The 288358-nt window shown below is 36.8% G+C and overlaps 5 protein-coding genes across 10 annotated transcripts; 4 read left to right on the top strand and 1 right to left on the bottom strand.

Annotated features, from left to right (window-relative positions):
* Positions 1–4065: 4065 nt before the first annotated feature.
* LOC131150969 (probable leucine-rich repeat receptor-like serine/threonine-protein kinase At3g14840) lies at positions 4066–58993 on the top strand. The gene is made up of 22 exons (XM_058102097.1): positions 4066–4154; positions 4276–4347; positions 4601–4672; positions 4771–4842; positions 4951–5022; positions 5116–5187; positions 5281–5352; positions 5438–5509; positions 17399–17470; positions 17912–17977; positions 25235–25300; positions 25403–25438; positions 25549–25589; positions 26135–26517; positions 26697–26892; positions 45120–45257; positions 45706–45824; positions 45936–46146; positions 46257–46503; positions 56095–56245; positions 58335–58644; positions 58752–58993. Exons 2-22 carry the CDS (start codon positions 4298–4300, stop codon positions 58763–58765), a joined length of 2532 nt encoding a protein of 843 aa, XP_057958080.1. The 5' UTR covers positions 4066–4154; positions 4276–4297; the 3' UTR covers positions 58766–58993.
* On the bottom strand, positions 12241–14570 carry LOC131150977 (uncharacterized). The gene is made up of 2 exons (XM_058102110.1): positions 12918–14570; positions 12241–12800 (listed from the first exon to the last, which is right to left on the bottom strand). The coding sequence occupies exons 1-2, from the start codon at positions 14068–14070 to the stop codon at positions 12532–12534; spliced, it is 1422 nt and encodes a 473-aa protein (XP_057958093.1). The 5' UTR covers positions 14071–14570; the 3' UTR covers positions 12241–12531.
* Positions 58994–106163: 47170 nt separating the features above from the next.
* On the top strand, positions 106164–216334 carry LOC131150949 (probable leucine-rich repeat receptor-like serine/threonine-protein kinase At3g14840). 6 transcript variants are annotated; one of them, XM_058102059.1, is made up of 25 exons: positions 106164–106305; positions 106594–106765; positions 117000–117071; positions 118626–118694; positions 118803–118874; positions 119128–119199; positions 119298–119369; positions 119468–119539; positions 119633–119704; positions 119801–119872; positions 119958–120029; positions 122316–122387; positions 122856–122921; positions 144160–144225; positions 144300–144335; positions 144445–144485; positions 149272–149412; positions 149563–149648; positions 153656–153851; positions 167888–168028; positions 168431–168549; positions 168645–168855; positions 168959–169196; positions 214016–214166; positions 215705–216334. In XM_058102059.1, exons 1-25 carry the CDS (start codon positions 106182–106184, stop codon positions 216089–216091), a joined length of 2892 nt encoding a protein of 963 aa, XP_057958042.1. In that variant the 5' UTR covers positions 106164–106181; the 3' UTR covers positions 216092–216334. The 6 variants fall into 6 exon arrangements, with proteins under 6 accessions (XP_057958042.1, XP_057958034.1, XP_057958050.1 ...); XM_058102051.1 differs by having other exon boundaries at positions 144315–144335; positions 149272–149648; XM_058102067.1 differs by having other exon boundaries at positions 149272–149648; positions 215766–216334.
* Positions 216335–229178: 12844 nt separating this feature from the next.
* LOC131148891 (uncharacterized) lies at positions 229179–229559 on the top strand. The gene has a single exon (XM_058098851.1). It carries the CDS (start codon positions 229179–229181, stop codon positions 229557–229559), a length of 381 nt encoding a protein of 126 aa, XP_057954834.1.
* Positions 229560–279188: 49629 nt separating this feature from the next.
* LOC131168672 (protein trichome birefringence-like 41) lies at positions 279189–287725 on the top strand. Its single transcript, XM_058128295.1, has 5 exons — positions 279189–279595; positions 283753–283924; positions 285587–285762; positions 285949–286107; positions 286904–287725. The coding sequence occupies exons 1-5, from the start codon at positions 279345–279347 to the stop codon at positions 287208–287210; spliced, it is 1065 nt and encodes a 354-aa protein (XP_057984278.1). The 5' UTR covers positions 279189–279344; the 3' UTR covers positions 287211–287725.
* Positions 287726–288358: the final 633 nt, after the last annotated feature.

Below are 288358 nucleotides of genomic sequence, written 5' to 3'. Positions count from 1 at the left end.
TCACTCGTCAACAAAAGACATGCTCTTCAATGAGGGCCTGCTGCACAACACACCCATATGCTTTTATTCTTTTATTTATGAACCCCACCAAGTATAAGAGCCCCACAAACACAACAATCTTCACCTTGGCGATTATACGTCTCTTAGGAGAACCTGAAAAACATATATGATTTCTCCACCTTGAACTTAGAACGTTCGCTTGGGACAGTCTCCCTTCTACCAATTGGAGACAAACACCAAGTCCAAGCAACGTTGCTTGAACTTACCAATGATAGTTTTAGCTTCTACCATCAACCCCAATATAATTGTAGATGCAACACCCGAAAACTTCACTTTAGGCTTCCAATAAGACCATCCCACAACAGTAAACATAAAAATTGGTACAAGTCTTATATCACCAAAGCCCCTGCATAGTCTTCAACAAAACTAACAACTGACAGTTCATTCTATTGCCTACTAAAACACCCCATTGCACAATGATGGAGGATCTTTGACATATCTCGGACATCACAGCCTCTCCTTAGGTACCGAGCGGTAGACATTCTATATTGATTCTCCAAAGAACCCCTTTGAGATAGCAAATGAAGTCTCCCTGCGGTTCTATCCATAAAGCCACCTTGAGATAACACCAATCTCCCTGTAGCTCTGTCCACAAAGCCACCCTAAGATAACACCAATCTCCTTGCAGCCCTGTCCATTCTAATCAGCAAACCAAGACTCATCTTGGTCGTAGCCAACACATTCATGTCAAAACCTTTCAACAGAGTTCCCAACTGATTAGCCTCAATTAAAGCTTTACCAGCCAATAAAATATCATTCACACACAACAGATATATCACTCCATTGCATCCTATCACTCTTTTCCACACTGGAAGCCTCACCAACTCACACACTTGGTACATATGCAATACCTCCATTTTCTCCACCATAGCACTCATCCACCTATTTTTCCCTTTGGCATGCATTGCAAACTGAAAAATAAAAACCTTGCTACTGGTAGTAATGAATACACAAAACATCAGAATGTCAAATTTATTCTTGAGTGGTGGTCTAATAGTGTACATTGGCTTACCGTGACTTTACTAGTCTCCCAAACTGAAACTCCATGCAATATGACCAATGCCATCTTTGCCATGAGTATGTAGCTCTACTTGCATCACACGCCCATTCATACCCTGATACTGTTGACCCGAGATAGAACTCCCCGTATATCTGCCCTGAGTCCCTAACTCCACCTGAATAACATGATTGCTGCTACCACAATTTTCTAGCATTTGTTTCTCTTCCTTTACCTAAGTACGCTGACCCATGACTTTATTACCCAAATTCATGTCCTTGATCACCCCTTTGTTTGTCACATGATCACCCAACTTGCACCCACCTTTCTTATAACTCAGAAAGATGTGTTGTCTAGACATAACACCAAGCCTAGATCCTCCATTACTAGAATAGTGCACCAGTTGACATACACTCACAACCGAGTAGTCTACCGCAAAACTTACCCACAATACCTGCAACTTTCTCATATAGCGATACCTTTGGCAATCGGTCACATGAGAAACGCGCCATACTCACTAACTTCACCAAGAAGTACCCTGCAAGCCCTGCATAGTCTTCTACAATGCTCACAATACTCCTTGAACAAAACTAGCATACTTAACCCCAATGTCTGGCTTGAGAATCTCTCTCACTGTTTGGTTCTCCACCTCGGCCACTGCATGAAGTACACCAAGACCCTTTGTGATAAACCTATGAAATATATATATGTTTTATCCCCTGATGCTATCATCATCGGTTCCCAAACATTTGAATACATGTAGTCACCCATATGCTTTAACCATATATGCCACAAGATACTTGACTCAGATTCAACAGTTGTAGATCCACCTACAACCGTAACATGCTGCAGTGCATAGATATTTCCTGCTACTTTTTCTTCTTTCGAGTCGCCTTCACACACTTTCATTTCTCCACTTTTAGACTTATAACAATATCCATTATAGTCTAAAGTATCCAATGAAATAACATTCTTCCTTAAACCCTATTCATGCTCTACATCACATATGGTTCTTACAACACCATCATACATTCTGATTTTGACATTTCCAATAACAAATATTTTGCATGAAATATCATTTTCCATCAAAATACAACCAGCATAAACTGACATGTAGGTGTCAAACCATTTTCTAGGATAAAAGCATCCGATGTCTAAGATCCAAGAATCACCCGTGAGGCACTCCGAACCCAATGAAACACATAGTATATCTTTATCACTACATTCTAAATCTTTTTTCACTACACTTGCAGATTTTGATGAACCATTAGACATATATCGGGATTCTAGTTTTCGCCAAACTAATGCCAGAGAATTCTCATTCATGACGTGATACAACACGTCACTAGCTAAACCAAGTCGAATGATTGCTTCCAATTCATTCTAAGTTGTTGCATCCATGCTATCCAGTTGAATTATGTATAAACTTTTCACCATACCTTGTTGTACCAAGAGATCCTTCCCCCTTCTCTGCCACAAGCCAAAATTTTTGGTTTCAACGAACTTGACAACGTCAAATTTCCTAGATGAAGTCGTAGAGGCCATAACAACAACTCTCTGATACCACTTGTTGTGAAATAACCTTCAAACAATGCACAATGGAATATGTAATATTGTTTAAGGATCAAACATACACTTACAACAATCTAAATGGTGAATACAAAATATTTCGACAACCATAACAATATAAAGAAAACAAAATAAGAGCAATGACACCAGGAATTAAGTGGTTTGGCAAAGCCTACATCCACGAGAACAATAGAGAAAAATTTCACTATGAAGATCAAAGATTACACAATACAATGGTATACAATGATCTTCTCTCCATCTCTCACTCACAATATGCCCAAAATGACATATATAATAACCCTATGGAAGTTTCCCTCCAAAGACCCAACCGTCCTTACCTTCCAATTCAAAATTTGAAAATTTTCTCACAGCCGTCAACCTGGTTGAGCTCCTGGTCAAGATTCTCTGGAATTCATGTTTGAGATTTTAGGGGACGAGTTGACCTAGTTGATCCTGGTCGAGACTCTTAGGAATTCATGTCTGAGATTTTTATCTGCTTTCACTCGTCGACGAGTGCCTACTGCACAATACATCCATATGTTTTTCTTCTTTTGTTTATGAACCCCACCAAGTATAAGAGCCACACAAACACAACATGACCAGAGTGGAATCTAAGTTAGAACTTTGAAAAACCACATTAAAGTTGAAAAGTTTTACGATAAGTAGGAATAAGACATAATATATGAAATGTAATTTTAGTAATGTAAGAAGTATAAGTAGTGAGAAGATTAAACTAGATAATTAAGAAATTAATAATGCTAATTAATTTTGATATCTTGGACATATTGTGCAAACGGAAAGGAAAATTGAAAAAGATATAATACATAGAAATAAAATGAGTTGGGTAAAATAGAAGAGTGTGTTAGGCGTGTTATGTGATGATAAAATACACTTAAAATTAAAAGATAAAATAAGAAATGAATATATACGCAATAATTTAGGCATTATATCGGTTAAAGATAAGTTCTAAGCGCAACTTAAATGGTTTGGATATTTGAAATGTAAGCTTAATAAAGCACACGTGATGAAATAGTGAGTTAGTTATTGTTTCTTATATGAAATGAAGAAACGAGAAATGATTTATTTACTTTTAATCTAACATAGCAAAACACACAATAAACACCTAATTATGGGATGACCGGACAAATCTATTAAATATATTCGTCAATAATTTCATAAAATAGAGGATGTCAGTAATTAGAATTCAAGGAGAAAAAAAATCTCAAAAATAGATAGAAATAAAAATTAATAAAATTAACAATTTTATTTTCATATTTTATTCACTTAATTTTCTATTTTATTTAACTTTAAATTCATCCTATTTCAAAATACCAAATGCCAAGTAACACAAATTCTTCTCCCTGTGAATTCCATTTTTCTCCATACTTATATCGAATTTATTTAAATAAAAGTTCATATTCTGTCTGGTTCTCCATTAACTAACTTCACTGTGACACAGCGACCTCTCACGCAACTACCTTCACGGCACTATCCCTCCAGAATGGGGTTCATTGCCCCTGGTGAACATGTATGAGCTCTCTCTCTCTCTCTCTCTAACGATCATCATCATCATCATCATCATCATCATCATCATCTTCAATTCTTCTACTTTTTTGCAAGACTAATAAATTAAAATGTCATTGATGCAGCACCCTCGGGGTAAACCGATTGATGGGCTCGATCCCCAAAGAGATTGGAAACATCAGCACTCTTGCAAGCCTGTAACTTCTAAATTCCCGTTCATTTCCTCTTTCCATTTCATCTTGCTGAAAATTTTCTTTTACCCTTTGTTTAGAAGCATGGATTTCAAAGTTTAGATTTGGATTTGTGCGAATTTAGACAAAATATAGTACAGAATTATATTTAGTTTCCTCCAAAATTACACAAATTTAAATCTATGCCTCAAAACCCATGCTCCCAAACACTACCTTACTGAAGTTTCGTTATTGAATAATTCCGGTTCCAAATGTTCAGAACGTTGACGTCCAATCAGCTTTCGGGAGTTCTACCGCCAGAGCTCGGGAATCTTTGCCGCCTACGATACTTGTGAAACCCTTCTTCGACTCTTCAACTCTGCGTGTGTTGTGTGTTTGTGTTTTTCTTTTTTGGAACTTCTTGTGATCAAATGGGCTTTTTGGTTGAAGGTACTTGAGCTCAAACTATTTTACTGGGGAGCTGCCTGGAACATTTGCAAAGTTGACCGCATTGAAAGACGTGTAAGTCACTGAAGTTGTTTTCACATACACGCATCAAGTACCAATTTAGCATTACTAAATTGATTATTGTTTTTTTTTTTCTCTCTCTGTTTTTTCTCTATAATGCAGTCGGATATCAGATAACAACTTCACCGGAAGCATACCCAATTTTATTCAGAACTGGAAAAACATTAGAAGATTGTAAAATTTTTCCCCTGCATGATATTAATTGCTTTTAGTTTTATAAATTCATTCTTCAAACAATTAATCGAAATTAATATTTTCTAATGACAGAGTGATTCTAGGAACTGGTCTAAAAGGGCCAATTCCATCTGGCGTTTCTCTTCTAGAAAACATAAGTGACTTGTTAGTGAGACCTCATCTCAAACACTAATTTTTGGTCCATTTTTATGGATCTGTATTTTAATTATGTTTTTTGTTGGTTGAAATTTTATGCAGGAGGATCAGTGACCTAAATGGAAAAGAAGAATATTTTCCTCCATTGAGTAATGCCAAATCTTTGAGAGTCTTGTAAGTTCAATACATTTATGGTATGCAATTTATGGAATGTATTTTTGGAAATTTGCCTGAAAAAACACATTTTATTTTGTCACAGAGTACTGAGAAGTTGCAATATCGTTGGACCATTACCTGATTATATTGGTGATTTTGGAGAACTGAGTACCCTGTAAGTTGATTTTTGTTCCCCAACTCTATGTTGCACATATATGGTATGTTTTATTTATCTATTTATTTTTCAGACTAATCCAGGATCATGTACATTCCCATATAGCTCAGAAGTTCCTTGTGTTGATGGCATATTTTCAGCTTCTGATTTTTGACTCTAGAGGCCTTGCTACTTGGCAATAGGATGAACACTACCACATGCAGATGGCACTAAATGAAGTTGTTTGAAGAAAATTGTCCATAAAGTGTATAACAAAAAAACTAAAGAACTTTGTGCAATATGCTTTTAGAACAATGAATCCTTATCTTTCTTTTTAATGGAAGCTTTTAATCTCTAAGGAAAAATAAAAAAATTAATGGTACTTCAAGGAAATTTTAAGAAATTAAAGGAGAATCGATTCAAGATCTGGTTTCAAATGGCCATCCTTGAAATTCCAACATTCATTTATTGTTTTACAATTGCCTACTCAGAAGTCAGAGCTCAAATATTTGGCTTGACTATGATGTAGGACAAGAAGCAAGATGATGGTAGACCCTTGTTGGAAACTAATTTGGAAGGCTTGATCAATAGTTTAGTTGATAGCTTCTTGTGTGTTTAGTTTAATTAGTATAGGATTATGTGAATTGGGGGATTTATTTATAATGTTTGTTCAGGGGTTTGTTTGCAATTTCCTGTATTTTTAGGGGTATATGTGTAAATTTTGGTATTGTAGCTTTCTTATAAATAGTGTGTGAAAGGGATGTAGGAGGGGGTCATTGTTGAAACTGAATTGGGAATTAATGTGTCTTTTCTTCCTAAAGTGTATCTCCTTCCTTCTTCTTCCCTCTCCCTTCCCTCCTCAACTTCTTCTAATTTCTCCCTTGGCAGCAAATCCATGATGCTGTCCAGCATCATTTGGTATCAGAGCCCAAACTTGATCTTCATTTTTCCATTTCAGTTTTCCATTTTTTCCCTCTCATTCATTTTTATTCTTCCTTTTTTTTCTGTTCACTTCCAGCCCCTTATTCTCCATCTGCAGTATTCAAATTTCTACACTTTCTTCCTTTCTCCTTCCCCTTTCTTCTTTCTATTTCTCTCCCAATTTTCCCCGTGGGCAGTAGCGCAGTACCTATAGTGCTGTTCTGTTGTGTTATGTTATGTTCTCCCATATTATTTCATTACATCAATAATCTTCTCCATCATTGATCCTACTTCGTTTCTCCATTCATCACTCTTTCTTTGTCCCCACACAATCCACAAATATTCAGTTTCCTGTCCTAGACTCCGGGGGAAAGAAATTTACAACTGCTGTCTCTCAATTTCAAACACCACTGTCCAAGAACCATTTTGCAACACCTCCACCATCACCAAGGACAGTGACCCTTGAAAGTCTCTTCCCTGAAATTTTGTCATCATTCAATGACCAGAGAATCCCCAAGCACCGCCTGAAACTCCACCAATTGCTGCTCATCTTGCTTGCTCCTTCTGCCAGAATTTTCAGGGCACATAACCAGCACAGTTGAGTTCCCAATACTCCAATCTGCCATCTTGGGTCTTTTCTGGAATATCCTCATGCATCTCACAAGTCACATGCCAACTGCAGCAAATGATGTAGGTTCAACTCTCCAACTGCCCCTGATTTCTCTCTTTCAAAAGCAACCTGGTCCATTTGTACAAAGCCCAAACATTTCAGCTAGGCCAATTTTGTTCTTGTTCAAGCTTGACATGCATTGTTGCCCCACGAGCTAATGGCTTAAGCTTTTTGGTATAGAGGTAATCTAACATGGTATCAAAGTTGGTTACTAGGAGGGAGGTCCTAGGTTCTAGTCTTGTTGCATGCATTAATTGTGTAAAAAATCTTTCTACAATTCTTCTTTTGCTATTAAAAAAAGAAAATTATTATATTCCCTGTAAAATAATGGGTGCCACCTATCATGTATTTATCACTCCATGTGCTATCATACTACATGCGTGGGGAAGTACTAAAGCTTGATATACATTGTTCAACCACAATCTAACAGCTTAAGCTTTTAGGTAAACCCAGCTAGAAAAAAGGCCAGCCCATCTTACAACAGAACTAGGCCTTTATAGATGTCTTTTAACTATACACAGAGGTCCCATACGAAAATTATTGAACCCAAGTTACCCAACCCCACTAGCACTTCTTTAAGCCACATCAGCAGTCCTGCCACATCATCCTACCTCTTCTATGTCAGCATATTGTTCATGAAGGAAAGAACTCCTGAACTGACTTGCTTGAGTGAGAGCAGCTGCAACTTCATTCTGAACTCTGCCCAAAGCCTTACGACATATCTTTGATTGGTAACATTGCTTAACATGTTTGTGAAATACGTTTGGTTCCTTGGTTCTCCTTGAATGATTTGGGTGTGACTAAGGACATGAGCACACAAGTTTTTTACTATAATGATAAAAAGATTATTTTGAAGCCCACTCAACCAATCACCCAAGACAAAGAATCTGACATTATTGATCATGTCAAAGTTTTATTTATTTTTTTTAATAGAAAAAGAAGTGATTTCATTAATAAGAGATTTTACAAAGAGGAGAATAAGACATCTTCCATCAAAATTCTGGAAAAAAAGCTACAAAAACAAATAAATACTACAAAATATCAAAGCAAAAGATTCCTCCAGTTTTGTTGAATTTCCAAAAAGCTAACTCCCTTAAAGTATCCAAAGCCCACGTGCCATAAAGAGGCCAAGTATTGAATCTTCTCCCAAACCAGCTGCTAATTCAATTTTTTTCCTTGGAAAAATCCATGCATTACGCTCCAACCATAATCCCACAACACTGCAAATATACTGCATTGCCGAAGAGCAGCCCTATCCTTCCTTATTCCAAAACCTAGCCAACATTCCTTCCACCAACATGGGAGATGGTTTGGGTATTGGAAACTTGGTGTCTAAAAACACAGCTCTTGTAGCTAAATGGCTTAGGCAGTTTCAGCTAGAGAATTCTTCCTTGTGGCATATAGTTGTTAAAAGTATGGATTAGACAAGAATGGGTGGGATACTAATTTGAGATTTATATGTTCTTCAGAGAGTCCATGGCAAGCTATCTTTTAGAGTTATCTCCTCTTCATACCCCATATTAAGTTCATGGTGGGAATGGGTAGTAGTTTTTGGAAGGATCCTTGGTTGGGGAATGTAGATTTGTCCACCTCTTTTCCATGCCTCTTTTACTTGAGCTCAGGGCAGGATGGTTCTGTTTCTTCTTTTGTTGTTGATCCAAGTGGTCCTTTGCCTTCTTGGAATTTCCATTTTTGTAGGTCATGGAATGCTAGGGAGATTGATGAGCTATCTTGTTTGCTAGTCTTGTTGAACGTCATTTTTAGGATAGTCACTTTTGGTCTTTGGATCCTTCAGGGGTTATTCTTGCAAATCTTTTTGTGATTTTCTAACTAGATCTAATTCATCTTTTCCCCTCTATAGATCCATTTGGAAGGCCATTTGCTTGATAGAGTTAATACCAATAACTTGCTGCGAGTCAGGAGATCTTTGAAGGTTCTATCTCCAAACGTCTGTGTTCTTTCGTTTAACTGTTCAGAATCTGCATTGCATTGGTTAATACATTGTGATTATGATTGGAGGGTATGGAAGAAGCTATTTGGTATTTTAGGTGAAATGTTGAGTGCGTTCTGAGGCAGTGGAGGACTTTCTGGCAGTTTCTTTTGTGGTTTTGGCAGGAAAAAGGAAAAGGCAGCGCTTTGGAAGTGTTCTTTCTTTGCAATATTTTGGGGGTTGTGGATGGAGCAAATGTGTGTTTCTTTCTAGGGCATAAATCTTGCATTTTCTGGCTTGGAAAAAGATACAGTATTTGGTTTCTCTTCAGTGTGTGGGGGCAAGGGAATTTTATAGGAGTGAGCTTTTTTGATACTTAGCGTGGTTGGCATTATGTGTTGTATTTGTTTGTTTTTTTTTTTTTTTCCTCGGTTTATTTCTTTGTCTGTTTTATCTGGATTTTTCCAGACTCTGTTAAGGAGATCTCTCTGGCTGTATATTCTTAATCTATTAATAAAAAATTTCTTTTACTATAAAAAAATGGTTTCTCCCAACATGCCAAGTAATTTATTCTATATGCTCCAAGAAAAATCACATCATAAGAACAACTATGATGCCATTTCAGAATTCAAATGACAAAGCACACAAACATTTGGAGATAATGCCTTCAAAAGTCTCCTGATTTGCAATAGATTATTAGTATTGATTCTATTAAGCAGAGTCAGCCAAATGAAAGCCTTAATCTTTGGGGGAGTGTTGGCCTTCGAAATAGATGAATATAGAGGAAATCAAGAGTTGGAATGGATAAAAAGCTCAAATAAATTTTTACAAGAATACACCCCCAAATGATCCAAAGCCTAAGATCGAGTATCCTTAGCTGAAGAAAGATGACAATTGTTCAATAACGGCAACAAGGAGGAAAGTTCAATCAAATCTCTATCATTTAGAGACTTCTGAAATGTTTTCAACAAACCAAACACTAGCCAAACCAACCACAAAGAAAGAAATCATACTATCCTATTCTGGGCTCAATTGGAAGAGAAGAGATGTGGATAGAGCATCATATCCAACCATGGATATTTCCAAAAATGAATTTGAGAACCCCTCCCCACCACAAAATTAATGTGAGGATTGAATAAGGGATAAATCTGAGTTATAGATTTCCATGGACTCTTTGATGAACATCGTGAATTAACATTGGTATCCCGTCCATTCTCACCCAACCCATGCTTGCTTAATCACTTTATGCCAAAGGGAATGATCTTCTAGGGGAAAATGTCATAACCTTTTAGCTACGAGAGTGATGTCTTTTAGACACCAAATTTCCAAGACCCATCCCTCCCTCCATTTTAGACTTGCAAACCTCTTCCTACCTTACTTATAAGTGAATGATCTTCTAGGGGAAAATGTCATAACCTTTTAGCTACGAGAGCGATGTCTTTTAGACACCAAATTTCCAAGACCCATCCCTCCCTCCATTTTAGACTTGCAAACCTCTTCCTACCTTACTTATAAGTGATCCTGGAAACCCCAAGTCTAGCCTATAAGAAATCTCTCATTGTTTTCTCAATCTTATTTGCAGTCCCCATTGGAATCTTAAAAATAGACTAATAATATAATGAGAGGCTAGATAAACAGGCCTGAGTAACAGTAATTCTACTCCCATGGGAAAAAATGAACCCCATTTCAATTGTCAATCCTTTTGGCCTCTTTTTCCACTATCAGGTTCCAAAACTCCATGGATCTAGGATTGCCTCCTAAAGGGATCCCTGAATAAGTCAAAGGCCAGCCTAAAGTACCAAATGCCCTTTTAGAGGGCCGCTCCCCAACTCGCTTAATTCAAACACATTAATATTTTCTAATCCACTTTTGCCCAAATTTATTTTCAGCCTTGACACCCTCTCAAAGACATGGAGGATACCCAAAATACATTTGAAAGAAGGGTTATGATCATCTAGAAAGAAAATAGTATCATCCACAAATTGGAGATAAGAAACCACCCCTCCTTCTGTCCCCACTTCCAAACCTTTCGCCAACTCCCAGTCCACAGCCCTATCCACCATTCTACTCAACACATAAGCTACTAGGACAAGTAGAAAGGGGAAAGTGGATCCCCTTGTTTAATCCCTCCTGAAGCCCTAAACCAGGATTTACTTTCCCCATTCGCAACAACCAAGAATTGAACATTAGATAAGCACCCCCCACTTCTAGATTATGTAAACAACTCTCAAAAGATTTTTCAAAAACAGAGAAATCATCCATGAATATTTCACAAATATCCTCAATCATATTTTAGAAAAAATACTCATCATGCATCTCTGAAAAGTAGCTGGAGCATTACACAAACCAAAAGGTATTCTGGTGAAAGAAAAAGTGCCAAAAGGACAGGTGAAGGTGGTCTTCTCCTGGTCCTCAGGTGCTACAACATTTTGGTAATAACCATAAAATCCATCCAAGAAATAGTAAAATGTATTATCAGCCACACGTTTTAAAATTTGGTCCAAAAATGGTAAAGGAAAATCATCTTTCCTACTGGCTGAATTAAGTTTTTTTATAATCAATACACATCCTCCAGCCAGTGACCATCCTAGTTGGAATTAATTCATTTTTCTCATTTTTGACAACCGTCAAACCATATTTTTTTGGTACCACTTGAGTTGGACTTACCCATTTATTGTCTGAGATGGGGTATATGCATGGTCTTTAATTTCCACGAAACTATCGAAATTTTCGTCGAAATTTTCGATTTCTGTCACCTTCAAAATCAAAATGGCAGTCGATTTCCGTCTTGCATAATTTCTGTCGAAATCTCAACGAATCATCTGAAATTTATCAAAACCTCAAAATTTTAGTGAACTTTGTTGAAATTTATCAAAACCTCGAGAGTGAAGTGAAATTTCTCTTTTAATTTATTTTATAAAAACAAAAGGTTATCACAAGTGCTTTTGAAATTATATGAAAAAATAAACTTATAGTAATATTTTATTTAACCATTTATGTCTAAATTATCAATATTTGTATAATAAATAATATTTAAATAATTTATGAATTTCTTTTGCATTAACTGAATATGTTTAATGTACATTATCTTACAAACATGTTTGATACACATACTATTTTACAATTTTTCCACCTCATACAAAACATAGATGTATTTAATTTGTAATATATTAGTCTTAAAACTTATATTTTTATGTTTGTTAACCATTTCTAAAGTTTCACAAAGAATTCCATGCTTTACTACTAGTTTCCGTTATTTTTTCAAATCAAAATCGAAATCGACATCAAAATCGAAATTCCCGTCGAAATTTCCGTACTTTTGGAGTTTCAAAATTTGAGTCGAAATCGAAATTTAAGACCTTGGGTATATGATACCCATTGTGAGCAGCTAGAGCACTTCTTTTTTTACAACCTCCTTCATAGTAGGGTTGAGCCTACGTTGAGCATCTCGAACTGGTCTAGCATCGTCCTCAAGATGGATTTTTTGGGTACAAACAGCAACATCAATACCCATGATGTCGGCTAGTGTCCACCCATTACGCCTCGATGCTTTCTTAAGACTTCTAGCAACTGGGCTTTATCTTTGTGATTTAACTTCGAAGAAATTACCACAGGGAAAGTGCCTTCTTTAGGATCAAGAAAGACATATTTTAAATCTCTAGGGAGTGATTTCAGTTCCAGCTGGCGAACTTCTTCCTCCGAAGATTTAAGTATGTCCGGTGGTGGTGGAGTCTCAAACTGGGGCAGCCATTTAGCGCCTACAACTTGTGCCTCAAGTGGTGTAGAAAAATCTGCAAAATAGTCCAAAGCTTCAGCGAAATTTTCATCAGCATGGTCAGTTTTCTCATTAAGTACAAATTCAGATGTCTGAAAAATAAACTCATCATCGGAGAAAGGAAGAGTTGTACAATTAATTTCTGCTGGTGTCAAGACTTCTACAGAATTCAGATCACTTGTGTCATCAAAGTGACTCGGCATTTTGCAAGCATTGAAAACGTTTAACTCAAGTCCCATGTTCCCAAAAGTAAGCTTCAGAACACCACTTCTACAGTCGATCAAAGTATTTGACGTAGCTAAAAATGGTCTTCCAAGGATGACAGGAGCTTGAGAATTGTTGCCATTTGACTGCTGCATATCTAGAATTACAAAGCCAACTTGATAGTAAAATCTGTCAACTTTCACAAGCACATCTTCCATAACTCCCCTCGGTCTCTTGATTGACCTATTGGCTAACTGCAGCATAAGTGTAGTTGCCTTTAACTCTCCCAGTCCAAGTTGCTCATAAAGCGAGTATGACAACAAATTCACACTGTTGCCCAAGTCCAGCAAGGCTCTTGCAATTCGGGATTCACCAATCATGATGGAAATTGTAGGAGAACCTGAATCTCTATACTTTGGAGGAGTCTCACGCTGAATGATTGCACTAACTTGTTCCACTAAAAAGGCTTTCTTCTTCACATTCAATTGTCTCTTCACTGTACATAGTTCTTTTAGAAACTTGGCATAGGAAGGAAAATGTTGAATGACCTCCAGCACCGTAATATTAATTTTCACTTTTTTGAACGCCTCCAAAATCTCTTTTTGCTGCTTACTCTTGGTAGCCAACAATAACCTCTGAGGGTATAGTGCTGCAGGAACATACTCCTTTCTCAATTCCTCAATTTCCTGACCCAAAGGCTCAATCTCTTTTTGCTGATCCCCACCCTGGTCAACATGTGCTTTAGGTGACTCAAATACATCTTCCAAGACTTCCAAAAATTGATCAAGCTTAGAATCATTTTCAGCTAATGGCCTCGGTACAACGTGCTCAGTTTGCTTTCCACTCCTAAGTGTGATAACAACTTTCACTGGTTTAACATCTTCATTCTCAACCGAATGCACTTGTGACTTCTTGTACACTTGCGGGTTGGGTTGAGTTTGAGCTGGAAATTTACCCTTCTCTAAAGTGTTTAGAGTGGTCATCATTTTGCGGAGTGTGCCTCTGATTTCACTAATGGCCTGAGAATTATGAGTTTTGGTTGCATTTTGGCTTGCCATAAATTGCTGAAAAGTGGCGGCCATCTGAGCAATTGTATCATCCAGTGATCTTAGGAGGTTGAAAAGGCTGCTGGCATTGACTCAATGGGAACTGCTGAAAATTACTCTTGAGGAGGTGCAGCTGGCTGACTTGATTTTCCTTGATAATTTCTCCATGAAAAATTAGCGTGATTCCGCCATGCTGGAGTATCAACTGTTTGACATTGGTGGATTCTGAGGTCGACCCACCCAACTTACATTCTGAGGTTGCTCTATACCATTCTCCTGATACATTGACAAAGCGGGACATTCCAAAGTTTTATGACTTGTATCAACACATAAAGCGCACACTTCTTGAGCTTTATTTACTGCCTTCTCTTTTTCCAACTCCATAACATCCAATATTCTAGTGATTGCAGCCAGACGTGCTTGAACATCAATGTCATCTTTCAGTTCATATCACCGTCCACCAGTTATTGCTCTCAATGGTTGAGCTGCAATTTGTTTCCAGTCAATCCTTGTAGTCCACTGCTGAGCATTTTCAGCTAAATAATTAAGAAAACCGAGTGCTTAATCAGGCTCCTTATTGAAGAAATTCCCAATACACATTGTATGAACAAATTGTTTCGATTCAGGGGTCAAAGCAGTGTAGAAATAATTCACCAATCACCATGACTCAAACCCATGATGAGGATACATACTGACCAGCTCTTTAAATCTTTCCAGCTTGCTTGAAAGATCTCATCAGCTCTCTGTATGAATTGACTGATTTGTTCCTGTAAAGATTGAGTTCTTTGTAAGGGAAAAAAATTGTGCAAAAACTCCTTTTGCATTTCAAACCAGCTAGTAATAGAATTTAGCCTAAGAGAATTAAACCACGCCTTAGCTTTGTCTTTCAACGAAAAAAGAAAAAGACGCAATCTAATCATCTCATTAGTGACAGCCCTATTCATGAATGTAGTGCAAGCAAGTTCAAAATCAATTAAGTGTTGACATGGATTTTCAGATTCCATTCCATGAAACTGAGGTATCACTGACATCATACCATGCTTGATATTAAAAATCCGTGCATTCTCAGGCAATATGATGCAAGATGGTTGCATGGTTCGTGTAGGTTGTAAGTAGTCCTTAAGTATCCTAGGAACTTGTTCGGCCATGACGTCAACAAAAAAAGGATTTTCTAAATCAGTCTCAAAACCAAAATTAAGGCTATAATCCAATTCAATACTTGACACACTACTACTTGGACTATGATTCACGCGATACAACCTATTTGTGTCATCCCTAGCCCATGACATCAAACATAAGTGCCAAAAATATAAAATGATTTAAAAAAACTAAGGCAGAATAAATTGAAATAACAGAAAAAATAAAATAATAATAATAATAATAATGAAAACAAGCAGGCGAACAACACAAAGAAGAGTCACAAGGCAAGAATATCATACCCACAATGAGTGCAACACGAAATTAAACACGGAAAACTAAAGAAAGGAACCAAAAGAAAAATGATAGAAAGATTTGAATTAAGCTAATTGTTTCCCGGCAACGGCGCCAAAAACTTGATTCAATCTTTAAATGTTTAGAGAATGACTCCCATGTATAAGAGTTTCACCAAGTAATATTAGGGGAGCCCCTAAGTCATTTCTTCAAGGAACGGTTTGCTTCAATCCCAAATTTAACTGCTATAAAAAATAAAGGAGAGTTATATCCAATTACTATTTACAATGCTATTCACAATGAAAATTTGTTCTTGGGCATATCCGAAATTGGGTTTATATGATATGTTAAAATGAATACTAAGTAAGCTAAAGAAAATTTAAATGAAGCAATTTATTGAACTTAATTTAGAAGTGGAAACAGCTATGTAACAAAACCGAATTTATGCTCCAATGCACCTTCGCACTAACATCACTCTTTTCCATAAATTGAAGGAGTTGTGGACGTGCATTGAATGAATTATGGTTATCTTCGCTCAAGGAGCTAAACCACAATCATCAACATCAGCTAATCCAACTATTCTCAACAATAAATAAAAAATTATAATGATTATGCTCTAAAGGACATTTTTTCAAACACCTTGTGCATAACTTGAAACCAAGCTAATTTCCATTCTCTTGAGATTCAAAACAGCCCAGCACATTACTCAAATCAGAAATTGAAACAAAGAACAAGTGCAGGAAGAATGAAACAATGGTTCTTGAAACAATTTTCAGCAGAATCCTCAATCATAAACCTAAAGATAACACTAAGGACTGCAGAAATCCAAGCTATCAAATTAGGAACTGTAAATCAAACAGAACACAAGGGTGGGTTCGGATTCAGCCAGTAGCTCTTTGATTCCGAACCCAAAATAAAACCAGAAATGGAGATGCAAGAAGAGCTTCGGGCGCTGCTGTTTGGCTGGGAGCAGTCTGTGAACAAGAGAAGCTTTGGGCGCTGCTGTTCTGCTGGGAGCAATCTGCGAGCAAGGAAGCTTCAGGCGCTGCTGTCCTTTGAATCCAAACCCAAATTAAAATAAAAAAAAATGGAAGATTGGAGGTGCTGTAAGAAATTGGGCGCTGCTGTTCTTTGAATCCAAACCCAAATTAAAATAAAAAATGGATGACTGGAGGTGCTGTAAGAAATTGGGTGCTGCTGTTCAGCTGGGAGCAGTCTGTGAACAAGCAAAAGTCACCAATTCTGCTTGTCCCATTTTCTTCTACCCCCCCCAGCCGAGATTCCCTCCAACTGCCTGGGCACATGGCTTCTCCAGTTCCATTTTCTCCCCCTAGCCAAGATTCCCTCCAACCGCTTGGAGCACATGGCTTCTCCAATTTCTTTGCTGCCCGGTATGGAATGCCGACTTCTTCTCGCTTGAGCTTGGGCTGGAGCTGCTACTATTGGACTTGGACAGCTGCTTTTGGGGCTTGAAATAAATTTTCTGCGACTTTAATGTGAAGAGAAAAATGCAATGGTAAAACTGTATTTGTGGAAAATAAAATAAAATGATATTGGCAATTTAAGCATTAAACTGTGTTTCAAAATCACAAAAGTTCCAAGCATTTTACAACCAGTGCAAGCTCCAAGAAAATAGACAATAAAGGGAAAACACAGTTGTTTCTTAAGACCCAAATTTAAACATGTTTTTTTTGTTTACAACCTAATTTCATCAATTACTAGTGAGCAAAACTGTGATTGATGTGAATTAACGTGCAAAACAATTGCAATATTATGGCTCAATCACTATGTCTTTTTATTTTTTATGAATTATGTTATGATGATATTGTGTTGTATTGGATTTGCTAAAATTTATGAAATGAATTTTTTTACTGAATAATATGATAGAATTTTTTTTTTTTTTTCAATTAGTTTTTTGTACTTTTTATTGCAGAGACCTTAGCTTTAACAAACTAAGTGGAGAAATCCCAGACAGCTATTTCGAGCTAATGGAATTGAATAACCTGTGAGCACTTCATTTTATCATATTTAGTCTTGGTTGTCATTTCTCTGTGGATGAGAGGCAAGGTTCAACCTAATATAATGGGTAAAATTACATCCAATTGGTTGAACAGAATTCCAATCTAGTGGTTCGAACCAATCAGGCCATTGTAGCAGGTACTGGATCAAATAGATCAATTTTCTAATTTGCACTGTTGCAGACCTTCCATTATTCTTCTTAATTGTTAGTGTTGGAGGCTAGAGGTAGGAACACACATATTATAACTTAGTGAAATCTATCAATCTCAAGTCAGTGGGCACAAGCATCATTAGTGATGCTGCATCACTACTAAATTGATCATATTCTCCCTTCACACCCCCCCCCCCTCTCTTTCTTCAATTTTTTTGGGTAGCTCTTGCAGTGTGGAAAACAGCACTATTAAGTTGATCATATTGATTGTGCCAGGTTTTTAACAGGAAACTTGATAACTGGAACAGTGCCTGATTGGATGCCACGAGAGGGATTTAACATGTAAGCCTTTCTTCCAAATAATTTATGTTGTTAATAATACTTAGCATCATGTAGGATTATCACGAGGTTTAATTTCAAACATCAATAGAACTGTGTTTACTTCAGAGTAATATGTTTATTACAGTAGAGCACTGTTTGCGTACGTAAGTGTCAAATATTTTGTGAATGGCCAAATGAATTGGCCTTGAGTTCTGTATATTATATATAGACTTTACAAGAATGCTATACATGGAAAGTAAATAAGGTCTAGCATGATTCTAGTCCTATACAAGTAAACTATAATCTGTCAAGCCCTATACATGTAAACTAAATATATGCTAACTATACAAAATAATGAATTGAAATATAAGGAAATAAATGTGGGCTGAAGTAAGGAAAGAAATCTTTTGTTTTGCTGTTTGCTATTCCGTTGACAGCCCCTCTCAAATTGATGCAGGTTGATCAACAAGCCTCAATTTGCTACTTAGGAAGCAATGTCAATGATGAGCGAGAGCCTTGGTGAAGATATCCCCAATTTGTAATTATGGAAATGTGTGGAAGAGTGATAATACAAGCTTCAAATGCTTCACGGATAGAGTGACAATCGACTTCAATATGCCTTGTGCGCTCATGATAGATAGGATTGGCCGTGATCTGGATAGCACTTGATTATCAACATGTAGAGGTGTAGGATCAATCTCAGAAAAATCTAGCTCAACAAGCAAGCCTCGAAGCCAAATTATTTTAGAACAAGCAAGAGGCATCGCCCGGTATTCAGATTCTGTCGATGACTTAGAAACTCTGTCATGCTTTTTACTCTTCCAAGAGATCAATGCATCACCTAAGAACATACACCAACCAGTGATGGAGCTACGTGTATCCGCACAACCAGCCCAATCAGCATCGCTATAAGCAGCAAGGCGAGTAGAATTGCCTGCAGGGAAGAATAAACCACGAGTAGAAGTGCCCTGAACATAGCGTATGATCCTACGGACAGCAGCCAAATGAAGATGACGAGGAGTCTGAAGAAATTGGCTGATTTTCTGTATAGCAAAAGAAATGTCTTGTCTAGTAATGGTGAGATAGACAAGACTACCCACCAACTTCTAGTATAAACTGAGATCAGCAAGTAAATCACCCTCCTCTTTGCGAAGCTTGACATTTAATTCCATGGGAGTATCAATGGAAGTACCTTTCTGAAGGCCAGCTGTGGCCACCAAGTCACTAGCATACTTATGTTGATTGAGTGAAATACCCGAGGGACTACGATTCACCTCAAGACCAAGAAAATATGTGAGAGACCCAAGATCTTTCATATGAAAGGACTCTTAGAGATGAGTCTTGAGCTGAGCAAGTAAAGCAGAATCGAAACCAGTAATCACAATATCATCAACATAAACCAAAAGAACAACAATACCCATGTATGATTTCCAAAGAAACAATGAAGTGTCATACTTGCTCTGCTTGAATGAAAATTGTAATAAAGTGGTGCGGAATTTATTAAACCAGACCCTCGGAGCTTGTTTGAGACCATAAAGAGAATGAAGAAGCTTACACACATGTGAAGTTAGAGAGGGAAACAAGCCTGGGGGTGGCTTCATATAAATACACTCTTTAAGATCCCCGTGAAGAAAAGCATTCTTGACATCCATCTGATGTAGTGGTCACTCATTGGAAGCAGCAATAGCCAGAATCATACGAATAGTAGTCATTTTAGCCACAGGAGCAAAGGTCTCTTCATAATTGACACTATATCCCTGATTATTCCCAAGTGCAACAAGGCAAGCTTTGTAACGATCTAGACTTCCATTAGATTGGACCTTGACTGAGTAAACCCATTTACAACCCAGAGACAAGGCTCAATGTCCCAGGTGTGATTGGCCTTTAGAGCGGCAATTTCTTCCTGCATAGCTTGTCGCCAATAATTATGCTTGGCAGCGTGTGAGTAGGAAGTGGGAATATCTAAATTGGGCAATGCAGTAGTAAGAGTTGAAACAGAGTTACCAGAACTTGAAGAGAGAAACCCATACCTGTCCGGGGGTACAGACACTTGATAAGAGCAACGTACCAAAGGCTTTGGAGGTGCTGCAATTGACTAAATCTAGAGCGTGGTAGGATCAAATATCAGATGAGCTACCGGAAGAGACTGTGGGCAGGGGGGCCGCGTATACACAATACTTGATTTAAAACGAGAACTGATTGGATGAGGATCTAAGAACTGCTCCTTAAATGAGGGGAGAATCACAGTAGGAGAGGACGGTACAGAGGACTCGGGATAGAAATGTTGATTTTCAAAGAAAATAACTTTCCTAGAAATGTGTGTACGATGTAATGTAGGATCATAGCAAACAAATCCCTTTTGACATACATTGTACAGATAATTTATGTCGCTCATAAGGAGGTAAATGAACAAAACATACACAACCAAAGGTACGGAGGTTATCATAACTAGGTTGCTTAGCAAATAAACGGAAATAGGGAGACTCCATGAGTAGGACTTGAGAAGGTAAACGATTAATAAGGTAAGTAACAGTTTTCAAAGCCTCAACCCAGAACAAGGAAGGAACAGAGGATTCCGGCAAGAGAGTACGAACCACATCTAGGAGATGACAATTTTGCTGTTCGGCTACTCCATTTTGTAGGGGAGTAGCAAGACATAAACGTTGATGAATAATGCCTTTAGTAGCCAAAATGCCTGAAACTTAGTAGACACATATTCACCACTAGAATCTGTGCATAATTTTTTAATAGAAGCAGAAAATTGACTGTCAACATGCGCTAAAAACTCAGTGAAAGTACGAAAAACTTTAGAACGAAAAACCTCAGATTTAGGATGAAGAAAGTAAACCCAAGTAAATTTGCTATGATCATCAATGAAAGTCACATAATATTTAAATTTTTCATGTGAACGAACCGGGGAAGGTCCCCAAAAATTGCTATGGATAAGCTTAAAACACTGAGAAGCTCTACTAACATGCAAAGGGAAGGGAAGTTACCAAGTTTGCAAGAGGCACACTCAAAAGATAAAGAAGAACGTTCTTTATTACCAAGTAAACTAGAGTTCAATACATGAGATAAGATCTGAGTATTGCGATGGCCTAAACGACGATGCCACACCATACTAAGATCTGAAACATTATTACAAGCAAAAGACTTAATAGAAGAAACTGGAGAATGTGCTGGAACAGGCAAAAGTAGTGGAAACAAGTGCCCCACTTTAGGTCCCTTCGCGATCGGCTCCCCCGTTACTTGGTCCTGCGCAACACAACCATTACCAGGAAAATTAGCAGCATAATTGTTATCAACTAATTGACCAACAGAAATAAGATTCGTGGAAAGCCGAGGTGCAAGAAACACATTAGTGAACTTAGAAGAGGCATCTCCAACAACAGCTATTGGCAAAGAATTGCCATTAGCAGTTTGAATAGCAGATTGACCAACGTAGGGCCGAACATGACAGGGTAGTGGGATTATTCGTCATGTGATTCAAGGCACTCAAGTCCACATACCATAGATTAGTAGAATTGTTACCTTGGAGCCCCATTGCTGATAATGCCAAAATTAGCATCTGTTGCACCATTTCGGGTGTGCAGTAATTCGCTGGAGGAGGTGCAAGAACAGAGAAGTCACCTGAAGAAAAGCCAAGAGCCGCAAACGTCACTGTGGGGGGGGGGGGGTACACTAACAGAAGTTTGGAATGCTCGGGCTTGATGATTCTGCGGGCGGATACGACATTCTTTGATAATGTGACCCTTTTTCTTGCAATAAGAGCAAAATTTCTTGGAACAATTAGTAGCGATATGTCCAAATTCTTTGCAGCAAAAAACACTGCAAAGTGCTAAAATGCGCAGGCTGTCCTCGTCATTGAGCAGCATAAGCCACAGGGATAGACCCAGAACTACCATGAGATTGTGCCAGAGTAACTTGAGTACTAAGCCGTTGTTCTTCACGAAGTAACTCAACTAAACAAACATCCAGAGAAGGAACAGGAGAGCAATTTAGCAGAGACAAGCAAACATATTCATGCTCGGGGAGGAGTTTCATAAGAAACTGATCACGACGACTAGTCTTGTGAAGACGTTGAATAATGGGAAGAGAAGGCACAAGAATATCTGTAGTAACCGGATCAGAATATTCATTCCCAAGAGTCAGAAACTTGAATAATAGTCTTGGATGGAACAATTGCCTTGTTGAAACATGGCAATTGCATGCTCTAACTGAAAACGACGGGCACCATTATCTTGATGATATACTGTTTTTGAATAAGTCCACATGGATTGAGCGGTGCAATAAGGTTGCAAGTTGGGGATAATATGTGGCTCAACCGAGCCAAGAAGCCAAGACATAATCCGAGCATCAAGCACAATCCATGAAGGACAAGCTACGGACTCCTTGGATTTATTAGGATTGGGTGCACAATCTGTGCCATCAATATGACCCCAAAGATCTTTTCCCTTCAGGAAAAGTTCAAGCTGAAAAGCCCACATAGAATAATTTTTGCCCGTAAACTTGGCACACGCAGATGTGGAGTCCACACTAAATAATGGAGAAAATCGAGAAGCCCCAAAAAAACAGACTGCCGAAAGAAACAGACCACCAGAAAAACTAGAAGCCCAAAATAAACAACGCAGGTACAAAGAAAAACCAAGAACAACCTCCCTGCACTAAAAAATTAAATTTTGAACCACAAAACTGCACTAAAAATTAAATCTTGAACCAAAACTTGCTGTGCCGAGAAGATAAGTGCCAGAAACAGCAACAGAAAGCTGTTGCCTGCTTGAAAGTAAATAAGGTCTAGCATGATTCTAGCCCTTCACAAGTAAACTATAATTTATCAAGCCCTATACATGTAAACTAAATATATGTTAACTGTACAAAATAATGAATTGAAATGTAAGGAAATAAATGTGGGCTGAAGTAAGGAAAGAAATCTTTTGGTTTGCTGTTTGCTGTTCCTTTGACAGTAAGTTGGTTGTTCATCTGACAATCAATGCCATTACTGTGAGTTATCTTGTGTTAGATCTCTTTTGCAACCCTAAACATTGTTTGTGATTGTAACCCTATTCCTCGTCTTAGGAGCATGCCTCCAGAAAGGATCAAACCAGTCCATCCATGTGCCCGCTACCTGTGCTGCATCATATTAGTGTTCCACATACCCCTAAAGATGGTGGAAGGTAGCTTATATGCGTTGATTGCTTCTTTCATTGGGTGGCTCTAGGCCCTTATTGGGGAGTTTATATATGTTAGACAATGCATCTAAAATATTTTCAATTACTGTTAGTGGGATAGAGTTTCTTCAATTTTCTGCGCAAAATTTAAATTAATAAACAGGATGGGGGAAGATTATTAGTTTTGTGCCCATTCCTCCCTGTCTAGCCCTCAAGGATAGAAGTTTTGCAGTAGCAACCAACAATGTAAGAACTGTTTGGAAGTGATAATATTGAAACAAATAAAATTACACTAATGCACCATTTAAGGCCTTCGAAGATCTAACAATAACAATCCCCTAAAGAAACCAAAAAAGCGTGCCCAAAGGGCACAAAGAAAACCACTCTACCTAAAGGAGATGAGGTCAGGTTTGCTTTGTCATTAAAAATCCTGGTATTCTGTCCTGTACAAAGAGCCCAAAAGAGGGCTAAGATAGCACATATTCATAGGGCCAGCTCAATTTCTAGGGAATTATGCAACATAGATAGTCAAAAAGGATGAGGGACTAGAGACTCCAACAAAAGCCAACCCCACCCACCCAAGTATCTTGCAATGATTTTTATTTCCATTACCAACTTAGACGCTATTGGGGGCTTGCATGTGAAGCACATCAACTTCCTCTGGTTTCCCACCCATTCTAATGCAAACTATATGTAGTTCTATAACCATTTGACAAAGGGAGTTAGCCTCCAAGGGGAACCTCCAAAGCCATTGTCCAACTAATGAGATGTTTTTTGACACCACATTCCCAAGTGCCAAACCCCCTTTAGACTTAGGTCTTCTAATCCTGTCCTAGCTAGGTCTCTCTTACCCTTGACAACCCTTGACCATAAAAAATCCATGATAATCCTCTCCTAAGTCTCCGCCACCCAAAGGGAGAGAAAATATGTGGTAATATTAAAAAGAACCACATTGATAAGAATCATAAGAGTAATGAGACCTCATAACCCAAAGACTACTACCCACTTTCTCCACCATTGGGTCCCAAAACGAAGTACAGACTGTATAGTTAGGCTTTCCTTTGAGAGGAAGAACCGAAGAAGTCAGAGGTCACTCCAAAATGGTGCAACCTACTAGATTAGCCAAGCCTTTATGTCATTCCTAAATTTACTCGCTACCCCACTTTTAGACACGTTAATCTTAAGGCCCAGAATATTCTCATTCAATAAAGTGAGAGTCTTCAGAAATTTCACAGCACTGTCCTTAAGAAAAAAGAAGGGTATCATTGGCAAGTTGGAGGTGGGACACTACTATCTCCTCCGTACCTATCTTGAGACCCCATATGAATTTAAGACCATGGGCGTGGTTGATGGTCATGGTCCTATTCATCACATCCACAGCTGAAATAAATAGAAACGTGGAGAGAGGATCCCCTTGCTTTAAACCCAGCCACTCCCTAGGTTGGCCATTCATAATTATTAACATTGTCACTATGGGAAGGAACTCTTTTATCCCCCTCATCGAAACCCTTGATAAAAAACTTATAACTCAAACTTATAAAGTTGTGCTTCGATGATTGATCATGCTACTGCTACCACAGCATAGTCCTCAACAAAATAGAGAAGATGTCGTGTCAGTTTTTCATGCATGCCTAATCCCAAAGTGGTAATTAGTCTAGTTAAGGTGCATCCTGAAATTGCAATTTTTTTGTTTGTTTGTATATCAATAATAAAGAAAGATATAGAAATGCTTCGTATTGATGTTGTATCATATTTGGGAATGCTAACTTGTATGCTAGCATTATCTGCTATTGGCTTTATTTTTTTATTTTTGGAAACTATATCTACTAAACAAACAGATTATGGATCATGTTGATATATGAGTTTTTTCGTGCATGCATAATCTCCAAGTGGTAAAAGAATCTAGCTTAGGTGTGTTTTGAGATTGCAATTTTGTGTTGTTTATGTGTATGTCAATATTAAAGAAGGCTTCGTATTGATAATGTTGTCATATTTGAGAATGCTAACTTGTGCACCTTGCATTATCTGTCATTCGCTTGCCCCATTTTTTTTTGGAAACTATATTACTAATAAAAAATTTGATGGATCATATGACAACAATGGTGTGTAGTGATCTTTCCTACAACAATTTCACATTTAACAACCTCGGGGCAGTAGGCTGTCAGCAAAATAGCCTGTAAGAATTTTCCATTTTACTTTGTCTTTATTATATTATATTTTGCTTTGTATTTTCTGTTTTATAGGCTATCTAAATTCTCACTTTGTGTTATTTCTATAGGAACTTGTTCAAAAGCTCTTTAGAGGGCAAACACTCGTAAGTTCTATTCTTGCACTGCAACTGATTTGTTTCTTTGCCATGCAACACAAATTTCAAGTATGATGTGATGATACTCACTTGCTGGCAACCTCATCATTTATTTTCAGTGGAATTGTTTCATGCTTGGGAAACTTTCATTGCCCACAAAGTAAGTGAATATAACATATAATGCCTTAATATTGTTTTTAGGTTTGTATGGTTGCTTTATTTTGTTGATATATGCATGAGCTATCTTGATTCTCAAATAAACCTATTCATTGTAGAAGGAAATATATCAAGAAAATCAAATTAGATGGATAACTAGAAAGGGATTGAATAAATAGTCCACATGTTTTCTTTGTAAATTTTATGGTGGCTTTGTAAGACATTTAAAGCTTGAAGGAATTATCTTTCTATTGACAGTTTGACCTGTGCATACCTTTAGTACTGATTTGTAACCCACTTGACGCCCTGCACAAAGTGGATGGGTGAATCTCTAAAAGGCAGTGCCCACATTGTAAATCTATGATAGATAAGGGTCCCCGTAAGGAGTTGCAGCTTGATGGACAACATGTTTCATTTGTCTTAGGTTCTAAGGGAAGGTTGTGCTAGACTAGTTCTATTATAAATTGGATCTTTTTTTCAAAAAATATTTTTTCTTGATTTTCTGTTCATTTTCCTCCTAAATTTGTACTTTTTGTTGTTTTGTCCCAGATTGGCATTATTTCCATATAAATTGTGGTGGCAAGGAGGTGACTGATGAAGATGTCAATATCACATATGAAGATGATACAGATGGAACTGGGCCTTCAAATTTCTTCATAAGTAGAACAAACTGGGCATTTAGCAGTACTGGTAACTTTATGGATGACCTGCGCAGTTCAGACTCCTATATCGCAACTAATATATCCGGACTCTCAATGAAAAATTTTAAATTGTACATGACTGCACGAGTTTCTCCTTTATCTCTGGCTTATTATGGTTTCTGTCTTCTAAACGGAAACTACACAGTTAGTCTCTACTTTGCAGAGATAATGTTTACTGATGACAGAACATATGCCAGCTTAGGAAGACGCATATTTGATGTTTACATTCAGGTAGTTAATAACACTTGAGAGTCTTATCTGTATAAGACAAGATTTTAAATTTTGCAAAATATTGTGACCTTTCAGAACTTCTTCTCTAAGTAGTGGCCATATAATATCAAAATTATTATTATTTTCTTAAAAATACCACTTTGTTTTAGTTTCGTTTATAAGTTGACTAACTATTGCAGGGAAATCTTGTGCTGAAGGATTTCAATATTGAGGATGAAGCAGGTGGCGTAGGCAAGGAAATAATCAAAAACTTCACTGCAGTTGTGACTGATAATAATTTGGAGATTCGTTTTTATTGGGCTGGGAAAGGGACAACTGCTATCCCTACCAGAGGAGTCTATGGTCCTCTAATTTCTGCTATTTCTGTGGATTCTGGTGAGTTGTACAATTTTGTTGGCTTCTTGTTCTAATGGTAATTAGGTGGTTAGAAAAATTGACCTGCACATGCCCTCTAACCTGCATTGTGTTGTTCATTTCTTGTAGAAACTAACAACAAAAATTCATTTAAAATAGTCTATCATTGAGATGGTATGATCTCATTATCCAAGCCACCATTCCTTGGGCCCTCATTTGTGGAACAAGCACTAGATTATGCGCTTGTCACTTTGTAAAATGCTTGGCATGAAGCTTTTTGTGGGCTATAGAGGTCTATTTCTTTTTATTAGTGTTGGGCTTTTTGTGGAGCCTAGTTGTGTTTTAATTTGGATGACGACCCGATCTCTATTTAATTAGAGATTTCTATCCTAAGGCTTAGTCCATGGAGCCGTACTCGGGGTTGTCCTCGGGAAAATTTTGGAGCCCATTCGGAATGGAGCCCTAGGCGCAACATATAAAAAGGATTGCTTTCGGGTGATTAGGGTTTGTGTGGTTGTACCTGCGAGAGAGCGAGAGGGAGAGCATCGTATCGCCGCACTCTCTGTGTTTTCTTCCTGATAATATTGAAATCCCTGCAACTCCGTGGACATAGGAAAAATTGCCGAACCACGTAAATATTGTCTTGTGCGTGTGATTGATTTTTCTTTGGAGTTATTTTTCTCTATTTTGTTTCTCACAGGTTTCGGGAATTTGTTCTTTATTCCCAACAGTTAGAAGAGAATATATTATTTTAGTAATTAGGTTGTGTTAATGAGGGTATATTTGTCTGCTTGACTTACTATTATTATTAACAAGGGCAGACCAGGAGCTGTTGTAGACTCCGGGAAACTTCTGCCCAGTTTTTCCTCTTTTTTCTCTTCTCCTCTTCTCTTCTATTCTTTCCTTCTTCTCTCGTTCATCTCTAACTCTACAACATGGTATCAGAACATTGATATCGTTCAAATCTGATTTATCTGAATTGATTTTGATAGTTTGTTTTTTTATTTTCCTTATCCTCATTAGTCCTTAAATCTGATTTGGTTTTTTGAGAGTCGTTTAGAAACACACCTCCTCTTTGTTAGGTTGTGCAGCATTCTTGGTAGGAAGTTACGTGTTTTCATGGTGATTTGCTGATGTAAAGTCAATTATACTCCGTTTCTAGTATGCTGCTGTTGGCTTGTTGCTGTTCCTCTGTTCGACGGGCTGCTATCAGCTGTACTCTATTTGTGGTTTGCTGATGATCCTGTTTCAATGCTATGTATTCGTGACTGATTGCTTACAATCTTGCACAGATTGCTGGTTGGTTTCGATTGGTGTTCAAATACTTATTACCTGTGCTTGCCTGCATTCATTTCCAGTTGCTGCCAGCATAATGCCTGTGGCTGCTGCCAGGTTGTTTATTAAATGCCTGCAGTACTTTTCTGTAGTCTGCCCTGTTCTTTGTGGTTAAGTTATTCCTCCTAGGATATTGTAAGCTCAGTTCTGCAATCATAGCTGCCTCTTGAAGTTTTGAATTTTGGAAGGTCTAAAGTGTTGCAAGTTCTGGATATTTGAAGTCCTGAGAGCACTGTTTTGTGCTAGTGTGTGCTGCCTGACTTCTTCTTAAGCTCCTTCCACAATAATTCAGCCATGGTTACTGCCATAGTAGGGAAATTTTGGAGGACAAGAACGTGGTTTAGATTGTATTCATGGTAACATTTGTGTGTTGGGATGAGGTGTTCATTGTGTCAATTCTCACATTTGCACACATTTGTGGTGAGTACAATCATGGTCTTAAATTTCCACCAAATTATCAAAATTTCTAGTTTCCATCACTCTCGAATTGAAATGGAAGTCGATTTCCATCTGACATAATTTCCGTTATAATTTCTACGAGTCATCCAAAATTTATTGAAATCTTGAAATATTAGCAATACTTTTTGAAATTTTAACTATAGAATGAAATTTCCTGGAATTCAATTGAGAGATTTAGGAGTGAAGTATAAATTTTTGTCTTGATATAATTTATATTTTCATGGAAACAAAAGATTATTACAAGGGCTTTTGAAAATATATGAAAAAATAAACTTACAACAATATTTTATTTGACCTTTCATGTCTAAATTATCATTATTTGTATAATAAATAATATTTAAATGATTTATGAATTTCATTGTATTAACTAAATATGTTTAATGCACATTATCTTACAAATATGTTTGATACACGTATTATATTACAACTTTTCCACCTTATACACAACATAGATGTTTTTAACTTGTAATATATTAGTCCTAAAACTTACATTATTATGTCTATTAACATTTCTAAAGATTCATAAAAGAATTCCATGCTTTACTATTGATTTCTGTTATTTTTCCAAATCAAAATCGAAATTGACATCAAAATCGAAATTTCTGTACTTTGGAGCTTTAAAATTTGAGTCAAAATCGAAATTTAAGACCTTGAGCACAATCAATATTGTTGGGATCACCTTGGGAAACCAACTTGGCGCAATGAGTCCCTTTTGAAGGGCAATTCTTCTATTTATACTCCAAATGTACTTAGCCACTCCATTGGATACTTCATCATCTACCATGTCTTGAGAGGAGTTTAACATTTCTTTTTTTTTTTCGCATGGTTCAACAAGTCCAAACTCTACCTTTTGCATCTAGTGCCTACTATGGTCCATTCAAGTACAACTAGGCTTTTTGCCTTTCATTTTCCTCACCTTGGATTTTATATTCTAGTCCCTCCACCCATATGACATGTAGTCCTAATCTGTTTAAGTCCTTCAAACCCCATTACTTTACACTCTATGGTTACTCTTGTTGATGGTTTGGTATACCAACTTCTAGTTCTAGGAATATTATTTCAATTCCTTCTATTTCATTTTTCTCTATGTTATATTTTCCTACATTTCCATTGAACCTGCTATCAATTAGTTTACTAACAAAGTATCATAACTGTTATATGGCCTTTCCCTCTCATTACATTATTCAGGATCTCAGAATTGGTGGGGGCCTTGAGAATGGCCTATACTATTTCGGTGGTGGTCATGGTGGATCCAATTCTTATTATAGGGTTCCATTAATTTATAATTATGTTGTTTCTATTGAGTGGCACACTCGTTTGTGTCATCCATCACTTCAAAACTACAAGTTTTCCCTATGTTCAAGCCACTTTCTCGTTTTGATTGTTCTTCATATTAGATGGGAAAGCATAGTAGGACATCTTAGAGTCGGCTCTTGTAATAAATCATTGTTTTGTCTTATTCATTCAAATATTTGAGGTCCATGTAGAGTCAAGAATTTGATTGTTCATTAATATTTTGGGTCTTTTTTGAATGATTTTTCGCATGACCTGCATCTATTTGTTGAAAGATATTCTTGAATTTTTTAATATTTTTGCTCATTTTTACTAGGAAATAAAGCTCAATTTGCCATTGGCATTCAAAATTTTTGATTTGATAATACACTTGAATTTGTTCAAAATGAGCTTCAATCTTTTTTCTTGGCCGAATCGATTCATCGAACATCATGTACACGTACACTCAACAAAATGGAGTAGCTGAACAAAAAATAGACATTTACTTGACATAGCACAATCCTTACTCATTTATGTGCATGTTCCTCAAACCTTTTGTATCAATGCTCTTCTTACAACCATGCTCTTCTTACAACCTGTTTTGTGCTTGGATGCTCTCAAGTGTTATAGGGGGACAAAACCTTTAAGGGACACCTTATTTCTCTAGTGTTGGTTTCTCTTTAAATGAATCTATTTTGATTTATGAATGACAAAGAGCAAGCAAAGACATCATTATCACCATGTCGGTGCCTACTCTAGCCATCACTATTTTGACTTTTAGATTTGGAGATCCATCCCTATGTGACTTGGATTTGCCCATTGCTTACCGCAAAGGCACTCAAACATTTTGTCAACAGTCCTTAGTTACTTGTCCCATTGCTCATTATGTTTTAGCTATTCACTTTCCTAGTCCTATGTGTTCTTTTTCCTTGCCAATTTCCTTGGTTTTTACCCTTCCTTGCGTGTTGAAGCACTTGCTAGTCCTAAGTGAAAGCATGCAATGGATGTAGAAATGGATGCCTTTCCACTCGAGAGACATAGGACTTGGTGGATCTTCCTCCTTATAAGGATTTGGTTAGATGCCATTAGGTCTACACCATCAAATATCTTCCTAACAACTGATTGAATGGCTTAAGGTTCGGTTGGTTGCCAAGAGGGGCACCCAAACATATGGTATTTGAGGCCTTCTCTCCTATTGCTCAACTAAAATCTATTTGTGTATTATTCTCATTGGCTCAATTGGCCCTTATACTAGTTGAATGTGAAGAATTCCCTTTTTGTGCAAAGATTTCTAGGGAGAGGTATACATGGTTCCTCCTAGCTTTGTTGCTTAGGGTAGGATAGTACAGTATCCAGATCACATCTAATCGTTTATAGTCTTAGCGTCTCCTCGAACTTGGTTTGACAAATTTTGTGTTGTATATGCATTTGGCTTTATCCCAGTGCTACTTGAATTATTCGATTTTTGTTTGTAAGGAGATAATTTTGGTACTAGTAGTTTATGTTAATGATGTCATTATCACTAACAGTTACTAGAGTGGGATTGCAGATGTTGAGTGGTGGTTTAAGAAAATTTTCAAACAAGGAATTGGGTATTCAGCACTACTTTCTTGGTATTGTGATTGTACAATGTAGGAAAGTATTGAATCTATCTCAAGGAAAATATACATTGAACCTTCCAAGTGAGACTAGTTTGTTGGGAGCTAAACTATTTTATACTCCTATGGATCCCAATGTGAAGTTGTCTAGGGATGTTGTATTGGACTTTGAAGACAATGTTGATATAGGTAGTTGGCTAGCAAGTTGATCAACTTGACTGTCACTAGACCTGATATATCTTTTGCAATAAGGGTGGTGAATTAGTTTATGGAAAATCTCAAACAACCACGTTAGGATGTTGTTTGTAGGGTTTTTATTTCAAAGGCTCTTTTGGAAGAGGTTTGATATATAAATGTAAAAGAAATTGTGAGATTGTGGGATACCCTGATGCAAATTGGGTTGGATCTATGATCAAAGGTCTACTATTGGATATTGTACATTTGTGAGAGGTAATCTTATTACTTGGCCTAGCAAGAAATAAACTACTATTGCAATATCTAGTGTTGAAGTAGAATTTCAAGCTATAACTCATACTACGAGTGAGCTTATGTGGCTAAAGTTTCATATTTCATAGATGAAATTCTTAGTAACTATTGAATAATTGGGTAAAATGAAAGACCTAACCTTAATTAGGTCTTTCTCTCTATTTATAATATATTTCAAGTACAATAACAATGGCCATAATACCCTTATTAACTCTAACTTAGTAACATAACTCTTAACACATACTAATACTGCTAAATGCCTAAATCAACACTCCCCCTCAAGCTGGAGTATGTATATCATATGCTCCGAGCTTGTTACAACTAAATTTCACACGAGCACATCCCAAGGCTTTAGTGAACAAATGTGCAAGCTGAAAATCAAACTTGACATGATTGGTTGTAATGAGTTCCTATATAAGTTTCTTCAGAACCAAGTGGCAATCAACTTCAATGTGCTTTGTCCGCTTATGGAAGAACAAGTTGGAGGCAATATGAATAGCAGCTTGATTATCACACATCAACTCCATAGGCTGAGAATGTGGAAAACCTAGTTGTTCTAATATGTTCTTCCAAACAAGTTCATATGCAATGTGAGTCATAGCCCTATACTCTGACTCGACATTTGACTTGGCCACCACAGTTTTTTTATTACTTTTCCAAGAAACCAAATTACCACCAACAAAGATACAATACTTGATTGTTGATCTTCAGTTGGAACCATTCTACATCTGTATATCCTTGAAGGGATCTCTCACTTGTTGCATTTTGAGATGAATTTTACTCAGGGAATTGAGGATCCGACACACAACACTTTTTGCAAAGGATATATCTAGTCGACTAACTAAAAGATAATTCAACTTTACAACAAGTCTCCGGTACCATCTCGGGTTAGGCAATAAATCAGCCATATCTTGCACTAACTTAGTATTGGGATCCATGGGTGTATCAACATGTTTGGATCCCAATAGCCTAGTCTTATGACTCTCATCTAAAAGATCAAGAATATACTTCCTCTATTACAAGACGATTCCCGTATGAGATCTTGATACTTTTATACCCAATAAGGGCTTTAATGGTCCCAAGTTCTTGGTCTGAAATTTATTCTTTAAGAAAAGATTTAGGTCCTAGATTCCTTGATCATTGCCACTAGTGGTCACAATGTCATCCACTTACATAATAAGCAAAATCATGCCGAATGGAGTATGACGATAAAATATAGATTCATGTACTACACAACATCATAGGCCAAACTCAAGTACTACATCACTAAATTGGCCAAGCCATGCTCTAGGAGATTGTTTTAAATCATATAATAATTTCTTAAGTCAACATACTAAGCCTAACTCCCCTTACGCAACAAACCTAGGTGGTCACTCCATATAGACCTCCTCTTGAAGATCAACACGTAGGAAAGAATTCTTCACATCTAACTAATGTAGAGGTCAATGACAAGTACTGGCTAAGGAGATGAACAAGCGTACTGAGGCAACTTTAATGATTGGATAAAATGTGTTTGAATATCAAAACCATACACTTGAGTATATCCCTTCATAATAAGGTAGGCTTTTAAATGAGCCATAGACTTGTGATTGACTTTCACATTGTACACCTAATGACAACCAACCACTAACTTATTAGGAGGAACAGGTACCAAATCCCAAGTATCATTATTATGTAGCACACACATCTCTTCAACCATTGCAATCCTCAACCCAAAATGGGATAAGTTTTCAGAAATAGATTTTGGAAGAGTAGTAGTAGATATAGTACTAACAAAACAATAATATAAGGGTAACAATAAATCATAACAAACAAAATTAGAGATTGGATTTTGGGTACAAGTGTGTTTACTTTTTCAAGCAGCTATGAGAGGATCAACTTCATGGGAAATAAGATCATCTGGCGAGGGAACTAGAGGCGCAGTAGTAGAAGCTCGAGGAGGCTCTCCTCCCTTGAGTCGTCATGTGTATATGTCATGTCCCTAGTTTTTGGCATGTGACTAGCCATGACTCTATCTAAAATCCAATGGGGTCACTTGGCCTAGGCAAGAATTTATTTTACTATTCATCATTTGGAACCAAGTTAAAGCTAATTGAGAGTGAGCATTTGTTGGGTGACAAGCTTTTTACATTGGATTATACTTTACATACAACATTTTTCGCACTCCCTAGTCTACATACATAACGACCAAAACGGAACACACGCTTAGTATCCTTATTGTCTTCTTGCCAACCTGTAATACATGTAGAATGGTAGTATCTTGGAGAACCAAACAAATGGAGCTCTCCTTCAGTTTGAACCTGAAATTATTAAGGAATAGGTGAGCAACCACAAGCTCAGTAGACATTCTTAACTCCCCCTTATTTAAATAAGGGTTTTAATACTTAACACAGGATTTCTTACATGTATGCATGATCATAATGTGCATGAACATACACTTTATTCAAAACAATATGCATGAACATGCTCTTTATTCTAGGCAATCTGTTTATCTAAAGTGACCATCACAAAACATCCATGCATTTACACAACTTTTCTTCTTAACATAGTAGCGCTATCCCACCTAAGTGCTCATTTTACCTCAAACAAGTGCCAAATTCCACCTTGGCCAACCACCACTTAACGAGGCAATACTAACACGTGCCACATTCCAGTTTGCCCAACCACTACTTAACGCAAAAATACTCTTCGGAGGTTTGAGGCCTTTCACCCAAGGGAGACACAAGCCCTACTTGCTCAAATTCCACAATATTGTTGTTGTTTCTTGTTTTTTGCTTTTATTTCTCCATAATGAAAAAGTAGATTATAAAAATGTGTTTGTTTCTATTGTCAGTTTTTTTGTTTCTATTGATGATTTTCAATTGTTTTGGAAACCTATTGCTAGAAATTTTAATATCTAGAAATAGTTTTTTTGGATTCAATTATTCATTTTATACACTTTAAAATTGAAATAAAAATTAAATGATCATATAAATTTAAATATAATTAAAAGAAAAATATACATACATTTTTAAAAATAATAATAAAAGCCAATTACAAAATATTTTTACTAAACATTTTTACTATTTCTCAATTGTCAAGTCTAATAAAATTTTTATTGTAAAGTAAATTTTGAAAGTAGAACAATTAAGTAAAATAATTATAATAAATTTTATTTTTATTATAGTAATTTTTTAATGTGTATTATTTGTAATTTTATTATTTTAATCATATTTTTATAATATTTTGAGTTAAAGATGAAAATGAAAATTATTTTAATTAAGTTTTTAATTTGTATTAGTTTTATAAATGTTAACCAAATAGGTTGTTGGTTTCCATTTTTTAGTTTCTATTTCTGGTTTTTGGTTTTCGTTTTTGGTTTTTGTTTGTCTAATTTTTGATAGTGATACCAAATGGCCTCTCAAATTCCACAATTTCACAGTCGCAACAATACGTGGTACCATGCATTTCATACAATAACAATTCAACATATGCATACACAAGCTTTGACATAGCAAGTAAAACATCATCCTTACAAGATGAATATTTATCACATGAAAATTTCCCAATTAAACAAGATATGCAATTATGATAGCCAAAGATACCATATATGCATCATGCAACGATATCAAGTAATTAGAGATTACAAGCTTAAATCTTCCGTATTAGGATTCAACTTTATGCAAGTTTCTACCCTTGTTTCCTTTAAATATTCAAAATCCCTAGGTGATGAATGAAAGTTAAGAATGCTGAACGCCTACCTTGATTTTCAGCTTCTTCAACTTAGTCTATGTTTCCCTCTGAATTTCGTGTATTTTCTCTTGATTTTCTCTGAATTTCCCTGATTTTTTGTAAAGTTATCTCTCCCTTTCTATCCCTCCATTTTTCTCTCTCTCTAGAACTAGGGTTTTCTGCTAGAGTTTATGGTATTCTTTTCTATGTTCATGCTGCTCCGCAGGGCTGGAAAAGTCAAGACAGCAGCTGGACACATGACAGGACCATCGCAGCTGGTGGCGACTGGGATCCTGCAGTGCTGACATCTGTGCATTAGATGTCTGCTGCTGGTTTTTCAAAACAACCAGGTGGCTGCTGTTGGTTTGTAGTGCCGTCAGGTGTCACACCTGGTTTCAGAATGCCCCATCTTTTCTTTAAATTCTTTCTCTGCCCCAACTCTTATGCTATTTATGTTTTAGCTTGACCCTCATAATGTGCTTTAATCCAAGCCCCTCCTGCCACTAATAAGTCAAATGGAATTTCCAATATCAGTTAACACAACTCAAATAAATGAATAACATGGCTAGTATGAACTTTTTTATTGAAAAATAAAGCAATTCATGCTAATTTATCAAAGTAGCTTAAATTTACCGTGGCCTAAGGGTATGGTTGTCACAGTATACCTACAAATTGGGATGATCCAAGTGACGAGGACTCAAAATTGGATGAAGATGTAGGGAATTGGGCATCGATAATAGGTCGGAATTTGGAAGGCAAGGGAGCGGAAGAGACTCATCAAGGTCAACAAAACTCAAGGAATTATAGTATGGTGTAGCTCAAAAATGGTGACATTAGCAGAGAAAAATAATTGATGTAAAGTAGGACTATTAACATCCATATCGCTTCTAAGTATAGAAATAGCCCCAAAAAAAATACATTTGATAGCACGAGGATCCAACTTATCCATTCTTGGAGTTAATAAATGGACAAAGGGCACATAGCTGAATGTACAAGGAGGAAAGGAGAACAAAAGAGCCTTCGGGAAGATACTTGAATATGGGATTTTATCACCAAGGGCAGAAGATGACATTTTATTGATGAGGGAGCAAGTTGTGGGCACAACATCACTTCAAAAAACTTTCAGGACATTCATTTTATACAATAGGGTAGGAATGACTTCAAGAATATGTTTGTTTTTCTGCTTTACAACTCCATTTTGTTGTGGAGTGTGGGAACAAAAGGGACTAATGGATCATAACAGAATTGGTCATATAGGTAGTGAATTGGGTACTGAAGCACTCCTTAGCATTATTACATGAAGTATCTTGACTAGCATATCAAACTGAGTCTTTATTTGAGAACAAAAGGCATAAAAAATATTAAACAACTCAGAACGATTGTTCATTAAATGCAACCAAGTCATCCTAGAGTATGTAACAAAGTACCAAAACCAAAACTTCGACGTGACATGACTAGGACCCCACATCGAATGGACTAGCATGAAAGGACTAAAACTGCCCTTTTTCAATCTGGGAAGCAAAGGGAACGCGATGATGTTTTCCCAATTGACAAGACTCACACTCAAGATTAGACATGGAACTCAAGGTAGGAACTAGCTATTTCAACTTGTTCAAGGACGGATGACCAAGGCAACAATGGATTTGAAGTGGTGTAGTGGCGAAGAGAGATGGTGGGAGTATGATTTACCATTCCTATCCCCTTAACTGCAGTAGTAGACCCATCAACAAGGGTAATTTGAGGTAGAATTTTAGGATATTGGAGGGCAGAAAAGAAGTTGGTCGCACATGGCATATGGTTAGTGGCAGTGAAAATCTATAACCCAAGGACTAGAAGGAGAGATGCCAGATGACAAACAGACTATAGGATTACTTTTCTAAGAAAAATATGCAACGTGATAAGATGCTTTTGAGACGGTTGATACTATAGAAACCTCAAATACTACTCTTCTGATATAGTCACGGTACACGGTTCACTCAAACAAGTGACTAATGAGGGAACCATATTTTTTGGAATTTGCAAACTCCATCCCAACACTCATAAACTTAGACCAATGATAACAAGATTAATTGCTGGAACAATTCGAACAATTCGAACAACCACAAACAAGGTGACCCATCATGAACGAGTTACGGATAAATCAGCACAAGGCTGCCGCAGCACCTAGAAACTTAGACACAGCCACATGAAATGAACACACAGCACCGAAACAATTGGAGCAACCACAAACAAGGTGACCCACCATGAACGAGTCACAATAAATCAGCACAAGGCTGCCACAGCATGAAGAAACTTAGACACAGCCCCAAGAAACCAATTGAAAGATTTTTAAGAAGAAGAATAACCATTCTTATTGAATTTCAAGAGACGCGATTACGAGATAAATAGTAGTGGAAGGCCACAAAATCAGCAAATCAAATCAGAAGATCTTTAGGCTAGAAAATAGAAAACTGAAACTACTAGAAATTGAAATAGTAATTTCAAATTTTAAAAAATAGAATTTCCTAATTTATTCCCTAGAAATCCGACACCGCCCCCTCAATTTTGGAACGTAGATATCTATCATGCCCAACTTGCTTACAAAGAGCTAAAAACTAGGACTAAAAAGTCCTTTGGTGAAGATATCAGCTATTTGTTGAGTAGTAGGAACAAAAGGCATGCAAACAGCTCCACTATCAATCTTCTCTTTTATGAAGTGTCTGTCAATCTCTACATGCTTCGTGTGATCATGTTGTGCTAGATTTTGAGCAATACTTATAGCAGCTTTGTTGTCACAATACAACTTCATTGGCATGTTCACTGGCATCTGCAACTCTTCAAGAATTCTCTTCAGCCATAGAATCTCACAAACTCCGTTAGCCATTGCCCTATATTCTGCCTCGGCACCGATCCTTGCAACCACATTCTGTTTCTTGCTTCGCCATGTAACCATATTTCCCCAGACATAAGTATAGTATCCTGACGTGGATCACCTGTCAATAAGTAAGTCTGCCCAATTTGCATCAATGTATGCCTTTATGTTATGCTTTGTGGTCTTTTGGAAGAGTAAACCCTTGCCTAGTGTACTTTTCAAGTATTTGGGAATCCGATAAACTACTTCAAGATGTTTCTTGTAGGGTGAGGGTGAATGCATAAACTGGCTTACCAGACTCACAACAAAAACAATATTGGGCCGTGTATTTGATAAGTAAATTAACTTTCCCACCAACTTTTGATGCCGAGTTGTATTCATCGGATCATATTCCTTCTCATCTCCAAGTTTCTGATTGGGATCTATTGGAGTGTCTGCTGGCCTACAACCGCTCATCCTAGTTTCCTTAAGGAGGTCAAGGACATACTTTTGTTAGGAGACAACAATCCCTTTCTTCAACAGAGCAACCTCCATTCCAAGGAAATACCTCAGAGATCCTAAGTCCTTGATCTCAAATGTTGATGAGAGGGAAGTCTTCAAATCGATTCATCTCAAGTACGTCATCTCTAGTGAGAATTATATCATCTACATACACAATCAGTATCGCTATCTTCCCATCCTGTGAATTTCTTATAAACATCATATGATCACCTTACCCTTGAGTATACCCTTGCCTTTTAACAAACTAAGTGAATTTCTCAAACTAGGCTCTTGGTGACTGTTTTAACTCATATAAGGACTTCTTCAGTTTACACACCTTTGTGCCAAACTTTTCACCAAATCCTAAAGGTGCATCCATGTACACTTCTTCCTCCAGGTCTCCATTAAGAAATGCATTTTTTACGTCCAACTGTTGCAGAGGCCAGTCACGATTAGCTGCAAGTGACAAAAGAACTCTTACAGAGTTTAGCTTTGCAACTGGGGCGAATGTCTCCAAGTAATCAATGCCATAGTTCTAAGTGAATCCCATGGCGACCAATTGAGTTGTATACTGTTCTAGAGAACCATCAGATTTATACTTTACTGTAAACACCCATTTGCACCCTACAATTGTCTTTCCTCTTGGTAGATCAACTAACTCCCACGTGCCATTCTTTTCAAGAGCTTTCATCTCCTCAAAGACAGCCTCCTTCCCCTCAGGAACTTTTAGGGCATCCTGCACAATATTAGGAATCTCCATACAAGACAATTGTGAGGTAAAAGCACGAAAAACAGGTGAGAGATTTTCATAGGACACATAATTGGACAATCGATGTTGGGTGCGAGGCCTCACACCCTTCTGGACAGCAATGGGAAGTTCAGAATCATCGAACTCAGGATTGGAACCAGACTCGAGTTCAGAACTAGAGGACTCAGAACTCGAAGATGAAATGGATTGAACATAAGGTAAAGGTTCGGTGAGGACATTACCTGGAGGATTTATGGATTCTGGATAGTGTAAAGGATTGGAAGACCCTTTCCTTCGAGTTGTCCCCTGTCGTGAGTAGACAATGTCAAATGGTACCAATGCTGTGGTGTTTTTTTTTTTTCAATTTCTCCTTTGTTAGTCATTATAGGATCATGAACATCATGAGATCACATTGTAGGAAGACCTGCCTTTTCAGTATCTAAAAAACTCAACTCACTTTCTCTTGGTATAATAAAGCTTGGGTTTTCAGGTTGAATAATCAAAGTTGGAGAAGGATCATTTTGTGAGTCTTTAGTTTGGAAAAAATCATGAAACACAGCCGAATCTTTGTTTTAGTTCCCCCCCCCCCTTTTTTTGGAAATGGGTTTGAAACATTTATACCCCTTTTGAGTGGGAGCAAAACCAACAAACACACATTTTGTGGCTCAGGGTTCAAGTTTTCCTCGATTATGACTATGAATATAAACAAAAGCGGTACAACCAAATATCTTTAGTGGTAAAGAAGACAGCCAATTTGTTGGATAAAACTTATGAAAAACATCAAAACGTGTTTCGAAGCTTAAAACCTGATTAGGTGTTCTATTTATGAGATATGTAGTAGTAAGAACGGATTCACCCCAAAGATATTTAGGTACCTAATTGCATGGTCTTAAATTTCAATGAAATTGTCAAAATTTCCTTTGAAATTTTCGATTTTTGTCACCCTCGAAATCCAAATGACAGTCAATTTCTGTCTTGCATAATTTCCATCAAAATCTCAATGAATCATTCAAAATTTATCGAAATCTCGAAATTTTAGCGAAACTTGTCGAAATTTTAACCATACAATGAAATTTTGTCGAATTTCAAATGAGTGATTTAGGAGTGAAGTGAAATTTCTCTTTTAATTTATTTTATTTATTTTATTGAATTAAAAGATTATTACAAGTGCTTTTGAAATTATATGAAAAAATAAACTTATAGTAACATTTTATTTAACCATAGATGTCTAAATTATTATTATTTGTATAATAAATAATATTTAAATGATTTATGAATTTCATTTGTATTAATTGAATAAGTTTAATGTACATTATCTCACAAATATGTTTGATGCACATAATATTTTATAACTTTTATACCTCATACAAAACATATATGTATTTAAATTGTCATATATTAGTCCTAAAACTTACATTATTATGTTTGTTAACCATTTCTAAAGTTTCACAAAAATTCCATGCTTTACAATTAATTTCTGTTATTTTTTCAAATCGAATTTGAAATTGACATCGAAATTAAAATTTCTGTACTTTTGGAGCTTTGAAATTTGAGTCGAAATGAAAATTTAAGACCTTGCCTGATTGGTAAAAAGCAATGCCCGAGCTACTTCCAATAAGTGTTTGTTTTTTCTTTCTGCCAAACCATTTTGTTGTGGAGTGTCAACACAAGAGCTTTGATGAACAATTCCTTTTTCAAGAAAAAATTGGCCCAAAATTTTTTTGAAATATTCTCGGCCATTATCACTCTGCAATATTTGAATATTTTTTTGAAATTGTGTTTGTACCATGGTGTAAAATTTTTTGAAAATTGTTTCCACTTCAAATTTTTCCTTAATCGAATAAACCCAACTTAATCTCGTGTGATCATCAATAAAGGTCAGAAACCATTTTTTTGCCAGAATACATAGATGTTCTACATGGGCCCTAGATATCACTATGAATCACAGTAAATAGTGTAGTTGCTTTGTAGGGTTGGGTAGAAAAGGATGCATGATGATGTTTAGCAAACTGACAAACTTCACATTGAAAGAAGATGGACTTTTATTCCGAAATAAATTGGGAAACAAGTATTTTAAATATTGAAAATTAGGATGGCCTAACCTATAATGCCATAACATGATATCATATCTTTGAAAACAGAAACAGGATTTAAGCAAGTACTTTGACATTGTCTACTCAAGTTAGGTCCATCGTCAAAGTAATAGAGTCCATCTTTTTCCTTAGCACCGCCAATCATCCTCCCCGTGGCCAATTCCTAAAACTCACAATAAGAGAAGTAGAAATTAGCTTGACATAGATGATCAGAGGTAATTTTACAAATGGACAACAAATTGCAAGAAAAATTTGGAACATGGAGCACATCATGGAGAGTTAACAACGAAGTGAGTTTGATAGTTCCTATCCCGGCAATTACCGAGAGTGAACCATCTACAATTTTGATCTTTTTATTGCCTGCACATGGACTATAGGATGAGAACAATTTGGACCAACCAGTCATATGATCAGTTGCACCTGAATCAATTATCCAGAATGAACAGAATTAGGAATAACACCTAAAAATGCAGTAGCAAGAGAGTTACCCTTCTGTACCAAAGAGCAAGACAGAGTTAAGGACAGTTTTGGAGATTGAAACAATTTGTACAAGTGCTCTAATTGCTCCTTGGTAAAAGGGACTGCATCTGATTTGGTAGAAGGCTCCTGAGTCTCTTCAGCAGTGGCTTGGTAGGCGTGACTGTCACGTTTGGATTTTGGCTTCCAATTTGCTGGTTTACCATGAACCTTCCAACACATCTCCTTCGTATGCCACGGTTTTTTGCAATGCTTGCACCATGGTTTCTTACGCCCATTGAGTTTTGTAACCGTGGGATAAAGGGCTGAATTCTGGGAATACTAATCAGCAGATACAGACTTGGGAGGAATAGTGGGATTGGGTGGAATGGTTTCGGAAGTACCGGAAGAGCCGGTAGGATTTCTTTGGGCGCTGGTCATCGCCGACATATTCAACATCAACAAAAGAAAAGAGCATGAGGCTCTTATACCGTGAAAGATTTTTTAGAAGAAGAATAACTATTCTTCTTGAATTTCAAGAGACACGATTACAAGATAAATAGTAGAGGAAGGCCACCAAATTAGGAAGGCCACAAAATCAGCAAATCAAATTAGCAGATATCTAGGCTAGAAAACAGAAAACTGAAAACTGAAACTATTAGAAATTGAAATAGTAATTTCAGATTTTAAAAAATAGAATTTCCTAATTTATTCCCTAGAAATCCGACACCAACCCACAGCACCGGCACAATTGGAGCAACCATGAACAAGGTGACCCACCACATATGAGTCACAACTCACAACTAAGCTACCCTACAACTAAGCCAGCCTAAGGCCACCACCCCCCCCCCCCCCCCCGGGCGGCGGCCCTCAAAAAAAAAAAAACAATGATACACTGAGACAACCACGAATGAGGTGAACCATTGAAACTACCACGGACAAGTCACTAACAAACTGATGTAACACTGCAACAGCATCACGAAAATAGCTTATGAACACTGCTGCTGCTCCAAGACACTCACCAATGGCCTTTACTAGAACTGAACAGCTAACGAATTAACATGAGTGCATGGTCGAAAAAGATTGGGTCTTTGACCAAAACACATGCCCAACAACTTGACATTATGGTCTATGGAAGGAATCATAGCATTCTGAAGGAAAACTTACATGCCAGCGCATGGGGGTGGGACTGCCGGTAATCATCCGGCGCATAGGGTGCATGGGGAACTTTCGAGCAATGGGGTTTTGTAGGATTATAGTTCAGAGGGTTCTGTCTTTGGCTATGTGGTTGGTTGTGAAATATTGAAGAGTCGTAGTGGTTCTGAGAAAGGCAGCAACGGGAGTGTCTTTTCCTAAAACAGCTGAGTTTGGTTTGGTGGTAGGGGTTATGGTTGGATCATGCTCTGATACTATGTTGAATAATTGGATAAAGTGGAGGACCTAATCTCAATGATATGTCTCTCCCTCCATTTTCAATGCCAATGACCATAGTAGCCTTACTAACTCACACTTACTAACATAACTCTAACAGATACTAATATGCTAATTACCAAATAACCATTATCAGTAATCAAGCTAATGATGTGTTTTCTGATGATCAATCTGTCATTTATATTACTAGCAATCCAATGTTCATGAGAGGACAAAGTACATAGAAGTTGAATGTCCTTTTGTGAGGGATGCTGTGTTGGAGTAGGTCATGAGAACTCCTTTTATGAAATCTGTAGATCAATTAATCGGTGTTTTAACGAAATCTTTATTTAAGTCCGCATTGTCTTTTGGTTGTTACAACTTACAAGCTCTTGGGTTCGGTGGTATTTATACACCTCCAGCTTAAGGGAGAATGTTAGAAGAGAATATGTCATTTTAGTAACTAGTTTGTGCTAATGAAGATACTTTTGTCCTTCAGAATTTATTATTATTAATAATGTATAAGAGGGCAGACCTGGAGCTGTATGTAGACTCCAGGAAACTGCTGCCCAGTTTTTCCTCTTTTTCTCTTCTTCTCCTCCTCTCTTCTTCTCTCCTCCATCACTAACTTTACAAAACTTTTCTTGATGCTTTTTTTTTTTTTTCTATGCAGGTTGTCAAAAAATGTCTTCACATCAAATAATTTACTATCATTTTTGTTAATCATCCCCATCTTTTGTCTTAAATTCTGCTTCTGGAAATGGATTTTTATGATTAAATTGCATGACATACAGTTAAATGTGTTGGGCTTAAACTGTTAGATTATGAGCTGACAATGTATATCAAGCCTTAGCACTCGCCTGCATGTGCGGCCTGATTGCATGTAATGATAAACAACACCCAGTACTGAAACAATAAACATAGGAAACAAGACTAGAACCCAGACCTCTTGGCAATCAAGGCTCTAATAACATGTTAGATGACCACTTTAGCTAGAAGTTTAAGTTGTTAGATTATGAGCCTACAATGTTTATCGAGCTATAACAAAATGATTCTTTTTTTCCCTTAATTTACTCTAGTCGCTATGTACAGGTGAAATTGTGGAAACTGTTCATATTTAACTCTAAATTTATTTTAAAAATACGAGGACCATAACTCACATTCATTTTCTCCTCATCCTTCTATTTTTTTTTTTCAAAAAATTTTATTTTAATGATCATATTTCCTGTTTCTCAATTCACTTACTAATTTGTTTGTCTCAACTCACTTCAGACAAGAATTCTCATCAATCACTTAAACAATGTTGTCTCATCAGCATATCCATAGCATAACTATTTAGTTTCATGCAGATTTTATGCCTCCATATGATGGAGGTGGAAATGTTGGCTTGGTGGTTGGAGTTGTTGCAGCAGGAGCATTTCTCATCTTTGTTCTGGCTGTTGTGTTGTGGAAAAGATGCCCAGGAATAAAAAATATGATGTACCGAGGTATTTGCTAGCTAATTGCAACCCCTGATAATGATAATCATACTAGCGGAAGCAGGAACCAAATGCTTATCTCTCCCTTCCCCAGAATTTTCCCACTATCCTTATGAGATATGTGTGGTCATATGCACAAACTCATGCATCCAAAACACCAACAGAGCAAATGTTGTATGTAAAACTGTTTGGGAGGTTGAAATTGTTTGACCTTTGACACTGCAATGGTGGCTCAGTTTGCAAGCATTCCTGGCTGGGTTGGTCAGTCATTGTGATTGTCTATATCAAGCAATTAGCTGATTCCTCAGGGTGTTGAGGACCTCATCACTACTTGTTGATATTATTCTCAAAGGGTGTTGAGGACATCATCACTACTTGTTGATATCATTCTCGAAGTACTAGGAATCATAAATCTTTTGTATTTTGCAGACACCATCTGACACAGCATCTTCTGCAGATTTAAAAGGTCTAGACCTACAAACCGGTTCATTTACCCTGAGGCAAATTAAAATTGCAACAAAAAACTTTGCTGATTCTAACAAAATTGGAGAAGGAGGTTTTGGTTCTGTTTACAAGGTAGCAAACACAAGAATTATTTTCTTTGATGCATTGCATTTAATTGCTGCTGCAACTCTTTCAGATAAAATTTTTGATTTGAGAACACCTAGCATCATTTCTCATATGCAGGGCCTTTTATCAGATGGCACTGTAATTGCAGTGAAGCAGCTTTCTTCCAAGTCAAAGCAAGGAATTCGTGAATTTGTGAATGAGATAGGGATGATTTCTGCGCTACAACATCCTCATCTAGTGAAGTTATATGGCTGTTGTATTGAAGAAAATCAATTGCTGCTGGTATATGAGTACATGGAAAATAATAGCCTTGCTCGTGCTTTGTTTGGTAAATTTCAGACATGTGCTTAACTGCTTTTGGAATTTGAGTATGAACACAATGACCTGCAAATGTATGTGCACATTTAATGATTACTACTAATCTTTATCTGTTTTAAGGATTTGAAGGCCCAACCAAGTGCCAGTTGAAATTGGACTGGACTACGAGGCAGAAGATCTGTGTTGGTTTAGCAAGAGGTTTGGCATACCTCCATGAAGAATCACGGCTGAAAATTGTTCACAGAGATATTAAGGCCACTAATGTGCTTCTTGATAAACATTTGAACCCCAAGATATCTGACTTTGGCTTGGCGAAGCTTGATGAAGGAGGTCATACTCACATGAGTACCCAAATTGCTGGAACTTAGTGAGTTTCCATGTCTAATACATAGTCAATGTACTTTTTCTTCTCGCTCTCTCCCTTTCTCATACGTGTGCAAGCACACATTTATATGTCAATAAGTTCTTTTTTTTTTATTAGGAGAAACATAAAAATAGAATTTGGGAAGTCAAAGGACATCGCTTGCATTTTTCAATATAGAGCTAATCCAAATCTTGATGTTTCATAAAATTTTCTTGATAATACAAATCCTTTTTCCTAGTTTTAATTACCCACTCCAAATCAATGCTCTTTCACCTGAATGCCATATGGGAGTCACCGTATAAAAGCCCACGTGTAAGGTGGGAAATTTGAGTTTCCTTATAGTGCATTTGGGTTCTTAGGACTTATAAATAGTAGTACACTTGTTGACAAATTGACATTCAAGAATTAGAATTGTTAGATTACCAATTGATTTAGCAACTTAAGTTATTAGGTGATGGGTCAACAATGTCTATCAAACTACCCAACACTTCTCTTCTTGTGTGACCCATTCTCTCACGTGACTAGGCAAATATATTAAACTCAAATCGTGCATAAACACTTATACTATTTAATGCACTATAACATATATAATGGGAAAACACAATAGTAACAACAAACTAAGACTTAAGTTCCGCTAGGTGGGTCAGTTACATGAATCTTTTTCCACTAATTTTCAAGATTACGAGCAATTTACTCCGAAAATTTCAAGGCTATTAAATCCTTTTTCACTATCTCATTTCAAGTTATTTTAGATCTAGCCCTACCCTTTCTACTACCCAGCACAGTAACTATATCGCTTTTCCTCATTGGTGCACTATTTGGCCTACGTTGTTGATGTTCAAACCATCCAAGTTGCCATTCCCTTATGTTGTCTACTACAAGAGCAACACCTAACATATCGTGAATATGTTCAATACTTAAAATTTATCTTTTAATGTTATACCACTCATCCACCTTAGCATTCTTTATGTTGGCTGCTTTTACATTTTGGATATGTTGTTTCTTAGTTGCTCAACTTTTAATCCATACAACACAGCTAGTCTCAAAGTCATCCTATAGAATTTTCCTTTTAATTTTAAGGGTATTCTATGATCACATCGCAAACCCGAAGCACTTCTACATTTTACCCAACCTACTTAACTCAATGTAATACATCTTCTTCAATTTCTCCTTTATCTTGCACAATAGACCCAAGGTATTGAAATCTACTAGTGCTATTAATTTCTTGATCATCAAGTATAATCTTTTCTCCAATATTCCTCATCTATGATTGAATTTCATTTCATAATTAAGTTTTATTTCTACTTAATTCTAAGGCTTCTCTCCATAATTCTAACTTAGATTCTACTCCACCCTTAGTTTCATCAATCACGACAATATCATTTGTAAACAACATACACCATGGAACCTCATTTTGGATACTCCTAGTAACTTCATCCATCACTAGTGCAAAAAGAAAAGGGCTCAAAGCACATCCATAATTGGCAAACACAATTAAGTAGATTTGAATTCAAAACTTTGTGAACCATATGCCATGTTAAAAGGCACTAGTACCGTGTTTACATCTTGTTTTATCTATTTTCTCATGTTATGTTCATTGTATTGTATAATGTGCATTTTTTTTTTTTCCTGTTTGTGTTTGTATCTTTTTGCACTTTTCTAAGTTCATCTATTTGCATCTTTGCAAGCAATATAGAATCGTGCATGAGGGGTAGTGTTGAATAGTTTGTGTTAAGGCTTGATATACATTGTTGGCCCACATCCTAAATAAAGTTTAATATGCATTGTTGTCTCCTATCTCGCATGTGAAGGTGCAAACAGATTAACTTAAACAAGTGCATAAATTTGATAGCGCTAGATTACCATTTTACCTAAAAGGTTAAGTTGTTAGTTTGTGGACCAAAATGTATATCAAGCTTTAATACACAGTAGATAACACTATTACAGTAAGCAATATAACTTTTTTTGGACACTTCACAATAAATATAGGCAATAAGACTAGAACCTAGGACCTTCTAGTAACCAACTCTGATACAATGTTAGATTACCATTTTACCTAAAAACTTAAGTTGTTAGGGTGTGGGCCAACAATGTATATCAAGCTTTAATAGATAGCTTAAGCTTTTAGGTAAATTGGTAATTTCACATGGTAACAAAGCTATAATTGAGTCTCCCCGGACAAGGTTAAAACTTGGGAGTTTTGTTGCAGGTCTCAGGTTCAATTCCTAGATGTAGGAAGGGCGAAGGGGTATGAGATTGCCTACCTCTTGTTTTGTAGCCCAAGCTCAATGTGAGCTAACGATAGACCAAATATAAAATAAAATAAAATAAATTGAAGCTATGGTTAAGGAAGCCATGGGTTCTATTCTTGTTGCACGTGTTTATTAGTGTTGGTTAAAAATTATCTTATTCTAGGTGTTATTTATTGTTGTTTGTCTCCATGTGCAATTGGGCTGCACATTTGGGGAGTGTTAAGGCTTGATATACGTTGTAGTCCAAAAATCTTGTTTGGGGGCTTTGATGCATATTGGATGCCAAAGATATCTCAAATAGGACCTTTTTTTGAAGGCTCATTCAACTTGCTTATTAAAGGATGCTAGAAAAGGAAAGAGGAGGGAGACAGCAAAGAGAAGATAAGGATTTGTGCACTTAGGCCTTCCCTTCGGTATGTAATATTAGTATGCAAAGCTCAACATAACAACTTAATCTTTTAGGTAAAGTAGTGATGGGGGCTTGATATGCAATGTTGGTGCAACATATCCTAATACAACCTAACAACTTAAGCTTTTAGATGGAGTGGTGACTTAATGTCATGTCCCTATTCCTAGTACATGACCAGCCATGATACAAGTAAGAAGGTAATTAAGAGTGAGTATTTTTAAAACACATGATACATACATATATTTCATAATGTAACCAAAAAGGTTTACCGTAACCAGCAAACTTGTTACATTAGGGTTTACTTTATATACATTTTTTCACACTTGTTGAACTAAATATGTTCTCAACCAAAACACATGCTTTGTTTTTTCCTGCCAACATGTAGTACATGTCATGATGTGGCAATCTCTTTGTAAAACTCAGCAAGTGGGGCTTTCATTTCTTTCAATTGAACCTAAAATTGTTATAAAAGTAAGGTAAGCAAGCTTGAGGTCAAAGGACATTCTTAATTCCCCCTTGTTCATATGAGGATTTCATTGAACCTAAAATTGTTATAAAAGTAGGGTAAGCAAGCACAAGGTCAATGGACATTCTTAATTCCCCCTTGTTCATATGAGGATTTCACCATTCTAAGATGTGAGTTCTTTATATGCAAGCACCATTATATTGTCATGAACACGCTAAGCAACCTCTTTATCTAGAGTTACCATAGTTACCTAGGTTATTCCCCCCATTTGAATCATGATCTAGATTGCACATACCAATTCATAGGTCAACAACGTCCTAGATTGATGGGTTTCTGGATCCAAATTCCCAAAATTTGAGATCTTAATTTGTTAACCATTTCAAACAAAAAATCTTACAAAATATTCACAAGTTTCAGTAATCATGCAAAAATATTCATTGTAGTTGTGAAGCCCACACTAATAAATAGTTTATTTATTAATCACAACCAATCAAGTGAAAGCCTTGATTTTTTAGGGCGAGCCTTGGCCTTCCAAATAATATGATAAAGCATTAATGAAGAGTTAGGATGGATCAAGAATTCAAAAAAAAATATACACTCCTGATTGATCCAAGGACCAAGAATGAACATCCCTCCCTGATGAAAGATTATTTCCACAAAAAAAGATAACAAAGAAGACAATTCCACCATCTTTTTATTGCTAAGAGGTTTTCTAAAATGGATATTCTGGGAAACCAAAGGACCACTCAGATCACCAACAAAGAAAGATATGTCTGTATTTTGCTTTCGGTTTTTCCACAAACAGATACAAGAACCCCTCCCCACCTCAAGTTTAGTGTCAAGGGTGAAATAAGGATAAACTTGAGAAATGGACCTCCACAAACTCCCCAAAGAACATCTTAAAGTAATATTGGTATCCCATCTATTCTCATCCAACCTGAACTTGCTTCTTATTACTCTATGCCAAAGGGAAGAATCTTCTAGAGGGACACCAACTTGCCTAGACCCATCCCTTCCTCTTTAGACCTACAAACCTCTTCCCATCTTACTAAGTGGTTCCTTCCCCTCCCCCCCCCCCCCCCCCCCAACTAGACCACAAAAAAAACTCGCATAATTCTCTCTAGCTTACTAGCAATCCCCCTGGTAACCAAAAATACAGCGGAATGCTAGAAAAGACAAGCCTAAATTAAAGTAGTTCTTCCCCCACAAAGAAAAGAAAGCCCCCCTCCACATATCTAATCTCTTCGTCACCCTTCCTATAACTGGACTCCAAAACACTTAGGGCTACCACGGTACCACCTAAAGGAACCCTCAAGTAAGTCAAATACACCCGAAATTACATATATATTCCTAAAACTACAAGAAATTACAAATGTACACCCCTAAAATACACAAATATTACAACTAAGCGCCAAATACTTATAATCTTATACCAATTAACAATAAACTATTAACTAAACATAACAATCCCTTGACCCATTTCATTTATCTCCAACAAGATTTTTCCTATGGTCCAGCTTCTTGCCCTACATCAATTCTCCTCTAGTTAGAAAGAATTCAGCCTTGAATTTTGAAATGTTGTATGATCATAAGTAAGAAGCAAACTTGGATTCTTTGAAAGCCACTGCTTGAGTGATGCAAGAAACCATGTTCCATTGGCAGCAACATGGACTTGAATTTAGAATTGGCATCAATCACATTGGGGATTGAAAGCTCAACAAGGAATGTTTAATTTGAATGTCTTCAAACACATGCATTGCCTCTCTTGTAGCATCTTTAAGTTGAGTTACTTTGGCATGATTAATAAATTCAGATTTTTTGTCTTGGTTGGTTGGTAGAGTGGCCTTCAAAATAATCTTCTTATCATTATAGTAAAAGAAACATGTTTTCATGTCCTTGAGTCACACCCAAATCATCAAACTAAGGAGAAACCAGGAGTAGATGGCCAATATTCATGGTAATGATATCACACCAAACATTTTCAAAATGGTCACCCATTTGGATAGTTACATTAGATTTTTCTCAAATATGTAAAGTAAAGTTGTCAATCCAAGATATGTTATAAGGCTTTGGGTGTGGTTCTGAATGACATTGCATACAAGTGATCCCATTTCTAGAAACCACATGCATTGGACATACTCCATCAAATGATGAATTTGTAGACATTTTCTCCGCACTTAAAGAAAAGTATTGAATGGCTTGATATTTTGCCTAGAGTAAGACAAAAGCCATTCATTTTTCTCAATGTTTTAAAAGGCTCAATTGACCTCAAGGCAAGAAATACCTAAAATGCCTTGAGGCTCACTCTAAAATACCAAATCTCAAAAAGTCTAACACATTACATGCTGAGGCTTATGCATCTGTACAAAAGGCAACTCTTTTGCACCTTTTTGGTTGAGGTTTATCCATTTTGGTTGTGTGATTCTCAAGTTAGATTTGGCTAGAAAATTTTAACTTCGTGTTTATATAAAAGGAATGTTATAATATGAGTTAATTTCTAACATTCTTCAACCTCAAAATGTCCAAAATAATTGAGAGTTGTATCCTAGATCTTGAAAACAATTTGTTCTTTGTGATGATATAGCTATCTCTTGTCATGATTTGCATAATGAAGTCAACTTAGCAATTTTTGAATGGCTCAACAAGTAGTTTGCAAATTATATTTGATTTTTCTTTACATTATATTTATGATTTTTTAAAATTTTTATTTATTTTTAAAATATATGTAATTTTTATTTACATATTTTAATCAAAAATAAAATCTTCAGAAGGATTGAGCTCCAACACCGCAAGGCTTACCCTGCAATTATGCCTTCACCTTGTAAAACATTGATTTTTCCAATAGTCTGTTACCATCTTGCTGGATTTATTTATATACACTGCAACTATATATAACTGAAAGCCCTTAACCCAATTTGCCCACAAGCCTAATTCCCAATTTCTCAAGAACCATCTTTAATTCACATGTAATCTTGAGTATATGCAGAAAATAAACAAGTTCATGTGGAAAACTCACAAATACAGCAAAGCAAACTGATTTTTATTGCTTGAAGTGACAAATCCACACTCCAGAGGGCTACTGTTACACTGATACTTCAATTTCTAGCCTTCCATATCAAAATATTGCACTTATTTGCAAAATAACAGGTCCACAATCGAAATATCTTGCTGCAAATCAAAATCTCAGGGACAAACACAAAATTCTTGTGGCTGGACCAATTTATTATAAGTCTGGCAATTGCAGGATATTCTGGCAGTTTTTCTCATGCACATCGAAGATCCATAAGGCACATGAGTCACTGGCAGTCACTTTCTGGTGATGGGATTTTTGTCGAAGGTAGATCAGCAAATGGGGATTGCAATGATGGTGGTGTTGTGATGAGAAAAACACAGGAAGTTAGGGATTTCAAGGGGCCATCAGCTGGAAAGTTTTCTGCCTGCGTGTGGCGTCCAGTGGTCAGACTATGATGAAACTGCAGGGGATGGTGTATGTGCATCAGGGTGTTTTGTCTTTGATGTTTCCGGTGTTGTTGTGAAATGTTGGCTGGAAAATAGTCTTCGAGTTTCAGGGGTATGATTGTACTTTATTTATTTATTATGTAAAGTTGCAGGATGATGGAACATACTAGATGTAGGAAAAATGTAAAAATTCAGAAATCAGAAGGAGAGAGAATCATGGAAGAGAGTTAGAAAGAGGAGGAGAAGAACAGATAAGAAGAGAAGAAGGAAGGCTGCTGGACAGCAGTGAACAGGACAGAACAGAACGGAGAGAACAGGAAGAGGAATTAAGGAGGAAGAGGAAAGGAGGCGGAAGAAGAAGAAGAGTAAAAAGGCAGCTGGACAGCAGAGACAGAACAGAACAGGAAAAGAACAGAATAAAATTGAAGAATAACAGACAGAGAGAATGGCTAGACAGTCAGAACAGAGAAGCAACGAGGAAGGGAAGGAGAAGAATGATTGTAAGGAAAATGAAAGACTGAAAATGGAAGAATGAAAAAGGAAAAAAATTTTGGTCAGGCTCTTATACCAAATGATGCACGACAGTATCATGGAACTACTACCAACACATCATTTGGGAAAGATAGAGGAGAGAAGGGAAGAAGAAGAAGGAAAAATAGAGAAGAAAGGAGATTGAAGGGGGAAAGCACACGTTGAGTTTCAATTCAAATTCAACAGCAACTAATTCCTACACACACACTATTTATAAGAAAGCCTCTAACACAGGAAATTACACATATACCCCTATGAAATCACAAACACACCCCTAAAATACACAAACATTACAAACAAGCCTCAAATACACATAATCCTATACTAATTAAGCTAAACACGAGATTGACTATTAACTAAACCCAACAATTCCTTGACTCAATTCTTCTGAATTTGTCCCCAACAAGGGGTTTCCATGTTCCAGCTTCTTGTCCTACATCCAACAGGGCTTCCTGCTCATGCAAAGCCTACTGCAGAGAGAGAGGGTTTCTATCCTTTCTACGTCAAGTACCCAAAATAACTAGATGAGTAAATAAAAAATTAAGTAAGCTACCTTGATTATCAGCATCTTCAATTTATTAGTATTCAGTTTGATGCAAGTTTCTATGTTTTTTACATCAAATGCCCAAAATCCCCTGATGAATAAATGAAAAATTAAGAACACTACCTTGATTATCAGAATCTCTTTCTGTCTGTCTCTCTCTCTCATCCTAGAGCTAGGGTTTACAGAAAAAAGATAATTGTATATTGAGTTGTTGCTGGCAACAAGGGCTCTGCAGTACTGCCAGCTGTTTCCCAGGCGTCCCCTCCTAAATTTCAGCATGCCCTTCTTCTTCTTACTTTCTTTTTTCTTTTTTCTATTTCTGCCCAAACTCTTTGTTATATATCTTGACATGGGTTGTCTTATTTTCCTTTCATCTAGCCCCTCCTACCACGAATAAATTAAATGAAATTTCCAATGTCAATTAACATAACTAAATGAATGCACAGCATGCTTAGTATCAACTCAGTCAACACAAAAGCAAAAGCAACAACCATGCAATTTATTAAGGTAATTCAAATTTACCATGGTTTATAGTCATAACACTTTACACGGTGTGAGAAAAATAGATGTAAATAGGTCCTGGGTTCCATTCTTGTTGCTTAAGTGTATCATATGATTGGTAACAATTATCTTGTCCATTGTAACCAGAATTGAAGATGATGTAATGCATAGAGTTAAAGCAAGTTGATTAAAATAGAGAAGTGCTTCAAGTGTGCTTTGTGATCGTAGAATGCCCTTAGAATTGAAAGGGAAGTTTTATAGGACGGCTATAAGGCTAGCTATGCGATATGGATCAAAATGTTGGGCGACGAAGAAGCAGAATATCCAAAAAGTAAAAGTTGTCGAGATGAGAATGCTTAGACAGTTAGATGGATGAGTGGTATAACACTAAAAGATAAATTAAGGAATGAACATATTCACGGTAAGTTAGGTGTAGCTTCTATAGAAGATAAGATAAGGGAGGGACGACTCAGATGGTTTGGACACTTGCAATGTAGGCCACGTAGTGCGCTAGTGAGGAAGGATGTGTTAGTTACTATGAGGGGTGGTATAAGGGGTAGGGGTAGACCTAAAATAACTTGAAATGAGATAGTGAGTAAGGATTTAATAGCCCTAAATTTGTCAACAGAAATAGTTCGTGATCGCATAAATTGGTGGAAAAGAATTTATATAGCCGACCCCACCTAATGGAACTTAAGGCTTGGTTTTGTTGTTGTATTGTAACCAGAATTATTTATTGTTCATTTATCTCTACACGTGCAATCTGCATACATTTATGTGGGAGTTTTAATGTTTGACATACATTGTTTGTCCACAACTTAAGAACTTAAGCTTTCATGCAATGTGGTGCTGTAACAAACAATTTCTTTTGGGATAAATGAATTGATTTAATTAAATAAAAGTGAAACAACTCATTGATCAACAAGATTGGAAAAAAAAAAAGAACTTGAAGAGTTAAAGTCTATTCTACCTAAATAGGAGCGCCATATATCAAAACAATTAACCTGTGTAAACTGCACAACTGTACTCCAATGATTAAAAAAGAAACTATTCTAATAATTATAAACAAAATTGCAGCCATTTTAAAAATGATAGTAAAACATATGGCAGCAACAATCTCTTTACAACTCTGCATTCTTTTGAAGATTCTAAAATTTCTCTCACAATATTTTATGACCTGTTGCTGTAAAAACAATTCTTTTGATAGAACGCATGCTTGCCCTTAAAATTTCCAAGCATGCAATTTGACTCTTGAGTTCACAAATTAGCCATTAGGTGCTTTAAAAGATGATGCATGTCCTTATGAAACTTAAATCTGTAGGAATTATTGCCTTCAAAGTAAGCATTTTTGAGATCTCACAAAAAATGGTGATTTTATTCATTTATCTGAAGATCTCACACAAAAGATGTTGTTATATTATTGATTTTGCAGTGGATACATGGCTCCTGAATATGCAATGCGTGGTCATTTAACTGACAAAGCAGATGTGTATAGTTTTGGAATTGTAGCCTTGGAAATTGTCAGCGGGAGAAGGAACACTAGTTACAGGGCCAATGAGAATTGCTTTCATCTACTTGACTGGGTAACTTACACATCCCTCTTTTTTTTTCTTTTTTTCTTTTTTTTGCATTTAGTGTGAATAAATTTTCTTGTTTGCTTCTAAATATGATCTATTGTGCTGTGTGGTGGAAGGGAAGAAAAAAATAGAGAAAGGAAGAGGCGAGGGGATAGGAAAGAAAAGAAAGTGCTTTCCTTTGAAGAAAAGAAAAGGATTATTACTCAAGTTAATGGGCACTTCTCTTTATACCAGTTTTCCTTCTTGTTTCCTTCCTAAAAAAATAATAGTAGTGGTTGGCCAGTAATGATCATAAAGTAATGGTCGTGGTTGTTTCAACTTTTAGGGAATACATAATAAATACTGTGTTGATGAATTCACCTATCACATTAGAAAAGTGTTCAGAAACATGCAGGTATGATGTTTTGACTCCAAAATCTTAATACTGATTCATTAAAAAAATAAAATTTGGAATCAATATACATATAGTTTGTGTTTGGGAGAATGGATTTGGACCTTGGATTTGGATTTGCATATATTTTGAAACAGCCCAACTTAATTTTGTACTGCATTTTGTCGAAACCATACAAATCCAAATCTAAGACTTGATTTCCATGGTCCGAAACACAAGGATAGTACAAATAGACCATGTTAAATGTTATGCTGCTTTTTCCTTTTTTTTTTTTTTGTTGAAGAAAAAAAAAACTTGTATTTTTTATTCACTATTTTATTGATTAAATGTGATCTAAAGTGCAAAATCATAAAAATAAGGGTAAAGACACTTGCCTCCTTGAGGTTTGGCAAAAAAATGTGGACTGATCTTTAAGTTTCAAAACGGGATCTTCCCCCCCCCCCGGGAGGTTTGGAAAAACACATGGCCCCCTAAGACTTCAAAATTTTTGCAGACCCTCCCTAAGGTTTTTCAAAAGATGCATATCTCTCCTACATATTTGACAAAAGACGAGTCCAAGGATGGGTGCAAGTGTCCTAAAAATTAAATGTTATGGGAGGTTTGTGGTATTTTTGAAACCTAAAGGGAGGTTTGCATCTTTTGTCCAAATCTCAAAAGAGGTCTACGGTATTTTTAAAACCTCTGGAGGTTTGTGTCTTTTAACCAAAGCTCAAGGGAGGTTAGTGTCTTTTACCCTAAAAATAATTGACATAAACAAAAAAACATATGCATATCTTATAATTCATAGCATAATAACATAACTGTGTAATTATTTAAGTATAGATCAAAGGCAAGAGACTACCTGCCTCCAAATATAAGTTCAAAGTCCAATTTTTCAAGCAATGGAGGGGTGTAGATATGTCAAAAATATAATTTCTAGTAGGAGAGAACTTTCTGAAATATAATTTGTAGTCTGCTGCTTAACAAATAGTTCGTTTGCGTTCAATTAATTTAATCTTAATTTGAGTTTAATTCTTGACTATTTGGTAGCAAATATGGTGGACATATTTCAGAAATTTTTTTTTCAAATTTTAAAAGGTTGATTTTTTTTTTTTTTTAAGAACACAGAAATAGTGCAGAAAATAATGTTTTAAGCAATTCACAGCTTACCTAGTGGCTAAGGGCTTTTAGTGTACCACAATGGCCATTACAATACTATAGCAGATGATGTGGATGTGCGTCCCAGCACTTTGAGATATTGTCCTGTAATGTTATTGTTAGGCACCAATACCTAATGGCTGGTATTTAAACCCATGCTTCAAACCAAATTCAGCATTAGGTAAAACTAGACTTCTCAATCAACCAAAAAAATGAAAAAGGAAGTCAATATCTGCAGAACTCATTGCTATCTTGTTTGTAGCACAAGGAATTGATGGTAGATTTATGAAAAATTTATGTTTCTTTAAAATATAAGCATTTTGGTTTAGACTGCACTAACAAGAAGCAGGCTAGCTATCCCCACTCTTTTTCTTCTTGTTAGAATATGTAATATGCTAAGATTAGCTTCATTTGAACAGGACTGCTACACTTCTTACTTCAAAATTTTCATTTTTTCTCCCAAATTTTTGAATCCATGCTTGTGATTAAAACACCAAGACATTCACATGACTGGACATTTTTGAGCTAAAATGCCTTACTGCACCTCTTTGCCTTTTCTGTTTTAAGGCACTTCTGTTAAAACAGAAGGGTGATTTAATGGAGGTGGTGGATCCAACACTCGGCTCAGATTTCAACAAAGAAGAAGTTATGACAATGATCAATGTGGCTCTCCTATGCACTAATGCGTCTGCAGCTGCTAGGCCTACCATGTCATCTGTGGTGAGCATGCTTGAAGGCAGAGCTGTTGTTCAAGTTTCGGTTTCAAAATCAGGTGTTTTAACTGATGAGATGAAGCTTCAGGCCATGAAGGACTATTATCAATTTGGTCATGAACACAAAATCAATGAAATCCAGACACAGGGTTTGTCAACTAATGGTTAGTGGACATATGTTCATCTTCTGTTGATACCTTCAGTTCGTGTTCTGATTATTTTCAAAAAATAAACTAGTGGAAATGTTGGAAATGCAATACATCCTATCCAGGCAAGTTGCAATAGTTTTTCACTGGATGTGGAATCTGCTGGATCTACAGTTTTCAGGACTCGGTGCTCTTTAAGTATACAAAAACGAAGAAAAGTATGAGATGTTAACAATTATCAATAACCATGGACAGCTATGGAAAGAGTTGATGTTTGTCAATCTGTGTAGATAAATTGTATAAATATGACTTTTTTTTAAAAGAAACTATGACAAAAACCGTCTCTTTCTTTGTATAGATATATTTTCTTTTTAATTTTTTTTTTCTGGTTTATGATTCAGCAACATAAGTGTGCATATTATTTCTTGAAATTGTACGCGCTAGGATTTGATGGTACTTGACTCGTATAATTGATTTTCAAATATCTAGAAAGGAGACTTGGGACTTTTTGTGGCATCGTATTTGGACTCTAGGAAAATTAACTTTTGATTTTTTTTAATTGAATATTGTTCCACGCAGTAGATACTTGTCTTCACCGCCCGGGTGGAGTTGCATCATCATATCCCAATGAAAGATGTGCATTGCTGTGACTAAAGCTTTGAGGCCTACCAAGTGAAGTCTGTATAAATCTTATTTTCTTGTTTGCACAATCTTCAAACTGGGCTTCTTGCCCAACTATAGCTCATAAGGAGTTCTAGGAATAGATTTGTTAGGCATTTGATTTAGAATATATACAGCAGGCTTTAATGCATCACGACCTAGAAATTCTAGTAATGTTAAGTGACTGATTATGCATTTCACCATATCTAAAAGAGTGTGATTCCATATCTCAACTATATCCATTCTATTAGGGAGTTCCAAGCATGGTACATTGAGGTTTTATACCACGTTCCTGAAGGAACCTAGCAAAAGGACTAGGATTTTGCCCTACCTTATCATATCTCCTATAATACTAACCTCCTCTGATTGACATCACAAGTAGTATCCTTTCAATGACTCAGATTTCTCATAGACGAGTTTAATAAAACCATAGCAGGAAAAGTCATTAGTAAATGTGATAAAATATTTGTAACCACCCTTGCAAAAAGAGTGAAGGAACTACAAATGTTCGTATAAATTAATATTAGAACAGTCTTAGATTGTTAGGCCCTTTAATTCTAACTCTAGATGTAAGTTTTCTTTACATATATAATCAACATAAGTCATGCAGAAAACCCTTCTTAAGTAGTCTTTCTGCTCTCTCGCTCAAAATGTGGCCCAAGTTTCTATGCTATAACGTAGAAGAATTCTCATTTGATCTACCATGCTTGAAACCAACAATTGCATCCACTGTAAATAACGAAAAAGAATTAAGAAAATTGGATCTAAATCAAGCTTATATAAAACATCGCACAAGGGATAAGAACCATCAATGGAAGAATTAAAGCTTAAAATGGATTTTCCATTATTAAAATGAAAAAAGTAACCATACTTGTCTAAAAGCAAAATAGAAATCAATTTCTTCCTTACGGAGTATACATAACAACATTCCTTAATTCTAAAACAAAACCTTAGGAGTAATTTGAACCCTAACAGTTCCCATCTGCTTTACTCTTAACTTTGACTCCATTCTAAATATTCACCTTCGACTCTCCCTCATTTGGCATTCGCTAGATTTTGAACTCCTCCACTAGGAATTTGTAACATGAATAATAGCACTAGTATCGAACCACATGAAATTCAAAGGTGCATCAACAATATTTGATTCAAAACAAACTAGGGATACCTTCTATTCGCACCAGTTTTTGAAATTCCAACAATTCACCTTCTTATGTTGTGATAGAAGTTGCATTTCCCCTTAAAATCATCTTCCTTGGATCCAACTGGTTGTTGCGATTTCCCATAATCCTTTTTGTTCTTCCTAGCCTGATGATTGCTCATATTATTTCTGTCAAATTTCTTCCCACTAGAAGAAGATGGATTATAATTTAAACCAAATTTACCTTGCCCTTCTTTCTCATCTCATCCTCTTAGATTACTGTTGCAGTAATTTCATTCAAGCTCTAGACCTCTTTCTAAGTGTTACAAGAGATTTTCAGTGCATCAAACTATGAGGGTAAGGATTCCAAAACTTGCAAGCCTAAAAATCTCTCTGCCAATGATGCCTTCATCACATTCAATTTGTTGTGATAATAGGTAAGTTTCTTAATATGCTTCTGCACTCCACTAAAATTATTGTACCTAATGGAACTCAACATTCTCATATATGTCCCTATTTCGATCTTGTCAACCTTTGTGAAATCTTCTTTAAAAAAAAAGAAAAGAAAAAAAAGAATAAGGCTTTTTGAAAAGGCCCTAGCATTCTATATCTCGAGGACACTCTATCTAATGGGATTTTCCATGAATACTTCGTAAGCATCAGATATAGATTTAATTGTTCCCATTTTTCATACTATACCATATCATTGGCAAAAACAATTTTATTTTCGTTTCACAAGTTTATCTACTCTCAACGTCAAATGCACATTCATAATAGAAAGATGAACCCTAAGCTACTCAACCTAGTCCTTAAAATTGCCCTTATCCAATGTTTTAATGACAAACAATTGCATAACCAGAGTATTTGAGAAAATAATAAATAATTGTATTAATTATACATGTAAAACAAAATCATGTCATACATAATTTCCTCACTACCTAATCAATTATGGGGTACAAACCAAATATTCACATTATTATAATTATTTCTAAGGGTCCCAAACTACAATGCCATGACAAAAAAAATAACCAAATATCATACAACCAAAAAAATCGACATTGATAGAATATTTGAATACTTTATTACATAATACCCTATCCACTTTCTTCATCTTCACTAGAAAATTTCATAACCAATGACACACTGAGAGGGCCTTTATAGGTATTCAAGTCATAGTTGACCTAAATTGCAGCATTTGGTCACAGCTTCCTCATTTACTTTTCTCCCAACAATTTTATGATTTTGGCTCCTCCTTCACCCAAATTTAGAACCCTATATTACTTTTATGAAAGAGTCTTAAAAAAATAATTTATTTATCCATTCAAACATTTAAAAACTGAACACATGATCAGTCATTTCTCCCACAGCCAAGCCATACATGGTATGCCTCATATTGTTCAAGACAAGCAAACTAATAATCATGTTTCAATAAATAAAAAATAGAAAACCTTCATTCACTCAATCAAACAAGAAAAAGATTGTGGGCAACCCCACATCAAAGATCAACCTATTATTAATTCCCTATGTCCAAAATGTCAACTTAACCATGCATTTTTCTTGGTCATGTCATGAATTACCAACACAAATACACTGGAGAATGAAGAGTCGAACCCAAGTAATAAAAAATAAAATTGAATCCTAAGTTTGGATGCATATGTTTTATATACACAACCATGAAAAGTTTGGGGTTTGGACTATAACTAATTGAAAAGTTTTTTTCAAATTATCAACAATAATTTTCCCAAATCAATCAAAGACAAACATGTTAGGACCGGAAGAGCCTATGGGTGGACTTGATACACATGGGTGAACACCAACTTGACCCAAAAGCTTAAGCCTATTGGGTCTTGGGCCCAACCATGTATATAAGCATCCATCATCCACTCATATTTTCCAATGTGGGACAAACTCACAAGTGGAATTCTCAACAATCTCCCCCTCACTTGTGAGTTCCAACCATCTCTCTCGAACGGAAACAGTTGCTTAAGTGGGCCTTACCACTGGCGCCTTACGTGCCTAGATTGCATTCCATGTGCCTCCGAACCAATCCTACCTCTCACGTCTTGACCCTATTCGAATCCATCCCAGGCCTAGATGATCCTTATTGGCCTCAGTCACACACTTGGTCCTCCAACTGTTAGCACGTTAGGAGAATTAGTTTCACGTCTCGACTTTTTATGATATCGCTCACCAAGAGTTACGAATCGTCGGCTCTGATACCACTTGTTAGGATCGGAGGAGCCTATGGGTGGGCTTGATACACATGGGTGAACACCAATTTGACCCAAAAGCTTAAACGTATTAGGTCTTGGGCCCAACCATGTATATAATCACCTATCATCCACTCTAATTTTTCAATGTGGGACAAACTCACAAGTGAGATCTCAACAAAACAAACATGAAACAATTGATTAGATCGTAAAAGATGCATAACTTACACCATGGATTGAATTGCTCAAGTCCAAACCATTCTTGAGTGTGTTCATAGAGAGTTCACTAACATCGTCCCTTTGCACTATGTGTGGCTTGAGGGTGAAGGCAAAAACTCTCCTTATTGTTTAATAATGGTATAAGAAAACCTTAATTATCATGGGCTCACTGTACAAACAAGATCCACACTTCCTAAATTCTCATAATGTGGTGCATTATGTCTGATACCAAATTTGTTGATTGCTTACCATAATACATGTAACGCCCCGACCCTCTAAGTGGGCCTGGAGTGCTACTAATCCATTCATTTACCTGATAATCCACATTATAATACCATTTATGCAGCGGAAAACAACTATAATCTTCCAAAAAATATAATACCAGAGTTCTACATCCATCTATATTCTAGCATAAATCATACATCCACCTGTATTCACATATATACATGTCTCCAAAACATAACCTACACTTCCAGTATTCACAAACACCAGTATGTTTCACAATCATCCATTTCTCAGAAGACATAAAACATAAAATATAAAATATCTACATTCCAAAATATTATCAAAATTATACCCTTTTCCTAAAAAGTGCTATAACAGCTTGAGCTCTCTAAACTCGATCTTGTGAAGGTCTTGAAAAAGATTAGTTCATATTCAGGTGAGACACATCTCAGTAAGAGAAGAAACAATATATTAAAACAGTGTGTGGCCAACATGAGGTTTGTATATAACATATTATTCATCATTTGCAAATCATTAAGATAATTTCTGAAATCATTTTCTAATCCTATTCAAACACATGTAAGGTATTTTACCCACAAGATTACCTAAGGATAGGGATGATTACTCGTCCATACAAGTAGCACCCCTCTACTCTGATACATTAGGCAACCCAAAGATCACAGTTAAAGCATACCAGGGCACTCACTTTACTCAGTAAGCCCTTAAGTGATAAATTAATCTCGTACTCACACAATTCAAACCAAAAGTTTACCGCAAAGGCTCCCAAAAATAGGGAAATCTACTCGCCCATACAAGTAGTTTCCCTCTGCCCTAGCACGTTATGCAGCCGACTGCTATACCTGATACAACTAGGGCATTAACCTTTCCCAACAAGCCCTCAGGCGAAGAGTACGCCCCGCCCAAACGTAATATGTTCTACTGGTATAAATACTAATTGTAGTAACCAGGAAAAATAAAATTTAAAAAATAATAATAATAATAATAATGAAATAATAAAATAAAATTAATTAATTAAATTAACAAGTAAAATGAGTAGTATGATAAGGACAAAATATATATATATATATATAAGTAATTATGATATTATATATATATATAAAAGTAATTATGATATTATATATATATATATATATAATAATACAAGCTTCTTAAAAAAAAAAAAAAGAAGCTTTGAAAAGTCAAATAAATTCAAACCACAAGCTTAAGCTTTGAAAAGTCAAAAAAAGAAAAAATCCAATTTGAATTGGTTTCATTTGGTGTGCGTGAGTGCTCTTTCTCTCTCTCTCTCTCTCCTACGACTCTCTCTCTTCGATTTCGAGCTAGTTTTACGCCGGATCGACAAACCGAAACCACCACGACGCTCCTGGCGAAGTTCTCTACAAGTCTACCGGAACGGATCGTCAGGGAAACGAAGTTGGATTTCATCCCAAATCTAAGGTAAGACTTTATATTCAATATTTGGATTTTTGATAGTTGAAGAAAGTAATATACGCGTAAAAATATTGAACTTTAATACTGGAAATTTTCAATTCTAGGGTATTAATTGGGAACGTTGAGAATCATCCCTAAGTTGAGGTAAGACTTTTTAAGTCGAATTTGACTTAGTGGTAGTTATAGAAAATGTTGTACGTACGAAAATACTAAACTTTAATTCTGTGAGTTTTCATTTTCAGGGTATTGAGTTGGAAACCTTGTGGGTACAGGGAAGATTTTCTTAGGGGCTTTTCAGGAATCAGGTAAGGGGATAAACTAAGCTAGTTTTGTTTTGAGAAAATGTATGTATATATATATATAGCATCTGGTTTCAGGAAAAATAAATATATTTATGTATATGATTTATATTTGGAAAATACTGTTTAAATGATGATATGTTGAATACGTAAAAAATTTGTTTAGTGTGGCATGAGTATAAAAATGTTGTGAAATACTGTTTTTTTTTGGAATGGAGACGATATAGATTTCTATGATGGAAAACCGGCGTACGGGCCGAGATATTTTTATATGTATATGTGATTTTCCGGCGTACGGGCCGTGCTATGTGATTTGCTAGCGTACGGGCTGTGCTATGTGGTTTGCCAGCGTACAGGCTGTGCTATGTGATTTGCCGGCGTACGGGCCCTGCTATGTTAAAATGTGTAATACCGGCGTACGGGCCGATGATTTTCATGATACACGTATATATGTGAAATGATATGATTGATGTGAAAATAAATGATATGAGATACTTATATATCACGGTTTTAGCATATGTATATGATATCAGAACCTGGTTGGCTTGGTCTAGGCTAACACTTGCACGGTACGGTTGCTATGTGTCCATGGTCCTCGTGATCATGATATCTGTGTTAACGCCGCTGTATGGAGTGGTGTGAGATTGGATGGTCGATGTGGTTATTTTCAAGAAGTGTGCTGTTATCGCCCCTGGTGTACGGACCAATCTGGGTAGACCCATCGGACCTACAGACTACTGTTTGACTTGGCAGTGGTCGGCCAACTATTGTCAGGTCCCGCCTTCGGGCCACACAACCCAGTCATGTGGGGGTAATACATGACAACAGCCAGCAAACCTACCAGGATTGTTTTATGTTATTATTAGTGTATAAGATGAGATATGTTTATGAAAATGCAGTATATTCTGCTATGTGTTGATATGCATATGTTTTCCCATATTTGATAAAGAGTATTGAATATGTTATGTATGGTATATGTAGAACACAGAATACTCATGTTGCCACACACTGGTATTAGTTTATTTCCCTTACTGAGAGGTGTCTCACCCCTAAATCTTATATATTTTTCAGGAGCCCCTGATAGGAGAGCGGGAAAAGCCCCGCTGATCTAGATCAGTTGTTTGCCCTCTTTGGAAGGGTAAGTTTTTGGTAGGGACAGTTAAGTTTTGTGAGGATTGTCCCTAGATTTCATTTTTGAGATGTATATACTGTGAGATAGTAATTGTAGTGACTCTGGTATGTGTTATGCACATTATGATGAGATGTATATGATTTTATACTTTCTGCTGCGTAGGCTTCTGCTGTATGTTTTGTTATATCCCTGGTGCCCACGGGCCCAGGTGGATTGTGACCTGCTGAGTTGGAATGTATGATGTGATGATAATTTATTTGTATAAAAAAAAATATGTGAAAAAGGAGCAGGTCGTTACACTAATAATACTATAATACATTATTTTGTCTGTCATTATTCTGTAATTCACATATGTTCATGTTCTCAGCTTTTACATTTCATAGCATTTCACTTTATATGACATTTTCCCATTTTGCATTGTTCACATATTACATTTCATTTCCATTTCGTTCTTTCCCATTTCATTTCATAACATTCTCGACATCTTTTCAGTCGTAGTTGTTCAGCATCTTTTCAGCCGTAGTTGTTCAACATCTTTTCAATCGTGGTTGTTCGGCATCTTTTCAGCCGTAGTTGTTCGGCATCTTTTCAGCCGTGGTTGTTGCCATGATTGCATTAACACTTACATGCAACATATTTCATATATCATTTCTATACTCAGTTCATTTTCTGTATATCTTGCATCTCATATATATAACATAATTCCACACAAAATTCTATTTTACTCATGCCACACAATTTAGTAGTAAAATTCATACATATATTTCATGTAAAATAAGTCAACCCACATTTAACATTAATATGCTGAAAATATACCTTTCATTTCTAACATAATTATCCTGAAAATATCTTTCACTTTCATCAGTTTATTTTCGCATATACGTATCTAATAAACTGCCTTAACCTCAGAAAACATAATTTAAATGGTTGGCGTTTTTAAACTCATACCGAAACATATACATGTATATATAACACGATTTATTTTTTCATTAAATTCATAAAAATTTTAGTTTAATATATATTTTTTTCCTTACCTGATTTCTTGAACTAAGCCAACAAGGACCCCGAAAAATACCTGCGGCCCTCACCTAAACCCTGAAATTCAAATTTCACTACATTACTCATCACAATCCCTAGAGTAATTTTCCCTAAAATTTCCCTAGACTCTGAATACCCTAAATAGTCTAATAAAGCCTAAATTTTTAAACTTACCCTTGATTTAGGATTGGTACCCTGGAGCTCCAATTCGAAAACCCACTCCGATTAGATTGTAGAGAATCTCCCCACAAATCTCCTGGTAATTTCCGTTTGTAAATTGGGCTTATGGTTTAAGAGAAATTGAGGTAAGTTTGAGATTTGGCCTTACCTTAGGAGATATGTCTACACCGCTCCTACGACAGATCTGCTCCAGTAGAAATGTCAGTGGGGACAACCAGAATCCAACGGTATTTTCGGATTTTCGATCGACCGATTATCAAAGACGAGATGGAGGAGAGTGGGAGAGATGGGACGAGGAGACAAAGGGGCGCAGATGCTGTCTCTCTGTTAAAAAAAACAAACTTTTCCATCTTCCTGAAGCTATCATTATAACATATATATATATATACATATATCTTATTTCAATTAATTTTTTTATTCTTTCCATACTATTTCTTTTTATTTATTTATTTAATACATCAATTTAATATTGTTTAACTAATTAACTAATTAATAATTTTAATTAATTAATTAATTTTATTTATTATTATTTTTAAATTATTTTAATTTTTCAGGTCTCTACAATACCCATTAATTTAATGGTCTCAAAATGCCCAACATTCATTTAATTAGGTTTTTAAAAATTGGTAATATAGGTTCATAATATTCTTATGTCACAAGTAACAAAATAGTATTATCACACACACATGTTACATGCATGTAAAAATTAAGGAACAAACCTTTTAAATCTCCAAAAATAATTAAATTATGTGAATTAATCAAATGTCGAACTTTGTATTCTGATAATTTTTGTTTTATTATAAGAGGTACATATATTCCTGACCATCATAGTTAGTTACCTCATTTATTTATTTTTTTCAGAATTTTTGAAAGCAATTAACATTATGTATAACCTATATTTAGGTGCACTATATTGCGAAATGTATTAAGAATTTTTTTTATTCATTTTCTCTTTTTATGTGTTTACATTGTTTTTTTTTGGATTCACTATCAAAGGAAATTATTTTCCACTAAAATCTTATTCTTTTTCCATGTATGGTAAAATTGGTCTAGAATCAAATAGTTAATGAGTGAATGTTAAGTGGATTCGAATATAAGTTAACTCATTTATAAATAGACGAGTGAAACAAAATCGCATGCCCATCTAATGAATTAAAAGATTATAAGTGAGCATCCACTAATAGAATATAAAAAGTGAATTCAAGTGTACTCTGTTGGGGTCTTAGAGTTTTGAATCTGACTTGGAAGGAGGGGAGGTTAACTTGGATTCGAATATACGGATGTCATGGCAAGGGTTTCGATATGTCACAATGACGACATTATGGTTGGTCCATGTAGTACTTGGTGGGTGTTCTTGAACCTAATATGATCATTAGATCTCTTATGGTTACTTATATGTGTAGACACCCCAATTTTAACCAGGCCTGTAGTGACCCATAAAATTCGTAAAATTTTGTTTAAAATTTCTCTGATACCACTTGTAATATTCGAAAAATTCAATTTATAAAAATCATTGACACAGATAGCGGAAGATCTCCATAATAATTACCAGAGTACTAATCTACCTCATCTTGACAACAATATTTTCCAGTAGCACAATTAATATCCCTCAACTTCGGGACTCATCAAAACATAATTTATTTAATATCTATTCTAAATAGAACCTTCTATCCCACCCACGCTTCCCCTACGCTACTCTGACTTCTGCTAATCTTTTCATGGCATTTGAAAAATGTTATATAATCATGGGGTGAGACATTTCTCAGTAAGACGAAATAAATTATTATCAATATGTGGCAACATGAGTTTTTATGCCAATTATTTATATACATTTCTTATATTATTCTTAACTAAATATGAAATTTATATAAATAAATCACATTTATAGAATTGCTAACACATATATCATTGTAGTTTACTATAACCCTACTAATGCATGTTTTATGACATTTTACAGATAATATAACGCAGTTCATAATTTCACAGTAATGTAACAACCCCAAAAATAATATGTGAGTAAGTGTGATTCTAAGAAATTTCAAGGACGAAATTTCTATAAGGGGGGAGATTGTAAGGACTCAAACCCAAAAAATAAAAGAAAAATAAATAAAGGAAAGGAAGAAAAATTTGAAGGAGCAACACAGCAGGGACTCGTCGACAAGTACCCTATGCTCGTCAACAAGGAGATCCCGAGAGCCAAAAAAAATTTCAGATTTAAAAGGTTCTTCAACGAACCCATTGTTCTCATCGACGAGTGTTCTTCTTTGATTCGTCGACGAATCCTATGTTCTCGTTGACTAGTACACGTGGACCAGCAGCCTATAAATAGGTTTTGAGTCATTTTTTCGCGAAAATCTCTCCTCTTCTCTCTCTCTCTCTCTCTAGGGTTTCAGATCCTCCTCCTTCTCTCTTCGATTTCTCCTCGGTTTCAACCCAATTCGATGATTCGACATCACCATGAGGTACTAGGGATGATTCTCTGTAAGTTAATCAGAGCGAAATTGTGATTCAGGTTCCTAGGCACCACTCCAAAACCAGGGTAAAGGAGTTGTTTTAAGATTAATTAGTTATTTGATTTGTGTGGATTTGGAAATGTTAGAATGTAGTCATTCTGGGGTTGAATTGATTAAGTTAAGATTTGTGGAATACAAGGCTTCGTACGACCATTGCAGGTGCTGATTTAGGATCCTTGCGAGCATTCCCTTAGGAAATCAAGTAAAAGGAATAAATTATGTTAGAAATTTTTAAAAATTAACCGATTAATTGAAATACATGAGTATATGAATATTATAATGGTTTTTAATCTGAGTATATTATGAGATATATGACTATATGAATGTTTATCAAAGTATGGTTTAATATTAAAATTTGTGGCATGAGATTATTTTAGTTATTGTATAAATTAAACCTGTTGAGAACACGTGGATGATTGAAAGTAATGTAAAAAGAGTGTTATGAATATGGTACCGATGTATTGTGCAACTACATATCTAAGGGATATGTTTGGTGATATTAAGGTAGAGGGGGACGCGATCTTGATTATGGAACCTTGATCCTCGGGACTTAGCCCGGGGGCTTGCTGGTGGGGGACAGCGAGACGTAATGCCTCACAGTGAGTGCCTGGATATGTACTAGATGTTGTCTCCGAAGGATAGATAGATTGCTTAATACGTGAACATGATTCAGGGAGTGAGAAGATAGATATATTGATTTATGTGATTGTTTTATGGTTTATTATACAGTATAGAATGTTATTTATATGAAGCACGTATTTTATGTTATTGATATATATATGATACACTAAAACTCATTGGCCACACACTAATAATAATAATTTATTCCATCCTTACAGAGAGATGTTTCACCCTATCCATATCTAACATTTTTCAGATACCATGTGGAGTATGATAGTAATCAGAGTGCGCAGTGGAAGCGTGGGAGGGATAGAAGGTTCTTGGTTAGAATTGTTAGTATTTTATTTATGTTTTTGATAACCTCATAACCTTATTGTTGTATTGGGATTTTTATTGTAATAAAGGTTAATTTTTAGTGCTCTGGTAATTGTTATGGAGATCTTCCATTGTTTTGTTATATGGTTTCAGAGATTTATTTTAAATAACACTCCGGACCTCAGTTTCGGGTTCGGGACGTTACAATCCCGATATATACATATATCCATAAATCAGCCGAGCAACACATGGTCGCAGTATCATACCATAATAGTTCAACTAATCCATTTAAAACCTATTATTAATTAATCTCATGCCACATGATTTTATATTAAATCATAATTAAATAATTTTCCTGGAAAAAGCATGTATTTCGAAAAAAATTCAATTTGATCGTCTCCGAAATTTTATTTAATTTAAAACATTCAATTTTCGAAAAGTGGAGCCGCCCAACCTACTCGCCTGGTTATTCCCAAATACGTTTAACATTCAAAAACTACCATTTAATATGCCCAAATCATTCAGAAAATCATATACAACATATATGTATCATATATTCAAATTTAATCAGTTCAAAATCTAGAAAAAGGCTTACATAATGTATTCCCCTTACCTATTCCTGAAGATATTTCCAATAAGTTTAATTTATTTCACAAGTTGCTTGCAGAATTTTCAAAATATATATATTCGATAAATTTAATTAAAACGCGGGTATGATTAACTTCCCATTTTTAAATTTAATCTCCAATATATTTAAAACCCAAATATGATAAAATCCCCGCTGTACAATTTAACTCAGGTATAAAGATATAATTAAATTAACATAATCAATTTAAACACTGTGTATTTCACAATTTCTACTTTATTCTCAGTATTCCACAATTTCAATACAAATTCACAACTCAGTATGGAACCACAACGCAGTATAAATTCACAACTCAATATAAATTCACCTCTCAACATAAAATCATAATTTCACTGTGTATTCATAACTCATTATAAAATCCATACTCCAGTATAAAATCATATTCCTATATAAAATCACAATTTCACTGTTGAATATCAAAAAAGGATTCCAACCGATTTAATTCTGCACTTATAACAAATTATTCTCATGCCACACAATTTAAATGTTTATACCATAATATAATAAACTGCTCAGGGAAAATATATTTTGCAGAAAACAACAGTTTGATCATCTCCAAAATTTTTATTTAATTCACAATATACATTTTTCAAAAAATGGGAGATGATTACCCTACTCACTTGGTTTTCCCCAAATACATATATGATAACCAAAAATCATCGTTTCCATATGCCTAAATAATTCAGAAAAATCATATAGAGTATTTTGCTATCCAAATTCTCAATTTAATTGGTTCAATTTTGAAAATAACTAACATAATCTATTCCCCTTACCTAAGCCCTGGAGTAGTGCCTACAACATCCAAACCATGAAATCTCCCCAGTTAAAACGTTGTTAGCCGAAATTGGAATACAGGAATATTTTCCGTTCTTTAATTGGCGCAGGTTTTGTCGAGGAAATTGAGGAGAGAGAGAGAGAGAGTTTTCGTGAGGGGGGGCTCTCATATATATATATATATATTATTATATTATATTATATTATATTAATATATTATTAAATTATATTATATTATTTAAGTAATAATAAAAATTATTTACTTAATTAATTATTTTTTTTTATTTTTTTTGCATTTCTATGCATATTATTTTTGGGGTTGTTACATTCTCCCCTTCTTATAAAATTTTCATCCTCGAAATTTGTTAAGCATCACTACAAATAAAATCCATCGTCAACCCAACAAGTTTAAGTTAAAACTCATAAACAATCCTATCAAAAGTTGATAACTACCACCGACAGATGGGTTGGATGACTTGCTCTAATATCGTTTGATATAGAACCAATACCCAACAATTTTAATTCCTGGTTCCAATCCCCCAAAATATAATACTGACATAACCTGTAATGACCCGAACCCAGAAAATAAAATAAAAACAAATAAAAGAAAAAGGGAAAATAAATAAAGAGAAAATAAATTTTTAAGAGGGCATCATAGCAGGGCTTTGTCAACGAAAGCCCTGCGCTCATCGACGAAAAGATACCGAGAGCTAGAAAAATTTCAGATTTAATGGATTCGTCGATGAACCGGATGTTCTCATCGATGAATGATCTTCTTGGGTTCATCGACGAACCTTTTAGACTCATCGATGCAGCCTATAAAGAGGCCTTGGATCCATTTCAGCCTAAAATTCTCTCTCCTCTCTCACTCTCTCTCTAGGGCTACGGCTCCTTCCCCTTCTTTCTTCAATTCTGGCTTGGATTTAACTCGATTCGACGATCAGAAACCACCACGAGGTTCCTAGTGCGATTCTCTTCAAGTTAATTGAAGCAAAATCATGATTTGGAGTTCTTGGGCACCACTCATAACTAGGGTAAGTAAGGTATTTTTAATATTAAATTAATTATTAGGAGTAAGTCGGTCTAGGAAATGTTTAATGATAAATATTCTGGGATTGAACTGATGAAGTTAGGATTTTTGGAATACAGGGTTCTGTTTTTCGTTCTATTTAGGCCGAATTTCGAGGAACAGGTAAGGGGAATAAAATTATACTAGGATTTTTAATAAATTTGAATCGGTTATTTTCAAGTATAGGAACTGTATAATTATAGTATGATTTTTTGAACAGTTTAGGCATTTTTTTTTTTTGAAAGAGCTGGAAGCTACCCACATAGCGGCCCAGTCCCAAGTTTATTAATAACCCTCACTTATGGCGGACGAATATCGTGGAAACAAAAGAACACTTGGGGCTTGCATAATAACCAACCTCATGCATCAAACCAAACAAAAGAAGAGAACAAACCTATACCAAAACCAAAAAGAAACTAACTAACCATATCTCAAATAAGTTGTACCCATCTTATCCAATCTATATAAATTTTTGATAACTTTAGGAAGTTGACACTATTTGTAAACAAACTATTCCTCTCCATGACACTTTGTCAAACCAAAGCATCTGCCACTTTATTTCCGTCTCTATACAAAAGATTTATAGAAAAATCTACTTCCTTCAATAAATCACTAAGCTACTCCAAAAATCCCACAAATACCACAAAGAGCATTTACTGGATCTTATCCAATTTACTATAATATTTGAATCACATTCAATGTCAATACTGGTATGGACCAATTGTTTGCAAAGCTTTATTCCTTTCATCACTGCTTTCAATTCAGCTTCATTATTAGAACAAGAACCAAAAAATTTTGAAAAACCAAAAATAAAAGAACCTATATAGTGTAACAACCCGACCCGCCACGTGGGCCTAGGGTGCTACTTTAGTGACGTCTGTGTACCTGATACCTTATTCATCGTGTATGTGATGACTAACTTAATTTTCACATTTTTTTTTTAATAAAATCAGTATCAAAAATCCCAACTCAGCAGATCACAATCAACCAGGACCCATGGATACCCAAGATACATCAGAAACACATCACGGAAGTCTATGCAGTAGGAAACATAAATCATGTTGACCTTATAGGTCACACCCTGGTTTTGATAATGACAAATACAATTGTATTTAATAAATATCTAGTTCATGTGCAGGTTCATATTAGCATATCTTCAGGGGCACGTGAAAGCTCAAAGCTTGAAGACAATTTCATACTCTTAATTGTAATAATTTTCAATGAAATTTGTTTGTAATAGTAATTAGGGTTTTCGGTTTGTAATAAGCACACACATCACATGCATGATTTAATTTGTAAGCTCAAACCGAACCATGAATGAGATAGGACCTTAGGGTGCACCTTCGATCGACTGACACCGGATTTTTTCGGTGACTCTATTTTGAACCCAAATGACCCTAGGACACACACATATGTACACATGTTTGTTAGGCACTTGAATAAGATTTATTTGGGTCGATACGGGACCGAAATGCACACTTAGTGCACTTTCGGTCGATCGGCCAATTCAGTTCAATTTGGCCTGGTCGACCGAACTGGCCCTGGGTCAATAGTTTGACCAAGGCCCGGTCGACCGACCCCTTATAGTTCATTTGACCCCGGTCGACCGAACCCCATGGGAGTCAACATTTTGACCTCTCGGTCGACCGACAAAATTTGTACTCCAACAACCTGGTCGACTGAGGGGTCTTGGGAGAATTCCCAACGGTCTGGTCGACCGAGCCCTTCAGTTCAAAATAGCCCCGGTCGACCGAACCTCAAAAAATTGCAAAATCGCCTGCCTCAGTCGACCGAGCCACTTAGTTCAAAATACCCCTGGTCGACCAAGCTACTTGAGTCTTGGTAGACCGAACCAGTTCTGGTCGACCAGACCTCTCGGGTTGGTCCTATTTTTACCGCGGTTAATAATTTTTTAAACAGGGTTAAATTGTCTTAAGTGTAATTAAACCTTTCCAATAATCTCTAATAAGTCCCCAACGGTCAAAATTTTTAGTATGTCTATATATACTCCTTCATTTGGTGGATTAAGTAGCGATTAACAAAAAGATTAAGAAATCCTCTCTCAAGCAAAAATTATTCTATCTTACTCCTCATTGCTTACATCTTTTAAAAACAACTCAAGCTTACCTTCTTCATCCATCCATATTATTTGTAAGTGTATTGAGTATTGTTATCTAGAGGTTTGCTCTCCATATTGTTGCATAATTGAATCGATCTTTTGAGAGCATAACCTAAAGTTTATTAGGAGGCTTTGCCAATAAGCCTACCCTAAGAAAGACTTGTGGTGACATCCCAAGTATTGCATTCTCATTGTAATATCTTAGGAAGTTCGTTTTTGTGATGACCCAAATATATATATATATATATATATATATATATATGATTAAAGTACAATAATAATAAAATAATAAAAATAGTCATTAAGTTAATATCAATACAGAAGTGTTTTTCTGTAGGATCCTTGATTCCATGTTTGATGCCTAAGAAAGACCTTGTCTTAGCGAGTGCTCAGAGACCATTGCGGCTCAGTCGCTCCTTGGAGGTCGGCCTGGTCAAAATGGAATTTCATAGGATAAACAAGATAGACACTGTTTGTACACGTAAATAAGTATATATACATAAAATAGTGTTTTGACAGACATAATTTGTAGAAATACATAATAAGATGATAATAATATAGGTATCATATGTGGGGCCCACAAGATTGTGTGGGGTCCACATGAGTCCCGGAGCCACAAGACACTGTTTATATACGTAAATAAGTACATAAAATAATGTTTTAACTTATATAATTTGAAGAAATATATGATAAAATAATAATAATATAGGTATCCTATGCAGGGCCCACAAGACTGTGTGGGGCCCACATGAGTCCCGAAGCCGTATGGAGGTTTACACAAGTCTCAAAGCTATGTAGGATGCATAAAATCATATAAGAGTTATTCGAGTTACGTAGGATCCATTCGGGTCTCGAAGTTGTGTGGGGCCCACATGAGTTTTCAAAATTTAAATTTAATTCTTATTCAAAAATAAATAATAAAATAAATAAATACTAAAAATAGTTTAAAAGTAATAACAATGATAATAATAATAATGATAATAATGATTAATAAAAATAATAAAATGATAAAATAATTAATTAGCTAATTAATTAATTAATTAATTAGGTAAGTAGTTAATTAAAAATTTATTTAATGGGAATGGTGGCAAGCACTCCCACATGGCCTCCATCCCCATCCCATACTCAACTCATACCTTGCCCATCCCTTGCCCATTCTTTAATTTTAAAAAAATTATAATTTCACCCATCTCCCCACACTTTTATAAATTCCATTTCTTTCCCAAAATTTTCCTATAAATAGGGAGCTCTCAACCTTCATTTTTCATAACAATTTTTCTAAGGAAGAAAAGGATTAGTGAGTGAAAGAATTTGTGGTGGAGAGAGAATTTTGAGTAAGTTCTCACTCACCCACTCTTTCCGATCTCATTTCTTAAAGATAGTTATTATGTTCGTAGCACGCGGTAAAAGAAGAAGGTAAGTAAATTTTGATTATGTTAGTTTCTTTTTATTTTAAATTCATACCCGAATTTATTTTGTACGTAAATTTTAATTATGTTACTTAGTTCCACAAAATTTCCATGAGTTTATTTTTACTTATATTTAATTATACCAGTTCTATCTTTAATATACTTGCATCTATTTTTGGGTTAAGAAATGTTCCAATCCCCTCGGGTAAATTTTCAGCATTTATTTCTATTCAAAAATAAAATTATATATATTTTTAACACAAAAATTGTGTGGCATGAGTTTATTTCTACGTTACATTTTTTATGAAAATATGAGTAAAGATGATATTTTCACGATATTATTTTAAATTGCATAAATTATAATAAGATGATTTTAAAACCCCTTATGGCAACGAAAGTTCAAAGTTTCAGATGCTCGGTACCGCAGCTTAAAGTTTATACGGATCAGAGTGCACCACCCACACTGTTTACAGAGTGATTATTTATGTTAGTGGATTTCTCCTAAGTGCACACCTGGTTCCGGACCAGGACTTAATAAGGAAAATCTCACTTAAAGTTTACGTACGTTGATTTAGTTTGGTCGGCCAGCCAGCTAAGTCCAGTCTTCGGATCGCACAACCCAGCCATGGGGGTAAACATGACTTACGGCAAACAAGCCTAAGGGTGGTTTTTATAATATATGTTTATACATATTTAATTACGTGTACAAAGTTACTGATGATTTGAAGGAAAAGTGTAAGTTTACGTGAAAATGATCATTTTGGTGCTTAAATGACGATTTAAAGAAAACGTATAAGGAAAAGTATATGTATATTTATCATTAAATATTTTTACAGTTTTAAAGTTAAAAGTTTAATTTAGCAGTTATAGTATATGATTGTAAAAATTTACTGTTGAAATTGATGACAAAAGTTTTATGCAGAAATTTTTAAATTTATATTTATTCTAAAAGCAGTCTTGAAGTTATAGTATTAAATATTGTTTTATGAAATTCTTTAAAAGCTCATTTTGGCCACACACTAATAATAATCTTATTTACTTACTGAGCGTCGTCTCACCCCAATCATATTTTATTTTAGATAACTCTGAAGGACATGTCGGAAATCAGGCTTAGCAAGCATGCGGGTGGGGATTAGAAAAATAAAGATTGACTAGAAATATTAGTATGATTTCAGATATTTACATTTGTGTAATTTTCTTCTTTTGAAATAAGTGATTGTAATATGGATGATTAGTGCTCTGGTGTAATAATAATTGAGTTTATTTGCTTCCGCTGTAAATCAATGGTAAAAAGTTAATATCCCAGGCCCCTCGGGGTCGGGGTGTTACAGTTTTTGTTTGGGGATTGCAAAAATACTTTCAAACATATTCGAATATCTTGTGGAGTTCATATTGATATATTTCTGAAAAGATATTCGTGTGTGTGATATATTAATCTTTGTGGTATTATTTATACAAGTATATATATCATTTGCCAAAAACAAAGATTATTTATTTTGCCATCTAAGCATATACACATTCATATGATTGACACATTCTATTGAGTGATATTATTGAGGCTTGTTTAATACTCTGTGTGAAGGCGTTTGATTGAACACTCTAAGATACACGGATTTTTATTGACACTCTCACGTACTCACTACATAAATAGAAAACATTTTTGAGAGTTAATCTGCTTAGACCACATTGAGCTTACATTATTAAATCATATGTGGTGTTTGTATTTGTGCGCACTGGTGGTACAAATCTGCTTTACGTGAAAGCACTCTTGTATTGTACCTTTGATTGTATATCTGAGAGATTCCAAGCGTGGCCTGAGGGGGCGGTAATCCAGCCCAGTAAGGATTGGTGTAAAGGTTGAGGTCAGCCCTGTGGTAATTTGACCTGGTTTGTATAGGTGCCGCTCCACCCGTTTAAGTGAGCAATGTATTGTGATAATCCTTGTGCTGGTTAGCCAAGGCGGGGACGTAGGTAGTTGGCCGAACCTCGATAACATATCTGCGTGTCATCTTCTCTTTACTGCTTTCTAGTGCTTGTATGATTGTTTAAACTGCTTTATTTAATTTCTAGTAAATTTACATTATTTGCACTAGATTGACCCTAGGCTTGTGAACATACTGCAGCTAGGAGGAATACCTAGAAGATAAAATTTAAAAATACCAATTCACCCCCCTATTGGGATCACGGTAAAGCTAACAAATCATATACACCTCATTACACCATACATCACAATACCAGAGTTACTACAATCACTGTATATATATACACAACGCTCAATCCAAAAAGATAACTTAGGCCCATTTCCACACAATACAACTAACCCTATCAAAATACTTACCCTTCTGGAAGGGCAGATTTACCGTACTAGATCAGCGGGGCTTTACCCTCTCTCCTATCAGGGGCTCCTGAAATATTTATAAAATTTTGCGATGAGACATCTCTTAGTAAGGGAAATAAACTAATACCAGTGTGTGGCAACATGAGTATTTCATATTATACATATACCATATAGAATATATTCAGTAATTGTTTTGTCAAATCTGAGAAAACATATATATAATCAAAACATGGCAGAATATACTACATTTTCATAACCATATTTCATCTCATATGATAATAATAATACAAAAACATTCCTAGCAGGTTAGCTGGCTGTTGTCATGTATTACCCCCACATGACTGGGTTGTGTGGCCCAAAGGCGGGACCTGACAATGGTTAGCCGACCACTGCCAAGTCAAAAGTACAGTCTGTAAGTTTGAGGGGTCCGCCAAACCTGGTCCGTACACCAGGGGCGCTCACACACTTCTTAAAAACCACATCGACCATCCAATTTCACACCCTTCCGTACAGTGGCATTAACACAAATGTCATGATCATGATGACCATGGACACATAGCAACGGTATTGTGCAAGTGCTAGCCTAGATCAAGCCAACTAGGTTCTGATATCATATAACATATACTGAAACTATGATACATGGATATCTCATATCATTAATTATCAGATCAATAATATAATTTTGCATATATACGTTTATCATGAAAAATTATCGACCCGTACGCCGGTATTTCACATTTTACCATAGCTCGGCTCGTACGCCGGCAAATCATAGCACAGCCCATACGCTAACAAATCATATCCATAGCACCGCCTGTACGCCGAAAAAATATATCCATAACTCAGCTTGTACACTGGCAAATCATACACATAGCACGGCCTGTACGCCGGCAAAACATATAAAAATCTCGGCCCGTACGCCGGTCTTCCATTATAAAAATCCGTATCATAATCACATTTCTAGAAAAAAGTATTTCAAAACAATTCCTACTCATGCCACACTAAACAAGTTTTCATATATTCAACGTACGATCATTTTCAACAGTATTTTCTCAAATATAAATCATATATATGAACATATTTACTTTCCTGAAATCAAATGCTATATGTACATACATTTTCTCAAAAATAACTAGCTTAGTTTACCCCCTTACCTAATTCCTGAAAAGCCCCTAAGAAAATCTGTCCCACACCCATAGGGTTCCCAACTCAACACCCTGAAAACAACATTTCCCAAAACTAAAGTTTCAGTATTTCTAAGCGTATAACATTCTCTATAACTGCCAAAAATCCAAATATTGAGTAGAAAGCCTTACCTTGGATTTGGGATGGTTTCCACTTCAGTCCCACCGACGATCCACTCCAGTAGACTTGTAGAGAATTTTCCTAGGAGCGTCATGGTGGCTTCAGATCATCGAACCGACAGAAATCCGGCCCGAAATCGAAAAGAGAAGGAGAAGGGACCGAAGGGTAGGAGAGAGAAAGGATCAACGCAGAAAATTTTAGCTAAAAATGAAATTTAGGCCAATTTAAACTATGGCCTTCGTCGATGAGCCACATCACCTCGTCGACGAGGTCAATACAAAATTCGTCGACGAACTCTCCCCCTCGTCGACGAAATTCAGAAACCCCAAAATCATCCTCTCGGTATTTCCTCGTCAACGAGCCACGTCACCTCATCGACGAGCTACTGTTATACTCTCGTTGATGAGTCCCCTATATTCGTTGACGAGAAGCTGAAAAATTCCTGGGATTTATCCTTTCCAAAATGCAACGTTGTCGACGAAGTTGATTGCCTCCTTCTGTTTTCGATTTCTATATGCCTTTCTTTTATTGTTTAAATAACATTATTCTTTGGGTCGTTACATTCTCCCCTCCTTATAAAATTTCGTCCTCGAAATTTACTATTCACGTAACTCGTCATCCCTTAATAAGAAAAAGGGTCTACTTATTTTATTACTTACCCTCACTTATGGTGGAGGAATACCGTGATTACATTCCGAGTCCTGGGAGATTACATATACAAAATAAAAATTCTCCCAAAACTAAAATGCTACACTAATTAAACCATTACATGTACCTGCAAAAGAAATATTATTTAACTACTTAAGTTTCTTGAAATAGTTGTGGGTAGTTCTGCTTCATCTGCTCCTTGGACTCCCAAGAAGCCTCTTCTACCGCATGATTCCTCCACAAAACTTTTAGCTGAGGAATCTTCTTGTTATGTAGCTCCTGTACTTTCATATCCAGAATCCGTACTGGTACCTCCTCATACACCAGTGAATCACTAAGTTCTAATTCATCATAGCTGATGATATGAAAAGAATCTGGGACGTATTTTCACAACATAGCAACATGGAATACGTCATGGATCCTGGACAACACAGGTGGTAAAGCTAGCATGTTGGCTACTAGTCCCACTTTATCTAGAATCTCAAATGGACCGATAAACCTAGGACTAAGTTTACCCTTCTTCCCAAATCGCATAACCCCTTTCATCGGAGTTATCTTCAAAAAGACATAATTACCCACATCAAATTCTAGATTCCTGCGGCAATTATCAGCATAAATTTCTGTCGGCTCTGAGCTGCACTGATCTTGTCCCTGATAAGCCGAACCTTATCACACACTTTCTGCACAAGCTCTGGCCCCACTACTCGCCGCTCACCCACTTCATCCCAAAACAAAGGAGAACGACATCTCCTACCGTATAGTGCCTCAAACGGTGCCATGCCAATACTGGACTAGTAACTGTTATTATATGCAAACTCTACTAGTGGCATGAACTAAGTCTAACTACCCCCAAAATTCAATACGCACGCACGGAGCATATCCTCTAATATTTGTATCATCCACTCAGTCTGCCCATCTGACTGAGGATGGAATATTGTGCTAAATGACAATTGAGACCCTAATGCTTCCTTCAGACCCTTCCAAAAACGTGACGTAAAACGCGGGTCTTGATCTGACACAATCGATACTGGTACCCTATGAGAACAAACTATCTCCTGAATGTAGATCTCCACTAAACGGTTGAGGGAGTAGCTAATCTTGATAGGTAAAAAGTGAGCGGTCTTAGTCAAATGGTCAACAATCACCCATATGACATTCTGGATATGTAATGCCATAGGTAGTCCTGACACGAAGTCCACAAATTTATGATCCCACTTCCACTCCGGGATAAATAACGGCTGCAACTGCCCTGCTGGCCTCTGGTGCTCAGTCTTTACCTGCTAACACATCAAACACTGGGCTACATACTCGGCGATCTCTCTCTTCATACCACTCCACCAGTACGACTCTCGCAGATCCTTGTACATTTTCGTACTACCGGGATGAACTGTATACAAAGATATGTGAGTCTCCTCTAAAATAGTCTTCCTGATCTCAGTATCGGCAGGAACGCATAATCTAGAACGGAACCGCAAAGCTCCATCATCTGCAATACTAAATTCCTCCCCCTGACCACTCTGTACTCTGTCTATCACCTCTGCTAATTCAGGGTCTTCTTTCTGGGCGGCTTTAATTCTTTCTTGCAGCATTGGTTGTACCACTAAACTGGAAACATATACTGAAGGATCACCTCTACCAACTCTATACCGAGTCTCTCCAGATCCATCATGATCGGATATTGGATCTCCATAGCTGTCAACACTGGTTCCCTAGATTTCCTGCTCAATGCATCAGCTACTACGTTTGCTTTCCCCGGGTGATTACTGATGGTAATATCAAAATCCTTAATCAACTCCAACCACCTTCTCTACCTCATATCTAGTTCCTTCTACGTGAAGAAATACTTTAAGCTCTTGTGGTCAGAGAAAATCTCACACTGCTCACCGTACAGATAATGCCTCCAAAATTTCAACGCGTGTACCACTGCAGCCAATTCAAGATCATGTGTAGGATAGTTCTTTTCATATTCTTTCAATTGCTTGGATGCATACGCCACTACCCTGCCATGCTGCATCAATACACAACCAAGTCCCTTCAAGGACGCATCACTGTAAATGACATACCCCTCACCCCCTTATGGGATAACCAACACTAGTGCTGTGACTAATCTTTGCTTCAGTTCTTGAAAATTCTGCTCACAGCTATCGTCCCACTCAAATATGACATTCTTCCTCGTCAGTCGTATCAAAGGTCCTAAAAAAGTTGAGAATCCCTCAACGAAACGGTGATAATAGCCAGCTAGCCCCAAGAAACTCTAGATTTCCTAGACATTTCTCGGTCTAGCCCAATTCACTACTGAACTTGGCATACAACTTCTTTTCCCGAAGTGTCTACAAAACCTACCTCAAGTGCGTCTCATGCCCTTCATAGCTCCTCGAATAGACCAGTACATCATCAATAAAAACAACAACAAACTGGTCTAGGTATTGGTGGAAGACTCTGTTCATCAAGTCCATGAATGTCGCAGGAGCATTCATCAAACCAAACGGCATAACAAGAAACTCGTAATGCCCGTACCTGGTCCTGAAGGCCGTCTTCGAGACGTCTTCTACTTTCACTTTCACTTGATGATAGCCAGATCTGAGGTCAATCTTTGAATACACCCGTGTACCCTGGAACTAGTCAAACAAATCGTCGATACGGGGTAGAGGATACTTGTTCTTGATTGTCATTTTATTAGTCTCCCTATAGTCTATACACATCCTCATAGTCCCGTATTTCTTCTTCACAAATAAAACTGGAGCTCCCCACGGAGATACACTGGGTCGTATGAAGCCTTTATCAAATAGATCTTGCAATTGATTCTTCAATTCTTCCAACTCTGCGGGTGCCATCCGGTACGGTACTTTAGAAATCGGCGTTGTACCTGGAAGTAGATCAATAGGGAAATCTACCTCACGATTGGGTGGCAAGCCTGGTAACTCATTTAGGAAAACATCTGCAAATTCCTTTACTACAGGCGTACTAGAAAATTTCAATTCATTCTCTGGCATCTCCTTCACAACAGCCACAAACCCCTGACAACCACTCAGCAGTAGTCTTCTGGCCTGGATAGCTGAAACTAGCTGAGGCAGGGATTGCACTCGCGACCCTACGAACTTGAATTCTGCTTTCCCCGGAGATCTGAATATCATTTCTCGTGCTCAGAAATTTATGCAAGAAAAATTAGCTACTAGCCAATCCATGCCAAATATAACATCAAACCGATGCATGTCTAGCACTATTAGATTAGCAGATAAAGTCTTTCCTTGAATATCAACTGAACAACCTTAGAGCACCCTACAACACCTCACTACTGACCTAGTCAATGTAGATACCAACAATTCAACATCTAATAATTGTGTTTCAGCCCCACATAATTTAACATACCCCGAAGACATGAATGAGTGTGTAGCTTCAGAATCAAACAATGCAATAACATTAAAAGAAAGCAAAATAACCATATCTGTCACCATGTCACCTGCTGTCTCAGCCTCACCTGGAGTCAGAGTAAACACCCTGGCTGGAGTTGTAGTCCTCTACTGGCCTCCATGTGGCGCCTGATAACCTCCCCAGTATGGTCTGGGAGCTGGAACTACATCTGGTGGGGTAGGGCAGTCTCGCACTATATGCCCCGATCTACCGCAGCGATAGCACACTACACCACCAGCTCAACACTCTCCCCAGTGTCTCCTACCACAAGTCTGACAGACTGGAGGACCCTGCCCTATCTGCATCTCACGTCCTCCCGTCTCCTACCTCCGCCCTCTGCTATAATTTCCTCTCCTCAACTGACCTGGTCTATGACCCTGCTGGTAGCCCGTAGAAGTAGATCTCTTCCTCTGTCCCTGCTCCTCTACATCGAAACGCTCACCAATCTCTGCCAAGGCTGCCCCGTCGACCAACTTAGCAAAGTCCTGGATCCACAACACCACCACCTGCATGAATATGCTCTGCCTCAAGCCTCTCTCAAAATGTCTCGCCTTCTTCACTTCATCAGGAACAATGTACGAGGCAAAACAAAAGAGCTCGATAAAACGTACCGCATACTGCTGGACGGATAGCTGTCCCTGCTTTAGACTCGGGAACTCTTCTACTTTTGCCTCCTTGACAATAGCTAGAAAATATCTATCAAAAAATAATTCTTTAAACCGGTCCCATGTCATGGCTATCAGAGTCACCCTCTGCTGCTCCAATAGTCTCATCGCAGTCCACCACCTCTCGGCCTCTCTCGTCAATCTATAGGTGGCAAAGAGGACCCTATGTTCCTCAGTACAGTGCAACACGGCCAAGACCTTCTCGGTCTCCTGCATCCAGTTCTTGGCAGCTGTAGGATCGACTCCACTTGAAAATGTCGAAGGATTCATCTTCATAAACTTTTCTATAGTGCACCCATGGCCTGCAGATGGACCACTCTGCTCCCTCGAGCTCCAAGCAATCGCAGCCATAACCTACTGAGCCACACTACGTAATACCGCATCAGAGTCGGTCCCAACTGCACCTGATGGTCCTGCTCCATCACTGCCACTCGCATGGGCACTACTTCCTCCTAGATCCATCCTGGAAACAACAAACACAACATAGAAATTCTTTCCTTATAATTTACCCACCTATCCTCACAACTTATCTCAACATTTCTAACTCATTTCTAATCCCCAGTCCTACATTCTGGGAACACAACCCGACAATAGCTTGCTATGGTTTTCCTAAAATCGTCACCCCAGGAAAGACACAGAAACTACCTCGGAAGTCCTGCCTCTAGACTGTAGAACAACCTTAAATCATTTCCTAAACTCTGGTATCGTTTCCGCTGCATTCTAAAGTCTACAGAACCTAGCAACCTAGGTTCTGATACCAAACTGTGATGACCTGCTTAATTTCCACATTTTTTTTTAATAAAATCAATATCACAAATCCCAACTCAGCAGATCATAATCAACCTGGACCCGTTGGTACCCAAGATACATCAGAAACACATCACGGAAGCCTATGCAGCAGAAAATATAAATCATAAACACCTCATTATACCATACATCACAATACCAGAGTTACTACAATCACTGTATATATATATAAACACAACACTCAACCCAATAAGATAACTGAGGGCCATTCCACAAAATACAACTGAACCTATCAAAATACTTACCCTTCTCGAAGGGCAAATCTACCGTACTAGATCAGTGGGGCTTTACCCGCTCTCCTATCTGGGGCTCTTGAAATATTTATAAAATTTTGGGGTGAGAAACCTCTTGGTAAGGGAAATAAACTAATACCAGTGTGTGGCAACATGAGTATTCCGTGTTATACATATACCATACAGAATATATTCAGTAACTGTTTTGTCAAATATGGGAAAACATATATATCATCAAAGCATGGCAAAAAATATTACATTTTCATAAACATATATCATCTCATATGATAATAATAATACAAAAACATTCCTGGTAGGTTAGCTAGCTATTGTCATGTATTACCCCCACATGACTAGGTTGTGTGGCTTGAAGGCGAGACCTGACAATGGTTGGCCGACCACTGCCAAGTCAAAAGTATAATCTATAAGTCTGATAGGTATGCTAGACCTGGTCCATACACCAGGGGCGCTCACACACTTCTTAAAAACCACATCATCCATCCAATCTTACACCACTCCGTACAGCGGTGTTAACACAAACATCATGATCATGATGACCATGGACACATAGCAACGGTACCGTGCAAGTGCTAGCCAAGACCAAGCCAACCAGGTTCTGATATCATATAATATATACTAAAACTGTGATACATGAATATCTCATATAATTAATTATCAGATCAATAATATCATTTTGCATATATACGTATATCATGAAAAACCATCGACCCATATGCCGGTATTCCACATTTTACCATAGCTCGACCCGTACGCCGATATTTCACATTTTACCATAGCTCGGCCCGTACGCCGGCAAATCATAGCACGGCCCATACGCTGGCAAATCACATCCATAGCTTGGCCCATACGCTAGCAAATCATATCATAGCACAGCCCGTACGCTGGCAAATCACATCCATAGCACGGACCGTACGCCGGCAAAATATATCCATAGCTCAGCCCGTACGCTGGCAAATCATACACATAGCACGGCCCGTACGCCGAAAAAACATATAAAAATCTCAGCCCGTACACCGGTTTTCCATTATAAAAATCCGTATCATAATCACATTTCCAGAAAACAGTATTTCAAAACAATTTCTACTCATGCCACACTGAACAGGTTTTCATATATTCAACATACCATCATTTTCAACAGTATTTTCTCAAATATAAATCATATATATGAGCATATTTACTTTCCTGAAATCCAATGCTATATGTATATACATTTTCTCTAAAAGAACTAGCTTAATTTACCCCCTTACCTGATTCCTGAAAAGCCCCTAAGAAAATCTGTCCCGCACTCGCAGGGTTCCCAACTCAACACACTAGAAACAACATTCCCCAGAACTAAAGTTATAGTATTTCTAAGCGTATAACATTTTCTACAACTGCCAAAAATCCAAATATTGAGTAGAAAGTTTTACCCTGGATTTGGGATGGTTTCCACTTCAGCCCCACCGACTATTCGCTCCGGCAGACTTGCAGAGAACTTTCATAGGAGCTTCGTGGTGGCTTCAGATCGTCGAATCAGCGAAAATCCTGCCCGAAATCGAAGAGAGAAGGAGGAGGGACTGAAGGGTAGGAGAGAGAAAGGATTTGCGTAGAAAATTTCAGCTGAAAATGAACTTTAGGCCTATTTAAACTGTGGCCTTCGTCGACGAGCCACGTCACCTCGTCGACGAGCTCCTGTTATACTCTCGTCGACGAGTCCCCTGTATTAGTTGACGAGAAGCTGAAAAATTCCTGGGATTTATGCTTTCCAAAATGCAACGTCGTCGACAAAGTTGACTGCCTCCTTCTGTTTCCGGGTTCCAATTCCCTTTCTTTTATTATTTAAATAACATTATTCTTTGGGTCGTTACGATATATGAACACACATACATAGCGGAAATAAATTACAAAATTCTCAAATTACATTACTAGAGTTCTAACTATATTTATACACAAATATATCCATTTTCACATAATTACAACCCATAAAACTCCACAAAAATAAACTCTCTACCATTACACACTACCTACGTAAATTTACACTGTTAGCCTGACTCCTCTAGCCTGCTAAACCCGATCTCTGGGATTTCTTGAAAAGATAGTTTGTAAAGTAGGGGTGAGACACAACTCAGTAAGGGAATGACTTAGTTAATGTTAGTGTGTGGCCAACATGCATTTAGTGTATGGAAAATAACTAGTTCACTAAATGGATAAACACATTTATGAAATCATTCTTATTTTACACTCACACACACAATTAGCAGAGGATGAGGAAGATTACCCGCCCATAAAAGTAGTTTCCCTCTGCTCTAATACCATTACTACTACTAAGGTACTCACCTTTTTCAGTAAGCCCTTGAAGTTATCTTATTAATTATCCATATTCACACGAATTAACAGATATGCATATAAGACACTCCCTGTTACAAACACGCCATTTACTTCCCCCATGGTATGGGTTGTGCAGCTCGAAGGCTGGACTAATGTTCTGGGGGATCCACCTAGACAATAGTCATCTGTACTCTCCGCTAACATACTCCGCAGGTATATGCAACTCCAGTTGTTGGTCCGATTGCCCTCACCCAAGGGTACATTCACTTCAAGTAGGAAAATCGGACAAGGCCACCCTACACCTTTTAGCGCAAGTGTGGGCGCACAGTGCCACATTACAAATCCCTAGTAATGGTATCGTGCTCACAATACACTAGTCCCCAAGGTTCCTAAAGCATATCATGTAATTTAGATAATAAAAATCACCATTTAAAACATCAATTCACATATATTCCCTGTTATTCCAAAAGCCCAGCCCTCAGCCACAAATAAAATCCAGCTCACAACCATTTAAACAAAATCCCGGTCCTCAACCGTCATATCAAATCCCTGCATTATTCACAAGCATTTCTAGTATTTTGCAAACAATTTTAGTATTTCACAAACAGTTCAGTATTTCAAAATTCCAAATCCAGATATACAATAATTCATACCAATTAAATCATCTGCCACACAATGTTCACATTTTAACATAACCATATAAACAAACAAGCTTTCCATCGTTCATTTTATTTAAAAATACCATACCATATATTCTAAGTTTGTAAAATCCATTTCGAACGGTTGGTTTTCAAAATAACCTTTGAATTTTTAAATAAATAAATAAATGTATATATATTTAAACATAACAATTAAATTGACTCAATTTTCATAAAATTATGGACTTAACTTAACCCCCTGACCTGATTCTTGAAAAACCCGATAAAACCCCGACCTACGCCCCATAATGTTCAAAACCCCTAAAACCCTGAAATTCAAATTTTACCATATTATTCATCACAATCCCCAGAGTAACTTTCCTTAAAATCCCCCTAGATTCTGAACACCCTAACTAGCCTATAAAACCCTAAATTATTAAACTTACCCCGATTTAGGATTGGTGCCCCGAAACTCCAATTCGAAAACTCGCTCTAGCTAGATTGTAAAGAATCTCCCCACGAATCTCATGACAATTTCCATTCATCAATTGGACTTAAGATTTAAGAAAAATTGAGGTAAGAGTGAAAATTGGCTTTATCCTAGGAGATATGCCTACACCGCTCCCACAACAATTCTGCTCTAGTAGGATTATCGGTGGCAGTGATAGGAACCAAATGGTATCTTCGAATTTCCGATCGGCCGAATATTGGAAAAAAAATTGAGGAGAATGGGAGAGAGGAGACGAGGGAACGACGAGGCACTACTTCTGCTTCCTTCAGTAACTGAGACTCCTTCCTGAAGCCTCTAGGTATATGTATATATATATAAAATATTTTATTATAATATAATATTATTATCATTATATTATATTATTTAATTAATAATTATTATTATTTAAATTAAAAATTAATTAAATTTAATTTTAAATTTTAAATTTTAAATTTTTTTTTATCAATACATTCTCCCCTCCTTACAAAAATTTGTCCTCGAAATTTGTTAATTATTACTGATCACATTCTTAACTCACAATCCCCATCTATAAAAGAGTCGGTAGCCATGCATATAGCGGCCACATAACAAGTTTATTAATTACCCTCACTTATGGTGGAGGAATACCGTAGTTACAATATTGCCTTTAGGAAATCACAATAACCATAACAAATTTTTCTAAAGACTATCCATAATTAAACTACAAACAACTAACTACACAACCTACTCTAATACATCCATATACAACCATACCCTAACCTGTCTAGCACTAGCCCTCACCAAACAACTGTGGGTACTTCTGGTGTATTTCCGTATCTAATTCCCAAAAAGCCTCCTCAACGACATGATTCCGCCACAGTACCTTCACTAATGGTATATCCTTAGCACACAGTTCTTATATTTTTCGATCCAAAATCTGAACTGGTACCTCATATGCCAGAATATCCCCAATCTCTAACGACTCATAACTGATCACATATGAGAGGTCTGAAACGTACCTCCTTAACATGGAGACGTGGAACACGTCATGTACCCTAGACAGAACTAGGGGGTAATGCTATGTTGTACACCGCTGAACCAACCCTCTCCAGAATCTTGAACGGCTCAATGTATCTAGGGCTCAACTTGCCCTTCTTTCCATACCTCATCACCCCCTTGATCGGAGCAATCCTCAAGAATATCATGTCACCTTCTAGCTCCCATTGGAGAGTATTTGAATAACTCTTTTGCCGACTTTGGGCTACTTTAATCCTTTCTTTGATAAGCTTGACTTTTGTAGAAGACTGCTGAACAAGTTCTGGCCCCAAAATCTTCCTTTTGCCTACTTCATCCCAGTACAATGGAGATCGGCACCGGCGACCATATAAAGCCTCATATGGTGTCATTCCAATGTTGCCTTGGTGACTATTATTGTATGCAAACTCAACCAACGGCAGGTATCGAATCCAACTGCCCCCAAAATCTAACACACATGCCTGTAGCATATCCTCGAGAATTTGAATGGTTCGTTCGGACTGTCCATCCGTCTGAGGGTGAAATACAGTACTGAAAGTGAGTTAAAAACCTAACGCTCCCTGCAGACTCTTCCAGAATTGGGAAGTGAACCGTAGATCCCAATCTGAAATGATGAACATAGACATGCCATGCATTCTGACTATTTCCTGAACATAGAGTTCTGCCAGCTTATCCATGGAGTAACTGGTTCTAACCAAAATGAAATGGATAGTATTTGTCAATCTATCAGCAACTACCCATATGGCATTATGCTCATGCACCGCTAAAGGCAATCCCAATACAAAGTCCATCGAGATGTGCTCCCACTTCCATGTAGGGATGTCCAGCGATTGAAGTGGTGACTGTTATTGTATGCAAACTCAACCAACGACATATATCGAATCCAATTGCCCCCAAAATCTAACACACATGCTTGTAGCATATCCTCAAGAATCTGAATGGTTCGTTCGGACTGTCCATCCATCTGAGGGTGAAATGTAGCACTGAAAGTGAGTTGAGAACCTAACGCTCCCTGCAAACTCTTCCTGAATCGGGAAGTGAACCGTAGATCCCGATCTGAAACGATGAACATGGACATGCCATGCATTCTGACTATTTCCTGAACATAGAGTTCTGCCAACTTATCCATGGAGTAACTGGTTCTAACAAAAATAAAATGGACAGTCTTTGTCAATCTATCAGCAACTACCCATATGGCATTATGCCCATGCACCGCTAAAGGCAATCTCAATACAAAGTCCATTGAGATGTGCTCCCACTTCCACGTAGGGATTTCCAATGGTTGAAGTGGTGACTGTTATTGTATGCAAACTCAACCAACGACATGCCCCCAAAATCTAACACACATGTTCGTAGCATATCCTCGAGAATCTAAATGGTTCGTTCGGACTGTCCATCCTTCTGAGGGTGAAATGTAGTACGGAAAGTGAGTTGAGAATCGAACGCTCCCTGCAGACTCTTCTAGAATCGAGAAGTGAACCGCAGATCCTGATCTGAAACGATGGACACGGGCACGCCATGCATTCTAACTATTTCCTGAACATAGAGTTTTGCTAGCTTATCCATGGAGTAACTGGTTCTAACCAAAATGAAATGGACAGTCTTTGTCAATCTGTCAGCAACTACCCATATGGCATTCTACCTATGCACCACTAAAGGCGATCCCAATACAAAGTCCATCGAGATGTGCTCCCACTTCCACATAGGGATGTCCAGCGGTTGAAGTGGTCCTGCTGGCCTCTGGGGTTCTACCTTCACCTGCTGACATGTCAAGCATTGTCCCACAAATCTAGCAATCTCCCTTTTCATGTTACTCCACTAGAACGATTCATGCAAGTCTCTATACATCTTCGTGCTACTCGAGTGAACAGTATAGAGAGAGCGGTAAGCTTCCCCCAGAATCATCCTCTTTATATTTGTGTCGTCTGGCACACACAATCGAGTGTGAAATTTGAGAACTACATCCTCAACAACATTAAAGTCTGTGCGATGCTTATTCTGTATCTTCTCTACAATCTCCATCAACTCCGCATCTTTCAACTGAGGTGTTCTGATTCTCTCTCATAAAGTCGGTTGAACCACTAGACTAGAAATGAACACCTAATGATTCCCTTCTACCAACTCTACACCCAACCTTTCCAGGTCCATCATGATATGGTGCGAAGCCATAATTGCTGAGGCTGATGTACCCCTAGATTTCCGACTCAACGCATCGGCTACCACGTTCGCCTTTTCTAGGTGATAGCTAATGGTGCAGTTGTAATCCTTTATCAACTCGAGCCATCTGCGCCGTCACATATTCAAATCCTTCTGGGTGAAGAAGTACTTGAGACTCTTATGGTCAATAAAGATCTCGCACCTTACACCATAAAGGTAATGCCGCCAGATCTTTAATGCAAACACAACTGCTGCTAGCTCCAAATCATGCGTAGGATAGTTCTTTTCGTACTCTTTCAACTGGCGAGACACATATGCAATGACTTTCCCTTGCTCCATTAGAACACAACCAAGTCCCTTCTGTGATGTGTCACTGTAAATTACAAATCCACCCTCACTTGATGGAAGGGTCAACACTGGGGCAGTGACTAGACGTTGCTTCAACCCCTAGAAGCTATGCTCGCATTCGTCGGTCCAGTCAAACTTCACATTCTTCCTCGTGAGTCATATCAAAGACCCTGATAATCTAGAGAACCCCTCGACAAATTGGCAGTAGTATCCGGTAAGACCAAGAAAACTTCTAATTTTCTACACATTCTTCGGCCTTGCCCAATCAACTACAGCCTCTACTTTGCTTGGATCCACTAAAATCCCTTCCTTGGATACCACATGACCCAGAAATGCAACATGCTCTAGCCAGAATTCATATTTCTTAAGTTTAGCAAATAACTTCTTTTCCCTAAGCACCTGAAGTACTAGTCTCAGATGAGCTTCATGCTCCTCAGGACTCCTCAAATAGACCAAAATATCATCTATGAACACAATAACAAACTGGTCTAAGTACTCATGGAATACCCTGTTCATCAGATCCATAAACACTGCTGGAGTATTTGTTAACCCGAACAGCATAACCAAGAACTCATAATGGCTGTACCGAGTTTGAAAAGCAGTCTTCGATACATCATCTGATTTAACCTTCACCTGATGATATCCATATCGCAAATCTGATATTTATATCATAATAATTTCCAGGAAAAATACCATAAACACATTTTCACATATTAATTTAAACAGAAATTCTAAAAAATACTGCTATAATTTATTCCCTTTACCTGGTTTACTGAGAGTCTCGCTAGAACCCCAAATCCTACGCCCTTGGCGCCCGAAATTCAACTTCTGCAATTTGCATTTTTCCCAGATTAATTAATCTATTTTTCAAAAATAATACTCATCTAACCTTCCCTAGGTTCTATATACCTCAAATTAATATTTAAACTAACATTTAACAACCCCACTTAATTTTCTGAATTTTGCCTGCGGGTCCCAAAATTACACTCGCGGCGCTCACCCGGGGCTTTCAATTTTAGAAATCCTACTTCAACCCTAGATGCTCAATATTTTAGTATTTCTAAATTACTCCTAATTAATTAAAAATAAACCCCTTAATAACCCTCGTACCCCAAATTTGGGGTTTTTTCCCACAACGACCCCACAAAAATTCCGTCTCGCTAGACTTGTAGAGAATCATCCCTAGATTCTTGTGGTGGTGTCCGTTCGTCAATCAGGCTTATAATTTGCAAGAAATTAAAGAAAAATGAAAAATTGGCTTACCCCAGGAGATACGTTTACGCCGCTCCTACCACCGATCCGCTCCGGTAGAAATGACGGCAGCAAATAATGGAGTCCAGCGATATGTTCCGATTTTCGATCGGGCAAAAATCCGCCACGAAATCAAGGAGAGAGGGAGAGAAAGAGTGTCTGTGCGTAGACAGAAAAGAAAAAGAAAAGAAGAAGAAAAGAAGAAGAAGAAGCAAAAGGGGGGGGGGGGGAGTGAATTCTAGGAAGCCACCTGAAGCTTCTTTGAAGCTTCAATTGATTTACTATATATATATATATTAATATAATAATAATAATAAGAAAATATTTAATTAATATTAATAATATTATATGTTATTAATAAAAATAAAAATAAAAAATTAATTATTATTTTTTCTTTTTTCTTTTTTAATCTGATTAATTAATTAATTAATATTTTTTATTTTATTTATTTATTTTTTATTTTTTTTGGGAACCACTCCACTAATCTTCTATATCCCTTTTGGGGGTTATTACATGGGCACCAAGGAATACCTGTTCATAAGATAACACACCTACGTACCAAAAAACATATAATCATAATGTCATAAATACAATACCAGAATTTTAGTATTTTTTCCAAAATATACATACACATCACTCCAAAAAAATCTACCAAATCTCATAAGATCTACTCAAAAATACATCTCCCTGAAACACATACCTTGCAGATAGGGCAGTACAAATGTCCCTTCTATCACCGAGTCTGGTCAGCTCATCTAGTAGGGTCACTTGAAATGTGTTAAATTATTAGGATGAGACAACTCTTAGTAAGACGAAATATGTTATTACCAGTGTGTGGCAGCCGAGTTTGCATGAATGATATACTGTTAAACAACTGAAACTGAGATTGCATGTAAAATAATATACAATATAACTCACATCTATGTGGTTTAAAATACAACGGTTTCTGAACTTTTTATTTAATCATACTTTTAGTAATTATAAATATATGTATTGTTTTTCTGTAAATCTATATATATACATAACTGTGAAAACTTCTCTAGATGGTTGTATGTCATGATTTAACCCATCGTGACAGGGTTGTGCGGCCCGTAGGCGGGACTTAACACTAGTTGGCCTACCAGGATAAGTCAACCGAAACCTCTATCGTTAGATTGGCCGCCTCAACTCGGACTATCGAGGAGTTTATAAGCTCTCCTAAGGCATGATCGACTACACATATAATCCACACACTATCTAAGATATGTCATTGCACTTTATACTGTAATAGCTACGGTACCGTACTCTGTAATTTGATCTATTCCATCAGGGTTTGATACTATATAATACTGTTATATATCACTGTTATATATCTTTATAATTTACCATGATTCTGTACAACTGTAATAACCATGATTATGTAAAGTTATATTAACAATAATGCTGTAATAACTAATCTGTATAAACTGTAATAACTGTATGTTATGGTTCTGTAATATCTGTATATCATGGTTCTATAATCTGTATATCATGATACTATAAAAACTGTATATCTGAATAAACTTGTAATATCTGAATAAAACTGTATATCTGAATAACTGTAATATTTGAATAAAACTGTATATCTGAATAACTATAATATCTGAATAAAACTGTATAAATCGTAGTTCTTTAAAATCTAAGTAGAATTCTGTACTATACTAATATTTCTAATGCCACAGCACTAAATAAAATTCATTAACTATAATCTATAATACTATATAATTTCTTTCTCTGAAAACCCATAGACATATGCTATACTTTATTGACAAGAAATTCTGATTTAACTAGCATAGCATATTTTCCTTACCTAACTAATTGGGAGGCCTGACCTCAACTTTATCCTCACGTTGCGGCGTACCAAACTCAAAATCCTGGAATATAAATAAATAAATATATATATATATATATATATATATATATATATATGTCCAAATCCAATCAATCCAAACTAAGGATAATAACTATACTCACCTTTTCCCCACACTCGCATATTTCTTTTATCCATAAAATTCTAAACTACTAATTAATCATCAATATTACCCGAGTTCCTGAGAAAACACCCGCTGGATCCTCAACCCATGCCTGTGGTGTTTGGAAACCCAAACTCTGTAATCATAACACCCTAGTTTAATCAACTCAAATTTCAGTATATTTCCATCTAACACAAGATCTGGGTTCATAAAAACCTGATAACCATGAAAACCCTAAAATCACCTACTTACCCTAATTTTGGGATGGTGCCTGAACTTCTCAAACTAAAATTCTACTCTAGTTAAGTTGTAGAGAATCTCCTCAGGATCATCGTGGTAACTTCTAATTGTCGAAATGGGGAAGATTGGAGCCAAAATCTAAGAGAGAAGGCAGAGGATCCAAAGATTTAGAGAGAGTAAGAGAATAGGAACTGATTTCTTGCCAAAAAACTAATTTTTGCATATTTATAGGTGGCTGGCCATGTGGCTTCGTCGACGAGATACGTGGACTCATCGACAAACCGAAGAAGAGAGTTCATCAACGAAGGCCTTGAATTCGTCAACGAACTTGAATGTCCCGTAATCCTGCTCTCGATATCTCTTCGTCGACAAGACACGTGTCCTCATCGACGGGTCAAAGAAGTCTATTCATCGACGAGCTCAGGGTGCTTGTCGACGAATCCCTGTGGATTCTTCTTTAAAAATCATTTTTCCTTCTTTAATTTCATAATTTAAATTTCCGGGTATCTACAAAAAGGGGGGCGGTAGTTGTTGCTGCTGTGTGTGTGGGAAAGAACACTTACGACCATCTTCATCAACTCGGCAATCGAAAGGTCTTTTGTGATCCGATTTTGCTGAATTTGGAGAGCATGTTTGGGATTTTTCAACCTTCGATCTAGATGGTGGAGATCTATTTCAGAGCTTTGGAGGACCTGATTTTGTATTACTGATAGTAACTGCGTTCAAGTGACTTATTTCCGCTCATTCTTATTTTATCGCGATTCTTTTGGGAATCCTTTTTTGCTCTAAGTTTGTCATGAGCATTTTTTGGTGATTTTACTGCTGTAATTTTTGCCTCTATTATAGTGAAAATTTTATTGGTCTCATAGGCCCCATGGTTTTTACCCTTCACATTTGAGGGGTTTTCCACGTTAAAAATCGTGGTGTTCCTATTGTGGTGTGTGATTTATTATTATTGTTGGTTGGTTAGTTTTGCTCATCACAGATTTAATTTTTGAGAAAGATTTATCCACTGTGCTAGTTGTCTTGTTACTATCCCAACAGATATTAGGTTCGTGAAATAAACTCGATATTGATTTCATTAAATATTTGATTTCAAATTTTTTTACTTTAAAATAAAATTTTCCCAAAATTATATTTATTAATTATCAATTAATTGAATTAGTTTAGTGGTTTGGTTCATTTATTAGTTTGAAATAAGCTTCAGTTGAGTTAAGTTATAGCTCGAACCCACCCTCAACTCGTTTAAGCTTTAGTCGAGTCGTGGGGCCATTGTGGAGAAATAAATCCCGCAATACTTCCTCAAAAACAATTTTTAGTGAAAACAAGACCTATTTTTACAATTTAAAAATGGGAGGAAAACGAGCTTGGATTCTTTAATGAGAGGTTTCGTGGGACTCATATGGAAAATTAATCCCACAAGAGCCCCATTACTTAGTAAAAAATTAAATTTTTATTCCAAATATCTCAACTTCAAAATCTACATGCTATTATTAATGCTACTCGATCTCTCATGAAAGGAAGACACCTGATTTTTAAAAAAAAGTACAAATTTCACTAATTATGCAAAGGTTACATGATAATCACATGATTCTCATTAAAGTAGATACATAATTCTTTAAAAAAAATGCAATCAACGTAACAATTATGTTGGCCTAACAAGACTTTCACATCTTATTTTGATGATATCAAATGAAGGAAAGTTTAACGTGTTTATGTCCAAGTGATGATATTTCAGGAACTTCAAAAAGCCAAGATTCAAAAGAACTATCTAAGGATCACTAAGTACTCAAAGACATATTACAAGGTGATCAAGATAAAAGTTCAAGGAGACTCAAAGCAACAAAGGACTCATTGTGTAACGACCTGCTATTTAACTTGGGTTTTTTTTTTTTTCCATATATATACTATAACATCTATAATACTCCGATACCAAACTGGATTAAACTCAACCATCAACCTAAGCAGTGAGAAGCGCAAATCAAATAAACATGTCCATATTTAATTATATACAATACCAGAGTGCTAACAAGTTTCCCAAAATATACATATATGACTGTTCCCCTAAATATCCTCAACTGATGGGGGCTATACAAAAATACTCCCAAAAATATACTCACTCTCTACTGTCAGGGCAGTACTGTGGCCCCTCTATCTGCGAGCCTAGTTTGCTCGCCTACCTGGATCACCTGAAAAATATTAAAGTAACGGGATGAGCCAACGCTCAGTAAGACGAAATATGTTATTGCTAGTGTGTGGCAAATGAGTTACAATGTTGTGAAAATCTATTACTATATAGTCATGTATCACTGCATCTATAAAGAATAATACCAGTAATATAAATCTTCATCTTTTACCTATTGTTTAACATTTCTATGCTTTAGGTTTCTACTCAAAATACTGCTAATATACATATATACATATTTTTTGTTTCTGTAAACCTGTATAAATATAGTAATAATTGTAAACCTTCCCGTGGATAACTGTGTGTCATGATTTAACTCCTCATGACAGGGTTGTGCAGCCCATAGGCGGGATTTACCCTGGATGGCCTGTAACGACCTCAAATTCCTTAATATATAATGTAACATAATATATGTAAAAGTCGACCCGAACTCGTGGGTAATGGGGACACCTGTCAATCATAGTGGAAACCTAAGCAGCAACAAGTATAAAATCTAAATCATCCATCCATAAGCATAATACCAGAGTTTACTACAATATCATAATACTGTATTTTATATACATCCTCATAAACGTCAAAATAACTCTATGATCAAATACAAAATAATTCTGACCATAGTACAAAATCTCACCCTCCTAGCAGGGTAATACCACTGACTCCATGGCAGCTACGACCCGCCGGTCACTCAGGGTCTCCTGAAAAATATATTTAGTTCAGGGGTGAGATACTTCTCAGTAAGGGAAAATAAACTAAATATAGCTGTGTGGCAACATGAACATTTAATGCAATTATACATATACAGTACATTTCATATATCGATAAACATTTATCATAACATACTAAATTCTCATATACTTTCATATCTATTAATAAATCATAACGTACAAAAACATCTGTTATAACTGATAATACTAAAAACATACCCAGGATGAATAGCTAGCTAATGTCATGTATTACCCCCCATGACGGGTTGTGCAGCCCAAAGGTAGGACCCAACAATGGCTGGCCGACCACTGTTGAGTCAAAAATGTCTGTAAGTACGATGGGCCCGCCACACCCTGGTCTGGACTACCAGGTGGACATCCACACTCTACTGAAAGCCACATCGACTATCCATCTCCCACCCCCTTGTGGAGTGGTTAGCACTAATCTGAACATAGATATCTAATCTTTATAGCTACGGTACCGAGCTCCTGAACTAAACTAAACTAACATCAGGGTTCTGATAACATATAGTACATAATAATATAGCATCTTTTATAATTTTCATAAAAATGGCCTCACGCCAAACATTTCATAAATACGGCCTCATGCCGATCATCTTGTAAATACGGCCTCGACCCGAAATCATACATAAATACGGCCTCGGCCCAAAATCATACATAAATACAGTCTCGCACCGAAATCATACATAAATACGACCTCATGCCGAAATCATACATATATGTATATCATTATGAAAATAATCAATTTATCATGTATTTTTCAGAATCATAATGTATTGTATACTTTCATAATTTCTCAAACCAAACTGCATTCATATTATTATCATATCATAATATTTCTCCACGTAAAATAATATTCACGTCACACATTTGATGTATAAAATCATACATTGTATTCTAAAAATCATGCTTCCTAGCATCTCATACATATATACATGTTTCAACATTATAGCAGTATTTTTCCCAAACGTGCATTAATTCCATAATATTCAAATATCGTACATATTTTCAGAAAATTAATTTGCTCATAAATAATAATAATTCGCATGAAAAATAACTGTTTTAGTTTATTCCCTTACCTGACTACTGAGAAAGCCCCTAAAATATCCTGGTCTACCCCCTGTAGGATTTCTTGATCAATACCCTGAAACTGAAAACTTCCAGTATTAAACTTCAGTATTTCCACGTGTATATCATTTTCTATAACTACCGCAAGACCAAATTTGGCTTAAAAAGTCTTACCTCAACTCAAGGATGATTTCTTACTTGCTTTCACCAATGATCCGCTCCGGCAGATTTGGAGAGAACTTCCCCAAGAGCATCGTGGTGGCTTCGGATTGTCGAACTGGTGTAAATCTGGCCCAAAATCAAAGAGAGAGAGAGAGAGAGGGAGAGAGAGAGAGAGAGAGAGAGAGAGAGAGAGAGAGAGAGAGAGAGAGAGAGAGAGGAGAGTTAGCTTAATAATGAAGATAAAAATTCGAATTTTGATATTTATAGAATAGGGGATTTATCGACGAGCCACGTCATTTGTCGACGAGCGTACAATGGGCGGGTAAATTTTCTTATTCTCGAGAGCCTTTGCTGGTAAACTATTGTATGAACTGTGTGAGTACGCGATTACTTTTTCACCTGAGGGCTTACTAAGTAAGGTAAGTGTCATGATATGCTTTAGTTGTGACCATTGGTTGCCTAAAGTATCAGAGCATAAGAGTGCTACTTGTATGGGCGGGTAATCACCCCAATTCTTAGGTATTCTCGTGGGAAAAATACCTTACATGTGTTTGATCAGGCTTATGAAAGGATTTTAGAAATTATGACAATGATATGCAATTGATGAATACATATACGTATGTTATTTACAAGCCTCATGTTGACCACACGGTGATTTAATATATTGTTTCTTCCCTTACTGAGATGTGTCTTACCCAAATACAAATTTATCTTTTTCAGGACCTCCACGTGATAAAAAGGGTATAAACTTTGATGATACTTTTGGGATGTATAAGTTTTATGTTTGATGTTTGATATTTTAAGTCTTCTGAGTTGTGAATATTGGAAGTTGTGGATTACGTTTTTGGAGATATGTATATATGTGGATGAATGGTTTATTTTAGAATGTAGATAGATGTGGAAAACTCTGGTATTATATTGGTTGAGGATTGTAGTTATGTTTTTCACTGCGTAATTGTTAATGAAATAACAAGTACAGGAAAATGGATTACGTGGCACCCGGGTCCCACTAGGCGAGTTCGGGGCGCCACGAAACACAGTTTATTCAGGTATAACACATCGAACCGGATTTTCGGGTTTGGGGTGTTACAGCTAGAGAGAGAGAGAGAGAGAGGAAAGGAGGTTTATTTATTTATTTTTTAGATTTTTTTTTTGAAATTTTTAGGGTAATGGGAGATTAATGAACGAGTCAAATCAAAAGGTGAGAGGTTGAAGACAACCCCTAGGCCAACACACGCATGTGTGTGCCCTTATTTTTTTTTTAACTCCATGTTATCAAATGACGTCGTTTTGAGATACGTGCCCATACATTTGCGCATGGGCGGCCACACTTTTGGCGGGGGAAAAAATGTTGATCGTTGATCGATCAATATAGAAATGATGCTATTTGGCTAAGTGCTTGCTTGCGCATACTGCGCGTGGTCCGCCACACGCATTGCCTTCTTAATTTTTTTATTTTTAAAAATAATTTAACTTTTTTTTTTTGAAAAAAATTTAATTTTCCAAAGTGGGAAAAAATACCAAATGAGTCTATAAAAAATAATTAAAAAATCCAAAAATTTTCAAAAAAGGTAGAAAACCCCAAAAAATGGGAAAATTTTCAGAGATAGAGGTCATCTCAATTTTTTTTGCTAAAAACTCAATTTTTTTGCTAAAAACTCAATTTTTTTCCAAGTCACTCCTAGTCCTTTCGAACCATTCTAAAGCACTTGAGCCAGTTAAAATTGGTCAAAATAGAGCAGGAATGACTAAAACGGGTAAGAAGATCAATTAATTTTGTGTCAAAAACTCGAAATTGCCTAGGTTGTTCCTAACACTAACAAAAGTTTCTGAAATATTTGGGATGATCAAAATTGATAGAAAAGGAGTAGAAATGCCCAAAACGGGTAGGAAGACCAAGATTGATCTTTAGTGTGTGATCTAGAAGCTCAATTTTGACAGTCCGGTTAGGAAATGAATATTGTAATGACCTGAAAATTCATACCATTTTTTTTACCATATATATATATATATATATATAACCTCTGATACCCTGCGTGTAAATATATGTCATCATCACAGCTTGGAATGGGAGCCGTGGTAACCTGTACATATCCTGTATATTACCTATGCAGTGGAAAACATAGACATTCAAACCATATTCCAAAATACACAAATTCCAGAGTGCTACAAATCCACCTATATATACACACATGCACATACACATCATTACCCCAAAATGCTAAGGGCTCTATAACTCAGCACAAGACTCACCCCAAATCTACGCCGACTCAGCCGTCTCCTCTACCTTTAAGTCGGCCCTCACGCCTTTCCGGATTACCTGAAATGTTTATAATGTTGGGGTGAGACACCTCTCAATAAGGAGAAACATGTTATTACCAGTGTGTGGCATATGAGTTAAAGCTCATAATAATATATTTAACTAAACTGTACATGGAATATTATTTAAAAATGACTATATAACAAATCACATTTATGACATTTTTAAAAATACATGAACCTGAGTTTTCTATTTAAAATATTGCTATCTATAATATGTAATCTCTGTTTACTATGTGTACTATACATATACATAACTCCGAAAACTTCCCTGGATGGTTGTATGTCATGATTTAACCCCTCATGACAGGGTTGTGTGGCTTGTAGGCTGGGCTAAACATTGGTTGGCCCTCCAGTACTAACATAACTGTATGCATATCTGGATGCCTATAGCACGAAAGCTCGCTCCACCTGGTCCGGACGCTAGGGAGCTCTCAACTCTACATATGGGCACAATTGACAATACCATACTCTATCTGAGATGTATGAGTGCACTATGTAGAGCAACAGTACCGTGCTCTATATATTGTTCTGTATACTGCTCTGTTCCATCAAGGTCTAATACTATATAATAATATCTCTATATAACATCTATCTATTTAACCATGATTCTATATCAACCGTATTAACCATGATTTTGTAATTTCTTGTATAGTCATGACGTTGTAATAATTGTACATCTGTATATTCTATAATTTTGTATGTCATGGTTCTATGCTCTATATATCATGATTTTATAAAATTCTGTATAATCATGGTTCTGCATAATTCTGTATAATCACAGTCCTGCATAATTTTGTATAATCATGGTTATAAAAACACTGTATAACCATGTTCTGTAATACACTGTGTAATCATGATTTTGTAACATACTGTATAAACATGATTTTGTAAAATACTGTATATCATAATTCTGTATAGCCATATAAACTGTAATTCTATGAAGGACTGTAGAGTCGTAGCTTTGTAAATAAAAATTGTATAAGCTATATATCATAATTCTGTAAAAAGTATATAACCATGTTTCTGTAAATCCGTATAATGTAATGTATTTTTGTAGAAACTATATAAACATGATTTTGAAACTCTGTATGAATTTTCTATAATAATTTAGTATTTCTCATGCCACACAGCTAAGTAAAAACTCTATAAACATACTCTGTACAATTTTATAATTTTCAAACTCTTATATGCTCAAAAATCATATTCTAATACTCATGATCAAATACTATACTTTACTGGTAAAGTTTCTAATAAAGCTGACAGAACATGTATTCCCCTTACCCGACTATCTGAGCACTAGGTATTATTTTACAATCTCATGCATGCGGCATTCATAGTTTCAACATCCTGGAATAACACACATATAATCCCCAATCAATCAACCAAAATTACCAGAATAATTTACATTCACATTTTCCCCAAATCCGCATATCCATAATTTCCAGTTTATAAACTATTTGTCATTTACTTGGGTTCCTAAAATAACACCCATTGGAATCCTAACTCATGCATGCGGTGTTTGGAAACCCAAACCTTGAAATCACAACACCTCAGTTTAATCATCCCAAACATCAATATATCAACATCTAATATTAAATCTGGGTTTAGAAAAGCCTAATAACTATAAAAATCTTAAAATATCTTACTTATCCTGATTTTGGGATGATGCACAAACTCCTCAAACTAAGATTCTGCTCCAGCTAAGTTGTAGAGAATCTCCCTAAGATCATCGTTGTAGCTTCTGATCATCGAACCGGGGAGAAACGAAGCCAAAATCTTAGAGAGAAGATGAGAGGGCCATTTTCTAGAGAGAGAAACAGAAGAGGAAGAAATTCTTCATTGAAAACGTGATTTTTGCATATTTATAGGTGGCTGGCCACGTGGCTTCATCGATGAGACACATGGCCTCGTCAACGAACCGAAGAAGGGACTTCATCGACGAAGGCGAAGAGATCATCAACGAACCAATGGGTCTGAAATACCCCCTCTCGGTTTCTCTTCGTCAACGAAACCTGAAATTTGTCCACGAACTGAACATAGGAGTTCGTCAACGAACCCTGCTTTACCTCCTTTAAATTTTCCTTTCTCTTCATTATTTTATTATTATTATTTCTCAGGTCTCTACACTATTGACAATGTGTTTTTGTATTTTTTTTTCATGGAACCTCATTGAAAGAAATTTGTTGTATAATTTTAAAAAAAAAATTGAAGAAGAATAATAACTCAAAAAAGTGTTGAGTTTAACATGTGCGAATAATAAGTGATGAGCAAGAGAACTATTGAACAATAATGTAACGACTAGCATTTATAATAAATTATAAAATAAGTAGTGTTTAATTATTCATGTTTATAATGCGTGCATTTTCAAATCAATTTACAAATATATCATCCTTTAATAAAAGTTTAATAGTCGTATAAAAAAAAATTATAAGATACAATGACTATTGTGCTGGGATAGTTCCTGTCGAGAAACGAATTGATGACCTATTGTAATCCTCATTCATCCTTTAAAATATAATTTAATTTTTTCATAATTTAATAAACATATTTATTTATAAATTTAATTACACAATTTATTAAAGTATATTTTTTAGTTATAATCATATACTTAAATAAATTATACTTGTTTAGATTTTAAAATATAAGAAATTATATATTTAATTTGTTAAAAGCATTCTAGATATGTATATATGTAAAATTATGATATTAAAATTATGTATCTATTTCTAGATATTAAATTTTATAATAATATTTAGGAGGAGCTATTAGCACTCTAAAAAATAGCGTTGCGGCACATTTAATCTTTCATGCATTAAATGATAAATTACCCTATTATTTTATTTTGCTAGTGAAAAGGCAGCAGACAAAATTTAGGAAACTTTTTTGTACAACTAAATAGGTAACGTATTTATTATCATGACCATACAATTTAAGATACATATTAATTAGACTTATCATTTCTTATTTAATTAAGTGCGCCTCACGCGTTACTTCTAATATATATAAAAGTCAAATAATTGTACGCGCTTGGCCATATTTATTAAAATTAATAAATACTATAATTTTTTTATTATTATTATTTTTTTTTGAAATTCTACCGAGGCTCTGGTAGAAAACAATGGAGTCGGCCAAATAAGCAAACCCATATAAAAACTCCTCATTACTCTCCATATATTTTTCTCACACTTCCTGCCTTGCATTGCATCCACCATGCCTGCTTCTTCATCATCATCACCACGCCTACTCCCACTCTCTGCAGCATTCATTTGCTTATTCTCAGCTTTTTCAGTCACCGGAGCCACCGCTGCCACCACCAAACTCCCCATCCATGAAGGTACATATATATATATAGACACACACAAGGTAGACTTTGATATTGATTATTGATATTATGAGAAGATTTAAGGTTGTGTTTTTGGGAATAGATTTTTAAAAGTTATTTCCTAATTTTTTTTAAAAAAATTAATATGTGTTTATATTATATTTTGTTTAAATTTATACAAATTTAGATATAAGGTGTAAATCTTAGTTTCTTAGATAAATATCAAAAGTTTATATAATTTTAAGTTATTATTTCATTATTTTTATAACTTTGTTGTATTAATTTATTTGTATGGGACAGTGGAAGCACTGAGAGAAATAGGAAAGAGATTGGAGAAGAAAGATTGGAATTTCAGTGTAGATCCATGTGGAGGAGAGGGGGGATGGGCAGTTAATACGCCGATCGGCTTTGAGACTATCGTGACGTGCATTTGTTCCTTACCCGTCGACAATGATTGTCACGTTGTTAGCATGTTTGTCCTTCTCTACTCTTACTTTCTCTTTATAAATTACTCACTAACTACAAACACAAAAAATTAATGCATGTCGTGTGCACGCGTGTCGTGTGCACGTGCGCACGTGCTCGATTCTAAATTAATAGTTGACCTTTTTCTTTTATTAATTGATGTCACTCGAAAGTACGCCAGTATAATTAAACAGTTCGATCGACTAGACTTGAGAGTGACTTTTCTATCATTTTTATGCTTTCTAAGTAATTTATAACAATTTTCTCTTCTATTTAATGAATTTATTCATGTTTGCACGATATTAAATTTACTATGTCTTGTGATTTTTTTAGAATTTGTGAATATTTTTGTGAACTACGATTGACTTGATCCCAAAAATAGGAATAGGGATAGTTCATCGCTGAAAAGAGAGATTAGTCTGATTGTTCAATTAATTAAAGAGTTAACTTTTTAGGCTAGTTCCACATTTGATCTTTAATTATCACTCCCAATTTTGCATATTTTGTAATCACCAACTCAAATTGAATTTGAGGACCTATAAGAGAACAACGGAGATGTCAATAATAAAACAAAAGATATATAGAATTGCCAAAACCCAACAGTGAATTTGATGAGAGATCAGTAATTTGTTTGAGCTTTAAAATTTTCTTCTAAATACAAGCATTACTAGCAGATTTATTGATTCCCCATAAATTTGTTCCTCTCAATTTACTTGTATGAGTTCATATTACCAAAGGAAAGACTAGTTTATGTATACATTACATGACAATTATTTTCTTGAATATTTTTGTTAAATTACCAATTTACCTAAAAACTTAAACTATCAGTTGCAGACCAACAATGTATATCAAGTTTTAACACTCCCCCACACGTGCAATCTGATAGCACGTGGAGAGATAAATATAAGATAAATTTTTAAATACCACAGAATAAATGCGGTGATGAGACTAGAACACAGGATCTCTTGGTAACCAGTTCTAATATTACGTTAGACTATCACTTTACCTAAAAACTTAAATTGTTAGTTGTGAACCAACAATGTATATCAAGTTTTAACAATATATTATTGTCTTTGAGAATAGTATCATGAATAATAGATTAAATCAATAACAGCCAGTAAGAATGGTTGGTCCATTTTGATTGATTTCTTGGTATCAAAAGCCAAAAGCAAATTGAAAATTGAAAGATCTAGAAAGCCGTTCAAATTTGAAACCTTTGGCTTTGGTTTTAATGGTAAAATCTAATGAGATTATTATAAATTTTTGAATCAAGCATTTAACATTTACGATTCAAAAAAATAAAAAGATTAAATTGTCCAACCTAACATTTAGGAGGTGGAAATGAACCACATAATTTGTGAACATTGCAAGTTCAAAACTTGATTCAACTCATGAAGACTAATCTTGTTGTCAAATAGATCCAAATTTGAGGAAGTGAATATTTGAATCATCATATTATTTTAATATATATATATATATATACATCACTCAAATGAATATATATATGTTTTTTCAATATCAAGCATAACTCAAATGAATTTAATCTACTATATATAAAGAGAATAAATTAATAGGTGAGGTATCATGTTGCTGCTCTATTGTGTTAGGCACTCCACTTGTGCCAAACATCAATACTAAAATTAATGTTATTGAATACATAAGAAACTAAAGTAATGCAGAAACTAATAATAAAATACGGTAATAAAAAAATAAAACAAGAATTTAATGAGAATTGGTACATAATTACTTATGTCCTCGGGCGTTGACGATCAATCTACTACTTTTTGACAAAGTACAACATTGAAGTGTGTTTTACAAATAAAGAGTTGAATTCTTTATATAGCTTTAACCTCAAGTCCAAAAAACACTTCTCACCAATGTGGGACAAAAAAAAAAATTCAAAACAACTTTTTTACCAATGTAGGACAAAAAATAACAAATCTCTACCTTGACAATAAATTCAACAAATTTTTCGGTCACCAACATTCTCTGAAGTTCCACATCATCGGTGCTTTCCAAAAATATTCAGACTTGTAGGATATTAATCAAGTCCAAACAATGTTTGAACTTAATTGTTGTTACAATATTAGTCAACATATCTGCGAGATTTTCAACTGTAGCAATCTTCTGAAGAAGTATCTTACCTCCATCAATAATATCCCGCATAAAATGAAACTGAACGTCGATGTGCTTCGTTCGTGCATGGTAGACTAGTTCTTTGTCAAATGAATAGCACTCTAGCTATCACAGAACACAACAATGTGCTTATGAACAACTTCCAAATTTTCAAGTAAACCCTACAATCAAATAGCTTCCTTAATAGCCTCTAAAGTTACCATGTACTTTGCTTCTGCTGTAAACAAGGCAATGGTAGACTGTAAGGTAGACCTCCAACTCAGTAGACCATTAGCAAATGTAAAAACATATTCAATAGTTAATCGACGTTTATCCAAATCTCCAGTAAAATCAGAATCTACATATCCAACAACCCGTTGATCAATAGTAATATTTTTCTCAAATACTATACCAACATCAATCGTATTCATAATATATCTCAAAATCCATTTCACAGCTTGCCAATGTCCTTTACCCGGATCATGCGTATACCTGCTCACCATACTAATAGCTTGTGAAATATCAGGTCTAGTACAAACCATTGCATACATCAAACTTCAAACAACACTTGCATAAGGAACATATGACATATACTTACGTTCCTCATCTGATTTAGGAGATAAAGCTACACTAACCTTGAAATGAGGAGCAAGAGGAGTGCTTACTGGTTTGACTACTCAGACATGCCAAAGCTCTGTACTACCTTCTTTAAATACTATTTCTAAGACAAACTAACTCTTCTTCTCATTCTGTCTGTACGAATTTCCATGCCAAGTATCTTCTTTACTTCACCAAGATCTTTCATCTCAAGCTTTTGATTTAACTGAATTTTCAACTTGTTGATTTCTTCCCTGTTCTTTGAAGCTATCAACATATTATCAATATACAAGAGTAAATATATAAAAGATTCATTCTATAGTCTGCGAAAATAAACACAATGATCATGTTTATTTTTGATGTACTTCTGACCCATCATTACCTGATGAAATCGTTTGTACCACTATTTTGGAGATTGTTTTAAATTATTCATCGATTTACCCAATTTACATAATTTTCTTTTCCAGTAACTTGAAATCCAACTGACTAAGTCATATAGATTTCCTCTTCCAAATCACCATATAAAAATGCAATTTTTACATCAAGCTAAACTAGTTCAAGATCAAATTGTACTACCAAAGCTAATAAAATTCAAATAGAAGAATATTTAACAACTAGAGAAAATACCTCTTTATAATCAATGCCTTCCTTCTGTGCGTAGCCCTTAGCTACCAATCTAGTTTTGAAGCGAACATTATTTGCATTTGAAAATCCTTCTTTCTTTACGTAAACCTATTTGCAACCAATTACTTTCTTAACCTTGGGCAGTTGGGCTAGCTCCCAAGTCTGATTTTGATGAAGAGACTACATTTTTTCATCTATCGCTTTTTCCACTTGTCTGATTCAGATTTTCTCATTACTTCTTTGAAAGTGTAAGGAACATTATCATCCACAACTGGAAGTGCATAGGCCACCATGTCAGTATACTGAGCAGGTTTTCGAATTTCTCATCTTGGCCTCTGAGAAACAATTGATTCTTGTTGCTATGATGATTCTCGAGTTGAAATCTCCTTTTCTTGTACATTATTCCCCACCGTAACTGGAAAGTTACCTTGTGTAGTATCATTTCTCACTAGGTTTCTCAAAATTATCTCAACCTCCACCTATTGTTGAGTTCCACTGGTTTTCTCTTCAACTCGTGACTCCTTGCGTATTGTTTTCTTCATCACCGCAAGTTCATCAAAAGTCACATCCCTACTTAAAATCATTTTTTTCGTCTCCAGACACCAAAGACGGTATCCTTTTACTCCTACACTAATTCCCAAGAATATAGTTTTTTTGACTCTTGGATCCAACTTAGATTCTTTAACATGATAATAAACCATAGTACCAAAAACATGTAAAGAATCATAATCACTAGCAGGCTTTCCAAATCATATCTCATAGGGTGTTTTTCCTCCTATTGGAGATGATGGTAGACGGTTGATGAAATGACACACATATCTAATAACCTCAGCCTAAAACCTTTTTTCCAACCCAACATTAGACAATATACATCGAACTTTCTCCAACAAAGTCTGATTCATGCGCTCTGCCACCCCATTCTGCTGTGGTGTATCTCTAACTATGAAGTGTCGAGTAATACTTTCATCCTAACATACCTTCAGTCTGGTGGATTGCAATGCCAAATTTCACTCTAGTCTGTTTTCCCAGAATACAATGCTCACAAAATTCAAGTTTGCACACCTTTGCACCATTCAACAAACCTCACTTAACTAATTGTTGTAAAGATTTTTCTTTTGCATGTGCCAATCGCATATGTCTTAACCTGATTGTATCTGAACCTATATTTTTCTCAAAAACAACAGCTACTGAGCTAATAACTGTACTACCTTGTAAATAATACGAGTTATTTTTCCTTATTCCTTTCATCACCACTAGAACACCTGATTTAATCTTTAAAGTTCTATCTTTCAAAGTGATAGTGAACCCTTTAGATTCCAAGACACCCAATAAAATCATATTTTTCTTTAGACTTGGAACATACCTAATATCAGTCAAGGTTTTAATAGTTTCATCTTAACATTTCAACTATATTGATCATATTTCAATTGTTTTAGAGGTATTATCATTTACCATAAAAACAACCCCACCATCTAATTCTTCAAAATTAGAAAACCATTCCCTATTGGGACACATGTGATAGGAACAACTAGAATCCAAATCCACTCACCAAAATAATGTGACAAACATGTTCTAACAAGAGAAAAATTTGACTCACTTCCATCATCATTGGCTATATTGGCATTAGAATGTGCTTTGCCCATATTCTTTTGCTGTAATTTAGGGCAATGTTTCTTCCAATGTCCTTTCTCATGACAAAAGAAACATTCATCTTTAGCAGGTCTCCCACAAGATTTACTCCTCCCATAAGATTTACTCGTCCTTCTAGGAATACGACTCTGAGAACGTCCTATTATTGTTAGTGCTTTTGCTATTTCCTTGTGGACCCTTTGATCATTCTTTCTGCATTCAGTACTAATTAATGCAGTACAAACAACATCAAAAGTAACTTTATCTTTCTCAAACAATAAAGTGGTGGTTAGATGCTTATAATCATCAGGGGGAGAATTTAGTAATAATATGACTTTATCCTCATCTTTCACCTTTTCTTCCAAATTTAACAAATCAGCCAAAATTTTATTGAAAACATTTTAAGTGGTCATTAATTGAAATACTTGGTTGATACTAGAAGCGAAACAATTTCTTTTTCAAATAGAGCCGATTTTCCATACTCTTGGTCATAAATGTATCTTCCAATGTCTTCCACAATTTCTTTGTAGATGTCTCCCTCATAACACAATATTTCTAATTCTTAGCAAGACACAGACGAATCGAACCACATGCTTGACGATTGATCTTTTCCCAATCTCTATCACCCATATCCACTAGTTTATCATCCAAAGCAATATATAATTCTTACTGATACAAGATGTCCATCACCTCTCATTGTCACATACCAAAATTATTGGTACCATCAAATTTCTCCACCTCAAACCGAGCATTAGCTATTGTCTTTGACAATGATGTCAAAGTTGTTGGGGCTGGAGTTCGTGCGAACAGAGTTTCTTCTACTGTAGTTTCTGCCATCTTCTATATATTCAATAGCAACCAACAAAGCAAAAGGCCTAAAATGAATAGTACGTACCAACTGTGTCTACTCTATTTTATCCTATGAAATTCTACTTTGACTAAGCCAACCCCCAAGGAGCGATTGAGCTGCAATGGCCTCTGAGCACTCGCTTAGATAAGGTCTTTTTTAGGCATTAAATGTGGAATCAAGGATCCTAACAGAGGAACACCTCCGTATCTACACTATTCAACCTAACTCTAATACCGATTATTGTGTCGGGTACCCCACTTGTGCCAAACACCAATACTACAACTACTGCTATTGAATATATAAGAAACTAAAGCAATGCAGAAACTAATAATAAAATACAGTAAAAAAAAAATAAGACAAGAATTTAACGAGATTCGGTACAGAATTACCTGCGTCCTCGGGCACCGATGATCAATCCACCACTTCTTAACAAAGTATAACTTTGAAGTGTGTTTTAAAAATGGAGAGTTGAACTCTTTATATAGCTTCAAGCTCAAGTCCAAAAAACACTTCTCACCAATGGGACAAACAAAGAAAAAAAATTCAAAACAACTTTTCTACCAATGTGAAACTTTTCTACCAATGTGGGAAAAAAAACAACATGCTCTTGATAAATCCGTCTCTTACACTAGCAATCAACAGGTTTTTGTGGGTAACAGTCAATCTTTGTCTATTTCTCGCATTGGTTCTATCTCCTCTCTTGTTTCTTCTCATCCTTTAAAAATGTCCGATGTTCTTCTTGTTCCTCGCATTATTAAAAATCTCTTGTCAATTAGTAAGTTAACTCATGAGAACAATTTCTTAGTGACATTTTCTTTTTCTAGTTTTACTCTACAGGATCTAGTAACAAGAACAATGGTGGGAGTCAGGCGTTGTGAGAAAAAGCTCTATATTCTAAATTGTGGCTATGCAAGTTTTTTCTATAGTCTTTTTTTATGTAATTCTCATGCACCTTCTGCCATTTTGCATGCACGATTAGGACACCTTCTTCTCGCATTGTTTCCTCTTTAAATAAGCATGGTGTTATCACATTTTCTAATAAAAGCAATTTTAATTCAAAATTATGTTTTGGTTGTCAATTAGGAAAAAAAGTCATTGCCTGCCTTTTCCCATTATCAATCAACGTTGCTTTTTTCTTATTTGAACAGATTCACTGCGATTTATGGGGATCCTTGCCAATTCCCTCTCCATCCGGTTATAGATATTATTGTGTTTTCATAGATGATTTCTCTCGTTTTAATTAATTCTTTCCTTTAAAGCTTAAGTCAGATTTTTTTGACATATTTGTTCAATTTCAAGTATGTTATTAATCAATTTGACTGTCAAATTAAAAATTTTCAATGTGATGGAGGAACAAAATTCACCAATGATTGTTTTACTTCTTTTCTTCGTGAGTGTGGTATTGCGTAATGCATAGCTTGTTTTCATACTCCTAATCAGAATGGTATTGCCAAAAGAAAACATCACCATATCACAAAAATCGGTCTCACTCTTATGTTTCATTCGCATGTACCTCTTCATCTTTGGGTTGAGTCATTCTCCACGACATGCTATCTCATCAACCGTCTCCCCTCAACAATTTTTTATGGCAAGACTCCTCATGAAATTCTATATTGTAAAATTCCTTCTTACTCTTTGCTTCATACATTTGGTTGCCTTTGTTTTCCATTTCTATGTGATTATATTCGCAATAAATTATCCTCTCATTCTATTCCTTGTGTTTCTATTGGATATAGTCATCTTCATAAAGGTTTTTGTTGTTTGGATAAGAAAACTAACCAGGTTTATGTGTCTCGCCATGTTTAGTTTTTTAGGATTATTTTCCTTATGTTACCTCCACTATTCCTTCTTTGGTTGGCATTGATTATGTCACTTTTGCGGATTCTTGTGATAGTTTTCTTCTTAGTGAGAGCCCTTCCCCCATCGATGTAACTTTAACTCCTAGTCTAGGCTCTACAACTTGTCTTCCTTGTGCTAATTCAAGTCCCCTTCGCATGCCTCCTATTATACCCTCTTAGCCTTCTTCGCCTGAACTAGCATTGGAATTTCCTCCACCTGCATCTTCTTTTGTTGTTCAACAGTCTACCTCCACTCACCCAATGATCACTCGTGCTCGGGATTGTATCGTTAAGACTCGTGTAATTCATTCATTATGTGCTTTCACTACTCTTACGTGGTTTCAGGTTCATCTTGCCGTTAAAGAACCTCGTGGATTTAAGTCAGCTATCAAGCATCCATCATGGCTATCGAAAATAAATGATGAAATTGCAGCTCTCAAGCATAATAACACATGGTGATTAGTTCCTCGTCCAACTGATCATAATGTTGTAGGTTGTAGATGGATTTTTAAGACCAAGCTACATGTCAAAGGTTCCATTGAACATCACAAAACTCATCTAGTGGCGCAAGAATTTTCTCAAAACAATGGCATTGATTTTGACGAAACCTTTAGTCCCGTTGTTGGACCTACTTTTGCTCAAACTATTTTGTCTCTTGCTACTATGAATAATTGGCCATTACATCAACTTGACATCAAAAAGGCCTTCCTTCATGGGTTTCTCTCTGAGGAAGTTTATATGGAGCAACCCCCAAGCTACATTGAGCCGCAATTCCCAACTTATGTCTGTCACTTACAAAGTACTCTTTGTGGCCTTAAACAGGCTCCTTGCGCATGGTTTCAACATTTCAGCCAATATTTAATTAGTATTGGTTTTATTCCTAGTCGTGCAAATTCCTCTATTTTGGTTTATCATAGTCCTCATGGTATAATTTATCTTCTACTATATGTTGATGATATGGTTATAACAAGAAGCAGTTCTTCTATGTTGAGTTCTCTCATAGATCGTCTGGCCAAAGAATTTTCCATGAAGGACCTCAGTGATTTACACTATTTTTTGGGGATTGAGGTTGTCAAAAATGACAAGGGTCTTTTTCTCAACCAAGCTAAATATGCGCTTGATTTGTTGACTTAAGCTGATATAGTGGATTGCAAGACATTCTCAACTCCTTTTTTGGTAGGATCTCATCTCATCGATTCTAGTACTTCCTATTTAGATGCTACATAGTTTCATTTTCTAGCAGGTGCCTTGCAATATTTGACTCTTACAAGACCGGATTTATCCTACAGTGTTAACTCTATATGTCAATATATGCATGCTCCCACCATTGATCATTTTAGAGCCTTGAAGCGTATTTTATGCTATGTCAAAGGAACCTATAATTATGGCCTTCAACTCTCATGGGATTCCTCTCAGACTTTGCTCGGCTACTCTAATGCCGATTGGGCAGGCTGTCTTGACACTCATCGTTCAACAACTGGATTTGCTATCTATCTTGGTCGCAACTTAATTTCACGGTGCTCTAAAAAGCAAACTACCATTGCCCATTCTAGTGCAGAGGTCGAGTATCATGCTCTTGCCTTCGTTGCTGTGGAACTCTCTTGGACACTTTAACTTCTCCAAGAACTCAAAATCATCCTCCCCTCCCCTCTGAGACTCCTATGCGATAACAACAAGGCTATTTTCACTGCTTCTAACCCGGTCACCAAATCTCGCTCCAAACATATTGATATTGACTATTATTTTGTTCATGAACTTGTTGCTTGAAAGGTTATTAGTCTCGGCTTTGTCCCCTCACACCTTCAGTTGGCTGATGTTTTCATGAAAGAGGTTGCCAAATTATAGTTTTTATTGGATCATGGCAAGTTGTGCATTTTTTCTCTTTCCACCACACCAACTTTAAGAGTAGATATTAGAGAACTATCTGATTCCTCTGATTATGACCAAGATTTTAGTGATTCTCTATAATTGTAGTGATCTTCATAATTATAGTAATTCTCTATAATTGTAGATATTTACCTTCTTTGTATATTTGTTCCATATTTGTAATTGATATTATGTCTATAAATACATATCTCCCTAGCATATTGTTTTGAGGCATTTCCTTTACAGAAACCTTAAAGGATCTATGTCTTTTCACTAAGTCTCCATTTGGAACGTCTTAAAAAATGAGCATTTATTATAAAAATTACTTAAATTAGGTTATCGTACCAATAAGCAATGTTTGGTTTATATTTAAATAAGTAATTAGCTAAAAAGTACTTTTCTAAACTACTTTTTTTTTAAAAAAAATAAGTATGTTTTGAGAATTAGTGAGCGATTCCTTATTATAAGTACTTTTTTTTTTTTTTTCAGATATATACTCTTCTTTATATAAATACATTTTCATATAAGTGCTTTTTTTTTTTTTAAGAGTACTTTTTACACAAGTGGCTGCAATTAGTTACTTAAATTTAATATTCATTTGCCCTTTAAATTAAGCCAAGTTGGAGCACCTAATCGTTGGGCTGGGCTCCAAACTACTCATGTAAATATATGTTTGTTTGCCTATTATAAAGACCCTAATATGAGTTGGAACCCAAATGCAGTGCTTTGAAGGGTCAGAATCTTCAGGGTACTCTTCCACCAGAATTGGCAAAGTTATCTTATCTTCAACAAATGTGAGCATTCTTTCTTCTTAATTTTTTTTCCAAACAAGGTTATACTTTGATTCTTCATCTTTTTACTTTAGTAGTAGATGAACATATTAGAAATATCCTTACTGTGATCTTTTGCTGTGTATTATTTACAAATGATATTATGTTGATTGACGACACTACCAGAGTGGTATCTAAGTTAGAACTTTGGAAAATCGCATTAAAGCCGAAAAGTTTTATGATAGGTAGGAATAAGACAAAATATATGAAATATAATTTTAGTAATGTAAGAAGTATAACTGGAGAGAAGATTAAACTTGACAATTAAGAAATTAATAATGCTAATTAATTTTGATATCTTGGACATATTGTGCAAACGGAAGAAATTAAAATAAGTTGGGTAAAATAGAAGAGTGCATTAGGCGTGTTGTGTGATGGTAGAATATACTTAAAATTAAAAGATAAGTTTTATAAGACGACTATAAGGCCAACTATGTTTTATAGGTTAGAATGTTGATCAACTAAGAAATAACATATACAAAAAGTAAAAGTTGTTAGAATGTGAATTTTAAGGTGGATGAATAGTATAAAATTAAAAGATAAAATAAGAAAGGAATATATACGTAATAATTCAAGCATTATATCGGTTAAAGAAAAGATCCAAGGGCAACTTAGATGGTTTGGACATTTGAAATGTAGGTTTAGTTATTATTTATGACATGAAAATAGGTAAGGATATACTTAAAATAACTTGGAATGAAGTAGTGAGGAGGGATATATTTACTTTTAATTAGTCCATCGAGATAAGACTTAAGACTTCTTCTTGTTGTGTTGTTATCGTTGTTAGTTGTTAATGTAATTTTTTCCCAAGCAAGTTTATTTCATTTTTTGTGAGTCACCAATTCTAATGTTTCGTTAAAGTCTCATTTAATTGTAGAGAAGCCAAGAGAAGAAAAGAAAAAAGAAATAAGTTGTCCTTGTTTTTTTCAATCCGATAGAAGATGAAAATATTACAAAATAGACAACCAAATACATTTGGTATTTAGATGCTTATTATGTTATACATTAAATTAAAATATATTTTTATATATTAAATTAAGCAAGCGCACAACAAACACCTAAGTATAGGATGACGGAACAAATCCATTAAATATATTCTCTAATATTATCATAAAATAGAGGATGTCCGTGATTAAAATTGATGGAGAAAAAAAATCTCAAAATTAGATAGAAACAAAAGAAAATTAATATACTAATCACATGTAAAAATATAAATAAAAAAAATAAAATTAACAATTTTATTTTTATATTTTATTCACTTAATTTTTTTTATTTAATTTCAGTTTTAATTCATCCTATTTCAAAATACCAAATGCCAAGAATGATGCGAAAGTAACTGTGTTATTTTTTTGAATGACAATCACCTTCTCTCTCTCTCTCTCTCTCTCTCTCTCTCTCTCTCTAGCCGCTTTTCTTCTCCTTGTGAATTCCTTTTTTCTCCATACTTATTTCCATTTTATTTAAATAAAAGTTCATATTCTGTCTGGTTCTCTATCAACTAACTTCACTGTAACACAGCGACCTCTCACGCAACTACCTTCACGGCACTATCCCTCCAGAATGGGGTTCATTGCCCCTGGTGAACATGTATGAGCTCTCTCTCTCTCTCTCTCTCTAACGATCATCATCATCATCATCATCTTCAATTCTTCTAATTTTTTGTAAGTCTAATAAATTAAAATGTCATTGATGCAGCACCCTCGGGGTAAACCGATTGACGGGCTCGATCCCGAAAGAGATTGGAAACATCAGCACTCTTGCAAGCCTGTAACTTCTGAATTCCCGTTCATTTCTTCTTTCCATTTCATCTTGCTGGAAATTTTCTTTTACCCTTTGTTTAGAAGCATGGATTTCAAAGTTTAGATTTGGATTTGTGCGAATTTTAACAAAATAAAGTACAGAATTATATTTAGTTTCCTCCAAAATTACACAAATTTAAATCTATGCCTCAAAACCCATGCTCCCAAACACTACCTTACTGAAGTTTCGTTATTGAATAAATCCGGTTCCAAATGTTCAGAACTTTGACGTCCAATCAGCTTTCGGGAGTTCTACCGCCAGAGCTCGGGAATCTTTTCCGCCTACGATACTTGTGAAACCCTTCATCGACTCTTCAACTCTGCGTGTGTTGTGTGTTTGTGTTTTTCTTTTTTGGAACTTGTTGTGATCAGATGGGCTTTTTTGTTGAAGGAACTTGAGCTCAAACTATTTTACTGGGGAGCTGCCTGGAACATTTGCAAAGTTGACCGCATTGAATGACGTGTAAGTCACTGAAGTTGTTTTCACATACACGGATCAAGTACCAATTTAGCATTATTAAATTGATTATTGTTTTTTTTTTTCTTTTCTCTATAATGCAGTCGGATATCAGATAACAACTTGACCGGAAGCATACCCAATTTTATTCAGAACTGGAAAAACCTTAGAAGATTGTAAAATGTTTCCCCTGCATGATATTAATTGCTTTTAGTTTTATAAATTCAGTATTCGGACAATTAATCGAAATTAATATTTTCTAATGACAGAGTGATTCTAGGAACTGGCCTAAAAGGGCCAATTCCATCTGGCCTTTCTCTTCTAGAAAACATAAGTGAATTGTTAGTGAGACCTTCTCATCTCAAACACTAATTTTTGGTCCATTTTTATGGATCTGTATTTTAATTATGTTTTTTGTTGGTTGAAATTTTATGCAGGAAGATCAGTGACCTAAATGGAACAGAAGAATCTTTTCCTCGATTGAGTAATGTCAAAAGTTTGATGGTGTTGTAAGTTCAATACATTTATGGTATGCAATTTATGGAATGTATTTTTGGAAACTTGCCTGAAAAAACACATTTTATTTTGTCACAGAGTACTGAGAAGTTGCAATATCGTTGGACCATTACCTGATTATATTGGTGATTTTGAGAATTTGAGAACCTTGTAAGTTGATTTTTGTTCCTTGCCTCTATATGTTGCACATAAATGGTACGTTTTATTTATTTATTTACCAGACTGATCCAAGGACCATATGCATTACCACAAAGCTCAGTAATTTCCTTGCGTTGATGAGCATATTTTCAGCTACTGATTTTTGACTCTAGAGGCCTTGCTACTTGGCAATAGGATGAAGTCCTACCACGTGCAGATGGTGCTAAATGAAATTGTTTGAAGAAAAAGGGCCATCAAGTGTATAAAAAAACTAAAGTATCATGCTCTTATTTTTGGCACATGACTGGCTGTGCCTCCATCTAAAACCGATGGAGGCACTAGGCTTATGCTGGAATTTGTTTTACAAAACCATGATTTGAAAACAAATCAGAGACTCGTTAAGAGTGAATATTTGTTGAAAACACAAGATACATACATATTTTCATAAAGCAACTAAAAAATGTTTTACTTTCATTGACAAACTCTTTACTTTGGGTTGTACTTTACATACAACATTTTTCACACTTCTAGTCTACATACATAACCACCAACCAAATACATGCTTAGTATCTCTATCTTCCTGCTGACCTGTAATACATGTAAAAAATGGCAGTCTCTTGGAGAACTTAAGCAATGGGGCTCTCTTTTAGTTTTAATGCTATTGAAATTGTGCAATCAGTGTTATAAAACACGAAGGTGTGACTTGAGGTGATTTACCTTAATGTGGTGTGGCGTAAGCCTTGAGGCATTTAGGCGTAAGCCTTTTGAGAATTTTATTTTTATCAATGTTTTAAAAGGTGAAGACATAAGGCGAGGCACTCTAACCCTTAAGAGGCAAGGCGTAAGCCTTAAGACGTTAGAGCGTAAGCCTTAAGACGTTGGAGCGTAAGCCTTTTGAGATTTTATTTTTAGATAAAAATATATTAATAAGTTACATATATTTAAAAAAATAAAAATAAAAATTAAGAAAATCACAAATATAATGTTTTAAAAAAAAAAATCAAATATAATTTGCAAACTACTTGTTATCCATTCAAAAAAATTGCTGACTTAAATTCATTACGTAAATCATGACAAGAGATAGCTATAACATTACAAGTTCAAATTATTTTTCATGATCTAAGATACAACTTAATTGTTTTGGAAAGGTTGAGGTTCAAGAGTTTTAGAAATCAACTCATATTACGACATTCCTTTTATATAAAGATGGAGTTAATATTTTCAAACCAAATCTTACTTGAGAATCACACACCCAAAATGCATAAGCCTCAAGTAACAAGGTGCAAAAGGGCGTGCCTTTTGTACAAATGCGTAAGGCTCAGTGTGTAATGCGTTTGCTTTTTTGGGGTTTGGTAATTTAGATTGAGCCTCAAGGTGTTTTAGGCATGCCTTGCCTTGAGGCGAGCCTCGATTAAGCCTTTTAGAACATTGATTTATATAAATAATATATGAATAAATTACATATGTACTAAAAAAATAAAGAAAATTACGAAAATAAGGAATTAAAATAAAAAATTAAAGGGCAAAAGACACTAACCTCCCTTGAGGTTTGTCAAAAAGATAGAGACCTCCCCTAAGGTTTAAAAAAGATAGAGACCTCCCCTAAAATTTGCCAAAAAGATAGGAACCTCTCCTAAAAAAACTTATCTTTTTGCAAAATACAAGGGGAGGTTGGTTTGTGTCTTTTTGACAAACCTTAGGGGAGGTCCTTGGAATTCTTGGAACCTTGGAAGAGGTCTCTAGAAATTTTGAAATGTTGGGAGAGGTCATTGTATTTTTTCCAAACCTGAGGGAAGGTTAGTGTCTTTTGCCCAAAATTAAAATATGATTCAGGAGCTACTTGTTGGTCAATCTAATTATACAAATTCAAGGTGATTCAAGTAAACAATGCTAAGAGGTCTTCACAAGTCATCATAGCATTACAAAGTTCAATTTGTGTTCTTGATCCAACATGACACTCAATTGTTTTGGAAATATTTAGGTTTAAGTGTTAAGAGATTAGAGCATCCCTTGGTCCTTTTATGTAAAATCTGATTAAATTTTTCTGAATTTAGTTTACTAACCAAATCTAACATAAAATTCACAAAACTTTAATGCATAAGCCAACAGACAGCTTGTTTTCATTCTGCCAACTTTAGTATTATGTTTTTTTTTTTCTTTTTTTTTTTTGAATTACATTATGATGATATTATGTTGTATTGGATTTGCTAACATTTGTGAAATGAATTGTTTACCGAATAAAATATTGTGACAGAGATTTTTTTTTTTTCAATTTTTTGTTTGTATTTTTTACTGCAGAGACCTCAGCTTTAACAAACTAAGTGGAGAAATCCCAGACAGCTATTTTCGCCTATCAAAATTGAATTACCTGTGAGTAGTTCGTTTTCACTATAAATTTCATCATATTTAGTCTTGAATGTCATTTTTCATTAGATGGCAGGCACAGTTCAATTAGATAAAGGGTAAAATTACCCCATTGGTTGAAATGGAATACCAATCTAGTGGTCCAGACCAACCAGGCAATTGTAGCCGGTGCTGGACCAAATAGATCAGCTTTCTAATTTGCACTGTTGTAGACCATCCATCATTCTTCTTTAATCTTTATTTTTAGGTGTTGGAGGTTAGCCGTAGGAATTCATCTCTCCTAAAACTGAGTGAAATCTATCAATCTCAAATCAGTGGGTTACTGAGGGCACACACATCATTAGTGACATTGCATCACTATTAAATTGATCATATTCTGTTCTTGTTTTTTGGTTTTCTTCTCTCTTGATTTTAAGGGTAGCTATTGCAGTGTGGAAAACTGCACTACTAAATTGATCATATTGACCGTGCCAGGTATTTAACTGGAAACTTGATAACTGGAGCACTGCCTGATTGGATGCCACGAGAGGGATATAACATGTAAGTTTTTCTTGTAGACAATTTACATTGTTTATATCATGTTTGATTATCACGAGGTTTTAATATCAAACATCAATAGAACTGTGTTTGTTTTTTCTAAAATATGTTTATATAGTTGAGCACTTTTTGTTTCTGTCCTGTGTTATAATCAGTTTTTCAAATTTTGGCAGCCCAATATTTAATAAGCTTCTTGATTGGCAAAAACTGATGGCTGATTAAATCTCAGTATATTTTTTTAGAGACTTCCATGCACTGTCTGGGCCTCACTGGTTCTTGATGGACCATTTAACCTTGGAAAAGTTATCAATAGAATAAAATGTTACACTGTGACATTTTCTAGTGTTACATCAGTGAAATCATGTAAGCTGGACCTCATTGTGATTCTCTCTAGATCATTGAAGCCTAAGAAAAAATTTTGATTGGCCAAAATCAAGTAGTCATATCATGAATTAAATTGTATGATGTCCTCTTTAGTTATAGAGAGCAAAAATGGGAAGCTACATGTCAACACAAGTGGACCGGGATCCAACGCCTCGACGGGGATGGCTATCCAAAGATGGTGTTAAATGTCTGTTATCTTGCACTTAGTAGGTTCATGGAGTTGCCTCTAACCTTTTTTGTCTACTTGTGGTTCACCTAATTATTATCAATTTGAGAGTTATGGTGTGATCTGTAGAAGGGGGGGGGGGGTGAATTGGGTATTAAAAATTATTCCTAGGTTCAATTCCAATCATGAACAGTATTTCTCAACTTAGGGTCTTTTTAAGCAGTCTCAATTCCCCCAATAAATCAAGTATGCAAATATTTAAAACATATATGACAAATTAAATATTTGCATAAAACAAACACACCATATCTCATTTAAGATTTAAAGCGTGTATGCGAAATAAATAAGCTATGTGTGTTGACATACACGTATGCTGCATATCTTATTTAAATTAAATATGTGTGCATACAAGATAGTTATAACCATAAATGAACAAGCATACACAAATTGAATTAAAGTGCGGAAAATAAATGAGATAGAGAGCGAGAGAGAGAGAGAGAGAGAGACACACACACACACGATTTGTTATCGAGATTCGGCCAAACCAGCATACATCCCCGCCTTGGGCATACCCCCCAAGGATTCCACTGTCCCTACTCACTTAAACGGGTAGAGCAGAAGCTGTTTACAACCTTTCCTTACGGGGCGAGGAATACCCCAGCTACACTTACTGGGTGGAGCCAAAACCCAGCCACACTTTACGAGCGGTGCCAAAACCCAACTCAATTATCAGGCTGAACTCAACTGGTCTCCCTTACGGGGTGGAGACTCCCCAATTTAATTTACCAGGTTGAACCAAACCGGTCTCCCTTATGGGGCAGAAACTCCCCAGTTCAATTTACGGGTTGAACCCAACCGGTACATAGAATAGTTTTTGTACATAAAAATGCTTCTAAACTTAAGCAGAGATGTTCACAATAAAAGCTCAAGTATACACTCTAGTATGATATGAAATATAAGCTCAGTAAAGTAAGTGTGTTTTTCTCAAAATAATATTTTCAATCTTTGAAAGATGATGTATATAATAAATACTCAAAGATTTAACCCTAATAAAATTTTCTCCCAAAAATATTTTTCAATAAAGAGTGTAGGAGAGCCTTGGGATTTTAGCTCAAAAAGATTTTGCCAATAAAAACGAGTGAGCTTGTGAATCTTACAATGAATGTGCAAAGATTCACAACCTATAAAAATTTCTCCACAAAAATATTTATCAAAGTAAAAACAATGTGGAGAACCTTTAATCTTACTCTCAAAGAGTATTTTTTAAAAGTAAAAGCTTGAGAGAGTAAGTGCATTTGAATAAACTAAATGCCCAAGTAAAATGCTCTCTTCCAAAGTAAATTTTCAAAGAATGAGTGAAAGAGAGTTGGAGAGAATGTTAAAAAATTTTGCCCCAAAGAAAAATTTGCAAAGAAAATGTAGTTGGGAGGGACTTTGATTAAAAATTAGCCTAAAAAGATTAAAGAGAAAATTTGGCTAATCGAAGTTACTAATTTAGCTTATGGAGGGGGTATTTATAGATTTTCAGAAAATTTGACCGTTAAGGGACACGGAGGGTATTTTTAGATTTGTTTAATTAAAACTTAAATGTGATTAGCGCTAAAAAATAACCGGAACCCGAGAGGTTCGGATGGCTGACCCTAGCATCGGTCGGTTGACCTCTCACAAGAAATTTGAAATTCAAAACGGGTTTGGTCGGCTGAGCAAACGGCCGGTCGGCTGACTTAGGGCGATTCTGAACCCTTCGTAGGTTTGATCGGCTGGGCTTAGGTTCGGTCTATTGAGCCTTGAAGGTTGGTTGGCTGAGGCTATTTTTGAACCAAAGGGTCAGCTGAGGAAGGCAAAAAGGTTCAAGTTCTAAGGTCGGTCGACCGTGGAAGCTAAGTTAAAAAATGGTCGGTCGACCGAGCCTAGTCAAACATTTGACTTCTGGCCTAATGCGTGGTTGGTTGACTGAGCTGCTTATAACTTGAAGTGGCCAATCGACCAAGGTCCTAATGAAAATCAATTTTGGCCCTACTTTTTACCTTAAATTATTTTGAAAACCTTTGTATAAGTTTAGCTTTTAAAAGCAAGGTTTTGCTTGAAAATATTGGGTGCCTTAAGGTTTGTCCATGGCCTTTGATTCCCTACGGTCAATTTATGGTTTGTCTAGTCTGAGCATTCAATCATATCATGTAGATGCATGCATTATTATAGACCAAAGATAAAAACTAAATGCAATACAAATAAAACAAATAAGTCTTCTTCTTCTCCTTTGCTCTTTTGTCTACATGGAATTCGCCAGATTGAGCTTTAAGTCCTGTCTTGGCTTCCACTTTTTCTTTCCCTTATGTGTGTGCTAAATAATATATCTGTTCACACGCTAAGTATACACATATACGAGTATTTTGTAAGCATCAAAACAAAGATTGGACTCTAAAAGTCAACAATCTCTCCCTTTTTGATGATGATAAACGCACTAGAGTAAAATGAGTGCAGCCTAAAAAGGCTCTCCCTAACAATATGCATAATTTAAAATATAAATAGTAAAACTCAAGCATATTTATGAAAGAAGACATTTCAAATAAAATATGCATTTAGGTTTAGCGTTAAAGCACAAACTTAGATATTTGCCTCTATGTTATTTACCCTTATATTTGTCTAAAAAAAAACCTTTTTTTTGGTCATAAAAATCATTTAGCATTTTGCTCCTAAGTCTCTCCCCCTTTTGGCATCAGCAAAAAGGGCTAAGCTAAGTAGAAAAGTTAAGTCTTTAAAAAATTGCTTAGCTTAAAAGAGAAACTCCCCTCCCGCCCCCCCCCCCCCCCGCCCCCTTTTTTTTGAAAAGAACTCTCTCCCTACTTGATGTACCATTTGGGCATAAAATTTTATAACTCTTTGAAAAAATATAACAATTAAGCACTCAAGACAGTATAAATGGTCATTTAATGTTAAAAAATAATGTTAAACATGGTCAGGCCAAAAGTATACACAAACTATTTCAATTTGGACACTACATAAGACCCGCAAAAGATTGGAATTCAAATCGTGCGGCATATGATAGCAAGTGTAGGTTTGAGCATAGGATTGGTCTAACTAGTTGCATGTATTTCCATGTAAGATCCATGAACTGGTTATGCAACACCCTTGAAGGGTTTTGAAGATTCAAGACATAAAAAATTTTAAAATAGAGATAGCACATGTCATGAAGGCATTTTAGCACACAAACAAGACATAAAATATATTCCATATAAGTTCATTTCTTGCTTTAAAAATATGTATATATATATATATCCCCTTATAATTTTCAATGAATGCTAGGGATGATACTAATGCTTGCTGAAAAAGAAACTTTAATTCGAAGATCAAGCAAGCAATGTTTTTCTGGTTTAGCATTTACAAAGTATAACCAGAAAAACAATCATATGGATCTTGAAGATAGGTAATTTAAATGAAAGATCATATGGCAAAATCAAAGAACTTGTGGCAAAAATAATACTTTTCAAATTAAGGTTTTCAATAACATTATTACATTTAAGCACATGTCACAAAATGTTCAAAAGATATCTAAGCTTAAAAACGTTGGTGAGCATAACAAGATAGGAATTTATTTTCAGACGCTCCCCCTATTAATTTGAATTCGTGCTTAGATACTATCAACTACTTATACTGATGCTAATTGTGAAAAAATCATTAAGGGTTTTAATGGAATAAGTGCTATTTTCATTCTTAAATGAATTTTACTGGATATAAGTTAAACCATTTATATTTCACCAGTATAATTATTCCTAGAACACACAAGCACCAGAAGTCTAACAGCCATGTGCGATGTATTCATGTGTATCAGGAACAATCCATATCAAAGATGATTCAATGACGACGGGATATGATGTTTAGGGTACTTGAAAAAAATTAGGACTCAAAAAGTAGAAACAATAATAATGTGAGTCCATGGGGCAGGTGATTTTTGATCCTTTTCTCAAGGATAGGGCTTTTTAAGCTCCCCTATATATTTTCATGCAAACGTACTTGCATTTAGTTCAAGGATGATGTTCATTTAAGAGCATTCATCACATATTCATCCTTGCAAAGGATTTCAGTATGTAGCAAATATCATTCATTCAATACATGGCATGACATATTGCATTTCAATTTAAAAGTACAATAGCCAGTCAAGGCTATACTCAAAGGTTATGCAATAGGGGTTCAAAATAAGAATAACACAACTCAAAATGCACAATGAGTGTGTCCAATACGAAAACTCTCCCAAGTCATGCAACTGGCCTAGTTTATGGACCATCATCAAAACATGTGACATTTAATTACAAGGATGATGCTTTACCATTTAGGTCCTGAGTAAAAATACAAGACACAAAGAATTGGACCAAATGGTGTCCATGAACTGCAGTAAACTTTGTACATGTTTTCAATTTATATAGCATTTTGGATTTAACATGTACTGACTTATTCAATTATTTAGCATCCTAGGAAAGAGAAATGAGTTGCTTATACTACCCAAGGATTGATTTCATTAATGTGCTTAATCAGTATAAGCAATCATTCTTGAATACATAAACCAACTATACTGAATATTTATCAATTATATTTACCACCTGATCAGTATAGTTGTCCCTATAGGCCACAAATGCATCATAAAATATATATTGAGGCATACTAAAGAGTGCATGAATCTTAGAACAATCCATATCTAAACATAAAACTTTAAAAGCTGGCTATGATGTTTAGGGTTTTTCAAAAGAGCCTCAATGTTCAAACAGTTAAGCACGATGCACATGAGTCCTTTATGCTTTTTTTGTTATTATGGAGCACAGCTCCCTTGAATGCACAAAAAGAAATTTTAACTAAGGATGAAGTTCATTTGTTAAAACATTTATCATCCAATCATCTTCATTATGAATCCCAACATGCAGTATGTTATAAACAATTAGCTCAAAGATATCTGCCTATTGCATTTTGTTTAGCACTCGATAGCCAATAGGGCTATATTCAAATAATCATGCAATAGAGATGCAGGACATATAGGCATGCATCAAATCATAATCATTAAGGCACATAGGTTATGGATTCTGATCATTTTGGGAAAAACTCTAACAAAATTTCGGCAACATGCCATCTGTAAATAGAGCATTTCCTAAAAAGATATGTACCTAAAACGTGGTTGTTTTCAGCAGATAATTCATTTCAAGCATGCAACAACCTAAAATATCTACCAGCATGCAATTCACATTACTGCATCAGCCATGCAGGTGGCGTTCCAGTTCAAGCATGCAAGCAAATAAAATCCACAACATTTATTTTAGTATATCTCAATAATAGTTCGTGCTGTAAGCAGTATTAACTTTCTATTTAATATATTTAATCATTTATCAAGATATGGATATTGAGCAACAGTGCAGTTCACATATAGACATATGGGTATAAAATATAATCATGAGAGCATTTAAGTTATATAGTCATGAAAGAGATATGCCCCCCCTCAGTTATGCACTTTATTCTTCCCCATATTATGCCTTTTTCTTTTATATATTCTTCACCCTCTTAGCCAAGTGCTCTAAGATTTTCAATGATTTAGACTTGACTTATTATGCAGAGTTTAGGAAAATATGATATTCAATATAAATTTAATTTCCTAGAACTCAATTTAGTGAGATGGATAAAAATATGCTATATTTAAGAATAACAACATTTTTGTCCATATGAAGGGAATTCACTCAAGACTGAAATTGCCAATATTTTCATATCATAACCAATCAAAATAATATATTCATATTTAAGTGAACAAGCTGGATATTATAAATTTGAATTTTCATATTGGCTTGCTTTCCTAATGATCGTGGTATGATAATAGTGTATACTAAAATTTAAAATTTTTAGCACGGAACGCTATTTAGACATTTAAAGCATCATAACCCCTTTTTCATACTTAATCTTAACATCTTATGAGTATTAATGAAATTTCTTTTAAGGCATCTCATAAGATAACATGGTATAACACATGATTCAACTAAGGATTTAACACAATATATATCACAAGAATCATGGCATGAAATATTTAATAAAATAGAAGGAGGTAGAGATATACCAATACATTTTACTCCTTTTTAATCGTTTAAGCTTGGAGTGGTGTCCTCCTCTCTCTCGGTTTCTATATACCTCTCATGGTTCCCAATTTTCCTTAGTACTATTATAAGATATAAACTTTGCAAGAATAATAGTAGCTAAGACACAATATAACATGCATGACAAAAAAATATGCATTAACAAACATGTCATGCTCATTCAAATCATTTTCAGGTTTGGGAAAACATGCATTTTAAAAATTTTCAATGGGATCTAAATTTTCTTTAACAATCACTTTCCAAATCTTCCAAACAATTGATTTTACAAAAATTATTTTCAATTTCCAAACAGTAAAATCTACCCAGTAAAAGCAGTAGAGGATTTGCAAAGGATTGACCCACAAAATAGATACACTGAAAATGAGTTGTTGCAATCTTTATGCAAATAGCGGTTAAGTTTATTGCAACTAGGCTCTGATACCAAATGAGAGTTATAGTGTGATCCCAAGAGGGAGGAGGGTGAATTGGGTATTAAAAATTATTCCTAGGTTCAATTCCTATCATGAACAGTATTTCTCAACTTAGGGTCTTTCTAAGCAGTCTCAATTCCCCCAATAAATCAAGTATGCAAATATTTAAAACATATATGACAAATTAAATATTTGCATACAACAAACACATCATATCCCATTTAAGATTTAAAGCGTGTATGTGAAATAAATGAGCTGTGTGCTAACATACATGTATGCTGCATATCTCATTTATATTAAATATGTGTGCATGCAAGATAGTTATAACCATAAATGAACAAGTATACACAAACTGAATTAAAGTGCGGAAAATAAATGAGATAGAGAGAGAGACACACACACACATGATTTGGTATCGAGATTCAGCCAAACCAGCCTATGTCTTCGCCTTGAGCATACCCCCCAAGGATTCCACTATCCCTGCTCACTTAAACGGGTGGAGCAGAAGCCGTTTACAACCTCTCCTTATGGGACGAAGAATACCCCTACTACACTTACCGAACGGAGCCAAAACACAGCCACACTTTACGGGTGGTGCCAAAACCCAACTCAATTACCAAGCTAAGCTCAATTGGTCTCCCTTATGGGGTGGAGACTCCCCAGTTCAATTTACCGGGCTGAACCAAATTGGTCTCCTTTACGGGGCAGAGACTCCCCAGTTCAATTTACGGGCTGAACCCAACCGGTATATAAAATAGTTTTTGTACATAAAAATGCTTCTAAACATAAACAAAGATGTACACAATAAAAGCTCAAGTATGCACTCTAGTATGATATGAAATATAAGCTCAGTAGAGTAAGGGTGTTTTTCTCAAAATAATATTTTCAATCTTTGAAAGATGATGTCTATAATAAATACTCAAAAATTTGACCCTAATAAAATTTTCTCCCAAAAATATTTTTCAATAAAGAGTTTAGGAGAGCCTAGGGATTTTAGCTCAAAAATTTTTTGCCAATAAACACAAGTGAGCTTGTGAATCTTACAATGAATGTGCAAAGATTCACAACCTATAAAAATTTCTCTACAAAAATATTTATCAAAATAAAAACAATGTGGAGAACCTTTAATCTTACTCTCAAAGATTGTTTTACAAAAGTAAAAGCTTGAGAGAGTAAGTGCATTTGAATAAACTAAATGCCAAGTTAAATGCTCTCTTCCAAAGTAAATTTTCAAAGAATGAGTGAAAAAGAGTTGGAGAGAATGTTAAAAAATTTTGCCCCAAAGAAAACTTTGCAAAGAAAATGTAGTTGAAGGGAACTTTGATTAAAAATTAGCCTAAAAATATTACAGATAAAATTTGGTTAATCAAAGTTACTAATTTAACTTATGGAGGGGGTATTTATAGATTTTCAAAAAATTTGACTGTTAAGGGACACGGATGGTATTTTTAGATTTGTTTAATTAAAAATTAAACATGATTAGTGCTGAAAAATAACCGGAACTCGAGAGGTTCAGACAGCTGACCCTGGCGTCGTTCGGCTGATTTTTCACAAGAAATTTGAAATTCAAAACGGGTTTGATCGGCCGAGCTAAGGGCCGGTCGGCTGTCTTAGGACAATTCTGAACCTTTCGTAGGTTCGGTCGTGTTAGCTTTACCGTGATCCCAAGAGGGGGGGGGTGAATCGGTATTTTTTAAAATTTAAGTACTAGGTTGATCACCTAACACCGGTATATTCACAACCCTAGGGTCAATCTAGTGCAAGAATGTAAATATATACAAGAAAGTAAATAAACCAACCTAATCAATCACACATGCACCAGAAAGCAGTAAAGTAAAGTTGACACACAGAAATGTTATCGAGGTTCGGCCAATTGCCTACGTCCCCGCCTTGACTAACAGGCATAAAGATTACCACTATAACTTGCTCACTTAAACGGGTGGAGCGGCACCTATACAAACTAGGTCAATTCAAGGGCTGACCTCAACCGTTACACACAATCCTTACCGGGCTGGATTACCGCCCCCTCAGGCCACGGCTGTAAACACTCAGATATTACAAGCAAATGGTACAATGAAATAGTGCTTTCACGTAAAGCAAATTTGTACCCAAGTAGTGCGCTCAATCACAAACACATCAATAGCATGAATATAGTGTAAGCTCAGTGATGTATGTTTTGCTCAATCAATGCTCAACACAAAATAGTCAGTATGATGCTCAAGAGTATTTCAATACAAGCAATAACTTGGAATTCTAAATAGGATACCTCAATAGCACATCAATATTCCAAGTAAACTAAGCAGATAATCAAACTAGCTTCAAATAGATTTTCCTCAATGAAAGATGCACAATACTAGTTTGAAGAAATACTTGTTTGTTTGAAAATCTTTGCACACCGAAAATCAAGTTATCGGACACTTGCAATGAAATGAAAATATCCTAAGCTTCCTTGGTTTAATCCCACGCTAGATTTATAATGAAGAAATCCGTGGGTTAAACCTAAGCTAAAACTCCTCGAGAGAAATATATAAAACAATCATACAAATGAGAGATTTTAGCACAATATAACAATCACAATAACACACGAAGAACTCTCACAATCTCAGATTTTATCAAAGGAGGCAAGTTTGAGAGTTTTTGGACAAAGAGAGGATTTTCAAGATAGAGAGAGTTTTTGCTAATCACTTTGCTAATCGGATTGGCTGATTTTACAAATGAAGGTATATTTATAGCCAGGTAAAAAAAATAATCGTTCAGGATATGATGGGCATTATTAAAAAAGTCCCAAACAATTAAAACTCAATTAGCCCGTTTTAACCCAGTTTTACCACGGTTAAACTAATTTTAACCGGGCAAGATTCAGGTGGCTGAACCTAGGTTCGGTCGCCCGAGAAGACACAACAATAAAAGATTTCAAATGAGGATTGGTCGCCCGTATAATTGTTCAGCAGCCCGAATCAAAGTCAGTAGCAAAGCTACGTAACTTCGGGTGCCCGGTCTTGGGTTCGGGTCCCCGAACTCCTGAGTTTGGTCTCCCAAGGCATATTTGAATTGAAATATTCGGTCGCCGGAGTTGGTGAGTGGTCCCCTTCGATACATTCGGGCGCCTAGGAGAGATTAGTACAATTTCGGTTTGGTAACCCGAAGGTAGGTCAAATTGTTGACCTTCAAGGTTCGGGCGCCCGAGGAATTTTGTACTCCAAGGTTCGGTCGCCCGACCCCTCTTAGTTTGCTTAGATATATTCCATTTAAGCACAATTATTTCTCACTCATATTTTATGCAATGTGTGTGTGTGTGTGAGTGTGGGAGGCTAGGGTCTTACTATGGTCAAGTTGAGCTCACACTATATCTTGTGTGCATGATGTGCAGGTGATAAGCATACAAACCATATCCTAGATTACTATTACAGACCTTATTACATAAATGACTAATATATTACAATGTCAATTACAAAGCTTCACGGTCTTCTTGTTTCTTCAAGTGCCATCAAGGAAGTTTGATTTGAACCTGCACAAACACTTGACAAACATCAAATATCAATGTTTGTCATTATCAAAACCAGGTGCGACCTATAAAGTCAACAGGTCGGCTGGGCTTAGGTTTGGTCTGCCGAGCCATGAAGGTCGGTCAGCTGAGGTTATTTTTTAACCACAGCGCCGGTTGACTGAGGAAGGCAAAAAGGTTCAAGTTCTTAGCTCGGTCGGCCATGGAAGCTGAGTTCAAAAATGGTCGGTCAACCGAGCCTAGTCAAACATTTGACTTCTGGCCTAATGCGTGGTCAGTCGACTGAGCTGTTTATAACTTGAAGTGGCCGGTCGACCAAGGTCCTTATGAAATTCAATTTTGGCCCTGTTTTTTACCTTAAATTATTTTGAAAACCTTTGTATAAGTTTAGCTTTTAAAAGCAAGGTTTTTCTTGAAAATATTGGGTCCCCTAAGGTCTGTCTATGGCCTTTGATTCCCTACGGTTAGTCTATGGTTCGTCCAGTCTGAGCATTCAATCATATCATGCAGATGCATGCATTATTACAGACCAAAGATAAAAACTAAATGCAATACAAATAAAACAAATACGTGTTCTTCTTCTCCTTTGCTCTTTTGTCTACATGGAATGCGCCAGATTGAGCTTTAAGTCCTGTCTTGGCTTCCACTTTTCCTTTCCCTTATGTGTGTGCTGAATAATATACCTGTTCATACACTAAGTACACACATAAGATGCGAGTGCTTTGTCAGTATCAAAATAGGGATCAGAATCAAAAAGTCAACACAATTAATTTGTCTCTAGCTAATCCTAGGGTTTGAAGAACCAATAGTCTCTAGTTTACCTTCTAGAGTTGTGTTCGGGAATTCAGTTATGTGGGGGGAAGATACTAACACCCCTTACGCACCCATCCTTTCGAATTGTACCACGATAAGTTAGGGATGTTCAAATATTAATCGAAACTGGTCTTCAAATCTTTATTAAGTTAGGTTACCTTTCCTTTAAATATTATTCCACCTCACAACCATCGGGTAACCTGTCAACATTATGAGGTTTCCCTCACCTCAAGAACCACACAAAAAACAATAAAATGTTCTTTGGGGATCCATAGTTGTATTCATTAATTACATGTTTTTAGGTTTTCAAACATTCAATCCTTTCTCATCTTAGATAAGAAGCCAAGCACCACTCCGCAACAAGTTTAATCACATCACAGTAAAACAATCACACACATCACTGAAAGCATGCATGCATTCTCAGCCAACATAAGCCTCAAAATAAACATTCAAAGAGTAGCATTCCACTATACTATGGAATAAATCCATCATTCTCGCATTCACTCACAAATAATAGCACACAAACAAGGAACCGGGTACTACCGGGGCTTGGGATTTTATAATTTGTTTTTTTTTTATGAGCCTAAACTCGTATTTGAACTAGCCCTTTTGGACCCACCCAAATGGCACGAAAGCAAGGGGGGTGAAAACATTGCCTCCCGCCCATTGACACATCCTTGGTAATTCACCAGGCAAACCACAAGCAGGGAATCAAACCTAAGACCTTGGGATCACTAAAGCCCAACTTCACCCTTACCACTTGAGCAAACTCAGCTCGGTAGAAATTTTGTATACTCTAGCTCTTGCATTCAAATTAGGTTGAAAATCTACTTAAAACAGTCGGAAAACCCTAAAAATTGAATGAACACCTCTTTGGAAATTTTTTGTATTTTTCAGGATTTTTCTGCAATTTTTATGAATTTTTATCAATTTATAAAGGTTAAAAACATGAGAAAATACAAGAAATATTAATAAAAAATATTTGAAAGGAATAAAAACCCAACTAAAAATCCCTAAAAGTTGCTAGAGGGTTCCCTAAAATTATCAAAAAATAATTTAAATAAAAACATAAAAGAGAATATTTTTAAAATTAGTGACAACAAAATTAAAGGAAAAAACAATAATAAATAAAATAAATGAAGAAAAAAGTTTAAAATAATTTTTTTTAGGCTGCTTCCTATTTTTTTCATAAATTTTTGCAATTAAATTTTTTTTACTGATTTTTAAAAATTAAAACAAAATTTTAAAATAAATAATAAATAAAAATAAAATAAAAACGGCGGGTCGACCAACCTAAGTGGTTTTTGGTGTCTTCATTATGGTAGTGGTCCAACGAGATTTGGATGAAAAATGAGGCCAAAATGAACAAATTGGTCGACCCCAAGAACTTTTTTCGACTAAAAATAGAGCCTAAACCCCATTCGAACGTGGCTGTCATCACTTGATTGATTGTCGCTGACATAATGGCAACAGTGGCTATTCTAGGCGTTCCCAAGCTTATTTTGTGCAGTTTTTGGCTTATTTTGACCCTCCAAGCCTCCTTTTTCCTTTTTTTTATTTTTTTTATTTTTTGGTATTTTATCGATTCATCACGTAAAAAACACCTTTTTTCTAACCCTCCTCTCTTTTTTCGGTTGGCAAAGCTCCAACAATCTATTTCCTCTTTCCTTCTCTCTCAAAAACCACCAAAACACTTCTCCTCGACCTAACTAGGACCGTCTAACAGAGAAAACAATATCCGTAGACTATAAAAATACAAAATTTCAATGGAAGCAAGACCAAAACCGTAGTTTCGTCTTTGGCCATAATACAGAATTTGAGCATGCAATATGATGGATTTTAATGAAGAAACAAGATTAGAAAGCCTACCTTGTGTCTTGATGCTTTGAATCTTTGAAAAACTAACGTTTTTGCGCATCGGCCTTTCAATTTCAGCAGTCTGCTTCTCTTTCTCTCCCTCTCTCTAGGTTGGGCATATCTCTCCTTTGTGTTAGACATGCTTTTCCTCCCTTGTCTTTGAGCCTTATGTTCCTTTAAATAGAGTAAGACTGGGGCTTCTTGCCCTTCTTTCTCCTTTTCCAAAAATGGCCTTAAACTTAAAATGATCTCCCTTTCATGTCCAATAGGGGTGTTTGGGCCCTCTTTTTACCCTATTCTTGTCCAATTTTAAATTAAAATGAGGATAAGCCTCCATTCTTGATTAAATGAGCATCAAATCATGAAATTAAAGCTCCATAGTACTCTGAATGCAAGATTTGCACACTAAAATGTAGGGAGAGAGCTGACTTTTCATTAATTGCTCTTGAACTCAAATTCACCTTTAATTGCTCATTAAACTCCAAATTATCCTAGATTTTGGCTAAATTGACCCCGAACAAAATAGGGTGTCAATACTACAAAGGGTGAATGAGGGGAAATAAGAGGGGAGAGAAGCAGGGAAAAGGAGGATTAGGGTTTTCATTGAGAACAAGAGGAGAGGGAAAAAGTAGGAGGAGGTGAGGAGGAGAGATCGAGTGAAGTTCCAAAACGAGGTTAAACACCAAAAGAGGAATCTCCATGGTCACGATCTTGGAGGAAGGTGACGGCTTGGGGAGGCATCATGCCCTTTCTCTTGACTCCATGGTCTTGCACTCTGAGGAAGGTGTTGGCTTGGGGAGGCATCACAAAAGCTCTATTTTTTTTCTCTTTACCAGCCTTTTTCCCCAGCCCTTCTTAAAAAATTTATTATTCAAACTTATGAAGTATGTTTTGATGATATATCATGCTATTGCTACCACAGCATAGTTCTCAACGAAACAGAGAAGATGGCATGCCAATTTTTTCATGCACGCATAATCTAAAAGTGGTAAAAGCTCTAGCTGAGGTGTGTCTGAAAATTGCAATTTTTTGTGTTGTTTGTTGTGGACCAATATATATATATATATATATGATAACAAAAGAATTTCATTGATAGAATAGGATGTATAAGCAGGAGAGTAGAGCATCTTCTTTCTAAACTCAGGGTTGCCCCAGAAAAATAAAAAATAGAAAACCAAAATGAACATTGAAAACAACCCAAAAAATTCAGCAGACCCTATCATTTCAACAAGGAAATCCAATCACATTGAACATCCGAAAGCGTGTTCCCCTGAAGTTCCCATTACCAACACACAAAAGAGAAGCCAATTGTTGAGTCTTCTCCAAAACTAGTAAAAGAGACAACTTCTTGCCAGTAAAAATGTGCGCATTTCGTTCCATACACAAACCCTAATAAACAGCAAATAAGGCTCAATTAATAACTCCTTACCCTCCTTTTTCCTGCCAAAACCAACAAAATGAATTGCCAAAAACTCCTCCACTTTCTTTGGACATACCCAGCATTCCCCAAAATAATTAAATAGCTTGTTCCAAATCTTCAGTGCGGAATCACAATGTAAGAAAAGATGGGAAGCAGTTTCAGAGCAATTAAAACGAAGCACACATACGTCTGGAGACAGACCCTTTAATGGTCTTCTAACCTGTAACAAGTCAGCACAACCAGCTTTGATTTTAGAGGGACCTTTGGCCTTATGATGGAGGAAAAGAAGAACCAGAGCTAGTCATAAGCTCACAAAAGATTTGCAGGAATAAAACCTTGAGGATCCAAGGACTAAGAATGACTATCAGCTTCCAATGAGACTCGAAAAATATTCAGCAAGACTAACAAGGAGGATAGCTCCCCCATCTTCTTGTCATTCAAGGGTGTCCTAAAGTAAAAAATCTCAAGAAGATAAAGGACCGCCCAGATCCACAATGAAAGAAGAGATAGATCCATCTTGTCATGAGCTTAAGTGAAATAGGCGAGGAAAAGAGGTGGATAAAACAACATTCCCCAACCATAGGTATTTCCAAAAGCGAATATTGTAGCCCCTACACAATATAAATTTAGTACAGAAACTAAAGAGGGAATAAATCTAAGAGATGGCTTTCGACATACTTTTTGAAGAACATCTAAGACCCATATTGGTATCCCACCCGTTCCCATCAAGTCCAAATTTACTTTTTATAACTTTATGCCACAAGGAAGAAGGTTCTAAAGGAAACCGCCAAAGCCACTTGGCCAAGAGAGTCGTGTTTTTAGACACCAATTTACCAAGACCCAAGCCGCCCTCCTGTTATAGCCTACAGACCAGCCCCCAACTCACCAAATGATCCCTAACACCCCCACCCTTGACTAAAGGAAATCTCTCATGATTCTCTCGATCCTATTAGCTGCTCCCATAGGAATTTTTAATATAGACAAAAAAATATAGCAGTATACTAGAAAGACAAGCTTGAATGAGAGTAATCCTACCTTCTAAAGAAAAAAGAGCACCCTTACAACCATCTAATTACTTAGACACTCTCTCGACAACAAGGTCCCAAAAACTAGTGGATCTATGATTAACCCCCAAAGGCACTCCTAAATAAGATAAAGGCCAATCCAAAGTGATGCAACCTACCTCTGAGGTTAAATCCCTACCATGTTCCATCGACAAAATAATAGTGGCGATACCGCTCTTCCCCAAATCAATCTTAAGCCCTAAAACCCTTTCAAAAATAAGAAGAAGCCCCAAAATATTCGAAAAAGATGACCTATGATCCTCTAAGAAGAAAGTATTGTTAGCAAATTGAAGATACGAAACCATTACCTCCTCCCTTCCCACTTGCAAGCCTTTCACTAAACCTTTAATCACAGCTCTATCAACCATCCTACTCAAGGCATCTACAACTAAGAAAAACAAAAAAAGGGAAAGATGGTCTCCTTGTCTAATCCCCCTCGTAGCTCTAAACCAAGATTTAGGTTCCCCATTCACTAACACCAAATAAAACACATTAGACATACAACCTTTCATCCATCTCCACCATCTCTCTCCAAAGCCCTTCCTCATAAAGATCTTATCCAAGATATTCCAACTCACCCTATCATAGGCTTTCGCAAGATCCAACTTAAATATAAACCCCTTCTTTTTCCTTCTCCTAATATTCTCAATAGCTTCATTCATGATCAAAATCGCGTCCACTATCCATCCTTTCCCCCCTTGAAAGCACTTTGGCCTTAGTAATAGTATTATCAAGAACCACACTCAACCTTCTAGCTGGTACTTTAGTGATTATTTTATAAATGTTGGATATTGAACTAACAGGTTTATAATTAGAGATCTTGATATGCCTACTTTTCTTAGGCACCAAATTTATGAAGGTAGAGTTAATAATTTTACATAAAATTCCATTCCAATAAAATTTATTAAAAACTTTCTTCAAGTCATCCTTAATCACCACTCATCAATCTTGAAAAAAATGCCAAATTAAATCCATCCTGCCCTAGAGCTTTATCCCTATCCATTGCAAAGACAATAGATCTTACTTCCTCTTTTTTGAGAGGCCTCTCTAGCCAAGCTATTTTATCACCAGCCAAAGGGTCCCAGTCTAACCCTTCAACCATTAGGTCTATATTCATCTTCCTCAGAAAATAGATTACAATAAAAATTAGTGATCTATGAAGCTATCCAACTATTATCCAATATAATCCCCCCCCCCCCCCCCCCCACAAAATCCAACTCCAACTTCCCTAATAGAATTTTTTCTCACTTTTCTGATTGGTAACCCATGAAAAATTCTAGTGTTACAATCACATTCACTTAACCTATTTAACCTTTGTCTTTTGCCTCCAACTTCTCATTTCCTTAAAAATCACCTCTTCCAAATCATTCTTTAAATATATTCTTTTCAAATCCTCCTCCCCCGAGAGAATAGTAACTTCTTCCTTACTATCTAACTCAGCCTACTCACCTAGAATGTGGGTCTTTTTAAGCCTAATGTCCCTGAACACCTCCCTATTCCACTCTTTCAATTTTTCTTTCAGCCTCTTCAATTTCCTCATTAATCTAAAACCTTCCCATCCCTCATCCACCTCCTTGCTCCAAGACTCCTTCACTAGAAACCTTCCCATCCCCTATCCACCTCCTCGCTCCATCTTCACCAAAGACTAAAAGGTTTCATGTTCCAACCACCTATTTTCAAATCTAAAAAGGTTAGGACTCTGAGATACCTTCCTAGATTCCAACAAAACAGGAAAGTGATAACAATGGCTCTAGGAAGGGTGACTTGCGAAAGATTAGGAAACTTATCCTCCCATTTGCTAGAGAAAAGGAACCTATCAAGTCTACTAGCCACAACCCTTGCCCCTCCCACGGACCCAGTAAAGTTTTTGTTACTCGAAGGAATATCCCTCAAGCCACTCTCCCTAATAAATAAATTAAAATTTTGCATTTTTGGAGTAACTCTACCTTCCCCTTTCTTTTCCTGGGGAGCTTGTCCCAAAAGGAGGTCCTTATAGAAGGCCTAAAAGGACCATAAAATAAATAAACCCACCATTAACCCTAGTCTCTCACCTTTAATAAGACAAAAAGAGAAAAGAAACCTGCTAGGCTGTCCATTATGGATATGGTATGGGTATCCCACAACACAGAATGCCTCTCGCCAATCCCTGAGATGGTACAAAGACCTAGTCTTTGTTACGCGGCTTACGCCTTTCCCAAATCCCCCTAATGACCTTCCCATCGACTGATTCAAGCTTAGTCTCCTAAATTAAAACAAGGTTAGGAGTATTCCTAAGCAAGACCTCTCTAATCAAGCTTCTCTTCCTAAAATCCCCAAGACCCCTAATGTTCCAACTTACAATATTCATAATTTAACTCGTTTACCCCCTTCCCATGTTCCCTTTCCACCTCCACAATTGATAGAAGAAACCAGATTCTTTAGTTCTTTCTAAACCTTCTTCTTTCTCCTCTTGTATGCTTTAGGAATCAATCCCAATCTAACCTCAATTCCAGCAGGACTCACAAGTTTCAAACCTAGGTCATTCAAGAGTTCGTTTGGATCTTTACAGTCTCTCTCACTGCCCCCTAGACCAAAAGCAGAGACACTACCCTTAGCAAGACCTTCCTCATGGCATACACATCAAAAGAAAAAGAGGACTGAGAGGGAAGGGGAAGGATACCTTTTCTATATCTGGATGTGTTTTGATTTCTCATAGTAATAGCTACCTCTTCATCAATGCCCCTCCTAGCATCGTGAGGATTTTCAGCTAGGTCCATATTTCCAAGAGTATGTGTAGGAAAAGGGTACAAAGTCCCCTTTTAATCAATGCTAGGCTCTAGTCTAAATTATGCTTTATAGTATTTACATCTTCTTACTCAGTGTCAGAAGACAAATGAAGAATCTCATCTCCTAGATGTTGAGTGTCTTGGGAGGGAAATAAGCTCATCTTTGGTATCACCTCATTCCTTATCTAAATCGGCCCGCAATTGGTTGACTAACAAAACATTTTCAAAGTCGCAAAAACTACTTAGACCATCTTTGGAGTCAAAGAGCTTTCCTTAACTTCATCATCCTTGACTCCTTTTGTTGTCTCGAGATCAGATGTTGCTGTGAGGAGAAGGCCTGTAGAAAAACCATATACAGATCCCTTACTGTAAGGTAAAACATCTTTCGACTGGTTGTTGTCGACCAGAAGAAACTTCACTGCCTTTTTATCTTTGAGATCCTTATTCCCACTTGAATTTGGGAGCTCTGGCAAGCTAATCTTGTCATTAAGTTGAGGGTCCTTAAGAAAATTATTTAGTTGGTCATCTCCTTCCTTGTCTACAATGGCTAGAGGAGTTAAAGAATCTCTTCTTTCTCCATCCGTCACATTGTTTCTCACTGTGCCTAGGGTTAATGGGCCCCCTACCTTAAATCCAGTGGAGGCTTGAGATTCCTTTTGAGTTGGAATGGGCCCCCATATAACTCAATTTGCCATAGTTTTGAGTGGCCCACTGTGCCCTGTCGTAAAGTTATCCTTCCCGCACCCAAAATTAGAATAAGAAACACAATTAAAGGTTGAACTAGGAAGGAAAACTATCCTATTGCCCTAGAAATCACGGGATTCACCTCTCTTTGTCAATCTCCACCCCCTCGCTGGCACTATTCTAACGACGTCGGTGAAGATCAGTTTCTCCGATAGCCTTAGCTCCCTGCTCCACTTCTTTGGATGTGACTCATGTCCGATGAGGTTCAAAGAGCCACATTTTGTGCACCAGAAAGCAACCCCCCTAGTAGGTTTGGTCAAAAGCTTCAAAATAGCTTTGAAAAGTTTTTTCCAAACTTCCTTGCTCATACCTTCTGGTATACATAGGGCTTGGTGTTTTCCTCCTTCTATCCCTTTCTCCATACATAGAGATCTCCCTTTCCCATTGAATTGCAGCTTAATGGAGACCCTTGCGCCCATATTACTGAGGTTAATGCCTCCTCAAATAAACTCTTTGGCGTTTAATGTCCCTTGCAAATCATCCCTAGTCCCAGGGCTTTGATGATCCAAGAGGACCCCTCAATCTTCAGGAGGATGTAAGAGAAGCGTCTCCTAGAGAACTCCAATATCCTAATGGTTGAGGGGTCGAGGCACCTTCGTAGTTTTTAACTTGACTTTTGCCTGTATCTCCATTTTCAGCATTCTTCTTGAGCTGTTCTAAGTGCTTTGTACTTCGTCAACAATGAAAGTAAAGCGACCCTAATGACCAAGGATGACTTGTTATATGTCGACAAGAGAGTCTGGTGAGGAAGGATGACAATAGTGTTTAACAAAAATATATGTTCGGTTTAGCAAAAATTGGATTTGGTTCTTGTTGTTATATTGGATTTTGGTTAGACTCCTGGATTAGGGTAGCAAAGTGAAGTTTCAGGTCAGAGGGTTTAGGATGAAGGCGATAGATAAGGGTCACCATGCTTGCTGCCGAGAGAATGGAAGGCATTGGGAAGGAACCATCATGAGTCCCCTAGGATGTCATTTATGTGAGTTGAAAAAATTTCCAATGCACCCAAGATTTTGTTATCATATTTGGGAATGCTAACTTGTGTGCCTTGCTGGTCTTAAATTTCCATCGAAATTTCTGATTTTCGTTACCCTCGAAATTAAAATGGTAGTTGATTTCTGTTTTACATAATTGCCATCGAAATTTCAACAAATAATTCAAAATTTATCAAAATCTCAAAATTTTAGTGAACTTGTCGAAATTTTAACTATAGAACGATATTTCCTTGGAATTCAAATGGGAGATTAGGAGCAAAGTGAAATTTCTCTCTTAATTTATTTTATTTTTTATTGAAACAAAGAGATTATTACAAGGGATTTTGAAATTATATGAAAAAATAAACTTACAACAACGTTTTTATCTAAACATTCATGTCTAAATTATCATTATTTGTATAATAAATTATATTTGAATGATTTAGGAAATGCATTTGTATTAACTGAATATTTTTAATGCACATTATCTTATACACAAATTATAATACAACTTTTCCATCTCATACATAACATAGATGTATTTAGCTTACAATATATTAGTCCTAAAACTTATGTTGTTACATCTATTAACCATTTCTAAAGTTTCATAAAAGAATTCCATGAACAACTGATTCCCATTATTTTTTCAAATCAAAATCGAAATTTCTGTCAAAATTTCCATATTTTTGGAGCGTCAAAATTCGTGTCGAGATTGAAATTTGAGACCTTGGTGCCTTGCATTATCTGCTTTTGGCTTGCTTCATTTTTTTTTTTCCCAAATGGTAGCAGAGTGTAGCATAAGTGTGTCTTGAGATTGCAATTTTTTGTTGTTTGTGTGTATATCAATTAAAAAAGAAAGAAATAAGGGGCTTTGTATTGATGATGTTATCATACTTGAGAATGCCAACATGTAAGCCTTGCATTATCTGCTATTGGTTTGCTCCATTTTTTTTTTTTCAAAAACTATATCTACTAATCAGAAAGATGATGGATCATGTTACAATTTTTGGTGCTTAGTGATCTCTCCTACAACAACTTAACATTCAACAACCCAGGGGCATTAGGCTGTCAGCAAAATAACCTGTAAGAATTTTCCATTTTACTTAGTCTTGATTATATTATATTTTGCTTATTTTCACTGTGTCTTATGTCAATAGGAACTTGTTCAAAAGCTCCTTAGAGGGCAATAACTCGTAAGTCCTATTCTTGCATCACAACTGACTTGTTTCTTTGTCATGCAACACAAGTTTCAAGTATGATATGATGATTCTCACTTGTTGGCAACCTTGAATTTATTTTCAGTGGAATTGTTTCATGCTTGGGAAGCTTTAGGTGCCCACGAAGTAAGTTAAAATAACATATATCACCTTAACATTGTTTTTATGTTTGTGTGGTTGCTTTATATTTCTGATATCTGCATAAACTATCTTGATTCTCAAATTTATTATTTTTTTGTATAAACACGGAAAATTTAATAGGAAGGACAGAATGTACAAGAAAAAAACAAAAAAGAAAAAACAGGGAGAATAGAATACTCCCTTTACTTTAAAAGTAAATAACTACAAAGCTCATTCTAACCCAAACCAAACTCAATGCAATAGAGCCAACCAGTCCAGCTGCATGTCTTCCAAAGAGATGTGGCAAAAGAAACCATTTACCGACACCTGCAATGATGAAAGATAAATCACTCTATTCCAAAGCAAGTTATTAGATGTAGCCACTCCTTTGGATATTCTAACATTTCTTTCCTGCCAAACACACTAAATAATAGCCATAATAAAACATCACCATAAAACTTTCCTATCATTTCCTTCACCAAAATCTATAAACATGATGGTACAAAATGCTTTCAATGGGGACAGGCGAACCCAGTTCCCACCAAATATACCAAATAATTTATTCCAATTTGCCACTGTGTAAGGACAATGAAGAAACAAATGTGCACAAATCTCTCCACTCCTCAAACAAGGACACAAATATTAGGTAACAAGGCTTTATTGGGTCTTCTCTTCTGGAGTAAGTCATTGGTATTAATTCTTTCAAGCATCGGAGTCCAAATGAAAGCTTTTATTTTAGAGGGAGCTTTGGTTTTCCAAGTCAATGGGAACAAAGCAAAATTATCTGCTAAAAAGTCATGGATCTAATAGAAGAAAAAGGATTTACAAGAGAATTCCCCAGAAGTGTCTAAGCCAAAGCCCTTTTTGTCACTCCCCAAGTATGGAAAGAATCGAGCAGACTAGTCAAAAGGGCCAACTCATTAATCTCTCTCTCTCATTAAGATTTCTCAAAAAATCGAAATTCCAAGAATGCCTCTCTCCTTGCAAAAGAAAAGTTGAAATAGGGGTATCATGGAGATTAGATAATCCAAAATAATGAGGGAATTTAATAAACAAAGGCATTTTCCCCACTCAATGATCTTTCCAAAAATGAATTTGCTTTCTATTTCCCACTAAATACTGGAATTTAGGAAGGAAATAATCATAAATCAAAGATACAAACTTCCAAGGACTCAAGTAAGTACTATTTTTTCCCACTTCAGCATCCCACCCATTTTGTAGTATTCCAAATTAACTTTGCATCCCCTTATGCCAAAGAAATGAGGTTCTAAAGGTAAGTGCCATAACCTTTTTCCCACCGAAGATATGTTTTGGACACCAAATTAACCAGACCCAAGCTTCCTCCCTTTTATGCCTACACAGTCTCCTACCTTCTCCCCTGCTTGACCATAAGAAATCCTCATTAGCTTCTTCAGCTTTGGCGAAAATCTCTTAGGGATTCTAAAAAGAGAAAGGTAATACAAAGGTATAGAAGATAAACAAGTGTGAATGAGGGTAATTCGTCGTCCTAGAGAGAGGAACGCTCCTTTCCATCCCTCCAATCTCCTAACTACTCTCTCAAAAACAAGGTCCTAAAAGGAGTCAGCACTGGGATTACCACCTAAGGGGACACATAGATACATAATAAATCAGTCAAAATGGCACACCTGCTAGCCTTACAAAAGGATCCACATAAATATGAATACCTGCTAGAACACTTTTAGAAAAATTAATTTTCAGCCCAGACGCTTTCTCAAAGATCCGTGAGATAGTCAACACGTTAGAGAAGCATCCCTCATTATTTGATAGGAAGAGAATAGTATCATCTTCAAACTAAAATGTGAAATGGTGCAATCCTCATTACCTACCTTAATTCCCTCCACCAGCCCTCTATCTACACCTCTCTCAATCATTCTGCTCAAACCATCCACCATGATAATGAAAAGAAAGGGAGAGAGGGGATCACCCTATCTTAGACCCCTAGACACATGAAACCAAGACTTAGCCCCGCCGTTAACTGAGACAGAAAAGGTGACTGAAATTAAACACCCTCTAATCCATTTCCTCCACCTCAAACCAAAACCTTTTCTAGTCATAACCTTATCTAAGAAACTCTAGATCACCCTATCATAAGATATTTCAAAGCCCAATTTCAACACAAGCCCCCTTTTATTTCTTCGAATAGCATCCTCAACCACCTCATTGGCTATCAAGGCAGCATCCAAGATTTGTCATTTACCTATAAAAGCACTCTTACTGATAGAGATAGTGTCCTTCAAAAGAGTAGCCAATCTTCTAGATAGCACCTTAGCCAAGATCTTATAAACACTAGTAGCCAAACTAATTGGTCTAAAGTCCTTGACCTTAACAACACCTTCTTTTTTGGGCACCAAGGTGATAAATCATAAAAGTAGAATTCATACTCCTTACAACACCATTATCAAAGAATTCAAGAAAAAAACGTTGAGAATGTCTCCCTTTAATAACTCCCAACTATCATGAATATAAGCCACTATAAAGCCATCTGGTCTAGGTGTCTTTTCTCTATCCATCGAAAAATTCGATCTTTTGATCTCCTCTTCCTCAAAAGGTGTCTCTAACCAAGCAACCTTGTCAATTGATATAGGACACCAACCCAAACCCTCAACCTTGATTTTTCCCTCATCCTCCTCATTAATAAGTTTCCTATTGAAATTTGTAATCAAACTCTTAATACAAGTATACAACTAGGATCCTTAATAATCTCTTTCCTATCATTCTCAAGTTCTTTAATCAAGTTCCTTCTTTTCCTACCAGTTGCTACCCTATGAAAAGTTTAAAATTACAATCCCCAAATTTGACCCAAGTCATTCTAAAGTTTTGTTTCCAACTCATCTATTCCCTGAAGACAACTTGTTCAAACTCATTGGAAAAATGGGCTTGTCTCCCAACAATGTCCTAAAAAAGAGGCCCCTCCTTAGCCAATCTATCAATCACAACCATTTTCTTAAGAATACCTTTTTTTTCTAGAATGAACATTACCAAAAGTCTCCAAACATTAACAAAAGTATCCAAATTCCAAATTTTTCTTTCAAACACCTCAATCTTTTCATAGAATAGAAGCCTTCCCAACCTTCTGTAGTGGATTATCCCACCAATTCCTAACTGGATTTTGAAAATTAGGTTGAGTCAAACATATATTTTCAAATATAAACAGAGAAAAACTTTTTGTAATAGGATTAGATTCTAGGGCTTTGTGCCATATTGCACTTGCTTGCAATATAGTGTCCAAAATAAAAATATCTCCTTACAGGTCAAAATATTGCGGAGAGAGCCAAAAATCTTACGACTGAAGCAATTTCTCAAGAAATTGGAAGCAGGAAAACGCTGGGAATTTTTCATTTGCAGGTCATTGGTGCATGCGCCCCTAGTGAGGGTCCTCCAGTGATGAAACTTGGGGCTAAAGGGGATTAAGGGATGGGATTCCATTGGTGTAGATGGTGTGATGAGAAAATAGCATGAACTTAGGGTTTTGAAAGGGCCATTGGCTGGGAGAGGTTTGGCTGGCATGTGGATTTTCACCGGTGTTCGGACAGCAACGAAAATTTTAGGCGAAGGGATCTTGGAGGGTTTTGATTATGTGGGTAGTGGTGTCGTCTCAAAAATAAGCCTGGAAAGAGCTGTTCAAAAGGCTGGGGACATGACTGGAATTTTAGAAAAGTTCAGAACTGCTCTTCCTTTTTATTTTTTTCTTAAATACTTAAATTAATAGAGAGAGATAGAGAGAGTTAAGAAAATGAAGAAGAGAAAAGAAGAAGATGATGGAAGATTGGAGGAATTGCTGGACAGAAACTGCATAGAGACAACAACAAAATTCAAAAATCAGAAAGAGAGTTGAGAGAGTTAAGAAGAAGAAGAAGAAGAAAAGGAGAAGAGAAACAGAGAAGAAGAAAGAGGGCAGAAGGCTGCTGGGAAGCAGGGGATTAGGGACAGAATGTAAGATTAGAATAGAGAAAGAATTGAAGAAGAAGAGAGGAGGAGGAGAGTGAGGGTAAAATGGTTGGATTGAAATAGAAGAATGGAGATCGAATTTGGGCTTTGATAGAAAATGATGCAGGGGCAGCATCAAGGATCTGCAGCCATGAGAGATAGGAGGGAGGAAAGGGGAAGAAGGATGAGGGAAGAGAGGAGAGAGAAGATACAAGGGGAAAATTCACATTCACTTCAATTCAAATTCAACAACTCCCTACAACATGACTTTCACACACTATTTATAAGAAATCCTCTTCACATTACACGTACCCCTTAAACAACATAAATTACACCCAAACCCCTACATTACACAAATATAAAAAATAACCCCCAAATACACATAATTTTATACTAATTCATACTAAACACATAATAAACTACTAACTAGACCCAACAATCCTCGATCCAATTCTTAAGAATTCTCATACAAGGATCTTCCCAAGGTCTTTCTTCTTGTCCTACATCATGTTGTAAGCCATATGAAGCTCGAAGGGATTATTTTCCTATTGAAAATTTGACCTGTGCATATCTTTTGTACTGATTTTCATTTTCTAACCCTCATGAGGCCTTGCACAAAGTGGATTGGTGTATCTGTAAAAGGTAGTGCTTACATTGTGATAATTAAAGGGAGATTTCCTACTAGATTTTTTTAAGGTCTCCTCTTGACCATATTTGCTGTAAGGAGTACAAAATTTGTGATAATTAGGCTTCTATTCTCAATTATATCCTTTTTTGAAAAATATTTTTTGGTTTTCTCTTCATTTTCCTCTTCAATTTGTACTTTTTTGTTATTTTGTCCTAGATTGGCATTCTTTCCATATAAATTGTGGTGGGAAGGAAGTGACTGATGAAGATGGCAGCACCACATATGAAGATGATACAGATGGAGCTGGACCTTCAAAGTTCATCAAAAGTAGAACTAACTGGGCACTTAGCAATACCGGTAACTTTGACATGCGCTCTTCAAATGGCTATGTTGCAACTAATGTATCGGGACTCTCAATGAAAAATTCCGACTTGTACATGACTGCACGAATTTCTCCCTTATCTCTGGCTTATTATGGTTTCTGTCTTCTAAATGGAAACTACACAGTTAGTCTATACTTTGCGGAGATAATGTTTATTGATAACAGAACATATTGCAGCTTAGGAAGGCGAATATTTGATGTTTACATTCAGGTAATTAATAGCACTTGAGCATCTATCTATGTAAGTCAATATTTTAAATTTTGCAAATATTTTGACCTTTCATAACGTTTTCTTTGAGTACTGGCCATATAATATCCAGATTATTATTTTTGAAAAAATCTACAAGAGTTGTGGTTTAGTTGGGGATGAGTCCAAAAACTTATTAGAGTAAAAAAAAAAAAAAAAGGAGGGTGGAAAAAGAATTAAAAATTTTGATTGCTTCCATCAATTATTTTTTGGGGGGGGGGGGGGGGGGAGGGAGAAGGGGGTTAAGTGATTAGATTATGAAGGTTATTAGTTGGAATGTTAGGGGTCTAGGGCATGTTAGGAAGAGAAGTCTTATTAGAGAGGTTTCAGGAATTCCCTTGATATTGTCTTAATCCAGGAGACTAATCTTGAGTTAGTAGATTGGGAGGGGGGGGGGGGGGGGGGAGTATTTGTAGGGATTTGGGAAAGGCGGTGTAAGGATTGGGTTTTTGTACCATCTCGGGGTTCAGAGGGCAGCATTTTAGTGCACTTGGTCTATTACCAAAGTGGACTGCTTAGTGGGTTTTTTCTCTCTTATCTTTCTTGTTTAATATTAAGGATACCTCTGTGTACCTTCTAGGCCTGCTATTAGGGGAAATTTTGAGGATGAGCTATATTTTGTTTCTGGTTTTTGCTTGCCTAGGTGGAGTGTGGGAGGTGATTTTAACACAATCAGGTTCCCTTAGGAAAAGAAGGGGGTTGGCAGGGTTACTACATCTATGCAGAAGTTTGATTTGGTTATTAAGGAGTGTGGGTTAAGGGATCTTCCCTTTGGCAATGCCAATTTTATGAGGTTAGTGGGTGGGGCTAGGGAAGTGGCTAGTAGAATTGATAGATTCTTGTTTTCTAATGGCTAGGAGGAGGAGTTTCCTAATCTTTATCATGTAGTAATACTTAGACCCACTTTTGATCATTTTCCTATGTTGTTGGAATCTAGGAAAGTGCCTTAGGGCCTCACCCTGTTTAGGTTTGAGAATATGTGGTTAGAGCATGGATCCTTCCAGACCTTGGTTAGGGTTTTTTAGAGTGAGGATGTGGAAAGGGGTTGGAAGGGGTTTAGATTTATCAAGAAGTTGAAGAGGTTGAAAGAAAATCTAAAACTGTGGAATAAGGAGGTGTTTGGAGATACCAAGGTTAAAAAGTCTATTATTCTAGGAAATTTGGAAAAGTTTGAAAGAAAGGACTGATCCTTTCAAGGGAGGAAGAGGCCAAGAAGGTTTTTTGGAAAAACAAATTGGAAGAGCTGATCTTTAAGGAAATGAGAAGTTGGAGGCAAAAGACAAAGTTTAAATGGGTTAGAGATGACAACTATGGTTCTAAATTTTTTCATAGGATAGCCAATGGAAAAATGAGGAAGAATTTGATTAGGAATATGGAGGAGGATAAGGGGTTATTATCTAGGATTCTAGTATAGTTGCCTCTGAGACCATTGATTTTTTATTATAATTTGTATACTAAGAAGGATGAGAGTAGAGCGATGGTGGAAGGATTAGAGTGGGATCCTTTTCCTATTGATAGGATAGCGTGGTTAGAGTGACCTTTTGAGGAAGAGGAAGTTAGGGCTACAATTTTTGGAATGGAGAGGGATAAAGCCCCTGGGGCGGATGATTCTAATTTAGCTTTTTATCAAGATTGTTGGGCAATGGCGAAGAGTAACCTGATGAAGGTTCTCAATAAATTCTATTGGAATGGGGCTTTAAGTAAGAGTATTAATTTTACTTTTATCACTTTAGTGCCTAAGAAAGTAGGTCTATCAAGATTTTTGATTATAGACCAATTAGTCTAGTTTCGAGTGTTTATAAAATAATTACCATAGTGCTAGCTAATAGTTTAAGTGTGGTGCTTGATAAGACCATTTCTAAGGCCCAGAGTGCAATTGTGGTTGGAAGATAGATTGTGGATGCAATCTTTATTGCGAATGAAACCATTTAGGATATTAGGAGGAAGAAGAACGAGCTTGTTTTTAAGTTGGATTTTGAAAAGCTTACAAATAGAGTGAGCTGGAACTTTATGGATAAGATTTTTGTGAGGAAGGGGTTTGGAGAGAGATGGCGTAGATGGATGAAAGGTTGTATGTCTAATGTGAGTTATGTGGTGATAGTGAATGGTGAGCCTAAATCTTGGTTTAAGGCCACGAGGGGGATTAGAGGTTTTTGTTCATGTTAGTGGCTGATGTTTTAAGTAGAATGGTTGATTGGGCGGTGGTTAGAGGTTTAGTGAAAGGCCTAAAAGTGGGTAAGGAGGAGATCATGGTGTCGCACATTCGATTTGCGGATGATACTTTCTTTTTTCTAGAGGATCATAAGCTTTCTTTCATAAATATTTTGTGGCTTCTTCAAATTTTTGAAAGGGACTTAGGCTTAAGATTAATATGGGAAAGAGTGGTAGTGTAGCTATTAATGTGCCTACAGAGTGTGTTATGGAATTAGCCTAGGAAGTTGGGTGTGCTGAGTTGGGTTGGTTGTTGTCCTATCTAGGGGTTCCTTTGGGGGCTAATCCTAGATCACTTAGTTTTTGGGGTCTAGTGGTGGAGAGTGTCCAAACGTTTAGATGGGTGGAAGGGAGCCCTTTTTTCTTTGAGAGGGAGGATTACTCTAATTCAAGCCTATCTTTCTAGTATTCTATTGTGTTTCTTTCTATCTTTAAAATTCCAATAGGAGTCGCTAGTAAGATGGAGAGAATTATGAGAGATTTTCATTGGTTAGTGGTAGCGGGTTCTAGGGATCATTTGGTGAGTTGGTAGATGGTTTGTAGGACTAAGAGGGAGGGTGGTTTGGCTCTCGGAAATTTGGTGTCTTTGACTCTTTTGGCTAAATGGCTTTCGCGGTTCTTGCTAAAGGTTTCTTCATTGTGGCGTAAGGTTATCAAAAGTAAATTTGGACTATGGGATGCTAATTTAGGTTCTAGATATTCTTCGGAAAGTCCGTGGAAAGCTATCTTTTAGATTTACCCTCTCTTTTTTCCCCATACAAAATTTGTTTTGGGTTAGGGCTGTAATATTCGTTTTTGGAAGATCTATGGATGGGGAATCTATCTTATTCTTTTAGTGTAGACTTAGGCGTTACTTTACCTTCTTGGTATTTTCAATTCAAGAGACCTGGAATGATAGGGAAACTATGAGTTATCTTCTTTGTTGCTTATGTTGAATAATTGAAGGGCATCTTCCGAAAATGATAATCGATCTTGGTTGTTGGATTCGGGATTCTATTCTTGTAAACATTTGTATGAATTCTTGGTTGGTACGAATTTCTCCTTTCCACTCTACAAGGTTATCTGGAAGGTCAAAATTCCCCCTAAAATCAAAGCATTTCTTTGGTTGGTTGTGCTTCATAGGATAAATACTAACGACTTGTTGCAGATGAGGAGACCTTTAAAGGCTCTCCTTCCTGATATATGTATGCCTTGCTTTGATTGTTTTAATCTTTTTCACATCTTTTCTTGCACTGCTTTTTGCATGGAAGGTTTGGAACAAGTTATTCATTTACTTTGAAGAAAGTTGGGTTTGTTCTAGAACAGTGGAGGAGTTCTTGGCAATATCTTTTGTGAGGTTTGGGAGGAAGAAGGAAGGAATTGCATTATGGAGTGCTTTATTTGCAGTGTTTTGGGGCTTGTGGAAGGAATGTAACTTGCATATATTTTCAGGGAAGAAGTTACCATATAGTTGGTGTGGGAAGAGTTTCTTTTTATGGCTTCTTTATGGTGTGTGGGCAATGGAAATTTCAAGGGGATGTGTATTTCAGATGTTCAGCGCAGTTGGCAGCCTTTTTTTTGGGCGAGTTGATTTTCTTTTGCTGTCTTTTACTTTTTATGTTTTTTCCTGTTTTGGTTCTCTTCGGGATTCCCAGATTTTGTTAAGGAGATGTCTTCTCTCCTGATTGTACATTCTTTATTTTTCTAATGAATTCTTTTTTCTATAAAAAAAAATGATCATTTTGTTTTAATTTCGTTTATAGTTTAATTAATTATTGCAGGGAAAGCTTGTGCTGAAGGATTTCAATATTGAGGATGAAGCAGGTGGCCTACGCAAGGAAATCATAAAAAACTTTACTGCAGTTGTGACTAATAATAATTTGGAGATTCGTTTCTATTGGCCTGGGAAAGGGACAACTTCTATCCCTATCAGAGGAGTCTATGGTCCTCTCATTTCTGCTATTTCTGTGAAGTCTGGTGAGTTGAATTAGTGGTTTGGAAAATTGGCCTGCCCTTTAACTTCCATTGCATTGTGCATTTGTTGAAGAAACTAGCAACAAATTCATCTAAAATAGTTTGTCATTGAAATAATATCGAACCATTATCCAAGCTACCACTCCTTGGGCCCGCATTAGTGGAACTAGCACTAGATAATGCCCTCTTCACTTTGTAAAATGCCTGGCATGAAGTTTCTTACGGCGTCTATATTGACTATATAGGTCTATTTCTTCTTGTTAGAAGAGAATATGTTATTTTATTAATTAGGTTGTTTTAATAGGGTATTTTTGTCCTTAAGACTTCATTATTAATAATAATATATAAGAGGACAGACCTTGAGCTGTATATAGACTCAAGATCTTAAGTTTTGATTTCAATTAATATTTTGAGCCTTCAAAAAGACGGAAAATTTCATGGAAAATAGTAATAGATCTCGAAATTATTTTATGAAACTTTAAAAATGGTTAATAGACATAATAAAGCAAGTTTTAGATCTAATATATATTAAATAAATAAATGATAGTTATGTTGTGTATAAGGTGCGTAATATCAATATATGATGTTCATATTAAACACATTCAGTTATGTTGAAGGGTTTGGTGAATTTAAAGACCTAATCGCAATGATATAAGCCCAGTACATACAAATGACCATAATACCCTTGCTAACTCACACTTACTAACAAAACATTAATACACTAATATTGCAAAATGACCAAAATAACAATTAACACTTTCCCTCTAGCTTGGGCATCAATGTCATATGCACCTAGCTTGTTACAAATTAATTTGACTCGAGCATTCCCAAAGCTTTAGCAAACAAGTAAGCAAACTACACATTGAACATTATAATGAGCTTCTATACACGTTTCTCCAGAACAAAGTAACAATCAACTTCAATGTGTTTTGTCCGCTTGTGGAAGACCGAGTTGGAGGCAATATGAAGGAATAGTAGCTTGATTATCATGCTTCAACTCCATATACCAAGAATGCAGAAAACTCAGTTCTTCCAACATGTTTTCAACTGAACAAGTCCACATGTAGTGTGAGGCATGACCCTATACTCTTAACTCAGCACCTAATTTGGCCCCTATAGTTTGTTTCTTACTCTTTCAAGAAACCAAATTATCACTAACACCGACTGTGGATATTCCATCTAAAGGTGACCTAGCTCAATCTGCATCTGTATATCTTTGAATATAAGTGTAACCCTGATCTTGATATAAGGGACTTCACCCATGTGCTCCTTTAAGATATCCTAGGATGCAAATTACTATATCACCCATGTGCTCCTTCGAGATATCTTAGGATGCAAATTTCCGCATCCCAATGATTGGTCCTCATATAAGCCAGAAATTGATTCACAACACTTGTTGCGAAATACGATCATTAGACGAGGAAACCAAAGGCATAGCAATAGAATTTGGAGGGGACTTTCTTCCCCAGACCCATTGTCATGAAAAACACTTGAAAATAGAACTACAAAGATGATGATAAAGACTCAAACTACATGGGGAACAGGTGGATGATAGGGTAAAGACAAAAATTTAGAATCTGGAAAATTAGGAAGAGGAAGAAACTCACTATGGTCATAAGCACTCAAGGAATGAGAATAGTTTGGTGTAGACTCAAAGAAGGTAACATTGACAAAGACAAAAAATTGATGCAGAGTAGAACTATAATAAAGTTATCCCTTTTGAGTACACAAATAGCCTATAAAGACTCATTTCAACAGCACGAGGATCCTACTTATATACCACTAGGGTTAGCTAATGAACAAAGGATACACCCCCAAATATTCAAGGAGGTAAAGAGAACAAAATGGCAAAGAGACCGTAATAGGGAATTTCAGCATCAAAGATAGAGGACAACATCCTGTTGGTAAGAGTATGCAGTGAGTACTGTTGGGGTTATCCCACATCAGTTGTGGAAGGGGCTGGTGGTCAGTTATTAAGTGTGAGGGAATGCCTCACCCCATGAGCTAACTTTTGGGGTTAAGAAGGCCCTAGACCACCCAACATTGGTATCAGAGCCTCGGTTGATACTATATACGGATAATAATACCATGTTCTTCGAAAATCGAACCAATGCATCCTTAGGGTAGAACGTGTGCATGCACTAACCTCTATTTTGCAGCGTTCTGTTTGGCAATTGTGGTCACACGAATGTATGTTTTGTGATTGCGATTGTTTATTACAAGATTCATAGCATGTGAACTCCGGTTATGGAGGCATAGGATTTTGTAATATGCTGCAGTTTCATCCGAGAAGGAGGCATAGTTGCGGCGTGTGAATAGTGGTTGAAAACTGGGTGAAACCCTAGTTACGGAATGATGATCAGATGGTCCGTAGCGGCGCATAATAGTGGCGAAAAATAGGAAAAGCCCTAGAACAGTGATGCGGTTTTTTGTCTAGGCGCTAGGTGGCGCTGCCCCTTGGACCCCTGCGACCTAACCGGGTAAGTTGAACACCACTGGTGGCGCTGCCCTCTGTCTTGTGGTGGCAGCGCCCTCGGCGGGGTCGTAGGGGTCCAAGGGGCAGCGTCCCCGGTACCTAGATGAAAAATCACATCATTGTTTTAGGGTTTTTCCTATTTTTCGTCACTGCAATGCACCGCTATGGACCATCTGATCATCATTCCCTAACTAGGGTTTCATCCAGTTTTCAATTGTGGGAAATCTGTGTATAATTAGTTTGCTATTTTATGATATTCACTTAATAACAGATTGTATCCTTAGAATTAGGCGTATACAACTAAGTTTCCTATTTTGTTAGGGTGTCCCATAAATCATGGGATTTCCAATTCTATTAGGGTGTCCCATAGTTCATGGGATTTTATTTATTAATTTACTTTTTAGGAATGCTAGGATTGTTGTATATATTCACATGTAATGTTTAGATCAATACATAACTCTTTTAATTCAACATGGTATCAGAGTCAAATTAGGCTCCTTAGGGTTTCAATTTTTTTTTAGCCTTCATCGCTAATATTTCCAACCTTCATTGCTGGTTTCTGCTCTTCTTTGTAGATCTCTGTTCTACTCTATTTTTTGAGCTCGCGCACCTCTGTTTTTGCCAAACAGGCCTTGTTTCGTCAAAGCCCTAAAAACTTTTGTTTGCCTTCATTGCCAATTTTTCTCTTTTGTGGGTTTCACTTTTGCTCAGTTGTCATCATCATATCTGCTTCTGGCTGACATCGTCATTGATTAGTTGATTGTTCAAGCTTTCAAGATGTCAAAAATCATGGAGACTACTACTACAGCCCAATCAGAAGAGGTAATCCTACCCCAACAAGCAGGAGAATTGCAGAATATTCATGCCTCCTACAGGTTAGATGGAAAGAACTACCTTAAGTGGTCTCAACTCATTCGCACGGTGTTGAAAGGCAAGGGAAAGATTAGCCATCTCAAGGGTACAGGTCCTAAACCAGGGGATCCTAAGTTTGAAGCATGGGATGAAGAAGACTCTTTGATCATGGCGTGGTTGTGGAATTCCATGATTCTAGAAATAAGTGACACATGCATGTTTTTGGCTACTGCAAAGGACATCTAGGATGCGATTCAACAAACCTATTCCAAAGCTAATGATGCGGCACAAGTGTATGAGGTCAAGGTAAAAACTATGGCTGCAAAACAAGGGAATAAACAGTCATTGAATATGCAAATCAACTGAAATCCTTGTGGCAGGAATTGGATCACTACCAGGCGATAAAAACAAAATGCTCCGATAATGCAGCGGTTCTAAAGGCCTTTATTGAACAAGATAGGGTGTATGATTTTCTGGTTGGACTTAATCCATAATTTGATCAAGTGAGGATATAGATTCTTGGGAAGTCAGAGGTTCCAAGATTTAACGAAGTAGTGGCTATAATCCGAAGTGAAGAAAGTAGAAGAGGGTTGATGCTTGAACCACAAATCATTGATAGTTCGGCTATGGTGGCTAGTGGTAACAATGAATCAGCCACAAGCATGGAGAGAGGAGCAACACTTGAAGGAGAAAAAGGTGGCCAGCCGAAGACCCAAAATCGTGACGGATTATGGTGCACTTACTACAAGAAGTCTTGTCACACCCGTGAAAAATGCTGGAAACTTCATTGAAAGCCTCCAAGCCGAGAATGGGGCCAAAAAGGAGGACAACCACGGAACAATGGACAAGTCCGCATTGCTGCAGGACCCCAAGGTGAATTGACATCGCAGGAGCTGAGTAGTTTCAACCAAGAAGAGATTGAGAGGCTTAGATCACTTATCAACAGTCTTGGAAAACTTGAAGGATCTCTAGGTACTTGTTCTTTGGCATATTCAGGTGAGCTTCCATGTTCTATTGGATTAAATGTCTCAGATAAAACCTTTACCAACTCCTGGGTCATGGACTCAGAAGCAATCAATCATATGACCCATTTATCCAATATTTTTTCAACCTATATCCATGCCCAAGCAGTAGGAAAATAGCCACAGCAAATGGATCCTTGACCACTGTAGCTGGTTTTGGGGATGTGAAAATAAGACCATCAGTAACTTCGAAAAATGTCCTTCATGTTCCTAAATTGTCCACAAATCTGGTCTCTATACATAAACTCACTCAAGATTTATGTTGTAATGTGATTTTTGACAATAGTAATTGTATATTTCAAGACAAGGATTCAGGGAAGATGATTGGACGTGCTAGGGAAAGGAATAGCCTCTACTATCTTGAAACACCAAGTTAGTTGCACATGACCAAGGACAGATTATCTTCTTCCTTTATGTCAGATTTTGTCTTATCCAATAAAGAAAAAATTTTACTTCATCATTGCCAACTTGGACATCCATCGTTTAGGGTTATTAAAGTTATGTTTCCTTCCTTGTTTAAGGATTTAGATGTTGAAAACTTTCAGTGTGAGGTATGTGAACTTGCTAAACACAAGCGTGTACCTTTTCCAATTAGTTACAAAAGAAGCTCAATTCCTTTCTATCTTATTCACAGTGATATTTGGGGTCCATCTACTGTTTCTAATGTTTCTGGGGAAAGATGGTTTGTTTCTTTCATTGATGATTGCACTCGTGTTACCTAGATTTTCCTGCTTAAACATAAGTCCGATGTTAGTATTGTGTTCCCAAATTTCTATTCCATGATCAAAAACCAATTTGGGGTCAATATCAAAATGTTTAGGTCAGATAATGTCAGGGACTATTTCAATCAAATTCTTACCCCATATTTTCAGACAGAAGGAATAGTACATGAGTCATCTTGTGTCAATACCCCACAACAAAACATGGTAGTAGAGAGGAAAAATGGCCATCTCCTTGAAAAACTAGAGCTTTGTTGTTTCAAAAAAATGTGTTTAAGGTTTTTTGGGGGGAAGCAATTCTGATAGCCACTCATATGATAAATCGTTTGCCTTCAAGAGTCTTGGGTTTCAAGAGTCCTATGGACATACTTTTCACATTCTACCCAAACCTAACCACTACAAACAACCTTATTCCTAGGATTTTTGGGTGTGTCATTTGTCCATGTTCATAGTCACAACAGGAAGAAATTAGATCTGAGGGCTCTAAAATGTGTCTTTGTGGGCTATTCTTCGACTAAAAAAGGATATAAGTGTTACCACCCTCCGTTAAAGAAATTCTATGTCTCGGTGGATGTTATGTTCAATGAACAAGAGTCTTATTTCACTAATCCTTATCTTCAGGGGGAGAATTCAACTAGGGAAGATAAGGAAGATTTTTTGCTTGATTTGCCATCAATTCCTATGTCTAAAACCTCGAACCCTATATCTGTACCTCCTTGTTTATCTTGTTCCAACCATGTACCTGAGAGTTCTTCTGAACCTATGCCTGAAACACCAAATGAACCCAAAGAAAAGAATGATTCTACTCCTAGAAATGCCATATTTGGCAAGGTGTTCACAAGAAGGAAGATGGCCGTTCCTGAACCAATGCAGGTCCAAGAGTCCAACTCAGATCGTTTGAATGAGGTAACAATTGTTAACCATCCATTGCAAGATGAAACTGAATCTTATGTTGATAATGATGACCAGGACCTTCCAATTGCCATTAGGAAAGGAACTCGAAAATGCACAAAGCAACCATTGTACCCTCTTGCACATTTTTTGTCGTTTAAGAATTTTTCACCATCCCATAGAACCTTTCTTGTAAGCCTAAATACCATCACCATTCGTACCACATTATCTGAGGCTTTGTCCAATGGAAAATGGAGACAAGCTATGAATGTGGAGATGGAGGCGTTGGAAAAGAACAATACTTGGGAGTTGGTAAAGTTACTGACAGGAGAGAAACCAGTGGGCTGTAAGTGGGTATATATGGTGAAGTATAGGGCAGATGGGTCGATTAAGAGATACAAGGTGCGTTGGTAGCCAAGGGGTATACTTAAACCTATGAGATTGATTATTTAGAGACCTTTGCTCCTGTTGCAAAGATGAACACGGTTAGAGTATTATTATCACTAGCAGCTAATTATGGTTGGGAGTTGCAACAATTTGATGTCAAGAATGCTTTCTTACATGGGGAACTAGTGGAAGAGATTTATATGCAGGTTCCACCGGGATATAGGAAGAATTTGGCTGTTCACACTATGTGTAAATTGAAAAAGGCACTGTATGGCCTTAAGCAATCATCACGAGCATGGTTTGGGAGATTTGCAAGAGTTATGTTGGCTATGGGATACAAACAGAGTCAAGGGCATCACACATTGTTCATTAAACACTCTCCTTTAGGGGGAGTTACAGTCCTTCTAATGTATGTTGATGACATAATAGTAACAGGAGATGATGCTAAGGAGAAACAGGTCTTGAGTCAATATTTGGCTAAAGAGTTTGAGATTAAAGCGTTAGGGAGACTGAAGTATTTTCTCGGGATTGAGGTTGCTCACTCTAGGCAGGGAATTTTTATCTCTCAACAGAAGTATGTCATAGATCTTCTCAAGGAAACTGGCAAGACAGCATGCAAACCAGCAAGTACTCCCATGGATTCTAATCTTAAACTTGGAAAAGCTTAGGAGGATGTCACAGTAGATAGAGAAATGTATCAACGTCTAGTAGGAAGACTCATTTATTTGTCTCACACACGACTAGATATAGCATATGCAGTGAGTGTGATTGTCAGTTTATGCATAGCCTGAAGGAAATTCATTTACAAGCAGCCCATAGAGTACTACAGTATCTCAAGGGAACACCAGGGAAAGGTATCATGTTTAGAAGAAATGGAGGATTGGTACTTGAGGCATACACTGATGCTGATTATGTTGGATCAATTGTTGATAGAAAATCAACCTCAGGATATTGCACCTTTCTCGGTGGGAATCTTGTGACATGGAGAAGTAAAAAACAAAGTGTGGTAGCTCGGTCGAGTGCAGAGGCTGAATTTGGGGCAATGGCTCAAGGTGCGTGTGAACTACTTTGGTCGAAGATCATCCTTGAAGATTTGAAAATTAAGTGGGATGGCCCTATGAGACTTTATTGTGACAACAAATCTGCAATCAGCATAGCTCATAACCCAGTACAACATGACCGAATGAAGCACATTGAAGTTGACAGACACTTTATCAAAGAAAAGTTGGAGAGTGGATTGATTTGTACACCTTACGTGTCTACACATGGTAAACTTGCTGATGTCCTTACCAAAGGGTTGAGTAGCTCTGTTTTCCAAACTATTGTTTCCAAGCTAGGAAAGGAGAATACCTATTCACCAATTTGAGGGGGAGTGTGGGAAAACCGTGTATAATTAGTTAGCTATTTTAGGATATTCTTTTAATAACATATTGTATCCTTAGAATTAGGCCTATACAACTAAGTTTCCTATTCTGTTAGGGTGTCCCATAAATCATGGGATTTGATTTATTAATTTACTTTTTAGGAATTCTAGGATTGTTGTATGTATTCACATGTAATGTTCAGATCAATACATAACTCTTTTCAATTTTCGACATCAACCACTATTCACACGCCGCAACTGTGCCTCCCTCTCGGATGAAGCTGCATCAGATTACAAAATCCTATGCCTCCATAACTGGAGTTCACATGCTACAAATCTTGTAATAAACAATCGCAATCACAAAACATACATTCGTGTGACCATAATTGCCGGACAGAACGCTACAAAACAGAGGTTAGTGCATACACACATTCTACCCTTAGCATGCATTGGTTCGATTTTCAAAGAACATGGTATTATTATTCGTATACAGTATCAACTGAGGCTTTGATGCCAATTGAAGAGACTTGCATAATAGCCCTAAGATCCGGCTGTAGTGCATACGGATAACAAAAAAAAATTAATCTGATCATGCAAGCCCTAGTTACGTGACTAGGATTATATCTGCGAGATCTGTTTGGTTTGATCTCGAATTTGCAAGTACGAAAACGAGCTCTTGAAGACGACTAGGAATCTTCTACTGTATTCTTTGAACACGCCTTGCTCCTGAGAGAGTGGGCTTATAGGTGGCTGCTAGAGTTTTCTTCTCTCACGAAAACTTCTACCTCTGTGAGAGTTTGCTCGTCTAACCCTAGCTGCTGAGTGGAGCACGTGTATATAGGCTATAGCAGGGACCTATGGGCAAATATGACTAGGGCTTCCCACGTAATTAAGAATTCCTAATCTGACCCAAATTCATCCTTAATTACGTTAATTATAATTCATACCACTAAAAAATTATAACTGTACTCCCTGTCATATTCGAAATTGAATTTCGAGCTCCTATTATTAAATGCTAATTTATCTCCCCGCATAAAGATTACAGATACCCGTCTATTAAATTAAATTACTCACAATTTATTTAATTGACATATTAATTCCCTAAGACCTTCCACTTAACTTATTTGATGTGCCGGATTCAAAATCCACCTGCAGGGTTTGACATAATAAAAAATTATAAGCTTCCTCAAGGGTTATCATCAATCCCGATACCGAGACGTGGATTCCATCAATAATTAATGTTCACCATACACATAACGTCATCACCCAACTCACTGAGTTTATTGATCCATATGGAATCTCTTTTCTATGAGTCAAAGTAATAAACACTATATGCACATGTCCAATAATCATATCAGGATTAAAAGCATTAAGCACTCATAATAACCATGAGGTATTAATTGTTTTATATAGTCAGTATAAAAACAATTACTCCAAGATGGTCCTGTTCAATATACACAAAGTGTACTAGCACAAGGAGTTGGAACTATACCATTCTCAATAGTCAAGACAGACCTATTAAAACCTTGTGCTACAGTCCTGCCAATGGTGTATCCAATTTCATTTAAGACTGTGAACAATAAACTTATATTCTATAAGAACTGATGATCTAATCTTCTGTGTATAAGCCCTACACTACACACTAGATCACCTACTATATAGAATAAAAGACACATATGCATAATCATTAAATAAATAATGTCAGGCAAACATTGCTCACGAAGATTCTCATTAAAATGGAATAATTGAAGTTACTAATAAATACTAAAACCAATTACATAAAGCATGTCTTTTAGTATAAATCCCTAACAAGTACTACACTTCAAAGCACTTTAGGAATATGCATTTGATAAAGTAATGTCAAGGATATGTCTTATTTTCCTCTCTACAATTCCTTTTTTTTAAGGAGAGTGGGCACAAGATGACTGATGAATAATTCCAAATTGAGTTATATGTAGAGGATTGGTTATTAAAGTGCTCTATTAAACATAAATGATTAATAAAATCCTGTAGCTAATATCTAAGTTTAATTTTTCATATAGTTTTAAGAGAACTCGTAATAATCCTTGGTTTCAATTAAAAAATAAAAGATAAATTACGAGAGATTTCACTTTACAATTTACATTCAAATCGCTCATTTCAATTCCAAGTAAATTTCATTCTGTAGTTTAAATTTCAACTAGTTTTGCTAAATTTTTTAGATTTGGATAAGTTTTTGATAATTCATTAAATTTCTACAGAGATTTTGCAAGACAAAAATCAACTACCATTTTTTAGGGTGATGGAAAGTGGAAACTTTGACAATTTCATGGAAATTTTATGACCGTGCTCATTGGTGTACTATTTGGCCTACGTTTGAGAGGCCCAAACCATCTAACCCTTCCCTCCATTACCAATCTTCTACTGGTACTATACCTAAGCCATTGTGAATATGTTCATTCCTTATATATCCTTTAATATTATACCACTCATCCACCTTAGCATTCGTGTTTCAACAACTTTTACTTTTCGGATATTTTGTTTCTTATTTGCCCAACATTTAATCTATATAGTATGGTAGGTCTTATAGTTGTTCTATTGAACTTTCCTCTTAATTTTAACGGTATTTTACGATCATATAGCACGCTCGAAGCAGCCTTCCATTTTACCCAAAATGCTTTAATTCTATGTATTACATCCCGTCCGATTTCTTCTTCCGCTTCCATAATAGACCTTAGGTATCTAAATCTCCTAGTGCTCTTAATTTCTTGACCATCTACTTTAATATTTTCTCCAATATTCCTCCTACCATGGTTCAAATTACATTTCATATATTCAGTCTTATATGTTCTCATCCTAAAACCTCTAGACTCTAAAGCTTCTCTCCATAATTCTAACTTAAATTCTACCCACTTATACTTTCATTAAGCAAAGCAATATTATCTAATATCTACAAACAACATACACCATGATATCTTGTTTTTGGACACTCCTAGTGAGTTCATCAATCACTAGAGCGAAAAGATAAAGGCTGAAAGTAGAACCTCGTTATGCACCAACTGTGATTGGAAATTATCTATACTCTCCACGTGCAGCCCTAATGTTAGTCCTTTCTTTATCATACATATCCTTAATGAATTAGTATACCTGATTTATACTCCCTTCTTCTCTAAAAGCCACTATAGAACTTCTGTACGAATCCTATCATAGTCTTTCTCTAGGTCAATAAAAACCATATGCAAGTATCTTTTATTTACCCTAGATTTTTTCCATTAATCTTCTTAAAAGATAAATAGCTTCTGCAGTCAATCTCTTTGTCATAAAACCAAATTGATTCTTCGAGAGTGTTATTTTCACGATACTTATTAGGTATTACAATTTTGAATATCACCTTTGTTTTTGTATATCAGTATTAATTTGTTTTTTCTCCATTCATCTGGCATTTTATTATTTTTTATAATTATATTGAATAAATAGTTAACCATATGCTTCCATTATCTACTAGACATTTCCTATTAGGATGTTATTTGGTCCTATAGATTTTCCACTTTTTATTGTCTTTAAAGTCATCTTAACTTCATTGACTCTAATTTTGTGCATAAATCTCAAATTCTTAACCTTTTCCTTATTTTTCACTTCTAAGTTTAAGCTTTCAATTTGGTTTTCATTAAACAACTTTAAAAAAAGTTGCTTCGACACCTCTCTTTTATGTCTTCTTTTTTAATTAGGCCATTATCATCCTCACTCTTTATAAATTTTGCATTACCTAAATCTTTCTACTTTCTTTCTCTAGTTCTAGCAAGTTTGTATGTTTCTTTCCCCTTCTTTGTATCTAGTCTAGCATATAAACTATCACTAGCTCTATGATTAGCTTTGGGCCTATTTGGTGTTGTTGTTGTTTTCTATTTTCTATTTTATATTTTATATATTTTTTTCTACACAGTGAAGAAATAGATTATAATAGGGCATTTGTTTATGTTGCAAGTTTTCTGTCCCTATTGCTAGTTTTCTTTCCCTGTTCTTGGTTTTCGAATATTTGCGAAAAAATTGAAAAGCAGAATTTATGGTTCACAGCTGTTTTGACAACCTGTTGTAAAAAATTTTTATATCTAAAAATAGTTTTTTTTTTAGATTAAATTATTCATTTTATACACATTTTTTAATTAAAATAAAAATAACATGATCATATGATATTAAATATAATTAAAATGAAAATATGCATAAATTTCAAAAATATTAAAAGCTAATTACAAAATATACTGTTTTTCAATTGTCATGTACAATAAGATTGTTATTGTAAAGAAAAATTTGAAAATATAGCGATTAAGTATAAGTAAAAGTATTACATTTACTTTTATTTTGATTATATTATTATATATATATATATATATATTTTGCTTGGAGAACTCATATATATATTTTAATAATTATGTAAAATGAATGTGTGCTTTGTTACAAGAACTTTGAGACAACTTTTCACCTTCTTTTGCATTGTAAATTTGCTCATGTATTTGGAATATGCTTTTTGGCGTTATGGGAGAAAGTTGGCTTTGTCCTCCCTTGTTGGAAGACCTTTTAGAAATATCCTTCGCAAGTTTTGGTAGAAGAAAGGACAGGGCAACTTTATCGAAGTTTGTCTTGTTCTCAGTATTATGGGGTTTATGGATGGAACGTAATACTCGGATATTTGCTGGGAAAAAATTAAATCAGATGTTGGTTTTGGAAAATATAAAATATTTGGCCTCTTTGTGGTGTGTCGGATATGGATTTTTTAAAGAGGCGAGTTTTCAAGAGCTACAAAGAGATTGAAGGAACATGTTGACTAGATGATTTTTTCTTGGGCATTTTTTTTATGTTTTTGTTTAGTCTCTCAGCTTGTCTCGGGAGATTTCTCATTCTCCCTCTTGTAAATTCTCTTTCTTTTAATGATATCTTCTTTTGTTATCAAAATATATGTATATATATATATATATATATATATTTTGCAATTTTATTAGTTTAATCATATTTTTATAATATTATTTGATTTAAAGATGAAAATGAGCATTTTTTTTAAGTATTTAATTTTTTTTATCTTTACAAATATTAACCATACATGTTGCGAGTTTCTAGTATTTAGTTTCCATTTCTAGTTTTTGGTTTTCGTTTCTAGTTTGGGTTTTTATAATTTTTTACAGTGATACCAAACAGCCTGGAACTAATGGCCCTTTTTTGCATCTTTTCTTGCATTACTTTTCTAAGTTTTCTATGTTTTTACAATTTTACCATGTTTTATACCATTTTTTTTTTTTTTTTGTCTCTATGACTTTTTGCCTTCTTGATTCTACCACCAACTTTCTTTACTAGCCGAGAATCTTCCTCTAGATTTACCTGAATCTTTTGCTATCTTTTTAAAAGAGCTTGATCTTGCTCCACAAAGTGCCCTATTGTCCAATCACCCTATTTGATCATTTTATCTTTAAATTTGAAAATTTTCTCCATTCATATTCCACCACTAGTTCTCTTGCATTAATTTATGTTACTCTTTCTCTTCCATTTTTTAGTACATATATCTAACCCTAAAACTCTATACTATGTAGTCAAACATTTACCTAGGATAACTTTGCAATCCTACATGACAAACAATCTCCTCCTAGTTAAGAAAAAAATTGGTTGTCTTTTATTTTGTCCACTTTAGAACTTTGGAGAACTACTTCAAAGTCCAAAAATTTTAGGATAAGTAGGAATAAGACAAAATATATGAAATGTAATTTCAGGAATGTAAGAAGGTGTAGTGAAGAGAAGATTAAACTTGATAATCAAAAAATTAATAACACTTATGGATTTTGATTTCTTGGATCTATTATACAAGAAGAAGGGGAAATTGAAGTGGATGTATACATAGAATGAGAGTGGGTTGGGTAAAATGCAGGAGTGCGTTAAGTGTGTTGTGTGATCATAGAATACCCTTAAAATTAAAAGAAAAGTTTAATAAGATGGCTATAAGCCCAGGTATGTTTGATGGTTTAGAATATTGGGCAACTAAGAAACACATGCACAAAAAGTTAAAGTTTCTGAAATGCGAATGTTAATGTGGATGAGTGGTATAACATTAAAAGATAAATTAAGGAATGAGCATATGCACAATAATCAAGGCATAGCAATGGTCGAAGATAAAATAAGCGAAGGGCGCCTTAGATGGTTTGGGCATTTGAAACACAGGTCTAGTAGCACACCTATGAGGAGGAGTGAGTTAGTTATTTACTGTTTCTAGCTAAGAGCGCCTTAGATGATTGATGCATTCACATCAATCACTTAAACAATGTTGTCTCATCAGCATATCTGTTCCATAACTATTTAGTTTCATGCAGATTTTGTGCCTCCAGATGATGGAAGTAGAAATGTTGCTGTGGTGACTGGATTGGTTACAGCTGGAACATTTCTCATCTTCTTTGTTCTAAGTATTGTGTGGCTGCAAAGCTGCCCAGGACTCAAAGATATGATGTACCAAGGTACTTGCTAGCTAATTGCAACTGCTAATAATGATAATTATACTAGTAAAAGCAAGAACCAAATGTTTATCCCTGCTTTCCCCAAAATTTTCCCCTATCCTTATGAGATATGTGTAACCATATGCACAAACTCATGCATCCAATACACCAATAGAGCAAACGTTGTGCCCAAAAATGTTTAGGAGGTCTAAATTGTTTGACCTTGATGCTGCAACGATGGCTCAGTTTGCAGGCAATCCAAGCTGGGTTGGTCAGTCATTGTGATTGTCTATGTCAAGTGACTAACTGATTTCTTAGGTGATGAGGACATCGTCGCTACCTGTTAATATGAATCTCAAAATTTTAGGAATCAGGAGGCTTTTTTTATTTCATACACACCATCTGACACAGCATCTTCCACAGATTTAAAAGGTCTAGACCTACAAACTGGTTCACTTACCTTGAGGCAAATTAAAATTGCAACAAACAACTTTGATGATGCTAACAAAATCGGAGAAGGAGGTTTTGGCTCTGTTTACAAGGTAGTGAACACAGGAATTACTTTTCTATGATGCATTGCATTAATCTATGCCACAACTTTTCAAATAAAACTTCTGATTTGAGAACATATATCCAGGGTCTTCTATCAGATGGAACCATAATTGCAGTGAAGCAGCTATCTTCCAAGTCAAAGCAAGGGAATCGTGAATTTGTAAATGAGATAGGGATGATTTCTGCACTACAACATCCTCATCTAGTGAAGCTCTATGGCTGTTGTATTGAAGGAAATCAATTGCTGCTGGTATACGAGTACATGGAAAATAACAGCCTTGCTCGTGCTTTGTTTGGTAAATTTCGGATGTGATCTGCTTTTGGAATTTGAATATGAACGCATTGAATCCCAAATTTCATTGATTAATATTAATCTTTAGTTGTTTTAATAATTTGAAGGCCCAACTCCAAGCCAGTTGAAATTGGACTGGCCTACAAGGCAGAAGATCTGTGTTGGTATAGCAAGAGGTTTGGCATACCTCCATGAAGAATCAACACTGAAAATAGTTCACAGAGATATCAAAGCCACTAATGTGCTTCTTGATAAACATCTTAACCCTAAGATATCTGACTTTGGTTTGGCGAAGCTTGATGAAGAGGGTAATACCCACATGAGTACCCATATCGCTGGAACTTAGTGAGTTTCTATGGTCTAATACCTTGTCAATGCACTCTTTCTTCTCCCTCCCCCCCCCTCTCCCTCTCTCTCTCTCTCTGTCTCACACGCACACATTGTATGTCAATTAGCTTTTTTATTTATTTTTTATTGGGAGAAATATAAAAATAAAGCGTAGGAAGTTGAAGGACATTGCTTGCATTAGTTAGTATAGAGCTAAACCAAATCTTGATGTTTCATAAAATTTTTGTGATAATAAAAATCCTTTTTCCTTGTTTAATTTCCCATTCTGAATCAATATCTTTGGGTTGAATGCCATATAGGAATCACCATATAAAAACCAGGTGTAAGATGGGAAATTTGAGTTTCCTTATACAGTGTTTGGGTTCTTAGGACTCCTAAATAGAAGTCTTACTTGTTGACATTCAAGAATTGGCTTTGTTAGATTACCGACTTAGCAACGTAAGCTATTAGGTGGTGGGTCAATGTCTCTCAAACAATCCAATGCTTTTCTTCTCATGTGATCACTCTCATATGTGACCCGGCAAAAAGGTCAAACTCAAATGGGTGTATAACACTAATAAAATTGTTGTAAATCAGAAATAGTAGAAGAATCAAAGAAGAAAATACGGCATTTATGGTTGGAGAAGAAAAGAAGAAGAAAAAAGCAATCTGCATTTTTCCTGGAACCTTATGTACAGCTCCAGGCCTGCCTCTTATATATTAATAAGAACAAAAGTTAAAAAAAAAAAAAAAAACCCCACTCATGCAACCTAATTACTATAATAATATATTTTCTTCTAACATCCCCCTCTCAAGCTGGAGGTGTATAAATATCACCTAAACCCAACTTGTATCAATCATTAGACAAGGTGAGCTTAAATAAAGGCTTTGTGAAAAAACATCATTGATTTTACAAACGGAGCCCTCACTACCTTCTTCAAAACACAATTCCTCAAAAAATGGCAGCCAACTTCAATTTGCTTTGTCCTCTCATGCAATACGAACTGCTAGCAATATAAATGGTAGTTTGATTATCACAAAACATATCTATTGGTTTAGCTATTAAGAATCCCATCTTTGACAGAAGAGACTTCAACCACATAATCTCACTCATTGTATGAGCCAGAGCTCGGCATTCTACTTCAGCGCTAGATCTTGCAGATTATCTCCCGCAAATGTGCAATAACCAGTAGTAGACCTGAGGAAAAGAAGGAATCTTGTTAAAGAAATTGAAGATAATAGAGGAGAGATTATTAAGAAACTTGTTGGTAATAAGGGAGAGATTATTCAGGAACCTGCGCGTATTGAGTTTGATTACAGATTTTTATAGGAATATCTTTCATGAGGAAGATGAGGGAAGAATCGTGGTAGAGCAGTCGAGTTGGTTCCCTATTTCAGCTGATAAGGCTGCATGGTTAGAGAGACCTTTTGATGAAGAGATCAAAAGATTGATTTTTGAGATGGATAGAGAGAAGGCTCCTAGACCAGATGGTTTTTTTACAATGGTCTTTTTCCAGGATAGTTGGGAGGTTTTGAAGGGTGGCATTCTTAAAGCTTTTATTACGTTCTTTGATAATGGAGTTGTGTGGAGGAGTATGAACTCTAATTTATCACCTATATTCCAAAAAAAGAAGGTGCTGTTAAGGTTAAGGACTTTAGACCTATTAATTTGGTTAGTAGTGTTATAAGATGTTGGCTAAGGTACTGTTCTGGAGGAAACTACCTCTATTAGTCAGAGTGCTTTTATAGGTAATAGACAAATCCTAGATGCTTCCCTTATAGCTAATGAGGTGGTTGTGGTTGCTGCTTGAAGGAAGAATAGGGGGGCTTGTGTTGAAATTGGAATTTGAAAAAGCTTATGATAGGGTGAGTTGGAGTTTCTTGGATAAGGGTATGGATTAGAGGGTTGTTATCTTCTGTGGCATTTTTTAATCTTTTTAATGGCGAGGCTAAGTATTGGTCTCATGCATCTAGGGGTTTAAGACAAGGTAATTCGCTCTCACCTTTTCTTTTGACTATTGTGGTGTATGGCTTGAGTAGAATGATTGAGAGAGGTGTAGATAGAGGGTTGGTAGAGGGGATTAAGGTAACTACAAGGACTGCAACATTTTGCACCTACGAAGTAAACTTGGAATACTACAAAATGGGTGGGATGTTCAAGTAGGAAATAATATTTACTTATTCAAGTCCATGGAAGTTTTTATCGTAGATTTATGATTTTTTTCCATCCTAAGCTCCAGTATTCAATGGTTAATGGGGTGCGAATTCATTTTTGGGAAGACCATTGGATGGGGGATATTCCTTTGTCTACTAAATTCCCTTGTCTTTTTCATTTATCAAATCTCCATGATACTCATATTTCCACTTTTTTCTTCTAAAGAAGAAAGGCATTTTTGGAATTCTCATTTTAACAAGAGAGAGATAAATGAGTTGGCTCTCTTGACTAGGCTGCTTGATTCTTTTCATAATCATCTGGGGAGTGACAAAAGGTTTTGGAGCTTAAACACTTACGGGGAGTTCTCTAGCAAATCCTTTTTCTCTTTTTTGACTTGTGACCCTACTGCGAATAAAATTTGCTTTATATTCAATGACTCAGAAAGCCAAAGCTCCCTTGAAAATAAAAGCTTTCATTTGGACTGCAGTACTTGACAAAATTAATATCAATGACTTGCTTCAAAAGAGAAGACCCAATAAAGTCCTGTCTCCAGATATTTTTGTCCTTCGCTCAAGGAGTGGATAGACTTGTGCACATTTGTTTCTTTGCTGTCCTTACACGTTGGCTAATTTGCAATAAATTGTTTGGTATATTTGGTGAGAGTTGGGGTGTGTCCATCCACATTGAAGGCATTTTGCTCCATCACTTTTAGAGGCTTTGGTAAAGGAAAGGATAGAAAAGTTTTATGGCTATGCTCTATTATGGCTATAATTTGGTGTGTTTGGATGGAAAGAAATGGTAGAATTTTCAAAGGAGTGGCTTTGAGCCTATGTCTAATAACTTTGGAGTAGTGACTTTTCTTTCATCATTGTAGATGTTAGCAAATGGTTTTTTCTGCCACATATCTTTGGAAGACATGCAAAGGGACTGGTTGGCTCTCTTGCTTTGATTTCAGTTTTTGGCCTAGAATGGGAAATTTGTAATTATTTACTTTTGATCTTAAGGGAGGATTTTATTCTCCCTATTTTCCTTTTTGTTCTATTCTTCTTGTACATGCTGCCCTTTCTAATAAATTTTCTTTGTTTATAAAAAATAAATATATCTAGTAATAGATCTTTGATCATCAACAAAACCAAGCCCAATCCGCATAAGTGTATCTCATGATCTCAGTCTTTATTGCATTTATACATAAAAAATTTGCTAGGAGAGCCTTTAAGATAAGTGCAAAATCCTACAAACAACATTCCAATATGGTTGTTTGGGATTTTTCATTTATTACTTGCCACCCTCACTGCAAAAGATATGTCAGGTCTAGTGGCATTCAAGTAGATCACCTTGCCAGCCAATTGCTTGTATTGACATTTGTCTTCTTGACATTTGTCTTCAAATTCCGGTCCAACATTCCTAGGCAACTTCTGTTAGAATCCATGAGAGTATCAACTGGTTTAGCTTCCAAAAAATTAATCTCATTTAGCAAGTCCAAGGTATATTTTCACTAGAATATAATCAACCCTTTCCTACACTATACAAACTTAATACCGAGAAAGTAACAGAGAGTACCCAAGTCTTTGATTTGAAATTTAATTTGAATCCACTGCTCAACATAACTACAGAAAGTACCACTCTTGTCTTCATTTGATGGACAAAGGTTGAATGATCTGAGTAGCATTAGATAAAGCCAAATGTAGAGAGCACTACACTAAACTTCTCAAACCAGGCCCGAGGAGACTGTTTAAGACCATGAATGGCCTTATGCAACCTATATACTTTACCATCCTCCCCTTGAACAACATACCCTGGAGGTTGCTCTATGTTTACCTCTTTTTGTGCAAATCTCCATACAGAAAGACATTTTTTGCATCAAACTGGTTTAAGGACCATTCAAAAATATCAATACATGAAAAGAATTTAGTTGAGCAACAAGAGGGAACGTCTCAAAATAATTAATACCATATTTGGGTGTATCCCTTGCCAATCAATTGAGCCTTAAGACAACCTATAGAGGCATCAAGAATTTATTTGATGGTGTAGATCAACTACACCTAACCAACTCCTTACCAAGAGGAAGATTCACCAAGTGCCATGCGTGGTCTTAAATTTCCATTAAACTATTGAAATTTCCACTTTCCATCACCCTTGAAATCAAAATGGTAGTTGATTTCCATCTTCCATAATTTCCATTAAAATTTTAATGAATCATCTTAAATTTATTCAAAACTCAAAATTTTGGTGAAGCTTGTTGAACTTTTAACTATAGATGAAATCCTTGGAATTCAATGTGAGATCTAAATGGAAAGTGAAAATTTTCTCTTAATTAATCTTTTTTCTATTGAAACTAAAGATTATTAGAAAATATTTTGAAATTATATGAAAAATTAAACTTACAACCATGGTCTTAAATTTCCACGAAATTGTTGAAATTTCTGATTTCCGTCACCCTTGAAATCGAAATGGCAATCGATTTCCGTCTTGCATAATTTCCGTCGAAATCTCAACGAATCATCCGAAATTTATCGAAACCTTGAAATTTTAGCAAAATTTGTTGAATATGCAATGAAATTTTGTCGAAATTCAAACAAGAGATTCAAGAGTGAAGTGAAATTTCTCTTTTAATTTATTTTATTGAAACAAAAGATTATCACAAGTGCTTTTGAAATTATATGAAAAAATAAACTTATTGTAATATTTTATTTAACCATTCATGTCTAAATTATCAATATTTGTATAATAAATAATTTTTAAATGAATTATGAATTTCATTTGCATTAACTGAATATGTTTAATGTACATTATCTTACAAGCATGTTTGATACACATACTATTTTACAACTTTTCCACTTCATACAAAACATAGATGTATTTAATTTGTAATATAGTAGTCTTAAAACTTATATTATTATGTTTGTTAACCATTTCTAAAGTTTCACAAATAATTTCATGCTTTATTGCTAGTTTCCGTTATTTTTTCAAATCGAAATTGAAATTTCCGTCGAAATTTCGAAATTTGAGTCGAAATCGAAATTTAAGACCTTGCTTACAACAACATTTTGTTTAACCATGCATGTCTAAATTATCTTTATCTTATAATAAATAATATTTAATTGATTTATGAATTTAATTTATATTACCCGAATATTTTTAATATACGCATTATTTTATGAATTCATCAAGTACACATATAATATTATAACTATTGGACCTCATATGCAACATAGATGTATTTTACTTTAATATATTAATTCTAAAACTTACATTATGTCTATTAACCATTTCTAAAGTTTCATAGAAGAATTTGTCATTTAACTAATTTCCATAATTTTTCAAATCAAACTCAAAATTGACATTGAAATCAAAGTTTCCTTTCTTTTGGAGCTTTGAATAAAACCTTGGTCCCACGTCCCGCGAGTGGGCAAGGCATTCGTTTCTACATCCATTGCATGCTTTCATGTAGGGTTAGCAAGGGCTTCAACATTTGAGGTAGGGATAAAAAAAAAAAATAGACAAGTCAGAAGAGCTTATAGGGCTAAGAATGTTGTGCAGAGTGGCTGAATGCCAATGTGCAGCAGAAATCAACAAATCAAATCCGGAACAAGTGATGCAAGCAACCAATGATAAATATACGGAAACACAATCACACCAGCGTAATTAAAAAAGCAATAAAACACATGACACAAGAATTTACGTGGTTCGGCAATGTGCCTACGTCCACGGGAGCAAGTGGCTGATTTTTGCTATCAATACGTTAAGCTTACATCAAGGGTTACAAATATTGATTAAATGCTAACCCTATGCATACCCCGAAGGAAAATCCTCTAAAATCTCAATCTACTGATCTCTTGATTCAAAATCCGTGATCTGCGCCGAACATTACTGTCGATGGTTTCAAGCAAACCGTTGACAGTTTGATATTGAGAGCAAACTGTCGATGCAACTGTTGACGGTTTCTTCCTGCAGCCCCCTTCCTTGTTCTTTGTTTCACCATGCTTTCTCAGTGCATGCGTTCCACTCAATATGAGCCACATATCCAACAAGGAAGGTGAAGAATTGAAATATAATTAGCAATAATGAGCAACTAGGACTGATGAGTACATATTGAGTACCTTTCTGGTAAGCAATGGGCATATCCAACTCACATTGGAATGGATCTCCAAAAGTAGAAGTTGAAATAATAATGGGTAGAAGAGTTGGTTGCATGGTGGTAGTGATGTTTGTGCTTACTTCTCATCATTCACAAGCCCTTCATAAACTCTCTATTGTTTCTTTGGGTCACTAACTGATGGATTTGGAAGATTAGAAGATTTATGGAGAGGAATAATAGTAGGAACAAGAGGATCAACATATAAGGGGGGATCATAAATCATTGATGGGCTCAAAACAGATTCATCCAAGGAAGACCTTGCACTAGAAAAATAAGATGTCCCCTAAAAAAATGTGACATTTGTAGAAACATATTTCCTACAAGTGTGGGGATCATAACATCTATAACCTTTCTGAATTCTTGAGTATCCAACAAAGACACATTTAATAGCACGAGGAGAGAACTTGTCTTGTTCAGTATGTGGATCATAAACAAAGAACTATAGAGAACATGAGTTTTTTGGATACACAATGGGAATTCGTTCCCCTAAAACGTTGGAGGGCATCCTGCTGAGCAGAAAATAGACTATAAGAAGAGCATCAGCCCAAAAGGTTTTAGGAATATGCATATAAAGGAGTAGAGACCAGACCATGCTATGTCAAGTTAATGTTTGTTTTTTCTTTCATCTATTCCATTCTGCTTGGGGGGCATCTATAGATGATGTTTGATGAATAATCCCTTTGAACAAGCAAAAGACTTGAGCTTGTTTAGAACAAATTCAAGTGCATTATCAATTTGAAAAATTTGAATACCAATGCCAAATTGAGTTTTTTTTTTTTTCCTAATAGCATTGAGTAAATACATTCAAAAATTCTGACCTATCTTTCAACAAATGGATCCAAGTCATATGCAAAACATCATCCACAAAGGACACAACATATTGATGAGTAATTAAAATTTTGACTCTATATGGAACCCAAATATCTAAATGAATAAGTAAAAACAATGATTTACTACGAGGCTCAATTCTAAAAGGGAAAGATGTCCTAGCATTCTTTCCTAACTAACACGTAGAACATCAAAACGAGAAAGAGACTTGAACGCAAGAAAAACTTCTTTTAGTTTTTCAAGGGATGGATGAACAAACGAGCATGCCACTAGTCAAAAGAAACACTATGAGTAGAAATTGAGGATGCTATATGAAAAGAACTGAATCTATTAGCACCACATCAAAATAGTATAAGCCGTCCTTTTCAAGCCCTCCAGCAATCCTCTTCTTTGTCTGAAGATCCTGAATAGCACAATTAAAAGGAAAGAAGGTCACAGAACAATTATGAGATTTAGTTTATTGATTAACTAATAACAAGTTCAAAGGAAATTTAAGCACATGTACACAAAGGAAAAAGGCATAGAATGAAATGAAAGAATATTTCCTCGACCAAAAACTGGTGTAGCTGAACCATCAACAAGAGTAAGATTAGAATGTAAAGTAGTGGTTTTTAAGGATTGAAATAAGTTAGGACTACCTGCATATGGGGGGATGCTCCAGAATAAATAACCTAGGTGAAAAGGATGAATAGGCAAGAAGCCTGGCTGTACATAAAGGAGCCACAGTAGTGTTAAATGTAGAAGGTTGAGTTTGGAGTTGTTGAACCGTGCTGACAAGATTGTTATACTCGTCTTGGCACACGATAGTTGATGTACTCAACCCCCTAGTGGAGTGGCCAAGTGCACTTGAAGTTTCAACAATGGAATTGCCCTCAACAAGAGACTTATTGCATATCCAGTAAGCCCAAGAAAGAAAAAAATAAGCTAGCTTAGCAAGTTTAGTCTGGGTGCAAAAATAGAAGCCCAATTTAACTAAAAACTGAAGATACTCTGAGAGGCCTTCTTTGAATGATGGGGGCCTGGGTTTATAGCCTTTAGGGGAGACAGACAAAATCACGTAGGTTGCTGAAGCTGCCAAAGAAATCAAAGGGAGAGTTGGATATGCTTGAGAAAACAAGGAGGGAGGAGAAACCTGTGAAAGTGGCTCCATGCATCACAAATAATATGGAAGAATTACAAATGAATCAGAGGAATCTTAGAAAGTACTAAAAAACATGAAAGGGAAATCTGTTGTTGGTCCCTCTTTCCAATAGACTAGAAGTGAAGTTATCAAGGTTTCAGAAGAATATTTTCATGCAAATAGGGAAGATTTTACAAAGAAGGCTGGATTCTTAGAGAAATTTGTGGAAAATACAGGAACATAAAGTATAGAGATGGGCAGGGAATTTGATGGGAAGCATTCAGAGTCTAATACAAAAAAGTGCGATCTTCCCAATTTTGATATTGAATTGGAAGATTGGTATGAAGATGATAACAACTTGCTGCTGGAACAGATTTGGGAGTACAAGGATTTTTGTCTAATTTCATCTTGGACGAAAGATGTGGAAAACTCAGAGGCTGATAAAGAACTAAAAACAAGTCTGGACAAAGATTGAAATGAAAATCCAAAGCAAGATTTCTGAAGGAGGTAGGGAATTGTAACAGGTGCGCTTTTTTTTATCAATCAGGTAAGGTTTTTTCAAGCGTTTTTATAGGTTCAAGGAATCTTTTTGATGAGGAAGCTTTGGCTGCTAATACTTTCATGGATAATTCTTTTTGTTCTCAGCCTTTATTTCATCCTGTGACTAATCCAAAATCTGGGGCTATAAATTCTGAAAACTGCAGTGCGTTAATTAATTCTGGCAAAGGTATCTTGCTTACGCCTGTGGCTGACCTAATTCAAACAAATTACCTTTCTTGCCAAAGGGAATTAGATTCTGTAGGAGAGACATTAACCCTTGATCCATTGGAAGACGAGAGGTGTTGGCCTAACAAGGCTTAATCTTGTTTTGATGATAACAAATCAAGAATACTTAACATGTTTGTTTGAGTTAAGTTTCAGGGCTCAAGTGTTTTTATGAAATCAAGTTCGTATGTGATGTAGAATGGGTAAGGGTGGCCTAGTCCTACAGCTTCATTTCACATGTTGAATTTTTAAACGGTGTATGATGCTGTTCAGAAATAAGTCCCAAGAGTTCTTTCACAAAGGATAAGTTATATGCAACAAATATGTTATTCAAAATTTCAAGAATTTAAGTTCTATTATTAGCAAGCAATATTCCCACAATTGATTTTAAACTAGAAAGTATCAATATTACAATCTATGGATTCAAAGGGCTTATCAAATATGGAATTTCAGATTTCCAGCAAAGGCTTTAATATAAGCAAGGGTTTACAATATATAGCAAGGATTCAAACACAAGTACTAAAATTACCAAGAGAATTGTTTGGATGACTTGACGTTGTTCAACACAAGTCTTAGACCATGCCAGAAATTTTCTTGGAACAAGCTTTAAAGCATTGAGACAAATGCAGCAATGTAATGGAAGGGAAGTGGAACTGCTGTAAGTATGTAATGATCCAAATTAATGCTGAATTTACCAATCAAAATGATGGTTGACTTGATGATATTCTACACAAGATAGAACTCTCCTGAAGTCCTTTGTGCAAACTTTGAAATGTAATATGTATGCTGCAATGGAATGGTGGATTGTTGGCCTTGGGTGTAACTTGGTGGTGGCCGTGTGGGTGATGGAGGGAAGTCGTAAAAGTGGGATAGGGATGGAGTCGCTGGATAGAATTGTGGTCTCTCACAACTTGATCTCTGAGGAGAACGGCGTAGCCTCTCACTACACAATCACAAGAATTGGACAAAGTTTAACAAGCTTCGCAAAGGAAATGCCCTTTTAATTCAATATTAATACTTTTCTCTCTACATAGTTCTTACAATGAAGGGGTATATATAAGCTAGCATGGGGGGACAAAGCATTAATAAGCTTAGCTAGCATGGGGGGACAAAGACATTAAACAACTAACAATTCCCACACAAACATAGGAGACACAAATAATAAAGACACCAACTTACTAGACACATTAATTACTCTTACAAGTCACTAACAAAATAAATGCTCCAACTTTCTAGACATAATAAATACTAACACAACTTACAACACACACAACTTACTAAGACATGCGCATGCAAGCAAGCAAGTTGTCTTGTAAGATTACAAATTAAATATAAAAAAAAAGTCAAAGGGAGGCCCAATTCATGTGGGGCCCAATGGAGCCATGTGTGGGGCCCACATGGGTCTTGAACTCAGACTTGCTTCGGCATCTCTACTTGGGTCTTTCTCAAACTGAAAAGTCTTCAAGCCTCTACAAAATAATTATGAGCTGATGTGGACATCTGGGGGTCGTCCATGTGTTAGCATATCATCAAAGGAAATGTGGACATCTGGAGCTCGTCCATGTGTCACAATGTCTAAAAGTGACATAGGTAGGGCATGTTGATCCCCATTAGTATGTTTGAAGATAAATGAAGTACTGAATAAAGCTCAGAAGGATATTGGAAGTTTCACAACATGAAGACTTAGGAACTTAGATAGATTTATCTTGTTAAAGTCTCATGTAAGTACTTCAAATTTCAATATTGATAATTGAAGCTCGTAGGAAATATCATGAACTTAGAGACCTATTTTTATACATGGAAAATATTTTCATAAGGTCCAAATTAAGTTTTCCAAGCTATACATTCAAATTTTGGAACCAAACTTTGAAAAACATCAAGTGGCCAAGTGGTTAGGCGACTGATATGCTACTAACCTTGTTTTTAAACAAACAGAACAGGAAAAGGCGACTGACCTACCCGGACCAGTCGACTGACCTACCCGGACCAGTCGACTGACCTACCCGGACCAATCAACTGACCTACCCGGATCAGTCGACTAACCCAATACTGACTTTCAATATGCGCTATTTTTAAAAGAGCTCAGGCGACTCACCCATTGTGTCTAGTCGACTGATGTTTATGTTTAAACTATTAACAGCGCTGGTTTTTGTTTCCAATTTTGATTGAATGGTTTTCAAACTTACAAAAAAATTGGGGAAAACATTTAGAAACCTTTGTGCACTATATATATGTATTATTCTTGCACATTAGGGTAAGACCCGACACACATACAAATTGAAAACCTAAGATTTATACTGCTGAAAGTTTTTTAAAAGAGCTGCTTTGTGTTCTTGCTAAACCTTTGTGATAATCTTATTCGTTTCACTGAAATCCACACTCTCCGCTGCTATATGAATGAATGTTAATGAAAGTGCATCGTGGATGAATGTTGGTAAACGATAGGCTGGCTAGTTAAGCAAAAGTGCTTTAGCTAGTGCCACACGGCCCTTCACAATGGTGTGAAAATAGTCGGACCGTGACATTTGGTATCAGAGCCAAGGCTCAGTTGCTATGAGAATTCAGTTACCTTCATTGTGGGATTTTGGAAGCTTTGGTAAGTGACCATGGCACCAAACACTGCTGAGAGGATCAGTGTGCTGGAAGCACAGGTTGAGACGACAACCAATACTATGGCCGCGGGGGTGGCCCAGATAAGAGAACTTGTTGATGAGGTGATGGGATCGCAAAAACATCAAACAGGTTTGATAGGAGACCTGTCAGAGGACTTTCACCACACAGTTGAAACTTTGCAATCGCGGATGGCAGATTTGGATGCAAAGATGAATGTGATGGTTCTTGCTACGAGGAACTCCAACACTTCGGGAGTTAGTGAGACCAAGGTGCCAGAACCCAGGACGTATGGGGGTGCCTGAGATGCCAAGGAGTTAGAGAACTTCTTGTTTGATGTGTAGCAGTACTTTCGCGTTGTGAGGATGGCCTCAGAACAGGCAAAGGTGGATACTGCGACCATGTACTTGATTGGTGATGCCAAACTGTGGTGGTGTACCAAGTACAGAGAAATTGAAAATGGAAGTTGTGTAATTGATAGTTGGGCAGACTTGAAGAGAGAGCTCAAGGCCCAATTCTTTCCTGAAAATGTTGAGTGTAATGCAAGGAGAAAACTAAGAGATCTCAAGCATACGGGGTCAATCAACGAATATGTGAAACAATTTTCTGCTTTAATGTTGGATATTCAGGATATGTTGGAGAAGGACAAGTTGTTCTATTTTCTTGAGGGGATGAAACCGTGGGCAAGAACTGAACTTCATAGGCAAAGGGTTCAAGACTTGTCAATTGCACAAGCGGCTGCAGAACGCTTGACTGACTATGCTGGTGATGATACCGCTTCGTCCAAACGGTTTGGCGAAGAGGGAAACAGTGGAAAGTCTTTCAAGAATGGCAAACCCAAGAGTGGGGGAGCCGACTCTAAATCATCAACCTCAAAGGAAGTTTCATCGTCTCAAGGGTTCAACACACCCAAGGGAAAGGGTAAACTTGAGTGTTTCTTGTGTCGAGGTCCTCATAGAGTTTTTGAGTGCCCTCACAAAGCATCACTCAATGCTTTACAAGCTTCCATTGCAGAGCAGGTAGTGGAAGACGATGGGGAAGAGGATGATGCCCCGAGGGTGGGTTCAGTGTGGCTGGTGAGCGCATTGGAAAAGCAAGAAAAACACCAAAAGTTACACGAGCAAAAGGGTTCATGTTTGTGGACTTGAGGATAAATGGGAAGAGTACTCGCGCTATGGTGGATACGGGGGCTACTCATAATTTTGTTTCGCAGTTGGAAGCATGGAGACTCAACTTATCCTTAGAGAAGGATATAGGACGCATAAAAGCAGTTAACTCTGTAGCCCAGCCTACTCTGGGAGTAGCCAAGCAAGTTACTGTGAAGCTTGGACAGTGGGAAGGTCATGCGAATTTCACAGCGGTGCCATTGGATGACTTTCCAGTCATTCTAGGAATGAAGTTCCTAAGGGGGACGAGGGCAGTGCTGATGCCTTCGGCTAGTTCCCTGTGTCTGATGGGAGATCACTCATGCATGCTGCAAGTCGTTGCAACGAAAGGAGATGACGGGAAGTCCCTTTCAGCCATACAACTCAATGAAGGATTGGGTAAGGGTGAGCAGACACGTCTAGCCACGGTGGTGGTAGACAAAGAAGTAGGCCAAGAGCTGGAGCTTACGACCATCCAAGCGGTGTTGGATGAGTATAAGGAGGTGTTGTCGGATAAGTTGCCTCACAATTTGCCTTCACGACGGACTGTGGAGGATGAGATCTAGTTGTTAGCAGGAGTGAAACCACTTGCTAAAGGGCCATGTCGGATTGCGCCTCAAGAGATAGTAGAGTTGGGGAAGCAACTTGATGAATTGGAAGCGGGATGTGTTCGCCCTTCCAAAATACCGTTGGGAACATCGGTGTTGTTTCAGAGGAAACATGAAGAGCATCTACGGAAGGTGTTCGACAGGTTGAGGGGAAACAGTCTGGATGTGAAGAAGGGGAATTTCTCTTTCGCTCGGCGAAGCAACAAATTCCTTGGTCAAGTGGTTGAACAAGGTCCTATTCGGAGGGGTATGGAGAAGGTAAGGATAATTCAAGAACAGAAGATCCACACGACAGTGAAGGAGTTGCATTCCTTTCTTGGCCTTACTAAATACTGCAGGAAGTTCGGTGAGGGGTATTCGTGGAGAATGACTCCAATGACAGGACTACTGGGGAGGTATTATTGGCCGCACATGCGGGATGATGTGGTTGATTATACCAAAACTTGTCTCACTTGCCAACAAGACAAGGGGGAGCGGAAGAAGTATGGTACTTTCATTGCCACACCAAAGTACTGTTCCGCAGAGGAGACGACACAATTGTTTCTTGTGACTATTGTGAAACATTGGGGTGTTCGCCAAGTTGTTATTTGTGACCAAGACTTAATGTTCACTGACAACTTCTTGACAGAATTTTTCAGGATATTCAGGTCACATATTGACATCTCTTCGAGTTCTCATCAACAGACAGACGGAATGATGAAGAGATTCAGAGAGCTACTAGATGAGTACTTGTGCCATTGTGTCAACGACAACCAGAAGAATGGCGTGCAACTACTTGATGTGGCTCCATTCTGTGGCGACGCCCAAAAGCGCTCAACAACCAACAAGAGCCCTTTTGAGATTGTTATAGGCCAGCTGCCGCTGTTACCTCACACGGTGGGCGAGCCGTACAGACGAAAGAGTCCCAGGGCATACATCTTCACCAGTGAAGGGAGACAGAATGTAGAGTTTGCCCAAGCCTATCTGGAGAAAGCTTCTGAGCAGACGAAGAAGTGGGCAATGAAGGGGAGAAGACCGCAGTTTCATGTCAGCTGCCTCAAGCCATTCAACGCCAACACCAATGACGTGAGCAGAAGTCAGTCTAATAGAGCAGAGTTGAAGACAGTGCAACCTGACAGAGATGACGTTGAAGAGATCCTTGCAGACAGAAAGTTCACATCCTCAAGGAAGAAGCGGCAGAAGTTCCTAGTGAAGTGAAAATGTCTTGATGACAAAGAAATCAGTTGGATTTCAGTGGAAGATATTCAACCGTTCGTGGACAATTTTGAAGTGTACCTACTGCCAAAAGTCTACGAGGACGTCGACTGCATAAGTGGGGGAGAATGTCACGAGCTAAGCTTGTTCAGGGCATTATGCTTGCCTGTGACCGCTTATCTTGTGTGCTTGGGATGGGTTTCCATCATGTAAATACTAGTATAGGGTTATTTTCTACTAGTAGAGTCTTTGTAAGCCAAATACGGCAGTATGACTCCTCGGTCACTTTGATGTTTCCTAGTGCCAGGATGATAATTACATAAAAACCTCTTTAGGGGAGGGTGAGTGTTCATCAATCATTGTAAAACTCACTAGCAATTGTCAACGTGCTTAGCCTACTTGCCTCCCTCGCAAAGTACACCATGTCAACGGAGGATTTGTTAATGAATTACGTTTGCTTTAATGTTTACTGCTTGCTTACCACGGCTTTCGTGAATTGATTACTGTTTCCACTACTATCTGAATGAATGTTAATGAAAGTGCATCGTGGATGAATGTTGGTAAACAATAGGCTGGCTAGTTAAGCAAGAGTGCTTTAGCTAGCGCCGCACGGCCCTTCACAACGGTGTGAAAATAGTCGGACCGTGACACCTAGCATGAGGATTGTTCTTGTTAGAGAGGCGGCTCCACCTTGATAGGAGAGAGGTTTACTTCACTTGGTAACGAAGTGGAAAGGAAATCCTCAAAGTGGGTTGCTTGAGGCAAGGACATAGCCTACGGCCGAACCTTGTAAAAAATCTAGTGTTCAGCTCTTCTTCCCTTACTCTTTAAATTCTTGGAAGATATAACCTGCGTGTATGATTTATTCTTATTGAGTACTTGCTGAATATTGGAATGTGCTGAATATTGGTTTGGTTGTGATTGAATCTATATTGGTTGTATGGTTGTGTTGTTTAATTGAAAATTCAGACAATTTTAATCTTTGAATTCTAGTGTGAATTTGCTAAGGTAAAAGTATAGAGATTAAGTGTTTGATTACAGCAAAGATATCATAATTATTTAATTCACATTATTGATTTAGTGTCTTGAGAAAATTGTTAATTGTTGCTGGAACTCTGAAGTGATTATTGAGTACAGCTGAAATTTTGATTTTGATAGTTGGTTAACTGAATTGATTGAAGTATTAATTTTGGATTATAATTTCATATTCATATTCATATTCATATCTAGGATTCCTGATTGGTATGGTACGGTCGCTGCTTAGATATCTTGATTGTGTGATTGCGGAAGTTTAAAATAAATAAGGATTATAGTTAATTGGAATTCCGCAAATAAATTTTTAATAACCCAATTCACCTCCCTCTTGGGAATACATCTTAATTTCAATTGGTATCAAAGCGTAGGTTGTAGTAAATCCTAACAAGTAGCTACATAAAGATCCCTATGGCACACTTAGGTGTATCCCCTTTTGGTGAAGGCCAATCTTCATCTAGACCTCCCATTTTCTGCGGTGTAAATTACACCTTTTGGAAACAACAAATGAGGATATTCTTGCAGACTATGGATTGGAAGGTCTGAAAAGTAGTCACACATGGTGACTTTATTCCCACTAAGAATGTAGATAATAAAGAAGTCCCTAAAGAAGAAGTTGATCTAAATGACTCAGATATGAAACAACTGCAAATTAATTATGGTGCAATGAATGCACTATGTTGTGCCTTTGACGCCAATGAATTCAATAGAATATTGGATTGTAAATCGGCTAAGGTATTTGGGACAAGTTAGAGGTTACCTATGAGGGAACAGTAAATGTTAGGGACAGTAGGATTGAAATGCTCACCAGCGAGTATGAGGCTTTTAGGATGAACCCTGAGGAGTCTATCACTAGTATGTATACTAGGTTCACCCACATAATAAATTCCCTTAATGCACTAGGTAAGAACTACTATATCTACGAGATGATAAGGAAAATCCTTAGAGGACTTTCTCTTGTTTGGGAACCTAAAGCCACCGCCATAACTGAAGGCAGAAACCTGAAAAATACTTCCCTAGATGAACTGATAGAATCGCTTCTCACGTACGAGATGGCGATAACTGAAAGAACTACTGAGGGTAGTAAACAAAAGAAGTCAATAGCTCTTAAAGCCTTAAAGGAGAGCTCAAGTGAGGAAGAGGACAAAGAGGTGGATGATGATGACCTAGCCCTATTCACTAGACGTCTAGGAAAATTCTTTAATAAGAATAAAAGATTTGCTAGAAAATTCAGAGGGCCAAGAACAGATAAGGGTGAAACAAGCAAGAGAGAAACAAAAATGAACCCCCTACCTGTTATAATTGTAAGAAAGTAGGACATATAAAATTTGATTGTCCACAGCTCAAGAAAGACGCCAAGAAGAAGAAAAAGAAAGTAATGAAAGCAACAACTTGGGATGACTCCAGCTCAATTGACTCAGAAAGGGAATCAAGTGATCAAGAGATTGCTAACCTATGCCTCATGGCTAGAGACAACGAGGGAAATTCTTACTCAACCTCATTTGCTAAATCTAGTGATGAATTTTGTAATGACTCTTGTGAGAGTATGCCTTCATATAGGGAAATTCAAGTTGAATTATTCTCATTGCATAAGAGATTCATAAAAGTATCCAAGAGAAACATCATTCTAAGAGAACAAAATGAAACATTAATGAACCAACTAGAGTTATCAAAATCAGCTGAAAAAGAAAAAGACTCAATTATTGATGAACGCAAGAGTAAAATCGACCAAATGTCTCGAGAAGTAGTAAAGTTGCAAGTGAATGGTAAAAGTATAAAAGACTCAGAAATGCGTAGTCTTGAAAGTAAAATTGAGGATCAAACTAAAATCATCTACAACTTCACTAGAGGAAAATAGAATTTTGATAAACTTGTTAGATCACAAAGAATGTCCTTGGATAAAGAAGGAGAACACAAAGAAAAAGAATCTCTACATGGGATACTTTGTAAAAGCCTCAAAACATTATGCAAGCACATTTTCCACTAATGCATATGAACACACTACGTGTTTCTTATGTAAGGAAAAGGAACACATAAAGTTTGAATGTCCATACAAGAGAAAGAATGTTAAAATCAAAAAGGTATGGAGAGTGAAAACTGAAACTAAAACAAATTCAAAAAGACCTAAAAAGGTTTGGGTACCAAAAGTAACATCTTGATTTCCTTCTTGTAGGTATGTTTTAGGTCTACCTAGTCAAAAGATAAATGCTACTTGGATAGTGATTGCTCAAGGTATATGACCGGAGACAAGTCCAAGTTCACCTCATTAACACTAAAGGATGGTGGATGTGTCACCTTTGGAGACCATGCTAAAGGCTGAATTATCGACATCGGTAAAGTCGGTAAGGAACCCTCCTTGGAAATTGATGATGTTTTATTGGTAGAAGGGTTGAAACACAATCTGCTTAGCATTAGTCAACTACGTGATAAAGGTTTTGAAGTAACATTCAAACAAGACAAATGCATAGTTGAACACAGTGAAAAGCATGACACCTTGTTTATTGCTAATCAGATTGATAATGTATATTGCATTAACTTTGAAGACCTGATATCTCAAGATGTTAAACGTTGCACAACCTTGAATGAAGCTAGTTGGCTGTGGCATAGGAGACTAGGACATGCTAGTATGGACCTGTTGTCCAAATTAGCTAAAAAGAACTTAGTCAAGGGTTTACCTAGCACTAAGTTTGTAAAGGACAAGGTGTGTGATGCTTGTCAACTTGGGAAGAAAACCAAGACGAGTTTTAAGAAGAAGAAGCACATCTCTACTGGTAGGCCACTAGAACTTATTCATCTAGACCTGTTTGGCCCCACCAGAACTCAAAGCCTAGGAGGAAAGCAATACGCATTCGTCATAGCTGATGACTACTCCAGGTTTACTTGGGTACTTTTCTTATTCTCCAAGGACAAAGTGTGTAAGATGTTGATCAACTTATGCAAGATGCTTCAAAATGAAAAGGGGTATGGCGTTCTAAACATTAGAAGTGATAGAGATAAAGAATTTAAAAATAAAGATGTTGAGAACTTTTGTGATGAACATGGAATAGCTCACAACTTCTCTACACCTCGTACACCTCAACAAAATGGAGTTGTTGAAAGGAAGAATAGGTCACTTCAAGAATCGGCTAGGACCATGCTAAACGAGCATAACCTACCTAAGTATTTTTGGGGTGAAGCGGTGAACACCGCTTGTTATGTGATGAACAAAGTTTCCCTTAGGACCAACCTAGAGACGTCCCCATATGAACTTTGTAAGGGTAGAAGACCAAATATATCTTACTTCCATGTATTTGGATGTAAGTGCTTTGTCTTAAATGATAAAGAGTACCTAGGAAAATTTGATGCTAAATTAGATGAAGGAATCTGCCTAGGATATGCTATGAATAGCAAAGCCTTTAGAGTCTACAACAAAAGGATCCTTTTGGTTGTAGAATCAGTTCATGTAGCATTTGATGATGCTAATCCATTTTCTTCTAAACCTACTAATGTTGATGAAGTAGAAGTTAGAAAAAGTTTAGAAGACCTAGCAATTGAGGAAATAAAGGACGAGAGTAATGAAATCAGCACACCTTTGAATGATAACTCTCACGGTCAGTCTGAATTGCCTAAGGAGTGGAAGTTCGTAAGGAATCACCCTAAGGACCAAATTATAGGTGAACCTTCATGAGGAGAGTCCACTAGATCATCATTAAAGAATCTGTGCAATCATTATGTGTTCCTATCTCAAGAGGAACCCAAGAACATAAATGAGGCAATTAATGACGAATCATGGATAATAGCCATACAAGAGGAACTAAATCAATTTGAAAGAAATAAAGTTTGGAAGTTAGTTCCTAGACCCATTGATCATTCGGCAATCAGAACTAAATGGGTTTTTAGAAATAAGGATGAGAACGGCATTGTAGTCCGTAACAAGGATAGACTGGTAGCTCAAGGTTATAATAAAGAAGAAGGTATAGATTATGATGAGACCTTTGCTCCCGTAGCTAGAATGGAAGCTATTAGAATGCTACTAGCCTATGCATCTCACAAGAACTTCAAACTCTATCAAATATATGTGAAGAGTGCATTTTTGAATGGATTTATAAATGAAGTATATGTTGCACAACCCCCTGGGTTTGAGGACTTTCATTTTCCTGATCATGTGTTTAGACTAACAAAAGCCCTATATGGATTAAAACAAGCTCTTAGAGCTTGGTAAGAACGGTTAAGTGGCTTCTTGTTAGAAAATGACTTTTCTAGAAGGAAAATGGATAGCACCATGTTCATAAAGTCTAAAAACAATGACATGCTTATCACACAAATCTATGTTGATGACATCCTCTTTGGTGCTACAAATGAGGAAATATGCAAGGACTTCACTAAATGCATGCAAGACGAGCTTGAAATGAGCATGATGGGCGAGTTGACATACTTCCTTGGTCTTCAAATCAAGCAAGCTAAGAAGGGCACATTCATCAATCAATCAAAGTACATAAGAGACCTGCTTAAGAAATTCGATATAGAGAGTGGCAAGCCGTTGGATACCCCAATGAGCACCTTTATTAGTCTCAATAGAGATGAGCAAGGAAAGCCTATAGCAGTCAAGAGGAACTTGAGGTATTTGATCGGTACTATAGACTTAGCTCTATAGTATCCTAAAGATACAACCTTTGAGATGATTAGCTATCCGGATGCGGATTATGCCAGATCTAAGATAAACCACAAAAGTACGAGTGGTACTTACCACTTCTTAGGATGATCTCTGGTATCTTGGTTTTCCAAGAAACAGAATTCCGTGACATTGTCTACTGCTGAGGCTGAATACGTAGCAGCAGGTAGTTGTGCACAAAAATTGTACATGAAACAACAACTCAAGGATTTCAATTTGGAACTTTCGACTGTACTGATTAAATGTGATAACACTAGCGTCTTCAATATTTCCAAAAATCCTGTTTCTCACTCTAGGACCAAGCACATTGACATTAGACATCATTTCTTTAGAAATCATGTGCAAAAGGAAGACATCATTTTTGAATTCGTAAATACAGATAAACAATGGGCGGATATTTTCACTAAACCTATTTCAGAGAATGGGTTCATCTCTATACAATGAGAATTAGGTCTATTGCACAGTAGAGAGATTATTTGAGAAGGAGAAGTTAATAAGAATGAGTGGTTGGGTTAAATAATCAAGTAAGTCAAAAGTACTGAAGGACAGGCGACTGACAACTTACCCTCAGTCGACTGAACTTACACCAACTTGTGAATATCTTAGGTATAGGCTCATCAGGCAACTAACCCGCTATTGACTTGTGCGATTTTAACGAAATACATAGTTCAGGCGACTAATAGTATCAGGTTAGTCGACTGACCCGTGGCATTATATAAACTTTATGTTCGTAAAACCCTAACTTTCACAAACTTCAGTTTTCTGACCCTGTTTTCCCACTCTCCCGAAGCTTCTCTCCTTCGTTTCCAAGAGTTCCCCCATGAAGATTCCTCCGATTAATCTTCGAAATACCTCTCCGTCTTTCATTCTTGTCTCCTTTTAGAGGATTCTACCATTTATTTTCCACAAAATCATGCCAAAAACAAAGCATACGGCTAACCGAGGCTCCACCTCCACAAAAGATGATACTCAAGATATTGAGCGATGGTTGATGATACCTCACGCCAAACAAATCTATTGGGATCATATTCCTTCTAACGAACCTATTTTTGGTAAGGTCTTAGATATTGATTTCTTTAGAGATGATTTTCCCGACATTTTGCCGATGTTTAATACCTTAGGTTGGGAAAGATTTATTACTTATCAAGCACAAGGCATGTATCCAAATCTAGTTAAGCTATTTTATGTGATTATGGTGAAGGGAGAAACTTTGTGCTCCATCAAGGTTATGAACAAATCTTTTGTGGTCACTCCTCAAACCTTAGCCATTAGGCTTAGAATCTAGCACAGAGAGTTTGAGTGTCCACCCATTGGACAATCTTGGATAATGGCCCAAGATTTCACTCTAGAGGAGCTTTTGCCCTTGGTTATGACCGAAGCACTTGTATATTTTGGCCATCCTCCTTTGTATCATCAGCTAAACTTGCAAACCCAAATTTTGCAGAAACTCATCACATATAATATATTGCCTAGGGTAGGGTCTCATGACCATATCTCCTACCTAGAATGCTTTGTGATGTGGTGTCTGTTAAAGGGTAAGAAACTTGATTTACCTAGCCTGATGTTAAAATGGATGATTTCAAGAGAAGAGGCTAGAAGGGTAATTCTTCCACATCGAGGATTTTTAAATCTTATCTTTGAACATCTTGGTGTTACCACACCATCCACCTTATTTATAAAACGAACCCATTATGATATCTTTTCATCTACTACGGTTAAAAAAATGGGTTATGTAAAATATCAAGAACATGGATGGTTGCCAAAAGGTTGTAGGGCACGTAAAGAACCGTAGTAAGCTCCAGATCAGCAACAAGCACAAGAACCTCAACAAGCTACACCACCAGCAGATGATTCTCCCTCATGGTTTACACATTATCAGCAGCATATGGACTCATCTTTCAGTGCACTTTAGTCCAGTTTCACTTCTCACTTCACTGCTTTTGATCAAAGGCTCGAACGCATAAAGAGTTATATGGGCAGCTCCTCCTCTTCACGAGGAAAGGCTCCCATAGTGACGAGCTTAGGCGGTGATGATGATGAGGAGGGTACAAAAACGGATGGTGGAGATGATGCTTAGCTAAATTTTTTTTCATCTCACTGAAGAAAGTTGGGTTGCTTGACTTGAGAATTGCATACTGAATTATGGACCATATCCTTGTGAATTGAATGCTGACTTTAGGTCCTACGTTGTTTGCATGTTATCTTTCTTCGTTAATCCTTTTTGTTGATGTCAACAGGGGGAGAAGTATTTGCAAAATGAGAACATGAAATGCATTGCAAAACATGAGCATGAAACTGAGCTTATATATATATATATATATATATATATATATATATATATGTTGAAATTGACGTATACCCGTATGAATGAATTTCTAATCTTATTGAACATTGAACATTGAATGTGTTTAGAGAAATAGTTCATTTAGGGGGAGTTATACCATGATATATGTTGAAAGTGCTGAACATTTGATCTATATTCTAATATGAGTTCTGAAAATTCTACAATTCATGATATGACTTGTTAAGGATATGCTTATTGTAAGGGGGAGCCTTTTTTAAGGCTTTCTCATTTTTGCTCCTTATTTGTCATCATCTAAAAAGGGGAGATTGTTGGCCTAACAAGGCTTAATCTCGTTTTGATGATAACAAATCAAGGATACTTAACATGTTTGTTTGAGTTAAGTTTTAGGGCTCAAGTGTTTTTATGAAATCAAGATCGTATGTTTGAAGATAAATGAAGCACTGAATAAAGCTCAGAAGGATATTGGAAGCTTCACAACATGAAGACTTAGGAACTTAGATTTATCTTGTTAAAGTTTCATGTAAGTACTTCAAATTTCAATATTGATGATTGAAGCTCTTAGGAAATATCATGGACTTAGAGACCTATTTTATACATTGAAAATATTTTCATAAAGTCCAAATTAAGTTTTCCACATTATACATTCAAATTTTGGAACCAAAGTTTGAAAAACATTAAGTGGCCAAGTGGTTAGGCGATTGATGTTTTATCATTAGGCAACTGATATGCTACTGACCTTGTTTTTAAACAAACAGAATAGGAACAGGTGATTGACCTATCAGGACCAGTCGACTGACTTAGTACTGACTTTCAGAATGCGCTATTTTTAAAAGAGCTCGGACGATTGACCCATCGTGTCCAGCCGACTGATGTTTATGTTTAAACTGTTAACAATGCTGGTTTTTGTCTCCAAATTTGATTGAATGGTTTCCAAACTTAAAGAAAAATTGGGGAAAACATTTAGAAACCCTTGTGCACTATATATATGTATTATTCTCGCACATTAGGGTAAGACACGACACACATACAAATTGAAAACCTAAGAGTTATACTGCTGAAAGTTTTTGAAAAGAGTTGTGGTGTGTTCTTGCTAAACATGCGTGAAAATCTGATTCGTTCTACTGAAATCCACACTCTATAATCAGATTACTGGCGATATACTTTCGAGCTTCATCTTCTTTATTGATTTCTTTGAAGTATATTGATTCTAACGTGTACTAATTTGCTCTTTTGAGGAGTATTTTCTTGCACAAATAATCTTGCTTTGTTTGTTTTTGCTATTTATGGCTCTTATACTTTTGTTTTGATAAGCAAAGAAGGAAGGAGGAAAAACATGAAGGGGGCAGCACAACAGGACTCGTCGACGAGGAGCCTATGTTCGTCGACGAGCAGAGGTTCTTCAACGGAGGTTCTGAAGCTCGTCGGCGAACAATTATTGAGAGTAGGAAATTTTCAGACTTCTGGCATCATCGACGAGAGCCCTGTATTCGTCGACGAATTGTCTTCTTGGTCTTGTCGATGAGGCTGTGTGTTCGTCGACGAGAGGCGCCTGGGCTACGGAAGTTTTCTGAAATTTTGAATTTTTGAACGTTGGGTGGTTGGGCAAACGGGGGGAAACCTCCGAGGAAACTCTATATATGTCATCTGGGCATATTTTGAGAGTGAGAGTGATCATTATTGAAGTGTATTGTGTACAATTTGATTTCCTTAGTGAAATTTGTGTGCCATTGCTTTCATGGATGTAGGTTTTGTCGAACCACGTAAATCTTTGTGTTGATCTTGTTTTGGTTGTGTGTGTTATTTATTTCTTGTTTATTCCGTTGTGCATCTTCATTATACGATCCATATCACAACAAATTGGTATCAAAGTGATTGTTATTATGGCATCGGGATCGTCTTCTGCAAGATTTGACATTGTCAAATTTGATGGAACCAGAAATTTTGGTTTATGGCATAGGAGAGTGAAAGATATTCTTGTGCAACAAGGAATGACTAAGGCTCTGCTTGATACTCAACCGGAAAGAATGGATGAGGCAACATGGTTAGATTTGAAAGCAAAGGCAATGTACGCTTGTGTTTGGCCGACGAAGTTCTCTATCGGGTGATGGAGGAGGATTCTCCAGCAACTATCTTGCGAAAGTTAGAAAGTCGGTACATGTGTAAATCCTTCAATAACAAACTTTTTCTTATGCAGCGTTTATATTGGCTTAAGATGGTAGAAGGATCTAGTCTAGATCAACACATCAATGCGTTTAAGCAAATCATAAGTGATCTTATGAGAGTTGATGTGAAGTTTGATGAGGATGATAAGGCTTTGATGCTGTTAAATTCTTTGCCCTCAACTCATACCTACGAAAATCTTGTGACCACTTTTACACGGGGAAAAGAAACACTTGATTTGGAAGAGGTAACAAGTGCTTTGTTAAATTTTCATCAAAGATTGAAAATATGTGATGAAGGAGAAGGACTTGTGATAAAGAGTTGTAATAAGCGAGGCAAAGGAAAGTTTAAAAATTGGTCTAATCAGAAATCCTAAAATCAATCCAAGAAGAAGAAGGAAATCCGGTGTTATAAATGCGGTAAAAAGGGGCATGTGAAACCGGACTTTCCGGATTGGAAGAAAGGAAATGCTAATAAGCATGAGGGGATTTCTAAATCTGTGAATGTTATTCAAGAAGAGGATTCAGCGGATGGTGATGTTCTATCAGTTTCAGTGGAGTCGGATAATCTAACGAACTCTTGGATACTTGACTCGGCATGTTCTTATCACATGACTCCAAACAAGGAGTGGTTCAGCACTTACAAGTTAGTAAATTTTGGAACAGTTCTTATGGGTAATGATGCTTCTTGCAAGATCGTTGGCAGAGGAAATGTAAAGATAAAAATGTTTGATGGTGCTGTAAGAACATTGTGTAATGTAAGACATATATTTGAGTTGAGAAAGAGTTTAATATCTCTTGGTACTTTGGATTGTAATGGTTACAATTACAAGTCCAAAGGTGGAGTCTTGACGGTATGGAAAGGTAATCTGACTATGATGAAAGGGCATAAACTGGATGGGAATATTTACATATTGCTGGGTTTAAGATTTGAAAGGCTGAAGTAGAAAACCTGACAGGGAGGAGAATCAAATACTTAAGGTCGCATAATGGGACTGAGTACGATGATTCTTAATTTATGGAGTTTTGTGTAGAGCAGGGCATCAAGAGACATTTTACAGTTCGCCAAACACCTCAATAAAATGGTGTGGCAAAACAGATGAACCAGACTCTTGCTGATAGGGCTCGGTGTCTCAGATTGAATGCAGGGCTACCGAAGAATTTTTGGGCCGAGGTAGTTAATATGACTTGTTTTCTAGTTAACCGATCACCAAGGGCATCACTAGCAAGTAAAGTGGCGGAAGAGGTTTGGACGAGAAAAGTAGTAGACTACTCCGAACTGAAGGTATTCGGGTGTCCAACCTATGTCCACGTGTCCAGTGAGGAGAGGTCTAAGCTTGACCCGAAGTCTCGTTGTTGCATCTTCTTGCGATATCCAGAGGGTGTGAAGGGGTATAAGTTGTGGGACTCAGTGGCAAACAAGGTGGTGATCAGTAAAGATGTAGTCTTTGATGAGAAGGCTATGGTGAAGCGTACTCAAGAATTTGATGAATAGAAACAGGGGCCAGAAAGCTGGGGCAGTGATGAACATGTTGTGTAGGTGGAGTTGCAAGCTCAGGGCAACGAAAATGATCATGGTTTCGTGGTTGCAGGGAGCTCTAGCTCTGGAAACCAGCAAGTCGATGATACTCCTATACAAAGATCCGGACGCACTATCGAGCCTCCATCAAGGTATGGTTTTGATGAGTTAGTATCTTATGCTTTCCTTGTTGCAACGATTCAACTTCTTTTCAAGAGGCAGTGCCAGCCAGGAGAAAGATAGGTGGATGGGAGCAATGATTGAGGAAATGGAATCATTGCATAAGAACAAAACTTGGGAGTTGGTGGAGCTTCCAGATGGGAAGAGACCGATAGGTTGCAAATGGGTGTATAGGAAGAAGGAGGCAATTTTAAAAAAGGAAGGAGAGAAATTTAAGGCACAGTTGGTGACAAAAGAATACTCACAAAAGAAGTGGATAGATTATGATGAGATCTTTTCTCCAGTGGTCCGACATACTTCTATCAGAGTTGTGTTGGGATTGGCAGCTTATTACGATCTTCATTTGGAACAAATGGATGTGAAGACGGCGTTTCTTCACGGTGACTTGGAGGAACAAATCTACATGATACAGCCGAAGGGATTCATTGAATCAGGAAAAGAAAATTTTGTTTGCAGGTTGAAGAAATCTCTTTATGGGCTGAAACAGCCTCCAAGGCAATGGTATAAACGGTTTGATTTGTACATGATGAAGATTGGCTACAAACAGTGTGAGTATGATTGCTGCGTTTATGTGAATAAACTTGAGGATGGTTCTCTTGTTTTCTTCTTATTGTATGTCGATGACATGTTGATAGCTGCAAAGGATTTAACTGAGGTGAATCAGTTAAAGGACCTATTGAATAAGGAATTTGACATGAAGGATCTTGGTTCAGCCAAGAAAATACTTGGGATGGAGATTCGCCGTGACAGGACTGCAAGGAGATTATGGTTATCTCAGGGCGGTTATGTTCATAAGGTGTTGGAGAGGTTTAGCATGGCTGATGCAAAACCGTTATGTACACCTCTAGCAAATCATTTTTAAGTTGTCTATTGCAGATTATCCAAGTTCAGATGAGGAAATCCGGGACATGTCAAAGGTCCCCTATGCTAGTGCTGTGGGGAGTTTAATGTATGTCATGGTATGTACGAGGCCAGATTTAGCTCATGCAGTGAGCGTGGTGAGCAAGTTCCTCTCTAATCCAGGAAGGCAGCATTGGGAAGCCGTCAAATGGATGTTTAGATACTTGCGGGGTACATCGGGATATGGCATCATGTTCGGCAAGCAACAGGGTTGTCCTTCAGTTATAAGATTTGTTGATGCAAATTATGCTGAGGATATGGATGACAGAAGGTCTACAACGGGATATGTGTTTACCCTTGTAGGAGGACCGGTATGTTGGAGATCCATGGTACAGTCTCTGATTGCATTGTCTACAACTAAGGCGGAATATATGACAATTGCCGAAACTGCAAAGGAAGCCTTATGGCTTACTAGTTTAGTCAGAGAGCTGGGGTTATAGCAAGATGGTGTGGTGCTGCATTGTGATAGTCAAAGTGCCATTTACTTGACGAAGAATCAGGTATAGCATGCTAGGACCACGCACATTGATGTGAGGTTCCATAGAGTATGGGAATTGATTGCTTCAGGTGAACTTATGTTGGAGAAAGTTCACATAACTGATAATGCAGCAGATATTCTGACCAAATCAGTTACTTCAGAGAAGTTCAAGCATTGCTTGGACTTACTTAATGTCTCAAAGTGTTAGAAGGCAGACATACCCAACCAAGCGTTTTCAAGTTCAAAGTGAAGTAGCTCATGTTTTTTGAGATTCTCCTAAGGGGCGTATAATCGTCATGGTGGAGATTGTTATTTATGGTTCTTATACTTCTGTTTTGATAAGCAAAGAAGGAAGGAGGAAAAACATGAAGGGGACAGCACAGTAGGACTCGTCAATGTGGAGCCTATGCTCGTCGACGAGGGAACAGCAGAGGTTCGTCGACGAAGGTTCTAAAGCTTGTCGACGAACAATTACCAAGAGCAAGAAATTTTCAAACTTCTAGCATCGTCGACGAGAGCCCTGTATTTGTTGACGAAGGGTCTTCTTGGTCTCACCGACGAGGCTCTGTGTTCGTTGATGAGAGGCGCCTAGGCTGCGGCAGTTTTCTGAAATTTTGAATTTTTGAACGTTGGGTGGTTGGGCAAACGGGGGGAAACTCTGAGGAAACTCTATATATGTCATCTGGGTATATTTTGAGAGTGAGAGTGATCATTATTGAAGTGTATTGTGTACAATTTGATTTCCTTAGTGAAATTTGTGTGTCATTGCTTTCGTGGATGTAGGCTTTGCTGAACCATGTAAATCTTTGTGTTGATCTTGTTCTAGTTGTGTGTGTTATTTATTTCTTGTTGTTTATTCCGCTGTGCATCTTCATTATACGATCCATATCACAACAGTTTTGTGATTGACAGTTTAGGGATTTTGAATCATTGCTTAGCGAGAGGATTGTTCTCGTTAGAGAGGCGGCTTCACCTTGATTGGAGAGAGGTTTACTTCACCTGGTAACGAAGTGGAAAGGAAATCCTCAAAGCAGGTTGCTTGAGGCAAGGACGTAGCCTGCGGCCGAACCTTGTAAAAAATCTAGTGTTCAGCTCTTCTTCCCTTACTCTTTAAATTCTTGCATGATATAACCTGCGTGTATGTTTTATTCTTATTGAGTACTTGCTGAATATTGGAATGTGCTGAATATTGGTTTGGTTGTGAATTGTGATTGAATCTATATTGGTTGTATGGTTGTGTTGTTGAATTGAAAATTCAAACAAACTTCAATCTCTGAATTCTGGTGTGAATTTGCTAAGGTAAAGTATAGAGATTAAGTGTTTGATTGCAGCAAAGATATCAAAATTATTTAATTCACATTATTGATTTAGTATCTTGAGAAAATTGTTAATTTTTGTTGGAACTCTGAAGTGATTATTGAGTACAGCTGAAATTCTGATTTTGATATTTGATTAACGGAATTGATTGAAGTATTGAGGATTATAATTTCATATTCATATTTATATCTAGGATTCCCGATCGGTATAGTTCGGTCTCTGCTTAGATATCTTGATTGTGTGATTATGTAAGTTTAAAATAAATAAGGGTTATAGTTAATTGAAATTCCGCAAATAAATTTTTAATGACCGAATTCACCCCCTCCCCTCTTGGGAATATATCTTAATTTCAATAGGGAAATTTAGGACCACAAGAGCTTATAGACAGATTGAGTTGCTCTCTAGTTAATCCTTTAGGCAAGACTATTAACGTTGTTGTCTACCCTAGAACATATGAGGGGAAAAAGGAGTGGAAAAAGAACTGCAAATAAATTAGCTTCTAGCATTAACTATGGAGGGGGGGGGGGGGGAGGCGAATCTTAAGAGAGTTAGGGACAGTAAGGTGGTTGAATGAAGACTTTGAGCTAGAATATTAGGGGTTTTGGCTGCCCTAGTAATGTCGTCAGATTAAGGATATCATTGTTAAGGTGGCGCCAGACCTAGTTATGCTTCAAGAGTCTAAATTAAAGGTGGTGGATGGTTTTCTTGTTAGGGGCATTTGGGACTCTAGATTCAAAGATTGGGTATGGTTAGCGTCCTTAGGTTCCTCAAGGGGTATTGTGATTATTTAGGACACCAAATTCACAAGCAAATTTGATGTTTTCATTGCTTCTTTTTCCACTTTTGTTCATTTAGATGTCAAATGTAAAAGGCAATGGTGGTTTACCTCAGTCTATAGATTGAATAACCCTTAGTTGAGGGGCATCTTTTGGAATGAATTAGCTGCAATTTTGGGAATGTGTCCCTCCCCCCCAATGGTGTTCGGGGGCGATTTTAATGTTATTAGGTCCACTACTGAGAAGTTGAGGTTCTAGTATCACCTCTAGCATAAGGGATTTCAATACTTTGATTAAGGAGTGTGATTTAAGGGGTATACCACTCTCGAATGCCCAGTTTGCTTGGTTTGCATATGGCAATAGGACATTAGCTGTAATGCCCCGAAAATTCTAATATATATATATATATATATATTATATTTCTTTTAAAAAATAATAATTCTACTCTGATAACATAAAACATAATAAAAATCAACCCAGACCTAAAGGGGTACCAAGGATAAACCTGTCCATACATACATGCCAACTATGCAGCGAAAACCATGATGTACTTAACCTTATATATAATACCAGAGTTTTACTGTAACCAAAATACACATATACATCCCAAAAAGAACCATAAATATCTCGGGGTCATACCCCCAAAAATCCATTCTGATTTCAACCCAACTACTTACCCTTCAGTCAGGGTAGCGCTATTAGCCTCCTCTATTTCGGAGTTCGGTTCGCTCGTCTCTCTGGGTTTCCTGTAATATTTGTATTTCTAGGGTGAGACACCTCTTAGTAAGGGAAAATCTGTACATAGTTTAACTGCATTTGACAAGTCAGGTAAAACTGTTATGTATTAATCTAAATAAATCATAAATCAACATAACATACTGTATCATACTAAATTTCTATATACATATAAATCATCTGCTATATTTGTATATTACTAAAATTATACCCTAGATGGAAGGCTAAATCATGAATTAACCCCGCATGATCGAGTTGTGCGGCCTGAGGGCTAGACTTAACCATGGCAGGCCTACCAAGCTAAGTCAAATATGACATAACTACGCATAATTGCCCACCCAATCTGGTCCGCCCATCCTATTCTCCGCAACACTTCTCAGGTCGGCACACAGTGGGTATCCTACTCTCCGCAACACTTCGGGGCTAATCGGCCTCTGACCCAACACTTTTTGAATTGTGTGGTTGCACTGTTAGCTATCACCAACTTGGTCCGCCCATCCTGCTCTCCGCAACACTTCTCGGGTCAACACACAGGGGTTACACTGTCTGATCTAGCTAGCTAGCTAGCTACGGTTCCGTGCTCATAACATACTTAATCCATCAGGGTTCTGCTACAGTATAGTATATTTCATTAATAACTGTAATAATACTATCTCATGATTCTGTGTAAAATCTGTCATAATAATAATATTTTTGAATATTTGTTATAAATATATCTAGTCACGGCATCTGTGCCGACCGAATATCACGGCATCTGCGCCGGTTGAATATCATAATATAGCGAAAATATAATTTCTATATTGTTTATAGTTTTTCTAAAAACTGTCGTCAATTCATGCTTGTACTGTGAATTCATAAAATATTTTGACATACCATTATTTACAGTAAAATTTATACTCATACCACACACAACTGAGTACTATGTAATATATTATCTAGTTTGGGAAAACATATTTTGCTGACAAAATAATATTAAATCTGTTTTCAAAGTTTCCTCAGTTCAACATCAGTATTCCCAAAAACTATACTAATTCATATATATATATATACCTTTCTGAATCAAATATTATATATTCAATGATTAATTTACTGAAAATACCTGACTTAATCTACCCACTTACCTGGCTTACTGAGAGGCCTACTGACAATCCTAAATCCACGCCCCACGGCGTTCGAAGTTCAAAACCCTGAAATTCACATTTCCCCAGTTCAAACAAGATCAACCCTAGAATTATTATCATTAAAACATCTCCAGGACCAAACACTCCATTAAATCAATTAAATACCAACATTTAACATCCTTACCTCGACTTTGGAGTGGTGCCTGGAATGCCTAAATTGAAAATCTGCTCTGATTAAACCGCTAAGGATCGCTCTTAGGATCCTGTGGTAGTTTCTGATCATCAATTCGGGCTATAATCGGAGCGAAATTGTAGAGAGAAGGGAGAGGGTGCCGTAGGGTTCAGAGAGAGAGAGAGAGAGAGAGATTTGTTTGTTTAAAACAAATGAAGCTTGCAGCCCCTTTTAAAATCCGCACTGCAGACAAAATTATCGACGGTTTTCTGCACCCCTCACAAAACCATCGACGGTTTGGGTCTTTAACCCGCCCCTTTTACCGTTTTACCTGTAACCGGCCCGCAGTAAATACAAAACCTTTGACGATTTTTCTGGTCTCCCACCAAACCGTCGACAGTTTGGTCTACACCAAACCAAAAACCTTCTTTTCTTTTACTTTCTCATTAATTCAATTTTCTGGGTCTTTCTCCCCTCATAAAAATTTCGTCCTTGAAATTTGCTATTCATCACCTTTTCATTCTTAAAGAAAACACCCCAATTTTATTAATTATCCTCACGTATGGTGGAAGAATACCGTGGTTACATTTACGGTCCTGGGAGATTACAACCATTCAAAGAAAATTCTCCCAAAATCATTCATATCCTAAAACCAAAAACACTATCTATCCTACACTACACTACAAAAATCAAAATACACACCTTGTTATTTACTTTTACTGCTCCACTGAATAGATGTGAATATCTCTGGCGTATCTGTTCCTCTAATTCCTACGAAACTTCCTCAACTGCATGATTGCGCCATAGAACTTTTACCAGTGGAATCTTCTTTGTGCGTAGTTCCTGTTCTTTTCGATCCAAAATCTACACTGACACTTCTTCATATGTCAGAGTATCCCTAAGTTCCAGTGCCTCATAACTGATCACATGGGAGGGATCTAGAATGTATTTCCTCAACATGGAAACGTGAAATACGTCGTGGATTCTGGACAGCACCAGTGGTAATGCCAACCTGTAGGCCACTAGACCCACTCTCACAAGAATCTCGAATGGTCCAATGAACCTATGGCTTAGTTTACCCTTCTTCCCAAATCTCATAATCCTTTTCATTTGTGTAATCTTCAAAAATACATGATCCCTTGCGTCGAACTCTAACTCTCGTAGGCGAGTGTCTGCATAACTTTTCTGCCGACCCTATGTTGTTCTAATCCTATCTCTAATGAGTCTGACTTTATCATGAGTTTGTTGTACAAGCTATAGCCCCAAAATCTATCTTTCCTCAATCTCTTCCTAGTACAACGGAGATCGGCACCTCCTGCCATATAACACCTCATATGGTGTCATCGCAATGCTGGTCTGATAACTGTTATTATAAGCAAACTTAACCAGTTTTATGAATTGGATCCAGCTGCCCCCAAAGTCTAGCACACATGCTCGTAGCATATCCTGCAGTATCTGTATCGTCCTCTCCGTCTGCTCATCTGTCTGAGGATGAAATGTTGTGCTGAACGACAACTGAGAACCCACGTCTCCTTACAAATTCTTCCAGAAACGAGATGTAAACCGTGGGTCTCTGTCCGATACTATGGACACTGACACGCCATGTAGTCTAATTATCTCCTGAATGTACAACTCTGTTAGTCTGCTCATGGAGTAGTTAACCCTAATAGGCAGGAAGTGGGCAGTCTTCGTCAGTCGATCTACGACTACCCAAATGATGTCTTGTCCATGCAGTGCCAGCAGTAACCCTGTGGCAAAATTCATCGTAATGTGCTCCCACTTCCATTCGGGAATATGAAGTGGTTGCAATGATCCCGCCAGTCTCTGATGCTCAGCTTTCACTTGCTAGCACATCAAACACTGATTCACAAACTTAGCGATCTCTTTTTTCATATTGCTCCACCAAAAAGATTCCCGAAGATCCCTGTACATTTTAGGGCTACCAGGGTGTACAGTATACAAGGATCAATGCGCTTCTTCCAGAATAACTTTCTTAATTTCAGCATCAGCTAACACACAAAGTCTGATACGGAGTCTTAAAGCCCCATCATCTGAGATACTGAATTCTGTCGCTTGACCACCCTGTACTTTATCCATAATTTTCATTAATTTCGCGTCTTTTAGCTGAGCAACTTTAATTCTTTCCTGTAGGGTCGACTACAGTACCACATTGGCAATAAATGCCTGGTGATCGCCCTCTACGAGTTCCACCCCAAGTCGTTCTAAATCCATCTGAATCGGATGCTGAATCATACCTACTAACACTGCTGCTCCTATTGATTTCCGACTCAGAGCATCAACTACTACATTAGCCTTTCCCGGGTGGTAACTGATGGTGCAGTCATAATCTTTTATTAGCTCCAGCCATCTCCTCCACCTCATGTTTAATTCTTTCTGTATGAAGAAGTTTTTCAAACTCTTATTATCAGTGAAAATCTCACACCTACCCCCATATAGATAGTGTCTCCAAATTTTCAACACGTAGACCACCGCGGCTAATTCTAGATCATGAGTAGAATAATTCTTCTCATATTCTTTCAGTTGTCGGGAGGCATACGCTACAACTCTCCCCTGCTGCATCAGAACACGTCCGAATCCTTTATGTGACGCATCACAGTAAAATACAAAACTCTCTTTTCCTGAAGGAATTGTCAAAACTGGTGCAGTGATAAGTCGCTGCTTCAACTCCTGAAAACTCCGTTCGCACTCATCAGACCACTCAAACTTCACACCTTTCCTGGTCAATCTAATCAGTGGCCCTAACAGTTTAGAAAAACCCTCAACAAACTTGCAGTATTCCTAGCCAATCCCAAGAAGCTTCTGATCTCCTACACATTTTTCGGTCGTACTCAGTCTACCACCAACTCAATCTTGCTTGGATCTACTGAAATACCACCCCTGGATACCACGTGTCCAAGGAAGGTAACCTGCTTCAGTTAGAACTCGCACTTCTTGAATTTCACATACAGTTTTCTTTCTCTCAGCACCTGAAGCACTATTCTCAGATGTTCCTCGTGCTCCTCGGGGTTCTTTGAATACACTAGTATGTCGTCGATAAATATCACTACAAACTGGTCCAAACACTGGTGGAAGACCCTGTTCATCAGATCCATAAACACTGTAGGAGCATTTGTTAATCCAAATGGCATAACCACAAATTCATAATGGCCATACCGAGTCTTGAACGCCGTCTTTAGAACATCCTCCACCCTGACCACCTGATGCTACCCAGACCGTAGATCTATCTTCGAGAAAGTTTGTGTCCCTTGTAGCTGGTCAAACAAATCATCGATGCGATGAAGCAAGTATTTATTCTTGATAGTCACTTTATTAATTTCTCTGTAGTCGATGTACATTCTCATCAACCCATCCTTCTTCTTCACAAATAACACTGGCACTCCCCAAGGCGACACGCTAGGCCTGATAAATCCTCTGTCTAGCAAATCTTGTAACTACTCTTTCAATTCCTTTAATTCTGCCAGAACCATTCTATATGGAGCTTTAGAGATCGGCGCCATCCCTGGAAGTAAATCAATCACAAACTCAACTTCTCAATCAGGAGGCAATCCCGGCAAATCTTCTGAAAATACGTTAGGAAAATCCCTCACTATCGGGATATCCTCAAACTTTAATTCCCCTTCTAGTAGCTCTTTCACAAAAGCCAGATATCCCTGGCATCCCTCCAGAAGCAATCTCCTGGTCTGTACTACAGATAACATCTGTGGTGAGGAGCGCACACGCGTCCCCACATATTAATACTCCTGCTCCCCTAGAGGTCTGAAGACTACCTCTTTCTAATGGCAGTCAATACTGGCATAACAGGCAGCTAACCAGTCCATTCCTAGAATCATGTCTAACCCATGCATATCTAGGACCACCAAATCAACGGGCAGCATCTTCCCCTGAATATTAATCGGGACCCGTCTAAGTATCCTTCTACACACTGCTATGGTCCCCGTCGGTGTAGCTACAGCTAGACTAACATCTAGTGGTTCGGCTTCTATTTCACATAACTTAACAAAATCCCGGGCCACAAACGAATGGGTCACTCCTGAATCAAATAAAACCATAGCTTTATATGACAAAATATAGACAATACATGTCACCATGTCACCGCCTGCCTTTGCATCTCCTGGGGTTAAAGCATATACCCGCGCCGGGGCGGTATTCCTCTGTTGACCGCCTCGAGGCACCTGGATATTTCCTCAAAATGGTCTGGGAGCGGGAGCATTACTCTGCTGTGCATGACAATCTCGTGCCAAGTGACCTGGTCTACCACATTGGTAGCAGATATTTCTCCCCGCTCGGCATTCTCCCATGTGTCTCTTACCGCAACTAGGACAAACAGAATAAGTTTGCTCGCCCTAAATCTCACGGCTCCCCGTCTCCTGCCTTTGTCCTCCACTGTATCCACCTCTCCTCCATGGGCCTTGGCTAGAACCTGCCTGAGATCCAGGAGATGTGGGTCTCTTCCTCTGGCCCTGCACCTCAGCACCCCTTTGCGTGCTCGCTTCCGCCACGGCGGCCCTATCTACCAGCTCTGCGAAATCCTGTACTTTCAACACTGCCACTTGTTCATAAATTTCCTGCCTCAAGCCTCTCTCAAATTTTATTGCCTTCTTTGCCTCATCAGGAACGATGTATGGGGAAAAGCGGAATAGTTCAATAAATTTTGCTGTGTATTGCTGGACTATTCGATGTCCCTAAGTGAGGTTCAAGAATTCCTCCACTTTTTCTTTTCTAGTGGTGGCAGGAAAATATCAATTGAAGAACATCTCTTTATACTGGCTCTAGCTCATGGCTATAGGTACCGGTCTCTGCTCCTCCAGAAGTCTCACAGCAGACCACCAACGTTTAGCCTCCCTATCATTCTGAAGGTGGCATACGATACTCTCTACTTGTCGGTACAGTGTACTATAGTCTGTATCTTTTCCATTTCCTATACGCCGCAATCGGGTCCGTACTCCCTGAAAAAGCCGGAGGCTTCATTTTGGTGAACTGCTCTATAGTGCAGCCCTGATCTGTTGATGGGTCTCCCTGCTCCCTAGAGCTCTGTGCAATCTCAGCCATAACCTGTTGAGCTACACTGCGCAGAATTGCGTCTGAATCACCGCCGCCCATACTAGAAGGCCCTGCACCATCATCACCATTGGCGTGAGCACTGCTACCCCCAGGGTCCATCCTAAAAAGAAAATAAACATAATCTGAGGACCCTATCTTCATAACATAACTAATATATTTATCTAACTAAAATCTCATATCATCAATTAACCTGACGTCCTTATTCTCAATATAAGATTCAGTCCTGCAATTTAGAAATACAACCCGACAATAGTTTACTATGACTTTCCTAAAATCGTCACCCCAAGAAAGACACAGAAACCACTACGAAAATCCTGCTTTCAGACTATGGAACAAAATCCTAAATTCTCATCTTAACTTCCCCACATTGACTTACTAAAATCCTGATCTACCCCATTTACTATCCTCTCCAAGATCTATTCCTATACTCTGGTATTGTTTCTGTTGTACACTGAAATCTACAGAACCCAGCAAGCTAGACTCTAATATCACAATTGTAACGCCCTGAAATTCTGATAATAATAATAATAATAATAATAATATTATTAATATTACTAGTAGTAGTAGTAGTAGTAGTAGTACTCAGATACCATAAAGCATAATCAAAGTCAACTCGAACCCAAAGGGGTACCGAGGATAAACCTGTCCATACATACATGTCAACTATGTAGCGGAAACCATGATGTACTTAGCCTTATTGAAAGTTAAGGAGTTGTCCCAAGAGGGGGGGTGAATTGGATTATTAAAATTTCTTTTAATTCTTTTTATGAATTCTCTGACCTCTTGTTAATTTATCAAATACACAGCAAGAACTTAATTACTTTAATCAATCCACAAACCAATTACAACACAACACAAGTAAACCAAAACTTAAACAAGCATCCAACCAATCAACAACTTAAAGTAATCAATCACAAAATATAATCTGCAGCACTTTAGCAATTTTCTGCTCAAGATTGTAGCCCTATGAATATATATAAGCCCTGTGCTTAATTGATTTGATTTCTCAATATGATGCTCAATATGAAATCCAACACTCTTTCCAAGAATTTAGACTTTAAATAAACTTTCAGTTAATAAGTCTTGGGTGTTAACCAATCAACGTACTCCCTTAAGGTTTCTGCATTTTGTATTGATCAACTAACGTACTTCCTTTCGGTTTCCGCAAATCCCAAAATTAAATTAATCTTTAGTTTATTTAGTATCCAATACACGTAGTGTTTATGATTAAAAATTAAAACACAACCACACAGTTAATATTTGCTAGAAATTAAAGAGAGTAAGGAAAGAGAGTGACACCACATTTTTATGAGGTTCGGCTTATCCCCAACCTACGTCCTCACCTTTGGCCAATGCCACCAAAGGATTCCACTATGTCGTTCCTTTCCAAGAGGAACAAACCTTTTACAAGCGATACCCCACACTTAGTCATTCCTTAAGTAGGCTAGAGCAATGCCTCTCCAAGTGATACCCCACACTCAGTCACTCCTTCAATAGGTTAGAGCAATGCCTCTCCAAGTGATACCCCACACTCAGTCAACAATCCAACAACCTGGAATCGTCAAGAAACAAGAAACAATATCTGCGTACAATAATACTCTCACAAAGAGAAGATTAGTACAACTATAAGTACAAAATATACTTCAATATAAATTTCAATATAAAGAAATTGAAGCTCATTTTAAACCTATCACTGATATAACTTTTCTTTGATTGAAAAATTCAAACTTTAAAGCTCAATTTCGGTGTGAGAAGATCCGCAAGAACTTAGTTAAGAGATCAGCAAGAAGTGAGCAAGATAGCCTTTGAAAATTGAGAGCACTTAAAAGAGTTTGTAGTTGCTGAAAATATTTCTTGGTTATAAAAATATTTGCCTTGGGGGTTATATATAGAGTTTAAAAAGTTAATTCCTTGTTCCCCAAGTTTACTTGGAGTGTTGATCAAGTTTGCACAAAGTTTGGAGCCCAAGAGAACAAATTTTGAAACTTTTTCATTAGTAATTTTAAAAATACTTTTGAATGGCAGTCGCTTGTCTCGTTGTGTTAGGCGCCTGTCTCAGTTAAATTTGAAAGTCAGAACATTGGCAGTCGCCTGTCACCTTTCTGTTTGCAAGTTTTAAAAACATAAAAAGAGTCAGTCGCTTGGGGTTATTTGTTCAGGCGCCTGATGATTTCAAAACACTTGTTTTTTAAGATTTTGATTTTAAAAACTCTTTTCTCTTGAGACTTACATAATTTTTAAGTTTGGAAATTATATTTCAAGGTCTTTTTTAAAAAATGGTTTTTAGGATTTTAATTTTTCCTAAAGAGCTTCAATGATTTTATATTAAATTTTACTTGAAGTACTTACATAAGACTTCCTTAAGACTTTTGACATTCTAAGCACTTAAGTTTTCATACTTTGTTCTTTCTTTGGCTCCATCTTGTCTTCAAGCTTTTAGCAAGTTCTCTTTCATGCTCTCATGATCTTCAAGTTTTATTAGACTTTAGCAAGTTCTCATTCATGCTCTCATGATCTTCAAGCTTTAATAAATCATCTTTGAATTCATGCCTTTTAAGCATTATTTGATCTTCTTTCTTTGAAGTATAAGCTTTCATTGATCCTTGTGAGCTTTTGACTTTGTAGTCATATATTTGAGTTTTAAAATATCATTACTTAACCAAATATGTTAAGTTTATCTTATTTGTTATCATCAAAACAAGGTTTTAAGCCTTGTAAGGCCAACACTTATATACAATACCAGAATTTTACAGTAACCAAAATACACATATATATCCCAAAAAGAACCATAAATACCCTGGGGTCATACCCCCAAAAATCCATCCTGATTTCAACCCAACTACTTTCCATTCAGCTAGGGTAGCACTATCAGCCTCCTCTATCTCGGAGCTCGGTCCACTCGTCTATCTGGGTTTCCTATAATATTTGTATTTCTGGTGTGAGACACCTCCTAGCAAGGGAAAATCTGTACATAGTTTAACTGCATTTGACAAGTCAAGTAAAATTGTTCTGTATTAATCTAAATAAATCGTAAATCAACATAACATACTGTATCATACTAAATTTCTATGTACATATAAATCATCTACTATATCTGTATATTACTGAAATTATACCCTGCATGGAAGGCTAAATCATGAATTAACCCCACATGATTGGGTTGTGCTGCCCGATGGCTGGACTTAACCATGGCAGGCCTACCAGGTTAAGTCAAACATGACATTACTACGCACAATTGCCCACCCAACCTGGTCCGCCCATCCTACTCCCCGCAACACTTCTTGGGTCGGCACACAGTGGGTATCCTATTCTTTGCAACACTTCGAGGCTAATCGGCCTCCGACTTAACACTTTTTGAATAGTGTAGTTGTGCTGTCGACTATCACCAATCTGGTCTGCCTATCCTGCTCTTTGCAACACTTCTCGGGTCGGCACACAGGGGTTACACTGCCTGATCTGGCTAGCTAGCTATAGTAATGTGCTCATAACATACTTAATCCATCAAGGTTCTGCTACAGTATAGTATATTTCATTTATAACCGTAATAATACTATTTCATGATTCTGTGTAAAATATGTCATAATAATAATATTTTTAATATCTATTATAAATATATCTAGTCGCGGCATCTGTGCCGGCTAAATATCATAATATGCTGAAAATATAATTTCTATACTGTTTATAGTTTTTCTAAAAACTATCGTCAATTCATGCTTGTACTGTGAATTCATAAAATATTCTTACATACCATTATTTACAGTAAAATTTATACTCATGCCACACACAAGTGAGTACTACTCTGTAATATATTATCTAGCCTGGGAAAACATATTTTGCTAACAAAATAATATTAAATATGTTTTCAAAGTTTCCTCAGTTCAACATCAGCATTTCCAAAAACTATACTAATTCATATATATACCTTTTGGAATCAAATATTGTATATTCAATGATTAATTTACTGAAAATACCTGACTTAATCTAACCCCTTACCTGACTTACTGAGAGGTCTGCTAACAACCCTAAATCCACACCCAACAGCGTTTGAAGTTCAAAACCCTGAAATTCACATTTCCCCAATTCAAACACCATCAAATCTAGAATTATTATCATTAAAACATCTCCAGGCCCAAACACTCCATTAAATCAATTAAATACCAACATTTAACATCCTTACCTCGACTTTGTAGTGGTGCCTGGAATGCTTAAATTGAAAATCTGCTCTGATTAAACCGCTAAGGATAGCTCCTAGGATCCTGTGGTAATTTTTTATCATCAATTTGGGCTATAATTGGAGCGAAATCGTAGAGAGAAGGGAGAGGATGCCGTAGGGTTCCGAGAGAGAGAGAGAGAGAGAGAGAGATTTGTTTGTTTAAAACAAATGAAGCTCGCAGCCCCCTTTAAAATCAGCACTGTAGACAAAATCAGCGACAATTTCTGCACCCCTCACAAAACCGTCGACGGTTTTTCTGGTCTCCCACCAAATTGTCGACGGTTTGGTCTATACCAAACCAAAAACCTTCTTTTCTTTTACTTTCTCATTAATTCAATTTTCCAAGTCTCTAATACTAGGATTGATAGGTTTATGTCTACCATTGAATGGGAAGATACTTCTCAGACCCTTACTCAAGAAGTACTCCCTAGAGTGATTTTTGATCATTTCCTTTTGAATCTAATCCTATTAAGTGGGGCCCTACTTCCTTTAGATTTGAAACATGTGGTTGACCCATCTAGAATTTTGGAGCTTGGTTAGGAATTGGTGGGGTGAGTGCACTATGGAAGGTTGGGAAGGTTTTTTGTTTTATGCAAAGATTGAGATATGTGAAAGAGAAGTTTAAAAACTAGAATGAGGAGACTTTTGGTGATGTTCGGTCTAGAAAAAATAATATTCTTGAGGAACTGGAGTTGGTTGATAGATTGGCTGAGGGACCTCTTTCTGAGGACATTGTGGTAGACGAGTCCAATTATCTAATGAGTTTGAACAAGTTGTTTTTAAAGATGAGATGAGTTGGAGACAGAAATTTGGAATGTATTGGATCAGGAATGGGGATTGTAATTTCTAGGTTTTTTCATTGGGTGGCAACTAGTAGGAGAAGAAGGAACTTTTTGAAAAACTTGAGAATGATAGGGGAGAGGTTATTAGGGATCATAACCACATTTTTGGCCTGATTACTAGATTTTATAAGAATCTCTTTTTAGAGAAGGATGAGGGTAGAGTTATGATTGAGGGGTTGGATTAGTGTCTTATATCAACTAATAAATCTACTTGGCTAAAGAGAGCTTTTGAGGAAAAGGAGATTAAAGGCTCGATCTTTCAAGTGGATAAAGAAAAGGTTGTTGGGTCAGATAGTTTTACTATGGCTTTCTTTCAAGATAGTTGGAAAACCTTGAAGGGAGACTGCCTCAAAGTTTTCTTTTAATTCTTTCACAATGGAGTGGTGGGGAGAAGTTTGAATTCCACTTTTATTACCTTGGTCCCCAAAAAAAGATGATGTGGTTAAATTCAAGGACTTTAGACCTATTAGCTTGGTAACTAGTGTCTATAAGACTTTGACTGAGGTGTTATCTAATAGGTTGCCTACTGTTCTGGTGGACACTATCACTCTTAGAAAAAGTGCTTTTATAGGTAACAGACAAATCCTAAATGCTGCCTTGATAGCTAATGAGGTGGTTGAAGATGTTTTTCACAAGAATAAGAAGTGTCTTGTGTTGAAATTGGATTTTGAGAAAGCTTATGATAGGGTGAGTTGGAGCTTCTTGGACAAGATTGTGGCTAGAAAAGGTTTCGGCCTGAGGTGGAAGAAATGGATTAAACGGTGTCTATCTTTTGTGGTTTTTTTGTCTTAGTAAATTGTGAGGCCAAGTCTTGGTTTTGTGCGTCTAGGGGTCTAAAACAGGGAGATCCTATTTCTCCCATTCTCTTTACTATTGTAGTTGATGTCTTGAGTAGGATGATTGAGAGAGGGATAGATAGAAGGATTAAGGTAGGTTATGGGAATTGCATCATTCCTCATCTTCAGTTCATAGATGATACTATTTTCTTAGAATCCTTGTGAGATTAGCGAGGAGACTTGAGAAATTAATGAGGGATTTCTTATGGTCTAGGGAAAAGAGAGGGTAGTAGAGATCATCTTGTAGGCTGGAAGACTGTTTATAGGCCTAAAGGGAGGGTGGCTTGGGTCTTGGTAACTTAGTGTCCAAAACATCTCTTTGGTGTGAAATGGTTATGACACTTTCCTTTAGAACCTTATTCTCTTTGGCATAAGGTAGTTCCCAGTAAATTTGGGATGCTACAAAATAGGTGGGATGCTAAAGTGGGAATTAACATTACTTATTTAACTCCGCCCCTTCCCCGGACCCCGCATACGTGGGAGCTTTGTGCACCGGGCTGCCCTTTTTTTTTTTATTCAAGTCCTTGGAAGTTCGTATCTCATATATACGATTATTTCATTCCTAAAGTGCATTATACAATGGGAAACTGGGAGTGTATACGCTTTTGGGAGGTTTATTGGATGGGCAAGATGCCTTTGGCTAGTACTTTCCCTCGTCTTTTTCGTTTACCAAATCTTCATGACACCTCAACTTATTTTCTTTTTTACAAGAAAATGTGCATTCTTGGAACTTCCATTTTGAAAGAAATCTAAATGAGAGAAATTAATGAGATGATTTCTTTTGACCAAGTTGCTTGATTTTTTTCATGTTCATTTAGGGAACGTTAGTAGGGTTTGGAGTTTAGATCCTTCTGGGGAGTTCTCTTGTGAATCTTTTTTAACCTACTTGACTTGTGATTCTACTGTGGATCCTTTTGCTTTGTATCCTTTGATTTGGAAAGCTAAAGTTCCCTAAAAAATAAAAGCTTTCATTTGGACTGAGATACTTCAATGAATTAATGCCGATCATTTGCTGCAGAATAGAAGACCTAATAAGGCACTGTCCTCTGACATTTGTGTCCTTTGCATGAGGAGTGAAGAGACTTGTGCACGTCTCTTTCTTCATTGCCCTTTTAGAGTTTCACGTTGGTTATTTGGAATAATTTATTTAGTATATTTGGTTAAAATTAGGTCTGTCCATACACTTTGAAGACCTTTCATACCATAATTTTTAGGGGTTTTGGCAAAGGAAATGATAGGAAAGCTCTATGGCGTTGCACCGTCATGGCTATTCTTTGATGTGTTTGGTTGGAAAGGAACACTAGAATATTTAATGGTGTGGCTACTACTAACAATTTTCTTTGGAGTAGAGTGGTATGTCTTGCCTTGCTGTGGGTGTCAGCAAATGATTTTTTTCACCATGTTTCTCTGGAAGACTTGCAGCAGAATTGGTTGGCCCTGTTACGTTGAGTTTAGTTCTCTGTTTGGGTTGCATTCTTTGTAACTAGTTTTGATTGATGTATCGAGAGAATTTCTTATTCCCTGTATTTTCTTTTTTACTTTTCCTTTTTCTAATTTTATAATGTACATTCTTCTCTCTTTTAATACTATTTTTTGTTTGTAAAAAAAAAAAAGAAAAAAAAAACACATATAGCAGCAACAATCTCTTGACAACTCTGTTTTTTTTTTGTCTGAAATTTCTCTCTCCTTGTTTTATTAACTTTTGCAGTAAAACAATTCTTTTGATAGAATGCATGCTTGCCCTTAAAATGTTTCACCATGCAGTTTGACTCTTGGGACCACAAATAAGTCACTAGGTGCTTTAAAAGATAAAACATGCCCTTGTGAAATTTAAAGCTATAGGAAGCATTGCCTTCAAAGCCAGAATTTTAGGAGATCTCACATAAAATGTTGTGATATTATTCATTTGTCATAAGATCTCATACAAAAAATGTTGTGATATTATTGATTTTGCAGTGGATACATGGCTCCTGAATATGCAATGCATGGCTATTTAACTGACAAAGCTGATGTGTATAGTTTTGGAATTGTAGCCTTGGAAATTGTCAGTGGGAGAAGGAACACTAGTTACAGGGCCAACGAGAATTGCTTTGATCTACTTGATTGGGTAACTTACGCCACCTATTTTCTTTTAGGGCCTAGGAGAATTGCTTTCATCTACTTGTCAAATGTGTATGGTTTTTGTACCTGATTGGGTGACTCAATATAATTTTATATTGCATTTCTTCTAGTTCATACAAATCCAAATCCAAGACTTGAATTTCAAGTTCCCAAACACAAGGATAGCATGCATGGAACATGTTGAATTTTATGCTTTTTTTTTTTGTTGAAGTAAAAAGCCTTGTATTTGTTATTATTTAATATTTTTTAAATGTAATCTATATTGCAAAATTATAAAAATAAGGATAAAAGACACTGACGTTCTTGAGGTTTAGCAAAAAGACGTGGACATCTCCTCAGGTTTCATTTATATTTGACAAAAAGATGAGCTGCGGAAGGGGTATGAGTGTCCTAAAATTTAAATGTTGGGGGATGCTTGTGGTGTTTTGAAACCTTAGGGGATGTATGTGTGTTTTGCCCAAGCCATAGAGGAGGTGTATGGGATTTTTAAAATTTTAGAGAGGTATATATATATTTTTGTCAAATCTTAGAGGAGGTTAAGTGTCTTTTACCTTAAAAAATGATGGATATAAACAACAAAACATATTCACATTTCATAATTCATAGCATACTCACATGAATATGTAAATATTTTGGTATGGATCAAAACTAGAGACTACCTGCCTTCAAATATAAGTTTAAGCCCAATCTTTTAAGCAATGAAAGGGATGCGTCACAAATATAATTTCTAACCTGTAGTAGAAAAAACTTTTTGAAATATGATTTTCTCTTGCTCGTAACAAATGGTTCATTTATGTTAGTTTACTTTAATCTTAATTTTTGTTTCATTCCTGACTATTTGATAGCAAACATGATGGACATACTTCAGAAATTTCATTTTCAAGTTTGAAAAGCTCCAGTTTTTTGAGAATACAAAACTAGTGTAGAGAATAAGTTTTAAGCAATTCACAGCTAACCTGGTGGCTAAAGGCTTGTTGTGTATTGTAATTGCTGTTACAATATTGTAGCAGGCAATAGGGGATGTTATGGATGTGCATCCGGACACTTCGAGATTTTGTCCTGTAATGTTGTTATTAGGCGTCAATACCTAATGGCTGGTATTTTAAAACCATGCTTAGTACCAAAGTCAGTGCTAGGCAAAACTGGACTCGTCAGTCAAACAAAAAATTTGACCTGGAGATTATTCTGCAGAAATTGCTGTCTTGTTTGTATATAGCACAGGGAATTAATGGTAGATTTATGACAAATTAATGTTTCTTTAAAATAACATATGTTGATTTAGACTGCACTAACAAGAAGCAGGCTTACCATGCGTATCCTTTTTCTTCTCATGTTGTTAGAACACTTAATGTGCTACGATTAGGTTCATTGAACAGGACTGTTACACTTCTTACTTCAAAAGTTTGCATTTTTCTCCCAGATTTCCGAATCCATGCTTCCTATTAACCATACCAAGACACTCACATGTCTGGATTTTTTTAGCTGAAACACCTTACCACACTTCTTTGCCTTTTCTGTTTTAAGGCACTTCTGTTAAAAGAGAAGGGTGATTTAATGGAGCTGGTGGATCCAATGCTTGGCTCAGATTATAACAAAGAAGAAGTTATGACAATAATCAATGTGGGTCTCCTGTGCACTAGTGCCTCTGCAACAGCTAGGCCTAGAATGTCGTCTGTGGTGGGCATGCTTGAAGGCAGGGCAGTTGTTCCAGTTTTGGTTTCAGAATCAAATGTTTCAGATGAGGAGATGAAGCTTCAGGCCATGAAAGACTATTATCAGTTCAGTCATGAACACAAATTCAATGAAATGCAGGCACATGGTTCGTCAACTTATGGGCCATGGACAGATTATGGGACGTGCTCTGCCGATCCCTTCAGTTTGGGTTCCCATTATTTTCAGAAAGAAAACTAGAGCAAATGGTGGAAATTCAATACATCCTATCCAGGCAAGTCGTAATAGTTTTCGCTAGCTCTGGTACCCGTGCCCTACAGTTTTCAGGACTCCATGTACAAAACGAAATAAAGTATGATGGCATCCGTCATATGGATATGGTTATGGCTTGAGTTATATTTCTCCATTTGTCTTGATAAATTGTAAAATTATGACTGATTTTTTTTAAATAATAAAACTATGACAAAAATAATATTAAAAACAGTCTCTTTCTTTTATCAATTTTATAGATTTTTTTTTCTTGTTTGCCTTAAGTTTACCATTGGCAACATCTGCATTCTTGAAATTAGATTTGATGATAGATGACTCATATATGACCCATTTCTCAAGTGTCTAAAAAAGTGGTTTGGACTTTTTGTGGCATCCTAAATTTTTTATTTTTTTTTTTATTGGCCAAAAATTATAATTTGAAAAATGTTTATTGTTCCACACGGTTTGTACATGTCTTCACCGCCAGGGTGGAATTGTTCTATCATCATATACCCCTATGAAAGATGTACATAGACAACAATAGTAACTAGTGTTAAGGCCTCTTAAGTGAATATATGAATTACAGGATAGGTTCTTAGATGGTTGGAGTGATGTCAATTTTTTAAAATTAATTATATTGCTTTTCTTTATTAGTGCATTATTTGATTTAATTTGTGACTGTCTAAACTATTTTTATCTTTATAACCTTATCTTTTACAAGTGTTATGTCAAACTTGCTATGAACTACTCCATTTCTCACTTTATTGTTTCGGTTATGTTTGGATCTCAACACTTGTCACATGACAAGGAAAAGAAAGAAGAAAATAGAAGCGTGGGATTAGTCACGTAGACCGTAAAACGGACACGTGGAAACTTGGTGGATAATCTAAAAAAAAAAAAATAGGAGGAAAGGATAGTAAAGTGAGAACGTGAAAATTCCTTGTCATTTTGTTAGGCGCGGATCAAGAATTATATCTAAGCAAAGAAAATGAAAGAAATATAAGAAGAACCCCAAGGGCACACAAATTGAAAGACCAAAAAAAAAAAGGAAAATTGAGCCCCCACGGGCATGGCACGGTGGTAAAGCAGGCGGGGATAACGTGAGTATCGGAGGTTCGATTCCTAGGGTGACAAAGTCATGGTGTGTTTTGTAGCCCCTCAAGGGGTCTCATCCGCATAACGTAAAGGAGGGGCCATGGGAAGGTAATCGCTTCCCGAAAGTCAACCTAAGTGTGAATAAGCCGTGATCGTATCTGGATTAACCCGGACGGCAAACCAGGGGGAAAGGCCGCCGTCCCGTGGGTTTGGTGCCACATCGAGGGGTCTGATTGGGGCTTGTCTATGGCTGGAGTTCCCACAATAAAAAAAAAAAAGTGAAAATTGACTGTGGAGCAAAGAAGGGCAAGACAATCTAGGCTGCACACAGATGAGGGTCTAGGAGAATAATTGAGGGAATGAGATGGAGTGATCAAGAAGAAAAGGGAGGCCTTTGGCATTGCTGACAGCCTTTAGTCATGATGACTGCTTTTGCATCTTAGAGTATAATAGGTTTCAACAACCCAACCAAATAATAAAAGCTGAACATCAAAGGCCGGCAGGGTCGTTGCAGTCTTTGCCTATTCCGGTGTGGAAATGGGACCATATTTCCATGGATTTTGTGACCGGATTGCCGGTAGCACTTCAAGGACATAATGCTATTTGGGTGATCTTGGACAAATTGACAAAATTTGCTCATACCGATGAAGGTTAGCTATCATTTGAGTAGGCTAGCAGATATGTATGTGCATGAGATTGTGAGAATGCATGGAGTACCGGTGTCCATTGTGTCAGATCGAGACCCGAGGTCTACTTCTCGATTCTAGACAAGCTTGTAGGAGGCACTGGGGACGAAGCTTACTTTTAGTATAACGTTCCACTCCCAGACTGATGGACAGTCGGAGAGGATGATACAGATCTTGGAAGATATGTTGCGAGCTTGTGTGTTAGACTTTGGTGGTAGCTGGATATAGTTTATGTCACTAGTAGAGTTCGCTTATAACAACAACTTCCAGGTTAGTATTGGGATGGCACTGTTCGAAACTCTGTATGGTCGGAGGTGTCGATCTCCTTTATGTTGGGATGAGGTTAGTGAACGTAAGGTTTTAGGACCTAAACTTGTACAGCAGGCGTCTAAGAAGGTGGGTTTGATCCGGGAGAAGATTAAATCAACTCAGAGTCGACAGAAGAGCTACGCAAATGTTCATCATCGTGAGTTAGAGTTCGAAGTGGGGGTAAGGTATTTATGAGAATCGCTCTGATGAAGGGAGTTATGAGATTCGGGAAGAATGGCAAGCTGAGCCTGAGGTATGTTGGACCATTTGAGGTTCTTAAGTGAGTGGGTCCAGTAGCCTACACGATTGCACTACCCCTAGCACTCTCGAGGGTCCACGATGTGTTTCACGTGTTCATGTTGAGGAAATACGTGCTAAATCCATCACATGTTATCAGTTCTAATGAGTTGAAAATTGGGGATACTTTAGCGTATGAAGAGATACCTGTTCAGGTTCTTGACCAAAAAGTTCAAAAGCTTCGTACTAAAAAAATACCGTTGGTGAAGGTATTATGGCGAAACCACAAGGTTGAGGAAGTTTCTTAGGGAACTGGAAACGAAAATACGCTGGAAGTATCTGCAGTTGTTTTGAGTATATGTACTGTAACGCCCCAAACCCTTAAACCCGGGTCCAGTGCATTATGCCTGATAAAATCCCTGATGATCCATAATCCATAATATATGTAGTAGAAATATAACCATTATCTCCATATAACATAATATCAGAGTTTACTAATTCTAACTACCAACCATAATAAATTAATCATCCACCAGTATTCAAATATATACATGTCTCCAAAACATTATCCACTAATACTAGTATGTTTCACAACCATCCATATCTTATAAAACTTAAAACATAAATTATAAAATATAAAATATACATATCAAAATTAACATAAAAATATACCCTTTTTTCTTATATCTTCCAAAAAAATGTTATAAAATCTCGAGCTCTCAAAGCTCGATCCTGAGAAATCCTGAAAAAGATGAATTCATATTCGGGTGAGACACATCTCAGTAAGGGAAAAAACAATATATTAAAACAGTGTGTGGCCAACATGAGTTAAATAGATATCATTTTATTTCATTTGCAAATCATCATATAACATTGAAATCGTTTTCTGAACCTAAACAATCACATGCAAATATTTAATTCACGAGATTACCTGAGGATAGGGGTGATTACTCGTCCATATAAGTAGCACCCCTCTGCTCTGATACATTTAGCAACCCGAAGGTCACAATTTAAGCATACCAAAGCACTCACCTTACTCAGTAAGCACTCAAGTGTTAAACTGATCTCGTACTCACGCATTCAACAATAGTTTACCTGCAAAGACCCTAAGGATTGGGAATTCTACCTGCCCATACAAGTAGGTTCCCTCTGCCCTAGTGCGTTATGTAGCTACTACCACATCTGAAGCTACTAGTGCACTCGCCTTACTCAGCAAGCCCTCAGGCGAAAGGTACGCCTCGCCCAATTGTAACATGTTCTACGTACATACATACTTCTATTATCATAATACATCATTCTTTTCTGTCATTATACATTCATGCACATTCATTCCTGTTCATAACTTAATTTTGCATTTCATTTCACTTTAAGTGACTCTTTCCCATTTACATCATTTACCTTTGTCATTTCATTTCATTGTCATTTCATCGTCATTTCATTGCATAACATTTCATTTCATTACTTCGTACTACAGCTGGTCTTTAGCCATCATCAGTTAGTCTACGTAGAAACGTGCTAGATCTGCTAACACAACTCCTTTTAGCTGTCATCAGTTAGTTTACATAGAAATGTGCTAGATCTGTTAACATGGCTGTCTTTCAGCTGTCTTACATTTACACGGTTGCATTTAACATACACAGGCAACATTGTCCATATCATATTTTATTTTCATTACTTTATTTACTTAGCCTGCATCTCATACATTTAACATATATTTGCACAGAATCTCATGCCACACAATTTAGTAATAAAATTCATACACTGCCTGTAAAATAAGCCAACCAACATTTAATGTTTATATACTGAAAATATCTTTCATTTCTTACTTAATTATCCTGAAAATATTTCCCACTTTTATCACTTCATTTTCGCATATAGATATATAATAAACAGCCCTAAACTCGAAAAAAAAATATAATTTAAACAGTTGGCATTTTACCCATACTGAAACATATACACATACATATAACATAATTTATTTTTCTATTAAATTCATAAAAATTCTGATTTAATATATATTTTTCCCCTTACCTGGTTTCTTGAACTACGCCAACAGGGACTCCGAAAAATACTTGCGGCGCTCACCCGGATCCTGAAATTAAATTCCTAATTCCAATAAATTATTCACGAATAAAATATTAATTTAATACTTCCTAGGGTCATAATTCCTAAATAAATAATAATATCCTTAAATTTAGCCAAATTGTCAAATTTCTCAACTCCCACTCTCGCTTTGGAGTAGGACCTAGAAAACCCCAATTGAATAATTACCTACGTTAGAATGACGACGACAACGACTAGGACCCTGTGGTGGTATCCGTTCGTCGATTTAATAGAAAATTTAACCAGAAATTGAGAAATTGGGGGAAAATTACTTTTCCCCAGGAGCAGTACCTAAGTCGTTTTCACGACAAATCTGCTCCAGTAGAAATGTCGGCAGCGGAACCAGGATTCCAACGGCACCTTCCGATTCTGGATCCGTCGCAAACTCGTCGAGTAATTGAGAGAAGGAGAGAAGCGGAGACGGAGGAGTGGCTGCGCGTACTAAACACAAGAAATTTTGTAGGGGGGGTGCCTGACATCTTCTCTTTCTTCTTCCTTCTTCTTTCTTCTTCTTCCTTCTTCTTTCACTTTACATATATATATATATATATATATATATATATATATATATATTATAATAATTTACTTATAGATATCATTTTAATTATTATTATTTTTTTAAATCCAATGTAAAAATATTTAATTTAATAACTAATTATTTAATTTATCTTAATTTAATTTAATTTCTTTAATTAAAAAAAAATTTTCCCACGCCATTCCTTTTATTTATTTATTTGTTATTTTATTTATATTTTTTTTCTAACTTATTTTAATCCTTTTAAATTTTTGGGTCTTTACATGCACGACACCCTGCTTTGGGTTGGAATAGGTAGTTAGTCATTGGAAGTGTGTATATTGTGAACTCCTGAGACGGTTGTGTTTGTAACCACGGTATTCCTCTGCCATAAGTGAGGGTATGCGTGTATGTATGTGTTCTGTTGTATGTATGGGTTTGTGAATGAGAGATGGCAAATTTCGAAGACGAAATTTATGTAAGAAGGGAAGACTATAAGAACTCGAACCGTGATAAGTGGGTTTAATTAAAATAAGAGAGGGGTAAATTAGGAATTTAGCAAGCTTCATCAATGAAGCCAGGGTTCGTTGACGAAGTCCATGTACGTCTCTTCGACGAAATTTAGAGGCTCGTCGACAAGGAAAAGCTGAGAGATTTTGGAAACCGGTGATATCGGGAATCATCGACGAATCCATCATCTCGTCGATGAGCTGACTATATGGCCTTGTCGACGAGGGCACCATTCGTCGACGAGGGCAGTTGGGTTGAAGGACCTATAAATATCTTTTTCATTACTTCTCAGCTAAGAAATCTCACTTTCTCTCTCTATCTCTCTAGAAACTCTCCCTACACTTCCTCTCTCTAGATTTTTTCACCGTTTATTATGAGAATCGTTAATCTGAAGTTACCACGAGAATCGTGGAAGGATTCTCTACAAGTTCTATGGATCAGATTTTCAATTCGGCCATTTTCAGGTTTTGGCTCAAAATCAAGGTAGGACTCAATTTTCAACTCTAATCCTGTAGTTTTGAAGAGAAGTGTTATGAGTATTTTCTGTACTGGGATTTATAGGTTTTGGAACTCGGTTCGCCGTTTAGGGGCTTTAGAGTTCGGGATTTGTCATTTGGGGAAAGGTAAGGGGAATTATGTTTATGTCAATTATTTTCATATATGTTGAAACCTATGGCCACCATATTAGCCATTTAACTTCTTTTTAAGGATACGAAGCTCTAAAGATATGACTTAACATTTTGAGAGCTTGTGAAGAAATTTTGGATTAATACTCTTGAAAAATTAAGATTTGAGTTATGTTCAAAGAGTATTCATTATGAATGGACATGATTCAAGATATTTGCATGGAAGAGGAAATGTCCAAACAATTTAGATAAAGAGCAACTAGAAGAGTATGAATTTTGGAACATTGCTCTTTGGTGATTGAAAAGTATCCTTTAGGTATGATCACAAATTTGGAGCAAGGATACAAACCAATAAGAGGATGAATCTTTACCTGATGTGATCGTGATAAGGTAAAGATTTCCTATGGAGGATATAAACCAAAATTAGAGGATTTATAATTTAAGCTCAAAGGGAATTTTTGATAACAATGAAACTTGAATCCCCTAGTGGATGCCTCTAGTTTTGATCAAGAAAATATTGTCTTTTAATAAGCACCAGAAATATTTAGAATTTATGATCAGTAGTGCTTCAAGCCTAGAGTGATGACTGAACTAAGGTTAAGGCTTTTATATTCAAAAATGAGTTTAGGTTTAAATGATATATATCAGGATGGATTCCCTAAAACTCAAATGTGTGTAATGGACATAATATGCTTAACTTAAGATTTGTATATTCAAGCATGGATTAAGCATTAAGAATTCTATACCCTGCAAGGATGCTTTTGTCCATTTGGAAGCGGATTTTAATCAAGTTATAGCCAATGATTTTATATTTTAACCAATGAATATGTGCATTAAGTTCAGATTGGTTATTTTGCTTGAATTTTAGAATTGGCTTGATTTTTCAAAATACCTAGTATGGAAAATTTTAAATAGTGCACATATACTAAGATTTTACATTCTTCAATCTAAGCCACTTCCTAAGCCTTTAGTAGATACTACCCCCTATAGTTAATCCTAACTATTAAGGAAGAATTATATGATCATGTAATTCCTGTTTGAACAAATTCTTCCTTGAATTTCAAGGGGGTTTCTTTCTTAACAACCCATATCATTTTTCTTCCTTTTATTTTCAATGGGTTTGGACTAGGTGGCACTTTGACTCTCTAGACTTGTTTGGGTTTCACACATTTTCTTTTAAGTGAGCAATCAAAGTTTGTGTACCCCCTCTTTTTACATAAGATGCATGTGGTGTGAGTGTATGGACTGGAGGAGGTACTAGTATAATGTTTCGATTCTTTTACAAAGTACCCCATGTATAGGTTTTTCCTTTTCCTATTTTCAATTCCATTATAACCTATACCTTTTTTTTGTCTAAGTTCATCTTTTGTGAACCTAAGAGTTTGTCAAAATTTTCTTTTCCCCTAGTGAATGTATAGATGATCTTAGACTGGTCTTCTATTTTCTTCTCTAGATCTTGAATTTTTGAGCTTTTCAATTCTTTGCAAACATTCTGAAGTTTCATAAGTTCTTTAGACATATTGTTTGCTTTATTTTCAAGATCATGGATATGAAGATCCTTTTCATTTTCAATTGTAAGTTGGGATCTTACTGCATTCAATTCTTTTTCTAATTTTTCATTTTTTTTACTAACTCTTTGATTTTAAAATTATTTTCCCTTTCAACAAGAACTTTTGAGTCACATTCTTTAATGCATGCATCATACTTGTTTTTCAGCATAGAATATTTCTTATTTGACTCAACAAGTAACTTATGAGTCCTAACATATTCAATTTGCGGTTCTTCATAAGTAGGCATGCTCTCACTATCACTACTATGACATGATTTTGAATCAGATGCATCATTCAAATCATCACATGAATCATTGTCGGGATTATCTAATAACATAGAAGGAGACGGGTTTACCTCATCGTCGATTAGAACTATGAAGCACGATTTACCTCCTTCAAGATCCGTAAATCTTGAATCACAAGGAGTGATCGCCTTTTTATGCGTAGTTGCTCCTATCTCCTTTCAAGTTCCTCACATATCTCCTTAGCACTGCTACATGTTATAACCTCACAGAGAACATTAGAATCTAAAGCATGCAGCAAAGTGTTCAAGGCATCAAAATTTATTTGTACTAAGTTCCTATCATGATCATTCAATTCATACTCAAATTTAGGAACACTGGTACAACCAATGAATTTAACAGGCACACTATCACCCTGATCAATGACATTCCAAAATCTCCAATTTAAGGCTTTAATATATACAATCATTCTAAATTTCCATACAGCATAGTTTTCACCGCAAAATATTGGTGGGTGTGTGACCAACCTTCCCTCACATGAAAGGGATGCACTAACATGAGCCATCATGATCTTTTTAACTAAATAACGTCTAAGTCTAAGTTACGAGTCTCTGATACCAATTGTTAGCTTTGGTACAATCCCAAGAGGAGGGAAGGGTGAATTGGGTATTTAAAATTTATTGCCTAGGTCAACCCACTAATCAACAATATTACGCAAGCCTAAGATCAATCTAGTGCATGTAACATAAATCAATGCAAATATACAATGGAATTTAAACTGCAATGGAAATTTAATCAAGCATGCACAATAAAACAATAAAGGAGACGACACCTAGAAATGCTATCGAGGTTCGGCCAAATTGCCTACGTCCCCGCCTTGGCTAACAAGTACAAGGATTACCACTATAGGCTCACTTAACGGGTAGAGCGGAACCTAAACAAACCAGGTCAATTAGCACAGGACTGACCTCAACCTTTATAACCAAGTCAATTAACACAGGACTGACTTAACCTACACAATCCTTACTAAGTTGGATTACCGCCCCCTCAGGCCACGCCTGGAAATACAACAGTATTCTCTCAAATAGATGGTACAGAAAAGGTGCTTTCACATAAAGCAGATATGTACCCAAATACGCACGTTCACATACACATCAATAACATGGATATAGTATAGGCTCAGTGATGCAAGTTTTGTTCAATCAATATTCAACATAGTATAATGAGTACAATGCTCAAGCATATTCAACACAAGCAATATCTTAGAATCTAAACAAGGTATTTCAATAGCACATCAATATTCCAAGTATACTAATCAGATAATCAAACTAGTTCAAAAGAGTTTTCCTAAATGAAAGATGCAGAACACTAGTTTGAAAATACTAGCTTATTTGAAAGAATTTTTGCACTCCAAAAATCAAGCTATTGGACACTTGCAACAAGGATGTAAATATCCTAAGCTTAGTTTATCCCCACACAAGATTTATAAAATGAAAATATGTGGGATAAACTTAAGCTAAAACTCCCCAATAAAAATATAACAATCAATCAATCAAATGGGAGTTTTTAGTAATCTACAGCAATCACAAACACTCTAGAAATGTTCTCACAATCTCTGAATATATCAAGGAAGTGGAGATTTTGAGAATATTTGGACAATAAGAGTGTTTTCAAAAGAAAGGATTTTTGGCTAATGATTTTTGCTAATCCTGCACTAATTCTCACAAATGAACCCATATTTATAGGCAGGGGTAAAATTATAACCGTTGGGGACTTGTTGGGAATAATTAGAAAAGATTCAAAATGTTAAAAACCCATTAACCCAACTTAACCCAATTTTACCGTGGTTAATTTAATTTTAACCCGCTGAAGTTTGGGTGTCTAAATAGAGGTTCGGTCGCTCGAATAAACACGGGAATAAAATTGATTTAAATAGGTTCAGTCACCCGTGTCATGTTTCGGCAGCCCGAATCAAAGTCCAAAAGTTTGCTTTGTAACTTCGGGTGCTCGGTTATGGGTTCGGTTACCTGAACTCATGTGTTTGGTCACCCAGGGCTCTTTTTGAACTGAATGGATCGGTCGCATGAGTTGGTGAAAAGTCCCTTTCGAAGGGTTCGGGCGCCCGTGGACGGTACACAAAAAATAGTTTGGTTGCTCAAGAGCCCAAGTCAATTGTTGACTCTTCAACAGTTCGAGCACCCGAGGAGTTTTGAACTCTAGGGGTTCGGTCGCTCGAGCTCTCTCAATTTTCTGATATTTGTTCAATTTTAAGCACAGATTTAACACTCCTATGTATTATTTTATATTTGTGTGAGTGTTAGGACCTAAGGTCTTACTAGGGTCTTTTCAAGGGCCGTTTTGAGATAGTCCCAAAAATCCGACGTTGATCAGTGCCCTAAAGTCATTCAATCCCTATGGTCATTTTGAGGTCATTTTGAGCTTACCATATATCCAATATGCATGATGTGCAGGTAAGGTAAACACAAACCACAACCTAGGTTACTATTACAGACCCATATTACAAACATTAAATTTACAATTACAAATTACACGTCTTCAGGGTCTTCTTGTTGCTTCAAGTGTCATTCCTTAAGATGCTCATCTAAGCCTGCACAAACATTTGAAAACCATCAAATACCTAAGTATTTGTCATTATCAAAACCGGGTGTAACCTATAAGGTCAACATCGTGTCTTGACTTGTTTAAACTGTATGTGTTTGGAAAGCCATGATTTTAGATTACCAAATGGGTGTGGTTTGTTTGATTATATAAGCATACATATGTGTGTGATTGGTTGAAATGTGAGTAGGAATGTAGTTCTGAATTTGTTTCAGGTACTGAGAGTGTTCGACTCTATATCCGAGGGCATATGAAATCGCTACCCATGTTTGGCAAGAGTGTCCGGCTCTATATCCGAGGGCGTGAGCCTTATCGGCTAATTATCGAAGGGTGTGGATCCACCAGTTTTGCGGCGGTACGATGCCATGGGATTTAAGGACTAGCCATGTGCCGGTGGTGCCATGTTTTGTGGGTTAGCTACGGGCCAACACCGTATGTCGCAGGCAGGCTTTGGGCCGAAGGTTGTGACAACATCGAGATTACTTGATCATGTGTGTGTGCGTGTATGCACTGTTGTGAAATTAGTACTGGAACTGCATTTAATTGTGTATGTATTGCTGTCATGATAACACTCAAATGTCACACACTAATATAACCTATATTCTTCCTTATTGAGAGGTGTCTCACCCCTGTTGTACGTACATATTTTTCAGGTCCTTCGAGTAACCGGAACTAGCATCCTTGTGTTGGGAGCGTAGTGGCCGGTGTACTACGAGTAGCGCTTGGGTAAGTGCTAGGACTTGTGTTTTGTGGGTTGTCGTTTTGAGATATGTTGGGCATCCGGTTGTACGTTGTATGATTGAGCCTTGACTCTGTTTGTGTATAGACTCTGGTATGGTACCATGTATGTATAAAACGACTTTTTTCCACTGCATATATTCTGTTATGTAAGGATGTGTATAGGGTGTCTGGGAATTCCACAGGATCGGACCCTTATCCATTGTCCTGTATTTTGGATGTTTTGTTTGATACAAGGATGTGATAGATTACATTTTCACCCCTGAGTCCCATTTTCGGGTTCGGGGTGTGACATATTATTTCACCAATGGTCCCAATACTCCTGCAAGCCAACTATCTCTGTACTCACACTGATTCACATGTGTGATTGCACTGTACTTTACTAGCAATGGAACCATGCCTTTAGTAACCGGAGTATCTTTCAACCCCTATAGACTAAAGTATTTTTCAACTCCTTTAGTCCAGAGTATTTTTCAACTTCTTTAAATTAAAGTATCTTTCAACTCCTTTGGTAGTAAGCTGTGGTTCCATTTATCATACATACAATTTACAATAAAACATAATAACCTGTGCATTTTTAGTATTTTCACAAATTCATGTAATAGTATCATAGTATAAACTGGCACATATCCTCCCAGTTTAACCCTTTTTACATATATAACTCGGTATACAACCGACACCTATTTTCACATTTTTCGTATAGTAAAGTGGAACTCCAGTTCCCATAGTTCATACAAGTAGTACAAAAGATTCACACGTTCCATTTCATTACATATGTCACACCGATTTGAATAAAAACCCGCTATATCATATAAAATTCCATAACATCATTTAAATGGAAAATTAAAGGATTCTAGCATCTCCTACATTAATAGTAATGCAAATAAGTAAGTTTTGAAAAGTTTGGAGATCATCCGCCAAAATCCTCATTTTTACCCAAAATCATAAAACCGACATTTTTACCCAATGGAATTTAGCAAATAAGCAGTCATATTATACATATCAATATAAACGAACTTTTTAGTGGTTTAGTTTTACAAAAAGAACTGTTGTAAACAAATTCCCCTTACTTTAAGCCCAAAGATAGAAACACATACGGAATGGTCCAAAACAACAACCCGAGATCCTCAAACCCTAAAAACCACAGAACATTACTTCTCTATAATCTCAACTACTATACAACTACCTAATCTAAATCAGATCCTTACCTCGATTTTTTAAAAAACCCAAAAATCTTCAAAATGACGATCTGATCCGCTAGAACTATAGAGTTTCCTCCCTTGATCCACGCAGGAACCTCCGTTTGTAGAAACAGGCAACAACAAACGAAGGATCGTAGAGAGAGAGAGGGAACCCACTGGTTCTAGAGAGAGAGAGAGAGAGAGAGAGAGAGAGAGAGAGAGAGAGAGAGAGAGAGAGAGAGAGAGAGCTTTTGGGTTATCTTAGCCCTTAAGCAACTAAAAAGGATCTTTATAGAGCCTTTGACCGAGTCCTCGTTGACGAGCCCACCACTAGGTTTGTGGACGAAGCCATAACTTCGTCGACGAACCCCATCCTGACTTTTCTTTGGCTTGCTCAGTATTCTTTTGTCGACGACGCTCTGAATTTCATCGACGAGGCACTGAAGGGACCTCGTCGACGAACGTACTACCTTCGTCGACGAGCACTGCTGAAATACCCCTTTAATCTTTTCCTTGTTTATTTTTCCTTATTTACGTGTTCGGGTCTCTACATCTTTGGCTATTCGATCTCGTATAAGAAGGTTTGGTTGGACAAACAGAAGGCAATTGCTCAAGTATTCAGTGATTAGGAGATGTCTTATCAAACTTTGCCTAAGTGGATGGAAGCGATGTGCACATACAATCCTGGTACTATTGTCAAGGGGAGGTGGACTCCTATTCCAGGTAGCGAGTACACCGCAACATTTGTATCTGTATTTTGGGCGTTCGCAGCATCCATTCAGGATTTCCATCACTGCCCTCCTATTATATGTGTGGATAGGACACACTTGTATAGTAAGTACAAGGGTAAACTCTTAATTGCGACGTGCCCGGATGCAAATAGGAAAATATTTCCCCTTGCATTTGCTATTGTTCAAGAGGAAATTCTTGACACATGGAATTGGTTTCTGTGTTGTCTTTGTACTATTACTGATAGGGATGACATTTGCCTCAAATCAGATTGGCATGCGGGAATTCTCACTATAGTGCAGCGTAATCCCAATTGGTAACCACCACGTGCCCTCGTCTGATTCTGCCTTCGACACATGGTCAGCAACTTTAGCATGAAAGTGTACAATGTCAATCTTAAGCGTATGACTGAGCGAGCGGGAAGGGAGCATGAGGTAAGAAAATTTAATATGTGGATGGAGAGGATATTCAATGAGGGAGGGGAACCTGCAAAGACATTTTTTGATCAGATCCCTCTTCAGATGTGGACTCAGTGTCACGACGGTGGCAGAAAGTATGAGAACATGACGACTAACCTCGTGGAATGTTTCAACGCCATCTTGAAGGGCGCTCGTAGCCTCCCAATCATGGCCCTTATGTAACTGACTTTTTATCGCATTGCACATTATTTCAATAGCCGACGGGAGGCTGCTTGTAACGCAATATCGGGAGGAAATGCATTCACTCCCCATATATTGCTAGCGATGGAAAAAAGGAAGTTGAAGGTGACTGGACATTGAGTCACGACGTTCAACCAGTCTAGGGGTACTTTTAGCATCACGATCGCGCAGTTGGGATCCCATAAAAGAAACAACGTCCAAACTTTGAGCATTCAGGATAGGCACGAATGCTCATGTGGGAAGTCGCAAGTGTTACACTTTCCATGCTCTCACCTTCTCGCTACATATGCAGAGACACAACTGAATGTTATGTAGTAAGTTGAGTCATATTGGAGCACTACCGAATACTATGCGACATATGCTGCGGATTTTCATTTGATTATCCACGAGGCGTACTGGCTAGCATCCTCGTTGCCGACTATACAGGAAAATCCTGCATATGCTCGACATAAAGGTCGGCTTAGGAGCTCTCGTATACACAATGAGATGGACACAAGGGAAGGTAGGAAGAGGAGCACATGTAGCATATGTCATCAAGAAGGACATAATGGCACAAGGAGTCCGAGAAGGACCCAACCCAAGGATGCAGCTGGACCGTCGCATTGACTTCGTATGCACTTATAGGACTTTTAGTACATTTCTTATTTTGTATATATTTATTGTATTGCCATGGTGCATTTTGCAGTATTGATCTACGGTCGTCTGATCCAAGTGTCTTGACGATGGGCGATGATCATCGAGCTAGCTGAGCGTGGGCCGATGGGCACACCGACCCTTTGTTCTGCCAAGGGGGCATGCAGTTTGTGGAGTGCTGGTTGGAGGCAGACGACTGCATCATCCGCTGGATACGCGATGCACGATTTTATGGTATTTATCGATTTGCCTATATCCAGCTGGATTGACATCTTGTGACAGCCCTGGTGGAGCGATGGAGACTCAAGACGCACACGTTCCACCTACCTCATGGGGAGGCGACTGTCACACTCCAGGATAACACCATTTTATTTGGGTTGCCGATTTATGGACGACCCATCACTGGTCGTACTACCGGGCTAGTAGAGGGACCTACAGACCGTCGGGGATGACTCGCCCTGCCTACTCTGTGCAAGCGTTTGTTAGGAGTCCTACCCCCTGACAGCGAGTTGGTTGGTGCATGCATCCATATGCGATTCCTCGAGGGGGATGTCTTTCGTCAGCTCCCGGCAGATGCAGATGCACAGACTATAGCATGCCATGCACGAGCCTACTTGTTGCGTTTAATATGTGGGGTGATATTTTGTGACGTTTCAAGCAGCTATGCGCATCTGATGTTCCTTCCACTCCTTGCGAACTTAGGAGCGTGTTGCTTGTACAATTGAGGGTCCATTACTTTGACGTGGCTATGTAGGGATATGTGTTGCACCGCTCACCACTTGAAGACACAGATTGCTGGCCCACTTTGCTTACTGCAAGTTTGGTCCTGCGAGAGATTTCTGTCCCTTGCTCCTACATGGCGAGGTTTCCTGTAGATTCAGAGGGGTCAGGACGGTCATCCGATTGACCCACTCCCACTCGCGTACCGGTTAGTACCAATATCATTTATCCCTCCTCATTCACTCTATAAGTACTACGAATACTAAACTAGTCGTTACATTGGGAAACTTAGGTTTCATCTTATATAGATGGAGGGACGACTTGAGAGCACCGACGGTTGCGCTACACACATTGCCCTAGTATAGGTTCGAGTTAAACATGCACCGGGAGCACGAGGTATAATCCAATTAAAGTATAGCACATAGTATTCTTTTTCTTTCTTTCTGTTATGTATAGTTCGCTTAACTTTTGTTTATGTTTAAGTACAGTTCCTATGGAGGCCTACACGGCTGAGATTATAGCCGACCTGCCTCCTGACTATGTAGTCGGGAGTGACCTGTGGGTAGCCCGAGTGTCACTCATATGCTTATATATATTATTGAGTGGTATCTCTCCAACCGAGTCATGCGGCAGTTCAGGTATCGATAGAGCATTCTCGACCGCTTTCTGACGTCGGGGGTAGATATAGTTAGGGATGACCTCAACGACATGGATGGGCGCGGTCAAGGGGTCACGGACTGGGCGACTACACATGCGATATTCATTACTGCGTGGGGGCATCAATGAGAGTACATCGTACTAGGAGTGGCAGAGCACAGTTCGATGCGTCCGGAAGACCCATACTTCACTTGGTATAGGTCCATCACACGACGCTTTATCGACAGGACCACTACTGTATATTTGAGTCTCGTAAGAAGACTTTAACCCACAATTCCTTTTGTTATGTATATGTTACGATTGGCATGGGTTAACCAAATATTTTCATATCCTGCAGGCTAACATTGTATATGAGGCAAATCAGGTCTCGTTAGATCCTGCTATCCACCGATTGATGAATGCTGCATTAGACCTTGTCCACGAAGACAATCGACGTATCCCAGCTGCTCGACCTAATGTACCAGCACAAGGAGGTCAACAGGACTAGTACGAGGAGGATGACATGCCTCCTCTAGTCGTCTAGTGAGTCCCGTCTCCTCGCCACCAATTGTACAGGCACAGTACGTGTTCGGTCCATCAGCATCGTATGCACCTTCCACTGTAGCTGATATTGCAGGACTATCCTGTAGACCGGCTGACGCCCCATCTGACTCTACTACCACCTTATCAATGTCATTTTTATTGGACCACATTTTTTTATAGGAAAGAGGTTGATGCACCTGCTATGCCGCCTCGTTCTCGTCTAGAGACATCATATTAGTTCTCACTGTGTGCGCTTCGCATGGATGATGATTACGCAGTACCTCTTGGCGGAGATGATCCACATCCAGGATGACGGGATAGGACACCTGATGCAAATGACCAGCAGGGAGAGGGCAGATGCAGACGGCAGCAACCACGACCCCGGAAACGTCCTCGCTCTGGCACCGAGCAGTTTAGCATTATTTTCATTTCATTTCATTTGTATGTATATCATTGATTATTTTTATTTCATTTGTATAGTATTGATTATTTTTATTTCATTTGTATATCATTGATTATTTTCATTTCACTTGTATATCATTTGATTATTTTCATTTCATTTGTATAGTCATATGTCTTGTACACACTTCATACTCTTGAACTTGGTCTTTGAGTTTATTTAGTTATTTATTTTATATGTCTGCTTAGTTGTTTGTTTGTTCTTGTGTGACTAGTTTTTATTTTGGTCAAATAAAAAAATTTGTTTGGCAGGATATTTGACTTACCAACTACCGTACAAATTAATGGATTTCAAAATTAACTCAAGTGAATATAAAAATCAAATTAAATTGAGATGAATAAAATAAATTTTATTTAACTAAATAGTGAAAGATTAGACCTTTACTTCAAAGAATTAAATATTGCCAAATATAAAAAATGACGCATAACAGTATTATATATTCTTTATCATTCCATCAAACGTAAAGTAAGAAAGAAGTAGATATTCTCATGCCCATGATAAAATTGAAAATAAATATTTCATATCTATTCCTTATTATGAATTATAATAAAAAAAATTTAAGATTTTTATTTGATGTATGATAATAACATTTTTTTTAATACAAACTCCTAAATTCTTTTATTATAACTATTTTATTCCTATGAATTACTATTTTGAAAACCAAAAGGTAACCTTAATAATCCTACATTCCATATTTTTTTCATTAATAAAATATCAAAATGATAAATCTATTCTCAATCTATAAGACAATGCTTTTATATTTTATATTTTTCATACATGAATTTCTCATTCAAATAATTAATTAAGGTGAAGAGAAGATGATTTTCACCGTCATTTTTCTTTCAATATATTTTAAAAAAAAAATCCCTCCAAATTTATAAATAACCATTTAATCAATACTAACATACTACCATTAACTAATTCATAACAGTATGTACTTCTTTTTTGATAACTTGATTTTACTTGCTTTGCTATCTTCATTTTACAATACCTAATTCATCCTTCAATAAACTATAAATTACGCCTTCAAAAAAAAATACTGTAAAGGTATAATAGTAAACTTAATTGTACACCTCTCAAAAAATTTTTAAAAAAAAATAATAAGAAATGGGAAACTTGGGCATGTCTACAAAGCTTTCCTCAAAGCTTGTGTGATATATAACCTGTGTAGGGGGGATGTGTCTCTTAGTCCTTAGGACACATCCCAACAATCAAAACTTTAAATATACTTGTTGAGGTTTCGTGTTTGAATACCGAGAGAAGCAGGAAGGGATACGATATATATATATATATATATATATATATATATGTCTGGTAAATCTCGCAGGAAGAACCTGCGAGATTTAATTAGATAAGAAGCAAATCTCGCAGCTTGGTCCTGCGAGATTTGCTTACGCACCTTACCACGCGTCACCACCAGAAGTGCTGGACGTTTAAATCTCGCAACACCAAACTGCAAGATTAAGTGAGCATTAGATTGAGAATTTTTTCCCCAAATATGGTATTATTTAATATTTTATTTTATTTTAATAATAAAATGGAAAAAAAAAAAAAAAAAAAAACTCCATATCTTTAGGTGAACAAAATTTTGTCTCTCTCCCCTGACAACTCAACATCACATCTCTTTCCGGCAACCGTCGCTGGAGAGCTCATCCCGATTCACTAAACCCACCAATCGCTGCCTTGGCTTCAACTTCTCCGCCAGACACCGCCGCCGCCGCCGCTGCCCCTTCTCATCATTGTTCCCCTCGACGCCGTTGCTAGCCATCATAGCCTTCTTCATCGGGCGCATGCGATGCCTCGCATCGTCTTGCACGCTGTTTTCGCTGGCTCACTCTCTCCTTCACCTTTGTCCACCAAGAACCGAGACCCCTTAAACTGGCTCAACACTCGAACTGGACCACACCAAGCTGTTCACTCCAGGTTTCAATTAAATGTTTGATTACATTTTTTTTTCCTCTTTCCCCTAATTCTTTCGAGTTTTTTTACCAATTATTTTTTTTTAAAAAAATATATTAAATAATACTCTTTTGGTTATCTGGGGTTTAAACCTCGCCGGATTAGCAAATCTCGCTACTCCATCCAGCGAGATTTGCATGGAGTATTCCCCCCCCCCCCCCTCCCAGCGTGTCTTTCCTCGTCTTCCTCCATCTTCCTGTAAATACCCATAAAACCAGCAGCAGCGCTCACTCTCATCTCTCTCTTATAATAAAAAAAAACTGAAGGCAACAACAGTGGGGCTCGACAACGATCAGAAGAGGGTTTAATGCTCTGCTTGTAGCCGCAGCTTTGGGGGAGCAGTTGCAGATGTGTTTGTGTTTATCAAACATTAACAGAGCAAGCTTCTCTAAGGGTTTTGTTTTTGGAACTGCTTCCTCTGCTTTCCAGGTCCATCTCTCTTCACTTTTCTTCTGTTCTATTCTACCATTAATCTCCTCGCTCCTTTATTATTAATTAAATTTAATTTCAATTCTTGATTATCATTCTTCACAAATAGAAAAAGACAACAACTAATTCATCTATTTATTTATTTATTTTTCTTTCCTTAGCATCCCAATCCAACCCACCAACAAATATCTCAAGCTCCTTTTTAATCTTTCACTCCTTTGCATGAGCTGTTAATTCCACCAGATTCTTTTGGTCCTTCCACTACAGCAAAAAAAAGAAAAAATTCTAAGTTTATCATAATTAAATGCTCAAAAAAATATTGTTCCATTAGTGAACAGTAGCAGAAATGCAGAAGTGAATGCAATAAAAATTGAAAATATATTTAGCTGACATATTCATATATTCAATGGCAAAACTTTAAAGTCAAATAAAGTACACATTTGGTGGCTGCGAAATAGCTACAAGGGGTAAAAAAGAAATGAATTTTTTTTTTTAAAAAAATAGTTGATTGAATCTGCAAACCAAAGGTCAAGAGATCGGGTAAATCCCTTACAATTTGCAAAACGAATCCTCACAGTTCAGTTCATACCATAGAAGAGGTTCAGCGTCATGAATAATTGAATATTACAATCAAATCAAGAGTAATATCTCCAAATCCAAGCCCCAGCTCACTGGGCTTCTTCTTCTTCTTCCTTATGTGGCACAGAGAGAGAGAGAGAGAGAGAAAGAGAGGGCCCAAAGGAGTTGGTGTTGCCGGCGGCCGACGATGCATGCTCTGATGACGGTGAATGACGGGAGATCAGCCCGGATGAGGAAATCTTGTAGACTTGGAAACTGCAAAAAACACAGGAAAACTGTTACCACTGTTGCCGCTTGCAGTTTTTGTATTATAAGTGAGCGTTGCTGCTGGTTTTATGGGTATTTACAGGAAGATGGAGGAAGACGAGGAAAAACACGCTAGGAGGGGGGAAAATACTCCATGCAAATCTCGCTACACCAAGTAGCGAGATTATGGAATTATTTTCCCCTTAAAAATAAATTGGGAAAAAACTCTAATTCTTTCCCTCCCCCCCTCTTCAGCTTATCTTTTTTCTTCACCCAAAAATGGAAATGGAAAATTTTATGCACAAAATAATATGGTGGCTAAGACAAAACATCATGGTAACTCAATAGAATCCAACACGAGGAAAATTCTATTTGATGAGAATAAGATCATGTTGCCAAAACCTCTTTGGATTTTTGGCAATGAATGCCACCATTGCCTATCCTTCGAATTTTGCACCTCGAGAATCGACTTGACTTTCTTCCTATATTTTGGAGATGAAGATCAATTTAGGACCAAATTTTGTTTGGTGAGAAAAAATTAAGGCCCACCATGGAAGTTGGGATAGGTAAGATCCATGTACCACATTACTTATCGTGATTTAACTCCTTAAGGCACCATATTATTAAAATTAAGTCCCTAGAAATTGATTTAAGTGGACATAGGTGGATTACAATGCCTCTTGGTGATAGGAAATTTTGGTTTCAATCTTTTATGAAGATTAATTCTTGAGAGAGCTGTGGGGCTAGTTCGTTCCTTAGTTTGGTGTCACCTGGGTGGATTTGGAGAGCTTGTCTAGGTTAGAGTTACAAGATATAAAATATATATATAAGTAGTACGTATGGAGTTTGTTAGACTGAGTGGGATAGTAGATCAACTAGAAACTAGACCTCAAAGGTTCGTTTCCTAGTTTGCTTATTTGTTCTTTCCTCATACTTATTTTGAAGTGGGTTATGGTGATTGTTGTTTAAGGTGTGACTATTATACTTGGAATTTCATAAATAATGTTGTAAATAAGGATTGGATATAGGATGCACAACAGAATAAAAATGCAACAAGAAAATTAAACTCAACTAGTAAATAAGAAACAATTAGCATAATAATAAGATTTATGTGATTCAGCAAAGCATACATCCACGGAAGTTATGGCACAAGAATTTCACTAAGGAAATATCAATATACACAATATACTTCACAAATGATCACACTCACTGACAATACACGCCTAAAATGACATATAATAGTCCCTCGGAGGTTTCCCTCCAATTATTCAACAACCCCAACGTTCAAATTAAAAATTCAAAAAATATACTCGCAGCCCAGAAACACTCATCGACGAGAACAAGGCACTCATCGACAAGACACAAAATACCACTTATCAACGACTCCATTTTTCTGCTCTCGGTATCTTTGAAACTCGGAGTTTTCCTTACTCTCGGGATCTACTCATTGACAAGTCTCTATTGTGCAGTCCCCTTCCTTCCTTTGTTTATGAAACTCCAAGTATAAAAGCCACACCTTAAACAACAATCTCTACCTTGGCAATTATACGCCCCTTGGGAGAATCCCGAAAAATATGTTTAACTGCTTCGCCTTGAATTTGAAAACGCACGGTTAGGTATGTCTTCCTTCTATCCCTTGGAAACATGGAGTAAGTCCAAGCAATGCTTGAATTTCTCAGAAGTAACCGATTTCATGAACATATTCGCTGCATTTTCAGAAATGTGAACCTTCTCCAATATAAGTTCCCCTGAAGTAATCAACTCGCAAACCCTATGGAACCTCACATCAATATGTTTAGTTCTAACATGGTATATTTGATTCTTCGCCAAGTAAATGACACTCTGACTGTCACAATGCAGCACCACTCCATCTTACTTTAATCCTAGTTCTTGGACCAAACTGGTAAGCCATAAGGCTTCCTTTGCAGTTTCGGTAACTGCCATATATTCTGCCTCAGTCGTGGATAATGCTACTAGAGATTGAACCATGGATCTCCAACATATAGGTCCTCCTACAAGGGTAAAAACATAACCCGTTGTAGACCTTCTATTATCCATATCTCCTGCATAGTCAGCATCAACAAACCCTATAACTGAAGGACAACCCTGTTACTTGCCGAACATGATGCCATATCCCGATGTACCCCATAAGCATCTAAATATCCATTTGACAATTTCCTAATGTTGTCTTCCTAGATTAAAGAGAAACTTACTCACCACGCTCGCAACATGTGCTAAATCTGGCCTCGTACACACCATGACATACACTAAACTCCTCGCAGCGCTAGCATAGGGGACCTTTGACATGTCTCGAATATCCTCATCTATACTTAGGCAATTCTCAGTAGACAACTTAAAATGACTCGCTGGAGGCACACACTAGTTTTGCATTAGCCATGTTAAACCTCTTCAACACCTTATGCACATAATCGCCTTGAGATAGACATAACCTCCTTGCAGTTCTATCTCGACGAATCTCCATCTCAAGTATTTTCTTGGCTAAACCAAGATCCTTCATATTAAATTCCTTATGCAACAGTTCTTTTAACTGGTTCACCTCAGTTAAATCTTTTACAGCTATCAAGTTTGTTCACATATACACAGCAGTCATACTCACACCTTTTGTAGTCAATCTTGATCATGTAGGAATCAAATCTTTTATACCATTGCCTTGGAGACTGTTTGAACTCGTAGAGAGATTTCTTTAACTTACAAACTACGTTTTCTTTCCTTGGTTCACTGAATCCCTCCGTTTGTACCATATAAATATGTTCCTTCAAGTCACTATGAAGAAACGCCGTCTTCATATCCATTTGTTCTAAATGAATATCATAATGAGCTACCAACCCCAAAACAATCCTAATAGAAGTATGTCAGACCATAGGTGAAAAAATCTCCTTATAGTCTATCCATTTCTTCTGTGAGTATCCTTTTGCCATCAACCTTGCCTTGAATTTATCTTTTTCATTTTCTGAAATTGTTTCCTTCTTCCTATATACTCATTTACAGCCTATCGGTCTTTTCCCTTCCGGAAGCTCTACCAAATCTCAAGTTTGATTTTTATGTAGTGATTCCATCTCTTCAATCATTGCTCCCATCCACCTACCTTTCTCCTAACCGTGCACCACTTCTTGAAATGTAGTTGGATCATTGCAATTAGTAAAAAAGCATAAAACACTAACTCTTTAAACTTGTACCTTGGCAGAGGCTTGATAGTGCGTCCGGATCTTTGTATAAGAAGATCGCCAACTTTTTGGTTTCTCAAGCTAGAGCTCCCTGCAACCATAGGATCATGATCATTTGCATTGCCCTAAGCTTCCAACTCCACCTACACAACATGTTCATCACTACCCCAGATTTCTGGCTCCTGTTTCTGTTCATAACACTCTTGAGTACGCTTCATCATAGCCTTCTCATCAAAGACTACATCTCTACTAATCCCCACCTTATTTGTCAATAGGTCCCACAATTTGGATCCCTTTACACCCTTTTGATATCCCAAAAAGATGCAAAAACGAGATTTCGGGTCAAGCTTAGATCTCTCCTTACTAGACACGTGAACATAGGCTGGACACCCAAATACTTTCAATTCGGAGTAGTCTACTGCACTTCCCGTCCATACCTTCTGCCACTTACCCTCTAATGATGCCCTTGGTGATTGGTTTATCAGAAAACAAGTCATACTAACTGCCTCAACCCAGAAGTTCTTTGGTAGCCTTGCATTAAGCCCGAGACATCGAGCTCTCTCAGCCAGAGTTCGGTTCATTCTTTCTGCCACACCATTTTGTTAAGGTGTTCGGCGAACGATAAAATGTCTCTTAATGCCTTGCTACTCCCAAAACTCCATAAACCGAGAATCAACGTACTCGGTCCCATTATCTGACCTTAAGCATTTGATTCTCTTCCTCGTTTGGTTTTCCACTTTAGCATTCAAAATCTTGAACCTTTCAAACGTATCAGACTTATGCCGCAGGAAGTATACCTAAACTTTTCATGAGAAATCATCAATAAAACTCACATAATACACATGTCCACCCTTTGATACAACTCTAATTGGGCCCAAACATCGGAATGTACGTAACCAAGAATACCATTCGTCTTGTGTGTAGTAGATTTAACTTGTCCTAATTTGTTTTCCAAGAACACAAATCTTGCAAAAGTCTAGTTGACATGATTTCAAACCCTTCAAAAGTTTCCTCTTGTGTAATTCTTTCATACCATGTTCCCCTATATGCCCATGACGCGTATACCACAAGACAATCTCATCAGATTCAACATCTATGGCTACAGCTCCACCTACAACAGTAGTTCCTTGTAATGTGTAGATATTCCCATCTAACTTTGCCCTTTTATCACCGTTAGATTTCCTTTCCATACTTTCATAACTCTACCTTTGGACTTGTAATTGAAAGCATTACAATCCAAAGTTCCAAGTGAAATCAAACTTTCCTCAACTCCGGTATATGTCTTACATTGCTCAAGGTTCTCACAGCACCATCAAACATTTTTATCTTAACACTTCCTATGCTAATAATCTTATAAGAAACATCATTACCCATAAGAACTAAACCTAAATTCATTAACTTGTAAGTGCTGAACCACTCCTTGTTTGGAGTCATGTGGTAAGAACATGCTGAATCAAGTATCCAAGAGTTCGTAAAATTATCCGACCCCGGTGAAATTGAAAGAACATCACCATCGCTACAAACTAAACCTCCTTTTTGAACCACATTCACTGACTTCGAAATCCCCTCATGCTTTTCAGCATTTCCCTTCTTCAAATCCGAACACTCCGGTTTCACATGCCCCTTTCTACTACATTTATAACACCGAATTTTCTTTTTCTTCTTGGATTGAGTGCGGGATTTCTAACTTGACCCACTTTTAAACTTTCCCTTGTCACACTCATTATTACCTTTCACTACAAGTCCTTCTCCTTCATCATATATTTTCAGCTTTTGATGAAAATTCAGTAAGGCACTTGTTACCTCTTCTAAATCAAGAGTCTCTTTTCCTCACATAAGAGTGGTAACCAGATTTTCATAGGTATGAATCGACGGAAAGGAGTTTAGCAACATCAATGCCTTGTCATCTTCATCAAATTGAACATCAACTCAATATGTTAATCAAAGTTTGAATCTTCAACCATCTTAAGCCAATACAAACGCTGCTTAAGAAAAAAATTATTATTGAGTGATTTGGACATGTATCGGCTTTCTAACTTTCGCCATATAGTCATTGGAGAATCCTCCTCCATCACACGATAGAGAATTTCGTCGGCAAAACACAAGCGTATTGTAGAAACAGTCTTTACTTTCAGATCTCCCCATGTTGTATCATTCATTCCTTCCAGTTGAACGTCAAGTAAAGCCTTGGCCATTCCTTGTTGCACAAGAATATCCTTGACTCTCCTCTGCCATAAACCAAAATTTCTGGTTCCATTGAATTTGATAATGTCAAATCTTTCAGAAGATGATCTTGATGCCATGACAACAATCACTCTGAACCAATTTGTTGTAAATAAGGATTGGATATAGGATGCACAGTAGAATAAAAATACAACAAGCAAATTAAACTCAACCAGTAAATAAGAAACAATAAGCACAACAACAAGATTTACATGGTTTGGCAAAGCCTACATCCATGGATGCAATGACACAAGAATTTCACTAAGGAAATATCAAAGTACACAATACACTTCACAAATGATCACACTCACTATCAATACATGCCCAAAATGACATATATAACAGTCCCTCAGAGGTTTCCCTCCAATTACCCGACCACCCCAACGTTCAAATTCAAAATTCAAAAAATTTGCTCACAGCCCAAAAACACTTATCAACGAGAACAGGGCACTCGTTGACAAGACATAGAAGACCACTCATCGACTAGTCTGATCACTTGTCGACTACTCCATTTTTTAGCTCTCGGTATCTCAAAAACTTTGAGTTTTCCTTGCTCTCGGGATCTTCTCGTCGACGAGCACAGGGCACTTGTTGACAAGTCCCTACTGTGCAACCCCCTTCCTTCCTTTGTTTATGAAACTCGAAGTATAAGAACCACACCTTAAACAACAAGGAGGCTGCATAGCAGGGACTCGTTGACGAGTGTTCTGTGCTCTTCGACGAGTAGATCCCGAGAATAAGGAAAACTCAGAGTTTTTGAGATACCGAGAGCAAAAAAATGGAATCATCGACGAGTTGTATTCTGTGTCTTGTCGACAAGTGCCCTGTTCTCGTTGACGACTGTTTCTGGGTTGCGAGCAGATTTTTTGAATTTTGAATTTGAATGTAGGGGTGGTTGGGTAATTGGAGGAAAACCTCCGAGGGACTGTTATATATGTCATTCTAAGCATGTATTGATAGTGAGTGTGATCATTTGTACAGTGTATTGTGTACTTTGATATTTTCTTAGTAAAATTCTTGTACCAATGCTTAAGTGGATGTAGGCTATGCCGAACCATGCAAATCTTGTTGTTGTGGTTGTTGTTTCTTATTTACTGATTGAGTTTAATTTGCTTGTTGCGTTTTTATTCTGTAGTGCATCCTATATCCAATCCTTATTTACAACAGTGATTGATTTTGAATTTGGGAGGACATTCAGGTGTGACAACCTTTGTTGAATCTGTTGGTGTCTTGTCTTTTTAGATTATCTACTGTTTATAATGCACACATTACAACTTTTTTCTTTTTAGAGGGAGGCTCTCTTTTTTGGGACTTACACTTCTTTAGGTTGATGGGCTCACTTCTTTACTGTATGAGCTTACTTCTTTTTTGGGACTTCCACTTCTTTAGGTTGATGAGCTCACTTCCTTGCTGAATGAGCTTACTTCTTTTTTGGGACTTCCACCGATTAATACAAATGCTTGTTTATATTTATTGTGTCATGAGCCCAATGAGACTATTGTGCTCCTTTTTCTTCATTGTTCAATGGAGAGAGAATTTTGGACTGATTTTTTTCCCCTCTCGTTTTAGTGAAGCAAGGATCGCTCCCCAAAATGTTTAGGAGTTCTTACTATTGAGATATTAGGGTATGTTTTAGGAAAAGGTATGGATTTATTGATTTGTTTAGTGTGTGCCATCTTTTGGATGCAATGGCTCGAGACATTCTAGGCAAAGACGATTTCTCCTTCTTTGCGATGGGTTAGAGTTGACTTTCTTGATTCTATTTGAGCTCATTCATTTGGAAATTTTAGGGGAGTGTTGCCATTTGATCTTCAAAGGAATTGGAGGGCAACACTATTGTAATTAGCTGAATCATAGAGGATGTTTTATTCTCCATCTACTATACTTTTGTTAGATTTTAATGGATTTTTGTTAACTATAAAAAAGAAAGGTAGGCCAAATAACGACCACCCCTTAGTTGACCATAACTTTAAACATGATATTGGGAGTCCTTACCCCAGGGATCAAGTGCTCCTTATAGGGATCTTTAGAAAAGACAAAAATGACCATTGTAATTTCTTTACCACTAACATCTTTGCTCCTGTGGAGTGCACACTAGTTTTGACCATAAGTTAGGTCGAGTGGTTTAGATAAATTAGTCAAATTACATGCCAACACATTATCAATGGGTTAGCAAGTGATATGTATGTCTATCAAGGGTTCAAAAAAATATTGTGGTTGCCAAATGATAGCCTTTTATCTTTGGCAATGCTCGTATGATCTCATATATTCACTTTAGTCATGAACTCTCTCTTTGTTTTTTCCCCTACTCTCTCTCTCTCTCCCCCCCCCCCCTCTTTTCTTTTTCCCGTTAGGGGTTGCCCCTACTTTATTCCTTAGTTCGATTTCTTGTTTATTAGTGTAATAAGATCTTTTTTTTAAAGGTTAGTGGTGGTGTAATAAGATCTTGGATCACTTTAAACAGATTTTACAACTAGTATTGCTGTAGCATTGACGCTATCATTAAAGAAAGAAAATGATAGACACCAGAATACAAGAATCGGAATTCTTTACAAAAATTCATAAGTATAAACTCATTTCATTTTATAGAAAAGGTTACAACTAAACTTAAGAACAAACTCAAGTAAAAGTTGAGGCTTGGGAGGGAAAAAGAACTCAACAAAAACAGAGTAACTTGATGTTTTTTGTTTTTTTTTTTTTGGTTTGCCCATTTGTGTCCACACATACAGCCCTCAACATGGAGCAAACTGAAGTGAAAGTTAGCTTTGACTTAACAAAAAAAAAAAAAAGGAAAAAGAAATTTTTTTTTAAACTTGGCCGAAGTTATGCACATAAAGTCCTCGGTGTGGGTCAGCAGCATGCTAACCTTATGAGAATGTTTTCAATGCTACCTCTTAGCTTGAGGTACTTGTATCATTATTATTAGGGACAGATTTGTTGGTTATGCTTGGTTGGCAAAGGTAGGATTGCAAAGGAACCAAGCCACTCATGAGCCCTCGGCTGGATAAGGGCTCGTTCATCCTTGTTCAGGCTTGTTTATTATTTTAGTGAGCGATTCTCAAATCTAATTTTTAGGCTCGGTTCATAAATGAGTTGAGCGTGAACACAGACGGGCTCGGTTCATGAGCAGCTCAGTTACAGGCTCGATTGAGCTTGTTAATAGGCTTGGTAATGGGCTCGTAAATAGGCTCGATTATAATTCACTATTAAATATTTATTATATTTATAATTATAGTTGTCTAAGCCTAACCAAGGCCAAGGGCCAAGACTGGCTGGAGTCCAACCTGCAAGTGCCTATATGGCTATACAAGTCCACTATGTCCAACCGTCCAAATCCAAAGCCAAAACTAAAAGCCCAGCCCAATTGTGATTTGTGAACAACCGTGAAACTAAAACAGTAAAACCCTAAATCTAATTTGCCCCTTCACAGCTTCACTTCACACTTCAATAGTTTGCAGCCCTACCAGTTGGCAGTCACCTCTCAAGTCTCAGCTCCGCCTCTCTGCGACTCGGCTGATTACTTGCACTTCGCACTTCGTCTCTCTCCATCTCTTGTCATCCGTAGCCCGTAGGAGCCTAGCGGCAGTGCAGACACACGTGTGCAGCCCCTCAGAGGTAAATTTCTCCTTCGATCTCTAAATTCCAGTTTACAACTCTGCGTCACCCTTATTATTCTGCCATCCTCACTTATCTGAATATATCAAGTCCTGATGCTGCTGGTTTGTTAACTTAGGGCATTCTATCAAATCCTGTCGTGATGCTGTGGCTTGTATATCTTTCTGCAGAGTATTAAATAATACTCATTTTGAGAAAATTTTTTCCAATCTAATGCACGTAATCTATGAAATTTAAACAAATCTCGCAGCACCAAGACGCGAGATTTAACACGCGCCAGAAAACTACGATCCCTGGTGAAGAAAATCTCATAGTTTCAACCTGTGATATTTAAAAAGACAACCAACATGCCAGTGACGTGTGGTAGAAATCTCGCAGGATGATCCTACGAGATTTTTCGGGGAAATGGCACAGTGTATGACACGTGGAAGTGGAAAATCTCGCAAGTTCATCCCGCGAGATTTGTTTCATCTAGGTCTTCCCCCGTTCATTTCACTCGCGAACTTTCAAATGACTGTTTGCAAGCGGAGAGAGGGCGACAGGAGCAAAGCAGGTGACCGTTCGAAGGCGAGGAAAGCTATTTAAAAGAGAAAATGAGGTGCGTATTTTTTATTTACCGTAAAGCAAAATTTATTTCATTGAGTTTGATTGGTTTTACTGAGTTCGAATTTGCTGTATTGAGTTCGATTTGTTTCATAGCGTGGTTTGAATTTTTTGAATTCATAGTTGTATCTGGACGAAAGTTAGTTTTCATTTATTTGCATTTTTCTTTTTCTTTTTTTTCATGTTCTGTGCCTGTGCAATTTACTGCTCACATACATTTTATTTTCTTATCACTTAATTTGCAGATTATTTTTATTTAAATATATATTTCATTTTGTTACTAAGTAATGACATTTCTTACTTTTTAATTAGTTCAGAATAAATTTTATATTTAATAATATTTGATCAATTTAGAGAAAAAATATAATGGAAATTCATAATATTTATTATATTTTATTTTATTTTCTTTTCTTTCTCATGCAAAATTTTGATCTAAAAATATTAGAATACAATAGCAAATTCAATAGAAGATGTGTTTGGAGGAGCTTACAAGATTTCCAGCCTCTGGCTGTCTTAATGATGACATACAACTAAAAGAAAAGAAAGTAAAGAAAAATTTCGATGGATTTCGAATTTGGCAATGCTTAAGTTAGTCAAGAATGCAAACTTTTCTACCCTCAGGGTGTGGTTCAGGTGATAGTGCGGGCTATGGGAGTGCCTTTCACGAGATCAGGTGTTTAAACCCTCCCGGACTCGTTTCCGCCCCTAGACTCCTGAATTTGCCCTCCCTTTGGAGTTGTGGGATCAACTTCAAGGGACGCAGGATTAGTCACGTGGACCGTAAAACGGACGCGTGGATACTCGGTGCGTATTCCAAAAAAAAAGAATGCAAACTTTTCTTTCACCTTGGCATTGAAACAATCATGAAGAATAAAACAATATAAATGTCACAATAGCTTACAAGATTTGTTCACTTAAGCACGTCTATAAAATAGAAAGGAATATGCTATATATGTTTTTGGCATGAAAATGAGGAAGAAAGATAGTAGAGACCTATTTGTAAGCCATGACATGATAAGAGCACACCTCTTTTTCTAGCATGAGTTCATGAACAACTGTGTTATAAAGTTAAACTATTAGAATGTCATGTTAAATCTGAACCGCTAATAATTTAATGCAATAACATACTAAAATGAAAAGAATTTTTTTGCCTACTTAATTAGAAGCCTACACTAGGCCTTCACTAAAAAATGATAGGCAATCCATTTTTTTTATGATATTGTTCATGTCATCTTTGTACACCCCATTGGAGTATGGTGATAATTATTACAATTGTTGTGTTATATATTATTAAATTATGCTAATATTATTCATTTTTATTAATTATTCCTAACTAATATTTTTAGTAAATAATATTATTTTCTACAATTTAATAAATACTAATTGTGATAATTGATAGTTTTAGTTACAATTTTAGACATTTTCATTAAATAAATTGTGTTATCAATATTTTTATTTAAATAAATATCTTTTAGTAAACAAGATAATTGATATAAGTACTTATAAAAATACGTAGTATTAGGATAGTTACTTTTATTATAAGTATTAAAAATAAGTTGTTATCAAGTGAATACATTATTATATTTCAACATGTAATTAATATATTGTAATATATAATTATTAAATTATATTAACATTATTAGTTAATAATTTTAATTATATTTTTTTTACACATTACTATATTTCAACATATGATTAATGTACAACAAAATAGTATATAATTATAGCATGTTTCTAAATAACATTTTTATTTATAATTTGTAAAATTTTATATTTAAAAACTAGTAAATGATTATATTAACATTTTAATTGACATTATAAATTATAAAGGCAATGCCTAGACAATTAACACATATCACTTATATATATAATTTTATTTTGCGTAAGTTTTTTTTCTTTCTCGAGCGCTAATTTAAATGACAGGAAGCTCAACCAGTGCTGTGGTAACGGTATTATTGTATGTAGGGGGAACATTATAACCGGAGACACTAATGTTAGTTATAGTAGTCCGCCTGTTCGACCTATTCGAATTGGCCATAGGTGTAAATTACATAAATTGTATACGAAAATTTACAAATATTTGCATATTGATCCAGATCAATATACATTGCGGGTGACTACAAGATATCCTATGGGAGAGCATAATGATACGGTCATCCATGAGATTGTTCCCATAATTGACGATTACGGTCTGTGCATTGTGTTGGATGCACACTGCGTAGGTACGACTTATTTAACTGTGCAGTTATATGTCGAAACCATTCCTCACATGGGTGTCGCCACGGAAAGATTTTTGTCGGGAACGTTTTCCAAGCATGTGGTTGAAGTAGAAGAAGACACCCAACACATACGTCATTATGATATGACTACGGATTAAGGTATTGAATCAAACACGAGTACGGATGTTGGTGGGATGCCTGTTGTGGATTTGAACGAATGTCCGGGATTGTCATTCGAGTCGTAGATGTACGAAAGACCTATTCTTGGCATGGATGATCATGATGTTTGCGAAAAAGTTCCAGCAGAACATCCAGGATTGTTGTTCGCCCTTGCGAACAACACATTAGACGAATGGATGAACATCACGAATGATGTTAATTTACAAGATGACATGTACGAGCAAGAAATTGGTGAAGGAAAGAATGAGTTCTCCGATGATGTCAACCCACCCCCTCGTGAAAGGAATGATGTAACGTACAACGCCCAGTTTATGGATGAACCTCCTATTTACAGTGTAATTGACATAGATGCTGCAAATTTGTCACGTGATGAGAAGCTTCCTATACGGGTAACTCGTTGGGAAGAATTGTCTGAGCTGAGTAAGGGGATGTCATTCAGGTCGAAGGATCAGTTGATAGCTGCAGTTTGAATATACCACGCTTGAACGTACCATGACTTCCACGTCGGGCAGTCTATCCCACTGTTATGTGTTGTTAGGTGTAAGGACTCTGATTGCGGTTGGAGAGTGCGTGAAATGTATCGGATGAAACACCGATTATTCAAAATCACCCAATATTGTGGTCAGCATATGTGTTTGAATGAACTTCTTTCACAGGACCATAACCAAATCACGTCGTCCCTTATTACTAGGGAGATCGTGAATATGATCAGGGGTGATGCATCGACATCAATCACTATCTTGAAAGAGTTCATAGATCGTCGTTTCAACTATTCGATTTCGTATAAAAAGGTTTGGTTGGGCAAACTGAAAACAGTTGCCTAAGTATTCGGTGATTGGGAGATGTCTTATCAAACTTTGCCTAAGTGGATGGAAGCGATGTGCGTATACAATCATAGTAGTGTTGTCAAGTGGAGGTGGACTCCTATTCCAGGTAGCAAGTACACCGCAACATTTGTATATGTATTTTGGGCATTCCCAGCATCTATTCAAGGTTTTTGTCACTGCCCTCTTGTTATATGTGTGGACGGTACACACTTGTATGGTAAATACAAGGGTAAACTCCTAATTGCGACGTCCCTGGATGCCAATAGGCAAATATTTTCTCTTGCATTTGTTATTCTTCAAGAGCAAAGTCTAGACACATGAAATTGATTTCTGTGTTGTCTTTGTACTATTATTGATAGGGACGACATTTGCTTTGTATCAGATCGGCATTTAAGAATTCTCGTTGCAATGCAACACAATCCCGATTGACAACCACCACATGCCCACCATCGATTCTGCCTTCGACACGCGACAACAACTTTAGCACGAAAATGCACAGTGTCAATCTTAAGTGTATGGCTGAGCGAGCAAGAAGGGAGCATCAGGTAAGAAAATTTAACATGTAGATGGAAAAGATATTCGATGAGGGTGGGGAACCTGCAAAGTCATTTTTTGATCAAATCCCTCCTTATGTGCGGACTCAGTGCCACGACGGTGGCAGAAGGTGTGGAAACATGACCACTAATTTCGTGGAATGTTTCAATGCTGTCTTGAAAGGCGCTCGTAGCCTCCCAATCACGACCTTTGTGCAACTGACATTTTATCGCATTGCACATTATTTTAACAGCCGACGGGAGGCTGCTAGTAACGTAATATCGGGAGGAAATGCATTCACTCCTCATATATTACTAGCGATGGAAAGAAGGAAGTTGAAGGCGACCGGACATCGAGCCATGACGTTTAACCAGTCTAGGGGTACTTTTAGCATCACGACTGTGTAGTTGGGATCCTATAAAAGAAATAACATCCAAACTTTGAGCATTTAGGATAGACGCGAATGCTCATGTGGGAAGTGACAAACGTTACATTTTCCATGCTCCCACCTTCTCGCTGCATGCGCAGAGACATGACTGAATGCTATGCAGTACGTTGAGTCATATTGGAGCACTGCCGAACACTATGCGACATATGTTACGAAATTTTTATTCGATTATGCATGAGGCGTACTGGCCAGCATCCTCGTTACCAACTATACAGACAAATCCTACATATGCTCGACATAAAGGTCGGCTTAGGAGCTTTCGTATACACAATGAGATGAACGCAAGGGAAAGAGGAGCACGTGCAGCATATGTCTTCAAAAAGGACATAACAGCACAAGGTGTTTGAGAAAGACCCAACCGAGGATGCAGTTGGACCGTCACATTGATTTCGTATGCACTTATAGGACTTTAGTACATTTCTTCTTTCGTATATATTTATTGTATTGCGATGATGCTTTTTGCAGGATTGATCCAGGGCCATCTGATTCGAGCGTCTTGACGATGGGCGGTGATCACCGAGTCAGCCGAGCGTGGGCCGACGGGCACGCCAACCCCTTGTTCTACCGAGGAGGCACGCAATTTGCGGAGCGCTGATTGGAGGTAGACGACCACATTGTCCGTTAGATAAGCGATGCAAGATTTTATGGTATTTATCGGATTGCCCATATCTAGCTGGATTGACATCTCGTGACAGCCCTGGTAGAGCAATGGAGACCCAAGATGCACACGTTCCACCTACCTCGTGGGGAGGCGATTGTCACACTCTAGGACATCACCGTTTTATTTGGGCTACCGATTGATGGATGACCTGTCACTGGTCGTACTTCCAGGCCAGTAAAGAAACCTACAGACCATCGGGGACGACTCACCCTGCGTACTCTGTGCGAGCATTTGTTAAAGGTCGTGCCACTTGACAGCGAGTTGGTTGGTGCACGCATCCATATGCGATTCCTCGAGGGGGATGTGTTTCATTTCGATATATGCAGATGCACAGACTATAGCATGCCACGCACGGGCCAACTTGTTGCATTTGATATGTGGGCTGATATTTTGTGACGTTTCAGGTAGTTATGCGCTTATGATGTTGCTTCCACTCCTTGCGGACTTAGGAGTGTGTCGCTCGTATAGTTAGGGGGCCGCTACTTTGGCGTGGCTATAGAGGGAAATGTGTTGCGCCACTCACCACTCGAAGACACAGATTGCTAGCCCACTTCACCTACTACAGGTTTGGGCTTGGGAGAGATTTCCTTCCTTGTCTCTTACGTGGCGAGGTTTCTTGTAGATTCAAAGGGGTTGGGACGGTCGTACGGTTGACCCACTCTCACTCGCATACTGGTTAGTATCAACATCATTTATCCTTCCTTATTCACTTTATAAGTACTTCGTAGTACTTACTAATCGTTACATTCGGAAACTTACGTTTCATCTTATAAAGATGGAGGGACGACTTGAGGGCCCCTCTAAATCTGTAGAAAACCTCGCCGCGTAGGAGCCAAGGACGAAAATCTTTCTTAAACCCAAACCTGTAGTAGGCGAAGTGGGCCAGCAATCTGTGTCTTCGAGTGGTGAACGGCATGACACATCTCCCTGTATAGGCACACCAAAGTAGCGGACCCTCAACTGCACGAGCGACACGCTCCCAAGTCCGCAAGCAGTGGAATGAACATCAAATGCACAGAGCTACCTGAAACGTCACAAAATAACCACCCACATATCAAACGCAACAAGTGGGCAAGTGCGTGGCACGCTATAGTCTGTGCATTTGCATTTATCGGGAGTTGACAAAACACATCTCCCTCAAGGAATCGCATACGGATGCGTGCACCAATCAACTCACTGTAAGGTGGCACGACTATTACAAACGCTCGCACAGAGTACACAAGGTGAGTCGTCCCCAATAGTCTGTAGGTCCCTCAACTAGCCCGGTTGTACGGCCAGTGACGAGTTGTCCATCAATCCACAGCCTAAATAAAACGGCGACGTCCTAGAGTGTGACAATCGCTTCCCCATGAGGTAGGTGGAATATGTGCATCTCGAGTCTCCTTCGCTCCACCATGGTTGTCACGAGATGTCAATCCAACTGAATATGAGCAATCTGATAAATATCATAAAATCCTGCATCGTATATCCAGTGGACGATGCGGTCATCTGCCTCCAACCAGCGCTTCGCAAACTGCGTGCACCCTTAGTAGAACAAGGGGTTTGCGTGCCCATCGGCCCACGCTCGGCTGGCTCGATGATCACCACCATCGTTAAGACGCTCGGATCGAACGACCCTGAATCAATCCTACAAAATGCACCATCGCAATATAATAAATAAATTCAAAAGAAATGTACTAAAAGTGCTATAAGTGCATATAAAGTCAATGCGACGGTCCAACTGCATCACGGAGTTGGGTCTTTCTCGGACACCTTGTGCCGTTATGTCCTTCTTGATGACATATGTTGCACGTGTTCCTCTTCCTACATTCCCTTACGTCCATCTCATTGTGTATATGAGAGCTCCTAGGCCGACCTTTATGTCGAGCATATGTAGAATTTGTTTGTATAGTCGGCAATGAGGATGCTGACCAGTACACCTCGTGGATAATTGAATGAAAATCCGCAGCATATGTCACATAGTGTTTGGCAGTGCTCCAACATGACTCAACGTTCTGCATAGCATTCAGTTGTATCTCTGCACATGCAACGAGAAGGTGGGTGCATGGAAAGTGTAATGTTTGCCACTTCCCACATAAGCATTCAGTTCTATCTTGAATGCTCAAAGTTTGGATGTTGTTTCCTTTATGGGCGCGGTTATGATGTTAAAAGTACCCCTAGACCGGTTGAACGTCGTGACTCGATGTTTGGTTGCCTTCAACTTCCTTTTTTGCATCGCTAGTAATATATGGAGAGTGAATGTATTTCCTGCCGATATTACGTTATGAGTAGTCTCCCATTAGCAGTTGAAATAATATGCAACGCAATAAAATGTCAGTTGTACAAAGGTCGTGATTGGGAGGCTACAAGCGCCTTTCAAGACGGCGTTGAAACATTCCACGAGGTTAGTGGTCATGTTCTCATACCTTCTGCCACCGTCGTGGCACTGAGTTCGCATATGAGGAGGGATCTGATAAAAAAACGACTTCGCAGGTTCCCCATTCTCATCGAATATCCTCTCCATCCATATGTTAAATTTTCTTACCTGATGCTTCATTCCCGCTTGCTCAGTCATACGCTTAAGATTGACACTGTGTACTTTCGTGCTAAAGTTGTTGACTACGTGTCGAAGGCAAAATCGATGGTGGGCACGTGGTGGTTGCCAATTGGGATTACGTTGGACTGCAGCGAGAATTCCTGGATGTCAATCTGATATAAGGTAAATGTCGTCCCTATAAGTAATAGTACAAAGACAACAAAGAAATCAATTCCATGTGTCTAGACTTTCCTTTTGAAGAATAGCAAATGCAAGGGGAAATATTTGCCCATTTGCATCCGGGCACATTGCAATTAGGAGTTTACACTTATTTTTACTTTACAAGTGTGTACCGTCCACACATATAATAGGAGGGTAGTCACAAAAACCCTGAATAGATACTGGGAACGCCCAAAATACAGATACAAATGTTGCGGTGTGCTCGCTACCTGGAATAAGAGTCCACCTCCACTTGACAATAGTACCAATATTGTACGCGCACATCGCTTCCATCCACTTAGACAAAGTTTGATAAGACATCTCCTAATTGCCGAATACTTAGAAAATTGCATTCCGTTTGCCCAAACAAACCTTCTTATATGAGATCAAATAGCCGAAGCGACGATCTATGAACTTTTTCAATGTAATGATTGATATCGATGTATCACCCCTGATCGTATTCACGATCTCCCTAACAATGAGGGACGATGTGATTTGGTTATTGTTTCTATAAGAGAAGTTCGCTTAAACACCTGTGCGGACCACCATATTGGGTGATTTCGAATAATCGATGTTTCATCCGATATATTTTACGCACTCTCCAATCGCAATCAGAGTCCTTACACCTAGCAACCTATAACAGTGGGGTAGACTGCACGACGTGGAAGTCATGGTGCATTCGAGCGTGGTATATTCGAACTACCGCTATCAATTGATCCTTCAACCCGAATAGCATCCCCTTACTCAAGATTTGTTCACTTAAGCACAAAATGTATAAAATAGAAAAGAATATGCTATATATGTTTTTGGCATGAAAATGAGGAAGAAAGATAGTTGAGACCTATTTGTAAGCCATGACATGATATGAGCACACCCCTTTTTCTAGCATGAGTTCATGAACAACTGTGTTATAAAGTTAAACTATTAGAATGTAATGTTAAATCTGAACCGCTGATAATTTAATGCAATAACATACTAAAATGAAAAGAATTTTTTTGCCTACTTAATTAGAAGCTTACACTAGGGCTTCAATAAAAAATGATAGGCAATCCATTTTTTTTATGATATTGTTCATGTCATCTTTGTACACCCCATTGGAGTATGGTGATAATTATTACAATTTTTGTGTTATATATTATTAAATTATGCTAATATTATTCGTTTTTATTAATTATTCCTAACTAATATTTTTAGTAAATAATATTATTTTCTACAATTTAATAAATACTAATTGTGATAATTGATAGTTTTAGTTACAATTTTAGACATTTTTATTAAATAAATTGTGTTATCAACATTTTTATTTAAATTAATATCTTTTAGTGAACAAGGTAATTGATATAAGTACTTATAAAAATAAGTAGTATTAGGATAGTTACTTTTATTATAAGTATTAAAAATAAGTTGTTATCAAGTGAATACGTTATTATATTTCAACATGTAATTAATATATTATAATATATAATTATTAAATTATGTTAACATTATTAGTTAATATTTTTAATTAATTTTTTTTAATTAAAATTTTTTACACATTACTATATTTCAACATATGATTAATGTACAACAAAATAGTATATAATTATAGCATGTTTCTAAATAACATATTTATTTATAATTTGTAAAATTTTATATTTAAAAACTAGTAAATGATTATATTAACATTTTAATTGACATTATAAATTATAAAGGCAATGCCTAGGCAATTAACACATATCACTTATATATAGAATTTTATTTTGCGTAAGTCTTTTTTCTTTCCCGAGCGCGAATTTAAATGACAGGAAGCTCAACCAGTGCTGTGGTGACGGTATTATTGTATGTAGGGGGGAACATTATAACCGGAGACATTGGGATAGTTATAGTAGTCCACCTATTCGACCTATTCGAATTGGCAATAGGTGTAAATTACATAAATTATATATGAAAATTTACAAATATTTGTATATTGATCCAGATCAATGCATTGCGGGTGACTTCAAGATACCCTATGCGAGAGCATAATGATACAGTCATCCATGAGACTATTCCCGTAATTGACGATTACGGTATGCACATTGTGTTGGATGCACACTACGTAGGTACGACATATTTAACTGTGCAGTTATATGTTGAAACCATTCCTCACATGGGTGTCGCCATGGAAAGATTTATGTCGGGAACGTTTTTCGAGTATGTGGTTGAAGCGGAAGAAGACACCCAACACACGTCATTATGATATAATTGCGGATTAAGGTATTGAACCATACACGAGTGCGGATGTTGGTGGGATGCCTGTTGTGGATTTGAACGAATGTCCGAGATTGTCATTCGAGCCGTAGACGTACGAAAGACCTATTCTTGGTACCGATGATCATGGTGTTTGCGAAAAAGTTCCAGCAGAACGTCCAGGATCGTTGTTCGCCTTTGCGAACAACGCGTTAAATGAATGAATGAACATCACGAATGATGTTAATTTACAAGATGTCACGTACGAGCAAGAAATTGGTGAAGGAACGAATGAGTTCCCTGATGATGTCGACCCACCCCCTCGTGAAAGGAATAATGCAACGTACAACGCCCAGTTTATGGATGAACCTCTTATGTATAGTGTAATTGACGTAGATGTTGTAGATTTCACATGATGAGGAGATTCATATACGGGTAACTCGTTGGGATGAATCGTCTGAGCTGAGAAAGGGGATGCCATTTAGGTCGAAGGATCAGTTGATAGCTACAGTTCGAATCTACCACGCTCAAACGCACAATGACTTCCACAACGTGCAATCTACCCCAATGTTATGGGTTGCTAGGTGTAAGGACTCTGATTGCGGTTGGAGAGTGCGTGAAATGTATCGGATGAAACACCGATTATTCAAAATCACCCTATATGGTAGTCCGCATATGTGTTTGAATGTACTTCTCTCGCAGGACCATAACCAAATTACATCGTCCCTTATTGTTAGGGAGATCGTGAATATGATCAGGGGTGATGCATCAACATCAATCGCTATATTGAAAGAGTTCATAAATCGTCGTTTTGGCTATTCGATCTCATATAAGAATGTTTGGTTGGGCAAACTGAAGACAATTGCCCAAGTATTCGGTGATTGGGAGATGTCTTATCAAACTTTGCTTAAGTGGATGGAAGCGATGTACGCGTACAATCCTGGTACTGTTGTCAAGTGGAGGTGAACTCCTATTTCAAGTAGCAAGCACACTGCAACATTTGTATCTGTAACATCTATTCAAGGTTTTTATCACTGCCCTCGTGTTATATGTGTGGACGGTACACACTTGTATGGTAAATACGATAAACTCGTAATTGCGACGTGTACGAATGCCAATAGGCAAATATTTTCCCTTCTTTAAGAGGAAAGTCTGGACACATGAAATTAATTTCTGTGTTGTCTTTGTACTATTACTAATAGGGACGACATTTGCTTTATATCAGTTTGGCATCCAGGAATTCTCGCTGCAGTGCAACACAATTCCAATTGGCAACCAACACGTGCCCACTACCGATTCTGCTTTCAACACGTGGTCAACAACTTTAGCACGAAAGTGTATAGTGTCAATCTTAAGCGTATGACTGAGCGAGCGAGAAGGGAGCATTAGGTAAGAAAATTTAACATGTGGATGGAGAGGATATTCGATGAGGGTGGGAACCTGCGAAGTCATTTTTTGATTAGATCCCTCATCATATTCAGATTCAGTGCCACGACGGTGGCAGAAGGTGTGGGAACATGATCACTAATTTCGTGGAATATTTCAATGTCGTCCTGAAAGGCGCTCGTAACCTCCCAATCACAGCATTTGTGCAACTGACATTTTATCGCGTTGCACATTATTTCAACAGTCGATGGGAGGCTGCTAGTAACGTAATATCGGAGGAAATGCATTCACTCCTCATATATTACTAGCGATGGAAAGAAGAAAGTTAAAGGCGACGGGACATCGAGTCACGACGTTCAACCGGTTTAGGGGTACTTTTAGCATCACGACTGCGCAGTTGGGATCCCATAAAAGAAACAACATCCAAACTTTGAGCATTCAGGATAGACGCGAATGCTCATATGGGAAGTGGCAAGCGTTACATTTTCCATGCTCCCACCTTCTCACTACATGTGCAGAGACATGACCGAATGCTATGCAGTATGTTGAGTCATGTTGAAGCACTGCCGACATATGCTACGTATTTTCATCCGATTATGCACGAGACGTACTGGTCAGCATCCTCATTACCAATTATACAGGCAAATCCTGCATATGCTTGACATAAAGGTCGGCTTAGGAGCTTCCGTATACACAATGAGATGGACGCAAGGGAAGATAGGAAGAGAAGCACGTGCAGCATATGTTATCAAGAAGGACATAACAGCACAAGGTGTCCGAGAAGGACCCAACCCAGGGATGCAGCTGGACTGTCGCATTGACTTCGTACGCACTTATAGGACTTTTAGTACATTTCTTCTTTTGTATATATTTATTGTATTGCGATGGTGCATTTTACAAGATTGATCTAGGGCCGTCTGATCCGAGTGTCTTGATGATGGGCGGTGATCATCGAGCCAGCTGAGCTGGGCAGATGGGCACGCAGACCCCTTATTTTGTCGAGGGCGCACATAGTTTGCGAAGCGCTGGTTGGAGGTAGACGATCGCATCGTCCGCTGGATACACGATACAAGATTTTATGGTATTTATTGGATTGCTCATATCCAGTTGGATTGACATCCCGTGACAGCCCTCGTGGAGCGATGGAGACCCAAGACACACACGTTCCACCTACCTCATGGGGAGGCGACTGTCACACCCTAGGACATTGCCGTTTTATTTGGGCTGCCGATTGATGGACAACCCGTCACTGGTTGTACTGCTAGGCCAGTAAAGGAACCTACAAACTGTCGGGGACGACTCGCCCTGCGTACTTTGTGCGAGCGTTTGTTAGGAGTCGTGCCACCTGACAGCGAGTTGGTTGGTGCACGCGTCCATATGCGATTTCTCGAGGGGGATGTGTTTCGTCAGCTCCCAGCAGATGCAGATGCACAGACTATAGCGTGCCACGCACATGCCCACTTGTTGCGTTTGATATGTGGGCTGATATTTTGTGACGTTTCAGGCAGTTATGCGTATATGATGTTCCTTCCACTCCTTGCGAACTTGGGAGCGTGTCGCTTGTACAGTTGGGGGTCCGCTACTTTGGCGTGGCTATACAGGGAGATGTGTTGCGCCGCTCACCACTCGAAGACACAGATTGCTGGCCCACTTCACCTATTACAGGTTTGGGCCTAGGAGAGATTTCCATCCTTGGCTCCTACGCGTTGAGGTTTCTTGCAGATTCAAAGGGGTCAGGACGGTCATCCAATTGACCCACTCTCACTCGAATACCGGTTAGTACCAACATCATTTATCCTTCCTCATTCACTCTATAAGTACTACGAATAATAATTTGTAGTACTTACTAGTCGTTACATTCGAAAACTTACGTTTCATTTTATACAAATGGAGGGACGACTCGAGGGCCCCTCTAAATCTACAGGAAACCTCGTTGCGTAGGAGCCAAGGACGAAAATCTCTCTTAGGCCAAAACTTGTAGTAGGCAAAGTGGGCCAGCAATCCATGTCTTCGAGTGGTGAACGACATGACATATCTCCCTGTATAGGCACACCAAAGTAGCGGACCCCTAGCTGCACGAGCGACACGCTCCCAAGTACGCAAGGAGTGGAAGGAATATCAGATGCACATAGTTACTTGAAACATCACAAAATAACAACCTACATATCAAATGCAACAAGTGGGCTCGTGCGTGGCATGCTATAGTCTGTGCATTTGCATCTGCCGCTAACGAAACATATCCGCCTCGAGGAATCGCATACGGATGTGTGCACCAATCAATTCGCTGTAAGGTGGCACAACTCCTAGCAAATGCTCGCACAAAGTACGCAGGATGAGTCGTCCCCAACAGTATGTAGGTCCCTCTGCTGGCCCGACAGTACGACCAGTGATGGGTTGTCCATCAATCGGCAGCCCAAATAAAATGGCGATGTCTTGGAGTGTGACAGTCGCCTCCCCATGAGGTAGGTGGAACGTGTGCGTCTCAGGTCTCCATCGCTCCACTAGGGTTGTCACAAGATGCCAATCCAGCTGGATATGGATAATTCGATAAATACCATAAAATCCTGCATCGCATATATCCAGCGGACGATGCTATCGTCTACCTCCAACCAGCACTTTGCAAACTGCGTGCACTCTCGGCAGAATAAGGGGTCTACGTGCCCATTGACCCACGCTCAGCTGGCTCGATGATCACCACCCATCGTCAAGACGCTCAGATCAGATAGCCCTGGATCAATCCTGCAAAATGCACAATCGCAATACAATAAATATATACAAAAGAAGAAATGTACTAAAAGTCCTATAAGTGCGTACGAAGTCAATGCAACGGTCCAGCTGCATCTTCGAGTTGGGTCCTTCTCGGACACCTTGTGCCGTTATATCCTTCTTGATGACATGTCGCACGTGTTCCTCTTCGTACCTTCTCTTACGTCTATCTCATTGTGCATACGGGAGCTCCTAGGCAGACCTTTATGTTGAGCATATGCAAGATTTGCCTGTATAGTCGGCAACGAGGATGCTGGCCAGTATGCCTCGTGGATAATCAGATGAAAATCCGCAGCATATGTTGTATAGTATTTGGCAGTGCTCCAATATGACTCAACATACTGCATAACATTCAGTTGTATCTCTGCACATGCAACGAGAAGGTGGGAGTATGGAAAGTGTAACGTTTACCACTTCCCACATGAGCATTCGCGTCTATCTTGAATGCTCAAAGTTTGGATGTTGTTTCCTTTATGGGGTCCAAGTCGTGATGCTAAAAGTACCCTTAGATCGGTTGAACGTCATGATTCAATGTTCGGTTGCTATCAACTTCCTTCTTTCCATCGCTAGCAATATATGGGGAGTGAATGCATTTCCTCTAGATATTACGTTATGAGTAGCCTCCCGTTAGCAATTGGAATAATGTGCAACGCGATAAAATGTCAGTTGTACAAAGGCCGTGATTGGGAGGCTACGAGCGCCTTTCAAGACGACGTTGAAACATTCCACGAGGTTAGTGGTCATGTTCTCATACCTTCTGCCACCGTCGTGACATTGAGTCCACATATGAGGAGGGATCTGATAAAAAAATGACTTCGCAGGTTCCCCATCCTCATCGAATATCCTCTCCATCTATATGTTAAATTTTCTTAACTGATGCTTCATTCCCGCTCACTCAGCCATACACTTAAAATTGACACTGTGTACTTTCGTGCTAAAATTGCTGACCACGTGTCAAAGGCAGAATCGGTGGTGAGCACGTAGTGGTTGCCAATTGGGATTGCGTTGGACTGCAACGAGAATTCCTGGATGTCAATTTGATATAAGGTAAATGTCGTCCCTATAAGTAATAATACAAAGACAACACAGAAATCAATTCCATATGTCCAGACTTTCCTTTTGAAGAATAGCAAATGCAAGGGGAAATATTTGCCCATTTGCATCCGGGCACGTCGCAATTAGGAGTTTACCCTTATATTTACTATACAAGTGTGTACCTTCCACACATATAACAGGAGGGCAGTGACGAAAATCCTGAATAGATGTTGGGAACGTCCAAAAAACAGATACAAATGTTGCGGTGTGCTCGCTACCTAGAATAAGAGTCCACCTCTACTTAACAATAGTACCAGGATTGTACGCGCACATCGCTTCCATCCACTTAGGCAAAGTTTGATAAGACATCTCCTAATCGCTGAATACTTGGAAAATTGTCTTTCCATTTGCCCAACCAAACCTTCTTATACGAGATCGAATAGTCGAAGTGATGATCGATGAATTCTTTCAATGTAGCGATTGATATCGATGTATCACCCCTGTTCGTATTCACGATCTCCCTAGCAATGAGGGACGACATGATTTGGTTATGGTCCTGCGAGAGAAGTTCGCTCAAACACGTGTGCGGACCACCATATTAGGTGATTTTGAATAATCGGTATTTCATCCGATACATTTTATGCACTCTCCAACCGCAATCAAAGTCCTTACACCTAGCAACCCATAACAGTGGGATAGACTCCACGATATGGAAGTCATGGTGCGTTCGAGCATGGTATATTCGAACTGCGGCTATCAACTGATCCTTCGACCCAAATAGCATCCCCTTACTCAACTCAGACGATTCATCCCAACGAGTTGCCCGTATAGGAAGCTCCTCATCACATGATAAATCTGCAGCATTTAAGTCAATTACACCATACATAAGAGGTTCGTCCATAAACTAGGCATTATACGTTGCATCATTCCTTTCACCGAGGGGGGGGATCGACATCATCGGGGAACTCATTTGTCCCTTCACCAGTTTCTTACTTGTACGTGTCATCTTGTTAATTAACATCATTCATGATGTTCATCCCCTTATATAACGCGTTGTTCGCAAGGGCGAACAACGTTCCTAGACGTTCTGCTGGAACTTTTTCAGAAACACCATGATCATTCGTGCCAAGAATAGGTCTTTCGTACGTCTGCTACTCGAACGACGATCCTGGACATTCGTTCAAATCCACAACAGGCATCCCACGAACATCCGCACTTGTGTGTGGTTCAATACCTTCATCTGCAGTCATATCATAATGACGTGTGTGTTGGGTGTCTTCTTTCGCTTCAACCACATGCTCGACAGACGTTCCCAACAGAAATCTCTCCGCAGCGACATCCATGTGAGGAATGGTTTCGACATATAATTGCACAGTTAAATATGTCGTACCCACGCAGTGTGCATCCAACACAATAAGCAGACCGTAATTGTCAGTTACGGGAACAACCTCATGGATGACTGTATCATTATGCTCTCGCATAGGGTATCTTGCGGTCACCCGCAATGCATATTGATCTACATCAATATACAAATATTTGTATATCTTCGTATATAATTTATGTAATTTACATTTATGGCCAATTCGAATAAGTCGAACTGGCGGACTACTATAACTAACATCAGTGTCTCCGGTTATAATATTCCCTCCTACATACAACAATACCGTCACCAGAGCACTACTTGAGCTTCCTACCATTTAGATTCGCGCTTAGGAAAGAAAAAAGATCTACGCAAGACAAAATTGTATATATAAGTGATATGTGTTAATTGCCTAGGCATTGCCTTTATAATTTATAATATCAATTAAAATGTTAACATAATCATTTAATAGTTTTTAAATATAAAATTTTACAAATTATAAATAAAAATGTTAATTAGAAACATACTATAATTATATACTATTTTGTTGTACATTACTCATATGTTGAAATATAGTAATGTGTAAAAATATTAATTAAAAATTATTAACTAATGATGTTAATATAATTTAATAATTATATATTTTTAATACTTATAATAAAAGTGACTATCCTAATACAACTTATTTTTATAAGTTTTTATATCAATTACCTTGTTCACTAAAAGATATTAATTTAAATAAAAATGTATATGATACAATTTATTTAATAAAAATGTCTAAAATTATAACTAAAACTATCAATTATCACAATTAGTATTTATTAAATTGTAAAAAATAATATTAATTACCAAAAATATTAGTTAGGAATAATTAATAAAAAGGAATAATATTAGTATACTTTTATAATATATATAACACAACAATTGTAATAATTATCACCATACTCTAATGGGGTGTACAAAGATGACATGAACTTCATAAAAAAATGGATTGCCTATCATTTTTTAGTGAAGGCCTAGTGTAGGCTTCTAATTAAGTAGGCAAAAAAATTCTTTTCATTTTAGTATGTTATTACATTAAATTATTAGCGGTTCAGATTTAACTTGACATTCTAATAGTTTAACTTTATAACACAGTTGTTCATGAACTCATGCTAGAAAAAGGGGTGTACTCATTTCATGTCATGGCTTACAAATAGGTCTCTGCTATCTTTCTTTCTCATTTTCATGCCAAAAACATATATAGCATATTATTTTATATTTTATACATTTTGTGCTTAAATGAACAAATCTTGTAAGCTGTTGTGACATTTATATTGTTTTATTCTTCATGATTGTTTCCATGCCAAGGTGAAAGAAAATTTTGCATTCTTGACTAACTTAAGCATTGCCAAATTCGAAATCCATCGAAATTCTTCTTAACTTTCTTTTCTCTTTGTTGTATGTCATCATTAATAAGTTAATCATCGAGCGAAAATTGAGGTGTCAATAATTTTACTCTTGATATTACTAAAAAAAAAGAAAACTAAATTTAATAGTTTGCCCATCCCAACAGAATCTAAATTTCATTCTGTGAATCAAACTAACTTCTCATATGTATTGTTTGGGCAAATTAAGATAGCCCAGAGGATGCAAATCTTGTAAGATCCTCCAAACACATCTCTATTGAATTTGCTATTGTATTCTAATATTTTGGGATCAAAATTTTGCATGAGGAAGAAAAGAAAAAAATATTATGAATTTCCATTATATTTTGCCTCTAAATTTATCAAATATTATTAAAAATAAAATTTTATTGTGAACCAATTAAAAAGTAAGAAATGTCATTACTTAGTAACAAAATGAAATAAATATTTAAATAAAAATAATCTCCAAATCAAGTGATAAAAAAATAAAATGTATGTGAGCAGTAAATTGCACAGGCTCAAAACAAGAAAAAAAAATAGAAAAACATAAATAAATAAAAACTAAGCTTCGTCGGGATGCAGCTATGAACCCAAAAAATACAAATCACATTATGAAACAAATCGAACTCAATGCAACAAATTTGAACTTAGTAAAACCAATCAAATTCAATGAAATAAATTTTGCTTTATGGTAAATAAAAAATATGTACCTCATTTTCTCTAAATTGTTTTCCTTGCCTTCGAACGGTCACCTGCTCTGCTCCTGCCGTCCTCTCTCCGTTTGCAAATGGTCATATGAAGGTTCGCGAGTGAAATGAACGGGGGAAGACCAGATGAAGCAAATCTCGCAGGATGGACCTGCGAGATTTTTCACGTGGCATATGCCGTGTCATTTCCCAGGAAAATCTAGCAAGACCATTCTGCAAGATTTCTGTCGCGCATCACTAGCATGCTAGTTGTCTTTTTAAATTTCGCAAGTTGAAGCTGCGAGATTTTCTTCACCAGGGATCACAGTTTTTTGTCGCATGTTAAATCTCGCAGCATGAAGTTACGAGATTACGTGAGCATTAAATTGGAAAATTTTTTCCCAAATAAAGTATTATTTAATGTTTGATTTTAATTTAATAATAAAATGGGAAAAATCTCTCTTTTTGCATTACCCTTATTATTTCCCTTTTTATTAGGCTATGCATCCAAGTAGTGCATTTCAGTGCTTATATTACTTGGGAAATTTATATTTTCAGACCTCATCCCGGAGTTCTCATTGAATTAGATGTTCTCGGGTTTTGTTTTCTTATCTTTTGGGGAATCCCTATCTGTCTCAACTTTTGATATGGTCCACATGTGCAATTTGAACTTTTGTGTAAATGTTTGAAAATATATATATAAAATATAAAGGAATAATATAGTGTTAAAGCCTGTTTTATGTATATCATTTTAATTTGCAGTTTACAATGATAGAACTGATTTTGGACCCTATCATGTGCCTTGGATTTTCAAATGAGTTTAGCAGTAACATTCTGTTTTCCTAATCATGTTCACGATCTCCCTAGTAATGAGGGATGACGTGATTTGGTTATGGTCTTACGAGAGAAGTTCATTTAAACACTTGTGTGGACCACCATATTGATTGATTTCGAATAATTGGTATTTCATTCGATACATTGCACGCACTCTCCAACCGCAATCAAAGTCCTTACACTTTGCAACCCATAATAGTGGGGTAAACTGCATGACGTGGAAGTCACGGTGCGTTCGAGTGTAATATATTCGAACTGCCACTATCAATTGATCATTTGACCCAAATAACACCCCCTTACTCAGCTCAGACGATTCATCCCAACGAGTTACCCATATAGGAAGCTACTCATCATGTGACAAATCTGCAACATCTACGTTAATTACACCGTACATAGGAGGTTTGTCCATAAACTGGGCGTTGTATGTTGCATCATTCCTTTCACGGGGGGTGGGTCGACATCATTGGGGAACTCATTCGTCTCTTCACCAGTTTCCTGCTCGTACGTTTCATCTTGTAAATTAACATTATTCGTGATGTTCATCCTCTCGTCTAACGCGTTGTTTGCAAGAGTGAACAATGATCCTGAACGTTCTGCTGGAACTTCTTCACAAATACCATGAACATCCCTGCCAATAATTGATCTTTCGTATGTCTGCAGCTCGAATAATGATCCCGGACATTCTTTTAAATCCACAACAGGCATCCCACCAACATTCGCACTCGTGTATGGTTCAATACCTTCATCCGCAGTCATATCATAATGATGTGTGTGTTGGGTGTCTTCTTCCGCTTCAACTACATGCTAGGTAGACGTTCCCGACAGAAATCTCACCGCGGCGACACCCATGTAAGGAATGGTCTCGACATATAACTAAACAGTTAAATATGTCATACCTACACAATGTGCATCCAACACAATGCGCAGATCGTAATCGTCAGTTACGGGAACAACCTCATGGATGAATGTATCATTATGCCCTCGTATAGGGTATCTTGCGGTCACCTGCAATGCATATTGATCTGGATCAATATGCAAATATTTATATATCTTCGTATACAATTTATATAATTTACACTTATGGCCAATTCAAATAGGTCGAACTAGCAGACTACTATAATTAACACCAGCATCTTCGGTTATAATGTTCCTCCCTACATACAACAATACCGTCACCGGAGCACTGCTTGAGCTTCCTGCCATTTAGATTCGCGCTCAGGAAAGAAAAAAGACTTACGCAAAATAAAATTGTATGTATAAGTGATATGTGTTAATTGCCTAGGCTTTGCTTTTATAATTTATAATATCAATTAAAATGTTAACATAATCATTTACTAGTTTTTAAATATAAAATTTTACAAATTATAAATAAAAATGTTAATTAAAAACATACTATAATTATATACTATTTTGTTATACATTACTCATATGTTGAAATATAGTAATGTGTAAAAATTTTAATTAAAAATTATTAACTAATAATGTTAACATAATTTAATAATTATATATTATAATATATTAATTACATGTTAAAATATAATAGTGTATTCATTTGATAACAACATATTTTTAATACTTATAATAAAAGTTTAAGTGACTATCATAATACTACTTATTTTTATAAGTACTTATATCAATTACCTTGTTCACTAAAAGATATTAATTTAAATAAAAATGTATATAACACAATTTATTAATAAAAATGTCTAAAATTGTAACTAAAGCTATTAATTATCACAATTAGTATTTATTAAATTGTAAAAAAATAATATTAATTACCAAAAATATTAGTTAGGAATAATTTATAAAAATGAATAATATTACCATAATTTAATAATATATAACACAACAATTGTAATAATTATCACCATACTCCAATGGGGGATACAAAGATGACACGAACAATATCATAAAAAAATGGATTGCCTATCTTTTTTTAGTGAAGGCCTAGTGTAGGCTTCTAATTAAGTAGGCAAATTTTTTTTTTTTTTCATTTTAGTATGTTATTGCATTAAATTATTAGCGGTTCAGATTTAACATGACATTCTAATAGTTTAACTTTATAACACAGTTGTTCATGAACTCATGCTAGAAAAAGGGGTGTGCTCATATCATGTCATGGCTTACAAATAGGTCTCTACTATCTTTCTTCCTCATTTTCATGCCTTTCTATTTTATACATTTTGTGCTTAAGTGAACAAATCTTGTAAGCTGTTGTGACATTTGTATTGTTTTATTCTTCATAATTGTTTTAATGCCAAGGTGAAAGAAAATTTTGCATTCTTGACTAACTTAAGCATTGCCAAATTCGAAATCCATTGAAATTCTTCTTAATTTTCTTTTCACTTTGTTGTATGTCATCATTAATAAGTTAATCGCCAAGCAAAAATCGAGGTGTCAATAATTTTACTCTTGATATTACTCAAAAAAAGGAAACTAAATTTAATAGTTTGCCCATCCCAACAGAGTCTAAATTTCATTCTGTGAATCAAACTAACTTCTCATATGTATTGTTTGGGCAAATTAAGATAGCCCAGAGGCTGGAAATTTTGTAAGATCCTCCAAACATATCTATTGAATTTGCTATTGTATTCTAATATTTTAGGATCAAAATTTTGCATAAGGAAGAAAAGAAAAGAAAAGAAAAAAATATTATGAATTTTCATTATATTTTGCCTCTAAATTTATCAAATATTATTAAAAATAAAATTTTATTGTGAACTAATTAAAAAGTAAGAAATGCCATTACTTAGTAACAAAATGAAATAAATATTTAAATAAAAATAATCTCCAAATCAAGTGATAAAAAAATAAAATGTATGTGAGCAGTAAATTGCACAGGCGCAGAACATGAAAAAAAAAAAAAAAAATGCAAATAAATGAAAACTAACTTTCATCCGGATGCAACTATGAACCCAAAATATCCAAATCACGTTATAAAACAAATCGAACTCAATGCAACAAATTTGAACTCAGTAAAACTAATGAAACTCAATGAAATAAATTTTACTTTATGGTAAATAAAAAATACGTACCCCATTTTCTCCTTTAAATAAATAGCTTTCCTCGCCTTCGAACGGTCACTTGCAATCTCCCGAACGGTCTGTTAGGTTATTTCCTTCCATGTGGAGAAAAGCCCAAGTGGGTTTTATTAAAAGCCCAAAGTCCAGCCCTTTTAGTGTGAAAAACCTAAAAGAAGTTATAAAAAGAGAGGGGAAAAGAGAGGAGCCGTCACTTCTCAAAAGAAAGAGAGAAAAACATGATTTTTTTCATGCTGCCCAGATTTCATCAAGACTCCGATCCCGCTTCTTCTGTTGTCCGATCGAGCTAAAATTTGGAGGAGAGGTTCACGACTGAAGGAGCTACAATCTGAACGGTGGAGATCGGATTTGGAGCTGGGGAGTTGAGGTTTTTGCCCGTGAATAGTAATCGCGAATTTGGTATATTCTCTCCAATTCTCTTTGTATTTGTCAAGATTGTTGATATCTTGATGAGAGATATTTGTATCCTCTAATTACGATTAGAGAAGACTTTGTGTACCCATTATTTGATTGATAGTGGAAATTTTAATTGGATTAGGTCCTGTGGTTTTTCTTCTTCACACTGGGGAAGTTTTCCACGTAAAAAATTGATTGTGTTCTTGTGGATTGGCGTGATTGATTATTTTTCTTATTATTTCCAACACATATAAAAGTAGAAATATACTATATTTTCTTGCATATAGGGAGAAGAATTATTCCGATGTGGTTGTTTATTGATATCTCTCCCAACCAAGTGGTATCAGAGCTCGGTTAACAGATTGTCAGGTTGACAGTTTGAGTTATGGAAGCAAATACTAGTAGAATGATTAATCTCAATGGTTTAAATTATCACATATGGAAAGGAAAAATGGAGGATCTTCTTTATGTAAAAGATTATTACCTACCGGTATTTAGTGCTGAAAAACTAGAAAAAAATTCTGATGTGGAATGGACTTTGTTACATCAGCAGGTGTGTGGGTATATCAGGCAATAATGGGTAGATGATAATGTTTTGAACCATATTAGTGGAGAAACAAATGTACGTTCTCTATGGAATAAACTTGAACAGTTATATGCTAGAAAGACTGGAAATAATAAGTTGTTTCTGATTAAACAAATGATGGCATTGTACCAAGATAGGACTCCTTTATCTGATCACCTGAATACATTCCAAGGAATTATTAATCAATTGGCTAGAATGGTTATTAAGTTTGATGATGAGATACAAGGGTTATGGTTGCTTGGTTCATTACCGAACTCGTGGGAGATGCTCAGAACTTCATTGTCTAACTCCACTCCAGAAGGTGTAATCACAATGGATATGGTCAATAGTTGTTTGCTAAATGAAGAGATGAGAAGAAAAACACAAGGATCCTCTTCACAGTCAGAGATCTTGGTTACAAAAAAGAGCAGGAGAAGTAAAAGCAGAGGTCTGAAGAACAGAGATAACAGCAGAAGCAAGTCCAACAAGTTTGCAAATGTTGAGTATCATCATTGCCGGAAAAAGGGACACATCAAAAAATATTGCAGGCTATTGAAGAAAAAAAAACAAGAATGAGAAAGGGAAGGGAACGAAGAATGGAGATGACAAAGATGGTGATAATAGAGTTGCTACTACCACTCCTGCAGAATTCCTCATTGTTTATGATGATGAGATGATAAATGTTGCATATCATGAGACTAGTTGGGTGATTGAGAGTGGTGCCTCCATTCATGCTACATCTCGGAAGGATCTCTTTACATCTTATAAATCTGGTGACTTTGGAATAGTAAAGATGGGAAATGATGGCTTGGTTAAAGTCATTGGAATTGGAGATGTGTATTTGAAGACAAATAATGGCACGAGTTTAGTTCTTAGAGATGTGAAGCATATTCCTGACATTCGTTTGAATTTGATTTCTACAGGTAAACTTGATGACGAAGGGTACTGTAGCACTTTCAGTGATGGCCAATGGAAGCTCACCAGGGGTGCTATGGTTGTGGCTCGTGACATGAAGCACTTTGCATTGTACATTCTGCAAGCAAAGATTTCCAACGACATAGTTAATGCGATGGAGGGTAATGGTACAACAGAGTTGTGGCACAAGAGATTGGCTCATATGAGTGAGAAAGGATTAGCTCTACTGGGGGAGAAAAGTCTACTATGTGAATTGAAAAGTACATTTTCTGAAAAGGTGTACTCATTGTTTGTCAGGAAAGCAGAGTAGAGTTTCCTTCAAGAATTCCCTTTATTCGAGAAAGTCAGAGATACTAGATTTAGTACATTCAGATGTGTGTGACCCTATGAAGACAAGAACACTTGGTGGCTCCAGATACTTTGTGACCTTTATAGATGATCATTCAAGGATGTTGTAGGTATATATCTTGAAGTCAAAAGACCAAGTGTTGTCTGAGTTCAAGAAATTTCAAGCCCTAGTTGAGAGACAGATTGGGAAGAAACTAAGGTACGTCCGGACTGACAATGATGGAGAGTATTCTAGTCCATTTGATGAGTATTGCAGACAGTAAGGCATTCGGCATCAAAAGACTCCTCCAAAAACTCCTCAATTGAATGACATAGCAGAAAGGACGAACAAATCACTGCTTGAGAAAGTGAGATGTTTGCTTTCACAAGTCCGGTTGCGAAAATCTTTTTGGGGGGAGGCATTGAGCACTGTTGTTCATGTGTTGAATCTTACACCCTGTGTTCCTCTACAGTTTGATGTGTCAGACCAAGTTTGGACAGGTAAGGATGTTTCCTATAATCATCTGCGTGTTTTTGGGTGCAAAGCATTTGTGCATATTCCAAAAGATGAAAGGTCCAAACTTGATGAGAAAATGCGACTGTGTATATTCCTTGGTTACAGTCAAGATGAATTTGGATACAAGCTTTATGATCCAGTTGAGAAGAAAATTGTGAGAAGCAGAGATGTCGTGTTTGTAGAAGATTAGACGATTCAGGATATTGAGAAGGTAAAGAAATCTATGTCTCAACAGGGTGATAGTTTGATTGATGTGGATCCAGTTCCTTTGAAGAATTTTTCATCTCAGGTTGAGAGTGATGTTCATGATGACCACCAGGGTAGAGGTGATATGGATGTTCCCTTACAAGTTCAAGAAGATGTTGAGACAGATGAGCAGTTAACAGTGTCAGAGATTCCACCAGAGATTCCATCCAGGAGGTCAGCTAGAGACCGACATCCTTCCACTCGGTATTCAGCAGAACAATATGTGTTATTGACTGACGGGGGAGAGCCCCAGTGTTTTGCGGAAGCCATGGAAGATGAACACAAAATAGAGTGGGTTGAGGCTAAGCAAGATGAGATGCAGTCATTGTATGATAACACCTTTGAGTTAGTGAAGCTGCCTAAAGGAACAAGAGCTTTGGAGAACAAGTGGATTTACAAGAAGAAGCCAAATGAATTCTCTTCACGACCACGGTACAAAGCTAGATTGGTTGTCAAAGGGTTCAATTAGAGAAAAGGTATTGATTTTGATGAGATCTTCTCTCCAATTGTAAAGATGTCATCGATCTGTACAGTACTCGGTTTAGCAGCTAATCTTGACTTGGATGTTGAGCAGATGGATGTGAAAACTGCCTTCCCTCATGGTGATTTGGAGGAAGAGATTTATATGAAGCAGCTAGAGGGTTTTAGAGTGAAAGAGAAAGAGGATTATGTGTGCAAGATGAAGAAAAGCGTATATGGTTTGAAACAAGCACCGAGACAATGGTATAAGAAGTTTGAGTCTGTTATGGGGGAGCAAGGCTACAAGAAGACAACTTCAGAACACTGTGTATTTGTTCATAAATTCTCTGATGATGATTTTATTTTCTTACTGCTTTATGTGGATGACATGCTAATTGTTGGCAGGAATGCTTTAAGGATTGACCAGTTGAAGAAGCAATTGAGTAAGTCATTTGCTATGAAGGATTTGAGGCCAGCAAAGAAAATTCTTGGCATAAGAATCAGTTGTAACAGGAGTGCCAAGAAATTATATTTGTCACAAGAGGAGTACATTGAGAAAGTGCTTTAGAGGTTCAATATGGACAAAGCTAAAGTGGTTAGTTCTTCTCTTGCTACCCACTTCAAACTAAGTATAAAGGAATGTCCTTCTACAGATAAGGAAAAAGAAGACATGGAAAGAGTTCCTTATGCCTCAGCAGTAGGAAGTTTGATGTATGCAATGGTTTGCACAAGACCAGATATAGCCTATATAGTTGGTGTAGTTAGTCGATTCTTGTCAAATCCGGGAAGAGAGCACTAGAATGCAGTGAAGTGGATCATGAGGTATCTTCGAGGCACTTCTAGTTTGAGACTTGGTTTGGGAAACGGACAACCATTGTTAGTTGGCTACATAGATGCAAATATGGTTGGGGATGTGGACAATCGTAAGTCTACTTCGGGCTATTTGATAACTTTTGCAGGTGGGGCTATAGCTTGGCAATCGAGACTTCAGAAATGCATTGCTCTTTCTACGACAGAGGCAGAGTTTATTGCAGCAACGAAAGTGACTAAAGAGTTGTTATAGGCAAAGAAATTCTTGAGAGAACTTAGTTTCGAGCAGCAGAGGTATGTGTTATTTTGTGATAGTCAGAGTGCTATTTATCTTGCTAAGAATTCCAGTTTTCATGCAAGATCGAAGCACATTGATGTACGATACCATTAGATCAGAGATGCGTTGAACGATAAGTTATTGGAACTTGAGAAGGTTCACATCGATGATAATGGTTCTAATATGTTGACAAAGACACTACCAAGGGAGAAGCTTGAAGGTTGTTGTTTGATTGCCGGGATGGCGATTCCCTCCACATAGTTGGAAAGGGGGAGATTTGTTGGGTTATTTCCTTCCATGTGGAGGAAAGCCCAAGTGGGCTTTATTAAAAGCCCGCCCAGCCCTTTTGGTGTGAAAAACCTAAAGGAAGTTATTCAAAGAAAGGGAAGAAGAGAGGAGTCGTCACTTCTCAAAAGAAAGAGAGAAAAACGTGATTTTTCTCATGCTGCCCATATTTCATCAAGACTCCGATCCCGCTTCGTCTGTGGTCTGATCGAGCTAAAATTTAGAGGAGAGGTTCACGACTCAAGGAGCTACAATTTGAACGGTGGAGATCGGATTTGGAGCTCGGGAATCAGGGTTTTTTCCTGTGAACAGTAACCGCGAATTTCGTATATTCTCTCCAATTCTCTTTGTATTTGCCAAGATTGTTGATATCTTGATGAGAAATATTTGTATCATCTAATTACGATTAGAGAAGACTTTATGTACCCATTATTTGATTGATAGTGGAGATTTTAACTGGACTAGGTCTCGTGGTTTTTCTTCCTTACACTGGGGAAGTTTTCCACGTAAAAAATTGATTGTGTTCTTGTGGCTTGGTGTGATTGATTATTTTTCTTATTGTTTCCAGCTCGTATAAAAGTAGAGATACACTATATTTACTTGCATATAGGGAGAAGAATTATTCCGTTGTGGTTGTTCATTGATATCTCTCCCAACACAGTCACCTGCTTTGCTTCTGCCATCCTTTCTCCGCTTGCAAACGGTTATATGAAGGTTCGCGAGTGAAATGAACGGAGGAAGACCATTTGAAGCAAATCTTGCAGGATGGACCTGCGAGATTTTCCACATGGCATACGCCGTGCCATTTCCCAGAAAAATCTCGTAGGCCCATCTTGTGAGATTTCTGCCACGTGTCACTAGCATGCTAGTTGTCTTTTTAAATCTCGCAGGTCGAAGCTGCAAGATTTTCTTCACTAGGGATCGCAGTTTTTTGACACATGTTAAATCTCACAACACCAAGCTGCGAGATTACGTGAGCATTAGATTGAGAAATTTTTTCTCAAATAGAGTATTATTTAATATTTTATTTTAATTTAATAATAAAAAGGGGAAAAACTCTCTTTCTGCATTACCCTTATTATTTCCCTTTTTATTAGGCTGTGCATCCAAGTGCATTTCAGTGCTTATATTATTTGGGAAATATATATTTTCTTCGTCATTGTTTAATGGGGAAGAGAATGGAATGACTCTTCCTGATTCAATTGCTGTGGCTTTCTTAAACATCCAAGTGTAGTAGTTTTCATGTGCAAAATGGAATCCCTATCTTTTGGTATAAAAAAATATTAAATAAACATTTATTAAAATATATAAATATGTGTAATATCAATAATATTTATACAATAGTTAATATATTACTTATATGGTTTATAAATAATAAAATAGAAAAAGTTGTATTAAACTCAATTAGTCGCAAAAGGTTCTATAAGCCTTAGTTGAGCAACTACTCGAGCAACTTAAGTTCAACTCAAACTTGAATAGAATCAAGTTGAATTGAGTTACCAAGTGAGTCAAACTCGAGTAGATTAGTATGAATTGAGCCGAGCCCGAGCCGAGCTTTGGTCCTATTGAGTTGAGCCTGAACATTCTAAAGCTCAGCTCGGCTTGTTTGCAACTCTGGGCAAGGATTGGTGATTTTGCTAGTGTTAATTGAGTCTCATCTTATGTAGTATGTTATAAATCAATACATTTATATGTGCTATAAGCTCGACTTTGATAATAGTAGCCAAAATTCAATAAGGTTATGGTACTTGACAAGGGGCTTGGTAATTGTCTTGGTTGTTAGTGTTAGGAATATACGAACAAATTCCGAAACCTGTGAGAAACAAATAGAGAAAGAATAACGCCAAAGAAAAATTCAATCACACGCACAAGACAATATTTACGTGGTTCGACAATTTTGCCTACGTCCACGGAGTTGCAGGGATTTCAATATTATCAAGAAGAAAGCACAGAGAGTGTGGCGATACAATTCTCTCGCTCTCGTTCTCTCTCGCGGATACAACCCCTACAAAACCCTAATCACCCGAAAGCACCCTTTTATATGTTGCGCCTAGGGTTCCGTTCCGAATGGGCTTCAAAAATTTTCCCCGGAGGCGTTGCCCCCGGACCCCCATGAGTACGGCTTGTACCTCACGGCCCAAGCCGCAGCGCTCATGGACTAAGCCTTAGGATAGAAATCTCTAATTAAATAGAGGTCGGGTCGTCATCCAAATCAAAACATAACTAGGCTCCACAAAAGCCCAACAGTTAGGGGCAAGAGGCATTTAGCTTTAAGATAGTGAGATAGGGTGGGATGAATTTCATCATATGAGCAATGTCTATTCTCTAGGCTACATGTTCCTCTTTCACATCGAATGTGTACTGGGGAGATCTTGGAATTATAATGATGGTTTGGATACAACTATGTGAGACGCCTTCTATAGAATAAAATTGTAAGGCCAATCGATTGAAATGGATGATGGATAGTACTTCACCAGAGTTGGGCTCGAAATCGTTACACTAAGCTTGATTTATGGTTTGGTGGATGGAATTATTTAAGATGTTTAACCATTTAAGGATATGGTTTTGACTTGGTATTTCCCATCACTAGCCCACTAGCAATGGTTAGAAATTAGGGGGCATTTGGGGTGGGCACATTCTCTTTGTACACTATATGAAGGGCACTTGAAAATAATACCTATCTAATCTTTCTCAAGGATCTTTCCCATCACGGTGGTTTCGTTATTTCTTCATCTTATTAGAAGGATGACAATGGCTTCATTGGCCGATTTGGCTTCTACCTTATGACTTACAAATCTCTTCTAATCACATTGATCTCCATACTATTATACTTGTATTGTGTGATAAACTCATGGTAAGGTTCTCCTATTTTCTAACCCTCACATTATTGACAAAGTTTTTTTTTTTTTTTTTATGAATTCAAGAATGCGACCTCTTGCAATGCAAACGTATGGTGACGCTGACATTTTTTGGTTTTCAACAGTTGTAATACCATAATTTTTTAATATCTATAGTTCACTTTTATTGGTTAAATTATTGAATGTGCAATTTTTAACAAAAAAAAACTAAGATAAAATTAAAATTAAAATTTTAAAAAGTTTTAAATAAACTATCTTTAATTTTCTAAACAATTGAAAAGATAAGAAAAACGATTCAAAAAAAAATATTTTTTCCAGTTTTCAATCTTTCATGGACTATAAAGGGTTACATATATATTGGAAGGACAATCATAGCAAACTATGTCCAAAGATCAAATTCAAAAAAAGAATAAGTTCAAGAGAATGAGTTTAAATGTATAGTAGGATTTTTATGGATGACAAAAAGAATTTATTTTAAAATTTATTGTAATCAATAAAAAATACTATAATATCTTGGGCAAAAGAGACTCATTTTTCTTGAGTTTTGACAAAAAAATGAGCACCTTTCCTAAGAGTTCAAATATTCATCAAACAACCCCGAAATGGTAAAAAGATGAGAATCTCTTTTGAGTTTTTCAAAAATTTTATGAGCTTTTCTTGAGGATTGGTAAAAAGACATGAATCTTTCCTTATATTTGATAAAAAAAAAAAAATAAGCATAGGGAGGGGGTGTATGTGTTCAAAAAATCAAATGTTAGGAGATGTATAGAATTTTCAAAACTTTATGGGAGGTATTAGAATTGTTAATTTAGTTGTTAATTTGTTAGTTATTATTTCAGTTGTATTTTTCATTTCATATATTAGTATATTCATTTCTGTCTTGTCTCCGGCTCACTCGTATTGGGTCTGATCTGCTAGTCAGCCATTCTCGCTCCGGCTATGCCGTGTTTCGTTACTCCTTCTCAGAGACAGTTGATCTCTTTGAGTTTCTTGATTTTGAAGGAAATTTTTACAGCATTTTCCTTTGTTTTGGGCCATATTTTTTGTCTTCACTTCGTAGCAATTTTCATCTTCGTCTGCACGTCTCACCTGCTTTATGCATCGGCATCTTCTCCTACAGATCATCTCTGTCAGTGTTGCCTTCTCTACTGCCATCATGTTCACATTAATGGAATTTTTTATTTTTTATTTTTCATCTTTTATCCTCAAGAAAGCGATGTGAAATCTTTATTCACCATCTCCATCTTGAGGGGATGTATTAAAATTGTTAATTTGTTAGTTATTATTTCAGTTATATTTTTTATTTCATATATTAGTATAAATACCACTGTAAAGATGACTTCAATCAATTCCCGAATTATACAATTTTACTTATTTTAACGGGAGGTTTGTCTCTTTTTGTCAAATTTCAAAAGGGGTCAGCGTATACTAGAAATTCACTTGTAAAAATTGTCCCACATCGAAAATTTGAGTGAAAAGATGGGTGGGTTATATGCTTGTATGGACTAAGAATTAATAGCTTAAACTTTTACGTGAAATTAGAGTTCATCCATGCATATCAAGGGTTTGAAGACATGAAATGCAATTCAATCCAGCTAAGGCCTACTTGACCAACTTTTTTGTGCACCTGCCCAATTCATGATGGTTGTGGGTTGACACCGCGAGTTGAGAGTGTGGCCCTCGTATAGATCCCCCAAGATCCTCTTTTATCTATTGCCAATCGCATGACTCAAAAAAAGATATGTTGAGTACATACCAAGAGTTAAAAATTGATTCTTTCATATTGAAGATCTTAAAGTTTTGGTCATTTTGTGTGATATATAAGGAATATAACTAAGTAAGGTGAGAATATAATAAAAATTGTTTAAAGGTTCAATAAGGTGGGCAAAAGATATTAAGCTTTCCTGAGATTTGATCAAAACGATAATGAATTCTCTTTTAAGTTCTTAAAAATTTCAGGAACCTTGTTTAAGGTTCCAAAAATTTCAAAGATATTCTTTGAAATTGGTCAAAAAGTCATAAACTTTCCTTTGTATTTTGAATAAAGAAAAGTTTTTTAAAGGAAAATATGTAGCATTTTTAAATCCTCTACCACGTTTTTGAAATCTTAGGAGATGTTTGTCTTTTTGTCAAATATTAGGAGAGGTGAGTTTCTTTTGTCCTGATTTTTTTAAAAAGTCACTTGTAATGTAAAATTTTTACTATTCTATCATGAATTAATATGAAATAAGATAGGAATAAATAACTATGCACAAACTACTAATTAAAATTTCAGGCTACATGAATGTACTTTTAAACGTACCAAATAAATGATACATGAAAGAATTTCTTGTTTTTGGAGAACTTTCATTTCTCATTGATAGTGTCGTGTCGATATATATGACATAATCCAATATTTGCTAATATAAAATGGAATTTAAGCATTTGGACAGTTTTGAATAAATCCAAATCAAAACTTTAAAAAAAAAAGAAAAAGAAAAGAAATATCAATCTCCCAAAAAACTTATGCTTGAAAGTAATACTTTCGAGCTTAATTTAAATGAAAAAATAAAAATTTTAATATAATTTTATAATATATATTTTATTTAAGTAAACAAAAATGCTACGGGAAGCGTCATTGGAGTTGTGTTTCCTACGCCAAACTTAGAAAGCAAACTTGTCGTGATTAAGTTCTCTTCAATTATTTTTTTAAAAAATTATATTCGCCAAATTTCTTGCCTTTTATCTCAAAGCTTAAATTTTATGATTTCCAATTCCGTGGGACGTGTCCAATATTTTATATTACCATTCTTCCCCAAACTAAACATTTCAACTTCCAATTAGAATGCTTAGCCAAAAAATAAACTTCCCAATTGAAGTCAAACACAACGTAGACGCCAAATGGAATTTCGTTGGAGTCATATTTCCTACGCCAAACTTGGAAAGCAAACTTGTCGTGATTAAGTTCTCTTCAATTATTTTTTTTTAAAAAAAATATTTGCCAAATTTCTGGCATTTTATCTCAAAGATTAAATTTTATGATTTCCAATTCCGTGGGACGTGTCCAATATTTTATATTACCATTCTTCCCCTAACTAAACGTTTCAACTTCAGAATGCTTAGCCAAAAAATAGACTTCCCATTTTAAGTCCAACACAACGTAGACGCCAAATGGAATTTCGCACATCCCGCCCAAAACTAACTTAATCGAGACCGTCCAAACACCTCACTCTCTCATCATCCGATCGTCGGGTCTGTTGATCCTCCCGCATCGCGTCCCAATCCTCACAGGTAAAATTGACCCGCAAACGCCGTTTCGTTCGCGGCGGTTCAAAGTGGGTCCGGCCCCGCGCGTCAACATCTCACCATGGTCCGGCGGCGCACAGTATCAAATCCACCCAACCCCAACTATTTCCTTTTCCTGCGACGCAAATTCCCTCCTTCCAAACAGTATAGAAGGAAAAAAATAGATATATATACACTTGCGTATAAGAAACTGCATTCGGCGGGCCATTCACTTCTCACCTCACCCCACTCTCTCTCCTCGATGTGTATATATAACGAACTGAAAGGGAGATCAGTGAATCTCATTCCGCTTACATTCTCTCTAAAAAAGTAGAGAGAGAGAGAGAGAGAGAGGGGAGGGGGGAATTGTGATGGGGTGTTGCAATGTGTGGGGCGGTGCGGCGGCTCTGGTGATTATGGCGGTGTGGGTTGCGGAGGGGGCGGCGGGAATGGGGAACTGCAGCTTCTTCGAGGGGAGGTGGGTGGTGGACCGGTCGAACCCCCTCTATGATCCCTCCACGTGTCCCTTCATTGGGCGGGAATTCAACTGCCTCAACAATGGCCGTCCAGATCTCCTCTACCTCCACTACCGGTGGCGGCCTTCCCGCTGCGATTTGCTCAGGTACGGTTCCTGGCTATGCACATTACATATGTTCGGACCAATTTCACACTTCCATTCCCCAAATTATATGCTTTTTTTTTCCCAGTCGATGTTGATTTATTGATTTGGTTTTAAGAAAAACAATCTCGTTTTTCGAAATCGCGGAAATAGTATTTGCAATTTCTTCAATAAGAATGTCACGTCTTCTCATAGCTCTCCTAGCTTTAATTTTTTTATTTTTTGGTGGGGTTACACTTACATTTATGGCGTGAAAGTTTTATGCGCTGCCGACGTTAACGAGGTTGATGAGCACAAGACAAGTTATGGCACATGATTAGCACGTGAGCGTAGGTGCAGTAGGGGCTCATACTCGTACCATATAATTGCCAGAAGAATATAATTTTTTTTTTAATTTAAAAAAAAAAAACAGAGAACTGGAAATAGCCAAATAAAATATGTTATTCTGTACAAAATAAAAATAGTGAAAATTAGGTGATGGGTATTTTTTTAAACGTTATTATTATTATTTTTTAGAAAAATTTGCTGGAGAAAGAATGGTATAAGAAGTAATTGGAATGAATATGACATCAACTAATTTAAGTTATGATAGTGACATGAATTTAAAAAATAGATTTTGATATCGTTGTTGGAAACTTACCGGCGATTAATTCGTTTTCAATATGTAACTTTTGTAGTGCTAATTAAAGTTTTGATCAATTGTATTTTTATGCATGAAAACAATTAAAATGTTTTTTTACTAATTTTGTAAAAAATTAATTTAGCTTATTAAAAAAATCCCATGAAAAATTCATGCATCCGAAAATGGTGGGAGTGATTGGTTGGTGCTCTAATAAAGAAATTGAGGACTCTTAAAAGTTGGAACAGCTCGAACAGCATGGTTTGGTGTCCGAACTTTACATGTACCATTTTGACTTTTTGTGGTTTTTTTAAGAAAAAGAATAATTTAGACTAATTTAAAGAGAAGAAAGGCATAAAATAAAGGTCTAAGGACACGTGGCGCTCATCCAACGGGGTGTCATGGAAAACCAATGAGACAAGGTGTGACGGATATGCAGTATACTGAAACCAGACTGGGCGTCACATGGAGACAAGTGCTTCCTCAATGACTTGGAATTTCCAGCGAGGAGGTGGAGGTGGCTGATTGGCGCACGCGCCTCGCCCCTCCCGAAAGCTAGCGGCCGGGCCTCGTTTCCTACCGACGCATTAAACACAGATTCGCCCTTTTACACGTGAAGGGAAAAACTAAAAAGGGACACCTTTATTAGTGTTGTCGTGTTCACGGGCTCCCCGGTGGGAACCCTTATGCGCCTTCCTCCTCCCACCGAATCTAGACCCAGTTATGACTTAATTTCAAACAGTCCGACAATTAGTCCTCGCTAGCAACATTTCAAAGTGAAAGATACCTTGTTGTGATTGCGTATTGTTTTGTTTTGTTGGCCATTTTTTAGGTCACGTTACCGCACTTTATGAAGTGGTCAAGGCCAGCTCTTCCCAATATGGGATCCTCGACGAATGATTTAATCAAGGATCCTTAATATTTTTATTTAAAACTAATTTTTTTAATTTTTAGAGATATAAAATCACTAATTACGGAAGTACAGCATAATAAATAATGTTAATATTATTATATTAAGAAAAAATTTTGGGAGCCCTAGGCGAGCGCCTCAACTGCCTAAAGGCAGAGCCGACCCTGTCGGTGTCAAGCATGTGCTCTATGTGACTTGTAAACCTATAGAATCTGCCTAGGAAGTGTAAAAGGCTTGATTTTGGCTAATGAGCTTGTAAAGAAAACCCAACTAGAGGATTTGCCAATAACCATCCTACCATGTCTTATCCAGTAAAGAGGGTGTAAGAGTATCAACAACCGTGTGAAATTGTACATCGATCGATTTTATTTATATTTGGAGTTTGGATATAGATTATCATTTTATGCTTGTGCGGAAGTGAATCTAGTTTTGGAAAGGGGCGTTTTGAGTGTTTGATTTTAGAACATGGTTGGTGGCGGTAGTTAGCAATTCAACTCATCTAAAACAGTTTGCTAGCATTTATGTTTTGTCTGTCCTGATGCATTAGTCATAAATGTTACATTCGTCACAAAGGCGTACCAACTAAGTAAAATTGACATTTCCTTTTTGGAATGATTTACATAATAAATAGCTAACTTAGCCATCTTTTTCGTGTCAATATATCTAGCCTTTTTTTTATGCCATTCCATCTAGCCTTCTTTTATGTGCTAATTTAATTCAACAAATGTTTGACTAAAATTTTCATTGATTTTCCATATGATCTAAAATACCATATATTATTTATAGGAGTTAAGAGTTACTCATTTTAACAAGTTAAAACTATGTTTATTCCATTTATAATCAATAAAAGAATAAACATGTGCAAATAAATTCTACTAGTTCAAACTTTCAATGCACCCATTGCTATATAAAATTATTTCATGTAAGTAAAAATTTTGCATAATTCTTTTTGATGAATTTTGTTTTACTTTTTGTTAAATTATTTTAATGCTATTGGTTATGTGTTCACAAGTTCTATCTATTTGAGAAAGTTATATCTTTATCTTAAATTAATTTATTTTAGCACATGTTAAAAAAGGAATTCTATTAAAGCCGGCTATATATATTTGTGTATTATTAACTTTTTTATTTTTTATTTCTAAAAAAAAAACATCATAAGTATCAAATAATGGAAATTTAAGACTAAATTATTTCTTGTACAAGCTAGAATTTAGTAGCATCCCACCTTGACGTATATAAAACACCATGGAATATATCATGTGCCTAGGACATAGGTCGAATCATATATATATATATATATATATATATAAAAGATAACTTGGAATACATGTGGCGATTGGCTGGGCCTTGATTCATCCCAATTATAAGCAGCCTTGTCATTTTGTGGTCTCAATGAAGGTATTTTATAAGCAACAATTTGTGCAAAAGAAAATCGATTGATTTTAAAATTTGTTTGTTAATATCATATGAGGCACATTATAAAAGTTTTTGTTAGATAGTGTTTGGGTATGAATTTGGGTTTTAAATTTGATTTTTGTGAATTTAAATGAAATTCAATGTAATTTTGTATTATATTTTTTGTAAATTCACTCAAATCTAAATTCAAAACTTGAAATCTAAATTGTTGATATCATTTTTTGTTTTTTGTTTTTATTTCTGTACAGTGAAAAAATATATTATAAAAATATGTTTGTTTATATTTTCAATTTTTTGTTTTTATTGTTGATTTTTAGCTATTTGCATAAAAACTGAAAATCAAATTTTATGATTTGATAACTTGTTTTTCGAAATTTTAATATTCAAAAGTAGTTCTTTTTAATTTAATCATTCATTTTATACACATTTAAATATAATAACAATAAAAATATATGTAAATTTTTAAAAATAATTATAATAAAGTAAAATTTGAAAGTATAATAATTAAGTGAAATAATTATAATAATTTTTATTTTTATTATTATATTTTTTAATGTGTATTATTTTTAAATTTTTATTATAATTATATTTCTATAATATCGTTTGATTCAAATATGAAAAATGAGTATTTTTAATTTCTTTAATTTTCTAAATATTAATCAAAAAGTTTTTTGATTTTTTAATTTTTAGTTTTAGTTTTTGATTCTTTAATTTTTTGATAGCAATATCAAACAACTATTAAATTTTTAAGATTAAAAATTTTGACAATTTACACCTATTTTTTAAAATTATGTATGTCTAATCCCTTTAATTATATTTGCCTTTATATGTGAATTAGTTATTAATAAAGCAACTTTGATTTGATGGTGGAAGATGGGCTAAACTAGACTTTTAAAATGATTAGTTTAACCCTATTTATTTTAATTTTATTTTGAAGGTGCTGTGTATGTGGTCTCTACTAGTTTTTCCATTCTCAGGCTTCTCTCCATCATCCACTTCTTCCTTTTCTTTTCTTTCTTTTTATTTTTTGGGGTGGGGGGAGGGGGTGTAATTTTATTTTACATCTTGTGTTTGAATTGTTTTAGGAAAATGCATTTTATAAATATAAATAAATATATATATATATATATATATATATATATTGGATTACGCATCCAGTTTTCACGTGAGATTGATGTAGTGCTTGTATATATGTATGTATGGAAATTAATGCAGATTTGATGGGAGGGATTTGCTGAGGAGATACAGAGGGAAGACGATAATGTTTGTGGGAGACTCTCTAAGCAGAAACCAATGGCAGTCCTTCACCTGCTTGCTTCACGCCGCCGTCCCCCATTCTCCCTACTCACTCTCTTTCCAACGCGATCTCACCACCTTCACTCTCCCTGTATGCTTACCCTCTCTCTCTCTCTCTCTTTCCTTTCCTCAAATTTAATGGATTGGATTGATATATGATAAATTTTTGAGGGCTTATATTAGTTCTTAAAATGAAAATATGAACAAGTGTCCTAAAGAATTGAGTAAATAAATAAATAAAGACAGGGATGGGGAACAGAGCCTAGCTAGTTATAGAACTTCGGCAGCCAACAGAGAACCCAAAATAAAAGAGTGGCTGATAAAATTTCACATCAAAGGCCGACAAGTTGTCACAAAACATCTTTGTCTTGAGCTAACCCAGTGCGGTCCATTCCCTAGCTGCATCCATCTTCTCGATCAAGGGAAAAATAAAAGTAAGCTAGCTGGACGCATGCTGGATGATGCTGCAGCATCTACCACTCTGTCTGAGCTGATCGTCATCATGATCATTGACATGATAACCGCTAAGCTTGCGCTACCAACCATTTGGTGCCTACTGCCTGCATTTGGTATTAACATTAATATTAATGTACCAACGACTATTGGTGTTCTCTCCTCCGTTAAATTATATTTTATGTTTGCGTTATTGAGAATTTTAAATTTTAGATTCATATTTGTGTACATATAATTCAATAAAATTTTCTATCATATTTATAAAAATTCGTATGAGTTCCAAACTTAGAATTCGAACTTTCAAATTCTGAAATGGGACAAATTAATAAAATTGCTTAGCTATTCAAAAATGTTTTCAATGACAAAATGGCATTGGGCATGTCATTATTAAGAGTTTGGAGCTTGTGGGAATACATGGGAAATCTTCCTTGCCCCAAAAGAGATCTGCATTCTCCCTTGTAATGATGCTTCATCACACTGCACCTCCAGGACTAACACAAATTGGGCAATTTTGCTGAATCTAAACTTAAAAAACTACACGGATTCCCAAAACCCCAAATCCTAAAAGGACAGAATTCATGCTCGAGCATTGTCTTGAATTTTTGTGTCCCATCCAAACCCTATTGATATGGGATCCTTTTTCTAGTAGTACTGCTCGGCATTGTCCATCCTATCTGACTCAACTGCTCATTTCGTATTTGTGAGTCATATATATATATATATATATATATATATATATATATATATATATATATATATATATTTGCCATGTTTGTAGGAATTTGATAATTTTTATTTCTTTGTGAATATGATGTATTTGGATATTGGAATTTCAGCATTTGCACAATTTTGCTGGTTGCGTTAACCACTATTTTAATTATGAAATTTCTTCCTTCCTTTTTAGTGTGGGCTAACAACGTAATGATTTGTTATAGAATGGAACATTGTGAAACTGATCTTTGTAATTTTACACACTTGCCCCATTATACTTGTATCCCTAAACATTGGCAGTGTTTCAAATTGTGTTGTCTTTTTCTCTTGGTTTCATTTACTTGCTTGACTGTTGCATTTGTTTTAAGACTTGTTCTTTTAACGACTCCCACCATTGGATTTGGAGCAAGGATGTTCCTACCCTGATCACAATTACTAATTATTATTGCTTAGACTTAATTTCTACATAACTTTTGTGATCTTCAGATTATACTTTTGTAATTATACTTTTCCTGTTGAATGATGTGAGAGTGATTCAAACTTGCTCATCCTATGACTTAGTACAAATTTTTGGTATTGGGTATTGCAGGATTACAAAGTGAAAGTGATGCTTCATCACACTGTGTACCTAGTGGATGTGGTGAAGGAAGATGTTGGGAGGGTGTTGAAACTGGACTCAATTCAGGGAGGGAAGCTGTGGAGAGGGGTGGACATGCTGATCTTCAACACCTGGCATTGGTGGAGCCGAAGAGGACCATCCCAACCGTTCGTTTTCTCAAAATCCCTATTCTTCATTGATGGCTCTGGCTCTGGGTCTCGGTTCCTCTGCTATGCGCTGATGCTCTACGCCCGCGTATAGCAGACGAGCTGAGTTCATTAATTCATTAATTTTCCTATATATAATTGGGCTGCCACTAAGTAAAATGAATTATGGTGACTTTGTTTTTTCAGATGGGATTACATCCAAGATGGAAAACAATTGTTAAAGGACATGGATCGAACGCTTGCATTTCAAAAGGCGCTCAACACATGGGCAGCTTGGGTAGAAGCTAACATTGATCCCACGAAATCAATTGTGTTCTTCCAAGGAATTTCTCCATCCCATTATGAGTAAGTTCTTTGACAAATCCCCTTTTTGGTCTACTGTTCATGTTCCCTGGTGCATTTTTTTTTTCTTGGTTGCTGTTGCTAGGTAATTAAGAATGTTTAAGCTTGACTGATTCTGTTTAGTCCATGTTCGATGCAACTAAAGTATGGGACTGACCTGGTTAGGGGTAAATTAGGGTGGGTTTGTTTCGGAAGAGGGCTAGAGCTGGTCGGTCCTCTTCCCCTTTCCCTCGACCTCTCTCACTAGGTAACTTCAAAAATATTGGAGAGGAAAGGAAATTAAATATGCAGGATTAAACTTTTTTAATGAGAAAGAAAATAAATATCTATGTCAAATTAATGAATAAAAAATTAATTTTACACATCATTAATATTTGATTTTGTTTAATTTTTAATTAAATAAAAAATAATTTTCTACTATTTGATATAGTGACAAGACATAAAGGTCGATTTTATTTTCCTTTCCTAATATAATTTTTTATTAAACAAACTCTAATAATAAGAAGAAGAGGAAAAAGATTTCACCCATGTCTTCATTCTATCCTTATAAACGGTAAATCAAACACAAGAATGTATCCATCCTATATGTATCTAGCTAGTTAAACCTAACAAAGACTGAAGTTGTGAAACAAACAGACCATTAAGAACCTGCCAGTGTGTCTAGATCATTGAAAGTCCAGCCCTAGGAATAATATTAAGAGAGTTGGGCCTAGACCACAAAAGTAACATATTTCTTTACTGTAGTCTTCGGTCGATCATTTCAAATACCGTAATGCAAACGATGTATATATGCATGCAGTGGGAGCCAGTGGAATGAACCAGGTGCGAAGACGTGCATGGGGGAGAAGCAACCATTGAGCGGCACAACTTATCCGGGAGGGTTGCCGCCGGCGGTGACAGTGGTGAAGAGAGTGTTGGCGAGGATGAGGAAACCGCGGGTGGGGCTGCTGGACATCACGAAGCTCTCACTGCTGCGAAAGGACGGACACCCTTCGGTGTATGGGCTGGAAGGGAGAATGGACTGCAGCCATTGGTGCGTGGCTGGTGTCCCTGATACTTGGAATCAGATCCTTTACAATCTTATCCTACAGGCCACGCCGGCTTAATTAATATATTAACCATAGCTCTAGCTAGCTACCTAGTTTTCGTCTACATTACATTTATCCATCCATCATTAACAGAGAGAGAGAGAGAGAGAGATTTTTATAGAATAATGATAGTACGTAAGATTGGTGATGCGTGCGTGCATGAATTGAATGCATGCATGGTTGGGTGCAAGCGCAGTGAATTAAGATTGATATTAGAGACTTATCTACAACAACAATCAGCGGCTCTTCACAAAGCAGTTATACGAAGACCAGTTCAAATATTTTTCAGGATTCTTGATATGCAGTTACACAAAAATCAGTTCAAATATTTCTCAGGATTCTTGATATGCAGTTACACGAAAATTAGTTTAAATATTTCCCAGAATTCTTGATATGTTTGTTTAGATATGTAATCAGTTTCAATTCAAATGTTTAAATTCAAATGTATTTCTTTGTTCCTATCTTTCCATGATTCAATTGTAACAAGAATATATTTTACATCTCTACAAATACACGCTTATACTTGTGTTTAAGGTAAAGTAGCAATTCTCCAAATATTTGAGCATTCTCATGGCATCAGAGCCTAAGTGACCAACGTCTGATTCCAATGGCCTCCTCCTCCTCTGCTCTCGTTCCATCCCCACCCATTTTCTTACTCCTCACTCCTTGATCACCGTCAAGCTAAGTCGTGACAACTACTTACTCTGGCGTGCCCAAATTGTTCCCTACCTTAAAGGCACTCGTCTATTTGGCTATGTTGATGGCTCACTACCGGCACCACCTACTCATATTTTCGAAAGTGACAACTCAACCCAAACCATTCCAAATCCTGCCTTCCACTCTTGGCACCTTTAAGATCAACTCATCTTGAGTGTCCTTACCTCCTCCCTCACGGAAAAAATTCTATCTCATGTAGTTAAGTGCACCACCTCGCACGAAATATGGCTTGCACTAGAACACATGTTTTCCTCCACCTCTCATGCTCGGATCACCAATATACACTTTCAACTCGCTACTCTAAAAAAAAGCCAACCTCTCAATTGTTGATTATTTCCAGCAATTTACCAACCTCACTGATACCCTTGCTGCTATTGATCAACCATTAAACAATTATGAGCTTGTTTCTTTTCTTCTTGTAGGCCTTGGACTGGATTATGACTTCTTTG

This window comes from Malania oleifera, chromosome 1 (assembly GCF_029873635.1).
Source record: "Malania oleifera isolate guangnan ecotype guangnan chromosome 1, ASM2987363v1, whole genome shotgun sequence".
Classification (NCBI taxonomy): domain Eukaryota; kingdom Viridiplantae; phylum Streptophyta; class Magnoliopsida; order Santalales; family Ximeniaceae; genus Malania; species Malania oleifera.
Note: the sequence above shows the minus strand (reverse complement) of the source record. Positions and strands in the feature narration are given on the sequence as shown.

Coding starts and splice junctions, on each gene's coding strand:
- LOC131150969 (XM_058102097.1), top strand. CDS start 4,298: ATGGGCTCGATCCCCAAAGAGATTGGAAACATCAGCACTCTTGCAAGC. Junction 4,843..4,950: donor TTGACCGCATTGAAAGACGT/GTAAGTCACTGA, acceptor TCTATAATGCAG/TCGGATATCAGATAACAACT. Junction 45,825..45,935: donor GTTTTGGTTCTGTTTACAAG/GTAGCAAACACA, acceptor TCTCATATGCAG/GGCCTTTTATCAGATGGCAC.
- LOC131150977 (XM_058102110.1), bottom strand. CDS start 14,070: ATGGCCGCCACTTTTCAGCAATTTATGGCAAGCCAAAATGCAACCAAA. Junction 12,801..12,917: donor GACACCAGCAGAAATTAATT/GTACAACTCTTC, acceptor ACTATTTTGCAG/ATTTTTCTACACCACTTGAG.
- LOC131150949 (XM_058102040.1), top strand. CDS start 106,182: ATGCCTGCTTCTTCATCATCATCACCACGCCTACTCCCACTCTCTGCA. Junction 106,306..106,593: donor CAAACTCCCCATCCATGAAG/GTACATATATAT, acceptor TGTATGGGACAG/TGGAAGCACTGAGAGAAATA. Junction 144,486..149,271: donor AAGCTTTAGGTGCCCACGAA/GTAAGTTAAAAT, acceptor ATTTTGTCCTAG/ATTGGCATTCTTTCCATATA.
- LOC131148891 (XM_058098851.1), top strand. CDS start 229,179: ATGTGCACATACAATCCTGGTACTATTGTCAAGGGGAGGTGGACTCCT.
- LOC131168672 (XM_058128295.1), top strand. CDS start 279,345: ATGGGGTGTTGCAATGTGTGGGGCGGTGCGGCGGCTCTGGTGATTATG. Junction 279,596..283,752: donor TCCCGCTGCGATTTGCTCAG/GTACGGTTCCTG, acceptor AAATTAATGCAG/ATTTGATGGGAGGGATTTGC. Junction 283,925..285,586: donor TCACCACCTTCACTCTCCCT/GTATGCTTACCC, acceptor TGGGTATTGCAG/GATTACAAAGTGAAAGTGAT.